This window comes from Ptiloglossa arizonensis, chromosome 9, assembly GCF_051014685.1.
Source record: "Ptiloglossa arizonensis isolate GNS036 chromosome 9, iyPtiAriz1_principal, whole genome shotgun sequence".
Lineage (NCBI taxonomy): Eukaryota > Metazoa > Arthropoda > Insecta > Hymenoptera > Colletidae > Ptiloglossa > Ptiloglossa arizonensis.
This window is the reverse complement of record NC_135056.1, coordinates 20,590,876-20,821,622: the sequence shown is the minus strand read 5'-3', so window position 1 is coordinate 20,821,622 and position 230,747 is coordinate 20,590,876. Positions and strand designations below refer to the sequence as shown.

Here is a 230,747-nt window from a genome sequence, read left to right as displayed (position 1 = left end):
CCGCACCCTATTGCTACGCCGTCACTATGCGTACATGTGCATAGGGTGTCCATCTACCAACACCACGGGCATTCTTCTATAATTTGGTCAATTTACGCACCGACACGTACCATACATAGAGTCATTCATCGAGTTATCCATTAAATCGTTAATCTAATATGTGAATCGACGGCACGTTTTAAAAGGAGGCGACAAACCGTATACCCTCTTCAACGATTGTAAACAAATGAAACCAACCGTATACAAATGCACGCGTACTTCATCGGACAACGGGTAGCGTTTCGACCAGCGGTCTTTAAAGTTACATCAATCTGCTTATCAACGTGGAACGGTCGAGTCGTTTTCATCGCGAGAGATATTTTGCAAAAACCAAGTTCGCGGCACTCGTACGGGGCAATTATTACAGAATAGTTCGTCAAAGGGTTGCTCGCGTTCTCGTGAATTATTTATCTTTGGAACGCGAGCAAGACGATGCAAATAAATGGACACGGCCGAATTCGATGGTCCTTGGTGGACGGAACGATAAGACACGAATCAAAGGGAACGATAAGAATAATAAGAATATAAAGTACTTCGGAGCGCTTCGAAACCGGCAACGAAACTTTTACATCAAAATTATACATAATTGCATTTTAATTCCTCCTCGTTCCACCGCGGCGAGTTATTGCTTTACTGGCGCTCGGATAGAGCACTCTTAATTATTTAACGTACTTTTTCATTGCACAGCGGAAACGTTTTCCTCGCGCCGATTTACGCGTAGTGGGGGGGGGGAAAAAAATGAAATTTTACGTTTCTCGTCCAACGATGCTTTCGATGTTCTTGTCCGTGACGCCTGTCCACGGACAACGAAATTGCCACGAACAGCGCACCGTTTTCACAGGCAACGACGAGAGCCAGCTCGACCCTCGTCCCCGGGACCGATTCCGAGGATTTTATATTTTTATTCCACAATTTTCGCGAAAATGATAATAAGCTCGCCGCTCGCGCCGTTTCTCCGGAAACGTTAAATGGTTTTGCAATCTGTGTTTACTTTCCTCCTGGATATTTCGCTCGGTATTCGCGTTTCGATATCGGTGTCTTCGGTATTTTTATACGCGGAACGATCGAATCGATCCAACGGGGGCAAAAGTACAAGGTAATCGTAAATTTATCGTAGATGGTAGGACAGACAAATATTTCCCTTTGGATGGGGAGAGATATCTTTTCTTCTTCTCAATTAAACGGATTAAATAATCCGATTGCAGGGACGATCAATGGGCGACGCCTTGGTGACGAGTTCATCCCTGGACAATGCGTTAAAATTCGTCCGATGCTCGACTCGATCCCCGATACGAAGATCGGAATCAAAGGCAGGGACAAGGAACGAGAAGAATCGTCGCAACGCGGTCGAAACAGAAGGAAATTATCGTGAGTACGTATGCACATAAGAGAGATATTATGGTCTACTTGGTAGGCATTGTCGACGCAGGACATGCCATTGGACAGCATTGTTCGTCCATTATGGACCGCGTATGCATACGACACGGGTCTGGCGATCGTTCGGCCCGATGTATTGATAATGTTATGCCGCCCGTAGCGAAGTTGATTCCGGTATCGACGTCACCGGGTAGCAGGCAACTTGTTCGCGAACACATGCTCGGCTTGTACAAACAGCGCGAAATTAACGAGGTGTTTTAATAAACATCACTCGATAACGGACCGACGGATTTAAATTGGCTTGGCGAAATATCACGGTGCCTTTTGCGGAAAAATAGACGGCAGCGGGAAGTTGCCGGTTTCTCGCGAACTTTGGGCGAATCTGACGCAGAATACGCGTCGACGAAAATGCGAACGAATGCGATTCGAAGTCTCCGTTTCTCTTCGCGACGAAGGAAGCATTCAAAGCACCGTGGTTCTCCCAAATACCGAGAACGATTGAACACGGATCGTCGCGAAGTTAACGGACGAGCGAAAAGATTTTCAAGAACAAGCAACGTTTCGTTCGCGTTCACCCTACTTCGATCTTAATGGAGAGTTCGAAGCTTCCGCGCGATATTTTATGCGCCGACATGAAAGTTTTTCACGCGAGTGTACGCCGAAGCCTTTCATCTTCCCCTGGGTAACCCAGGTGTGCTCTCGCCATTTTTTCTATGTAAATGAGAGAAAACAAGAAGCGGCCACGACGTATCGCCTACGAATATTCCACCCTTTAAAATCGTTCGGTGTATTCCGATCCACGTTCCGCGCGGTATGCTACGACACTGCAACAGAGGGTACGATAAATTTTTACATCTTTTCTTCGGTCGCCTCTCCTCGATAATTCCGGTATTAATACCATTTACAGGGATCGGTATTTGCGAAAACACCCTATTGGACAGTTTCTCCGATCCCCTTGAGAAGTGCCGCGACCGCAAATATTCATGATCGCAATGAAATTCATTCTTACAAAGCGTAGACGGGCGAGTATCGCCGCGGGGAGCCAGTTTCTTTTTTTTCTTTTCCTTTCTCCTTTTTTTTATTTTTTTGTTCGCTTTCGCGTACCATCCAGCTGCCACCGACAAATTGTGCAAACCGCCGATGGCAACCTCGCGTCCGCCGCTTCCTTTTCTCGCTCCAGAAAACGGGTACATTTGCCTCGCGCGATTCAACCGTTCTGGAACGATGTTTGCTCGCGGTTTTTCCATTCCGTGCTCGCTGCCAGGTTTGTTCAAAGATTCGACGCGTCGTGATTCGTGGCTGCGTTTAAATCGCGTAAAACGTTCGCCGACTGCGAAAGACGCGTAATCTTCGGCCAAACGTGACCTCTTTTCTCGAAACTTCGTAAGTATAGGGCTGAGCGTTCAAAGTGACATTTTCCACGGCGTGTAGAGATGTTTAAGGGGTTCGAGATACCGTGCACGCTACGTAAGGTAGGTATCGAACCAGAAATCGAGCACTTCCTCTTTAATTTGTTAGATACCCGTCTAGATAATATTTCCCTTCTTATTTCGCGGCGCAGCTTTATCCTCCGCAATATCGTTGGACGATACGGAATTATCTCGCGCCGTTAAAACCGTTTATTTTACGATTCGGAAGAAATATGAACGCTTCCTTTTTTAACGAAAGAAATAAAACGTTTCGATAAGTGTTCCTCGGGCGTTGTCTATCGTGCCGTCAATTCGGCGTAATTCTATACCGGTGGTTAACGATCGCGAAAAATGATTCGATTCCTTAATACGGAAAATTTTGCGAAAGAAATAAAAACCGAACGAAGAATGTTCATTGGTCTTCGGTCATTCCTGTTGTGTGACCCCTTTATTCGATTCGAACTCGAATGTGTTTCCACGCTTTAATTGTATGCTGTTCGGAGAATCACGTGCAGCATGCGCTTTAACTGCTTTATTATGCCGCGCTTATCACTCGGATGATCGAAATGACTCGCTACTCGAAGGAGCTTTACACGTATTCCGGTCGCATTAAAAGCCCGCTAAAGTACTCCGCGTAATAAGCGCTTCGTGCGATTCGAGGGGCTATAAATAATGCATGCAGCGGTACCTACACGACAATCTTGTGTACTCGGTTCGTTAATTTGGATTTCATGGTTTTTAAAATTAATTGAATTCGATCGATGCGTCGTACGATTCCCGTAAGTGTAAGGTACTCCCGTGATCGTTTGACCGGCGATTAAACCTGGCTTCGGTGTCGTAAAATTTTCACGAGTCGCCCTTGTTGATCGCTCACGCGCGTCTTTGATAATCCGCGGATTATATCCGATATTTCCGGCGAAAAGAACGTAAGGCGATATCTTGCTCCAAAGTCACTTTCGCCTCGAGTTTTCTGTCGTCGGACAGAAAAAGATGAAACGAGCGAAACGAAGACGGTAGACGCGGAGACCGAATAAAGTCTCTCTCCCTCTCTTTCGAATCGCGTGCACGCGTGGTCGTGCGAATCTATGTGAATATGCTTAATCCAAAGTGAAGAAGGCACTTTAGAGCGGTTCTCAATTATTTGATACGTCCAGTGAAGTGGCATAGAAGGCCTGTTAAAGTTAATTGCGAAATTTGTTTACCGGGAGGTCAACGAATTCTAAATGCCCGATCAATCTCGCGACTCGTCGAACAATTAATAAGATCGATAATTGTATCCAGGATTTTAGAAGCGTTTGTAATTTTACGACGAACCTTGGGACAATAATTTACATTCCTCGCTTCTTGCTCGTCGTTTGATAATCTCGTTGGTACGTTGCTCGATGTACAAACAAGCGAGTTAAACTTCTTTTGGCCACGAGTCGTTTCCCAAATACTTAATTCCCCTGTCCATCGCGTCGCTCGTCGTCGTCCCCGACGACTGATACTTACTGTGCAGAAAATTGTACGTTGTCATCGAGTATTTGTGCCGTACCAGACAGTGACTAAAAACTCGTGGTTCAATTAACGCTAATTCACCGAAGCGCTAACCCCAAGCGAGACATCGTCGGTTGAAGCGTGTTCACGGAGGGCTCAAAGGAATATTTGCTAGTTAGGGTCGGAAATGGGATTAATTGCGCAGGTCATGCTGGTACACCGGAAACTTTTTACGCACCGATTCGTAAACGAACGCGACTAATTGTTCCAACTGGAATTAAATACACGAGGACGCGTCCAACAGCAGAAACGAAAAATATTTCGAAGAGACGAAAACGAGATAAACGTTTACATGTTTCGGACGGATGGAAATATAAACGCGTACGCCTTTGGTCGCGACTTTCGACTTTGATCGACGTTCTCGACTTGTCCGCTACCTACAAAAAAGAACGAAAAAAAAAAGAAGAAGAAGAAACGAAAACATTTTTTCATTTCCCCGGTGCAACGCGATATGATAACTCGACGCGAGGATTATTCCGTGATAAACGATAGCGATTTGTATACCGTCACCTGCACGACAGGCGATTGCACCTTGTCGCGTAACAAATAATAACAACCGGACCCAAGGGACGGGAAACAAAAAATCCATCGAACGCGCGTGGGTGGAAGGGCGAGCTTCTCTGGTCGTTCCCGTGAAATATTTGGGAGAAAACGGGCCAATTAATTCCCTCTCGCGAATTAACGCAACTCGTGGGAGGTAGATTGGTATCAGTGCACCGGACTGAGCGATCCGTTTCGAAGCAAGTGGGCAACGCGAACAATATTTTAAGTCGCGTTACACGTAGGCGTAATAATGCGCCGTTTAATGAATAATGCGATACGAATAATTTTAGACAGTAAACGTTTAATCGGTCCGCGTCCCTATTTCGGAGCACGGTTGTCCGGACGACGTCCAATATTTGAAACGTTCGACGAAGGCTTCCTTCGAAAGCACGCCGGTATCATTTTTTCATTCGAATGAAAATTCCACCGTAGGAGATAAAATATTTCAAAATCGCGTGTGCATACGTACGTACGCGCGCGACGTTTAGTGCTGAATTTTTCACAAGCGGCATATACATAACGATTTACGTGACCGGGGAAAATAAACACGTATGGGAAAGGGTAGGGAAAGTGGGATTCGGCCCGCATTTCGAGGCAGAGGCTTGAACACATGGGAGCTGAAAAGGTAGAAGGATCAACGAATGGAAAGGTCAGTTCAAAGATGTTTCTGTCCAGTGTCGCGAAAAAAACGATAAGAACACGCAGAAACGACGCAAAGATACGAAATAATTACTCGACCCTCGAGGCGAATGCAATTTTCGTCCCAGGGTGGGAGAGAAGTTAACGAACGTTCTCTTAAAGACGCGACGTATCGTCGACGAGATACTAACACCTTCGTTAGCAGTTTTCTTTTCGAATGGCTGGTAGACCCGTTTCAGTAGGAGCTAACGATGTCTCCGAGTGGTATTGTTTTTACCGAACGGCTCCGAGTGTCTTTATAAAATATCGCTGAACACCTGTACTGTCTTTTGACTCGCTGCAAACGGTTCCGTTCAGGCACAAACGAGTCAACGGGACGTTAAAATACGCTTTACTGGACACTTTAACAATTCACAGTCTCCCTCCAGGATCCAGCGGGTTCCTCGATGACGAGACGCGTCGTTCCGGCTTCAACCGAACGGATGGAACTAAAAATTTCGTCGAGCCTCGTGTATCGCGCGAGTCTTTTCATGCCGGCGACGATTAATGTAAATTTCCCCGCGTTACATATTCATACGCGGCGCGCACAAAATGTAACTTACTGTTTTCTCGGTGTTGGGTATGTTGAAATCTTCGTAATTTTACTTTTACGAAACACAATGTTTTATTCATGGGGGCGGTACCGATGCCGAGGGAAAAAAAGCACGTGTGTAGTTGTTTGCCGAGAACAATTCGTGGATAGCGTTTCCAGACGACTCAGGAGGAGAAAACAAATTGTAGGGACAGAACGTCCGAAATTCGAGCAACATGACGGGTAGTTTTGAAACAGTTGGATATTTTACCGTGGGACTGGATCGTCCGAAGTACTCGCGAACGCTGGTAAAAACACCGACGAGTACGAACAATGGGGTGTCAAAAATGTTTACGAAAGATAGCTTAAAATATTGAGTATCCACGAAACGAGAGAGTGTAGACGCGATACGTCCGATCATCGAAATACCTCGAACGCATAATTCTCCGAACATAACACGGGCTCGAGTACGGGATCGAGTAAATCGTCGACAGAGTTACGTGATTATTCTCGAGATTCGATTACACGCAGCACGAGCTAATACCCTGGAGCGGACTTCGGAAACTACTCGATTGACCGCTTTGTAGATGTCCCGATTAATTTGTCTTTGTAACGATCCGCGCGCCCGACCGTTTACCGATATCGGACCGATCGTCGCAGTCGCGTATCAACGGATGCATCAAACGTCCAACGGTTTGCAAAATCTGGACAAATAGAAGCTAACAAACCGGGAAAAGTTCGTTGAAAGCGAAGAGACGCGTCGCGCATTTCCCGATGAATTTCCGCGATCAATTAGCTTCCCGTGTGGAACTTTAAGCCCGGCGCAGCACTCGTTACACGCATAATGAGTTCATCGATTACGAGCGAATCAAAATTCAATCGGACGATCCGCGGCAGGTAATTCGGGACGAACGATACGAGTATTAATTATTATACAAGGTGTTCCCGTGAAACGAAACGGACGAACGCTGCCGAGAGGTAAACAACGTCGTTTACGCGGTTCGTTGCGCTCGAACGAAAAAGTTTCGCTCGGTACGGGACCGTATAGACGACGAGACGAGACGAGACGAGGAGGTAAAACGTTATCTTTTTCGAAACTTCGTCTTTCGCGCGAATGGTTCTCGACTTCGTAGCGTTTTTCGACTCGGTCGTGTACCTAATTTTCTCCCACGGTTTCTTTCGTACGTTTCTTTTCCACTGTCGACGACTGCGTCACTGTTCGTCGTGAAACGACCGAGGGTTCGGCTCCGAGACGTCGATTCGAAAGAAAACGATCGAATCGATGCCGGACGCGCATCGTGAAGCAACCTATCGGAATCTACGAGAGTTTCGCGATCGTTTGGAGTTGGCTCGTGGATGCCATTAACGCTGCCCGTGAACTCGTCTCGTGAACCAGCCGACTAATGAGAAGCGGTTCGAAATCCGATTACTCCGCGGAGCGAAAGAAACGTTTCGATTTTGGCGGGAGTTTCCACGATTCGAACAACGTCGAAGTTTCTTGTTGCTTTCTCGAGTTTCGCGCTCGTGCGTTCGTTTCTCTTCTTTCCAAACGTACCGAGCGCGTGTATTCACGGCCACGGTTCGAACTTTCGGTTCGAAACTCGAGATCGCTGCGGGTAAATTAGAAAAGTTTGCCAAGTACGTTCGGGGGGATTCGTTGAAGCGTTGTTATTGTTTTATCATCGGCAAGATGCACGGTTAGAGCGTTGCGGAGAACTTTAGGAGCTGCTGGTACGTCGCTGTTGAATAACTCAGTCGGTTCATTGCAGTCACGGTGGCCGTATGATTAATCCGATGCTTCGCGGTGACCACGTTTGCCGTAGCAAGAGGCTTATGACATAATAAAGGCCAGACTACCGTGACACGTACGGAGTAGCGTACAGCGATCGTCGGGGAACGATATAAACACACCGCCTCTTTTCCACCGTCGCTTTTGAATACGGGGAACGTATACAACGGGAATATTAACGGCGAACCATTCGACTCGAATCGCGTTAGTTTTTGTATTTTTCACCGAATTGTCCTAACGCGATTAACGCGCTCGCGCGCAAGTATCCAAACTTCGGTCACATTGACAAAGACGTGGCCACGTACACGTAGAGAAGTTTCTCTCGGAGGTCGAATGAAATATTTAGAACGAAAAGAGGGAGTGGAAATCAAAGAAGAAATAATTCATACAACGGGAGAATTATCTCGGTTAATTATAAAGGGATCACGAAGGACGTGACATTTTCAGCCTGCTTTGTGTCTAGCGTTGAAATTAAACGGGGACCTTCGAACGTTAAAGGAATTCTTAATTTCGTTCGAAAAAGTAAGCCGGTAATGAGGAACATTAGAGCGGCCTTTGCATCGATCGGGCATCAGGTCGGCTAGTCACCGTTGCGTCATTACCTTTTACCCGATGATTCTTTCACGGATATCGCGACAAATTGAATCGTACGATCATCGTTCCGTGCTAAGTGCCACAGTCAGGGAGTTGCTCGAAAAGGACCTATCGATCGCTTCGGAGAGGACAAGGCCGAACTATCGTGAGAATTCTCGAGAGAGACGTGTCCTCTTAGCCCTCGAGTTATCCTTTTGACCAGTCCCAACAAACACTTTCGAGACCACGTTGTTTCACGGATTGTTCGGGGAATTGCACGATTCGATCGATCCTTTAAATATTTACGGACACCGACGAACAGATCGCCGGTAAATAAGTGATGGTTTCCGCGGTTAAATAATCTAAGCGGACGGAAAGATTTGTTGCGTACGTACACGCGTGTGCGTATCGTCGTTACTTTAAACGGAGTCGCGTTCGAAGTATTATTCGCGGTACGATACTCGGTCAGTTACATTTTTCTAGAATTAAAAATTCCAAATTTGCGAAACAAGAACCAGAGAAACTCCACCGATGCGCGTGCACGCGCGTACGGTTTTCTTAGACGCGAAAGGATCTCTGGAAATAGGGAACTGTACCATACCGGAAACAATGAAGCGGCTTACTCGCAGCTTTCCGGTCTATCGGCAACCCCAGCGAAGGAACGAATCGTCGAAGAAAGTTTGCGTGTAATCGGAGAGCAAGGAGCGCGAATACTCCTCTGCGTGAAGGCGATCCGGGCGATTCGACCGACGAGAGAACTCGTTAACGAATTTGTCTCGGCTCGTTGAAAGATCCGTGCAAACGAAGTTCCAACGACGACTCATCGTTTCGTTCGTATCTTTGGCCGGAAGGAGCAATCTTATCTGCTCGTGGGTAAGAATCTCGCTCCGATAATTGCATACACCGAGTTCCCGGGTGCTAATTAGCTACTTGTTTTTGTCACAATCTAGAGAGTTCGAGAAGTAGCGCGCAGCTAAACTTCAATTCCGCTACGACGACGAGAAACTAATTATATATTTGTCGTATTTTCGAGGCGAATTCGAAATCTCAATCTCGCCAGGGAACACCAACGCTTTTTAGCACGGTTGATCGCAGCGTGAGAATCACCCGAAGAACAATTTCTTCCTAGACCGATGGAAAACTCTACAATGATTACTCGAACACGAGAAAACATTGGCTTTGTCGTTACGATCGGAAATACGTAATAGATAAATTCCAGTCCTCTTTTAATCCACGGTTCGCTCGGTTCGTACGATTCCCAAAATTTGAACGGTTCACGAATATTTCCATCGATCTCTTCTCGTATTTTCGGCACGAACGCTTGCAAACCTGTTGTCCATTGTTCAGAAATTTCGGAGCTTCGCCTCGGTTCTCCCGTAGACTTGGAATTACGTCTGTAAATGCATCGCGCCGTTCTAAAGGGCACACGTATCGAGAAAATAGTGGCACGCTTGTACGTGGGTATTTTGACAACGAGGAAGGAGTAAGGCAGACAATCTTCTAAGGGGAAAATTGGAGTTTGGGGCACTTTGAGCCGGTGGGGCGTCAAAGAACGAAACTGAAAGAGATAGAAAAATAAGAGTCGTTTGTTATAAGCCCGAGGGAGATGCCAAAGGGCGAGGATTGCCTCGAGGATCGCAATTGCAGCTAACTTTTCGGGCTTATTCGAATTTAGACGGTCGATGCTCGATTCAACGACGACCGAGGAGTCGGTTTCCAGCGATTTTCGATCGGCTATTTCTTCGCGATCCTGCAACCGTACCGCGGTATTTTCCTTGTATTCGATTTGTCGGTTAGCCTTTGTCCGACGGTTCGCGTTTCTCGCTTCTGTTTCCACAGCTGTACCCTTTATTAAACCCGGTTTCTTGTTATTTTCACCGATCCTCCCCGTCCCTCGACTCGCATGCCTTCGTCGAATTTCAGTTGTTTCCGTTTCCGAAGCCATCCGCGCGCCGACCACGAAGACTTTCCGTTTTATCCCGACGTGACCCGGTGACACACAAATTCAAACATCCCCCGTTCGTCTTTCGAATCGCTCGACCAGTTTCACCCGCCTCGTTTTACGGAAGCTGAATTTTATGACCGATTCGCTTCTTTTTTTTTTTTACGATCCCTCTCGAGAATTTCTGTCGGTCACGGTAACCGCGGCCGATTGACTTCCATCGACCTAATTACTTTTTCCGGACCGGTTCGTTCTTTTGGCCAAACGCGCCTCTCAAAGGCTACCGATTCCTCTGCGGTCCGAGAGAGAATTAATAAGTTTGAAATTTCGTGGGCTGGTTTCATTGTTAACACTGCCGACGGACAGTTTGCAAAGGGGTACCGGACAGAACCTTTCGATACAAAGGCGATACGATTTAAAGAGACTTGTACCTAATTTTCGAGCGAACGATACACCGATTCGGTACTTCGTATTAACACTTTGCAAAAAACTTCGCGGTACACGCGAGGGAGTGATTCTTCCCGGCGAACGAAACGTGAAATAAAATACTCTTAACATCACGGTCCCCGTTTTCGAGGAAAATCGATTTCGAACACTGTTGAAAGTTTCCTACGAAAATATACGATTTATTTTCGCGCGCGCGAGTCGCGTCTTTTCGAACGCGTCGTCCACGATCGGGAAGTTTCGGCCGAACAATGGGCACTTGGTAACCATAACGCGACGCTTGTTGTTCGGTAGCTGAACGGTGCCCAAGCAATCTTCGTATAAGAAGAATTTCCGAGTGTGTCGACGAAATAACCGAAGCATACTCTATTTTGATTGTCTCCTGTTCGAAACGCTGCACACCGAGTCCTCGATGCTTTCTCGTCTGCTCGCGGCCAACTTTATCGTGGCATTCTCCAAGTTTTGACGCAGCCCCGATCCTATACCCCACTTACCCCCAGTTTTTCTCTCGTTTCTTTCCTCGAGGTATATAACTTTACCGTTAACCTCTACACGCTATCGTTTTTAGGCACGAACCTTTCACCCTCTAACGTTGCGTCTCCCGTTCGCACCCCACCCGCGTCTCAATTGCGTTTTTCATTTCGCGGCGGTGGTGCTCGGTCTCGAGGACTTTTCATCGTAGTCGGCCGAACACCGCGCAGTTATTCCTCGTTGGTGCAAGTTGACGCAACTTTGAACAGCAGCCAGTGATTTTCGCGAAACTTCAGAGGGGGGAAAGTATTATCTGCGCGCATTGTCACGGTTCCGTGGTTCCGCGTGCTTAATCTCTCTTGCCGCTAGTTCGTAAATAGTTGAATATCGGACGCCGGGCGAATTCGTCCCGCGCTCTTGTGTCCCGGGATCGATGATAAAATATGCAAATAGAACGCGGGGGACGGTGGCGCTGGAGCGTTTAAAAAATTCTAGAAATACCGCACCGGCAGAATGGTGCCAAGCGTCAAACGAATTCGCGTGCAATTAGTTCCCCGCGCGGAAACGTTGTTAGCGAGGGCACGATTAAAGCCCCGAAGCCGACGCTTCTTGGTCGAGAAAATATTGAAAGTTAAGAGGTTAACCGGCCGAGTTCGTTAATGTTTCTCCCCGGTGAATTTATCGTGGAAACGATTTCGTACTTGATGCGCATTCCGTTGCGGATTCTAATTCGCGTAAACACGTTTACCGTTCGCAGCACTAGTGTACGCGCGTATAAAATTCGAAACGGCGAGAGCCACGCGTGCCTCCCGCGTGTACGAATACCAGAAACAATCGAGTAATTGCGTACAATTTATGTACGTTCTTAATTTTAAAACGGATTCGATACAGTACGTCTCGTGAAACGCGAGCGTCGCGTTGCGCTATTCGTCCCGTACGGAAGGAAACGAACGTTATCGGTGACGATCGCGCAAACATTACGCGCCAATGAATGAAATTAGATCGGGGTAAATACAGAGGTTGTAATCGACACAACCGGTCGAGACGGTTCCGGATTTACATTTCCATCGTGGCCTACGACTGTCGATTATCGTTGACCGGCGTCCTGATTTTTAATGGATGCAAAACGAATGCATACATGCACAACGACATGCAAATCGCGGAATACAACAGAGCCGCCGCGTTTCGCTGAACGTGCTCACCTCGCGTTGACGATTGAAATTCAAAGCGGAAACTGAAAATCCGGATATTTTCGGGAAAGATTGCACCGTCACAGAATTAATTTCCCGGAAATTTCCCGCGCGTGTAACTTCGTTTCTTTCCTCAAAAATTGTTGCCGGAAAGAACAGCCAGGTTAAAGAAGCTTCCACTTTCTCTTCGAGGTGAACGTAAATTCGCATCTGTGCTCGTTCGATTCGGAAAACGTTTCCGCTTGGCTCGTAAATTTTAATATTGACCAATCGACGCTGTACAATTACAACGGATCTAAATATTTAACAAAGAACAAAACTGTTGGTAACTATTTACTTACATTTCGGTAAAATTTTGCGGTACCGTGAAATTCGATACTGGAATTTTCGCTTTCTTCGTAATCCGTCGAAGGAAAGACGGTTCCCTTGTACGATCGTAATTTATAAATTCACCCGTACGCGCCAAGAGTCTCTTTTCCCACAATTTCCGCGATAAACGACAATAACTTATACGCCCGGGAGTTCGTTCGCTCCTTTGGATCCCTACTTTTTCATTCTTCCATCGCCCTGGCATTATACGTCGAAGCACGTAATTTAACCTCAGGCCACCGGGTCCCGTTATTGAGAGATAGAGAGCGAAAAGAAAGAAGCGCTGCAAGAAATGTGCGCCGCGCCTTAATACGACGTCCAGATTAATATTTGAAAGAGCCATAGTCACCGCGCCGTAACCCGTCCTATAGTGCTCGAGAGTCTCTATTCTGTGCCGGACGGTTATGACACGAAATTTGCTGCAGATATCCGTTCTCCAGAGAGCATAGAACCGGTGGTTAGGTGTTTGTCTCCGAACTTCTGTCTCCGCACGATGGATCGAGCACAGCGGCAAATGTTATCGCGATACCCGTGATAAAATTCTACGCGTAATATTTATGAAACGCGTCGGAATCGTCGCGCCTTCAATCACGATCGAACGCGTTTTGAATCTCGTCGGTACTTCGTATCGGTATCATATTTTCGGTGCTTCGTCGTCTTGTAAATTGGATTACATTCGAAATCAAGTAGCGCGGTCCGGCAAAGGTCGGACGAGCGACTCCTTCGCCGGATCTCATTTCAGAAATTGATTTCAACCCCGGCCGCGGAGAATTTTATATTTTCGTGCTCCGGGAGATTAAAAAGTCTCGAACCTCGACCGAGTAACGAGCATCGTTTTAATATACGCGAAGAAAATACGAACTACGAAAACGCGAGTTGATTCTACGCGTAAAGATGATCGTATCGAGTAAATCCGAGAGAGTAACGTCGAATCTCCGTTTTGTTTTGGACTGTTAACCTTAGGTTTCCCGTCGTATCCCGAAGCTGAGGAAATCACGATATTTCGGCTAAGGGAAGATTCGCTCTAACTCGCTAAACCTCGTAAAAGCGATGTCTTCTCCTCGCTGGATAAATCCGTAACAAAAAGGAAGATCGTCTCCGATATTAGCGCGAGAAGAAGAAAATTCTTGTTTCGTGGGTTTTTGTCGGCAAAAAATGACGGAGATCGATACCGAGGCCTTTTGTAACATTCTAAATGTTGGCGGAACCGTTTGACAACCGAGAAAGTAACTGATTTATTATCGGCAAGAATTTATAATGTAAATAAAACCGATGGTAGATCGCTACGGATAAATATTATCGGACGCGAATCACTTTTCCGATTGAAATTTATCAGAAATCTACCGATTCGGTGTTAATCGTTCCACTCTGGTAAATTAATTAAACATTATCGAAATAATCTTCGCTTAAAGCGGGATCGTGTTTATTGCAGTAATAGTTTCGTTTGACGGACGTTCGATATCCTCCACTCCTCGATATCCGTCGAATATATTTCGCGCGATGATAACGATATTCGTGTCTAAGCCTGGAACAAAAAAAAAAATAACAAAATAACAAATTGCCGGGAGAACGATACGCGTCGACACAAGAGTATCTCGTTACCGTGTTATTCCTTTCACGGTAGTCTCGTTTCGAACCTAGTTGGTTCGCTTCGCGCTAAATTTGTCTACTAGGCAAGAGCATCGCGGTGAAACCAATCTCCATGTTGCATTCACACAGCATTCGGCGCGATTGGGTTATCGTAACTGGCGGCTACATTTAACGTTGCGTCAATAAACCAAACCTTCGCGTAACAGTCTCCCCGAAGTCAACAACTGCAAGACACTCCACGATCTATAGCTCAACGCGTCCATAACGCGTTTAGCGTTGTTGGTTAATACCTTACAAACGCTGCGAAATATTCCTTTTAGAGGTAGAAAATCGAGAACAATTTCGAATAGAAGATATATTATTATTCTCAACTGCAAATTAAGGTTTCTAATGTACGCGTATCGTTACTAGTCTTTTCTCCCAGATCGGTGAAAAGTTTTCGGAGCGGTCTTCTATCTTTCGCAGTGTCCGCGGAGTCTGTTGCACGTGACACGCGAGTATGCTCCTAAGGGACGTTGCACGAGTATCCTCTAATTCGAGGAAACTGGTCCGTAAATTCCGCGTCTGTTCGCCTTGTGCGTGTTGCATTTCGAGTTACCGAGAAAAAGTTTCGAAATTTGAACGAGAAACGATCATTCTCAACCGAGAAAGCATCGCGGCGTTGCGATCGTTATCGTTTCAAGAACAAAACGAACAATGACACGCGTCGACGTAACGAGACTGTTTCGCAATTGGATATCGCGAGTCCGTCGATGATTACGAATCGATCGATCGACGAAAATTCTACCGTTGGCCAGACCACCGCGGAACGTTTGACATGTGCTCTTAATCGCGCATGCACCCGGTGATGCTGTTCTAACGTGAAATTGGCTTGTCAGTTCATCGCGCCTGTTGCTACGACACAGTTTCACCCCCTCCATTCCGTACGCAGATATACCTGTTACTCCGAAGTGCAAAACCATTTAGTTGCTTTCGATCGGCGTCTTGGTTCGGAAGGGTAAAGGATACTTGTCTCGAGGCCACGATCGCAAGTGAATATTCGATACAGTTGTCATGTACACTATCAACCTCGTGGTGCAGTACCTGCTCGATGTCATTTATCGTATCTACGTTTTCTTTCGTTTCGCGAACGAGTAGAGGACTCCGGGAGAAACGTTCTCGAATCGGCGACAGTGTCAACGTTTCTCGAATCGTTTGTAGATACTCCGAGTATCGCGTTTCTTTCTTTTTTCCGTTCGATTTCACCCACCTTGGAATTGAAAGGAAGAAAAGATGGAAAACGTAGAACACGAGAATTCCTCGGTTGGTCGGAAACGGCACCGAACTGTTCCATCTTTTTCCGCGAATATTTCGATCAGGGACAGTCGTTTCGTCGCGTTCGTTCTACATTCGAAACTTGATCGTAATATATCGTATCCGGCCGTGTTGTTCGCAATATTTTTATCGTATCGTTCTCTCCTTCTCCGTACAATCTGTGTAGATCGAACGAATGTAAAAGGTCGCAGTAGTATAGCGCCGAACAAGTCAACCGAACAGCACTAATCGACGCTCGAGCGACCGAGACTTTGCTCCCATTTCCACCGGTACTTCTCCCCGTGCAACGATTTAGTAATATTAAATTCTATTCCATTCTATTCTATTCTATTCTCAACGTTTAATAAAAGGTGAAAATTCGTTGGTCGACGGAGAGGAGAATTTTTGCACAAGAAACAATTCCCGATTGCAAGACAATGGTTCTTGATGTAAGATCACTCGCCATTATCACGGTACGTGTTACAGGTACAGAATAAAAATTTATTTTCGTTCGAGCGTGAAATGAATCGACGCAAGCCGAACGAACATTTCGTACAATCGCAGGGGGACGTTCGATTTCGTTTATCCGTTTCTAAATTCTTTCAACGGACCCGATGAAATTTCAATCGCGTTGGCATCGAGCGAGCTAACCAGTCGCGCGAGATTCGACGAAAGGTTGACACGATACAGTGGTATAATTTCGAGCGAGTCCGGCAATTGGCCGCAGTTAACGTCCCGAACGTTTCGCCGCTCGGAATTGCGATCTTTTCTAAATGGAACACCTCCAACGATAGGAGTCGGACCGGTTGGTCGGATAAAAAAAAGAAATCGATCATCGACGCGTAAAATTGGTTTCTCGTTTCGATCGAGAACGAACATTTTCCCGAAAGAGTAGTCGTGGGGTAAATTACACACGCACGTTGCACCTTCTCATCTTTTTGCGGACGAAATGTTTCCAGACGAATCTCGACGGTGGTGTGTCCTCGGATAAACCGTTGTCTCGACGAGAATCGTTGATATTTATTTCGATCGTTCCATTGCCACGACGATAATATTGTGGCGTGCAGAGATTCCTTCGGTTAACAATACAAATTCTCTTGGCAATTACTTCCTTCCACGGCGATCCGACGTAGCAATTCGGAGCACGCTCAAACTTAACATTGGTTCGCGAAACTCGAAACGAGACTGGTATGTAACGGTAGAAACTCTCGATTCTATCCACGGGTGGTGCGAGCGCGCGAGCAAATTATTCTCGTTCTCTCGCAAAGACGCGTAATAATATATTTATCAGAGAGCTCGGAACGTTATTACTGCCCTTTCGTTTACGTTTCGTAGCTTTATTCCGGTATAGGGGGAAACGATATTAGTCCCGACCCGAGCGTAGACTTTGCTCCGCGGAAGCTCGCAAATACTTCCCCCCTCGTGCGATAAAATTGTATAATTCTTTCGCGTGTCGCGTTATCGTTCCCCGCAGCATCGTATTTATTTTTCACCGGGCGATGCGCAGCACGGTATACGTTAATGCCTCGGGTATTGATAAAATTCGTTGCGGGGATTCGCGATCGGAAGTCATCCCCACCGTTATTTGTGTATCTCGAATTCGAGCGGGTGTCTGGTCGCGTCGCGTCGCGTCGCGTCGTTTCCAAGAGTGTATGTACATCCAGGACCGAACTTTGGCCTATTGTGTTTCGTTCATTGTCCACGTTCACGAGCGGTGAACGACAAAATATTCTCCACCCACGCTTCTCGTATCGGTAATTGGCGCTACGATACCCCCGACGTGAAACGCGAGGGGGAAAGTAAAGACGAGCGAGGCGATATACGCATAAATACAAACGCGTATCGAAGCTAACCTTCTGCGTAAATGACGTTACGACGGTGTACTCGTAAACGGTCCCGCGTTAAGTGGTCCGCAATTTTGCAGCGCGTGTATACAGGGTGTATCGTTGTTGATCGAGCGTAACTCGGAGGGTTGAGTTCGGTGGAAAATAAGTCGAACGAATGAAAACTCTCGGACGTGTTCTCGAAGGACGCGCATCGCGCGCGTTAAGATTTATTCGTTCACGAATAGATCGACGGAGAAGAAGATCGGAGAGACTCGTCCTCGTGGGAAGATTTCTTTACCGAATTCGGTCCGAAATTACGCCCGCTCGTAACAAAACACTGTGACGCACGTATGGGGACACGTACACGGACGAAAGAAGGCGTGCGGTGAATGCGGCGACAGTAGTAGACTGACGGGCCAAGTCAGACATGCGCTCTTAAAGAGAGAATCGCGGCAGCGAAAGAGCTCCGGAGCAAAACCCACGTTTCAGTTTGTCGCGTGTGCTGGCACGGCGCGCATATCGCACTGCGGAACGCTCGTCGAAGGACGTCGCGATAATGTCGTGAAGGATGCCCGCTCCTGCGGCGAACGACTATACCGATGTCGTCGAAGAGATCACCGGGCACGTCGAACGCGAAACAGTGCGCCACTACGTCGACGTTCGCGAGATTCTTAACGGGAAGAACAATTCGGTCGATTGGCTCGCACGTTTTGCCCCGTGTTCATCGCCAGAACGAGTAACTTCCAAGAGAACACTTTCGATCATCGGCGAATAGTTTTCGGGAACGTCCCGCGAGTTTCCACGGTCGGGTTACGGTTCGTGTAAATGTTACCCGTTCGATACCATCGGACCGCGCGAAAGAAACAACGATATGTCAGCGATCCCTCTTCCGTCGAAGAAGAGGATCACGGTTCGCCGCGAGGTCCGAACAGTCGATGGAAAAGGTTTCTTCAACGTCTCACGGTTGTCGCGTACCGTTTGTTAGCAGCTAATATCGGACCGAGACAGCTGTTCGGAGGGGAGGAAACTGTAAAAGCTACGAAACTGTTCTTGGATTCGGTATACAAGTTTCTCGGTTGAACGCGTCTCGTCGAGAGCAAGATAGAGTCGCGACGATCGAACCTTAGCGATATCGTTTCAACCCGCCAACGATTCGTCGACGAGTTCGTTCCGATCGTGGACCGAAACTGAACGAGAACGCGCGTCGATATCGGTATACGGGCCTGCTTCGCCAGTGTTCGCGTGGCAAACAATCTGCTGTATTTACAAACACCGTCGAACTGTATCGCGGATCGAGCTGTGACAATTAACGATCGAACGACGCACCGAAAAACGAAACAATGACGGAATCGCCCGTACCGTCGGTCAGCAACACCCAAACGCAGACGCAAAGCCCGAGCCACGCTCAAGCTCAAGCTCAAGCTCAGGCACAGGACGACAAGAACGAGAAAACGGATAACGCGGTCAATTTGGTAAATTAACATCGCTTTCACGTTACCGTCGTTCTCTCCGCGTAGACAGACGAATATTCCGCGCGTTTGTTTCGCGCGAAGCTATTTCTTTCACTTCGTTCGACGTCGTCCGCGTAACGACTTACTCGATACGTATGCCCGTAGAGGGTTTAGTCCCCGTGTTTGTAAATATCGAAGCAACCTAGAGTATCGAGATCGGTACGGTTACATCCCCAGGTATACCCTAGAAAAGGGGATTAATCGCGCTCTTTGATTTCATTCCCCAGCAAATACAGGAGATCAATATCCAAGTGGCGAAATTCCGCGATCTGCTGATAAACATCGGACAACCACGAGACTGTCCGGAACTACGGGAGAAGATCCGAAGATTGCGTCGAAATTGCGTGGAAGCGTGTAAAAGTACGTCCCAGCTTATACTGCCACAAGTACGAAGGTACGTAGAAAGTTCTTCGAGACACGATCGACACAAATTTCGTATGTATTTTTAACGAATGTATTCTTCTGAGCTGTAGACGTCCAAAAAGGATATACACGATCGGACGTTGCCATCTTTACGTTAATGTCTCCCGTCTTTCCTCTTTTCTACGCGATTGTTGTCCGAGTCGTTGAAAATTCGATCGAAAGATCGCGAATCGAAAAAACGCGCGTTGACTTTTCGAGCGAGCCGAATCGCGGAAAATTTCCCGCGTCGAGCTTGCGGCTGATCGGCGATAAGTGAAAAAAAAAAAAAAATAAAATAGAAGCATCGAAAACATAGGGGAATAAAGCGAAAAAGACAAGGAAAGGGGAAACCGTGGAGGTTGATTAACCGGTTTACGTCAATTACGTCGATCGAACGTTAAACGAAGACGTCGTGCCGAGCGGACTCGAATTGCTTCCGGTTAATGAGATTTCAATTAACGCGGTAAATAGATTGCTACGATAGAAACCATCCCGGGCCGCGATCGCAAACATGTTCGTGACCAGGTTTCCGTTTCTGCCGCGGGATCACCGAAAATTTTCCTCCGACGAGAACGCGTTACCGCGAGCCGAAAATCCCGAAATAAAAGCCATTGTCCGCTCCCATTGTGCCGTAGGATTTATCGAACCTCCCTCGAATTTGTTCCCTCGAATTACGTCTAATTCCCGCAACGGGCACGGTAAGGGCAGAGAGAAATTCAATTCCAAGATTATTCGCGTTCTCGCGATTATCGTAACAATCTTATCTCCGTTTCGAGGAAAAGCGGAAAAGTACACGAGGTGTCCCGAGCGTTGCTCTCGTCTTCGATTTGTTCCTAGCAAAGAATCCGATCAATTCCACGAAATTGGTTCTTGCTCCTCTTTCGGGGAATAACGGCCGATCTTTCGATCTCGAAGGGTTTCCAAGCCTTTGAGAAATCTTCGGTTCCCGAGTTCGTCGGCTCTAATGAAAATTTAAATGTTACACGAGACGAAACCTCCTCGTTCCGCGAGCGTACTCGTTAATTCGCTCCACCGTGCCGCAAGAGGCGAAGAACGAACGAATCCTCGATCCTCGTCCTCTTCGATGGAAATAGATTTTTCAAATTTCCCCGCGACTCCTTCCAAGGAGCCGCCGAAACTCCTCCGGGCGGGATCTCGAACGTACGACGAATCGTCGAGTGCATCGGTGCATCGTTGCATCTACCGGTAGCCCCGCTCGAGAGTTGGCGATTAATTATTTCTACCTAACAGCAGCAGCAGCAGCAGCACGCCTCGAGTCGGATTACCGGACATTGCGTATTCGTTTATTGTACAGCTGCCCGTTACATAATTGCTCAATTATAACGCATGCGAGGAGTCGTTCGACACTCCGTGCACCGCAATACGCGCTCACGATCCTCCGCGGGCAGCGCGCGCGCTCGCGCACTCGCTCCTACGCCCCTCACCCCCTACCCTCGGTTTACATAACGTGCCGTGTAATTTCTGTTACGCTTCAAACCGTCAAACACACGTTAATTACGATTCCAACCGTTGCTTAAACACATCCATTTCAGTGGGAACTGGACGCGCGAGAGTATCGCGTTCGTTTATACGCGTCCGGTGCACGTTTTTTGCAAACGGGGCCGAGAGGGGAGAAGGGTTTAATATCGATACGCGTTACGGTCGAAACGATCGCGGCCGTGTAGCAACGCTCAAACAAGTTTCATTTATCTCGCGAAACGGTTTCTACGATGCTTACATACGATATAATATGAAATAATAATGAACGTATCTCGTGCAACCTATCCGACGAAATCACGGTGTTTCCGTATCGATTACACGGACACGCGTCACGAACGCTCGGTTACCGCTCGCGTTTCTTTTTTTCTTTTTTTTGCGAAAAAACCACAAACCGCTCGATTCGTCGATGATGTGTCGCGCGTTGGAGCGAGCGATCGAACGGGACACGGAACGTGGACTTTTTAACGTAAATTTCGGCTCGAATCGTGGATTCCGGAGCCACTTCCGATCCCGCACCGATATTTCACTCGCGCCGATTCGCATTCTTCGCGCTCGAGTTTCTCACCGATGCTATGCTAACCAGTGACGATCTCTCGAGTGTCTCGCTAACGTTACACTAAACAGGTCGCTCGAGTTCCTGGTAGGTTTACAATGGTGTTTACATTTAGACGAGAATCAGAAATTGTAACAAAAATTACATACATGTGCATTACATACACATAACGGTTTGTCTTTTTCTTGAGTATGTTTTACACACTGGAGTATATTTATTATATTTGATATTACTGTCTACGCAGAAGCAGCACCTGGCACGCTTTTGACACAAACGCGATAAAAAATAACACGAACAACGAATAAACAAAGATAACGCTAAAATAACAGAGACAGCGAAAGGAATAAAAATAGACCTTTACGGTCTATTCTTCGCTAGGAAGTCGTAAGAAACTAAACGGTTCGAGAAATTCGAGAACAATTGCCGTCGCATCGAGAACACCGTATTTGTACGCATCTGTACAACGGTGTCCGTCAAAGAAACGTTTCGCCGTTGAAATAACGCACACAGAAACGCGTACAACCGTCCCCGTAGCAGAAGCGGTACGATGGTGACAGTTAGATCCGATCGATGTGCGCGAATCCCGGGACAACGGGTCAAAAGTGACTCCGGCATCGTACACGAAGGTTTAAATATCGTTCTCGATAGAGGAGGATCGCAACCGCGACAACAAGTATCGCGCGCGAGCGTATTTCCTAAGCCCGGGACTCGAATCGAACGATAAGCGCGGTACAATGCGGTTACCCGCGAAACGTTTTATTAGATTTTTACGATGCTTAAATAATAGCCACGGTCGCGCAGGAGCACGTGCAGGTCATCTTTCGTTCCGCGAAAGCAACGTGGGAGGTGGAAGGTGGGCTGAAACCCAGGGAGAAATAAAACTCGAGCGTCACGCGACACGCTTCCCAACCACGCTTCGAGCATCGTCGTTCGGGCCTCTTTCGACCCACGTCGAGCGTATTACACGAGCAACGAGAAACGGGAAAACTTCTTCCCGTCCGTCGACTCTGCTAAGGTTACCCTCGCGGATCCTTGTTTCGCGACGCACCTCGTTAATTCCGCCATTTCCCGCCCGGTCTCCTTTTTAGCGTAGGAAAAGAAGCGCCGCGGCGAACCGCGAAGCTGCACAACCTCGTTACCAACGAAACGCGCGCACCGAGCGTATTCAGGGGAAACTCGCCCAAGTTTTTGTTTCGTCCCCGTGGTAACCAGCGGTCGTCCATCCGCGAAATCCCTCGTGTTCTCCCCGAAGACGAGAACAACATCGAACGATAACGAATCCTCGGAGAACCCGCGTAACGATCTCGCGTCGCGCGTCTTCTACGTCGAAGAGGTTCGTAGTTTGCGGTTGGTAGAACGCGCGAGTGCGGAAGATAATCGCGTTCGAGGACCTCCTTCGATTCGACGGTTGCATTCTTCGCGCAACAGACTCGATGCACCGCGGAAGTCGAGAGTTCGCCAAACTCGCCAGCCGCGAAATCGATCACGGTCGACGAACAATGGAAAAGAAGTAACGAGTCGTAAAGTAACGAAGTAAAGAGGAAATCTTTAACGAGGGAACTTGCACGGCGATGTTGCTTTTCAGGACTACGGACATCGGGATACCCGTGGACTGTCCGAACCTGATGCATCTGTTCTGCGTGGTCCAACTGTTCCTGCGCGAACTCTGCAAGAGTAAAAACCTGATCCTCCTCGTACCCATGGACATGACCGAATATTTCGGTAAGCCTCGACGGTAGCCTTTTTTCTTGCCTCGATACTCGAGACGAACACGTTCGTCGGGTCGAGGTCGCGCCCAGTCGTTCGAATAAATTTACCGCGACACTGTTCGCGTAATGCTAGACCTTTACCCCGGTGAGAACGAACAACGAAACTTTCCTCGAAAAGAATCTACGAAATTTCGTTCGTCGTATCGTTCAACGATACGGAGCACGTACAAGAGAGATCTTTCGCCGGCTCCGCCTACTTCGAAAACACGACCACTCGAATCGGTACCGACGGACAGGACCGACCAATGGTACGCTGGCGCTAAAATTGCGCATCGGTGGAGGTGGAATCGAGCCTCTTTCCTCAGCCTCGTCTTCTTCTCAGCTTCGAACGGTACATCTCGCGATTGAACCGTACATGCTTTCGAAAACCGACAATTCGCCAATCAGTTTCAATGCAAATACAAACGCGTCGTTACTGAACCCTTTCGTTGTTACTTATCGCTCCGCGTTACTTGTCGCGCGTACTTCCGCGTCGTACGTTTTCAATTTATTCCTCTCCCGGTTTCAGAGTCCCGAACAGGCCCGTCCAAGATCAGCAACGCGATCTCGCAGATCGTCCTGTGCGCGCAAATCACGCCGAACTTCTACGAGGAGGAGCTGTGCAGCATCAAGAAGGACTCGGAGGAAATTCGGGACTTGATCGACGAACTGCAGGAGTTTATGCCCCAGTCGGACGGCGATATAGGTAACGTGGTATTTTCTTCGCCCTTTTTCTCGCTCTCGTCGAAATTTTATTCCTCCCGTTTCGTCCAATCCCGTTTACCCCAGCCTGCGGTCGAATTGTATCCCCGATGCTCGGTTTCGGTGACAGCGTTGCTGGTTACCAAAGCGTAAACGGATACGTAGCGTCGAGGTATTTCGAAAAGAGAAAAGTCGGACGGTTCTCTCGTTGTATCGTAATTTTAAGAACGAGAGACCTCTTCTCTATTCGAAGACAAAGAACCACGGAAAGAAGATTTTTAACTTCGCGTCGTGCATTATCGACGATGCTCTTGCAAGATCCAGAAACCTGTCCAACATCCACCGTTTCTCTACTCGCTGTCGCGAAGCTCGACCAAAGAGTCCTCGATTCGATCTTTCGAATACGACGAGTAAACTTTTTGGTCGAGCTTCGCGACAACGAGTAGAGAAAGGATGGATGTTGGACAGGTTTCTAGATCTTACAAGAGCAAGGTCGGTAGTGCACAACGCGAAGTTGAAAATCTTCCTTCCGTGGTTGAATCGTTTCGCGATCTACGTAACCGAGGCGTCGACAGCGGCGCAGTATCGGTCGATTTCCCACGCAACGTAAACGTCGCGTAAACTCGATCACGCGTTCTCCGCGAGCCCATCGTTCGGTTTATCCTTCGATATCTGTTCCTCCCTCGACCCCTTTATCGCCTCCTTTCCGTTCCTCTTCTCAGCGTCTCTATTCAAGCAGCCCTAATCGGGTTACTCCGTAGGCCAAGGTCTGGGATTTCAAAGGAGAACGCGTTCTCCGTTTTCCTCTGTTCGTTTCGGTCGGTTCGATTCTCCGTCTCGCTGCCACCGTTCCCGGCTTCTCCCATTGATTCCACGGAACAAACGTATTACCTTCGGACGGAATAAAGCTCGCTATGGAGTTATCCAGCGGCGACCTTAATTATTTGTCGATATAACGAGCAAACTCGGATTCGACGGTGCCGAGGCCGGAGGGGAACGTGGAAATCGGCCGTATTCCTCCGATCGAATATTAATGGTAAAGCCGAAACTTTGGCTTCGGGGGAATAACGACGGTTGGGGACGTGCGGGGGGAAACGTTACGGGTGTTTGACATTGAACGGGGAACCGGGTCAAGGTCGAACGAGAACACGGGCTTCCACCTCGGCGTTCCACCGGCGGGAAATTCACGCTCGAGAGAGGACTCGCGCGGGCGTACATACACGTACACAGAGAGAGAGAGAGAGAAAAAGAGAGGAAATAAGAAAAGAAAAAAGGATTCGTCCGACTTCTGGGTGAAAATCCTCGCGAAAGGGTGCTCGTCGAGTTAGCCGCGTTCGTGCACTCTCGTCGTACCGAGAGAATTCCGTCGTGGAAACGACGAGCACACCGTGTCGCGATAACGCGAATAAAGGAGGACGCGTCGCGCTCCGTTGAATCGCGATCTCGCGCTTACGTACGTTTCGAAGATTCGCGGAACCGAGCGGAACGTTTCGTCCCGGTTACGCGCACCTGGACGCCACGTACGCGAAACGGCCCGGTATTATTTAACGTTAAACGGCGAACGGGTCAAGGATAGATGAAAACCTGGAAACGCGCGCCAAGCCGGGTCTCGTTCCGCGGAAACGAGAAATTCATCGGGTCGGGGAAATAAGGGTGGAGCGGAAAATCGAGGAGGGGGTTGGGGGAACATGCTCGACCGCGAACCGATAAAGCAATTCTCGAGCCACGATCCGCGAAACAATCGCGCGCCCCCGAAGCACCAAAGCCGGACGAAACGTTTCCAAACGGGCGAACGATGGACCCGAGCGGTGACAAACCGGTGGTATTCGTTCCGGTTTTCGAGTCCACCGCTTCTGCCCCCGCGATGAAATTAATATGCACGCGCAACCCGGCGACGTATTATCGTCGTCGAGCGCGGCCCCGGGGTCAAGGACGCCCCCGCGAGTTTCATTTTTACGCTCGTAACGCGAACACGAGAGAGATTTCCGGGGAAAAATGAGCCGCTGTTGGCGAAAAAAATTGCGATTTCCTCGACCCGAGGGAACACGCGCGCTATAGAGAGAGAGAGAGAGAGAGTGAACGAGAAAGGACGCGGTGACCGATAAAACGGACGCCACGGTTCTCGCGATCGAAAGATCCCTGATTTTATTCCCTTTGTTCGCTCGTGAACATCCCCCGAGACTTTGAACGCGAGTATTTGCGTTAGTGCGTCGAAATTTATCGCGTCGCCGCTGCGTCGAGTTGAACCCTCTTCTTCTGTATCGCGTCTCGTCGACGAGTCGCATGATTTCTCCGTATCGCTTCTTTCCTTCGTAAAACGACGTTACGAGTTCCTGGAAGCTGTCCGGTCGAATCACGCGGGTTGTTTCGCGCGCGAAGAGGCTTACTTACCGCGTCGTGTACTGCAATTTGTTCCATCATTTTTCGCAGTCTCCGCGACCGTTTCTCGACGCGACGAATACCGTACGTACCCGGATACACTGCTCGTAATAGGTTTCCGCGCGTAAGATAGCGTTCCTCGTTCGTACCTTTCGCGAAATACGTTTTTCCCCCGGTCTCGCGTTCCGTCGCTTGGGAATCATCGCGCACCGTGCCGGCGGAGAGAAGGTTCCTTTGACGAATGTCGAGAATTTATCGACACACTCGTTACTGACGCCGACTCGAGAAAATCGTAAGAAGGAACGTTCCGTAACGCGAACCTGCGTCGTTGTAAATTACGGTGCAATTCGCAATTTCTCTTCCCCTCTTTCCTTCTCGTTTTTCCTTTTTTTCTTTTTTTTTTTCTTTCGCAACGTCGAGGGAAAGTTTCGAAACTGGTTCCCTTCAATTTGAAACGTATTTGCTCTCGAGCTTCGCGGCGTACAAAATTACCCTCCATTAACTAATTACACGCCGAAGAGCCGCTAATTTCGCTTCACGGTTCGAGGCTGTAACGGTCGAACAATCGCAAAATTATACGTTCCATTTGACGCGGTAGTTTTTATTAAATAAATTAGACCGCGTTGTCGACGCGGAGACGAGGAACTCACGGCCAGTACGACGACATCCGTTTACGAGTTCGCCGCGGATTTTCCGTAACGCGAAATCGATCGAATCTCGATACCTGGCGAACTCTTTCGCCCGATGGGATTTATTTAACCGTTGGGAACGGTAATTCGTTCCCCCGGAAGACCCCGATGAAACGGAATTAAAGAATTTCGTCCGATCGTTCCCAGAGAAGTACACGGCTCTGCAGAATACCGGAACCAAGGGTACCCGTACCAATGGCAGACGAGCGCATCGACGGAATCAAAGCAACGGCAGATCGAACAGATCCGCTAGACAATCGTCCTACTTTCGCGGAGCTCTGAATCTCTTCTGCTGCACCGCGAGAACCAACTACGTTTAATTTCATCGGACACTCGAGCCCCGAAAGAACGTTCGTTCGTTTTGCGCGAAACGAGCACCGTGCGCAACTTACGAACGAAATTACAACTGAACGAGTCCGGTTACGAACGCGAGAACCGCGGAACGATCTCTTCGAAGCTTCCCCCTCGTTGACCGGAAACGCTCTCCGAGATCGTACGAAAGCGTTTCGCGATTCGTAATACCGGTCTGTACGGTCGATATCGGAACCTGATGACACAAGCTTTACGTAGTTCGTAAGTACAGATCTATAAATATATACATACACGCAAAATCTTTACACACGTTTCTGTAAAGCGATTATATTTTTTTAAGAGAGTTTAATTTACAACGGAATCGTTCAGGGTTGAATTTTGATCGAAATTCGATGAAACGACGAACTCCTTCGCGACGAGATCGTCAACGTGTTTTCCATTCTCTGATCTGTAACGGCGATCGCGACGCGGTACTCGGTTACACTGGCTGGGAAGGAAAGATCGATGTTAGAAACAATTGTCACGAGTGTTGTAACGTTGCCGTTCGCTCGCCCAATTTTATCGAAAATCTGGCCGCTCGTATCCCCGTGCAATAACTCTCCGATCGTAAATCGCACGCTTCCGCTAACTGCTGGAACATCGTTTCGAAAGTCAACGTTCGTAAATTATTGCCGCGGGTAAGGGTACACGTGCGCGTTACGGTGAACCTAATAAACGAGCTCAAATTTTACATTGAGTGCACCGTTGTTCGAAATGCTACAAGAACTCGTTGCATCGGAAAGTAGAGAATTAAATGCCAATCAAATTAGACGTTAACGATTCCAATATATTCTCGTACGCGGACCAACGTGAATCAGATGTCGCTCGTTTACAATTAGAGTGACGCAACTAAATAATTCTCGAATTTGAGATTTTAGATACGATCGACTTCAAATTGTAGTGTATTTCTGTGATAAATAACGACGTATTTGTAATTTCATTCTTTTCATTGTTACGGTACAATCGTTTTCTACCGTTCAAAGAGACGATTTCGGAACACCCCTATCGAAATGTCTACACATTTTTAGTTCTATTACAGCAAACGAGCTACGTAATTCGTTACACGGTTTATTTTAACGTTAAATGTATCGTTACACCAGTTGAATTATCCAACGTTGTCCGGGAAAAGAACGGTTCTTCGTACGCAAAAACGATAGAGTATGTATTATATCTATACACCAAAGGTGGGAAGATTCCGCTTGGTATCTCGGTTAGTGTCATTCCATCGAAATCTTTGTACGAAGTAAATATTTTTCAGAACTTCATTTTCGACGATTTTTGTTTCACGTGTTTTCACCGTAAAGACAACGGTAAGCGAGACGTAACACGTTCTATGATCAACGTCCTCCTTACCCAACCCTCTTCTTTCTTCTGGCAAGAATTTTCGTACACCGTGTACCTTAAATTATAAATCGGGCTACTCTCTAAACATGTTCCAAGTTTTACTGCAAGAAGAGAGAGAATTGCATTTTGTTTATATACATAGATGAACTTTGAAAGAGGAAAAAGTATAAAGTCTATATATACGTTCAAACATCCGTGTAATATACAAATTGATCCGCAAACAAGATCTCCCGCATAAAGTTATCATTGTGTCGATAATGTTTAAGAACCGGAGTATCGATAAATCGGGATACCAAAGTGTTGGAGCGTGTGTTCGGGTATTGGTACATTGAGACGACGATGGTATTTCTGTACTCAAGTATCGTGTATTTAAGTATTCGCATATTTGGATGTTGGATATTTGAGTGTTTCGGTGTTCGAATTTTGGATGTTTCGGTGTTTATGTATCCGAAAATCGAGATAATACGTTAGATTTGTCTCAATTTCAGAGAATATAGTTTGTAACATTATGTAAGACAACTTGTATATGTATATAGCGATCGTTACTCACAATATTAAATGTAACGTAGACACGGCACAAATTACCGAAAAGAGTACCTACTGTTTTGGAATACGCTGCGTGAAATACGAAACATTTGTATTAATGTTTAAGGCAACGTTGGAATTGTACGGTTCGTGGCTGAAAGGGGTGCGAGCCGAAGAAAAAATAATAATTTTAATATTGCGAAACGAACAAAGAACAAAGTTTAAAACCTGATTCGAGCTACCTTTCTGCAAAATTCTTGAGAAACTCGACTATTGAAAAATTTGTTAAAGTATCGGCGTTACCGTTCGTGATGTAAGAGTGTATTCGATTGCGTAGAACAAGATTTTTTAAATGTAACGGATAGGTAATAAATCCGAAAATGTTATACTTAAAGTAGTCACTTCCGATTACAAACTGCAAATTTATAAATTCAAAGCACTTCGTTAGATTTATTTAATTGTAAGTGAAAATTTGCTTGGATGTGTACAATGCGAATGAAAAATTTATGTCCATACTTTCTCGCGCGTAAAATTCTAGCGAATCGACAAGTACACCAAATTGATTTCGCAACCACGCATTGAATGGAAATCCGAACGAGGGCGTATAAAAATAAACAGCACGTATCGGTTGACGATTTAATCGACGAATCGGTCTTAGTTTGATTACAACGCTGTGTTCCAATGTATAAAAAGGCAGAAAAGTTAATCCGTATAAATATTATCGATGTGAAATCTTTACTCGTAAAGATCACGGAGCTACCGAACCGACACTCAGAGTTTTCTTTTTAAATCGAAGATACCGAGAAACAATGAATTATTTCAATCGGAGTCTTTATCGACAAAGTTGATTTAACGTTGTACGTTACATTATTTTTGAAAAATTATAAATAGATAACGTATCCAAACATTCGTATTATTTTTAATGGATCCTAATTGTAACATTAAAAAAAATAATGTACACAAGTAATTCTAAAAATAAAATTTCTTCAATCTATCTTATTGTATTTATTGGATAATATAAGATCCATAACTGCATTTCTCAATGCTTATGAATCCAATTATAAAAATGTACAATGCGGTACTACCACGGAGAGAAAGAAAGAACAATCTTGGAATGTCTTTTTTCTCTACAAAATGCATATAGAATGGAGTAATATCGCAAAATCTGAAATACCGACCGTCTAAAAAATCAGTGGTGGTTTTGATGCGACCTCTTTGTTTACAAACGGTGGTTCTGGGAAACTATACCCAACTGAACCAGCAAAGTCGGTAAAAGTAGTAAACCTAAAAATCATTTGTGAAATTTATCGGATTCGGAAAATATTGTAAGAATCGGTTGCATTCGTTCTCACAACTTGATGCGACAACAGACGGAATTTGGAATATTTTAACACTGTGAAGCTAAGTATATTTAAAAAATTACAACTATTCTAACACTACTCAAATTCTCCAAGTACCCTTTATTTTCAGACCTTAATAGTCTGTAATATCTTATATTCTAAGAAAGGAATAATCAAACAATACTTGAAACTTTAATATCTCTTTCTTTCACTTATAATTTAGAATCATATAATGAAAATGGAAGCAAAAAAAAAAAAGAAAAGAATGAAAGCTATTCGTGATACTTAAAACGAATTTGTTGAAATGCACCAGAGTTTCGTACATGTTCTTACACTTCATTAAAATATAAAAAGTTTCATACAGTCTTGTACATTACAAAAGTTTTCTACGTAACATAGTTTATACCGTAAAGAATTATGGAAACGAGACTTGGTAATTTTCCCCTCTTTGTCCGAATCCATGGAACTGATCATTCGTCGGTTCCACTCATCCATCTCCTATATGATCTGAAGCTACTCGATACCTCGTCTATAGTATCACATTGACAGATATAGTTCGGTTTATTCATCTATAGTTTGGTAAATATAAATTGGTAAATTTTAATAATTTCATAATAATGCCTAATATTATTAAATCGCACGATATTGAAATGTGAACAGCATTTTACTTAACATGATTCCTGTGAACCCAATAGTAAATTGTAGTCGATTATAAGTATTGTGCTCTCTCTAGAGATGTCGCTTTTAATATCAAAAGCAGAATATTGTGCCGAGTTTACTACACGAGCTATCAAAGCTCGTGTTATATAATGGTGAACATATAGAACCACATTTGTCGTTCTAGGGTTTGGATAAAGTTTTATCGAATGTATGTAACGATGTCCTTCGGCAGAGTAATTGTAAGTTGTTACAATTTATAATTTATTATCGTTGTAATAAATTATAACAGTATTCAAATAATATATGACTTGACAATATAAATTTTCTGGCAATAGAACAAATTTTTGTGACAACCTATTTGCTACATTGATAGTATGAAAACATTGATAGGTTCGTTAAAAAGTATTGCACAAATAATAGATTATACTTCTTTGTTCTAGGTTCGATCATTCTCTTGCAGCTCTGCTATTCAGCAAATGGTTAAGGTACATATTTCGAAAATATATTTAATGTAAAATTATATAACTTAAAGCAAAACTTTTAATTTGCATTCTTTAATTCATCGAATAATAATATATTGTTATAAACGACAAATTTTTAACCATTTATTTTTCTTTAATAATTTAACTTTGTTTAATAAAAATAACATTTTTGTGTTTCGTTAGCCTCCGATCCAAGTGTTTGGAGTAGAAGGACGATATGCTGCAGCACTTTATTCAGCAGCCTCGAAGCAAAAATCATTGAATAATGTTGAAAAAGATCTTCTCAAATTCCAAGTATGTACAATATAATTTAAATCATGGTATTGTACTTACTCGTATTTGCAATGAATAAAAATTTGTGTTATATTAGGACATACTGAAAAAAGACCAAAAGCTGAATGAATTTGTGAAGAATCCTGCCATAAAGCGAAAAGATAAGGCAGAAGCACTTAAAACCATCAGTGGAAAAATTGGTCTCAGTAAGGAAACTACAAACATGTTAGCCTTGCTTGGAGAAAATGGTCGACTTCAACATGTAAATGCTGTAATCAATACATTCAAATTATTAATGGCTGCTACAAGAGGTGAGGTTGTTTGCGAAGTAATTACTGCAAAACCACTTGATGCCGATACAAAATCCAGACTCGAAAAAGCTTTAAAGGGATTCTTAACTCAAGGACAAAGTATTCTACTTACCACAAAAGTCGATCCTACCGTTATTGGTGGAATGATTGTATCGGTAGGTGATAAATATATAGATATGAGTGTCGCTACTAAAATTAAGAAATATAGTGAGATTATTAACGAAGCAGCGTGATCACTTTTTATAATATTCAGTAAAGTGAGAAAGTACTCGTCTAGGCATTCACGAATAAAATGTACATCGTAAAATAATAAATTATTCCATATCCAATTATTCCTGTTAATATGTCTCACTCATTTTATCAGATCATTATATACAGAAACTATTTTTGCTTGTTTTCTGTGAAAATAAAAATTAAGAAAGTAATCTTATTTTTTTGTTATTTGAAATTGTGCATAGTTTACTTTTCAGATTTGTTTCATAATTTCCAAATTTACATAGATTCATCTTTCCTAATACAATATTATCTAATTATAAGTCGTCTGTTTGGGAGATTACAACAATCTATAATTAAACAGTCTTCTGTCTTACGGGTGTTCTGTTATTTACTGCAGCGAATGAATGACAGAGCAGAAGACTTTACAAAGTAATGTATATAATATTTTACAATATGTAATAACGTACATATAATACTTCATAATAATAAATTTAAAAAGCATATTTAAATTTTAAAAAATACATGATTTAAAATATTAAAAATATAAATATAATTTTAATAAAATAATATGACCTACGTACAAACTAACTTCACAATATTTAAAAGTTACAAAAAAATATTATGCATATTCATTTTAACAACTAGTATTCATTGGACATTTTATAAGTTTTTCTCACTTATACTTGAAATAGTACGAGTTACGCTAAAATAATACTAGACGGCATTTTGTTACAATACATTTTGAAGTTTCACATAAAAGAGCCTATCATTAATCATAAAATAAACTTCATTCATTAAACATATTTTCGTACGAGACCTTTTTGTGTTGCACGTAAATTGTTGTACATTTTTACCAAGTATTTTTTATGCGAATTTGAAAATTTTACCATTTATAAACTACTAATTAAAATTGAAATAATGCGCGCACAAAATAGTTTGCTTTTTCGATACAATCTTACATGCCAACTGAAGGTATATCATTTTTTACGAAGACCCAATCTTCTTCTTCGGATACAGGCGGTGTCATAGACTCTATTGACAAAACTAAAAATGTGAAAATGTTGAAATGTTTTTAATATGTATCACAAAAATTTAAACTTACGTCAATAATTAATTTAGATATACTTACTATGGAATTGAATTTCTAAATCATGCCTTTCTCGATCTGTTGTGTTCAACTGTTTTCTAATATCAACGTAATTACTGTGTAACAAAGGATCGCTTAATTTATCTTGAAGAAGTTTCTTCCTGAATTCACCTAAATCTTCTAACTTTTTTAACTCTGTTTGATAACTAACGTCCTCGTCTCCAGATTCAGTTTCTGTATGGTCGCTATGATTATTATATTCATCTGGTTCATTATTTCTCTCTACTGTCAAAGAATTATTGGAATCTATCTTACAGTCAATATATGTAATTGTTTCGATACACTGAGATACATTTGAATTAGAAGTAGTAATTTTACTGCTTGTCATATATTTTGATAAATCGAAATCTAAAACGTCAGCTAAAAGTTTTTCTTTATTTTCTACATCACGCTGAATCGATTCAAGATTTCTTTCAGTTTTCAATACAAACTCGTCATCGACACTTAACGTTAATAAAGAAGAATGAGTGGTCTTCGCGTCGTTAGCGTTTATTTTATCCTTATTCAGGACAGACAAATCTTCAACAACTTCAGAAAACGATGAACAATTTTCATTTCCATTCATTACTCTATTACGTGATCTTTTAAGTTTTCTTTTTGGGGTGAAAACAACATCTTCAAATTCTTGTTGACTAATTTTTTGAAATATTTGTCTTCTATCATTGTATTTGTCATTCTGTTCAATACTTTTTCTTTTAGAAGCCTCATTATGTTCTGTCATTCTGCTGCTGTCTGTTAACAGTGAAGTATTTAAATTTACAGGTGGTACTTCCACAGCTTCTTCAGCATGAACAATTGAAGTAGCATCAGTATCAGCAGTAAGAATTGGTACAATGCTGAAACGCAATATTTCATTTCAATAAATAGTTTACATGTTACATATACTAACAAAAGGTAAATAAAACTTTTTAGTTTTACACCTTACCCTACAGACTGAATGATGTTTGTTGGATTAATTTTATGAAAAGGAATAGCCGGTACTATTACACTTTCTTTTAATTTAGAAGTTAATTCTAATATACCATTTGTAACAGGTTTACTGATTTCTGCAAACGACGACAGTGGATCCAATGTGTTTGTTGCTTCTAAAAGTTGAATCGTTCATAAAACATTAAATGAAAAAATAATGATAATATTAAGAAATAATATTTACCAGATGAAAACATATTAATTTCAGGATAATGTGCAATGCGTATGATGTTTCTTTCTCCTTCCAAAATAAATATTTCATCTTTAGTGCAGGCTACATCGGTAACACGACGCAAATCTGTTACAATAGACGTTATAGCAATAGTTTGCGGATTTACTATATATACAATATCATCACTGTATGTGATTAATAAATCTTCACAAAAAGGTAAAATAACACCAAATGTAGGTTCCCTGCGATTTTTTTTAGAACTCTTTGGTGCTGGATTTAAAAGTTCTACTTCTGTATAACCAGATCGAATAGCATCCTTAAAAATATATTTCATTGCAAGAATTAATAGAAAAAATTTTTAAACAATAACATACTTTTTAACAAACCTTAAAGATAAGTGTTTTCAATACAGTTCCAGTTTTGTCAGCTTGCCATAAACGTAGGCCAGGCCTGCTAGCATAGATTACTGATTCTTGTGCATAATTTTGTCGACCGCCAAATATAGCTCCTAGTTTTTCTAATCTGAAATATTTAATTATTAGTAGAACCTTTTTTTTATATAACATTATAACAATTTACTCGTTACAATTGAAATACTAACATTTTACGTTCTTTTTGACCAACTTGTGTTACTTTTCCATTCTCGTTTATGTTCACCAGTATTGTACGCAGTGTTGTTGAAACTAATAATAAACCTTGTTGATAATTTAACTGTACTATTGCATACTTCTCATTTAATAATTCCGATGACTTTGACAAATGCTATTAAAAATTTATAATAGGAATATATTATAAAAATTTGTATATAAAGATATTTATCTTGTAGCGGTAAGAATTTAGTTACCGACATCACGCCGGTAACTGGGTTCATTTAAAAACTAAAGATACTCTTGTTTTCCGACGTGGTCAGCGAAGAAGACAAAAGAAAGGCGAAGAAACGTGTAAAAGATTTTGGAAAGACGAATGATATTTTTCGGCAAGGCAAAAACGGCATTGTAAAACAGTGTATAAAGAAAGATATTAAAAACGCTTTACTCAGTTAAACCCGTGGCGAGAACCGTACGACGTACGTTGTATAAATTATTCTTTTCTCGTGTGGGTTACGGACCACGGAGACAAAATGTTCAACATCACATGGGAAAACTAATCTATTTTCCATCACGCGTCAGACTATATTAATAACGAAATAGCCCCGCAATAATCTTCTATTACATACCATATAAAAATCAATTTCAGTCAATACTACTAAACCATCTTGATCTCCGCTAAATAATTTCATACCATTCTTGGACCATTCAATTGTTGTCACTGCACTATTATGCAGACCACTAATACTATATCGTTCTACCTGTTTCTTTTGCTTTGGCTTTAAGGTATCTGGTAATGAATCTGGTGGATTTTTTGGTATTTGAAACACAGTTACATCTCCATGTTCGTTACCAGTAGCTACCATGTAGTCCACAGTAGATATTACTTGAATACATGTGATCTTTGAATTTACATTCTGAAAAAATGAACATTATCTTATGCATATATATGCCTATTATCTAGGCATAAAATGTTTAATTTATTAAAAATACATTTTGCAGACTACCTTGCATCGAAGTTTTTGTAAATCTTGTTTCTCTCTGTTAAACCAATATACTAAACCATGATTTGTTCCAATAGCTATAAATTCAGGTACTGCATCGATACAAGTAAAATTAATATTATGCGTAAATAATCCATTTTGAATCTTAGCAGGTATCTGTTGAAGAAGTGTAGCAAGGGGAGCCCATTCTCTCAGAGGGCCACCATCTTCGCACATTGGTGTTGTCATTGTAAGAACTAGATTAACAATTTTATTATTTTATTATTTATATTAAGCATATTGAAAAATTACATTAAATGTAATGTACTTGATAACAACTTACAGAAAGAGTAGAATATAAATAATTTATAAATAAATTTTTAAAATCGATGACAAACTATGGATCAGTCATATAATACTATCAATATTGTAACGTACATAAAATAATTAGTATTAGATTTGTTAATTTAAGTTTTACAAGTAAAAAATGGACTTAATTTACAATTAGCTATTGTCTTACTCCAAATCTCTACTTTTAATTCATTCATACACAGTACTTATCTCTAACACTTTCTTATAAATAAATAACACAAAATAGATAAGAAACCTCAAATAAAGTAAAATAAAATAAAGTATCCTCTAATGTAGCCTATTTTTGGTCCCTATCAACCTTCTATTATTTTGTCCGCTTTGCTTTCAACTATCATTTTCTCTCTTACCTTGCTTCTTGCCAATACTGGGCAATCCTCAATTAAATGCTCTAATATATCTCATTCTAACTTTCTATATGATTCTCTTAACCAATATTCATTTCCCTCTTTCAGATTCCTGCACCTCACACTTGCTATTAGCTTTTGTCTATCTCCTCTACTCTGTCTTGCTAAATACTCTGGTCATATCACTGTATTGTTTTTGTACTTCTCTATCTCTAACTGCTAGCACTCCTATTGTGTCCCTACCTTGCCTTCTTAGTTCATCAATTCCTGCTTGGCTGTATCCATTTCTCCTTAAGTATTCTTCTCTCTCTTGGACGCTCCTTGACTCTTCTCTTTGTTCTTTTTCTTTCAGACATTTCTTGATCAATACCTTACCTCCTAAATACCTTGCTGCTCTTTCAAATTTTAGCACCTTTATCCCCAATTATATTCTAGTTTTTTCTCTTTTTGTTTTCTTCATTATTATGTATCTTGAGATAGAAAAATCCAGGTCAAGGCACGATCTCAAATATTTCAATTGTTTCCAACTAACTCTCTCTTTCCACTTAAACATTTCTAGCTTGTGCAATAAAACCCTTGCTAGTAAGCAATCCAGACACTTTTCTACCAAATTCTTTCTTGAACCATTTTTCTGTACCTACTCACATCTAGTGGAGCACTACATTTGCCTTTTTTACTCTTTCTCTAATATGGTTGGACATTCTCCATTCTTTTTCTAATTTCACTCCAAGGTATTCAAATTCTTTGACTATTTTTATTTTTTCTCCTGTTCATCCGCCTTCTTTTTCTTTTTCTTTCTTATCTCCTTTCTCAAGAACCATTATTTCATATTTCTCAATATTCAGAAATAGTTTCTTATTGATCAAATACTTTTCCAGTATCATTATCATTTTCTTTCTTTCTTTTACTCTGTCCACCATCAGAATAATGCTGTCAACATATACCAGTAGCCATACCTTTTCTTTGCGAACCAGTATATTTTTCGCTTGACCTTTTCTTAACATTTCCTTCATGTCTAATATAAAAATTGTAAGTAGTGTTAGCCTCATTGGGTACTCTTGTTTTATTTCTTCACTGTCCAATTTTTTCTTCATTATCTTAACTATGTTTTCCATTTCTTTCATAATTTTCTAAACATATTCTCTTGCCACCATGTTGAATACTGCTTTAAGATAGATAAATAATGCATATAATTTGACTCCTTTTTTAGTCATCTCTCTTTCCATCCTTCTCTTCTATATCCTCCTTTATTCTTTTGTTTAGTATTACTGTATGTACCTTGTAAGTTATCTCAGCAAGTATATTCCCTGATAGCCCTTGATGTCCTTTAGCTCACTTTTTTTATGTATTGATACTATGACATATTTTCTCTAATATTTTGGAAATTCTTACTTTTCCACATGCCTTTTTATTTGATTTTTTTCTTGTTATACATTGACAATACTGCTATATCTCTTCTGATATATCATCCTTTCCAATTATTTTTCTAAGTTTCCTTTTGAATATTCTTTCCTTTGTCTCTTTCTTTTTTCCACTTCTTATATAATTTTTGCACTTTCCTTTTTCTTTTTCCACACTACTTATCCTACCAGAACCCATAACTAATCTTCCTTTCCTCGACTATAACAAGTTTTTATTAGACATTCCTTCATTGTATCCTTTAGTTCAGCTCTCTTCTACTCTTTCTTGATATTATATTCTGCTTATTTTTTCTTTGAACAAATACGATGTCCCTTTTTCAGTACCAAATTTCCTTTCTTGTAAATCATTTTCCTTCTTTTTTTTTCTAACTTCTGTCTTTTTGCAAGCAATGCAAATAAGTTGATGATCTGAGTCCAACCTGTCCAGTACCTCAAATGTATTAACACGTTTTAATACTGCAGTATCCATTAACGCACAGCTAATCACTGTTACTCCCCTACGTACCACATATGTGCAATCTTCTTTGTCAACTGTAAGAAAATTTCCATTCCAGAAACTCTATTAGATGATCTCTCTCAATGTTCATTGTTTTATTTTGTTATTTTCCTCACATACATATCTCCTTTATCCCTAGTTTCTGCACTTCATATCACCCTCAATTGCTAAAATTTCTTCTTTCAACTCTTCAATTACCTCATTTAACTTTCTGATTATCTTTTACATATTATTTCTGTAGTAAAAGGACCATATGCTTCATTTGTCCTTGTCTACCCTTACCTATCTCCTCACTATACCTTCTAATTCAACATCTTCCTCATCTGTCTACCAATGTCTCTTAACTTCTATAATCATAAATCTCAAAGTCCTTTCTCTTTCCTTCTCCTTTAGATATTGACATTTTCATTTGAAATTGCTCGGTAATTTATTTTTTATCTTGTCCCAATCTTTTTCTTTAATTTAAGTTTAGCTTCTACCAATTCCACAAATTTAAACCCATGAATAAAGTTCCAAAAATCCATATCTTTGCTCAGCAGATCTGCTTATTTTAAAATAACATTTCTCCTTTCATTATTTCTTCCTCACTCCCATATTTTTTCATATTGTTTGATCAAATTCTTACTGGAAAACCTGTTTCCTTTTTGTCCCAGTTGTTTTCTTTTTCCATTTCCCATCTACTTTTATTTTTTGACATTCCACTATCTTCTTTATCCTTTTTTCTTTTCCCTTTTAACAATAAAAATTTAATTTATGCTTAATCACTTCTTCCTTCTTTTTCCAATATTTCAACCTTGCTATTATAAGTAGTTTTTCATCTTTGTTTATTTCTTTTGCCTAAGCTATCCTGCTTTTTAGTTTTAACTCCGCAAGAAAATTTTCCACTTGTTCCTACACATTATATCAATATAAATCTTACTGGCAACTTTATACTGTTGTTTTATAATCTTTCTTGTTTTTCTATTTTTCCCCATTGCTCTTTCATGATTCTATTTACCATTTATTTTATATTCTTTATTAATGCAACTACTACTCTCTTTCATTTCTGTTGCCTCTTCTAGTTTGTTGTCTACTCCATAATTTTTTTCTATGCCATTTCCTTCTCTCTCATTTTTTTCTTAATCTCTTTGATTTTTTCTGCAATACTATTATTATTACTTCAAATTATTCAAGCAACTTCCATATCTTTTATTTCTTTTAACTAATCCAATTTGTACTTTTATGACTTTTTCGTTGCTTGCATTTGCAATTTCAGTTTCATTTCCTTTCTCTCACCGTTTCTACACATTTTTTAATGTCCTGCCTTCTATATTATCTTTTCTATTTCTCTTGTACTCTGATTTTTTTCCTAATTTTAATAAAAAAAAATCATTCATCATTTTTTCTCCGTCCCGAATTTCAAGACCTTCATATTTACCGGACGTCTCCCTTTTAGTCTTTTTCATTTTTAATGGTGCTCTTCCCACTGTCCCTATCTTACCGATCGCTTTTTCCCTTTCCAAACTTTTCTGTTCTGACGTTTGCCCTTCATTATCCATTTCCTAACCTCATTTTAACCTCAAACCCATCTTCCGAACCAAATTTTTATCATTGACTACCTTCCACAGAATTTTTTCCACAACCCTTACTTTCTCTTACCCTTTGTTTTGGGCCGCTTCTAATAGTATCACCTACAATACACTCTTATTCTTTAATATTCGATACAATACACTTTTATACGTGCTTCACTTTCATGTCATCCACACACCTTCTTGCCTCCTAACCCAGTTCTCCACAGTGAAATAACTAATTTACAATATGATCACGACAAATTGTAATGTATATTAAATTACCTTCTTAGTAACTTAATGTGATTCGTAGTAAGTGTTACAGTATTATTAAATTATATCTTTTTTATCATTCTGTATAAAATAATAATCATTCACTAAACATTATTATAATAATTCCAATATTATTTGATACTTTGATAATCTGCAACAATGTTACATACTTTAGTAGGTACGTGCACGTCTTTCATTACCATAAACCACATCATGAATAGAATACATAAAAGTAGTATTTCAAGAAAAATTGGTGACTTTATAGATATTGTTTTTACAATTAATGTTATAAAAGAAATGCATCATAATTTGATTAGTTGCAAACAGAATATAAAAATTAACGTACAAAGCACATTAATATTTAAAAAATTTACAAAAAATATTTTTCACAAATGAAAAATAATAAAACATATAAAGTGAAAATATTAGAAATTTCTTTCTATCGAATATCTCTTTCTACAAATGTTAGTTAAATTAAGGTTTTTTGTACAACACTATCTCCCAGAACATACATTTTTTTATACATATACACATTTGATTAGATGTATGTCGCAATAGAGATGATTGTGTGAACGCATGAAAGTGTCCTACTGCTAAGCGCTGAAAGCAACATAATTGCTTCTGTGAAGAAAATATTGTAGCTATAATTTTTAATCACAAATTCTAGCAGTTTTTAATTCATAATTTATTCTCTTTGAGGATCTCATAAAATAATATAATATAATTCTGTAATTTTCCATTTCCAAAGATAGGTTCCCAGGTACAAATTCTAATGAAATTTTGTAGAGTAACAGAACTTAAAAAACTGAAGCTGAAAATATGTGGTTTTTGAATAACTAATAGTTTACAGGATATTCAACATTGAAGATCGGAAAATTCATTTTCTGCAATGAGTGAGTTGGTCTCAACATCAAACGTAGTAACTAAAAAATATTATTGCGTAATATTATTACAAGTGGTTGCAACAAACGAAATAACATTAATGAAAACAATTTTTAATTGTAATTCATAGGGAGATTCTAAATCTTTAATATTACATATATTTGAAACGGATCAAGGAAATGTAAATGATTGTAAGCTTGACAAGAAAGTACAGCGGGTTGCATATCTTAAGGAGTTCACTATAGTTAGTATTTGTCACCGCTAGGTGGTTACAGTATTTGTCATCCTCTGAAATATGGCAAGAGCAGGGATAAAAAAGTAAATATGTACATATTAGGTTTGAGACGATTATATCACAAATGAGGTATCCTAAGCAAATTTAAGATCAGATGATTTCATATTACATATTACATCATTGCATATTACAATACTTATTTTATACATTTTGAAGTTTTCTGTATAATATACATATAATATATATGTATAGATCACAAACGAGATATCATATACAGATATATATGTATATATATTTCCTACCAAGAGAATGATGTTATACAGAAAACTTGAAATTTTCATTGTGTAAGACTCATAAACAAAAACTATATCTAAAACTATATTGTTTTCGATATTTAATTTGCACATTAGTGCAGTACTTTACTGCAATTATACGAATAGTTCATATACATAAATTTACGCGTGTATCGTGAATTTGTTTATGTACCTAATAAAATTTACTGTATTGCCGTCCACGTACAAAATTACAAGCAATAAATCTATACATAAAAATGGGTTATGCAATTCATTTATTATTATTCCTTAATTCGTAGAAAATAATAATGATAATATACACTGTTGTTTTTTGATCAACAAAGACAGTACAATAATAATAATGATAATACAGTTACAGCATACGTCAAAACTGTAAGTTCTTTAAATTATCGAAACTAAGTCTTACGATTTAATTTGCAATTAAAATTACTTCTCGTCATTTACGCAAGTGTTCCTTATAATAACTACTGTAACATTGCACTTTGTATTCTTGAACTTTGTATTTATTAATATAAGAACGACGAGCATTAAATTTAATGAGAAAACTAACAATTTTATAATGGCAGTGAGAGGAAAGCTGCCCGATAACGGAAAGCAAAATATACTTTCAGACTAAGCAAAAGTAAAAACTCCATTCTTACGTAATGACTTTGTGTTGCGCGCGCGCGCGTGTGTGTGTGTGTATGCGTATGCGCGCGCACGGATGCGCGCACGCGTATGCAGTAGGATATAGATATGCGTACATACATTATACATGCCATGTACGCGCGATGTGTAGATGCACATACAAAAACATAAAAACTTTTTAGAGTTGAAAACGCATTTCAATCTATCATCATTCAAAATCTTTTGCATTCTCTCCGCTAGCATAGTTGAAAGTGCGCTGGTTTTATTATAGATGAGCACTCAAATTCGTTTTAACGAGTCACAATCGCACATCAGTTCCCCTTTCGATACAATTCTCCTAACTCTTGCCCTACCCACCCACCCCAAAAATATACGCATTTAAATAATCATCGCTAAAATTTTGGCGAGAACATTTTGTCACAGTTCGTGGCGCATTGATATCCCATTAATTTTCCTAGTAAAAATTACACATTACTACATTGAAGGTATGCACTACGATTTCTTTATACACGCATTAATGAAATATTCGGATCGATCTGAATCCAAATTCTTTCATCCTAGAAGACGAAGAATCCAATTTTAATAACTCGTGGACTGAATTTCTAAGAAACAATTTTACTTTTGTTTGCAGTAGGCAGACCTTGTTATTTTACAAATCTAGAAGTACATGTTGGTTTTAATAATTCGGTCAATGCTCTTGGTGTTCGACAACTCGCTAAAATCTTAGAGAAAAAACGGTGACTATGATGGCGCTACGTCAGAACAAGAATAGTTAATAGAATAATACAATAGTTTTATCACAAATCTTATAGAATGTTATAGATCGATTAACGGACATACTGTCAAGAAAATATTACATCCTATTTCATATAATGATTAAGTTAAATTACAGAACGCCCTTAACGTTATTTAAATGCTCTATTGCGCAATGGAGGAATAATTATCGTTAATTAATTCGATAGTAATTTAATTTTGAACTCGAGTTTATGAACATAGTTGGTTTCCCCTTAAATGTTCCTTTAATTGATCTAATACTGATTTCTCCACCTGCTCCATCCTTTTGATCAATTTTTCGAAAGCTATGATTTTTGTTCTTGTCACGCGTACATCTTATTGATAAACACAGGACGAAAGAGAGAGAGAGAGAGATATACATATATTTAATACAAATATACAGCAGTTTGTTCGTGACACGTTTTGACGGCCGCGATCGTATTTTGCTAGATGAAAATTTAATAATAGATATATAAAGGAAACGTTATACCATATGAACAAATGAGACATAATTAATTTTGATTGTTTACTTCACTGAAACGTTGTTTTATCCTCAGCTATAGTCATCTTATTTAAAGTGTATTTCAGCTCAATACATAATCAATGTTCAGTATTTTCTTTGATGGAACTTTGCCTTTTAATTGCTACCACTGACATATGGAATTATGAAAAGTATTTTTAGCATTAATATTCATGACTAGCCTTAAGATGTATAGTACACGAGAATAAAACAGTAATTTTACATTTGGATTTTAACATGTTAATAGAGCTGAATTTGACTAGTTGTATATTCTGGACTTGTATAATTTTTATTTAACGTTTTACATATTATTTAATGATGAACTTCGACTTGCATCCAAAGTTGAAATGCACTTCAAAAGGCGATAAATTAAAATGAGGATTAAAAACTTTACTAAATTTATGTCTCCTGAAAATTTTACCGTTGTATATTCTAATATAGTCATAAAACTTGTTACTAGAAATATGAATTTGAATGACTATTGCAACTTAATAGTTGACCTGATATATATTCTTTTTATCATGGTTTCAATATACAAATCCAATTAATCATGCAAAATAAATAATGGTTTTCTTGTTACAATGTTCTTAAAGTAAAAATTCACATTAAACGCGTAAGATTTGTAAAACTGATAACTACTTTGCTGGAAAAGTATGAAGGTTTAAAAGTACGGCACGGAAGATAACCTTTTGAAAAAAAAAAAAGAGAAACAAAATGTATACAAAATTGTCCTACTGAACTTCTCAGATCTAAATACTTGTAAAATCGCACAACTCCTCTAAGTGAGCTTTAAGCCTCAACGATTCGATTCGTTCCATAACTGAAACGATATTTCTACACATAAAAAACTGTTAACATAAAATTCCGTTCCTCGAATTCGACATGAGAAACCACGTTAAACAGATAATTACTTATTTCCTCTTATTTTTTATTTTAACTAATCCCCTTTAACTTGATTCGCTAAATGAAGATTATTCCGTTACTATATTCGTAAACGGTGTATTCGATACGCAATGACATTTACGTGCAACGCATGTACTTAACGTTCACCCGAATCAAGGCATTGTAATACATCGAAGTACAGAATACAGTAATGAATTTTTCGTATAAGTACATACATATGCATGGATCATGGATGAAATAAAGCATGCATGCATGCATATATACACACATATACATACAAGCATATATATAATATATGTATATATAAGCAGTATTTACAATGTTTTCATGATATCGATCACGCATTCTGAGAACAGCAATTAATATGTGCTACCTAGTATTTAGCTAATTTAATTATTATCATTATTATTTAATTATTATAATAATAACTATTATTATACATAGTATAAGAGCATGGATTTTCCTCCTTTGTCCTCTTTATCTACGGAAATAGTGCTTAGAAATAGCTCAACTCAGTATTTTCCTTCCTAATTTTTAACAATAGGAAGGATCATCATCAACGTCTGAATTTATTCATTATCCTATTATATGTAAATTTTGTGTATGATATAAATATTTTATTAGTAAAAAATTGTTTAGTGAAATAAGTTTATTAATTTGAAAATAAAATGATTTTGAAAGACCATAGGTTTTGAAGCCAGTCTCTTCTATCAAAATTATATATACACAAATATTAATGGAAAAGCAAATTACCGAGAGATAATGTAAGATGCTACTTTAATTATGTATGAGCAATGAACCAAAATGATTGTGTATTCTATTTCAGATAGAACTATATAAAATTTTTGAACAGTAAATAAATCAACGAATATCACTTCTTTCTTTCAAAATTCATCGAAACATTATTTTTTTGCTTTTTTCTTTGAGAAAAACTTTACTAGGCCTTTACTTATTCGTTGTTAGAAGAATAAAAGGCAAGGAAAAATTTAAACAATGAAGAATAACACAGTAACAGAAGATACTAATTTTATCCTCAAGACTCTATATTGAGTCTTATGACAGCATTTATCACTTACAAGTCTTTTCCTACTTTTGTGAGACCTCTAAAAAGTCATTAATGTTACAGGACAAGGAGGCCTGTTTTCACATACCTAAATTGTGTTTATAATTTGTTCTGAATGAAACCACAAATTACTATTTATAGCTGTTAAGAATGTGGAAAGTCAATGGTATGTGTTTCATTGCCAAAAATCAAACGCAACCTTTTCATCGGTGGTGGAGGAGGATCGAGGTTTAAATCACGTTTCTTGTGCCGTCTTTCACGATCTCGAGTTTTATGCTTTTTTTTACGTCTACTTCTTTCCACGCCTTCTACGCGTAATACTTCATACTCAGGTTCGTAACTGTCTTCACTAAGACTTGTTCCTGATTCCACAATATCTTCTAAAACTGGCGAACGTTTCATACGAAGTGTAAGTTTCAATCTACCGGTTCTTTCTGGAGTATTTGGGCAAACTTGACAATTAGAATTATTCGTTTGCCATTGACACTCTGAAAGAGCCGTTGACTTTTGTGCACTATCGTTATTATAAGTTGATAATCTGTAAATAATTTGTTATTAATATTCATTGATACGTATTTTTTAATGTACAAGATAGGTATTTTAATAGAAACATGCAGATGACGCTTTAAATACTTACCTCTTCAGACTTTCGCTATCAACAGAATTCTCTCTTGATTGACTACTACCATCTGAATCTGCCAATTGATTTTGGTTACAACTAGTAGGTGGCCATGGCTCTTGCGGAATTAATACTGGCGGCTCGGCTTTATTGCATTCGTCATTGTATTGCATTTCTTCTAAATGCGATGCGAGCACAGATGTATGACGAGTTTCTGGCTTACCTCGTCGCATTATTGATGGTATTCTAATATCTTCCAAATTACTTTCTTTTTCACTAAATTCGTAAATATCACCTTGAATACCCGAATCATCATCAGCTACGCCGATTTCGGCAGTTGCTATTTTTTGCCGATCTCTTTTTTGATTTCTTGTTAATCTGCTTTTTGTTTTTCCAACTTTACTACGAGTCTTTGAGATAGATGCAATGATATTGTCAGTTGTTTTGTGTTCTATGACAGTTCCCAATTCCTCTTTCCAACCAGAGCTTATAGATTTTTTTTCATTTAAAATTTTTTTCCTACTTTTGTGAGATCTTAACGTCGTATTTGGCATTTCATTCACTTGCACAGGTTGTTTTAAAATAAAATTGTGATTATCTTCAAAATTGTGAGCTGTAGTGTCACTGAAACTATTAGGCGCCATTATATTGAAGTTTTTATTACTTTCTTTACATGGTTGCACTCGGGAATCTATATCTGTTGTCAATGTTTCAATAATTTCAGGTTTCTCAAACTGCATTTCAGAAGAATTTGCGACATTTACTATGTATACATTGTTTTTAAGTATTAAATCATTTTGATGAGTTAGCACTGTACCGTGACATTCAAAGTCATTCTCCTCGTTATTTTCTATGTTGAAATTTTCTTTAACAAAATTTAAATCGCTAAATTCATTCTTAGTCGAAGATTTTACAGAATCTGAGACAAATGTATCAAATTTGTTTGCTTCATTTTCTACCAAATATTTGACTAATGCAGTTGAATTTGTGAAGTTACTTCTTTTGCATTCCTTATCAGATTTCTGTGTATCAAGTGATGTAGAAATAGTTGTATCAGTATCTGCAAATTTTAAATTTTTAGGTGATTTTACAGGAATTGGAGACATCTGTTCTTCAATTTTACAAAAATGTTCCTCATGCATGTGTTCATATTTATCTTCTTTCTCTTCGTTCGAATCTTGCTTTTCAAATTCTAGAAATTTTTTTACACAACTGCCAAACTTTATTGCCGATGCATGCTTTATATCTTCAGAATTCTCCATTGAGGATAAACTGTAATGACAAGTTCTTGATTGACAATTTTCTTGCAAAATTAATTCTTTGTTACTAGCCTCATGTAAATGATCTAAACGAGTTTCAGGTATGGAACTTATATGAACTGAATCACAGATATTTGTACTATAATGATCTTTTATAGAATCGGAAGCCGTAATATTATCTACTGAATTTGAATTCACTTGTATAGTAATATCAGTTACTTCTGTTTCGTTTGTCAATTTGTTATCTAATTCTCTGTTATCTTTGACAAATGTAGGTGAACACTCTCTTTGAAAATTAGAACAAGTTGATTGCTCCAATGTGTCATGATGTGGGGTTTGAACATGGCAAACATTATGAATCTTTTTATCCAAGGTGCTCTCGGGACGAGGCTTGTGTAGTCTAGAATACATAACTTCTTCAGCCACTTCTACTCTGTCAGAATCTTCTTTACGATGACTTATATCTTCTATTTCAATATTTTTTACTATGGAACCATTTAAACAAGGAGATCTAGTTTTCTCAGAGACTCTACTCTTCTTGGTTTCTGTTCTTTTATGAAGCCTGTGTATAAAATATAAAATGTAATGTTCTTTTCACTTTATAATTAGAATATACATTTCATACTACAAAATATACAATCTCACCTGGAGGCTCTTAGAGTTTGATTATTTTTGACATTATTTTGATGACCATTGTTATTGTCAAATTTACTTAGCTGTTTATTTCGTAAATTTCTTGTTACAGAATTAGTAATAGCAGAAGGGTGAGGTCGAGATGTTTGTAGGACGTTTTCTCCGTTGTTTATAATAGGCTGTTGCTGAGTGATATCAGAGAATCGACATCCTTGTGCAATTAATAATTCCGCATCATACTTTGTTAATCCTTTTCTCCGCAATTCCTTCATACTAAGACTTTGTGGCGCTATTGCAGCATTACCAACAAGTACTGCATTTCTTTCTGTAAGAGCGGTATCCGCTTGTTGTTTATTGCGACTTAATGGCTGTTGCCTATGTTTCGTGCGATTTATACGATTGTCTGTTTCCCTTAGACGATATCCTGCAATAATTTTTAATTTAAAAATAAATTAAATTCTTATTATTTGATATTCATTCATTTTTAAAAGTACCAGAGGAAAGTTCTTCTCCTGGCTTTTGATTTGCAAAAGCTCCAGTTCCTCTCCTTTCACAGGTTTCACATTCACAATAACAATTACCATCCCCAAAAAAATCTTCCCCGTAAAAGCATGTAATTTCTTCCCCCACTTCAATGTCACGAAGGACCTTAACGCAAGCTGTATCTCGTCCTGTTGCCACAAACTATATTTTGAACAAATTAGGTAGTATAAATTATTACTGCACGTACATAATGTACATAATGTCTACAGTTAAATTAAAAATAAATTAAATACATTTACCTTGCAGTTAGCTCTACAATCATGATTAATGTATGCTGCTGGACCTAACCACAGCTGTGCACAATTTTTTCGACAGCTAAACATTACAGAGAAATCATTTTTTCCAGGATGCAGTAATGCTGCTTCTTCCTGAAATGTTGTTTTATAAATACAAAACAATTTTGTATATTTTACCGCAAAACAAACCTTTTCACTAAGTTCTGCAATACACCCAACAAGACAAGATATTTTGTCATGTTTCAACCATTTTCGAGTTGCACAAATTTTGGCACCCTTTTGACCTTCTAGAGTATATCTATAGCAAGGTTCTATTGCAAATCCAGAGTCTTTGTCAAAAACTCTTAAATATCTGTATATCTATATAACCAAAAAAAAAAACAAAAAAAAAACAAAAATAATTTACATACGTAAAAATTTATAGAGCATTACATATTAATATTCTTCTTTACAGATATAACTCACATGTTTCTCCAAATTTATCTGTTGTTGTTTTGATTTTGTATGTGGGAGTCGAGCGCCCCAGTCTCCACCCATTAATTTTTTATATGTTTTTTCATAATTTTGTGTTTGAATAAATTCACAAATAATTTTACGAAGTTCATCTTTATTTGCTTTCAATGGCCTATACCTTTAATGTAAAATAGAGGTTCCATCTCATAATATCATTTTATATTATGAACAAAAAAATTATTTTTAAATATTTACCTGATATTCATTTTATGAGTGGTAAAACCCAGATAAGGATCTAGCACGAGAGAAGTAGCTAGGTCATCATTGTCAGAAAGTTCCTTGGGTGTCATGCCCCCGCAACTACCAACATTGTTAGGTTGCATTTTTGCACCCACTGACCCACCTAACCTTCGCTCCTGCTTCCGTACTATAGCTGCTGAGCCTTGAATGGATAAGCAATCCACCACCATTCTGTAATCCGTACTGTTACTGGAAAAGAAAGATAAAAGATTAATTGAAAGTTAATTCAAATTAAATAAATGAAAACTCAGGTAACATATATAGATTTATATTTAAGCACATGAATATAATTTTATGCATGCCAAATCACAAAGAATGATTCTTTCATATATTTCCTTGTATACATATCAACTCTTTGCTTTACTTTCTTATGATTTTATAAAAATACAATTTTCGTTCTATTATAGAAATTGAACTTTGAAATCACTTTTTGTTATTTCAGATAGTAAATTTTGAAAATCACCTATTTCTCATTGACAGATAAAATGTCTCTATCACTGGTAAGAACCAATAAACTTAACTAAAATTAATTAAATAATCAGAATTCATAGTAATATGTACAACATATGAAACCAACCAAGTTTCTTATATTTTATAAATTTTGATTCTCAATTATTAATGCAGATGTAAATGTAAACTTAAAATATAAAACAAGTGTAAATATGAAAATCATGTAAAGTTTAATTGAACAGGATGCACTAAGAAAAATAAAACATACAAATTTCTGAAAATAATACATCAATTTTGAATATGACGTAATTGAAAATATATAAATTATAAATATATTAAACACAGTGTGAAATAAAGAAAAGTAATTGAAAAAGTGTATTTCTTTGCGAAGAATGCGGTACTAAAAATTTCGAGGTACTGACATATCAATCGTATCGATAGAGTATTTTGTATATTAAGAAAATGTTAAATGATTCAGAAATATAATAAATAACGTGTCAAAAAAGACTGTTCATCAAAGTTACGTACTATTTTGATAATATATTAGAAATATCTGGAGATCATGCTCTGAACTCTAATGGCGCAGACGAGCCAGAGCGCTCCTAGAGGCACGCTGCGCTCCAATTTACTGAGCGAATTTACCTTCTTCTTAATGAATTCAAGAATGATCAAACAGTTCAATTCTCTCCCGAACAGTATACTTACCTTAAAGAAGCTCTCCTGACAATAGAAATCACGCATTTTGCTAACAATCTCGGACTTTTTTGGAATAAGACGAAGACGCGTTCGGATCTATCATGGCAGATCTACTATAGGCACACACACTTTCCCTATTTTCGTACTGCAAAGAAAACAATCATTGCACAGAATTGCTACGATTTTCTTGGAACACGAATAAAATTCAATGCTTGCTTTGTCAAAACAAACCAAAAAACAATAATCATTCAATTGAGAACGTAACCGAGAAAATCCATGTTTTGGAACTACAGAATGTCGCGTACGTCATACATATATGTCTTGAACACCTCGATCTAGTAACTTTCCTGATTTACTAAACTGCCTAAATTTCTGTAAGGCTTTCTGAATTTAAAGTTTATTCTGATGATCTGTGAATTAGCTATTGAGAAATGACAATACTTTATGTCTAGATTTTAGTTGCTTATTCAACACAATATACATTATGATGGAGGCATTCCTATTCGTCTTTTTTTTTATAATAATCGATTTGAAGTTATAGAGATATTAATTTAGTAACGTAAGATGTTAAAGATGTAGCACTGCGTTTCCATGGAAACCATATGATACTCCAGTGTTCTCTCGTAAAATAACAATAACGTCAAAACGATTTCACTGAAAATGACTGTTTTATGATTGTTATATCATTCATTCTTTTCTTTAGATGGTAACTATTATATTTCAATTTAGATTATTTGCATTTGGATCCTAAATTTTAGGTTAATAATTTCTAAGAACTTTAAATTCAAAATCTTTTTGAAGTGCAGATTATAAAATCTAATTACGAATGCAGAGGCGTAGAGACAAATAATACAAAAATTATAATTACTGTAGCAATAATTCATAATTCAAGACAATTGACTAGAATATTAATTTTAAGTAAGGTATTAAATATATTATTACAGGAATTAATTTTGTATATTAGTAAGTAAAATATAATTTTTTCATTTTCTGCCTAAATATGTAATACTTGACTGTTATCGATCGATGAACAATTTGTGACTCTATCAATCATGTTTGCATATATAACGCGTGTGCATGTATATAAGATATCTGCCAAATGTGTGGTGACTATCATTGTATAAATAAAAGCTTATAAAACCGAAGTATTAGTGATTTGTAATCACAAACAAACTTTTCTTTTTTTTTCTTATCGAACACTAACCAGTTGATAGTAAAACACTTGAAGTAGAATCACATGCTAACCTATCGTTTCGTTTAAAGATTAAGAATCGTTCATTAATTCAAAAATATAACAATGACATTTGAATATACAGAAAAACAAAATCAGCGTTTGAATAATCTAAAAGTCGGTTTAATTGATTTTATTGCTGGATCACTTGGTAATTACGTCTCGTAATATTATTGAACGTATTGTTGGTTTTTCTAATCTATGTATAATCTATGTACACACAACTTCAGAAATAATTTCAGAAAAAATTAAGTAATAAATATATTGCAATAATAAGATAACATTAAAAATCTTTAAATATTTGTATTTAACCACAGTTGTAATTCATATATCATTATACCTCTACTTTCTACTTTACAAACTACTATATCTGTAGAATTTGAAACTCAGTTATTTATTATATCGTTAGACAATTATTTATTTTCACATTGTTATAAAAAAGAAAAAAATGATAATTAATTTAATACATTAAAAGATTATTTATTCTTATGTAAATGCACAAATTTATATACTTTTATTTGATACATTATTTGTTTTAAGGTGGGGTAGCACTTGTATATGTTGGACAACCATTAGATACCATTAAGGTAAAAATGCAAACATTTCCTTCTTTGTACAAGGGCATGTCAAATTGCTTTCTACAAACACTTAAAACGGATGGAGTAATGCGTGGTTTATATGCAGGAACTGTGCCTGCCGTGGTTGCTAATGTAGCTGAAAATTCAGTACTCTTTGCAGCATACGGGGGATGTCAGAAAATTATTTCTAATTTCTTAGGTAATATAATTGTCTTAGAACATTGTAAATCTAAATTTCAATTTTTAGTTTAAAAGATAATATTATTATATAGGTGTAGAAAAAGTAGAGGATTTAACTTCAATTCAGAATGCTTGGGCTGGATTTTTTGCTGCCTTTTTCTCTTCATTAACATTGTGCCCAACAGAGCTTATAAAATGTAAGCTACAAGCAATGAGAGAAGTTCAAAGTGAAACGACATCATTGACTACAGTTAGGGTAATTAGAAAAAAGATAAAAAGAATGCAAAAGATCTAATACAGAAAAGTATATGTAGCAATTGAAAAAGTTATTATTTCATAGAAACAAATTGGGCCATGGGGACTGACTAATCAAATTCTTAAAGAACAAGGGCTAAGAGGCCTATTTACTGGTTTATCATCGACTATAGCACGCGAAATGCCTGGATACTTTTTTTTTTTCGGAGGTTATGAAATCACGAGAGAACTTCTGGCAAAGCCAAATGAAAGTAGAGACAATATTGGATGGCAGAAAACAATGATAGCTGGTGCTGTGGGAGGTACTATTTTATGGCTCGTAATATTTCCAGCAGATGTAATTAAAAGTAGAATACAGGTTAGTTCTATTATTCATTAGAATGTTCATACTTCAATAAATAATATAGGTGTATATATTAATACGTTTGTTACAAGAAGAATTTAAACAATGAGAAACGCTGATTTGATCAATTTCACGTTTAAATTATAATTATATTTAAAGGTAAAAAATCTAAAGACGCCAGCACTAGTGGTCATGAAAGATATTGTAAGGAGTGAAGGTATTGGTTCCTTGTACAATGGTTTAAAACCAACATTAATCAGAACAATCCCAGCAACAGCTACGTTATTCGTAACTTATGAATATACTAAAAAATATATGCATACCTTCTTGGAAAAATATTGATATAAAAAATTATATTTATTAATGTGTATTATATGAAATAGAAAAATATCTTTATCTGATAACTATACACACACATATGCATGTACATTTATACTTGTTACATAAATGTATATTTTCATTTATTGTAAATAATATAAGAAGTTATGATAAATTTGTTCAGTATTAAAAGAATATTTGGGAAATATTTAGTAAATATGTAACATAAAACTGATGTAATATTCTTTTCTTTACCATATTACTTTTAGTGGTTTAGTATGATGCATTTATTTTACATTTATCTTGTCTATTTTAACAATGCACAAAAACATTTTTAATTTTTCATAACTTCTCATATGTTATAATTTATGTAAAAAGTATTTATTATTATCAGTCATAACATAAATAACATTATGAAATTTAAGATATACGTATAAGTATGATAATAAGGTAAGGAAAATTGAAAAGAAAGTAAATATAAATTAATACTAAGTACAAGGGTGTTGGTAACATAAGAAAAATTGAGAGAGAAGAGCAAATATAAATTTCCAGGAACTTACTTTTTTGATAATTTTATTTTTAAAAAAATCTACACTTTTATAACATCATAATTATCTTTGGAGAAAATTAATTGTTTTAAATAATTACATTTTTCATTTTCTGTAACCAATTTTTCCCACTTATCTGTACAAATCTGTAAAAGTATCAATAAGATTAATAATCGTGCATAAAATTTCTATACTAATGCATTATTAATATATAAGAAATAATTTAAGAAATTACTGGAATTGGTGTGTATCCAATACTCTTTAATTGCCTAAACAATGTATGGGCATAAGAAATATAACCATCTCGACCTTGTATGTTAAATCTATTGGTTAAGAAGATGAATATTTTCCACTGTATTTTTCTTAAATCATTATCATTTACTCGTTTAATTGAACCATGTGGCATTACTGATAAAATAGGTTCAACTGCGATATATTTGTCATGTTCATCCAAACCAAAAACAATGTCGTCAGAATTAAAATGAGGTAAAATCTGATCAACATATGGGTGTATTCCCAGTTTTTCCTGTTAGAATAAATTCAATGCATTAAAACTTAAATTTCTTTTGTCGCTTACAAAATTTACTTTTTGCATGTTTTTGAAAAAGTACCTTGCATAAGAATACAATTTCATTTCGTAATAGTATATTAGGGTGTCTATTGTGCACATTAGAATGTTTGCAATATTTCTGCAACAGCAAGAAAGATTTCATTTTTTTATCACTGTACTTAATTATCTGAACACCAAATTTAAATTATTAATTTTATATATTAAATTATACCTTTATTAGACACGTATATAATTTTTGATTCAGTAATGGACCTGTATAATTAGGAACCTCTATTTGAACAGAACAATTTAAATACAATATATCATTTGTTAAATTATTCATATTATTCTGTTGTATGTGTTTTATAAATGCAGGATTTAATACATGTGTAATTAATTCTTCTGGATATATATTTTTGTGTATTAAGAATATTAAACTCCGTAACAATGATTTTGAATACCTATAGTGGATACATTAAACAACAATATAATTTAATATTGTTTATGATTACAATGTATATAACAATATCACTTCGATATAGCAAAGAAAAACTTACAACTTAATTTCTTCCATTCTGGAGCTTTGATAAGTTTGCATTAGTTCATTCACTATTTCATGACATTCTGACTGGTACTCTGCACAAGGTGTAAGTGTACACACAAGAAAACTAATCCTTTCAATATCTTTTAATCTTGCCAATTTAATTTCGTTTAACATTCTAAATGATATTTAAACATTATTTTTATTATCTATAGGTATTAATAATAACTTTTTTTAACTTAACCTACCTGCGAAGAATATTATCTATCAAATCTCTATCATATGTGCGAATGGATCCACATGTATGTGCAATATGCGTTAAAGTTACTAATGGTAGTCGTGCTAGTTCAGGTTGTAAATGCTTCAATAGAAACAAAAACTGATTCTGCAGATCACAGCATTGGCTTTGACTACTATATCTAAAATACATAAATGTTTGTGTAAGTGCTATAGAAAAAATGTTTATTTATATAAGGTATTTCCTACCGTAATATTTTCAGAGTTGCTCCTATAGTACTGTTATGCATAATTTTAACACTATTTGCTATTTGTATTAGCATTTTTTTCAACAATAATGTATTACTAATTCGTCTTTCATTCATAAAATAGCCCCTTGCAATTATACCTATTTCATCCCCAATAATATGATTCATATGGTCCTCTAAAGTATGTTGAATATCAAACATAGGTAAGTCAGGTACATTGCACAGACTTAAAAAAAAAAAGAATTGAACTAGATTTTTTGATGTAAGTTTATGGGGCTTAGAACCCAACTTTCGGAGTGAACGCCACATATAATTAGATTTACATAATTCAAGTTGATAAAATACACTGTTTATTAATAACATTTGTGAAGGATCGAATACAAAAAATCGTTTTAAACATTCTTCATCCAATTCTTTCATAAACGAATAATAACTTGGTAAATGTTTCAACGAATCATTTATTACAATCAAATGTTGCATTAATTTCTGGATTTGTTGATCATTTAGTTCAGAAAGTTTAGTAACAGAAGCATTTAAAACCATATGACATATTTCATCATTAAGACTATTATTATTTAAATAATAATATGTTAATTTCTTTATGGCTTCAAAACAATCTAGTGCAGTTTTTGGTGATTTAAATCTAGAGAACAGTATTTCTATTTCTTCAGGAGTAACAAATACTTTTGTATTAGTAGGCCTCATAATAGTATTTTTGTAATGTACAGATTCTTTCAGTAAATTGAACATTATTTTATGTTCGCTTAGAATTTTCGATTTCATTAAATCAGTTTCTTCGTTATTATCAATTGCAATCATTGTAGATTTTCGAGACAAAAGCTTTCGAGACAAATGCTTTTCTGGTAATTTTTTAAATAAAATAAATGTTCCCTTCCACTTCTTATCAATGTCCAGCATGTAGTTTGGTTTCTTATGTAACCTCAAAATCAAGATTTTAGTGTGTTCATGTCTATAACCAAAAATTTTTCTTGCGAGAGCACTCATTCTTTGAATTGGTACAAAAAGTACGGATTCCGACTATGTGTTTAAAAGTTTTTTTAATTTTGAAGTACAATTTATTTACACTTGTACACACTTGCGGCATTGACCGCTAACGAATAGTAACGACTCTGAGAAGCCTGGTTGTATGAATTGTAATTCTTTATTTATATATTTTTAATATACTTTTCCATAGCAGGGAAGAGTTTGATTCTATAATTATATTTATATTAATGAATGAATATTGTTTTTGTTATTAAAGACAATAAATCGGTTTATTCGTGTAAACAGTATGTATGTGTATATTACCTGTGTGTAGATACATGTTAAGTTGTGTGTTCTATTAAAACTATAGAGAAGAGATATTATAAAATTCTTGTAGGGTAATTAGCAGTATCCGTACATAAAATTCACTTTTGAAGTGTATATACCACAATTTAGTTAGTAACAATTCTTTGTTAAAAGTATTTAATTCATTAAATAAGGTATTACTATAGAACTGTTCTTTAAGATGCGGATTCAACTAAATTCTAACAGTAAATTTGTAAAGTCGAATGTCTGTTATTATTAACGACATAAGTATAACTCTGTTTATTGTAGAACTTGTCTGATTCAAAATGTTACGCTTTTTTTTAATAACTTTATGCGATTACGTGATATGTATGTATACACGTGTTAAATGTATGAAGAACGCGCGAAATTTTCTAGAAATAAATTTTTTTATTAACTGTGTATTTTTTTTTTGTGAACATAACGAAGATATTCCTTTAATAGTTGTCTTAAATTCGTTTATGTATATACAAGAGCTTAGTCGGTGGTCACATGTACCTATGCATGGCGATTGTATTAGATATCGTGAATGACGAACTCATCGATACGTGTTAATTTCGTACTTTCTTTCTAGTAGGATAATCTAAGGAATTGTTGTGAATTTCAAATGTATTTCTGATGCTGTAGCACATAGTGTATTGTTAATAACGTGGATACAATTTCAATTATCTCTCATTATCAGTTCAGGGACGTTTAAAAGGCAAAAGTAGATGAGGGGAAAGGAACATGAATTGTTTAGACAAATGGGAAGACTTGAGAAGGAAGAAAAAGGAGAAAGAGGAAGTTTTATTCAATGTAAACAGTATAGAAAGAGAGCAAAATACACATTTCTGAAAATTTGATTAATGAAAAATGTTTGCACAAGTCGAGCAAATATTTATTTCCTGATCAGTCCATTTAATAGTTGCTGTCCGAGGATTCCAATTCTGACAAAAAGTTCTCCATTTGGGGTGACCTTCGTTCATCCATTTCATTGTTCCTTTGTCTGTGGTGTGCAGTGTACGTAACATCCTTTGGCATATCCTATGATAAAATAAGAATACTTTAAATCTTTTGATGACGATCATTTTTTATTCGGTTATTGTAATTTTGATCAATCTGAAGTCATGACACGTTAATGTAACCAATATAGATTTTTTCAACGTATTTATGTAAATCGATTTACGAGATTTCAATTTAGAAGAGTACGAATTAAAATGTGGGTCAACCCTTCTTTTTGAAGAACACTAAACATGAAATCGATTATTGGTATTCTGTAAAATACTTATTTTTTTTTTTGCGGGAGGGTAGAGACGTTTTATCATATTAAATGTTAAGTAGATGTAGGTTCACTAATATATTTAAAATAGGGGACAGTTAATGCTGGTCGGATATTTGAAATTCCGGACGTCTAGTTACAAGAGATATATTTTTGTAATTAAAATTTGTCGAATGTTCAAATGTTTATCGTTCATACGACAGCGTACACGCAGAAGCGACAATTTCGTTTGCCTTCTGTTCGCGCAAAGTAATTTCAATAATGTATAATTAAAGTCAGTAACATGGCTTACGTTATCGAGCAGAGCGATTAAAAATCTCGATTTTGATAATGGAACGTAAGGAATGTGGTGTCTGCCTTCGAATTCCCTGATGCAGTTTAAACTTCCTTTACTTCCATCGCAACCCGATCCATACAAGATCGGAAACATTGCGCGTTTTCTTGACATCGTGCCTCTGCAGGTCTGATGGAATGGGTACATTCTAAAAAGATTAACAAAGTACCGCAATTAATATTACCATATCGTAAAATAATTCTACATTTGTGTACATTTGTGCCACAATTCTGGGTCGATTTTATAAATTTCTTAAACGATAATTACCATTACAAATTAGACTCAATAACAGCGTAGCTTCGTGAGTTTCGTCTACTACACCGTTTTGTTTACGTTCATATTTATGTATTTTTTTGGACGGTGTAATAAGAACGTTTTATTATTATCATTATTATAAGGTACGAAACGAGAAGATATACTTACTCACAGTCCACACTTTCACTCTGTACATGAAAGTAACAGAGAAGAATGGCGAGAACGACCATGCATCGTTGGATGAATATCATGGCCTGTAAACATAATTTCGATGATTAATTACACGAAGTCGTAGACGGTTTCAACTAGTTATCGAGTTATCATTGTTAGCGATTAATTAATACTACAATTTTTCCTTCAAAGATCGAAACGGAAACGACTCAAGAAATCAACAGGCGTCACATAAATTTAGTTATAACGAAGGACGAACTTCGCTAAATTTCGCGTATTTTTCACGCTCAGCTCGCCGTGCGGGAATAAGATGTTCTCATTCAAAATCGATATCAGATCGTCATTTATTTTCGATACAACGAAGGCGGAAAAGGAACGAGATCGTGGTCGTGTCGGCCAATTTGCGGCAAGCTGTTCTTGTTGACATCGTAGTCTTGTTATTTGCCAGCGAACCATTCGGGTGCAATGCTTAACAATCTCCTCGGATGGAAAATACTGCGGATAGTATTTACGTGTGTTTATGACCACGGATTACGAATGAGAAAAAGTTTTGCATTCTTGTGACAACAATCGGTCAAAGTTACAGTTAAACGTCAGTTTTTCGACATCTTCGAAAGTTTCGTGTCAATTCTATACAAAACAGAACATTCGAAGATAAACTTTAAAACTATGGAACATGCGATATTTAAAATATAGCTACGTCACGAAAGAATCGAGAGATGCTTTGTTTTTCGTGCAAATGTATCATTGTTAGTAATCATGATTATACATTTACATATATACGTATATGCAGGATGTTTCTTAAGGTGTGGTATCGCAAAGTTAGGATTATGTAAACGTATACTCGATACGACCTTACTTTCAAGTTACAACCTTCTTTCTATTTTAACAATATCTCCACCTTTACGTTCGATCGAGGTATCAGTTGGAATTTAGTACGAATGCATGTGCAAGAATCATTCCTACAATCTAACGGAACCGTTCCGAGTAAATTCGCTTTATCGAAGAAAAGTAACGTCCATCTTCTCCGGGCATCGTTCGAGACGAGATCGAAATTAAAAACGAATCGATTCCGACCATCACGTTGCGTACACCTCGTAAAATCGTGGTTACGTCTTGTATTTTTAGAATACACGAACCGATAATAGAGGGCAACCAACTTTGTCAAGGAATGCAACAACAATTTTCCTATTTAACAGTTTTCATAATATCACCCGTGCCAAGTTGTTCTTAGACTAACGATATTCCGATCGTAGTACCTACTTTACGTTCTGGTTTTAAATTGCCTTCGACGCGATCTTTATTAGTTCAACGCCTCCATGATTAAACGGTTCTAAGCAGTCTGCCGTGTTTCCAATCCGAGTTACATAATCAATTTCCAGATTGCACCCAGTGTATCCTGGGAGGATATTGCCAGAAATATTTCGAAGCGTCCCGGGGATGTTCGTTCGAATATCGAATCTTCGAACACGTTGTATACGCGTATCGAGTATAAAAAAATCTTTATAATGCAAATATTCGTGACACGAACGGATCGTTCTCTATAAAGCGTCGCGTAAAAAATAACGTCGAATTTATACGATAAAAAGTACGTAAATACGGTACTAATCTCGCGGGGATAATGTTCACCGTGGATAAGTAAGATATGCGTAAAATATGTATGTATCAGGCGTCGGCGCGATTCGATTTAGATTTCAGTAGGCGTTTATTCGCGCACGTGAGCGTTCCGCGAGGAATCGGTAGAAGACAATTTGCTGACACGATCGGTATCGATCGAACGACGAGTCGTCCATCGAGCAGTAAGACATTCGACCTGGCCAATATTCTAACACGATATTCGTCGACGATTTTGCATATAATCGGCAGACAAAGCGACATCGTGTCATCGAGATGAAAATAATTTCAATTCTTAAATAGCGAGCGGGGCGGTTCTCGCAACAAGACGGTTTACTTTTACATATTCGTGCTCTTCGTTTCTCCGCTCCTGATTTCCGTCTTCGGCCCGGCACCCGCGTCGTTACGACCGAGGTAAAGGTAAATGGCTCTTAATGAATCCCGTGAAGTCGACGGATAAACGTTGTTTTTGTTCAACGGTTACACAGCCCGGAACTTGGCAAGTTTTTATCCGTAACTCATCGTTAATCGTCGATGCGGTTTCGCAGCTGTCGTTCTATGACATTTCGTGTATTAATTTAGAATTTATCAAAGGAACCACTCAATAGGGACAGATAGTAGGTGGTGATGGGGCCGGCGCGATAACATTGCACACAATTAATTTTCGTTAATTGGCGGCTATCCTAATTGCGGAAATTATGCAAATGGATATGACGATAGACGCACGGACGAAAAAGCATCTGCGCGCCCGCAGCGATTGATGTTTCGGTGTTTCTCGTTTGTTCGTGAATTCGTCGAACAAAGCAACAGGAGAGACCAACGGTGAATCGTCGGGAGTTTTCGGCGCGATTATCGACGCGACAACTTTTTCCTTGGAAAATTATCGACGGACGCTTTGTCTTCTTTCGTAACGACGCCCGTATTCTAAACGCGGGAAGGACGAAAAATGTCGTATCGGTAATACAATATTTCGTTTTCAACGCGAAGCTGTCCGTTCCCCGATGTAACTGGTAGTATACATTTTCCACGTGTGTTACAACGACGCGATACGCGTTTCCGCATTTCCCCTTCGGTGGGAAATGTAAGGTAACGTTGGCGAGATTTTAATTGAAAAAGATTGCAAGAGACATCGGAAACGAGTCTATGCTCCGTGCACTCGGATCTGTCACGGTATTTTTGCCTTTTTACGCGGACGTTGTATCGCGTTATTAGCCACGAGCACTGCGAACACTGCTCGCTTGTATTTCTTCATTAAAAATTGCACCGTGTCGGAAGAATTGTGTCCCTCGAGCAACGCGCGATCTTACCATTCACTCGGTGTAGGTAATTGACCGTCGATCAAGTCGTAGTAACTCCACTTCCTACAAGCTTCCCTCTGTTCTGTTTACCCCCCTTTACTCGGAAACACGAGCACACTCCGGAAAAATGTTATAAAGCGAGATCGTGTGATAAAGTTGGTTTAAATATCGAAACTCCAGATCCAAAGTATCCGTTCCGAATACTTTTTGCCCACTGTATGGAAAGCTAAATATTTTGGCTTTTGAAGACCATTGCTGTTGCTGCCTGTTTCGTATCCGCGAAGCAAACGAATATTGCAACCCTTCGACGAGTTCTGAAATGCTTGGTACCGTAAATACCCCCGTTATATTCGATCGACCATACGCGCGTTGACCTTGTAGATCGAGCGTTACTTTTGTCCGTTTAAACAAGTCGTCGGTCTTAAATAGAAAAAGTTCAATGCGCCACAGAAGAAGTGGTTCGTTTAATTTAATTTAATACCGAGACGCGACGATGTCTAGCCATCGATTAAATCGAGGGTAAACACAAGATTCTGGTGTAAAAATTCGTAACGTAAAATTAATTATCGAAGGGTATCGTCTTCGTGTGCGTCTCACGATCGCGTGGCGGTTACTCTTTTTCCCTCTCTCGGTATCAATTACTGACTTTTCATGGAACGTCCCGTTCGTTGTTTGTTCGAGGGACACCGCGCGATACCGAATAATCGAACGTTATTAGAATAATGCGCGAGTATCGCCCGATTCATCGTGGTATTCGAAACACGGCGCCGTATCCCGAAGGATTCTTCTTCCCTAAAGGTATGCGTGTTAATATACTCGTCCTTCGAAGGGAAGAGAAACTTGCTTATCAGCTCGAAAACGAGAGGCTTAAATGTCATATATAAAAATTCCATGCCAGGGACACGCCCCTTGCGTAAAACACAATGTACGTTTCATGTAAATTTTCACGCGCAATACGACGCTTTTATGCGAAAGTATATACGATAATATTTCATACGTCCGATATTAAAAACGACAATTTTTTCCCAAAGTACGAATTTTGTTCCATTTACTTTGATTCTCGGTCGTACGTTGGTCCCCGGTTTCTCTACAACTCTTATGCGCCGCACGGAATCAAATTTCCCAGTACTTTTGTATCTAGTTACCTTTATGCGATCATTAGCGAGGGAAGATCGAGAAGCGTGCCCAATTAGCGGTTTATAAAAGTGGATGTTTGTTTCTATGAACTTTTAACACCCACGCGCCACTGTTTTACAATTTTTTCGTTCCTCTTGAAACGAAACAAGAATACGCCATCAACTTCCCACGTTACGGAACACGTATGTCAGGGCTAACATAAATCTTGCAAGGAGATAATTTGCATCGATTGTCGGTTCCAATTCGCGTGTTATCTGCGTTTGAACATGGTCGCGTTTGTCGTTTGCAACTCGTCGAAGCGATGCCGTTTTATACACGGGCACGTTATTAAATCCCGTTACGTGTCTACGATCTAAGATACATCAATGGCGAACTTTTCCCGCGGTAAACTCTCGTGGATATTTCTATCAATTATTTTTTACCTGTTTGTACGCGATAAATTTTGAACGAATACAACCGATGCAGTTCGAAATGTCCGTTATTTGCCCAGTAAAACGATCCACCGATATTTTTCAAGGCGCGATCACCGCGTACGAAATGCTAACGTAAACAGACTCGAATACATTCAAATTATTAACTAAAAATCGTTTCTTCGTATCGAGTTAAAGGTTATCGGTTCTGTAATTAAGAATGTTCATTGACACAGAATTACAACGTATCGTATGTGATTTTCCTCGAAATATAGAGAAGCGAGAGTTCTATTGTCCGAACACTCTCTTACTCGATACATCGGGTCTCCTTGTTTGTTCGAATAATGGAGGCCCCGTCGTTCAGCAACTGTACACGGTAGAGGAGGGTATTAATCGTTCAAAAGCTGAGAAAATCCTTTTACCTTGCTTCTCGAATCACTGATCTCGCCGAACGAATTCCCTCGTTGTGGAAATCAAACAGAGATATGATAAAAGCGTAAATAGTCGTCCAGGGAGGATATCTTAAGGGCGGTGAACGCGAGCGTAAGTAGGAGAGGGAAAAAGCTAGTAACGCGCGATTTAACTTCTGTCTGGGATATGGGGCGTCTTGGCGTCTCTCTGTCTCGTGGCATAGAAAAAGCTCTACACCCCTTTCTCTCTTTTTTTCCACTTTGCGTTCAATTCGCGGCGTTGCGGCTTTTCGGTAGTTACATCGGTCGCGTTCTCGTTCCTCATCGTCGCGCTCATTCTTTTCGAGCTCCTCGGAACCGTTTCCGTTCGTAAAATCTGGACATCGCGTCTCGAAAGTTTCTCTATGTTCGATATCAACGTTCAATACCATTTTGGTATCCAATCGTTTTTCTTTCGCATTTCGATCGATCGATCCATCCACGTCGCACTGTCGTGCGAATTCGTCGTGTTTTTCGCGCATCGCGAAACGGATTATTCGCGATTACCTGCAGAAGTCGGGAAATCGAACGAGATAGCCGGTAACTACAGTCGTAAAAAGTTATGGCTGCTGACCGCGTGTGGCATTGATGTGTCTCTAACGCGTAATAACTCGCACGCGATAATCTCTAGCGCCACGATTCCACAGGTTAATGCAAAACAATGAACACACTTTGTACGGCGTTTCAACAAGAAACTTTATGCATTCTCCGGCAACCGCGTACGCAGTTCGAGATTTTCTCGTCGCGATTCGTTTCGTTCGAGATGTTACTCCCTCTCTCTCTCTCTCTCTCTCTCCCGATCCTTCGATCGTTGCCCAACGAAAAAACACAATGAAATGACGAAGTGGCAGGACGAGCATTCCTATTGGGCAATCATTTTCCCCGATGTTAGATTTACGAGAGCACATGTTCGATTGTTATCCCACGACGAACGTCCGACATAACGCAAAGTAAATTCTCTCGAACGCGTATAAATATATAGTAATCCCGTGCTGCTCGCAAGATGTGCGCATTGCAGGATGCATTACCTAATCGCGATGCAAGGTTTCTAATATTATTTTCGAAACATCAATTTCTCCTTTTGCGGGTACAATTTGAGCTCGCTCGAGAATTTACCGAGAAGAAGTCTTGTTTCGGCGCAACTGTTGCAGCGACGAACTCTTTCCCAGCATCCGATTCACTTGGCACGAATAATTCGCAAAGCATTCGTATCGTTTCGGTTTCGAGCATCGATAATGCAAGACGAATTCTTCTTTTTCCTTTCCGTTGTTCGCGGTTGCCCCGAAAATAGAATCCAATACGCGCTATTCCGGTGGTGATACGTACGATTCCTCCAAATTTTATTTTACCCGCGATCAACGTTCTTCGTTTCATTTCTCCGTAATCTCCTCGCGGAATTAACGCGCGCGTCGAAGCTGTCTAGCGAAATGGAAATAAGCGCTTCGAAATTTTCCGGTAACGAATCGATAGAGACGGATCTTCGAATTTTACGATCATCCCGGGAGAACGACCGTTTCCCCGATAATGACGAGAATGATTGCCTTTCCACGACGCGAATGCGATGATAAATATCTCGCTATCGAGATACGATGAGTTACCACGCGTGCATAATATCTTCTAATTGTCTACTCGATTACACTCCCGTGTCCCTTTGTCCGTGTCTGCGGATAAATCGGCCGTATCTGGACGTCGGAAACTTCGAAGTGTGTATTGTATTTCCTGTGTTTGCATAACCGTCCGATGGAGAAACAACGTGTTTCAATGGATAAAAAAAAGGAGAGAACGAAATGTTTGAATTGGCCAAAGTTTCCCTCGGTCCCGCGTCACACCTCTGTTTCTCTTCTCCCTCGTTCTTGGCCGTGAGTTTAAACCAAATTAGGCGTGTCGTTGCCGGTGTGCAGTCTACGAATTCGTCCGATATACTTACACCTTCCTGGATCGGTTACGCGGTTCGCGACGCTTCGGTAAAACCGCGTCCAATGTTCTTAAACGACAATTCGTGTTTCGTAACGCGTTACATTCGAATAATTTTCGTTCGCGTCGCTTCTCCCGCGACTTATCGCGAGGCTACCGACTGCTGGATTTAGATATCGAATCTTTCGATAATGGTTCGCACGATTGCGCGGCGTAAAAAAAAAAGAGGAAAAGAAAGAAAAATTAATATAAACGGAAACGAAGGAAAAATATAGTTTGGTCCGTGGTAAATCACTCACCGTTGTCATGGTCTATGAAGAGTTGTCGATGATCGAGCAACGTAAACGAGACTGGTAGCTGCCGGTGGATTCGACGGTTCGAATATTTCTCGAAGCTGATGGGATCGAGGGTGAAGAGCGTCGGTGCTGACTGGTTACTCGACGACGATGCTCGGGTTCGAACCACGAGGTGGTGATCACGAGGCACGAGTCCCGGGGTTTGAAAAGCTCCGGGTTCCTCTCCAAATCGCACAGACTAGGAGGGGGTGTTTGGTACCGCGGGAGCTTGGAGTTTGGAGGTCAGAGGGCGAGTGATTGGTGGAGCTTGCGCGGGCCACATTTATACTGCAACCACTCACCCCTCTTCCACAAAGTTCTTCCGTACCACCAAGGGGCCCCCGCTGTATCCACCACCATTGGCACCGGCACCATCGATGTGTTCCTCCTCCACGTTGTTACGGCCGCCCCGTATGTATTCTATACCCTCTGTTTCGTTACGTCATCGGACCTAGTCTCCACCCAGAGGGATGATATCACAGAAAACCCACGTCGATGAAACTGCCGGCCGTCCGTGCTACGGAAAACTACTTTTGGCGGAGAGGAACTTCTTATGTAGATTCATGAATGAAACTCCGTGAATGGGAACGGAAACGTCGAAGATCGCGTCGCGAAGAGACCGCCGAGAATACGATATAAAACCGAACGGGGCTGTAATTAAACTCGTAAGATTCCTGCGAATTGTATTCCGATCGATCCACCCCTAATTTTGAACCGTGTCGATGTTAAGCCGATTGACAATAATCGATGGGAATTTCACGGATCTCGCGAATCTTCGGTACCGAATTGCGAGTCGAGTTCTCCGTTACTGAAGGGTTTAACGCGATTGCGTATTGTTTTTTAAGTGGATTAAAAGGACAACGAATGCCTCGAGAATGCCGCTGCTCGTAGATTTTCACTGCTCGTGATCGAGCTGGAAAGTTGCGTTTGCGAGCGTAGTTTAATGTAACAAGATAGTTTCCTCGGCACAATGCGTGCCACGGCACTCGGAGAAATGTTTATCGTTGTCGTTTTAAATGATGCAAGTCGCGAACCGTACCTACGAGGATGTCGTTTATTTTCTGCGAAACGTTGGTCAATTTTACAATTCCGTTCCGTTGGAGCTACAGCGTTCATTATTCGTCCATAGACGATTCACGATACACGTATTAACAACGCTACGGTATCGAGCGCCGAAACGATACCAAAGATAATATACGACACCGCGTATATATTATTGAAAAGAGGGGGAAGATCGGAAAGGTTACTCTCGCAATCTTTGGATACGATTGCGATTGATTTTTAGACCGAACACACGTACACCGAGCACCGTGTTTCGGTGTATCGTGATCTTTACAGACTCGTTTCAGCGAAAGACCATCCTTCCTTTTTCATCTCTCGTTCTTACGTCTCTCCGAGCCATTGTTCGTAGTTCTCTCATTTATCGCGCACATCGTGAGAATTTAAGTGTCCAATCGATCAACTCGACCGGTTAATATTTAATTTTACCGATCGATGACCAATTGGCAGACCACGCGTACACGAAAGGTGTCCCCGTGTCGATCGAGATGTCGATCCGTACGAGGATCGAGGCGCAAAAATTTCGACGGCCCGTTTGATAACGAAACAGCTAGACTTAATATCAGCCGCGAAGAATCTACTCGAGAAATTTCCAGCGACGATGGTTAACGAACGTAAGAATTACAGGAGCGAGCTTTTTTTCAGGAATAATTAACCCACAACGCCCGCGTAGGTCTCATTAAAAACGACAGGCAAGACTTGGCAGGCAGGTATCTGTTTAATGCGAAAAAGCCGCCGTTCGCTTTCGTTTCTATTTTTTTTCTTTTCGTTTAATTTTCACGCATGGCAAGCGGTCGGAGAAAGCTCGCATTGTAACAAAAGTAACTTACAAGTAACGCGCAACATCGCTGGGAAACGCCGTTCGAAACATCCGTCTACGAACGTGTACATCTCCGCGCCTCGTTACTATATTCGAGACTCGATTTCTCGTGGATCAATCGTTGCGCGACTGACAAGAAAAGAAAAAAAATAAAATTATACACGATTGCACCGGTCGATTTCGTGCCATGAAATTATCTTAATAGGCATTTGTGTACTTTCGCAACGGCGCATATACGCATATAGGAATCTTTTTGTTTGGCTCGTTTTCACTCGGTAACATCGCGGGTTAATGAAATCGTAACGATCTTTCTTACTTTACTCTTCTATCGCGCGTATAAAAAAGAAATGTAGTAAGAGTAATGATCATCGGAACTAGCGAGCAATTAGTTCGCAATTATCCGGACGTTAATTTGGCGGGAAAAAGCGCCGATCGACTATAGGAAAGGGAAAAAAATTAAAAACGTATTAACGATTGACGAAAGAATAGACGCGACTTTGAAGAGGTACGGACGACAGACGTCGCGGCGCCTTCGCGTCGAAGGATCTGCGTAATTCGGTATTTATCGTCGCAACCATTATGTAGTATGGACCGAATATACGACAATTCGTCACGATATTTGTCGAGAGAGGACAACAGATCTCTCTCGTGGTGTCACTACCCTTTGTATTCGAACTTTTGCCTTTTTGTCAATTTATTTAAAATCATCAATACGAGCATCAATATTACGAATTTCTTAATATTAAATTTTGTAGAATATTGTAAGTTGACCAAGTACCTACCAATTATTTTATTAATTTCAACTATTTATCAACGTCCACTTTGGGCGTCGGTTTAAACAAGACAGTCTTCCTCCTACTCTAAAACCGATTCAACGACGAATTTGCTTAAAAGCAAATTTTAGTAAGTCTTCCTGCTCGGGGGTTGGAGCAAAATCTTGTAGACATAAATTCGACTCAATAATCTTAACATTTATTGCGTTCGCGATCGCTATTAATGGTTACGTAAGATCCATAATCTCTCTTTTCCACATCGCCTTCTACCACCTCTTATCCGTGAGTTAAATTTAAAACTCGTCCTGGAACTTTCGATGCTTCGATAATTAATCGAAATTCTGTGTTTTGATATTACCTTGTAGCTACAACGAGCACTGCGTTTATGCAATCCCAAGTTAATCGAGGAATAATTTCAAACCATAGAAAATACAGACTGTAGTTTGCGATGGATGCGTGCCATTGTTCTCCGTTCGGTAAATACATATGTAATTTCATGCGAACAATGGTCGAAAATTGATCTTTTCCTTTTTATCCAATCACGGTCGAAAAGTTAGAACGATTAATCTACTACCGAGATTCGGGTTAATATAAAAAACAATACGCTTCGCTACGGGGAATGTATATGGATTTCGATACATAATACATAAAATTCTATACCTAATCCTATTCACCTTTGAACGGCTTACTTATTTTGATCGATGTAAAAATGAGACAGTGGGGAATAGCGCACAAAACGTTTTCCCGATTCTTCCTTTCTGCAGAAAGAATATTTTCAATTCCGTTCTATTCGGTGATGGTCGAAGCAAGAGTAGGAATGCTGTGAGCTTTCGATGAAAAGTGGAAGTGTGCTGATTGTACGCTGAAACGTTACAGGGTACGTCAGTTTGTCCTGCTTCGGGCGAACTAGCTTGCATTAATGCACTTTTCGACGCATCGCCGTTGAAACTACTCTCCCGAGCCGAGCTTGTCCAGGAAAGGCTTGCCGTTCGATCGGCCAGGTTCAACCGAATGAACTTTTTCATACGAGCGGTCGAATCGTCGTAATTGTAGCCGTTACTTTGCTACCGGCAGTTGTACTTTTCCTCGAGTAAACGGACATATTTTGCTGGAATTTTTTCCGACGAACAGCAACGCGAGTGGGTTGAACAAAGGAACAAACAAAATGAAATCAAATTTTTTCCTCCGTATTCTCGATAAAGAGAAAGTAGTCGAAATCAGAAGGGTCGAACGAGGAGAGGGGTGGCCGAAGTCTGTGCGTAGGTTGCTGGCGCCTAGACGAGCACCCCTGACTTTCACAGATTCTCGGGAGAAGAATCGTTCGAGTAATAGTAGAGTATAATTTTACGGTTCGAAACCGATGGCGTCACGTTCGCCCTCGCTTCTATTTTTTTTTTTCTTTGTTTTACGATCATCGTACACACCGAAAATCAACCGGATCGCGACGAGAAATTACGATGCAATTTTTTCCATCGACTCTCATGCGACACCTCATAATTTTTTAATTTAAGTATCCGGTGATGTACTCGTAGGCGCCGTATCGAAATAAAAGTTTCTATTTACCATGTATACGATGGAGAAACGAGGTTATTGGTACGAAATCTAAACCTTTCACCGTTCAGCCCATAATTAAATACGTACGTGTAATCTGTAAAAATTGTTCTTAAACAGAACGTTCGTAAACCGTTGTAAATATAATGAAAGGAACGCTCTCTATTAAGAAGGTATTGTTATTGTTATTTATTAGGCGCAATCGTTTGCGGATCTGTAATTGAGAGAGGCTTGATATTTATCGAAAAAAACTGCGGAGAAACTGTAAAAGTTTTTTAAAACGTTATAGTCAATAGAGTTTGACAATGTATCGTAACTTTTAACAATGTTTTATTCTTTTTTCGTCGAATAATCGATCACCATCGATTAATTACCGACGTCGAACACTGCTTTCCTCTTTGCACTGTGATTAATTTACACATCATTGAATGATCTGTTCTATTCAAGTTTTAAAATGATAACTAAATTGTATTAAAGTTACGAAAGAATTATCAATATGGGAGAAACATATGTTGTAGATTCTAAGATCGATGATCCTTTGTGAGTAACGAATGATAGTGATATTTTTGTTAAAAGAGAAATAAATTAAATGTTCGTACTTCGTATTACACGTGAAATAAAATTAAGATTTGTCTAAATATTTTAATGAAAGAGAAATAATTTTTCGTTTAGTATTCGATTTATACTATCCTTGAAATTTATTTACCTACCTAGAATGTTTAATTGTGTAAAAAATTAAATTTAAGTGCACCGCACAAATGTCAAAAATTAAACAAATGTTGTATGTTACTGTGCGTAACAAATAATTATTATTTTCTATATTGTAAATTTTTACTTACATAAAGAACACTTGAATAACAACCTTTTACTTCGAAACACAATCAAAATTTATTTGTATAAACTAATTAATGACTCATCGTGCATATTGTAACATTAGCACTTACAAAATGGGTAAACATTAATAATAATTACGGTCCAGAATAAAAATTCATTGAAATCGACGGCCTTCTCAGATTTCGCAATATCTCGATTTTTATTTAACGTAGTTATTAACAATCGTCGTAAGACTATAGTTTAAACAATTATTAAGAATGTCCTATTATAAATAATGGCTTAAAAGCCATCAATTTCTTGAAATATTCGGTTAGATCGAACTAAGACAATCGAAGTAACGGTAAGTGACCTTGCGATGGGTATATAAGGAGCCCCCCGGTTAACGAAATTTCATTCCACGGGGAGCCTTCGAGGTGGACGGATGGCTCTATTTTACGTAGCTGGAAGGGGGAGGGGAGGGGAGCGGAGTCCACTCTTTGTAACCGGTGCTGACGGTTGATAGGCGGTGTTCAGTACTGGCGACCACTCTCTTAATCCTTTCTTTTTTTTTCAATTTTTTCCTTTGTTTAATTTATTTCATTTGTTCTCTGATTTGAATTTGTACTTATTTTTCCATGTTTATTTTCTTTGTTACTGCGTGACCACTGTATTTAACCATTAATCAACTTCATTTCTATTTTCTATTACGCCTTGACTTTAGATTTCTCTTAGGTAGGCACATCAGAAAACGAAGAACGAAGAGGACTCCCTCGTCGCGGGACCTCTTAGCTTAATTAGACTAAGTTAGTTTTAAGGCCGCCATGTACAAATATTTGTCATCTGCCGAGCAATTAACCAATCTTTAGCTTACTTTTGCTCGCTTCCTCGTTTCTCAGCCCGGTCACCACTGCTTCTTGTACAAGTAAGTGACCGGCCGTGTAGGTGGTCCGAACGGTCGATCGCCGTCTCTTCGGTGCGTCCGCTTCCAGAGAGGACATGTTGCGAACGCAGGAGCAGGCATTTTTGCCGGTCCCTGTGGAAGCCTCCAGAATAAGACCCTCTCTGTGTAAATCTTCGTGAGCCAGGTCCTCGCTTAGCGGCTGGCTTCGAAGTTGGGAGAAACGGGGCACTCCTCTAGGGGAGTGGATGGCGTCGCTCGTTTTCTCTCGAATCGGACCCACTGAGGAGAAACGGGATCGAGCTAGTAAGACCAACTCCACGGTTCGCGTCGCGGCTTTTCCAATTTTGCCTAGTTTTTCCATAATGTAATTGCTCGGCAGAACTGAACGAGGAGATCGAAGGAACATTGATTCCTTCCATCTTCCCGATTTGGTAATTTCGTTTGTATTGCATATTGAGGGAGATCGATGGAACTTTGATTCCATCTATCTCTCTCCGGGTCTCCGCTCGCAGCAACCTCCACGCGGTGAGACCTGGTAATCGGTATTACTCGCGACAATGTTCGTCGCGGGTAATACCGAGCTAATCGGCTGCGAACTGCGAATAATTTCTTAAAGTACGGGAATAAGTAGAATATTGTAACATAGAAAATGTTTGCAAGTCTGAATATTCTAACGAAACGTAAAAATATGATTGTCATATCGATACATTTCAATAAATTCATTTCGTGTAATACGAGTAGTTTTCTTTCCTTCTCTGCTTTCCTTTCATTCGCTTTATGCGATCCTAAATTATAAGTCGAAGAAAAATATACGAAAGTTCCAAGTGTTGTTTGATCAATCATCCTTTGTAGTTTAAGATACATATTGTAAAATTTTCCAAGTTCGGATAATTAAAAATAGTCAGATAATTAAAACTTGGCAAATTTTATTCAGCTGTTGAGGTAGATGAGAAAGATGCAAGAGAAACGATTGCCACGAACAAATGTGAATGGATAATCAATTTTGTGTATGGTAGACATTTTGATTGATAGCAGAATATTTCATTTTCGTCATATTTAGTTTCAATTTCTACATTTAATAGTTTTGAAACTTTATTTTGGTCTGAATCGAAAACGTTGGAAATGATTCGGGAACGATAAGCACATCTCAAATCCCAGATCCATCCAGCACGATAAATCATTGCCTGTACATCAATTCTATACATCGTTTAGGTAGCGAAACTTGGTGACTTTTCCCTCGGCAGCACAAGTAGACTAACTCCGCTATTCGTATTACCGAGTAAAGTCACTAGATGTATATCTGGATACATAATGGCGACATCTTACGTGAGTTGGTATAACGTATTATCCAAGTTGTTCATGTACCTGTCGTACCTGAACTGCGAAAAGGAGACAGAAATAGAAGAGTGAAAAAGAAATAACGAGGATCCTAACGCACTGAAAAGGACAACGTATTTGAGACAGAGAACAAATTTCGAATTAGAGTAAGAGAATAAAACACAAGAACAGCAGAAGTTAGAAGGAAGAGACAGAGGACAGGATCATAACTGCTTTCTGCTGATCGTCGTTGTAGCAAATTATACGATATTTCACTACACTGATTACAACCAACATTTCATGGTGAATACTTTGATTTTTTTTTACTTTATACGCATCGTAGCGTACGATTTTTTAAAACAGGCTTGATATTCGCGTACATTTTACAAGAAAATGTTCGTGATGAATGTTTTGTTGCATCGATGGAGTGCCTGCTTGTTTTTGTAAAGAAGAAAAGTTTAATGATCAGTTTAATCGTAAGTTAATATTGAATAAAATAAAATAATTATTAAAGTTACTAGAAAAATAAGTGAACCTATTGATGTATATAACCAAAGAAAACAATTTTGTACACAAGAAAGTACAAGGGCACTTCATCATTGCAAGAAAATTATATTTGTTTTAATACATTTTGGTTCACAAATACATGGTATGAGAAGTTATTGGAAATCTGTTTTAGATGCCTAATATTCAGCTTCAGAGTTCCGATGGTGAAGTTTTTGAAGTAGATGTTGATATTGCAAAATGTTCGGTTACTATAAAAACTATGTTAGAAGATCTTGGTATGGACGACGACGAAGAGGAAATTGTTCCTCTTCCAAATGTTAACTCTGCTATTCTTCGAAAAGTAATACAGTGGGCTACTTATCACAAGGATGATCCACCTCCACCCGAAGATGATGAAAACAAAGAGAAGCGTACTGACGATATAAGTTCTTGGGATGCAGACTTTTTAAAAGTAAATATTTAATCTTTGTTTTATGTATTATGTTTCAGAAAAGCCAAAGAAAGGTTGTTCATATTTATAAACAATTGAATAACTTAATTATAGGTTGATCAAGGAACTCTCTTTGAATTAATTTTGGCTGCTAATTACCTTGACATTAAGGGACTTTTAGATGTAACATGCAAAACTGTCGCTAATATGATAAAAGGCAAGACACCTGATGAAATTCGAAAAACGTTCAACATTAAAAATGACTTCACAGCATCGGAGGAAGAACAAGTTCGCAAAGAAAATGAATGGTGCGAAGAAAAGTAGATTAATGTTCATAAATACTCAATATTTTGATTTATAAAAAATTCAGTTTCAACATTTTAAAATTGAACAGCTGATGCACTAATTGTATTACTTTAAAGGGTTTCTTAAATGATAGTCACATAATTTTCCATTCAATGCACCAAATAGTTGCTACCTAACATAAATAGATTAGTGCTTTCAAAATATTAAAAGTCACATTTATGTGTGTGTGGTTTGTTTAACTCAAATTTTTGGTATAACATTAAATAATACTATTTATCATGTAGAGTAGGAATTACAGAGCAATTCATATTACTGTAACATTGTTACCTTCGTGCTTAGTGGTATATTAGATCTGCAAAATCTGTCTTGTCTGTATAGAATATATGTTTCAATACTATATTTGGAAACTTTATTTAAGTGCTCCTTTAACAAACGTGTAATATAACGTGATGTTAATGGTCCTACGGAGCCACGTTATAAATTTAAGTGTAAAAATAAATTTGAAATTGATGAAAAAAATATTAACGGTATATATGATGCAATTAATCAACAACATTTTTAATTACATTGTCAAGAATCAAGCACGAAATATCATGTATGAATTTCTTAAACTTCCACAAAAAGGTAGTTTACATTATCGCAGATGGAACGAAAGGCGCTAGGCTTGTTTCAACTTCCGATTGGTGGAATGCGATTGATGTACGTATTCCAACAATCGAAAGTCGGAACGCCTCTAGACGTTTTTCGTTACATCTATGTAGTATGGACTAGCTTTTTGGAATCGGTTTCCATATATACGAATGATAGTTTCATGATCCCATATGGAAGTGTTGCATCAATGATTCGTTCATTGTACGATCAGTACAATTCAGCCGGTCGAAATAAGACACAAGTTGTCTTGATGCTAAACAGTGGTTAAATATTGTACGGAAACTCGAGGATCGTGCTTGGTGAATCAATTAGTCAGTGACTACGCAGTTAGTTTTGCAACTATTCGCTGTATCGGAAGAAATGCTGTTTAATTACGACACAGCCAAGAACACTGGAAATTGAAGCTCGAAGAAAGATGCGGAAGTTCATACTGGATGAATTAAATGCTTGTTTAGTGACGTGGTTTTTAGAACGGCAAGCATCGAGTGAATGCATCACTGATATGCTACTTCAAACGAAGATGAGGAAACTGAGTAAGGAATTTGGTAGTCCGTCGTCACTTTCTCATCTTCAAAAGTTGAATTTGGCGGTTTAAACATCGCCATGGCATCCACTTGTTCAGGCTCCATGGGGAGAGTGGGTATATATTTAGTAAATAAATTAGAATTTAAATATTGACAATGCAGTTGTAACATTGACTTATATTCATGTAATAATGAATAATTATTTCAGATGAGGTAGAAGAAAATTTAATGCTTTGTTGTGATAGTTTCACAAATGAGATAAAGTTGCATGACACCTGTAAATGGAACGAACTTGAGAATGTAGCAATAGAATACCATGACCTAGATGATACTATTTACATAAATTATAGAGAACTTCTTGCTGCAAAAACAGTACTTTCTGATCTTTTGATATGCATAGAAGATTCTGAATTTATTGGTATCAATTTTGATGTTCCTGAATATTGTGTTGTTTCTTTGATGCTTGGGTAAGAATTCAAATGTAATAAGATATTGAGGATATTAGTGCACATAAACACATATGGTAAATAGTGAAAATTCTGACCATTTTTATTTTTTGTAGGATTTTAACTAGTAAACATAGTTTTGTGAATATACCGTTAGATGTGACAGAATATACAAATTTGAAAAATTCTTTACACATACATTATTTGTTTTGTAAAGAATTAACAGTTGAAGGAAATATTATAAAGCAATGTACAATACACAGTGAATGTATCTATCTGATAAAATTAAAATATATTCATAACCAACTTAGACAAAGTATAGACTCAAATTACTATGCTTATGCTATTACTACATCTGGTTCAACTGGAGCATCAAAAGTGGTTAGGGTACCTCATGCTTCCATAGTACCTAATATTCTAGATTTACATTCAATTTTGGCTATAAGAAAATCGGATAAAATTGCTCAATTTACTAGTTTTACATTTGATCCTAGTATTGTCGAAATTTTTCTTGCTCTTACAAGTGCTGGAACATTGTTTATGGCTTCAAAGACATTACAAAATGATGCAAATAGGTAAATGGAAATAACAAAGAGGTTTAATATTATTAATACTGCACGAATATTTGTCTTAACAGAAGCATCATTTGCTTTCAGACTTTTGGAAGAAGCTTATTCTAGTAAAATTACTGTACTGCAGATGACTCCATCAAGATTTTTGTATAGTTGGACAGTTGAACGTTTAAAAGCCACCATTCTAAGTAATAATACTTTCCTTAGAGTTCTTCTTTTGGGTGGAGAACCATTTCCTAAAGCAGAGTTACTTCTTGAAGCTAAACATCCACATAATAGTACAAAAATCTATAATATTTACGGTATTACTGAAGTATCGTGTTGGGCTAGTATTACTGAAATTGCAACAACAAATCTGCAGTTTGACACACATTACTTGGGACAAGTATTATCGCATACCATATTTCAAGTCAGGAATGAAAAAGGAGAAATAGTGACAAATGGTACAGGCTTTCTTCATATAGGTAATTACTATAAACATTTTCCAAAATATAATTATGTTGAAAAAAGTATCTAAGTTTTATATATTTACATATAGGGAGTAGTAACAGGATTTGTGTAATAGATAGTGAGAGTTTTGAAGATTTAAAATTACCGGTATATCGAGATACTGGTGATATAGTTTATGTAAGTATATATAATATTATAAAATATTTTCTATTTTGTATAATTGAATGTTTTTTTTTTTTTTTTTTTTTTTTTTTTTCAGATTGATGAAGGGGGTAGGATATTTTATAAAGGGAGAAGTAATAGTATTATAAAAAGATTTGGAAATAAGGTAGATTTAACAAAACTTGAAGAACTTGCTTTACAAGCAAATTTTGTTAAAAATTGTTATGTATTATGGGATGAAAGTTGTCACAAATTACATCTGTGTTTAGCTACTAAAGAAAAAGTAAAAGACTATTCCAGTATGAATACTGAAATGGTGAAACACTTGCATGCATTAGACTCTTTGTATAGACCAGATAAAATTCATTTTTTAGAACATTTTGAGTATACCTCCAGTGGAAAAATTTCCATAGAATTTTTAAAAAAACATATACAAGAGCAGACGATAAATAGAACCATAGACAACATTGATTTACAGAAAAATGAAGACCTTTTCAAGTCTATCTGGAAAGATAATCTAAAATACGAAAATAGTGGATTTGTAAAATCAGGTGGTACGTCGGTAATAGCACTTCAAATATCAAATACTCTATCTAACGAAGTGAACATTGAATTTCCTGAATTAATTGGCATGCTTTTAAATGATGCTACTATTAATGACTGCCTTAATTATATAAAAAGTACTGTACTGAATAATTCTAGAGACAAAACAATCAACCATTTAGAATATCATTTCGATAATAACCAAACAGTACCTTTAATTAACGTCACTACAGAAGATATGATATTGCCAAAATATTTTAATGTAGAAGGTCAAAGTTTTAGTTCACCGATTAGGACACCTGAGACTTCTAACTACCAATGGCATAAATGCAGGGGACAAATACATAGTAGTGCAGCAGTTATAAAAGAAAAGATTAAATTACAATATAATGTAATTTTAAGAATCGAGATATTAAAAATGTATGATTTAAAAAAATGCATAGATGCATCACCCACTGTATTTCATTATTCGGAGTAAGTGTACCTTTAACAAATTGTATTAAGCATATTCTGTGATTTAATTAACAACTGTTTTATTTAGTGGAAAAACGTATGCGACTGTCGGTTCACATTCTGGTCTGATTTCTACATTTCAGTTAGGACAAGAAAGTTACATTATTACATTCACAGTAAAACTACCCAATAGGATCGAAGCTTCGGTTTTAATTTCAGATCACTTTAGAGGTATAGTGGGTAAGTGTTTTTAATATGCACAGGATTTATTCACACTTCTCAATTTCCTTTTTTGCAGGATGTTATGACGGTAATGTATACTGTCTAGATTTAAAAACTGGAATAGTCGTTTGGAAATATCAAACAGGGGGTATTGTAAAGTGTTCTGCAGTATTTTGTAAAGAACGAAGGACAATATTTGTTGGTTCCTATAACTATTATGTATATTGTCTCTCTGTGAAGGTATGTACAAACACTTACTTTGCACTGTGTTTTAAAAGTTCAACTAATGAAAATTTTAAATTAGGACGGATCTGAAATTTGGAAAGTTAAAGGTAGTAATGGAAGTATTAGTGCTTCTGGTTTTTTACATTCCCCAACAAATTCCGTTTTATTTGGAACTTTAGATGGCTCTTGTTTAGCATTGGAACAGGTGTCAGGAAGAGTTCTTTGGAAACATAAATTGATTGATCCAATTTTTGTTGCACCTGTAACACTAGACAACGGGCTTGTCTTATTTTGCTCTGTAACAGGAATATTATCATGTTTTGACATCGAAGTTAACGTTGAGGTAATAAACATTAACTCGAGCAAATTTCTTTACATAGAAATTGTTTTGATTTTAATCTATTTCTTGTCTTTGTAGATGTGGAAGTACAAAATCAATGGCAATGTATTTTCGTATATTGTGAAACAGTATGATAAACTTAGAAGCTGTGAAAATATCATTTTGGCTAGTCAGAATAAGCAAGTGTATTGTCTGCAATCTACAGATTTTAATTTTAGAACTAAACCTACTTTAAAATATGTATTAAATCTTCATTCACCAATTTTTGCTACTCCTTGGTGCGAAGATAATATTTTATTTATAGCATGTACAGATGGTACTCTATATATTTATAATTTTACGACAAATAGATTGACGAAGACTGAAAAACTTCCTGGTGAAGTTTTCTCATCACCTGTAGTTGACAATGATATTGCGGTAGTTGGATGTCGAGATAATAATGTGTATGTCTTAAAACTCATCGATAAGTAAAGATATCACTTATTTTTTATTCGACGTGTTTATCCTATTGGTATGTATAATAAAGTAGAGTAGATAAGAATACAAAGTAATGAAATTAATACAATATCGTTTATTTTTTACGACTGTCACATTACAGTTACGTGAATAACATTTTAGGTAAAGTATTGGCAGAATAACGTTTCCGCCTTCCAATGAATTTCATATGTGATACAACAAATTCGCGGTGCGCTTACGGTTTTAAGCAAGGATGCGAGCAAAATAAAAATTCTGAGAAATAGCCAATCACTCGTAACACAACATTCACGCATATATAAATGCACACGCATAGCAATTCCAAAAACAATACATATCCGTGCATAGTTGTCTTTCTTCGATTTGTTAATGGGCCCCCTTGAACGATAATGATTGTATTATAAATATTGGACAAGGAAATATTCTGGTTCTCAAGCTCACGTAAAATAACAACATCTCAAAGATTCCATCATCTCTATATTCTCATTCCTATATATTTGAGAATGAGAAATAATATACATATATCTATTTAATTTATATATAAATGCTTGGCCACTTTTTAACCTTTTTTTTTTCTTGATAATTCAACATAGACTCCCTCCTGTAATCTTTCTTGTTACAGGCAATTGTTCTTTGCGAGTGCTTTAACTTATGCATACTTACTTTGCATTTCTGTTTAATATACATATTTGAAATTTTAAATAATATCAGAACTAAATGTGCAGAAGTATGACGTATTTTCTAATGCTAGATCGCGGCATGCTATTTAGATATTTGCGTGTAGAATTCATTTTTTTAAATTACCTCTATCTTGTACCTTGTGTTGTAACGCATTTCGACTACTGCAAACAGCAATACAACTATGGGTTTCTTGAACATTTACAATCTCGATAAACGGTATTCTTATTCGTTCATTTGATAGTTAAAATATAATACATTTATAAAGTCGCGATAATCGGTGATGACACGTGTACTTTAAAAAATACACTAATGGCGACAAATGCATAGATACACTCGAATCGTGTTGTAAATTTTATTTCTGTCTGATCGATTAAAAATTTATCGAAAATATTTAGATGACAAACGGTACAAGTTCTAATGTAAATTTGTTTGTGAAAATGTATCTATGTATGTACTTTAGACAAAAATGTAAAAAGGACAGTATGTAGAATGAGATTGGGACGAAATTGAAAAATAAAATACAAATAATGTTTGCCCTTGTTTTGAAATTCTCCGCAAATGAGAATCTAGAATTATTAGGCATGAATCTAAGAGCAGATTGTATCTGCCTCGAGACTCAGATATATACCGACGTGGTCGGTAGGTACACGTTAAATTACGTTGCTCACTCATTTTCCTTCTTTTTTTTTTCATTCAGGATGAACTAGTTTTGAAAATAACCAGCAATGGTAATTGTATTACGGTTACTGATCTTCATCCCCTAAGTCTTGTTTTACTTTCTTTAAGTCGAATTCTTCACCAGTAGCCCGTTTGAATATATCGAGGACGTCTAAACAGGTGGTTTCAAAATGTGTTGTGGCATCGTAACTCGTCGATATGAAGATTTGACTGTTCAAACCATCGTCAGTTGGCTCCATGTAATCAGACACTGATATGAATTTCTGTTTGATCGGACCAAGTAGATCCAAACCCGGCTTAATCTCAGCTTTTGGATTTGCTGTTTCAACTGTAGTAGATACCATAGCTATGAACCATCCTTTAGCTGCAACTTGATGAGTATGCGATATTAAAGATACGTAGATATCGGAATTACGGTTAACCTACGGAAAAAAGTATTCGTGTTTAGCTTGGTCATCTTCGGAATATCGATGTAATTAAAATATATGTTTGCTTACTTGTTTTTGCGGAATAATAATTTGAGTCGAGAGAGCATCTCCTGTATTCGGTATAGGATGGTCTAAGAGGCAAATGCATCTTATGACCTGACCTACTTTCTTTACGCGATCAGGTACATACGTAGGATCACAAAATACTTGTTTGCATTGAGCTACCTCCTCGCCAGAACGCACACCGACAACCTGCAGCAGAGAATCGACAATCAAAAATGGATTTGATCGTAGATTTTGCTTATTTAAAAAATGATCGAATTCTTACTTTCCCATCCTTTACGACAATTTCGTCGATCGGTTTGTCCAACATGTACGTTCCACCGTAAATAGCGCTAAGTCGTGCGAAACCTTGAGGAAGTTCACCCAATCCGTACATAGGATACAAATACGGCGATTTTCCATAACGTGCTAAACTATCGCTGTACAATTTAATTCTTCTTATAGTAGTAATTGCGCTTTGGCTTATGTAATCGTCATTCCTGAAACAGCGAGATATTACGTTCAAATTCAACCATTGATCTTCCATGTTACATTTTTCAACCGTCTCATTATCGTAACTATTGTTTACCTATAAAGTGCTAGTGCATGGCCCGTAAAATCTTGAGTATTTTTATCGAGATTAAACTTGTTATACAACGAGCTCATGCTACCGCTAAATGGGTTGAAACCATCCCATGTTTCGGGTCGATCTTCTTCCATATTTTGCACCCACATTAAGAAATTGCGGAAGCGTCTCTTTTCGAAAAGACCCATCAAATCGCTAGACAGCGCTTCCTGCTGATCTATCGGTACTTTCGAGATTTTTCCGGACTTATAAACGTACGATCCTTCGACGCATTTGAACTCCAGGTATCGCGTCACGCCGGTATGAATTAAAAGCTTTACCAATAAACCATGAGCCATCAGGAACTTGGGAATCAAATCAACGTTCCAGTCGCGGCCACGGCCGTAGCTCTCATCCGGTGCCGGAGCCTTGAATTTCCTAGATAACACACAAACTAATATAGAACGCGATAAAAACATTTTTCGCTTTTTTTCAAACTTAGTTTTAATCCGTAGATCCCTTTTATACTAGTACAAAGGTGTGTACTCTACCTTATTCAAAATTATAAATAAATCAAAAATAATAATAATCATTATTATTATTATTATTATTATTATTATTATACCGATAAGCCAACCGATTTTTCAGCGAATCGCTAGCAGTCAGATCTTTGTAAAAGATAACGATGCCCCCTACATTGTTCTAAGCATAAAATCGTGAATAAAAACTAAACATACGATGGTGCATCTGGTACTTATATGTTTACAGCGTATCGAAGTGGTTCTCATTGATTTTCGTAGCGAGCGAACACAGTGTCTAATCGGATATAAATGTTCTAGTATGCTTTGTTCAAAATGATTTAAGAAGAAAGTTAGACAATTTTGTTTTAGTAATTGCGAACATTTTTTCATTCGATATTATAAGATAAAACGACTTTTTTCTTTACTTTCGCGTTGTCTTTGAATCGTTCTTCGCATCAAATCGTACGCGAATGGAACGTAGTCGAATCAACGGTTACCATTTCAACAGATGGATGGTTTAAATGTGTATCACAATTTATTGAATGTAGCCGGATACTCGATAACTGCCACTCGGATGAGCCAGAAGTGCAATCACATGGACGCGTTATCGCTTTCGTTCGGCAAATGGAAGGAAAATTACGTTACTCTATTATCTTATTCGTAACGGTTTTATTGCTAATGAAAGATGATCTTCGGAAACAGTGAAGATGCATCGATTTCGCGTAATAAAGAGCAACCGTTAGATTTACAAAGAAGAAGTTGGCTTTCCAAAGAAGCCGAAGCAAAGAGAAATCGTTTTCGTGCCATTCTATGAAAATAATTTCTATACGTGAAATCTTAATGCGACATTTAGGTATTTTCATCGTTCTTATAATCCCGATCTTAGACAGACGTGCAAACATATGTTCGATTCCATAAGAAGCGAATTAAGGATAGTATACAAGTAACGGTACATTTAACATTCGGTTACTTAATACATATTTCCTCTTCGTTGCTTTTCAAGCATAAGGTAATGTAATATTTAATCGTGCTTTATGTTCGTTCGTGTTTTAAACTAGCGAACCTAGATGAGTTCGAAGAAAAAACTGCAAGAGTGGAGAAGGTGGGGAAGGACATGCACGATGCAGAGAAAAAGTGTCTCGAAGAGAAAACAATGCGGTGCGCTAATTTTGTTGTACGAAACGCTACGAATGATTTTGCCACGTTCGACCTAACGTGCGTTTCGAGGGGCGGGCCCCTCCCCCTGACCGTATCGAGTGGCAATCTAGCCAACCTTCCGATGGAATCGTTTAGAAAGGGATGAAAGTTTTAAGGCAGCCAGACGGTAACGACGCATTATCGCGAGTGACGGTATATGTCATGCTTCGTCTCGCGATACGCTCGACGGAGAAACTCGAACGCGATCGGCACGATCAACGAATGCATCTCTGTGAGAAAAAAACTGAGAAGAAAAAATCAATATTTAAGAAGAGTCATCGTGTCACGATTCGTCGATCACAGCTCCAGAGATACCCCTGTTACACCGGTGATAGTTACGGTTCGAAGCGAATTTGCGAGAAGATTCATCGCGATTTTAAGAGACTTACGCAAACAAATCTTCCAATGGTGTGATGGAGGCGGATTCACCACCGTAATACTTGTTGCGGTCTACGTGGAGCACTTTTTTCCCACTGACCGATAGCATACCCGAGAGTATGCACTCCTTGAGCCCGGTGCCCAGTACGATCGCGTCGTATTCTTCATTCATGTTGCTGGAGAAGCGAAGGGACCGAACACAGCACTGAACGTACGGTACACGAACTCTTCGCGAGTCTTTTTCTCGAAAATGCTACGAGAATCGGAAGAAACGATAACACACGGCCACGCGACTGCCAACTCGAACGACTATTATGCCGGAACGGAAGACCTCGTTCTTTCGTTCGCTACCGATGACGGAGCTGCTGATGGAGCGACGGTGGTGGTAGTGCTACCGCTGGTGGAGCTACTGTTGCCTCTAACTTTCCCTAGGTTTCTGCGATTCCCCATCTTACGAACTCGTTCGAACATTCCTCGCGAATGCAACACCGCGACCTTTTATCCTTAGATTCTTTATCGTCGTTTCGCGACTCGAAAACATCCGTTAACCTCATCGATCTGTTAAAAGTAGAGAAACGAATTTGTTCCCTTAAAAATGTACGTATCCACTTTGGTGCTTATATTTATTCGATCTAGAAATCGAGAAACGGTAATTAATCGTGGTTGTAATCGTAGAATTACTTTGGAGAATCGCGCTGCTAGGGACTTTACGTCCTTCGTATTGGACGAAAAACAATTTAAAGAAGAACGGTGACGATAGATGGCGGTAGGTGCGGATCTTGCCGCGACGGTTGCGCTTGGTAGGTCGGCCGATACGAATTGTCAGTACGTGTACGACGATAAGGTCATTCGGTTTGTTGCCGTGGATCGTAGAAGTGGTTAGAATTAAGGAGCGTGGACGGGAGCTCGCGCGCGCTCCTCGAAGCGATTAGAGGGAAAACGATCAAAAATCGAAGCGATCGAGATCGATTTGGGTGGAACGCGGTAACGTGTTGAAATAATGTGCGGTGATAAAGCTAGTTTCCCGAGAGAGATGCGTTGAGAGGAATTCGAGCGGCATACAGTATACTCCGTTATCTTTCCTGTCAAAGAGAGGCACGCGAAAGTACTGGTCGTTTTTCCTCGTTCGTTCGTCGGTCGGCTGTGCGCTCGACTGCTCCCGGTTTTCCACCGAGCGACTTGGCGCAGAATAGACGAGGGAGACGAGCATGTGATACGCTCTTTAGAGTTCGAAGACACCGTGGGGGATAGAGCTCTGTCACCCCTAGTGTTTCCTCGACCGTTAAACAAGGCCACGTGGACCACGTTGGGAGCTTGGAAAAAATGTGAGTGTAAATACGATTCGTTGCGATTCGTTGTCACCGGTAGACCCTTTCGTATCTCGAAATTAGAACTAATCTCGTTTGCGCGTAATCGGTCGAAATTAAAAAAAGAAATCGTGGTCGCAAAGGGAGAACGGGATGCTTCGTAGAGGAAAGGATTTATTGCGAATATTATCGTCCTTTTTTATCCGGCGTATCGCTTGCCGTCGGCAAACGCAGGGTTTGTTTACAGTAATTACGCGTCGCTAAATTCAGAACGTTCTCCGCGAGAGGCCACGTTTCTCGTCTTCGGATTTCAAACCGAAGTGGCATTGTCCAGACGGTACATCTAAAATCGTGGATGTCTGTATCGAATTTGAAGGCGTAACGCGTCATCGCAGGGGGGCTCGAGAGATCGCAACGCACCGACGAAATTTCGATCGAAATGCACGGTTTCGTTTATCCCGTGATCGGAACAAGATTCAAAATACGCGTCGTCCGGCTCTGCTCTCGTTTACATTTTCCCAAGCCTTCGAGTCCACCGCGTCGGTGTTTAGAACGTTTACTTAATTATTACGAGAAAGTCGCGTGTAAATGCGGAAGCCTGAAGTCGTTGTAGCGAAACGGTAACGAGAGAGTCTAGAAAAGGAAAAACGTTCCACCGTTGGAGGATTATCCGAATCGATGAAAAAAGGAACGATGTATGTATATATCGGCCATTAATAGATACTGGTCGTTTGTAATGGAAAAAAAAGGAGGAAAATAGCGGAAAGGATTGCATGCCGGTTAATCGAGTAGAAAGTAAGAAAAGTAAATACGGTCGTCGTCCACGAGTTGGCTCTTTCGATCGGCACGGCGAGGTTGACGGCTGAGACGAACGGGTTTCAATCGAATCGGGTGCATTCCTTTGTATTGTCAAACGGGTCGAAGGTTGAGAATCGTTCGCGGTTTTTTTCCGTTCTTTTTGGAGCGTCCGGTGGTCTCGGTCTCCGGCCACGAAACCGGTTACGTTGTGCGTTCGAAGTCTCGTAGACTCTCCTAGAAACGGGGAAAAAAAAAAGATCCGTCGCGTCGGAGCGAGGTCGTCCCTGTTCGTTATCCAGAAGGCCATTCGAGTAGTTCTGCTCTTTAAATTGCATAAACTAACGTCGAGCGCATCGAGCGGCGCCCTTCGCCCGTGCAAACGATTACCGGTCCCGCGACGGATCGCCGTTAAGGGGTGAATCGTTAAAGAAACGGGTTCGTTTTACAGAGAATTTCTTTTATCAGAGAACCGTTCGTTTTCGTTCGGAAGCGCGCGCGTTACTCGAGTATCCTCCGACGAGTAATTGCTCGTAAACGAGGTAGGCGGTCGCTAAAAGAATTATCGGCTAGAAGAGCGCCGCGCGGATCGAAGTTATCGCCCGAGACGTGTTTCGTTTGCGAATAATCGCGCTCAATGTCGCGCGGGGAATTTGAAAAATGAAACTTTACCCGGTCGGTCGTTAGCGATAGGTGAAATGTAGTTTGAAGTTAATCGAGTAGATATGCAAACGGAGAGTGCGTTCGTTATCGACGTTGTACTCACGTTTTTCGTCGCTTTTACGTTATTTGCAAGCATCGTTATACAACGGACATTTTTATCGTCGTAGGTCACCGATATCTTCTATCGTTTGTTCCGCAAAAAAGAAAAAAAAACATTTTTCGAGTCGGTTCGAATCGAGTCGGACGATCGCGAAACGCGTCAAGAGCGAACGAAGGATCGTTGTCGGCGTCGTCGATTGGTAAAATTGTTGCTACGTTAAATACCCGGTATATATCCCTATTATCTCCGATCTGGGACCGTATTCGTGTTATTTGTGGGTTGACCTCGATAGACTCGAGAAGACCGCCGGTTGATTCTTACGATCGAGTTCCCAATAGATTCGTCCTCTTGAAATTTTTAAGAGCACACGGCTCGATGCGGTACGGCCTGAAACGTGTTTCCGAGCGTACGGCGAAACGATTTCAACTCTATTAGAGTTCGCGTGTAATAATTGCCAGCGATAATGGTTCTCGTTACTAGCTGCGAGCACGAACAGCGCGGACCAACCCTCCCGATTAGGGACCATCGATATGCGCGCGACCCAATTCCATCCTCTGGCCTTTCTACCCTTGATATTGTGCGTTCACGTTACATTAGAACCAGGGATTTACGTCGACCGATGTCCGTTATCGATCCGACGACCGTTTTACGCAATCCACGTGACCGTGCTCGTTTTCTCGACGATCGACGTTCGACGTTCGACGCCCCCGGTCGTTGATACTCGTGCGATTTGTTCGCGCGGAGGTTTCGAATCGCGGCTCAACGAATGGCGTCTCGAAACGTTTGCATTTTTCGAGGGCCTTGAACACGATCGAGACGCGCAACAGCGTCTGGAGACCGAATCTACAGGGTGTCCCGTCGATCAACGACCACCATGAAATTTTCGTTGCACGAAACGACGTCGCGAGTAACCACGAATTCGCACGGCGACGCAACGAAGGTAGTTTCTTGGAGGATATTCAACGATCTCGGCTAGGTATCGTGCCTCTCTACCTGGAAGTCGTACAAGTTCTCGTGAGCAACTTCCCGTTACTTGAAATAACGAACGAAATAACGAAGAGCGGGCCACTGTGATCGTTCGCTCGTTTCGTCGTTCGATCGTCGGTGGTGATGTTCTCGCGAAATAAAACACCGATACGGGTTTAACGTTGAACGTTGAACGTGAACGCGAACGAAGTCGAGCGAACGACTCGAGCCCTATCGGTCTCGAATGATTTCTCGATGACGTAATTCCTTTCTACCGTGGGGGGCGTGCGCATCGGTGTCTGTCATCGCCCTAAAGTAAATACGATTAAAGTAATCTTGGCGTTGTCGTTCTTCGGCGTATCGAAAATATTTGTACAACGTTCGTTTTCCACGGTGAATTCGCATACGCGTGTTTGTTCCGGTGTTTTTCACCCCGCTTTCCCGTAATTGACGTTGCCGCGCGCGTACTCGCACCTTGTATCTCGGAAAGCGTTTCGACGTTGCCGCGACGTCGAATCGACTCGTTTGATACAGTACGAGCCAATTAGCCGGGCAAGGTTGTTGGGCGAGCACTCGTCCACGTAGGAAAACGCGGGTTAATCGAGACGATCGTTTTCAGCGATGGTAATTCCCTCCCGTTCGACTTCGAAACTGTGATACACCGGTCGGGGAGAGGTGTACGATTCGTAGCGGGTTCGAGCCGGGTTTTATCGTTTCGCAAACCGACGCGTACGCGACGAACGACCGATAAGGGCATTTGGAGTTCCCCGCTCGTTGTATCTGATCGCGCGCTCGTTTCGCTCGTACGAAACGCGCGGGTGTCGCGCCGGGAGTAGGAAATGCGAGTCGATCCGACGCGGGTGCTTCCGTGTCGAAATTACCAACGGAGGATCGATCGAGAACCCTGACCTTCGATCGACCATCGAAACGCGTTTCTCTTCTTTTCGTATCGGTTCGTTTCAACGGGTTCCGCCTTTTTCTTTTTCATCGCGAAAAAAACACGTACCCGAGGTATATCGGACCGACCGTATCCTCGAATCGATCTTTCGACCTCTCCTCTATGGAAATTGCTCAATCTTCGAAAGTTGCTCCGTTTCGTTCGGATTCTTCGTTTTCGAAACCTTACTTTCGATCGGGATCATCGGCTACCGTTGATTTCACCGCTTCGACGACCGAATGTAAGAAAAAAACGGCGGCTGGTAGAATTTACGCGTATTCTTATCTTTCGCGGCGCGAATGAATTTCACGGTACGCGGAAACGTCGAAGGCTCGTTGCTAGGTTCGGTGTCCAAAACATCGTAAACTCGATCTCGTGGTCGACGCTATTGGATTACTCGACGGTAAGGTGATTACGACGTCTCGCGTTATTTTGTAAAATTTTCCGAAGCACTGTCGCCGCACTCTAATCCATTCGTTCCTGCGGCGTCTACCGGCACGAAAAAACTTCTCTCTCTCTCTCTCTCTCTCGCTCGCTCTGCAATCTTATTAATAGCGTATCTGTGCCGGGCAAGTGCAAGTGCACCCACGATCGCGAGAGAGCTCGCCTCGAAATGCATTACGCTACTTCCTGCGTATCGTTTGACGCGCCGCAACAGGGTGGATCTCCTTCGCTCGAACCGTGCCCCGAACACGAACGACGAGGAATCGATTTCGTTCGGTCGATGGTTCGGAGAGGGAACCGTCGATACCCGTTCTCTCGTTTATTTACGCCTTTCGTTTTTCTCGACCGACGAGACGTTTTTTCGGGGAAACGGAAACGCTACGATTCTCCGGCCATGTAGCAAGAAACACCATTCCCGTTTCGCGCGAAAACGATAGGTACCTCTTCGATGTTCTCGAATCGAGAACGATCGTTCTTCCCCGTTTGTTTGTTCCTCGTTGTTGGTACGCGAAAATCGCTCGCGTACGTACGGCTGCACCTAGATGGTTTTCCCGAGAATTTTTCACCGAGAGAACTTTCTCGACGTTGTTCGTCCCGGTTCACCGAGATCCTCGCGGATCTGTTCGCAGATGTGCCAGCATGTCCGAAACGGGCGCGCAGGAAGCAGCCAGCGAGGAGATCGACAGGCAGGCGTCGCTTTACGTGTTCCCGGGATCTGGTCGTCAACATCCGGTGGCGACGTTGTCGGCGTCGTCGCAGCAGCCAATCACCGGCTCCGTTCCCGACGGTGCGACGACCGTCTCGATTGCGACCGCGATCGCGACCAAAGCCGAGAACAACAACAACAACAACGACGACGACGACGACGAGGAGGCGGCCTCGCGAGCCAGGAGGAGGCTGTACCCGCGAACCCACGCCAGGTCGGCCAGCCATGGCGGAGTGTTGGCTGTGTCCTTGACGACCACGGGGTTGCAGACGAACGCTGGATCCTATCTCGGTCCGTTGTCCGCGATCGGACCCGCGAGACCCTCGGCCTTGAAGAAGCCTGGTCACCAGAGGGCGTTCAGTCAAGGTCAGGTGGTCGACGTTCAAGGACACTCGGTGACGGGACACAGCCGCGTCGGCTCCAGAACGGAGTTTATCCTACCGCCTGGTCACAGAGAGGATTCGAGACCGTCCACGGCTTTGAAGACACCCTCTCATCGAGGTCACTCGCGACAAGCTTCCAGGTACGTAACCGAGACTCGGAGGAACTCGGTATCGCGCACTCTTCGATAATTGCGCTTCTCTCGCGAGACGAGAACGTTTAAACGTAGGAGAGTTCTACGTCTCGCGAGGAAGCTATAATTCCGTTCCAAGAGCGGAATCGAGGATTAGAGGACTCAAGTAGTTTATCGAGATCTCGCGAACGTATCGATTTAGGTAAAAATTCTTTCCTCTTTCGACGAGCAAGCGACGAGAGAGATTCCAAACGGTGGAGCTTTAACCTGTTCGCAGATCGGAGTCGATATACACGATAAGACGTAGCGCAGAGCCGCCTTGGTGGACGAGACTTTGGGCCCGTTGTTTCGGCCCGTTACCGGAGGAACCTCGTTTAAGGACAATAGTACCAAATCACTTAGTACCGCCGAAGACACCGTCGAGTCAGCATCCGAATGGAAAGAGAGTAAACAATAGGTAAACGATCGAACAGGTCGATTCGTAAATTTCTCGCAAAGTCTTCTTTACGGTGATCTCTTTCGTTGGTATTGGCGACCGAGCGTGGTACTTCGCTGAAATTCCTTTGGTTTCGATGGCACTCGGCTTCGCGAGGCGACTCGACGAAAGAAATTACCGTACGCAAAGTTCGTTCGCTCTCGACGCGCATTCTTCGCGACAACTCGTACGAATTCCAGCGGCACACGCTCGGCTCGCGAGCACGAAGACGAGAACGAGAAGATTTTTTTTTTCCCGCTCTAGGCCCGTTTAAATTCCGGACTGCCCGTCTGTTTTCCAGAGTACGCACAACGAAGTACACCGTGCTGAGCTTCCTACCTCGCAACCTCCTCGAGCAATTTCACCGGGTGGCCAATCTATATTTTATATTTATCGTAATGCTTAATTGGGTGCCAGCCATAAACGCCTTCGGCAAAGAAGTCGCCATGATACCCGTGATCTTCGTGCTGGGCGTGACGGCGCTGAAAGATTACTTCGAGGACCGTCGGAGACTCGGCAGCGATCGCCGCGTCAATAATTCCACCTGTCGCGTTTACGTCGGGTGAGTAAGCGAGCATAATAGGCGTTAAGTCGGCCGCGTTTCGTACCAGCGAATACCGCGCGAACCTGCTCCATCGTCGGATCGTTCACGGCGCGTAAAACTTCGAGCGAACGCTTCACCGCCGGGAATTCGCGTCGTGTACTTTTTCCACTCGATCTTTACGATTATTTACATCCGCGTACGAGCGCGAACACGATCGCTCGATGCATTTTCCGGAAAACAATTAACTCCCGCGTTCTTCGCGGATTCGAACATTTCTTTTATTTTCTTGTTTTCGCGATTCGCGAAGCCACGTCCGAGATCGACGAAACCGTCGCGGTGTTACCGCGAATCGAGCAAAGTCGCGAGGAAGAACAGAGTCGCGATACCGTGTAGGCACGGCTCGCGAAAAATCTAGGCCTCGAACGTGTATCGGTCGAATGTGTATCGAATAGTTCCAAAGTAAGAGTATCGTTCGGTACGGAATATTTTCGGTACGGGCGTTCAATGTTCCGCTTAGTCGTATTTCTCGTTCGCGCGAAAGGTGTAACGCTGGTCGAAGATCAAGCTCCCGCGGTTCTTCTTTTTCGCGCGAGCCTATTTTCGGTCACGGTGTTTCGAGAATTTCTTCGCCGCTCCTTTGATCCGTGGAATTCGACGGATCGGCTTCGATCGTCGCTCGCGTGCATGTAGGTCGAGCACAGGCGCTCCCGATCGAACGTAGAAAAGAAAGTATTCTCTCTTTATCCTTTCGCGGAAGAGAACTATCGCGCGTTCCGCGGTGTTGTTCATGCCTGGAACTTTAATTCCGTCGTTCGTTCCGAGGTTTTCAGCACCGTGGCGTTCGCGATCTACGCAACTCGGTGGTCGTTCGAAGACGATAACGACCGGTCCCCGAATTTTCATCGAGAGGCGAGTCACGTCGTATCGTCGAACAGCGTGGACGTTCGGGAGACTGGAAATCCCGGAACGCGAAGATTCGACACCGGGGTCATCGGCGCGCGTTCCTCTTCGACCTTTACCGCGCGTAATTGTAATTTTCTCGTTACACGGTATCCTCGTTCGCTCGTCGTTTTTTCACCGGTGGAAAAAACCCGCTGCGACGCGTTCCCGCGATTACGAACCCATCCGCGACGTCGTTTTCGACGAAACTTTCCGTACTCGCGCAACACGGCTCGTGTTCCCACCGCGTTTACTTTTCCACCTACATTTTCTACGCGTTGCACGCTCAAGGATCGACGGAGTACGAGAACCGAGGTATCTCGAGAGACCGCGATCTTGCGTCGACCTAAAAGCAACGCTCCCGTCGGGTATTCGTTTCGCTCGGTTCTCCACGATCCCGGAGTGTTACGAATCGCTGTTTTCCTTTTTTTTTTTTTTCGAAAACAACCGGCATAGATTTTCGATTTTCGTCCGTACGTCGCCCCTTTCCCGGTTTCGTTTCACCGGAGTGACTCACCACCCACTCTACCGACCGGTCGAACGGAAGGATATTGTTTTTTCGCTCGAATTTCGACAGGGGTCGGCGTCGATCGTGAACGTCGAGCGGATTTCGCGATCGTGTCAGCGATAAGCGGGCGATTCGTTCGGCGAGCGACTCGATCGCCTTCGTTCCAACGTACGACGACCCCGATATCGACGTTCAACGTTTCGATCCTGTCGTTCTCCCGCGATCGACGAAAGCCGACGACGTCGATACTTCGAAACGGATTTGGATCGCGCGTCATCGTAAATTCTTCGAAAATCCCGAACGAACGACTTACGTAATTTTAGACGACGCTCGAAACTTCTCGAAACAAAGATCCGAACGTTTCAACGGAGGAAACATCGAAACGAAGGAAACGTTTCTTCGAGGTACGAAAGCGCGTAGAAAATTCATCCCTCGAACGTTTCGTGCATTTGGGTCGATCATCTCGTCTCGTGCGCGCGCGCGATTCTAATTTTTATTCAACGAGTAACGGATTCGTCGATATTTCGTCCGTTGTTCGAAACTTCTTGTATACGGGCAAAAGCGTCGGTGTCCCGTTGTTCGATCGTCGAAACGAGGCCGAAGCTCGTCGTCGAACGACGCGTACGCGGATTCGATTGGAAACCGAGTACGAAAATACGGACGCACCTTTCGAGAGGCGTCGATGAGAGAAACTAGGAAGAACGGGGAGCGAAAGCGAGGTAACAGTCGTGTCGGTTAGCGACAATTGGACTGCGCGTCATTTATAATGCAAGTCAATTCCGCGATGCCGGTGGCGATCGATGGACAACGATTCCGGCACGCAGAAAAACCGTTAGGATATAATACACGTTTCGACCTTGCCCTTCCTCGCGATTCGTCGAGACTTCTTTCGGTTCGCTCGACGAAAGGTACGAGTGTACGTTTCGCGAGGGCAGTAACAAGTTCGCGGAACGAACGAATCGATGCTGATTTATTAACTCCCGTTTATTGCGCGAACAGCTGATCGAGACCTTCGATCGGGAACCGCCTTTTCCACCGTTCACCTCGATACACACACGGATCGCACATGGATCGCTTTTTTCCAATCGCGGATCGTCGATACTCCGCTCTATCGCGTACCGTGTGAATTATGAATCGTCGCTATTATCACGAACGATGAATCGGACGCGATAACGTTCGTTCGACACGATCGATGATAGATCGTGTTAAATCGTACCTTCCGACGCATTATTGTCCTTGATCTTCGACGTTTGTTACTCGGGTGCGCAAACGCGTCGCGACGACGCGCGTTTCGTTTTTCAGCGACCAGAGAGTTGCGCAAACAGTTCTCGGATCGGTGCGCGTGCAAATTTTGCTTCTCGTTTCGCGCCCGATCAAAAAGCGCGCGACTTTTTCAAAATCTTGACAATCGTCGAACCTCGTCTTCCCGACGCGCTCGATTGTTTCTCTTCGTGGGAAAATTCTCGTCACTGTCCAGACGAGTGCGTTGCAAAGTACGACAGTAGACTCCATTTTTACAGAATTAACCCTTTAACGGTTTAACGCCACGCTATCGCGGGTTCCACCTTTTTCTACGCGAGTTACTTTATTTAGTCGAGCGATCTCGGGATCCATTCACGCGTACTCGGAAGAAAATACAAAATTAAAGTTCAGTTTCAACGTTTATTAAACGCGCGAATATCGACGAAGCGAGTACGATAGGAACGAAATAGATATCGAGATGGAAAAAAATATTGAAGATAGTTACTCGACGCTGCGACGAATCGGTAAATTGCACAATCGACGGAAAACGATTAATCTTGGTCGATCGATAAAAACAGATATTTATCCATGCTGTGATTGAAACGCGATATGATTTTTTTCAGTTCCCTTAGGGAGATCGAACACGAATCTAAGTACGCGTAATCGTGGAAAAGACCGATAGATAGCGATCTGCCGATCGATTCAACTCACGCCGTTTAACTTGTTACTTTTTACGACGCGTTAGTGCTACTTTTAGAGTGGAAAGTAATAACGAACGAAAATAAGTACGCGGTAAAACGCGTTGCGGACGATTCTTTGCAACATTCGCTATTAATTTTGACGCGAGATTCGATCTTTCGAAAAGGAAACGGGCACGGGCCAGTGCCAGTGCGCGCCGGTCTGTGCCAGGCTGGTACGAACAAAAGAAATCACGAGGAGCGTGATGCCCGAACGAATAAACTAGGTCTGTCCAATGAATTCCTGGAAACGTTTGATCGCGTCGAGCACGATAGGAGCTTCGGTTGCCACCCTCGGCCACGGTTCCGCGGTCGCGCATTGCAGATGCAGTCGCGATTAGAAAGAAAAAAAAAAGAAAAAAAGAAAAAAGGGAAAAGTTTGTTCACGGTCGGTCGCCGCGTGTCGGCGGAATCGCGACGCGATTCTCAAGATTATCCCCGATTCGTTGATATTTCGCCAACGACGCGTCAAGAACGAGCTCATTCATCGATCGCGGAATTGTGCCAGCTGGAAGAGGACCGATCGGCTGGAAAAAACCTTCGTAGAAGCGTCCAAACGCAGCGGGACGAACACGCTCGTTAAAGCGTTGGGTTCGTGCCTCGGTAAAACGCACCGAATCGTCCTCCATTGATTCTTACGAAAGATTGCTACATTTTCGAGAGTACTCGCGACGTACTCGGTTTCCCGCGTTCGTTTTCGGCCCATCTCGTTCGCTCCGCTCGTCTAACGGGTCTCGAGGTACGAGAAGTCGATTTCAGGAACTAATTCGTCACCGTCCCTCCTCGAAACGTCTCGAACGGATTCGAAGGTTCGCGTTTCAACGGGGGGTTACCGTACATTAATCCCGTTCGATCGTAGAGAGGATTCGCCGACGTTGAAAGGAAGCTAACGGGCCCCGACAAGCGGAGCGTTTTCGAGAAGGGCAGAGGAAAGGAGGTCGAGGGAAAATCCCGCGTTTGCTTCCCGGGGGAGCTTGTTGCCCTCGCTAAGAAAAGAAACGAGTCGCGCACCCGTGGTCGCGATTCGCGAGAACACGCGTAAGCGCGATTAATAACGAGCGTCTCGAAGCCGAAAATCAACGCATCGCGTCGTTGCGACACCGTGTTTTATATTCGCGCTCGCGATCGAATACAGCGTTGTAACGGATCACGCGCAACTGATAACGTAATTCCACGCTGTTGCGCGCACGTGAGACAATCGAAGAAAATTTCCACGCGAGGGTGACTCTTCCAAGAGACGTTGATTCGTTCGAACTGCCCTTCGACGCCCGAAACTCGACCGTTTGCCCGGTTCGGTCGGTTCGAAGTCTAAGACGCGATCGAAGCGCGCTTTCGCGCGAGGGAACATCGGCGACCTTGAGAACTCGGATCGAAACGACCTTGTAAAATATTTTCTCGTTGGGAGCACGTCGGGGTCGAAGCAGTCGCCTCCGTGTTTATTTTCGTACGTTCCGGGTCTCGGGGAGTAAGAACTATTCGTACGCGAGTGAGGAAGGATTTTGGTCGATCGGCGTTTCGTTCGAAGAGCAGGCCGCGTTTAAATGCAGCCTCGGCGTGGCGAGGGTCTCGCCGTGAGGGATCGAATCGATCGACGATATCGCCGCGACCGTTAATCGAACCTTGTTAACGTCAGCGGAGGCGTGTTTACGCGGCTCGCTCGGCGTAAACGTTTCCCAGCGAGCGTGAACGGCGACAGGTTCTCCACGCGCGCGGCGAAACCTCTTTCTTCCGCAGCAGGCGCGTTTCTTACGACCTTTACCTACTTAATTCGCAGCCGCGCGCACCCACGCGTTGACCTTCTTCGGCCTACCGTTTAATTTCGTTTTACCGACGAGATCGACAGTTCTGTTGGACCGCGCTCGAAACGGATCGACTAGACCTTCGTCGCGAATTCCGGCTCTCGATTAACCACGCTTTCGACCGGTTCGAAGCTAGGTCGCTCACGCGCGCGTTCACGAGAAAATTCTCCCTCGCGAAACGTTACCGAACAATCGTTACCGAGAGCTCCGAGTTTCGTTACGCACTCAGTCGCTTCCGTTTCGAATCCCTCGAAAGGTCGTTCGTATTGCCTCGTTGGAAGATATCTAACGCGAGCTCTTGCGTTTCGCCGCGTCTAAATCGAATCGGCGCATTCCAAAGATACGTCGTGTACATCGAGTTCGTTTACGCTCGAACGTCGTAAAGGTATCGTCGATCCGACCTTCGTGTTCAAAGTTTTCGACGGTAAAGTATCGGTCGGAAGTTTTGGGATCGTTTGGACTCGATGCTTCGCCGGGAACACTTGGGAAATATTCTCTCTTTTATTTGAACGCCACGCGTCGCTACGACCGGGCGAAAACGTCAGCGTGCGCCCAGGTTGGCCGACAATGGCTCCTCGCGCGTTGGATACTTTTCTCTGGGTCGCCGGTGTCCTTTCGAAACTCGTTGAGAACATTTATACGCGATTTCGTTCGCGTTGTCTAACCACTTGTTTACGTATCGTACTCGTCCGGGGTACTTATTTGTACCTCGAACGTTTGGCTCGCTGTGTATTCTCAATGCGCTATCGTCGTGCCACCTTCACCCGGTGAAATAAAAATAATATCGCGGCACAGTTCCACGGTTACGCGTCGTTGAAACTCGCAACGACGAGATTCGCGCGCGCATTCGCTACGGAGTATTGGCACAGAATCTCGGGTGGTAACGCTGATAATCGTTTTTACGGATACGTTCCGCGAATCATTGTTTACCGAAGAATCGAGCCGGAGTCCCGTGCGCGCATCACGCGCCGCGACACGCGTTTTCGAGCGGATACGGTAGTTTTTCAACCGGTTCGATCGGGTCCGGTGATCGAGACTTTTACGCAGACCCGGGCAAAATTTCATCCGATTAACAACTCGGAGCAACGAGTGAAAAAACGAGAAAACCTTTCATCCGCTGTTCGTCGATCAAAAATGACGATCCGTATTATAAAACGGAATCGCGTATCGCGTGCAACGTATAGAAGCTTATCCGATACGATCGTACGATCGAACGAACGTTGCGGATCAACCGTCGCGGCGCCCGGTATTTTCTTTTATCGTCCATTGTTCGAGTAAAGTTTCACCGATTTGCGCGGAGAAACGGCCGATCGGCCCGCAGAAACGTCGAACGAGCATCGTCGGGCAAGCGGGAAGCTCTCGAGAACGGAGAATAGAGTCGCGCCACTCTCGCGAAGCGTATCGAGTTTTGCGTTCGATGAATTTTTCGACCGGTTCGCTAAGGTTCGTCAAAGTATCGCGTCGAGCCCGCGAGATCGATATCTCCTGTTTACCGCGTGGTCGATGTCGCGCCCCAGCCACTACGCGTACACCGTTTCTCGAATCGCTCGTACTTAAAAATAGCCCTCCCGTTGTACCCGAAACACAAAGACGAGTAGACGCGAGGATATTGTACAGCCCGTGCTTGTCGGCCGTAAGCGCTGGGAAGTGGAATAAAGCGGCGGCGGAGGAAGGCACAGCAATAAAACCGGTTGCCGTGTCCCTCGAGCCGTTTTCCTCGTTTCTTTCCTGGATACGATGAACGAGAGGACCGGCTGGCTCTCCGCGACAATGAAACTCGTGTCGGCGTTCTTCGTTTCTACGCCGGAATCGTACGGTTATCGCGCGGATGATAATTCCTCGACGAGATGGACCGTATTTTGTATCTCGACGATATTTCTCGCCGTGTCGCTCGACGAATCGAACGAACCGGGAAAGAGTGGGTGGTCGGGGCTGGAAACGTACCGCGATTCGGAAACGAATTTAAGTCGTCGTGCACGCGGCGCGAATCGAGCATCGTTGACGACGACGAACGGACCGAAACGACACGAGGAAACGTTCACGCGGATAGGAAATATTTCATCGGGACGAGATCGGTACACGTTACGCGAGCTGTTATTGGAAGCAACGACGCGATACGATACTAATTCGATAAGAACGCGAACGAAACTGCCGGGCGTGTGCAAAACAAATACACGAATGTGCTCGCGACGGGACGCGACACGTCGTTCGAACGTGACGCGTGAAATCGGGAGAGAAATTTTATTTATTTGATTTTTTCCTTCTTTTCTTCTTCGTCGTCGTCGCGATGCTCTCGTGCCCTTAAAAGGTCGCTGACGCGATCGATCGCGTCGTTCGAGCCACGGAATCGGTATCGCAGCCACGCTTCGCGAACGACCCGTCGAACGACGATTCGAGGATCGCGCGACCGAACGCGATTCCGTTACTTGAATTTCGTCGAGGAACGGAAACTAACGGCGCACCCTGTATGCTCAACGGTAACGTATCAATCGCGACGACGAAAACGACAGAGAACGGACGGATGGACGAGTATCCGATCGATGAACGAGGCGATTCAATCTCGCCTGATCCGACGTGGACGATATCCTCGAGGCGCGACGAGTTCGATCCAGCCGGAGGGAATCGTTAGCTCCGGTTCTTCTACGTTTCAACGATAATCGAGTGACGTTTGCCAGCGTTGCGCGACGATTCGCGCGGTATCGGTTACTGGTTCTCCCTTCCAGTTTATGCGGAGAGCGACGATTAACAACCCAATTACGCTACGACTCGAGTACACGAGCACTTCAGAGGAATCAAGGCGAACCTCGGACCTCGCGTTCTCCTATAAAATACTCGACGGACTAATTCGACCGTCCTTCGCTCCACGCGAAGATCAATCCGTACGCTGGTGCTTCACGCGCGCGGAAAGTTCTGATTTTACGCGTTTTAAAGTTCCCCGTTCGACGGAGATACGCGCCCGGAGCCGTTATCTATCGTTTCGCGCACAGGGGAAAGGAATTCTCGCGTTTGGAACGCGGTTCGCGTAACGCATCCGTATAAATAAATTAATTAACGCACGACGCCTCGACGAGCGCCGGAAATTCTGTTAGATAACGCGATTCGACCCGGAGCCACGGAATCCTTTGAAATATTTCAATCGGATGTTTCGGACGTTTGTAGAGCGTCGTGGCGCGGCGCGGCGCGGCGGCGGTCGTCCCGCGATCGAATTTTCGACGAATTATTTACGAGCGAGTTTTTTCTCCGCGGGAGAACCGGAGTCGTTTCGAACCGGGCCCCGGCTACGAGACGCGAACGACCGCGCAACTCTTCTTTTTCTTTTTTATTTGCCGGTGATATCGTGGAAACGAAACTACCGAAACACCGGTACATTATTCAACCGAGCGTTATCTATAACGAAGGCAAGTTGCATAAAAGAATTCCTAAGGCTACCCAACCGCTGCCGTCACCGCGACCGATTTATCGGCAATTCGTTATCGCGAACGTTTCGAAACGAACCACGGGCTCTTTGCGGTCGGGCGTCGTGGTCGTTGAAAAAGGCAAAAAAAAAAAAAAAGAAAAATACGACCGCGAGGAACTCTTTCCGCGTCGAACAATTCCGTCCGTCGAGCTGGCAATTAACGGTCTCGACGGCTCGTACGCGACGAATCGCAACGAGTCCTGCTTTAAACGAAACGACCGGCCATTGGGAGACTCCTTCGCGAACCGTTACTCGCGTGAGTTTATCCTTGAACGTGCAACAATAATGCTAGTTATTCAACCGTGGACACGAGGCGCAGTCGCGCGGCCTCGTGAATAAGGAAAATGCAAATTCGAACGTTTCGGTGTATTACGTGTCCCGATCGGCGTCGAGGAGTCGCCGAGTTTACCTTCGAAAACATCGCCGATGTTGATTTCGACCCGACGAAATTTCTTCTGCTTCCGTCAACGTAAATCGAACGTCGAAAGATCTCGACTTTCGTTTCTCGACGTCGACGCACTGGACGGAGTTCCTCGAAACGATTCCTGTACAGGGGAGGTCGTTGTTAGTTTTATAGATCGATGATTCTTATCTCGCGATGGAGAGAATTGCGTAACGTCGACGCTCCTGGCTAGGTCAGATTCGATCACCCCTCGCGCGTAATTGGCGCGGCGTCGAGAGCCGTGCAAAAATTGTGTCGATCTCCGCAAAAAGTTGCAAACGGCTTCGAAGTGACCTTCGCGCGTCCATTCGAGGAGAAATTACACGGAGCGCTTTTGCTCTTCTCGAAACGAAGACCGCGAATCGTGATCAATGTTTACCGTGGCTTCGACGTTTCTCGCGACACGTTTCTCTCGCGTAACGGTCGTAGCCGACATCGCGAGTCGAGATCTCGGCGGAACTGAAAACACGGTCGATGGAGGTTGCTCCGGAAACCGTCTGGCAATTTCTTCGACGGTGGACGCTTTTGTCGCGTTTCGATGGAAAAAGAAAGTTTCGATAACGTAGCCGTCGCGTCGCGAGAGCCAGGAAACGTGGACGATGTATCTGTCTGGTTGTGGTAACCGATTCGGGAAGCAGTATCGGCGAATCGCGATACACCGAACGCGAATAAAGGCAAAAGAGAATCGTTGGTACGATGGAGACGGGTCGGTCGCGACGTCTCTTTCGACGGTTCGATAGTCCGGTGGTTTTCGTCAGGTACAATGCTTTCGGACGTTATCGCGTCCGCTTCGTTTCGATCGTTTCTGTCCGACCGACGAATGCCCTGTGACTCGAAGCGTTGAACCGTGGCGACAGTCGGTTAACTATAATCGACGTCCGACCGACCAGTTGCGACAGTTCGTTTATTGTTAGATGTATAGTCTGGATCGAAGGTCGTCGTTTCGCCGGTCATCTCGAGCAACGGTACACGTTACGAAAGAAACGTTTATTCGAACGCCGAAACGACGTCCGCTTTCGATCGAGACACGCGTGAACATTTCGTAGCTACGATATTTCCACGTCGAGACACGCGTTTCGGTGGATCTCCGAATTATCTCTAAGAATAAGATTCGAAAGATCGCATACGAGCTAGCTCTTCGCGATCGAATCGAAGACGGTACTCGTGAACGAACGAGGCGTCGGCGAACGTTCGTTCAACGAACACGCATCTGGAAGATCGAATCGACGGTACGTAACGCGTGCAGAAAAATTCTTTCTTCGCGTACCGTTGCGTAACGAGGGACTCGGTATCATCGGCCATCTTGCCCGATAATAATCGCAACGCTGGCACTTTTTTTCTTTTTTTTAAATACGATATCGCCTCGTTAACGAAACGCGGTTTCCGCGTACCTTAACGCGGTGTTACTCGATCGCAGAGAAGACGACAGGTATGCAAAGGTGGCGTGGAAAGACGTGAAGGTCGGTGACCTGGTTCACCTCTCGAACAACGAACTAGTACCGGCCGACGTGCTGCTCTTGCGGAGCAGCGATCCTCGGGGCTTGGCTTACATCGATACGTGCAACCTCGACGGCGAGACTAATTTGAAGCAACGACAAGTCGCCAGGGGTTTCGTCGATCTCCAGGACACCTTCCAGCCCGCGAAATACCGATCGGTGATCGAGGTCGACCAACCGAGTACCAGGATATATAGGTAAAATTCGATAACGGACGAGACTCGAGCCAGACGTCTGACGATGAAAATTTCAGGTTTCACGGAGCCGTCGTTCACCCGAACGGTGGAAGAGTACCTGTTTCTACGGAAAACCTCTTACTCAGGGAATGTCTGTTGAAAAATACCGACTTCGTGGAGGGAATAGTGATATACGCCGGTCACGAGACGAAAGCGATGCTGAATAACGGCGGACCTAGATACAAGGTACGGATACATCCTTTCGTACGGAACGCGAACGAAGGCTTTTCGGGATATCGGTGATACTTTCTCGCGTGATTTCTTACACTCGACGATCTACCTGGGATTCGACACCGGTGAACGTCCATCGTTCTCCTTCGTCGATTGAAAACGATTATTTTTCAGCGTTCACGACTCGAGAAACAGATGAACAGGGACGTGATATGGTGCGTGGTGATCCTGGCGGTGTTGTGCGTACTCGGGGCGACCGGTTGTCGTTTGTGGCTCTCCGAGTACGTTGGTCTGACGTTCGTCCCGTTCATTCCGATTCTTCAAGACCCGAGTTACGAGAGCATGCTGACGTTCTGGACGTTCGTGATCATTCTCCAAGTGATGATACCTCTGAGCCTCTACGTCACCATAGAGATGGCGAAAGTGGGCCAGGTTTATCACATCGGGCACGATATCGGACTGTACGACGCGGACACGGGACGGCCGGCCGAATGTCGCGCGCTCAATATCACCGAGGAATTGGGTCAGGTAAGGCGGATGGATTGATTGCGAACCGGCGCGTGCGATCTCGATTAAGATGCACGATTCCTTTGTCCCGATAGGTGCAGTATATATTCTCCGATAAAACGGGAACGCTCACGGAGAACAAAATGCTGTTTAGACGATGCGCGGTGGGCGGGCAAGATTACTCGCACACCGGCGACGACGATGAACATTTGGTACCTTCCTCGCGACTGAAGGAAGACCTTCTCATAGGTACATTTAGACAACATCTACAAGAATTCCTAGTTGTGTTAGCGATATGTAATACTGTTGTGGTCAATTCTCAACCTCATTACGACAACATGAACTCCAGCGGGGTGATCGAAGAGCCTCAGAAAAATGGCGACGAGACCGGAAGGTTTGCCCACCAATATTTTCCTACCGGTTCCCGTTCGTTTCGGGAAATCGGTTCGCAAATCGTGATGTTCGTTTTTTTTTTCTCTTTTTCAGGTACACGAGAATGATAGAGAGCAGGAGTTTAACTCCATCGCCGGTTATTCCGCTGTCCATTCTCTCGCATCCGACGAACAGTCTCGACGAGACCGTGTCCTCGATATCCTCGATGGTCGAAGTGGATTCCGTTCTGAACAATACCTCCAAGTTGTCCAACAAATTGCCCAGGTCGTTGTCACATTTTTCTCGTTGCGATACTCGTATCGACGCGATCGCTCGAACGTACGAATTATTAAATATAATTACTCGTAGGCCAAAATTCCTGAACGTAACGTCGATACCGAGCTTGGGAATGGGACTCCTGGGAAGGAAATGGTCTCCGAATGGAGCGCACAAGAGACGCAGTCCGCTCAGTCCCGTTATCGACGCCAGCGGGAAGAACGGAGACGAATTGTTACCCACGCCAGCGATTTACGAAGCGGAAAGTCCGGACGAGCTCGCGTTGGTGAACGCGGCACGCATTTACGACGTGAAACTTCTCAAACGAACGGCCCGTAGCGCGATCGTGTGCCTGCCGGATAAATCTATCCTTACTTTCGAAATTCTTCATGTAAGCTCGTTACGGACAAACGCGCGCGGATATTTCTCGCTCCTGCGTCCGATTACTTTCTCCGCGCTCTATCGAGGAAAGTGATTTCGAAGGAACGCGAAAAGCCAAAAGTGATACGTGACCAATTTTTCAAAGTAGTAAACGCGCGACGAATTTTCAGGTGCTGCCGTTCGACTCCAATCGAAAGTGCATGTCCATTCTGGTGCGACATCCACTTACGAACGAGCTGGTGTTGTACAGCAAGGGTGCAGACAGCACGCTACTCTCCTCTCTGATCGCCCACGAAGAGAACTCCGTAACGACGATGAAAGTTCGACAACACCTGCAATCGTACGCCCGTCAAGGTCTTCGTACCTTGGTGATAGCCAAGAAGTCTCTGACCGCCCAGGAATACGAGACTTGGCGGCAGACGCACACCGAGGCGGAACTCGCGATGGAGAACCGCGAGCGTCGTATCAAGGATTCGTACGCGAACCTCGAGTCCCATTTGACGCTTCTAGGTGCGACCGGTATCGAGGACAAACTCCAAGCCGGTGTACCGGAAACCATGGCTACCCTCATGGCCGCAGGAATCGTTGTTTGGGTTCTAACAGGTACTCGCACTCAATCGTACACTTTGAAGCATTGTAGCTAACAGACGCTTTAAAATTGGAAGGGGACAAACCGGAAACCGCGGTGAACATTGCATACTCGGCGCGTCTTTTTTCGCCCGCGATGCAGTTACTGTGGCTGCAGGCTAGGTCGAAGACCGTCGCCGAAGCCTTGATTCGTGGCTACCTGGAATCTGCGCGGAGAGAAAGCACGATGTGTGGCAACGAACGGCTAGGAGTCGATAACATCAGAGAGTTTGCGATGTTTAATTGCAACTCGGCCGAGAACGATGCGCACAGGATAGACAGTCCGTGGCCGAAACAACGGGCGCTCGTTGTAGATGGAAAAACTTTGACCGTTATCCTTGATCCACGATCGGGATTAACGCGACTGTTTCTCGAATTAACGAAGACGTGTTCCAGCGTGTTGGCTTGTCGGGCTACGCCTCTTCAAAAGGTGCGGTGGTTACTATTTTATAATTACCTTGCCTTCTTCTTCGTCGACGATTCCTCGATGAAACGTTTCAAATGTTTCAGGCGTACATAGTGCGTATAGTGAAGGAACAGCTGGGAATGAGAACCCTGGCGATCGGCGACGGTGCGAACGACGTTAGCATGATTCAGACCGCGGATGTTGGGGTCGGTATCTCGGGGAACGAAGGTACACAAGCCGTCATGGCCGCAGACTTTGCCATTACACGATTCTCGATGCTCAGCAGGCTTCTGCTACTGCACGGTCATTGGTGTTACGATCGTTTGTCCAGGATGATCTTGTATTTCTTTTACAAGAACGCTACCTTCGTCTTCCTCGTGTTTTGGTTTCAGGTACAATGTATTCGATATAATGTACACTCCGTCCGTTCCGTCGATACAACGTTCGCGTAACGATTGTTTATTATTTTGCGTAGCTGTACTGTGGCTTCACCGGAACGGTAATGGTAGACCAGATTTATTTAATGTTGTATAACCTCATGTTTACGTCCATGCCACCACTGGCATTGGGCATATACGATCGAATAGCTTCGCCCGGTGTTTTGCTGTCCGTGCCTCAACTCTACAAAAGGGGACGCCTGGGGCTTATTTACCAACCGTATTCGTTTTGGCTGACAATTTGCGATGCATTGTATCAAAGCATCGTTATCTTTTTTGTAAATCAATGTGTTAGTATCGTCTCGAAGTAATCGTAACGCGTAAGAAACGCTGCATCGTCTTTCGATAAATCGTTGTTCCTTTGCTCAGGTATACTACGACACCACCATTGATATATGGGAATTCGGGACCACCGTAATGACGTGTTGCATCGTTGTTATGCTGATCCACGTCGCCATAGAAATTCGATCTTGGGTAAGTATGCGTTTTCGAGAGAGAACGGTACTTGGAAAACGTAGTATCGAACAAACGTACGGTACACTGTATCGTGATGTTATTTTCAGACCATAATCCACCTCTTTGCCATAATGGGTTCGTTATCCATATTTTTCGGATTCTGTTTGATTTACAACGTGGTGTGCGTTAATTGTATGGGCCTTCTTTGTTCGTATTGGGTAATGGAAATGGCTGTTGTAAGGCATACATACTGGCTTACGGTAATACTTACGTGCGTTCTGGCACTGTTACCTAGGTACGAATTTTGCACGTAGATACGTAAAGAAAGAACGAACGATCCAACGACCGATCTACGGGTAATCATCGATGTTTTCTTTTCAGATTACTGTACAAAACCATAAAATCTACCTTATGTCCGGATCTCGCGCAAAGTGCCACGTTTAAGGTATCATCGAAAAGCGGAAGCCATCGACAACGAATCGCTGAAAGAAGCGAAAATAGTTTTATCGCTGGTTGGTCGCGTTCGACGCAGAATGCTACCATAAGGTATGGACGAATTCTTTTGTTTAACCGCGGATTGAATACCGTTAGCCGATGACGATTATCTACGGTAGTTTTGTTCGCTCGATTCTTTCTTGTGTTTCAGAACCGGAAGTAAAAACGATACACTGACAACAATCGTTACATGACATATCCTGAAACGTCGAACAAGACTGTCGGCACGTTGTAGCGGAACAATTAAGACTGTTAACTGTGCTGCTTTGTTGGAGTTGCTGGAAAAAGAAGCAACTTTGTTTGCCGTATCTCAACCTTTACCGTTCCTAAGGATCGAAGAAGTATTGTTAGGGAGTTTACATTAATTCTAATGTGCATTTTTAGGTTTAAGAGAGGAATGCTTTACTTTATCGAGAACGCGTTGTTTGTGTGATCGTCGTCTATTCGTATCGATTAGTGTTTTTTAGTTGTATCGAGTGGCCTTACATTTCAGACTACCGTTCGTTGCATTTGATGGCTGTGACTTTTAGGGACCAAGACTGTTAGTCCAATAGTAATATCGATGTCCATCGACGGTTCGAGCGAGAGGTCCACGTAGGACTTATTCGAACGTCAGTGCACGAGTTGCATATCGAATCGATTAGAGAGTACATAATTCGAGTCGTAATTGTCTTCTTAGAAATAAGCATCGGGAAGTGTATATTGTAAATCGATGCACGAAATGTACATTGTCTCGTACAAAGTTCGTGTTGTATAAATGATATATATATATATATATATATATATATCTAGATTATTACAACGCAGCGGGTGTTATATATTTACTTTTTATGCTCGCGAATGTATTATTATCGTAACTTTGAAACTGTACGTGCACACGTACGATCTACCAGCATAGAGGTTCTATCGAAACATATCTATATCGAACGTTTTCAACGACACGTTGCACGTGTTGATAAAGTATTTTGATATACGGTTAATAGCAATTGCGTGCATGTAGCGATGTCAGTAAAAACGAGTGTTCTTTAAATTTTTGGGTTTCGTTAATGTCGGACTTCCTACAACCCTGCGACGCGTGATACGAGGATATATACGACCTTACCTTTGCTCTCAGATTCTGGATCGCAGTTGGTTTCGCAATTATCTTTCCCTCGATGTTTACGTAAATGTTACATCTCCGAGCGCGACTATCGCTCGACTGTTTACCATCCGATCCATAATCGTATTCCTGCGCGTCGCAAAAGACTTTTCCGTTCTCCGCGAGTCGTAATTTTTGCACGCGCACGATTCCGTGTAATTTTCATTACGCGTGCTCGCGACGTTACGTCAACGTTGTTTTTTTTCGTCTCTCGACGAACGGAGAACGCGAACGGTTCGGTCGGTAAGAGACTCGGTAGCGCGCGATATTGTTCGGCGGGACGGACGAGCCGTGTATCAACAATTTGCTCGACGGTTCGTAAACGCATCGAAGACACGGGAACGAGAGGGTTGAGCATAGTCACCGACCGAGGTCCTCAGTGCAGTGATTTGCGTAGATTCTAGAAGGATAGCGGTGAGCACCGCTGTTCGATGCGGAAACACGGAACGATGGTGGGGATGGGATCGAAAGGCCGAAGGTGGAGTACCGGGGGATCTTTTGGCGTGCTGCGGCAACGGTTCTCTCAGTCCATGCTCGGTGTTCCTTCCGCGAAACGTGTCGCCGGGTTTGCGCGTACGATTCATTCACCGCTTCGGTTTGATCGCGATCGTGCCCGGTCGTTCGGGAGACTCGCGACCAGCTGTGCCTCGCGAGAATACCGTGAAACGAGTTCCGTCCAACGAACCGTGGGGGGGCAGGGAACTGAAGTGGGGAACACAAACGTTTCAAAAGGTTCGTTCGAGACTCGGTGTATCAATCGTCTTTGTCGCAAAATTTTACGCGTTGCCCTAGACCGCGGTACCAACGTTTCCTTTTCGACCGAAGGAGATTTACTTACTTACTGGTCGACCTGTACAACCCTGGACCGGTCTCACCGGATCAATAGAGTTTTCGCGGTTTCGGCGTTACGTCGATCTTATGCTTTTAGACCGATCGAGGAGAAATATGTATCGAGAAAAAGGATAATTCGTGCGTCGTGCGGTGTAGCGAGCTACGAAAAGGATTACTCGGAACAAAGACCGGAGACATGATTTTATCGTCGTTCGACGATCTCACGACGTTCAAAGGCAAGGCTCTACGTAGTTTTTGTTCGCGGGCGGTCCGGGGATCGGGAGACAACCTTGATAACATCCTGTTTCGTCCGCTCGATGATGCGTTAAAGCGTATACAAAACAAACGAGTTCGCGCGGTGACGTTAATTCACCGTTTTGCCAACGTTATCCGTGCTTTCTCCACTGCGTCATCTTGGTTTCTCCCTCGAGGATGACTGTACGGTACGCACGTGCTCGACCGCGGTCGTCGGGGAAACGATCCCTCGAATGTTGTTCGATTTATATTACGCGATAACGCGTTGTTTCACGCGTTAGATGCATGGCTGGGCGACGTAATTCCGTGTAGTTTGTACTTTGGAGAGCACCGATTCGCGTCCAAGGTGGATACTGTTCGAAACTTTCTATCGGACGGTCGAGTTTTAGTTTCTCGCGTTCGCGAGCGTGACTATCGCGATCGAAACCGCGTAAATTTTTGTCGAAAAAGTGAAACGTTATCGCGAAGGTGGCCGGGACCGATGCGTGGCGTAGTTTGCTCGTCGACCACGAATATGTGCCCGCGTGTACGATAAGGGGATTAGTACGCAAAATCGACGAGACAGTGTTTATCCGCGTGTACCTTTAAACCGTACGTCGTCGTGTGGAGAAGGGGGGCGATCGCGGAAGCCCGTTCGCGGTATTATCACGGGTTCGAGCGCAGAAAAGAGTAAAAGTCCCTACACGGTGCAGTGAGTGTCGAACCAACGACCAAGTCACAGGCTCGCGTTACGCGTTTCGCGTTACGCGCGCCTCTTTTACGACGGTTATCTTGGTCGCGGTACGCGCGTTGCATCTTAATACCGTTCAACCTCGAACGCGTACATTTTTTCTCGGTACACACGAAGTGTATCGCGCATCGAATTCGATACAACGCGAAAAGGTTTGCGCGCGACTCACCGTTTGGTAAATTTTTGATACCGGTGATGCACGATGCGCGGCACGATTCACCGATTCGCGCGACAATGGAGTTAACGGAGGCTCGACGGGGCGAATGTGGAGTAGGCCGGCGGCACGATAACGGGTCGTCCGTAACGCGATAACGATCGATTCGCAAAGTTACGAATCGAGTTTAACGTCGCGATTACAACTTTGTCTCCGATGAATTATCCTCCGAAATATAGAACGAAAAATGAGTCATTGCACCTAGACGGAAACGAATGACGTACGCTCGATGATTTGGCATCGTTTCGGATTCGGAGGGTAATACGTACACGCGTTCGTTCAGCGAACGTGATTCGATTCGAACTTGGGTCGAATCGAATCGTATTCGGCGTTGCGCGGGTTTTTCGAAAAGCAGCGACGAAATGTCGTGACCGCTCGCTCGAACGATGACCGGTATTCGTCTTTTTCGATCGAGTTCTCCCACTTTCGGTGGTCGCGACACGCGTCTCGGCTCGTATCGCGCGTCGGCCGAGATAGTCGGTTTCGTCGAACGTCCAAACTCGTTAGTCGAGTCCCTAATCGTGCGGCCTTCTACCGAATCGTAGATAAGACTCGTATCGAAAACTGTCGCTAGAGGAACACCAACCACGATGTTTAGGAGTGTCGTCAATGATTCATCGAGCGATAGTTAATTGTCGCTGTCGTCGACTCTGCGCGCGGATCCACCTGTGGAGTTCGTTGGAGCGGAAACGAGCCGGCGTTGATTTCGTTCGCGCGTATTCGATTTTCTCTGGTCGGAGAACAGTGAGCGTCGATAAGACGGACAGAGGTTACCAGTGAGTGTAAGTGCAACGTTTCGGACAAGGACACGCGATCGTACTTTCCGCGTAAAGAGAGACGGACGAGGTAAATCGTGGGGCGTTCGGAAGCTCGAGAGGCGGATCGTGATATTTTGATTCGAGGACGGATCGGGGTCTCCGTATCGATCTAAGCAAAAGTTTCCGCGATCGAGAGGCAGGAGGGGAGCCGAGCATCGGCGCGAAAGCCGAATCGGACGGAAGACATCGGCGCGGTTCGCTTCGAGCGAGTACAGCGAGGAATTACGCAATCCGAAGACAGAGAGAGAGAGAGGAACCTCGCGCGAGACGCAACGAGGATGACCTTCGCAGCCGTCTCGTCTGTCCGTGTATCGTCGAGAGAGACGAACTCGGAGATAAGCCCGTGCACCGAGTAATTAATATCTAGCCGCGATCGTTCCGTCGAGTCGGATCGAGTCGAAGGGGAGATGTCGTACGCGTGGCGGAAGAGATGACTCCGGCAAGAGGTTCCCCCGAGAAGAACTGAGGCAGCCGCAGCCGAGGCCAGCTCTCGTCGATTCTCTCCGCGCGTCAGGTGCACCGCGAGAGATGACGGTCACTTACACCGCCGAAGTCGCTACCTGCAAAGGTCTCGGTTGCTTTCTAAAATTACTCCTAAGGTAAGCGCTTTGGGCTTTGGCTCTCGTCGCCGAGGTGACGCGGGAAGGTCGTGGACGGGATACGGTACCATCGCGATCGGTCTCGTCTCGTCTCGTCTCGCGAACCATTCGGTTCCTCGTGATTGTCGCGCGTTTACGGTCGCGTACGACGAACAACGATTCCTTTGTACACGCGGAGAATTTCGATAATCGGCCGATTCCTACCGCGTGAGATATTAACGCGTATTTTTCAAACGTACGCGGAACGCGCTCCATGTAGGCCACCGTTGCTTCGAGAACGTAGGCGTTCGTGTACCAAATCGTTTAGACGATTCTCGTCACCGAGTAACGCTCGCCGAGATAGCTGTTGTTCGTTAGCGAGCAAACGACAGATTTCTCAAAGCCGTTTTCAAAGAAGAGACCGTGATCGTGTTTCCCGCGAAAGAAACGATGATTCAACCAACCGCGTGCCGTGTAATTAAGCGTGTATAATTGCGTTAAAAGGCAATCGAATGGTATTTCAAACGGTTCCGTCACGTTGTTCCGGGATCGCGGAAGAATTCTCTCGGGTAAACGTTGGTCACGTGCGCGCGAAGGATACGGTGCCGAGGCATGCGATCGTTCCCAGTTTCTACCCGGTCGAGACCGTATCGAGCGTCGCGAACAAGTATTTCGATCGTATTACCAATTTCCCCGTACTGGACGCATTCATTACCGACGTAACGATCCATCGAGGATTTACGAGCGCGACCAGCCCACCGAATATTATCCACCCGAAGAAAAACCGAACCGGTTCGCTCGGTTTCGCTCGGTTTCGCTCGGTTTCGCTGCCAAGGAAAACTTCTTTGCGCGACCATCGGCGAATCGCTTGGTCTTTTTAACGTAACGCGTCCACGTCGTTGCATTTCCGGGTCGCTGACCCTTCTATTATTGCTCGAACCGCTCCGTGTCCGCACGTAGGCGTCGTTTCGTGCTCGTCGCGCGGAATCGGAGCTCGAAATTGCACGCGTGCCGGTCGTCTGCGTCTCGAGGAGTCTTTCGTCATCGGCGTTCCGCGCTTTTTCCTATCCTCACCGTCGTGTTTCGTCCCGACCGATGAAATTCCCGCGAAACGAGTTCTCCGGTTCGACCTTCTTTTCTCGTCGCGGTTATCAACGCGTGCGTTCGCGGTCCGTGATTTTCTTTCTTTCTTTTTTCTTTTTCTTTTTTCACCACAAAGCGATACGAGTTATCGTCTTCGCGCCACATCCGCGGTTTCGCGATTCGAGAGAAGCATCGAGCCCGATCGTACGAGTAACCGACACTCGTTCGGTATCGTCGGTATCACCGATTCGCGGAACACCGATTAAAGACGTTCCTTCTTTCTCGTCGCGTATCTCGCTCGGTTCCGACGTTAATCACCGCATCGCGAAGACGAAAATAAGAGAATCGGGCCGATAACGGCCGTACTCCCCCGGTAGCCGTAATTTCGCACATCTCGTCGTTCGAGTGTTAAGTACTCGCGACGCGTGTGTCTTGTTCGTTATCTAGCCATCGAGGTGGAACAGAATTCCGTAACGAGCTTGTTCGTGTAATGCAACCTTGTCGCTCGTTTCGCGCTCAAGAGTATCTCCGATTACGCGTCACGCTCCGAGACGCGATATAATTCCGTGGCCCGTATCTAAACGACTTTGAAGGCGTTGTTCGCGAGCCACGGATCGATTCGCGCTCGTACCCGTGATTTACGGGATGTTCGGCGTCGTCTTTGTCGTCCTCGTCCTCGTCCTCGTCCTCGTCCTCACGAGGATCGATTCGCTCGAACGACGTATCCTCGCTCGTACGCGGATCGCGTGCGCGAGAACAATGGGGAACTCCGCGATCCTTCCTGGTGCCCAACGGCGATTTAATTGCGAAATACTTGGCGGACATAAATACCCGCGATACGACCGTACCGGGGACTCGTGGTGATCTCCAGACTGGAAAAAGGTATCTCGCGACTCGCGCTGGAATGCCTCCAATGCATCGCGCGATTACGTAGCCGCGCGTAACTACCGTCCCTCGTAAGAATCGTTCGGTCGTCCATCATTTTCTTCGGAGACTCGTCGTTACTCAACGGGGACCGTATCTTACGAGAAATCTAGATACGAATCGTGCCTTCCGAGACACTTTACATCAACGGCTTGGCCAATCGATCGACTCGAACGCTCGACGATAAACAACGCTTTTTTCTTTCCTATCGGAGATGATCGGAAGAAAGACCTCCTTTGCGCGATTCTCTGTTAAACGTACGAAAAAGGAACAGAATTATTCTTTTTTTACATCGACGGTGGAACTACCGAATGGAAACGCGTTACCATTTGTATCGAATCGGATAAGTATCTTCGAAGTTGAACGGAGAAAGGGCCAGTCGATTTACCAGTACCGTTAGTTGTCTATTTTGATAATTGTCCACGATCGTTGCAGGCGATGATACAGTTAATGATCGAGTCGTTAAAAAAAAAAAAAAAGTTCTAAACAAGTGAAATTGACCCCGTTGGTAGTTCCAGCGTTAAGGAGTCGTAAAACGCGTTCCCACAATTTAGGTCGCGCGTGAAAAATGCGAACGAAGCGATTACCCTTTCCGCCCTTCTCGGTATACATCCGGAGAGCCATCGTCGCACGGTGCTAGGAATATTTCGCAATTTTCCAAAGAACCGTCGAGTTTTATCGAATGCGCGTCGTGGGAAAGGAAAAAAGAAAAAAGAAAAAAAAAAGGAAAAACATGCATCGCGCTCGCATCGAGTGCGATACACGTACGTGCACACGCCGAGTGGCATCGCGCGACGTGTCTTGCGATAGAGGGAAGATAAATTCGTTATCAATTTTTCTATCCTCCGATCCCGTAACCCCTTGGTACGATGAACGGTTACCGAGAACACTGAAAACGCAACGTCCCGTTCCCGTTGACAACTTTATTCTCATTTCTCTGAGTCAACGTCTCGCGTTAATCGGCATCGTTCGGTTGCGCGTCCGGATGTTATTTTTAGTTTCGAGTTATTTAAAAGCGGCCGCCCGTACGTGTTTATCGCGCGATAGATCTCGCCTTTCGATTTATCAACGGAGCATCGCGAGCATCGTAGATCGATCCGATCGATCCGATCGATTGGCCAAGCGGCGAGTAAAAAGAATGTATACGTATATCGAAAAGTATATATCGCGAATGACGTTACGAGTCCCTTTTTATCTTAATTGTCCTCCACGAGCGCGCGATACCGAGCAACGAACGAGTGACGTTCGTTTCGCGAGTCTGTCCCGCTCGGGTTTCTCCCATTGCGTTCTATTTTCAGATGGCGGGCAAGCATATACAAGCTCGTTTGGCTGGACCTGGCCCTTTTCCTCTTCATATACTACTCGTTGTCGAGCATTTATCGACTGTTGCTCGACGACGACCAGAAGAAGATCTTCGAGGCCGTGGTTGCGTACTGCAACGAGTACAGCGATCTGATACCGTTGTCGTTCGTCCTCGGTTTCTACGTCAGCATCGTTATGACCAGATGGTGGAATCAATACATGGTGATACCGTGGCCGGACTCTATCGCGGTTTTCGTGTCGGCCACTATCCACGGAAACGACGAGAGAGGTCGATTGATGCGTCGTACGATCGTCAGGTACTATCCGTCCGATTTCGCGACATCCAGACCTTCGACGATGGATCCGGATCGCGGTCGAGAAGAGTCCGTTTTTTTCTTTTTTCCCCGATCGAAAACGTTCGACTCTAACGAGATACTCACGGTTTTGTTTCAGATACGTCTGCGTATGTCTGACCCTGGTGCTCGCGATGGTTTCGCCCCGCGTGAAGAAACGGTTCCCGACGTTGGAGCATTTCGTCGAAGCCGGTCTGCTCCTGGAGAACGAGCTGGTGATATTTCAGGGACTCAACGCCAAGTTTCCCAAGCCTAGCAAACACTGGCTGCCGATAGTCTGGGCGTCGAGTATCGTGACTCGCGCGAGAAAGGAAGGTCGGATCCGCGACGATTTCGCCGTGAAGACGTTGATAGACGAGCTGAACAAGTTTCGCGGCCTCTGCGGCAGCCTAATGCACTACGATACTATCAGCGTTCCGTTAGTTTACACTCAGGTAGGCGAGTCGAGTGTAGTCGAGTCGAGTCGAGTGTAGTCGAGTCGAGTCGAGTCGACCACAACGCGAAATTAAAACCGACTACGATTTCGTGTCATACTCGTTTCTTGCCTCGCAGGTAGTAACGTTGGCTGTGTACACCTATTTTTTAACGAGCGTGATGGGTCGACAGTGGGTGCAGAACTCGTCCACGTCGAAGATCGATCTCTACTTTCCAGTATTCACGACGCTGCAGTTCTTTTTCTACATGGGCTGGCTGAAGGTCGCCGAGACTCTGATCAATCCGTTCGGCGAGGACGACGACGACTTCGAAGTTAATTGGATCATCGACAGGAACTTGCAAGTAAAGCGTTTGTAGCGTCGAAAGTAAACTGTATGCGTTTCGGGCAAATGGGTGGACCAGGGAGTAGGTTGTCGTCGAGTATGGTACACAGGGTTGAACGAATGGTCCCGAGTGAACGTCACCCGCTTCGTTTTTTGTCGCAAAGGTGAGCTACCTCATCGTCGACGAGATGCATCACGAGCATCCGGAATTGATCCGCGATCAATATTGGGACGAGGTCTTTCCCACGGAACTACCGTACACGGCTGCGTCGCAGGCATTCCGCGAGGAACATCCTCAACCGTCCACCGCGGGTATTCAATTGTCCGCGGCGCAGCAAGAACTTCAACCGTCCTCGGTCAGGATCGACGAAATGGCCGCGGAATATCAACAAAAGTACCGACCGGACGACATGCCCGACGACAACGCGTCTGGTATACATTTCACGGCAACTGGAAAAATGTCAAGGTTGGTTCGCGAGCAACGTCGCTCGGTAAAACGCTTTACGCTCACGCGATACACTTTTTCTCGTAAGTTTCGTAATTACCATCGATCGACCAGTTTACCGTTACCGTTTAGGAAACTCGACGAAGAAAAGAAATTAATAGTCGTACTCGTCCAAGAGGCACGGAAACGGTTCCCTCGGTGTTTATCGTTCGTTAAAATCGAAAAGTGTCGCTCGTCCGCGAGAAACACCAGCCTCTCGTTTCGTTGCTCGATTCTTGTACAAACGTCTTTAGTTAATTTGCTTTAATTAACGCTGGTTCGTTTCGATCCGAGCGTCGCACGGAAACCGGACTCGCCGTAAAAGGATTTGTTCGCGAAACGCGCACAGTTTTGCGTCGCGATGGTATCACGTAGCGTGGAAAATTTCTTTCGTCGATCGAACGGCTGGCGGATCGATAATAATCACGGAACTTGTTAAAGCGAGTGTGAAGATCGATGAACAATGTCTTTCGTACTAAACGTTTTCTTATACACTCACGCTTCTTAACGCTTGATCCAGGAGCGCCACCGAAAGTGGCAAAATAGCGAGGTAATACGTTTGTTTTTCCACGGTCCTCGTTCCAGTTACGAAACGAGGCGTCGAAACGTCGTTCAAGGGCCGTTTTTTATGGAACGGGAAGTGTATGCTTATTTGTAGAAGCGCCAGCAGAGTGAGCAATCGAGATCGCACTCTGAGCGGAGGTTCCACACCCAGCAACCTGGGCGGGTCCCTGACGCGAGTGAACAGCGTGACCAGTGTGTTGAAGCGGTTGTTCAGCAAGGAGGACAGACCGGACGGAGGTTTGTCGAGCGGTACCAAAACGCCCGGAAGACTGGCAGGATCCAGTTCCACCGCTTCGTTGCAAAATCGAGCAATCGGTAAGCGGTCCGATCGTGGTAAATGTCTTGCGATAGTTTCGGCTCGTGTTTAACGTTGAAACGATCGTCGACAGTCGGAGGTGGCTCGATGAGGATAGGAGTGATCAAGGAAGAGGCGGACGAGCAAATGACTCTGACCTCGATGAAATCGGAGAAGAGGCCACACGTGCAGAACATATTCTCCCCGGGACCACCGCCGCCTAGCGCCCCGGTCGCTGTTCCAGGTATGGAGCACTCGCGAAACGGAGAATTGTTCGCGTGCAGCGCTCCGGTGACCGGTGGCATATTAGAGGGGGACAACGGGAACGGCGTCGAGGGCAACGACAGGAGATACGCGGCTGGAGCGAGGTTAATAATCGTTGCGCGAACGCGCCCGGTTCGATCGATGTGACCCTATTGAAATTATTTTTCGAAATCCAGGTCGGAACGTACCACGCAATCGGCCCGATCCAGCATCGCCTACGAGCCGGCCACCAGCTTCGCCGGTAGCGGGATCGTTGACGACCTCATCAGCACGCGCAGCTCTTCCTGTACCAGTGTAAACTCGGACGACGAGTTCACAAAGTTGAAGACGGAAAGGGAAAAACAGAGACGCGACAGAGTGGTGAGACGACTGGCCAGGAGCACCAGCGGTCACAACAATTCGATCAGCGGACGTTCCAAGAGTCCTGTGGACACCGAGCACCTTTTGTTGGCGGAAATGGCGAACACTTCGCGATTGTCCATGACGCAAAGGGATGGCGAAGAGAAACCGGCGGAGACCAATCGTCTTTAGCAAAATTACCGATGGCTTTATTTCGAGGTTTAGTCGAGTCGAATCCCGTGAAACCAAGTTTTCGACAGGACTCTGCGCAGGATATTTATTTCGAAGGACTACCGACCGGTTCAACGGTCGACGATAGCGTAGAAATTTTGACGCACCTTACAGTTGTCGAAAATCGATTCACACGTTTATGTACATACGAACTTTTTACGAGGATGGAATTACCGAGAGAATCGAACGACGTCGTTTACGTACGAATGGCTTTGGAACGGCACGAAACAAGTTCAAATCGAATCTATTATTAATCAGGAAGGTGTATAGAGCCCGGAGAAGATGTTTGTAAACATTCCGTCGATGGAAGTACGATACCCCTGGCTTTCCGTGATAAAGAGTGGAGCAAGGAACGGGACACTGTAAGTGGTGCTCGGTGTATGCGATCGAACACTTTACTGCTACGATTTTACACGCATTGGAAATTTCTTGTACGTTTGGGCGAAGTAAACAAAATAACGTTCACTCTATACAAATTCTGATATTTAAACATTGGCGCTCGACGGCCGTCCGTTGCTAGAATCGTTCGAATACGTTACGTACGATATCCAAAGATTACGTCCGTAACTCACGAGTGCAAGCACGAAAGTAATCGCCGTTGAAACGGTGGATTTGTTGTACATATTGGTTTATCTCTCAATCAAAATTGTGCGTATTTAGAATGTGACAATAATTGCGGGAACGTTGTCATCGATTCTCGCCTTAGGGGAATTAATTTTATAGATGTACGTTTAGCAAACGTTACAACTTGAATCGAAGCTTCCCGAAATTCAGACTGGGAAGCCTGTAAAAACTAGACCCAATTATAACGTTTTACAATTAATAATTCTCATTTTTCTATATTCGATAATTATTAGTATAAAAAATGAGGAAATGTAGATAGTAGTGAATAGCTTAAAATCATAGGTGACGTTGTTGGAGCTTTCTTTTTATTTAATCGTTCTCGTTTTAAAATCTCACGAAAATCGTTGTACATCGATCAGCGTAGAATACCTTGTCGAAGGATTTTCGAACGAGAGGATCCGTTCTACTTTTTGGACTTAGAAAGCGACGAAAGGATATTAAAAGTGCCTGCCTTGTGCCTAATCGTATCCGATACCCGACGTTACTTCGATCATCGAATAGTTCGAGTTTCTGCTACTTCGATGTTGCGTTTAAAAAACCTGCTCTTTATACAGCAACGCGTTCGTGCACGCACATTCCAGGAATTGTAAACGAATTTAGGTTGACGACAATGCCGATATAACGATCGCACATTTACGGAATATCGTTAATTCGATAGTTCTCTCACGTTTGTATTTATGTTACTCTTGTAATTACGATTTTCCAACATTTTCAACATTTTCAACGATCGTAGCATAATTGCGAATTGGTACGCAAACACGAGAAACTTGAAAGTTTAGGATAAATTTGAAACGCGAACGCGCGCCCCGGTAAATTTTGTACTACGAGGAATAAACGAAGTAAACGTTCTAAGAATTTTCAAACGTACAGCTGTATCGTATATATCGTACGCATACGCTTTACGGAAGCGTACAATCGCATAGCCTAATTAACACTCGTTACTGCCTGTGCATAGTTCACGTTAGACGCTACGTCTTTCATTTTGGAATTACATTCCAGGGCGTGAATAAAAAAAATCCCATGGTGCTTATGGTGCGGCGATTCGTTTAACAGTATTACAGTGTCGAATTACCTTTTCGGAATGTCTATCAGAAATGTTGATTTCTTCCGAATAAAGACGAGTGAATTTCAAACACAGGGCATTTCCGATACCTTTGTCTTTAACGTCAACCTTCGGTTACCGTATCCTCTCCCCGCTTTCGGTAAATAAAGCTTTTTATTCGGTTCAACGTTGAACAAAATATCGTCTTTCGTTTTTTCTTTTCTTTTTTTTTTCTCTCTCGATAATTCGCGTCCGTGTCACCGAAGAGAATCGAGTCTTTGCACGCGGCGGTAAACTTTGTTCGTCGACTGTCGTTTCTAATTCTTATCCTTTCGACGCGCGTCCCGTTTGTATCGAATTAGAATCGTTGCGTTCTATTTTCGTTGTCGTCGGTATTTCCCGGGTACCCGAGTTACCTGGATATTTCTGCAACCGTGTTCGAGTCGCGTTCGGTGCGCGTCGACTCCGTTCGAATTTTCCCGCTTCGCGGACGACTGTCGGAACGATCGCCAGGTGTCGCGGGAAACGTTCCGATCGGAAAAGTGGAAGGGCGTTCGTGCAAGTTCGTCGGCGCTCGGTCGAGATCGAGGGTTTTCGTTCGATTTCGCGTGCAGGCGTCGACGGCCTCGAGAGTGGGGGCCATCGTCAGTGGGTAGCCGTCGGCGAGAGGTGGCGGTGGTTTTGTACGGTGAAGAAAAGAGGGGTTAAGTGAGCCGTGCCGGGCCGTAGAAGCGAGCTAGCGGTGGCGCGGCCCGTGCTCGTGCCATAGGACCTCTGCCAAGCAGTAGTGCGTTCGTTTACAAGATGGCAGACGGTCCGTCCGCGGAAGACGCGGCCACCGACCTAGGGGACAGTGATTCTCGTTTAACTAGGGAGCGACACAAACGTCAGGACGCCCCGTCCTCGATGACGTCCTTGAGCACGGGTCAAGACACCGCGAGACGCATTCACGAAGACGCTTCTGTGCTCGAGAGTCATCCTTATCATCGGCTGCATCAACAACATCAACATCGTCCACCCCGTCGTAATTGTCATGCCCATCCTCATCTTCCTCGTCGGCATCTCAATAACGGTAACGGTAACAACAATAATAACAACAACAACAACAATAATAATAACCACAACAACAATAACAACAATAACCACAACAACAACAATAACCATCATCATCATCATTATCATCATCGCCGGGAACGCGAGGAAGACGAGAACAACGAGGACGAGGACGAGGACGAGGACGAGGAGGACGACGACGACGACGACGTGGTCGTCGTCGATGGTAACGAGCGCGTTAGGAAAAACGAGAGTGTTAACGGTGCTGGTGTTGATACGACGCGCGTTCTTCCGTTCGCGTCTTCGAACCGCGAGGATTACGACGAAGACGAGGACGAGGACGACGACGAGGAAGAGGAGGAGGACGAGGAGGAGGAGGAGGAGGAGGAGGACGAGGAGGTGGAGGAGGAGGAGGAGGAGGAGGAAGAGGAGGAGGAAGAAGAAGACGAGGATACGTTGGCGGATGAGAACGGTGTTTCGAAGAAGTGTCGCGCCGGTGTTCGCATCGATGTAACAAAGGCTGCGAAGAACGTCGAGAGCGGTAACGGTGGTAGTACTAATAATCGGAGCAGTGGTGCCGAGGGTGCCGCGATGACCGGTGGTGGTAACGCGTCGCGCGTTGACAATGCCGCTTCCTCTGCCGACGGTCGACGCTCGAGGTCCGTATTTCTCGACGCGAATGCACCGAACGATCGCGCGAGCGAACCGAACGACCGCCGCACCCGCCGCGTGGACGACGCGAACGACGACGAGGACGAGGACGACGCGGACGCGTTACAGAAAGTGAATCGTCTCGGATGCGATAACAGCGAGGCCGAGAGAAGAGTCGACGACGACGCTCGAAAGACGGACGGCATTGCTAGTGATGGTAGTAGTGATGGTAGTGGTAGTAGTGGTAGTAGTAGTAGTAGTGGTGGTGCTGCTGCCGCCGCCGCCGCCGCCGCCGCCGCCACCGCCGCGGCCGCCGCTGTTTCTACTTCTGCTTCTGGTGCCGCTGGTGTTACTGCAAATGGCCTCGTCGCCGTCAGGCATCAGGGCAGCCCTTTCAAGGGACAGGTTAGGACGGCCGAGGACACCCTCGTCGGCCCTTGCGGGAAGAAGCGGTGCGCCGATCGATACGACAGCTCCGAGAGTTCTGACAGGTGAGTGAGAGCGAGATAGCTTCTGTCGTCGTTCGCGGAACGCCTCAAGGAGAAGGTGGAGGAGGGCGAGGTGGAGGGGGTGTAGAAGGAAGAGGAGAAGGAGGCGACGGTGGAGGTGGAGGTGGAGGTGGAGATGGAGGTGGAAGAGAGAAAAACTAGAAACCCCCGCAGCGTGCATTTGCCTCGCGATTACAAACGTCTACTCGAATTTCATTCGCTTCGGCCGCTTCTTCTTTCGAAACGCGTTTCTCCCGTCCGTTGAAAATTTACGGTGGAAAAGGCAACGGTTCTAACCGATGTAAATACGTATTTCCAATGTTTACATTCCGGCAACGGCTTTGCCGGGAGTGAGTCTTTTTTTCTCCGTTATATTTCGCTCGAACTCGTCGGGAGGAGCCACCTGTATATTCGAGCGACGAACGCGAACGGAGTTTCGAGGATCGTTCGGCGAATTTCGCGAACAATTGTAACGCTGTTCGGCGCGGAGGGTCGAGAGACGCGTTTTCCGAGCCAGGCCCGATACTTCGGGTATCGTAATTAGCGCGAACGCGCGTTCGTACGGCAGGCCCGGGGTCGTTGTACCGCGGTTACGAGACCGACAACCGTGGCTGCGTTCGATCTGTGTGCGCGGCGTGTTTATAGGTCCGTAGATGCTGCCAACTCGCTCTGTCCGTCTCTGTCTCTGTTTCTCTCTCTCTCTCTCTCTCTCTCTCTCTCTCTCTCTGGTTCGGTCTCTCGCTCCGTTCCCCCTCTTACGCCGTGACCCTCGCTCGTTCTCTCTTCTTCCTTCCCTCCGTCTGGCCCTCGCCCTACGCGAACTTATCGCGTTAGACCCAGCGTTCGTTTCTCGATTCGGTTGCTATCCGCAGGAGCGCGGAGACTCGTCGTATTTTTCTCTCTCCGCGTTGGCGGACGTTCGGCCCGTTTTTCGACCGTACGATACGCGGAAACTTCACCGACCACGCGAACGATATTCGACGAACGCTCTCGCGACGTTTAGCGCATGGAAGACCGCGAGCCAATAACGGATATTCGTCGCGCGATTGTAAATTGTACCGCGGAACGATCGATATCTGTAGATTTCGGAGCGTCGACAAGAAATCGGGGGACCTCGGTACGCACACGACTCGCCGCGGATTCGTTTCCTTAGCATTTTCAACGAGAGCTCGCGTCGAGTGCTACTCGCCTCGCGTATTTCCGCGCGACCGTGAATCCGTGTTTCTCAACGTTTCGCTCGTTTACGGTGATTTCGCTTGCCCTTTTTGCCGCTCGGTCGTCGCGTTAATTTAAAATGCTGATCGCGGTGCTTATTTGCGCTGAGAAACGTTTTATACGAACGTACGCGTAACAGTCCGAAGTATCGTCGAGCTCGACTGGTCGAACGACGAACGCTCTAACGCGTATCCCGATGTCCGCCAGCGGGATCCGTCGATAAAACATACTCGACGACCTGTGCTTCGCTCGCGGGGTCATTTGGAAACTTGACTCGCGATACATTGTTTTTCTATAATCCAAGTTGTCGCGATAAGCGCGTACACTCCTCTCCCGGTATTACGAAGTTGGAACGCACGAGTTTCGCGCACTCGGGACGTTTTTCAGCCGAATACCACGAGTCTGCGAAAGACCGTTTCGAGGTTAAACGAGCGATTGCGGGGAAAGGGAGGATGAAAATATTTTGATTCCACCGGTAGAAGTAAAACGTTAACCGCGCGCGCGTCGATTCCGTAGACGCGCGATCGTAGCCCTCTGGCGGTGGAATTCTCTCGGGCCGGGTACTGGCACGTTTGTTCACGAGGTCGATTAACCAGTTAAGTTTTGCACCTGTAGCTCCGAAACACCCTGCACTTTCCGTGTCGCCAACAGAAGCGTAACGACGAACGGTGCAATTTCGTCGAGTTCCGAGTCGTTTCGTATTTCGCGCGTCTCGAGAGGGCAGCGCAGGCCTGTGCTCTCTCTCGCAGCGATTACGCTCCGCGTGGCAACGAACGCGTTGAATTTCGATAGAAAGGAGGCTCGCGATAAAACTTTACTACCCTAACGGTTCTTCTCCGCGGTAGGTCGAACCGGTGGGTTTTCTCGGGTCGAACGTCACTCGTCGAGCGGTGTTATCGTCGTTCCGTAGTCGGTGACCGGTGACGTTTCGAGTCGGTAGGGAACTTCCGTTTAGGCGGCCCCTTGTTTCTTCGAATCGTCACGGTGTGGGTCGTCCGCTGCGCGATCCGGTCGTCGAGTCCGCGTTTATTTCGTTCACGGTGTCCGCTCGGTCCGTATTCGCGAAACGCGCCGATCGAAGGGTCGCGAAGCCTGCGAACTCGTCTTTGGATCGAATTCGATGCAAGCGCATTCGAACTCGCGTATAAGTATATCTTTGGTCTCGTTTCCGAGTGGTACCGCGCCGTGCCGTCTCGTCTAACGCGTCGCGCGTTTCGTTAAACCGGCTCGCGTTTATCTGGTTCGGTTTGCGCTCGGGACGTTTCTTGGAGCACGTCGGTGCTTCCTCGCGATATTTTTTCTTTCGTTCGGGTAATCGCCCACCTACAGATAGTCGCGTTTGACTTCGATAACGATTATCGGTCCGCGTTACTCGGAGAAACGTCGACGCTCGCGCCTCTTTCCTCGTCCGAAGCGACGACTCGCGTTCCATTTCTGGAACTGGAAGAGTCCCGAGTTTCCGGCACCGAATACCCCGTTCCGTCTCCGTAACCGCGATACGCTCGTTCGCGATTGTTCGCGAGCGGTAACCGGTGCGTTCGCCCGTGTTCTCGATTTATCGTTCGATCGAAAAGAAACACCGATACGCGTCGAGACGGAAGCAACGATACGAGGATGAGCGATCCTCGTGAAATCGGTACGGATGATTCTTCGAGAACCGTTTCGGGACACCGGAAACCGTGAAAGATTCTCGGACGAATAACAGTGGAAGGTTCGTCGAAGAGACGATACGAACTGGCGAAGATCGAGATCGGTGAGAGGGTCGATCTCGCTCGAGGAGAGCGGATCCCGAGATCGGGGCGGAGCGTATCGAAACGTGGATCATCTTTGTACGTACGCGTCTATATTCGTTCGGTGTTATATTTAGTAGGTTACAACGGCGTTCTAAATAGTGCTTCGCGAAGACCGCGCTTCCGCGAACCGGCGACATTAATTCGCGGAGCACCACTGCTGACGTTCTCGTATTTAAAATTACCGATGCAGCGAGGGATAGGTTCTGAGGACGAATCGAACGAGCGGGGTTGCAACGGGTGATTTTCTTTTTCTTCTTTTGTTCTTTTTCGAGAAGTAAACGGGTATCGCGGGCGGGATAATCTCCGAGCGGTTCGCGCGCAAGATTCGGGCGTAATTTCGAAGCAGCTCGGTAACCCCACGCGGTGCATCGTTCGGAGAGCGAGAGAACGGTCCATACGGGCCTTCTGGTAATATTTTCATGGCCGCGGCCAGAGGGAGAGAATCGACTCCCGCTGCGGCCGAGCCCGACCGGCTGCTGCTTGTATTTCGCTCGGTAATCGGTGCCCGAGTCTCCCGTACGGTTCACCGTGTTTTCTGCGACCGGCTCGAGAGCTCTTATCGCGCCTCGGACGCATCCGGATAACGACCCGAATTCGACTCGTCGCTCGTTAATCTTCGAGCACCGATAGCGCGCCCGGTTCGCGAGAACGATCCTCCATTTCTCGCGTTCCTCGTTCCCGATACGCGTTCTCTTCTTTCGGTGCGCGTGCATTTTGGAAAATATTCGAAACGAGTTTCGTTGGATCCCTCGCCTCGAAAACGAAGCGTGGTCGCGGTCTACGAACGACTTCGGGTGGTGTTGATCTCTCGGTGGCCTCGAGCAGTCGTTCGAACGAGCGTCCAGCGTTAGTTTTGTAATCGGTGTTCCATTTTCAACGGTAGGAACGATCCCGCGGAGCCACGTTCTTTGGCGACGCGTCGCGACACAACGAACCATTTTTCGAATTTTTTCCTCGCGATTCCAAGTTTCGTTTCGTTCGATCGGCACGATCCGATGGTATCGAAATCGCGAAACGGGCGGTTCGCGTTTCACCGCGGAGGAGGAGCGCGCGGGCCGCGTCCCGTTTCTCGTTCTCTCGCCGGTTTATTTTTTCCTCGAGGCTCGTGAGCCGGCGCTGGTCTCCGAAACGAAGCGGGGGCGATCGTGGAGCGGTCGCGACTCGACGCGAATCGCGTGGCCGTGGCCGTGGCCGTGGCCGTGAAAGTGAAATTCGTGAATGAAACGAGTGGAACAGCCGGCAAACCGAAGCGAAGGTAAAGGTTGCTCGCCGGTTGTTTCGCGCGGTACGAAGCCCCTCGCGTCTTTCTTTTCCTACGGCCGGTCTTTCCTGTCTCGCGTCGACCCCGAAACGCGCGCGTACCGTCGACGATTCCGCGTCGTCGTTGCGCCTTCGCGAACGGAATTCTCGGTCGGTTCGAGAAACGGAATTGGATCCGATCGTCGAGCGGACGAGACGATACCGCGAGCGCGATCGACGTTTCTCCGTTTCGCGTTCGCGCGATACGAGCTCGATATCGACGAACAATTTCCTCGAAACTCGTTCCTCGCGTCGAAGGAACAAATACCGCGAGTACGTTTCCACGTCGAGTCGCGTAAAGGTGAAACGCCTACTTACGAACGCGACGTTCGTCGTCGAACCGTTCTCGTCTCCAACCCTTCTCGAACTTGGTTGTTCCTCGTCGCGAGTTTCGTCGCGGTGGTTCGTCGAGCGATCTCCTCGAGAAACGAAATCTCCGAAACGTAGAGATGGTCCGCGGCGAATTGGAATTCGGTGGTTCGAAACGCTCTACGGGACTGAGCGGTCGTTATCGTTGGTTTCTCGTTCGTCGCGAACGTCTCCCTGTCCGTTATCGAACGTTATCTCCGATGGTACGAAGCTCGCGAACGCCGGATCGACGAATCGATCGCGAGCGGGCCACCGTTGCGCTATCGTCGCTCGAAGCTGTAAGATAACGTTCGCTCGATAAGCTTCTCCTTTCTCGATCCGCGTTGCATGGGCGGCGAGGGCTAGGAAAAATCGCGCATTGTGCGCGGCGTAAAATGCGCCGGTTAACGAGGCGGTGGACGCGGACGCGGAGGCGGCGCGAGAGAGAGAGAAAGAGAGAGAGAGAGAGGACCGTTTCCCATGAGCGTTGCCGCAAAAATGCCGCGCGAACGATGTCGCAACTTCGGTTAGAAAGCTCGGGGCCCCGCTCGGTTGCGCTCGCTCGCTCGCTCGCTCGAGACGGCGCGTTCGACTCGCGCTCGCGGGAACGATCGTGACTCGTCCGGCTTTTCTGGAAAAATTCACCAGCGAGCGAACGAGCGAGCGGAGGACGTGGGTGGCGTTGAGAAACGGACTCGAAAGCGGAACGCGGATCGTCGAGCTGTTCCGGATCGCGGGTTCCGCGAGATCGCGCGGAAGTTTCGGAGCGCGTACGAGCAAGGTCGTCGGTGCTCGCCGCTCCGAATTCTTCGAGATCGAAGACGAAAACTACGAGTTCCGCATTTTGGTGTCACGAGAAGGATGGATGCGCGAAAAATACCCGACGAGCGTTCGCTCTCCTCTCCGCGCGGAGAGGAAACGTTGGCGCGATTACGAACGGGTACCGCGACTATCGACGACCAAAGTACCGTTCGTTCGTACCGTACGTAGAGTGTACCGTTCGCAATTATTCGAACGATAGCGCGATTTAAAGTTGCCAGCGCGTGTTCGCGGTAAGTCGTCGCTGGTTCACCGACGAGGGAAATCGTCGAGCTCGGTGTTCCGTCGATTCGCGCGCGTCGAAGAGAGTACCGGTAGCGCGACGATGCACGGAACGAGCGTGTAACGTCGGTTGTTGGATCAATACGCGCCAAGTTGGCCGGCCCTCTCTCGATTCGCGCAACAAGTTCGTCCGGCGCTGGTTTCTAACGGGTGTTCGAGGGTATCTGAGATCGACGAGGTCCTTCGACGGGAACGAGGATCGATCGAAACGTGTTCCGCTTTCGTCGTTCCTCCAACTACGAAAACCACGGAATCGTCTCTTTCGAGCGAGCGCGCTCGCGTTTCCGCGAGATCGATCGACCAGAGGACACGACGCGCGTACACCTATCGCGTGGCTCGTCTTCTCTCGATCGAGATCGCAATTATTCGCAGGGTAACGTCGATTACCGAACCATCGTGCGTACTTTTGCTCCACGCGAAAGCAACTCCGCGTAGACCGCGCACAGTTCGCCTCGAAACGCATTGTTCGTCGGGCAGTTGTACTCTACGCGTAAATTACGTTCGCGTATTCCATTCTCTTTCTCTTATTCGAGCTTCTTCTCTCTCGTATCCTAATTGGCCCAAGCGTACGCAGAATGGAGCACACGCGCGTACACTCCGTTACTCGAGAGCATCTTTCGAACGAAACGGAAAACCGCGCTCGAATCGAGAACGCTTCTTCCCTCTCCTTTTCGCAACGCAATCGCGGAGAGGTCCTCCCCGAGGAGGGCCGTTGGTCCCACGGATCGAATTTCCCGAGTATCTATCGGTCCCGCGACCACCTAAGGCGCAGGCGGCGCAGCTCGGCCGGTTGCTCGCGGTGAAACTCGGACGTTTACGACAAAAGGTGTATACCCCGAACGGTCTCGCGAAGGAGCTGCTCGTATCCCGGCCACGTGGGCAGTGATTAATTGCGACGCAACGGGCGAACACGTTCGCGCGAGCGTGTCCGTAGCGCGGCGCGACCGTGTCTGCGAGGGCCCTTGTACGCGCGCGGAACGCGCACAATAGGCCAGAGCGCGCGGCGTGGGCAAAAGATCGTCTCGGTCTCGTTCGACTCCGACAGCCTTTGTCGTCGTACAGCGCGATTCAAAACCCGCGGACGAAAGTTTACCGGCTACCGAAACCTTTCCCGAGCGATTCGATCGGGACGGAACCTGGAGAAATCTCCTTTGTGTAATCCACGATCCGCGTGCGTTATTCGCCGCGGTCTAGAGCACTCGTACGCGCGAAAACAGTTTCCGGACCACTTTGGTAACTTCGAGATTCGGTCGCGGGACCGGCAATAATTTCGTAATTCACGCGTTTCATCGCGGAAGACGCGACTCGCGCAAACTCGTATTTACGCGTAGCGATATCGATAACGTTCCGTTGCGAGAGAAGGCGGTTTCGAAGGTACGAAACTGCTCGAAAGGAGATAAACTCTCGTTCGGCGTTGCGCGTTCTCCGGTGCACGTGGATAGTTACCTCGCGAACGGGCAACGTTCCAACGATCCCTTTTAAACGTTATCGGACCGGTTGAATTTCCAGCGCGATATCGGTCGCTGTTTTTCGTTTCGATCGTTGGTAAACGCGGATCGGTCGTTGGTCGATTCGCGTAAACGGTCGCGGTCGAAAGAGGAAGCTCGGTACGGGAAACGCGTAAAAAGGTGGCTCGCTCGCGTTCGGGGCACGAGTCTCGGTAGGTTGGTCGCGTTACGCGTAGGTAGTTTGTCGTTCGCGTGCACCCATGGCCACGGCGCACCTACCTTCTCCGCCGATAATCGTCCCGCGACCTTTACTCGCGTGCATTGCCCCGCACCGGATTACGTGCTCGCTTCGTAACGCGAATCGAGCGTACGCGCGCGACTCGCGTCGTTCGTGTTCGCGGAACGTACGGACGAACGGATAACGTCGAGACCGAAATTTTCGATGTGTACACGCTCGAACCGTACCGCGGGACCAAGGGATCTCGCGAACGCGGACGAAAGCGGAACGAGCGCGACGCGGAAATTGCTTCCTCGTCGAAACTTCGAAACGCGATGCGTCCGGAGAGACGGACGGACTCGCGGAGCCCGTGTTACGCGTATTCGCGGAAATTCGCGACTCGATCGGAATTCGATTTCTAACGGGGGTCGGGCCGGCCGGGTTGCGATGCGAACGGAGCGCGGAAGCGCCGCGCACGGATAAGAATGCGAACGCGTTTCGTAGGCAACCGATCGGACAAAGGGATCGGGCAGGGCCGACATTCCCATCCTGGTTCAACTATCCGATCCAATTAACCGTACACCTATCTCTCTCTCTCTCTCTCTTTTTGCTCTCGGTCTCTTTCATCGTTGGCCGTCTCCGCGTCGGTTTTCTAAGCGGTTGGAAAGTTCGACCGTCGTCGAGATCGGTCTCGTACGCAGTCCGCGATCGTCCGGGTAAAAATTCCGCGGATTTCGGCCCGTACGCTAAACAGTCGCGTGCGTTCGCGCGAGAAAGGCTTGCGCAACGTAGATGTCGGCCGATAAGGTCGGCCGAGCAATTTGTTTACCGAGCCGCGGCGCGCTCCAAGATATACGCTCGCTGCCATTATTCCCGACTTTCTTGCTCGGTTTTCGCCGTCGTTACGCGCACGGCCTTTCGATCGCGGAACGACCGACACCGTGAACGCGACGCGACGCTCCCTTTGCCCCGATTCTCCTTATTTACGCCCGACGTTCGTACAAACGCGCCACGAATCTTTTTATTCTTTTCCTTTCCGGTCCGGGAACGATCGAAACACTCGCCTCGAACGATACCGATACGCGCTTTGCTTTTGCCTTTCGCTCGATCCTTGGATCTCGTGTTCGACGGGGAGTCAAAGTTTCTTCGTTTATTTACTCGCGGCCAACGAACCCGTCGATTCGCGAAGAGAAACGAACGTGCCGCGTAATTCGAAGAAAAAAGATACGTCGAAAGAGGCGAGAGATACCGAGTATTTATTGGCCAAAGTGCACACGCGGGTAACAGAATCGGAATCGGGGAAACGAAAAGTGTAGCTCGCTGGGACGAAAGTGCGAGTAAATCTGAAAGATACAAATTTTCGTTTGTTAAGAGCTGCCCAAGTCGATTGGATAATTTACGATTTTCGAAGAAAAGGACGAGTCGGCGTTAGTTGCGCGCGATTCCAGCGAAAGAATCGTTCGTTCATTAGGGTTACTGTTCTGAGCGCGTGGACGGTAGCGGGAAAATAACGAGCGTAACGCGCGTAAATTTTCTCGAGCTTCGAGGAGAAGCTTGCGATAGCGACGAAACAACTGGAAATTCGAGGCGAATCGGAACCCGGTCTTCTCGAGATTCGAATACGCGTTTCGCTCGCGAGTCACCGAATTCGTGTAATCGACGACTCGTCCGTAACGGTTACGTTTCCGGAGCATCGTTTCGTCGTGGTTTTTACTTTCCGTTTCGAGGTCTACGCGCGCACGAATCCCGTCTTACTCGTTTACCGAGAAACTCTCTCCGAAGAGCGCGGAGAGCGAGACAAAAACTGGGTAGGTTTCGCGGAGAACGAGACGAACGCGCGGGATCGAGATAGAACAGAAACACGGTAAGGTGTAAATTTGCGTTGCAAATAGCGCGCGAAGTCGTTGCAACGCTAGAGGGAACGATAAAAAAAAAGAAAAACAAGAAGAAAAAGGGCGAACCACGGCACCTCGGCCGTTGGGACAAAGAACGATGGTCGTGGGTCGGTAAAGCGACCAACGGAGTACTTTTCTGGTATCTTTTTACGCGTATCGCGTACATCGTTGCGAGAGGTCTTCGAAGAGGAAGAGAACGCGATGGTTCGTTCGGAAAAGTTTGTTTTCCCGCGTTTCGTGGGAACGGTCGGTGGTCGATGCACGTTTCGTTGCGAAAGGTCCAAGATCGTCGAGCTCTCGATTACCGTATCGGGAGCGGGGCTGACGCCGTTTTCCCTCGACGTAATTTCCGTCGTGCCAGCGCCATTTCCCTTTTGCCTAACACCGCTAACGATCAATTAACCGTAAGCAGTAATCTCGCGACACGGATGGCGGCCAGATTTTCGTCCGTTCCCGATGCGTGTTCGGTCGCGTCGACGCGTCCCGATCGATTCGATTTTGCGCCGATTTTCCCTACCGACGATCGAAATTTTACAAATCCTCGTAACTCGCGAGAAACGCGCCCATCACGATCGGTTTCCAGTTCGCGACCAATCGGATATCTCGATTTGAAACTCGAGAAGGTGTCGCCGAGCGCGTTTCGGAAGTCTCGCGATCCCCGAGAACTACGAAATCCTCTCGAAAGGACGAGAAGAAACGTTTTCTGCGAGTCGGAGTCGATTCGAAGGCACGAGGCTCGAGAGATTTCTTCCTCGTTGTTCGCCGGTCGAATAAAATTCGCGCGAGGCTCGGAGGCTCGGGTCTCGGGTTCCTAGCAGAGGGTCTAGTAGGTCGAAATCGCGGGCGTTCGGGAACGAGTTTCATTTTCTATCCCGTCTCGAGTCAAAACGGGCCGAGGGAAAGGGACGTGGGAGCACCGGAGCGTAGAGGAGAGGAGACGGAGAGGAGAAAAAGCGGAAGAAAAAGAGCGAGGGGGACAGAGAGATCTCTAACCCCGCTATTTATCCCTTGAACCCACTCCAGCCGGCCCACTCGTCCCTCCGCCTCCTCGATTTCGCGGTCAGAATTTGCGGAATGTCCGAGGCTGGAACCAGTCCATCCGGTTTTTTAATTGCAAAAAGGATCCGCCCGGGCCGTGGCGCGGACCGTGCAAACTCGGCTCGGACTTAAACCTCGCAGACAGGACTCCCTTTGGCTCCTTCGAGATCGGAAGCCGTATCCTTCGCTCGACACCGAACCGACTTTCTTTCGAGATCTCGCGCGCGCTCTCGCCGTGGATTCTTCTCGCGATTCAACGCGCCCGGAGATTTTTCGCGTTTCTCGCTCGAGAGGATCCAACCCGCGTATTTTTCTCGCGAAGCCCTTCGCGTCTTCTTCTTCTTCGAGAAAGTAGCTTCGGACCGGTCCGAGTCCACGGATACCGAAGAACGCGAGTCGACCGAATCGTTCGAGACCGCTTCGACGAGTACTCGCGCTCGATTTCGTTCGATCGGCGACGAAACCGTGAATTTTCCCTCGAAAGCGTTTAGAAAAGAGGAACAGTACCGAGGCGGAAGAGCGCGGTGGCCGTCTCGGCTCGATCGAGGTTCGAACGAAATTGCCGCGCGTACGCGAGCCGAGATAACGAAACAAGGTCGAAATAGTCGCGCGGGCGTCGAGTCGGTATCTCGCGAACCAAGGATAGCGAGCAGCTCGCGGGTTCTCGATCGTGGTCGCTTTATCTCGTCGTTCGGCCTCATACTTTCTCCTTCGTCGGCTGTATTTTTTTTTTTTCTTCTTTTTCTTTTCCGCTCGATCAGCTGACCGAGAACCGAGTGATTCACGCGACTCCGCGACGCAACATCTCCGAATGGGAGAGCCGCGCGCGTACGCGACCGCTGTCCTTTCCACTCGACCGTTTTCCGCTCGAGGACACAGCCGTTCTCGATCCGTACGCTCGATTCGAGGATTGTACGCGTACCCCGACGAGTCGAACTCGCGAGACAAATCGCGTTTGAAAGAAAACGCTCGCTTCGAAAATTCGAACCTCTCCCAACGTCTCGAGCCGCGACGACGCGAATCGCGAAGCCTCGAAGACCACGGTGCAAGTGTTGCAAAATACAGGGTCAAGCGCGAAAGTCACGAAATTGGTGGTATCGCGGCCACTCGGGAAGATTAAAAATATTCGATGTATCTTCTCGGCGGGGACTTTGACCGGCGATCGGCGGTCCGCGTTCGCCGAGTACGCGCTCGAAATTGGTCTCGATCCTCTATTCTATCGCTAGCGAGCTCTTCGAGGCGGATCCGTGCCACGTGTCGTTGATTTTAATCCCGTTTGACGTATCGACGATAAGTAGCGACACTCGGTTCCCTCCCACGCCCACGGTCGATTATTTAACCCGATACGTCGGCGTCTCGTTCTCTCGCGACGTCGATAAATCCGTCGATTTCGAGGAGCGGACGGCCGCGATTTGCCGTACCCGCGCGGTATAATCGCTTCGATCGATACTCGCGAGAACGTCGAGCGAAGCGCTCGAGCTCTCCTCCTCCTCGTCGTTGAACGGAAGCTACGTGGAATTCGCGCGAATCGATTTTTCGACGAAGCTGGTCTCCCGTGCGCGGAGAAACGAAATTATTTTTTACCCCCGGCCACGTTCGACGTTCTCTCGGTCTATTCGCGAGGCTAAGGTCGCGCAAGGTGGACCGGGTTGGGTCTGGGTCGGGTGACAAACACGTTCCAGCGATTACTGCGGTTAGCTTAAATTTCGCTAATGTACGCGCCTCTCTCTCGCTCGTTTGCTCGCTCGCCGATCACCCCCGTTTTCCTCCCAGTCCTCGCGCCGACTGAATTCCACGGGCTTCTTTTACGCGCGTATCCTCTCCGCCGTTGGAATTCCCTTCCGCCGGAAACGCGCGTTCCTTCGCTCCGTTCCACTTTGCTCGTCTCTTTCCGAACCTCGACGTTCTTCGTTCCGATGCGAACACCGATATCGTAACGGTGCGTTTACGCAACGAATCTTCTCGAGAAAGGGTTAAGAAACTCCTGGATTGGGTTCGAAAGGTTGCTTTCGACGCTCTACGCGCGGTGTCTCGAAGACGTCGCGACGACCACGCTGCAACGTCGACGATGCCGGTAACACCGCGTTCGAATCGTTTCTTCATGGAAGAGATCACTGCGTCGGGACAAATGTAACGATAACTTGGGCAGTGGTCGACGACGAACCTTCTGCGTTGAGTTTTAGGGACCGTACTCGTATCGCCAAGAAAGGGCGAGTTACTTTCCTGTAGTTTGTTCGGTCAGTTACGAGCAGAGTCGCGTTCAAACGCGCGGTTTAAATAGCCGCGTTACTGGATACGCGAGATACCTCTGTGTATTACAATCCGTAGTTTTACAACGCACTGCGCGACACGGTTCACGTCGATAGACATCGTTCGTCGGACGGTCGTACTCGGTGCAGAAATTACGTTTGCGGTTCCACGTGGCGGTTGTCTCGGTGCTCGAATCTCCGCGTCCTCTGTTCTCTTTTATTCGATTCGCTCCTTTTGTCCTTCCGTTCGTCTTGCAGACAATATCCTAATTAGCTCGAGCGTACGTAGGATGGAGCCACTCGCCCGTATCGATACGAATGCACGTACGCGCGTACACTCGAGGCATCTCTCTCTCTCTCTCTCTCTCTCGGTTCGATCGTTGCCTCGTCTCGCGAGTTTTCGTAGCAGGCTACGATCGCGGAAGGTTGCCTCGAACGCGGCTACGCGATGCGATCTCGAGGAAGTCGCGCTCGTTATCGCGAGACCTTCCACCGGATTGCGTTAACCCATTTTCCGTTGCGTTTTTTCCTCGCTGCAAATAGCTGCGTTAGCGAACGTCTCGCGTAATCTCGGCGTAACACGCGATGCAACGCCTTCGCACGGAACGACGCGGGACGTTCGTTGCGTATCGCTCGCGGAACAGCTCGCGCGCGTTCCCGTGAACTTTGCGCGTCCGCCTTCGCGAACAGGCGAGCGACGAGACGGAGATCTCGGAGATCTCCTTTCCAGCGGAGACCACCGAACGGAATCGATTTATTTCGTCCGGATCCGAGTTTCGAGCAACGAACGATCGATCACGAGCGATCAACGATTCTTCTGGAATGATGGAATTGTTGAACGGGAGAGGAAAAGTAAATGGAACGTTTGTTTAAACTGTAGAAGATGATACAGTCGTGCGGCGGGGTATGGTAATGAACGACTGTAACGACACTCTCCCCCGTGTCTTAACTTCTGAAGGGCCGCATCGGTCCAAGTAGTATTCCAACGATTCTCGATTCGTTGGAGTAGATTTCCAAGCGGGGGAATATTTCGCAACGAGTGAAAACATTCGCCGTCCGAACGCGCGAATAAATCGCCACGTTTCGTTGTTATTGGTCGCGTTGGTATAAAATGTTGGCCGTCTACGATTCCCAGCCGTGCCTCGTGGCGAGAACAATCGCGAGTTGCGAAACGTAGCACGGAGGTGTGTATCGGAAGGAGTTGCGGATCGATCGCGCAGGTGTCGATACGAGTCGTGCCGAAACGAGCCCGGCTCTCTCGACGTCGATGCTCGTAAATGGCGCGAACGAGGGCGCGAACGAGGCCGCGAAAGGTGCGGGAAAATTCAACGAGAACGATTAATAATCGCGCGACGGACGAGTTACGGCCGAGGGCCGATCGCCGATCGCGATTCCGCTCGCTATCGCGTTCATTTTTCAAACGAATCGGGTCGACCGGAGAGGCACCGGTTGAAATCGACCCGTTCGTTTCTTCGAAAGGGCCCACGGGGAAAACGAAAAACCTGTACAATCGCGTTTCGCCTTTCTCTCTTCGTTGGTTCGCGGAAAGCTTCGTCTTCGAGGAGGAAAACGCGACACGAACGGAGAGGGAAGACCGTAAACGTTCGGCGTTGACGAGAATCGGTAGTACACCGTGACCTGGAAGCACGGTGTGGTTTACAAACCAAAAGGAAACCACCGACGGATCGTAGCATCGGGCTCCCGGCCCTACCGCTCTTACGCTCCCTAAAACTGGTTCGGTCGTTTAGGAACGCCCCGTTCGCGGGCCCTTTGCCTCCTCTCTTTCGCTCGCGACCACCACCGACAACAGGATTTTAAATACCCTTGGAGAAACACGAGAAACCGTCCCCGCAGGATGCTACGCGGACTGGCCGCGTTATGCCCGTCGTTCGCGAATAAATCGTCCGCGATTCTACGCGTTAAACGCGAGAAAGGCCCGCCGAGGACCCGGCCGAACCCGCGAGAGGGACGAAACGAGGGAAAAAGTTATCGGGTGCGGCAGCCCGTTGGACCGACGAATCAATTCGGGATTTAATTTATCGACACTTTGCTCGTCTAACCGCGAGTCGAGGTCTCTTTCGGTGTTGCCTTTTTAAATTTCACGAAGGGTCCGACCACCGCGCGTTCGACCATCGATGGAAAACTTCTCGACGCGCTCGTCCGACCGAAACGTGTACCCATCTCGCTTCCGTTCGATGTTCCTCCGCGTGTTCGGCAACGAGAATACCCATTTCTCAGAGACGAGATCCTCGACGAGTATTCGATACATCCCGAACGACGCACTCGAAGTAACTCGAGTCTTCTATTCTTGGCGAGCAGCGGCCGTTCCGGATTCGATACCGCGTCGAGAAAACCAGGGAAAGCTCTCGCGGGGTGACCCGCGACAACGAATTTCCTCCTCGATTACGATTTCCGGTCTACTTTCCGCGCGGTGAACGCGATTCTCCTCCCTCGTGGCGGGATAGTTTTCGGGTCAGCGTTCAGACCGCCGGTTCTTCTTCCTCGTCCTTTATTCCCTCGGTTTTTGTTCGATTTCACCCTTCTCCGCGGTTCCTTTCTCTTCGTCTGGGCTCCCCCTAAGCCCCGTCGGTGTTCCCTTTTCGAGGACCGTCGTACGCGACACGTCCTATCCGCTTCTTGCGGAGAATCGGTTTTTCCTAAGGACGCTAGCCTCGGTTTCTCCGGTCTCGTCGCGTTTCCAAGACCGTGTACTTTTCCCGTTCTCGAGCCAGCTTTCCACTCCTCCGTCCGATATCGAAGCGTGTACTGGCTCGCGAGGAACTCGACGTTCCGTTAGGACTCCGCGAAGGTCGAGTTCGCGAGAAACGGGCACGAAACGAGAAGATCGATCGATCGATCGAGCCGCGAAACGACTCTGTTCGCGGTCGAGGTTCTGGAACGGCCGCGAACGACCACCGTGAGCGCGCGTGCCGATTTTGGCGCGCGATCAAAATTTTACTGGCACGCGACACGTTTTACAACGGATTCTTACGTTGCTCGAATTCGGTGCTCCATTTATTTTAAGCCGATAGAAGACGCAATCCCCGCGACGCATCCCACCGATTGCAAACTCACTCTCTTCCTCTCTCCCTCTTTCTCTCTCTCTTCCTCTCTCGGTTCCAGTCGACCTGGATGCCGACAGCTTTTTTTATACGTTCGATAAAGAGACGGCTGGCTGCCGGCGCGTTCTATTTCCCGCCGCGAGGATACATCGTGCTCTAGGTGAAATAGGTCGCGCGTCGATCTCTGTTCGTTAAAATTTCATCCGGCCGTTGCATTATTCCCGAGCAGCTCGAAATCTCGGGATGTTACCGGGAACGGAAACCGGGCTCGAGTTAACGCGGTTACCGTCCGTTTGCCGCGTGCCAAATTCGTCGCGACGAAATACGTATCGAGTAGGTTGGAGATACGACTTGGAACCACTCGAAGCCAATTTCGATCGCTTCGAATCGGCGAACCTTCGAAAACGATCTCGTTCTTAGAGATAAACGAAATTTTCGACGAATGGATCGCCCCGCGACAATAACGACGCGTTCTTTGGGAACAATTATCCGGTACTCGTCGCGCGACAGCTGCTCGATTCCAACCGGTCGAATTTTCCTCGCTTCCTTCTTTCGATACCGAACAATCGATTCGCAACATCGGAACCGTCTTTCTTCCGTTTTCTTTTTCACCGTTCGCGTTTCTCTCGTCGCGAGACGATCCGTGGAAGACGTTTCGTGGAATAATGGAATCGTCGAACACAAGAGAAAAGTAAACAGAAGGTTTATTTAAACAGTGGAAGATAATAGAGCGATGCGGCGGGGCATGTCGTTGAACGACCGACTAGACCTTAACGGTCACTTTGGGACGTCAATCGAAAAATATCCAAATCGGTAACAAACCCTTCCCCCGTGTCTCGATTTGTCAAGGGCTGCATCGGTCCAAATCGTCGTATTCCAACGCGTTTCCTCGTCTGACGCGAACGAACCACGAAGCAAAGACGACGCGAGAACGAATCGAACGTACTCCCGATGGCCGAGTTCCATCGTTCCGTTTCCTGGTCGGGAGGTTTCGTCCGGAAGCGAATCGATTCCTGGCCGAATTCTTCCCGGAGATGTTCTCCGAGGCCGAGTCGGATTTTATCGTTCCCGGACGGTGGAGGGATCGAACGGATTCGAGGAACGGCGTCGTGTTCGAAATTACGTCGGCGTTTCGCCTTGGCTCTTCCGTCGGGAAGTCGAGCTCGTGGAATCATCGTAATTCTGCCCGGAAGGCTCTTCCGTCGATCGGTTTCGCGTTCAGGAACCTTCGGTAGCGTAATTGCCGACCGTGCCTCGCGTTGCTTCCTTTTTCTCTCCGCTTCGTCTCCACGGACTTTTCGTTCCTTCTCGTTTCGCGAAATTTCCACTCGGAATCGGACCATCCGCTTTACTACGGCGAACGCAACGATTCGTTTCGTGAAGGTTACGCTTTCGACGCGCGATACTAGGTTCGCGCGTGTTGTGTTTTGTTTTTTCGCCGCGAGTATATTCCGTAAACTCCGTTAACGACACGTTGGCCACGAACCGCTAAAGCGGAGCGAGAGAGGTCGTTTGATCTCCCAAGAACGTGTTCAGGATGCATAGAAAATTACGTCACAGTAGAACGATCCACCGAACCCGGGGTTGCGTACGCGATATTCTCCTTCGCTCGTCCCTTTCTCTCTCTTTCTCTCTGTTTCTCTCGCCACGTTGCAACGAGGATCGGTCGGCGTCGAGCGGTGCGCTTCCCGGTGGACGCATACGAGAGGAAAAAGGCACCCTCGCCCTGAAAAGTATTCCGCCCTAGGAGGCTGCCCTTTGGACACGACTAATCGATACGGCTCGTTCGATGTGGACCTCCGCGTACAGCCAGCCGCAAAACTTTCCCGCGTTCTCGCCGCGTTCGTTCCTCGAGCCGTACGAAGACGGTACGAGTTTTTCGTTCTCGAAATCGAGGGCGAGTTGCGAACGAATCTCGCGTTCGAGAACTCTGGACTCTGTCCTCGAGAATCGAAGAAAATTTCCTCTCGAAGAACGAGCAGAATCGCGGCTTCTTCCCAAGAGAAAGAAACTTTTCTCGAGTTTCGAAGTAAACGCGAGAAAATGTTCTACTCGTTCGATCATATCTCGATAAGAGAGCGGAGAAGAGGAGACGGCGGCGATTTCTCGGCAAGTGCGCGCGATCGGGCGGCCGTGGCCGGTAATAAAAACGCCGGTACCGGCGACAGATTCCGGGCAGTCAAATTACAGGTACAAAGTTGTAACACGAGGGCGAGCAGACGGAGATGGAGATATCGAGAAGCGACAACACCTGGTCCGCGCACCTTGCAAACTGGTCTCTCGCGCGCGGTCTCGCTCCCCCTCGGTTCTATCTCGCTCGTACGAGCTCGCGCGACGCGTCGCGTCCCGTCGCGTCCCGTCGCGTCCAGTCGCTCGCGCCGCTCGCATTCTGTGCACGCACCTTTAATTTCGCGCCTCGCTGACAGCCCGCTCGAGACAAAAACCGCTGGCCCGAATCCGTTTCTCGCTCGTCCCCGCGCCGAGACGGACCGGGAAGATCGCGAGCCGGGACGAAAGGAATTTCCGTCCGAGTCGAACTCGCCCGGATAACGACGCGTAAGCCGTGGCTCGCGTTTTGCACGGTAATCGTATACTCGTGTCCATCCTCGTGTTTTATCCTCGGTTCTTGTTTGCGCGCAACCTCGCTGCGGGATGGAACGACGAGGGTCGCTGGACGCGGACGAGGTCGTTCCAGGTACCCCGTATCGACGTTCGATCGAGTCCATCTTGCCCGACGACCACGCGTACTCCGATCTTTACGCGTAGCGGCCGTTTGGACGTTGAGATTGTTCGCGCGATCTTAATTCGTACCTCTCGAGTACGAAACTTGTCGCGATCTCCTCGGTGAAAAGTTCCGGTTCCTGTTCCATCGCTGGCTCCGTAACCACGGGATCGTTAACGCGAGAGAAATCCAATATCCGCGGGAACGGGAGTGGTACGCTCGCGTAAAGACGAACGATCCGTAAAGTCCATCCCCGTGGAGATGGTTCGTTTCGCGATTCAATATCGACGCTCCCCATGGTCGCGCGTCGATCTCGCCTCGGTCCTCGACGCTCCCCGCCTCGATGGCTTATCTCGTTCTTCCAAGGGGCGGACGGACTCCGACGCTTCCATTCGGTGGGGTGCCCGGCTCGTGCACCCGCGAGCGCGAAATCCGCGCGGTCGAAACCATCGCGAGCGTGCCCCGAACGTTTCTCGAGAATCGTTCGACGTCGCGGACGTTCCTCGACTCGTCCGGAAAAGCCGGTAAATCGAACGGTGTTCCAGTTTCTCCCGGAAAACGCGATTCCAATAATTTAATAACGTCCGCGGCGATGCGCGCGGAAGCACCACGCGTTGGTAAATCGCACGTAGCTATGTTTGCGCGATACAATGCACACGTGCGCACCCCTGAGCGGTCGTGCACGACGCGGAATATCCAGTCGAAGCGAGCAGGATACGGGAACAGATGCGGGGTACATTAATCGTGCAACTACCACCCGGGGGTTCCTACCCTTCTGATCGATATTATTGCAATCGCTATGGCCCCACGGTCCACCATTGTGTCGGCCGTAGCCACGGGCCGCGGCGCGGCGCGGCGTGGCGCGTCGCGACGCGGTGAATTTTGCCTCGGCGTGCGTCCGTTCGTCCTATCGTCGGTGCCCGGAACTACCTCGGACGAGAGAATCTCGTCGCGGGACTCGTTTCGAAAACGTTCGACGAATCGTCGAATCGGTCCGCGGTCCGCTCGCTGCGTCCACCGGGACTTTGATCGAATTTTCGTCTCCCTTTGTATCCAAGGCTACGGATAAAAAGCGATCCGAGGTTTCGTCGGTGGGGCACGAAATCCACGGTGGGTACGCGGGGACCGAGAAATCCTCGAGGGGTTGTCGACTGGCCATCGTTAGTCCGATCCCCCTTCGTCCGTGGTCTCGTTCGCTCGTCTCTGGGATCGAGCGGACGACCCCCCTTTCGGTCCACGATACGGGCGCGTGGATTCGAGGGGGGTCGCGTGCAACTCGCGTGAGTCATGCGTCATGCGGCGTGGACGCGCGTGCGATCGACCCCTTCGTACGGATACGCCGCGCTTCGTTCTTCCTCGTCGCCGATCGGCCGATTTCTTCTTTTTCTTCCTCTTCTTCTTCTTCCTCTTCCTCTTCTTCTTCTTCTTGGCGGTGCTCTCGATCGTTGCTCCGAGATCGAGAGAGCGTAACTCGACGAATCTCGACGCACGATTCGTTATCCGTCTCTCCAGCGTGCAGCCCCCGAGGTGCGCGACAGAAGGTCGGAGACGCGAGGAGGGAGGTTTTGTCAGCGCGAATCCGCACCGCGCCGGGGTGGTTCCGCGAACGACGAAGGGTGAAACGATCGAGGGAGAGACGGGAGATGATGTCACCGCAGGGGATGGCTAATTTAATGACTGCCGATTGGCTATGCATGGGATACATGAATGGGCGCCCACTCCTACCGAGCGATCTCTTCCCACGTCTCCGAGCTGGCTCTCGTCGCGTTGGGTATTCTCGTCCGTCGGGGCGTAGATCGGAGCTAATTTTGCACCGATTGTGCCTCTTCTTCGTTCGCCGACCTAGCGGCCTACTCGACCAGCGACTCGAGTCGCCGTGTCTTTTCTTCTCTCGTTCCCTTTTCTCTTCTACGGACCCTTCCAATTCGGAAAGTAACATCGAACGCGCACCGGTGACCGTTTCGCGGCTCGTGCACACCGCGCGATAACACGCCCGGTTATAGACGCCGCGTTCTATATTTAGGCCTCGATCGACGCGCGTCGTCGCGCTCGAGGTTGCGTTTACCCTTGAAACGACCAACGTCGACCGTACGCGATCGAAAGGTACCCTTTCGAACGAAATCGAAGAATCGACTTGGAAAGGTTCTCGAGTCGAGCGCGGACCTCCGGAGCCTTCGGCCGGAGGATAAAGGAACCGGGTCTCGTGCAACGAGACGATTCTACGGCGAACGTCGGCTAACGGTCGATTTCGCGCGAAATTGCGGCTAGCCGAAAGAGTCGAACGACCGCGACGATCCCTATGATTTTCGAGCTCGCTCGAAACTCGAGAAGCGAGGATCGTTGCGAGTAACACGCAGCGGCGCGGAGCGTGCAATTACGCGGACAGTTTCGGGAGGCCAGTGGCCCCCGGGCATCGTCTCTCTCTGTCTCTCCCGTCTCTCGACTTTCCGTACAAAAGGGGTATCTGTTCGGGCGTCGATTACCCTCCTTTGGCCCGGAGAAACGTACGCCCGATCGCGTTCGAAGCTCGAGAACTCGCGCGGCAAATTGTCGCGTGGAAGATCAACCGAAACGAAAGATCCGCGCGGTACGATTTTCTACGGGAACAACGAAAGAGAAAGGAAACGAGATCCAGGTAGAAGGGAAACGACCAAGCCGAGTTAGGGCAAAGGTGGCGATCTCGAGGATCTCGGATCGACCGAATATGGATTTATCGAGGCGCGCGATTAATCCTTCGCATCCCGTGGTCGTGCGCCGGAACCAATTGTTCCTAATGGACGGATCGTCGAGAAAAAACAAACTCCCCGGGGCTCGATTCGCCGGGGCGTTATCCCCCCGGGTGACGAACGGACGACCGAGAGAGAGAAAGGGAACGAACGGGCACGGTCACTCGTCGGAGGAAGAAACGCGATATAATCGTAATCCTTATCCTCGGAGAATCCATTTTGGAAGAGATCGTCGTAATTCCACGAGTATTTGCATATTTTCGGGCTGCGAGGCGAGGCGAGGCGAGGCGATGCGAAGCGGCCCCTGTCGCGCATCGGTAATGCCGAGTTCAGAGGGTTCGTGTTCTCGCAGTCTCGGGCACGGGGCGAAGCGAAGCAGAAGGCTCCCGCCGTGCCGCGCCGCGCCGCGCGGGGAAAGGTACGAGCCTGGTAAGTGCGAGGATCGATGAAACGGCTATGAGAAGCATAAAAGCATTTCCGTTTCGATGCGAGCTGCACGTGATGGCTCCCATGCAACTATGATAACGGCCGGAAAAAAAGGAAGAAAAAAGGAAAAAAAAAATATATGCAAGCTGAAACAAAAAGGGGCTTTTTTTCTGCTCGAGAACGGTAAAAGTGTTCGAGCGCTTTCCCTTTGACGGACAATTTCAAGAGGATAAAATGTATCGAGAGTGAGCGTGCGCGTGTGCGCAAGAGAGAGAGAGAGAAATTGTCCCTTCCGCGATAGTTGGACCGAGTAATTTTGCAGCCTTTCTCCCTCCCTCTCTTCTTCGCTCTCTCTCCCCCTCTGTCTCGTGTCTACTCGTAATTCTACAGTTATCGCGCGCTATTTTAAGGCCGAGGAACGGGCTAATCGCTGCGTGGAGAATTCCAATCTCTCGAGGTAAATGGCACTTGCCATCGTCCGCGATCCCGTACACCTCGCGCGAAGAACGACGGTGAGTTACGTTCCCGGTTGCGTTCTCTTCGCCTCGGGCGCGGTAGCGTGCGCTTCGAACGCAGCAATAATAATAACGATCCGCGACTTTGCGCCTCGGAATTGTGTAGAACGCGCGGGGATGCTCGATCGTCGAGGAAAACTAACGGAATGGGTTCGTACGAGCGATCCGTACTCGAGGCGGAAGCGCGTGGAAGGGTTTCGACGCGCAACGACGGATCTAGCCTCGTAGGGGCCCTTCCCTTTAGCGAAAACGTTGGGAAAATCGTCGAGGAGAATGTTTACCGTGAAATCCCTCGGTTCGCGAAACGGAGTCGGACGATCGATCGTTTTCCGCTTCGCGGTCGCTTCGCACGCTCGTCGTCCTCGCAACGGGTCTCGTTCCGACAGCTGAACGAAGAAGCTAGCGCGCATCTTAACGCAACGTATTACGTCTTGGCGCGATACGCCGTCTGCCACGCCTCCTCCCTCTCTCTTCTCCTCTATTCTCAGCTCGGCCGTATCCTCTCGGCCTTTTCTTGCATCCGCCCGTTGCGTAAGCGTACGCACACGCGGCACTCGGTTTTTCTTGTTCGCCGCGGCACGTGCTAACAGCTGACACCGAACGATCGCCGCCCCGTACGATGCATCGGTCGCGTGCTACGATCGCAGCTTGCGTTTCGTTCGTCGATGCACCGTGGACGCATCGGTCTTCGAACAACACCCTTCTCTCGGATCGATTCGGGGAACGACGAACGCGTAGCGAGAATTCGGTTTCGAGCAACCGTCTTCGAACGCTCTTTGTACACTCGGACCACGGAGACCATCGACGAAACGCACCTGCGTCGGTTCGAAGCGCGAAAGGTTCTCGAAAAATGTTCGATCGATTTTCAAAGTGTACGCGAGGATGGCCGAGGTCCCCGCGCGGTCGCAATTACAATTTCCTCGGTCCCCTCGGCGTGTCTTCCGCTCTCGATAAAATCGTCGCTCGATCGCGTCCCCCTGGTTCTCTCGATCCCCTTTGTCGTCGTGATTCGTCGACGTCGGCTTTCTCGCGACACGCGCGCGCCCGTTCCCCGAACCTTTTATCTTCCCTGGCCGTGCACCGTCAACGTCGTCGTCGTCGTCGTCGTCGTCGTCGTCGTCGTCGTCGTCGTGGTCGTGGTCGTGGTCGTTCCTCGGATTTTGTCGAGGCACGTGCTTCGCTCTCGGAACAACGGATCCTCTCGAACGAGTCCCTGGGATGCGGCGTCTGCAACTCGTCGCGACGCCGGGATTCGCGACACGTTCGCGGCGTTCACGGTCCTGCGAGCGCGTTCCTCTCGAATCCTCGTCTCTCGAAACCTCGAGTCGTTACGAGTCTCGATCGACCGAACGCTTCCGACGTTCGTTTCGCGATCGTCGAGAACCGCTCTTTCCTCTCTTCGAATAGCAATTCGCTCGGAAATGTTCGTCCCTCGATCACGGATGCACTCGCGGTAGTTGGGAAGACGCGTTCTCGTTATTGCGCGCGCATCGACCCGATGTAAATTTTTCCCTCGATCGAGCAACCGGTACCCCGTCGGTTCGACTCGAGCGGAGCAACAACGAGCGGCCGACACCTTCCGCCTGTCGAGGGAAGCGTGTGTTGTGTGCTCGTTCGTTGGTGCGCGCGCGGTCCGGTAAACGGTCGCGCGCGCGTTGGATTCCGGAAGAGCAAGTTCTGCCATCCGGTTTACACGACCACGAACTGACATTGACGTTTTCCTCGTCGGTGGTTCGAGAAACGCGCAGGTGCTCCCTCGGCGCGGCGCGGTGGCAACCAACGGCAGGTTCTCTCGCTCCGTTCCCTTCGGCGCGCACCTTCGCGCGCTTCGTACGCGATACCGATAGAATCGGCTCGAGGCGATTCGACGCGTTTCGATACGAGAACGAAACTTCTTCTCGTTTCGGTGGCTCTAGGAGAAAACGGTGCAAAGAAGAAGACGCTCGAACAGGATCGTCGATGCCGAACGATCCGAGTTCTGCGTACGCGCATCGATTTTAAACGAGCAGGAGTTATGCGCAAAAAAGAGTACGCCGCTACAGTCATTGGCCAGAGCGGTTATTCCGGTAATCGGGTCCGTCGAGGAGGACTCGGCGGGGAGCTCCGGTTCTACGCATCGGTAACTTCCAATGTAGTTCGGTTACACGTGGGTCGCTAGTTTCCCAGTGTCTTCGAAGAGAAAACTTCGAGTCGATCTTTCGAAGATCGAGATCGCGACCGGTGGGATCTTCCGGTCCGTATCTCGGCGACGAAACGAGGAAACTCCCGGTGGTGCTCGCCGGTGTACATCGAGGCGCGTATTCTCGACCGTGGAGCGTTATCGCGTTATTTCGGAAGGAATTTAACGATCGACGGTGTCGAAGAACGCTGAGAGATATCGGGCACGCGGCAGGAACGATCTTCCAGACACTCTAACGTGAAATTTTTCTTTCGTTTGTTTCGAGGGTATCGAACGCCCGGTCCGGTCCCCAGCGTTTCTCCCCACCGCGCACGGACCACTCCCTCGGGGATCCGGTCTAACTCGTCGATCTATACTTTTATCGCGTACGGTGTGTTCACCGAGCGACGCGTAACTTACCTTCTCTGTTCTCGGACGAGTCGCTCTCGTCGAAGAAAGAGACTCTTCCGGGAAAGGACTCTCTCGCGCGGTATCTCGTTCCCCTTGTTCGTACGAAACGGCCGCGGTGGTTAATTTCGTTTGATTTTGCCCCGGGTCGAATAAAAAGTCTGCGCCGTAATTGAGGAACGTGTGTTCGCCGAGGGGGTCTGATTAGATTTTCAAGACCGATCGAGTCGTCCGTTCGTAAAAGCTCGGCTCTTTCCCTCGGAGATTTCCCCCGTTGCTTTTCGTCCGCGGGGTTTTCGGTTCTCGTTCGGCCGTGATTTTCCGGCAAAGAGCCACGCCGTTTCCCTCCCCCTCCGTCGGTGACCGACCGCGAAAAACTTCTCGGCCGATCGATTCGTTCGTTTCTCCCTCCCGTTCGCCTAAACCCGCGCGAGGAGTCTCTGGAACTCGCGTAAACGGTGGGGGAAGAAATTCGGTGGCCGAGCGCTCGAAAGGTTTCGCGAGACCGAGAAACGAGTCTTTCGGGAAGATAAAAGCCTCGTCTGGCTCGTTCCCTGTCCACGGCAGAGGGAGGCGGACACAAAAGCGCACGGAACGGATCGCGGAGAGAGATCGAGGAGGTCCCTGGGCGTATTCGAAACCGTCACGGTCGAATTCGACGTCCAGGAAGAACGTCCTCGACAATAAGGACGCTCGATCGGGCCGTCCGTTCCGAGAGCGAACGAGGTCGCGAATCAGCGGCTGGATCGTCCAGTTCGGAGCTCGCCGGATATCGGAGAAGAAGGGCTCGCGTATCGGATCCTCTTGCGGACGGTTGTCCGCGATAAGCTTCGTTTTCCGGCTCTCCTCGGCGTTGAACGTTTCGAAAATATGTACGCGACGCGAATCGTTCTCGGTCGTGGAACGAGGAGAGCCGTAAACCTCGACGATATCCGAGCGCGGCAACGATCGAGATACCGCCACCGACCTCGTGGCTCGGGTTTCGGGTTCCACGCCACATGGCCCGTTTTCGAGCGACTCGTTCGGCGCTCTCGTCCTCGATCGAGCTCGCTCCCCCCGCGCGTACCTCCTTTCGTTGGAAAACGCGTCTCGAGAATTTTTTCTTTTTTTCTCTCCGCGAAAATTTCGCCTCCTCGAGAAACTTTTGAATCCAACGCGCGCGCGTCGAGATCGGGGATAAAGTCGAACGATGGAACGAGAACGGAGAACGGAGTCGAGGCGTTCTCGAGATGCACCGGAGTTTGCGATTCATCCTGCCGACGAGATCCCATCGGCGGAGACGAGCTTTATCGCGGTCTCCCTCGGGAGGACGAAATTCTGTGGCATAACTCCGCGCGCGACGCCGAGTCGACCTTCGTCCTCGCTCCTTTCGTCGGTTGTCTCGTCGGATAACGACGATGCCTCGTCGCGATATCCGCGATACGTCGACGCGCGAGATTACGCTCGACCGAGTTTCTCGGACCCGGTCGACGTTTTACGGAAATCGCGCGAGCAAAGTTCCTTCCTTTCGAAACGGCGCCGATCCGTCCTAACGCGCGCAGAGTCCATCGAAGAGAATCGTACGTCGCGCGAGAAACGATTCCTCGCGGTGAATTTTTCCTCGAGGGATCGATCGTCGAAACGATCGCGAAAGTTTGGAACGCGCGACAGGCTCTACCTAATTGCGAGCGAGAGTCGTACGGGCCCCAGAAACCAGAAACGGTCGTTTCCGTCGTTCGTTATCGCGTTCGGTATCGCGAGTCGAGCTTTTTCTCGGCACTCGGAGCTTCCTGTCGACCGATCGAGAACGACGTCCGTCGACGATAACGCCCGCATTATTGCATAATAAATCGTCCCGTCGAGCGGGGACATCTTTCCCCTTTCTGCCTAGGGAGCGTGCACGCGCCTGATCTCGCGCGGACGAGCCGCGAGACGATCGAGCCGCGAGCTCGTTCAACGAAGAATTATTGCTCCCGCATGACGTACAACCTGCGCTTATAAATATACGGCACCGAGAGACCGAGGAACGAACAGCCAAGACCGTTGTCGGAGCCGCTCGCGCTCGATGGAATCGACGTCTGTTCGCGGGACCGGGGATTCTCATTAACCTGCTCGAGTCGGAGCTAAACGCTTCGCAATCGTTACGGGAATCGAATCTAACTCCGTTCGAACGGATAACGAGACTCGAATAAACGAAGACGCGAGCGAGCAAACGAGCCGGCTGCGTTCGTACTCTGTGTACACGGCTCGTTCGATTATTCCGATACATAATAACAACGATGATAACGATTATTACAATCCGTCTCCTTTTCACCGAGATCGTCGCAAAGGAGAACGAATCGAGCATCGAACCGAGAGAGGAAAATCGAGCCCACTTTCGGTACAAAGCCGAGCTACGTTGTTATCGATCTAACCTTGACAACGATGCGATAAAGGAATACATAGAAAGGAAAGAGAACACCGATACCGAACGAAATAAGAGAGAAACGGTGGAATGCTTCGTTTAGGTGCGGAATCGAGGAAAATCGCAACCGTTGTCGCGAGTACTCGGGTCTCGATCGAGGTTGCGTTAATTTGGCGCGCGTTCCCGACCTCGAGCAACGAATAATCGTTCCCTCGGCGTCGCCGGTGAGTACCACTGGAAACGCGCGGTTGTTATGCCCAGGCGGCGTCGTTGGAATTATAAATTTTCCCGATGATGCGGCGAGCAGCTGGCACGGGACTCCTCGTCGCGATTATCGTCCTTGGATCGGCACGGCGCGCGAGCGAGCGAGCGAGCGAGCGAATCTATCGGCGCCGATCCGAGCGCGCCTCGCACGAACAGCTGGAGGAAATGTCACGAGACGCTGCCACCGCCGCCGCTGGCGAAACTGGCGCTCGGCCGCGATAACGAACGATGCTTATTTCGTTGGCGGATATGCTCGACCAGTCCCCGTACAATGAAGTAATTTAATTGGCGAGTCGTTTCCATAAATAGCACGACCGGTCGGTCGGTCGGTCGTTCGTTCGTTTCGACGCGAGCGAGCGAGCGAGCGACGCGCTCGTTGTTCGTCGTGCGTCCGCGCGACGCATCGGCGTCGATGGATTCGAACGATGGAATCGAAGATCGTTCGATAACGATGCGCTCGCTCGGCTCTGGAAACAGCTGGTGACATCGCGGGCGTCGCGTCGCCCGTCGATTTCCATCGGATCAAGATTATTCGTTAACGGCGAGGAACCAAGGTGGCTGGCGCCCCGCGTCGCCCCGAGCCAATTAACCTTATCTATCTCTCTCTACCTCTCCCACTTTCGTTATGCAAATTCACGAAGATTCCATCTGCGAAATTTTCGGCGTCCGCGAACGCGCGACCGTTCACCGTCTCTTCGCCCTCGATCGACGGATCGCGGTTTTATCGTCGTTGGTATCCTAGCGAGTGAAAACTCGCGGGTTCCAACGAAATCCAACGGAAACCGTTTTCGTGCAACGGTACACTGCCCGGGAGAGGAAATCGATACGGTTCGCGTCTAAATTAGCGGAGTCGATAATACGATTAAAAGGGTCGCGCGTGCCGTCAAGTGGATTTAGAAACGGCGGAGCGAAACGTTGCTCTCTTTCCGGATATATCTCGGATTCCAGGATCGACGAAATTCTACCGTCGAAATCGAGCAGCGAACGTTTACGCGGAGAATTTCGCGTCTCGAAGTCGTAACGTTGGAAATTGCGGAATCTCGGAGAATTTTTCTTTTTCATTTCCACGGAAACGAGCCAACTTTCTCGCGTCCCCGTGGACGCAATTTTGCCTCGGTTTTCGAAGCACGGTCTCGAGACTGACGCGTCCGCGGTGGCGCGAAACGAAAGAAATCGATTTTTCGAGACGAGGAAACGGAACACCCTCCCTGGAAACTCTCGACGAGTATTCTAGACGCCGTGTTTGAGAAATCGGTAACGCTCTTCCTCGCTCGAGTCCTATTTTCAGCGTACGTCGCTGCGGGGTTTGCGAGGTAAACGAGTATTACCGTTACGATAAAGAGCGCGCTTGCCATCTTGTTAACTGGTTGTTGCAACATTCTCCGATAAGTAGCCGACCGAGTTAATCGGTTTCGATTAATTGCCGCGTAATTTCGTAATTGAACGCGTCGACGAACATCGACGAGAAACCGGTACGATTTATGCGCGGAACGCGCGCGAGTGACAACCGGAAGCGCGTTCGACTCGATCGGCGAGGAACGCGCGAAGAAATCCGAGCCGCCGAACCGATTGGAAAATCGTGTTTTCCGCGCAGGGAGGCGCGGAAATTTGTTCATTTCGTGCGGAATTCTTTTTACGGTTCGGAGTTCGATCCGACCTAGACCCCGTTGAAAGAAAAAAAGAAAACGAGATAATGCCCATTGTACTTATTCGGAACGTTGGTTGCGCAAGGGAGACACCGGTGCTTCCACTCGCGGTCGGATTTAGTCCTTGAAAATCATCTAGGCGGATTTCGATCGTTGAAAAGTAAAAAAAACTATTCGATCCTCGATCGATCTCTGCGAAAGGAACGACTTCGGGGCGAGAGGTCAGAGTCGAGGGAATCACGGACGGGAATAAAAGAAGGAGGGTCGGCGTCGGTTATTGCGCGCGGGGGTACGTTTTATGGGGTGTAACGACTCGGGGGATGTACTTAGGGGCCTCTCCTCGTCTAGATCTTATCTAAACCGGTGGCTTCCTGGCGTGTCTCGTTTTCGTACGCACGCGAGCCGAAATTAAAGGAGGACCCCGAGCGAACATCGTCGTCCCGTTAATCGCTTTTCTCGCGCTCGCGAGCGAGCGAGTAACGCATTCGAACACCGATTTCGCCGGAAACTTTCCAGCGAAGATTCTCCGTTCTGGTCGAGGATCGCGACTTGGAAGATCCTCGTCGAAAGAAGGATGTTTACGAAGGAGATTCTCGACGCGTGTCGCCGAACACCGACAGATGTATTCTATGGCGTTCGATTCCGGTCGTCCAGGTTCGTTTCGACCCTCGAAGGACGGACGTTCCGCTCCGCCCCTTGTACAAATAAAGTCGTAAAAAAACAATTTGTCGGAGCCCCGTCTCTCGCGTTGCTTTTCATTAGAGGGAACCGCCGCAGACGGAGGACAGAGACGCTTCTTTCTCCACGGATTTCCCGTCGTTTCGATTCTACGCGAATCGATCCCTGCGTCTAGGTACTTTGCAATCGCGGCCCAAGGAACCGCTCTCCGGACGAATTTCGAGCTTCCGATTGACTCGACGACGCGCGAACCAACCTCGTCTCGAGGAAAACCGACCGAAATATCGGGATTTATCGCGGATGATCGGTCGACGGTTTGGAAATCGCGTCGAGATCGCGCGAAACACGGCACGGGTATAGAAATAGATGCGACGATTGCGAGAGAATCTCGTTACAATTCGCTTCAAGGTTATGGACTCTACACCGGGTTCTCAGCGTGTTCGCAATAACAATGCTAATACATTTTTTCCCGGCGCTCCGTCGATACGAAGACGAGTACGAGAAACGGTCTGTGAATTTACGTTCTTCGAGAATCGTCGACATGGTCCTTCCTATTGCGACCATTCCAAATAGAGATTCGTTCCGCTCACAGTTTCCATTAATCGTTTTCGGGGATAGAGTAACGCGATTCGATGGATACTCGGCAAAAGTATCAAAGACGGAGAACGCGAGAGAAAAACGGGTAGGCGTTCTCACCGGAACGAGTTGGCCGGAAACCCCCGTGGAAAGTATTCTCATCGTTATTCCTGGAGGATCTCGGGAATCGAAGTTTTCTCGTTTTCTCGTTTTTCAGGCTGGTTTCGGAACGAGCGACGCGTCGTCGGCAGGCTCTCGACGTCGGCAATATCGAGTAGGCCCGCGGAAAATAAAGTCGAAGGACTCGGTGGCGGTAATACCGGCGCCGGGATCCCTTGAAATATGGAAATGCCACGAGGGAGAAGGCCACCCTCTTTCGACCGGCCTTCCCGCCCTTCGGCCACCTCGTTCGCCTTCTCCGCTTCTCTCTCTCTCTTTCTCTCTTCCTCTCTCTCTTACTCGCTAGCTCGAGGAGCACGCCACCTGACCCACCGGCGAACTTTGCTCGTCCTTGCTCGATATTGGATTCGCAGCGGGTAAATGTGCCGCGCGGCGTCCCGCCCGGAACGGATCGTTGTTTCCAAATTTACGCTCGAAGCGTCCGGAAACTTTTTTCGGACGGTTCGGGACGCGGATCGATTCTTCCGCGTAGCGGCCTTCGATGTTCTATTTTCCTCGATAAAAATTGAAATTCGAACGACAAAGCGAATTTGTACCGTTAATTGCCGCTGCTCCGAGCGAACGAATCGTTACACGGGGTTTCCTACGCGTCGTCCATCCTTCGAACGATATTTTACCCATCATCGGTGGAGGGAACCTTCGGTTATCGACCCTCGGACGAGGGTTGCGAGCGACCATCGTGCGTGTCCCGATGAAGGTGGCGAGAGACGCGCGAGGGGAAGACGCGATCGACACCTTGGAAATTAATTTATTCCGGGCACTCTCGCGCGTTCGCGTTCCTTTCTTCCGCGATGGAAGCTGGTCCAACGAAAAAGTTGGTTTCCGGCTCGCGGAACGCCCCGCGCTTCGAATTCCGTGTAAATTTGTGAAAACGAGCGACCGAGCGAACAACGCATCGAACGCGACTAGAAAAAGAACTAAGAGCTCGAGCGAGACTAGTTTCGAGGACGCTTGGTATTATTTCTCGGTGCTTGGTATTTTTCGTTGTTCGACAACGGTCTCTCTCTTTTTCTTCTTTTCGATCGGTTCGTCGTACGAGGGAAACGACGTCTCGTCGCGATCGTCGTTCCATCGTCTCGGAGGGTGGAAAAGCGATCGTCGTGCGCGGTTTCGCGTTTCGAAGGGTTAGGGTGCATCGGTCGCGATAAAGTCGCGGGTACGAAGGAGAGAGGCCCGGAGGCAGCTTTGTCGGGTCGGAAGAGCCGAGAGTCGGGAAGAGAGTCTTATCGGTGTTGGTCGAGGAGGTTGCCGCCGCCTCCTCCTCGTTCCTCGTTCCTCGTTCCTCGTTCCTCGTCGGCCCTGTTTCCCGGTGCTCGTCCCGCGTCTCGCCTCCCCTGGTGGCCTATATCCGAATCGAGCGGACCGAGAGCTTGGAACGACGTCGCGCCCGCGCGTTTCCTCGATCTACCCTTTTCGACGGCGGGGATTTTCGTCGCATCGAGGATCCTCGTTCTCGGACGCGTCCGCGCGATCGAGAACTCGTTTCGGATATTTCGAAAAGGACGAGCGACGTTTTTAGGACGCGCGAGGGTCCGCGGAGATTTATGGATTTTACGAGGCTCGGTTCCCTCGCTCTTGTCGCCGGCAGCGCGTAATATATTCTCGAAACACGGGCTTTCGACCGTACCGAGAACTTTCTCGGAACCGTTTCGAACCGTTCCGTCCCGGGCTCCTACGAGTATAGCTGGAATTCGAAAAGCGAGAGTTTTCGTTCGGTGTCCGACCGCTCCCGACTCGGGACGTCGTTCGGAGCGACCGAACGTTTTCGTTCTCGCAGGGAGCGGAGAAATCAATAGGTCCGTGGCCTTCGGGCTCGATGGAGATTCGCGAAAAATAGCGCGACTCGGTACGGTTCGGAAACTTCCGGCCGAGTTTTCGATCGTGTCGTTCCCGCGCGTTTCGAAAACTCGAGGAAGAATCGTTTCTTCGCGAGAGCTCGTCGACCCTTTTGCTCGATCGAATCGGACGTAGATTCCTTCGCTCGATCCTCGGTTGGAGCGTTGGATCGACGTACGCGTGCGTGTGCAACGCGAACGCGATACGGTGCATAGAGGGAGAGGGGAGGGGAGGGGGCACGTCGACCGAGCGTACGGTACCGGTGACACACAGTAACGGGATGCAAAGTGGGAGAAGCGTTCGACTCCTAAAAGTTAGCCGCTCGTCCAAAACCGTGACGATCTCTTCCTCTCGCGGTCTCCAGGACGAGAAGGGTTTCCTTGAAACTATGCGAAGATCTGCTCGTGGATCTGTTCGTCTGCCCCGACTCTTTTTCTCGACGAGGTGGATCCACGCGTTTCGATCCTCCCGTCGAAAGAAACCGCGCGCGAAACGCAGCTCGAATCGAGAACGAGCCTCGCTCGCTCGCAACTCGACGCAACGCTTCCCGAGTTTCGGTTCCCTTCGGTCGAGAGAACGCTCCGTTTGTATATTTTTTCGCAGCGTAGACACGGGAACCGTCCGGACGCGTACGCGGAAGGGAAGGCCGACGAGGAGCCCCGAGTATCGATTCCGCGCGGGCAGGTAACGCGCGCGCGGCCGGCGAATGTGTGTCAATTAACGCGCGCGGTTTTCCAACGGGGTCGCGTCGCCGAGGACGAAAATCTCGAGAGGAGAGCGTCTCGACGGTGTCCCGCGCGTTTCTCGTCGGTTGGTGTTCTCGGTGCGCGGGTACACGCCGAGAACAAAACGCGACGAGCGGAAGAGGACGCGCGGGCGAAGGGGGCTGCCCGAGCGAGCGAGCGAACGAGCGAACGAGCGAGCGAGCGAGCCAGCGGCGCTCGGGGGCGGTGTACTAGACGTATCGACCAGGTCGGGAACGGTATTGTGGGGTTCTCGACGAGAGAGTTCGCGCGCTCTCTGCGCACGTGTGCGATTACGTGTGTGCGTCCGTACCTACGTACGTGTGTACGTACGCGCGCGAGTCACCGAGAGAAACACCCGGAGAAGGGGTCGCGAACCGAGAGAGAAACCGTCCAGACCGAGGGAAATAGGCCAGAGAGCGGGAGAGACGCACGACGGAGAAAAGAGAGACGTTACCGATGGACGTTCGTTCGAACCTCGTCGAACCGTTCGAGCAACTCGGTTGTCTCGCGACGCGAGTGATTTCCAGCCGAGTTCGCGATCGCGACGTGTTGCTAATTTCGAGCGACGGTACGCGGCGTCGAATCGAACACGGTCTTCCTCGAGGTCCTCGTTGCGAATAATCGAGCGACGAGCGAGACGGTCGAGGGGAACGGAGACACGAACAGGGAAGAAAATAACGGGGAACCAGACACCGGGGGGTAGAGAGAAGAAAGAGAGCCGAAAAGGTGGTGGCGTATCGGGGATGCTGGCAGAGGAGCCTCGGTGGTGGCGACGAGGAGGGACGATGGCTCGAAAAAAAAGGAGGAGAAGTACCCTTCAGGCACTACGTGCGCTACTTTGCCCGTAGAAGGGTGCGGAAGCGAGACATCGCGAGGACCCTTCCTACCTCCGTGTCTCTTACTCTCTCTCTCGTTCTCTCGTTCTCTCGTTCTCTCCTTCTCCGTCCGCAGCCCTTCTTCCTTCCGTCCGACCCGTTTTCCGCGCTTTTGCGCCACCTTCGAGCCAATGGCGTCTCTGTTCGGCCACGCTTCGCTACCTAGGGCCGAAAGCTCGCTTCGAGCGAGCCAACTCCGCGGAGATCGTTCGGTTTTTCTCGCGAACATCGCCGACTCTGCAACCCATTTTTCCGTGGTTCTTGCGCAACGCCGCTCGAGGCGACTGACCGAGGAGAAACCACCGTTTAGCGGACGCGAACCGAGAGCTCGAAATTAAAAAAGCGTCCGGACGCGACCGATGTTCGACTTTCGGTGCCTCGCGTTCATTTTTCACCGAAGAGCGGTGAATCTTTCCGAGATCGTTCGCTTCGAGTCTCTCGACGCGCGAACTCGTCTCTTCGCGAGGGTAACTCTTCCGCGCGCGAACGTTCTCTCGGAATCCAGAGCGAGAATTTCCACCGGTTCGTCTCTCGTTTCGTTTTTCGAGGAGCCGACGCGTTCGTCGCGACGGGAAGACGTCACCGTTGCGCCACCGCGATGCAAATCGATCAGGAAGGAGCCGGTCCGGTCTCCTCGACTCGAGAAGAACGGGCCGACCGAAGATCCCCGAGGAACGTTAACTCGCGACGGAGAGAGCTCGCGCGTCGATTCCACGAACCAGAGGAAGTTATTAAAATCTCGATTCGTTCCTCCCGGCGGGAATTATCCCGCTCGCGGCTGCATCGCCGTCGCGGCACGGGCTTCTCTTTTTTGCGCGGGTAAATAAATCGAGCGACCGGCTAAACGCTATTAACGCGGCGAGTGTAACGCATACGCCTCGAGGGTAGCCCCGGTCGACTCGGTTCGGCTTCCCGATCGAGAGAAAAACGACCGCTGGTAATTGGCGCTCGCGACAACCGGAAATAGAATTAATTTCGCGCGATTAACGAGTCGGTTGGGCGCATCGAGGAGATTCGTTCGCAAAGGAGCATGGGACGCGTCTACGGTCGATTTTCAACCGGTATCGATCTCGGTCCGTTCGATTTCCTCGTTGGCGAACCGTTCGAGGATGGTACCGCTCGCGAACAGGTGGACGGTAGCTCTTCGAGACGATCATGAACCGCTACGCGGAAGCGATCGCGGCGAACGATCGATAAAGTTCGAGGAGCAGGACGATGACGACCACGACGCGGCTCTTTTTTCTTTCCTCGTTGGAACACGCGCGCCTAATGAACGACCGTGCTCGACGCCCACTCCGTCCGGTCTCGAAACTTTAATTCCACGCCTGTGGCCGCTAATCCGCGAGGCTAATAGAATGTCTTTATCAGCGGCCGAGATCGCACGCTCGATTACGCTCGACGGCGACCCGTCGTGTCTCGTTCGCCTCGAACGAGTCCCCGGTGCAACGAGCCGCTTCTTTCTTCGGTCGCGAGTTGCGTAACCGAGCCTCGATGGATATCGCGCGCGAGAAGGGAACCCCCGAGTAATTCCGCTCATCGAGAAACATCGAGACGCGTCTTCGATACCGATTCGACTCGGCGAAAAAGTTACCGCCGATCTCCGATTCTCCTCTCGATCCCCAACCGCGCGCCTAATCGATCGTTATCCCCCGATTTCGCCGGTAGCCCCTGCAACGATAATCACCACCGTAACCGGTATCGCGTTCCTCTCGAAACGGTCGCGCGAATTCGAGAAAATCGCTCGCCCGGTAAAAGAATATTTCCTACGTTCGTATTCCGAACGAGCCGAGAGCGCAAACATCCTCCCGCTCGTCCTCGACCGACTCGAACGCGAGTAGTGGGTGCCCACTTGTCCCGAGCGGAACCCTCGAGTCCGCTCGTAGGAAAAGTCCACTTTTCTCCTCGTAGGGTCTAAAAATTGCCGCGATTCGCACGGAGCGGAGCTCGCTGCTCCGAAAGCGTAATCAGCCGGGAAAGGAAGCGGGTTTTTTTTCGGTAACGTCCCTCTCGCGAGAGCGTCCTCGAGGGCGCGTGCGAGCACGTACGACGAACGAGGCCAGGGGTGTGCCCGAGAGGAGCACGCTCTCGCGGGACCGAGCGCACGAGCGCCGCGTCAGCGAGACTAACCACGCGAAAGACCAAAGGAAGCTGATTTGCCTCGAGTCGCCGACCGTCCGCGAATAATAGAACGATAGGGGAGAAACGGAGCGTCGTCTTCTCACCGAACCGATCGAAATTGGCTAATTAGGCGCCCCGAATTATCGCCACGGAGCACGCTGATCATTAATCGATTCGATTCGTAGACCTAATCGGAGGAACTGTTCTTACGCGATCGAGCGTCGTCGACTTTAAATTAGGGAATGGATCCTGTACGAGCGTTCGAGCGAGTCTTTGTCAAAGAGTCGCGACTCTGTCTTTCTACGCGGCGCTCGTAAAAGTTTCTCTCCTCGTTTCTGCTCGCAGAACGTCCCAGAATCGATTGCTCGCTAAACCGGGACACCCTCCGTGGACGATCGCGCGCCGAGAAACGAACTCTACGAAAGAAAACGTAGCTCGGGATATTTTTCTCTGGAAACGTTATCGCGCCGCTCGCGTATCTACCGGCCGTTACGCGCCGCGCGTACCTGGATATTCGGTATTCCAATTATCCGCGGGTCGAGATAAATCAGGGTTCGGCGTAGGAGGAAACGGTGGGCGTGCGCGCAGAATGCACAATATTGGCGCAGGAAAGTGGTACGTACGCTCGAGCGACGGTCGGTTCGCGTGGGTCGTCGCCGAGCGCGTTCGCGTTTACGCTCGAGACGTCCCGGGAAATTTTGGGCTTCGTCCCCGAACGGATCTTGTGATTCTCGCCAATTTCTTCTCCTAGAAAACACCGAGCCAGGATAATTGTCACCGAGCAGTCGTCCGCGTTGAAACGAGTCGATCTCGCGGTGCGAGAATCGACGAACGATTTTCAAGGAGGAAAGTAAACGTGTCTCGGATGGAGATCCACGGTCGAATTTTCGTAAAGATCCCGCGAAGGGGTAACGGTCGAGGATCGGTGTACGCAAGGTGCGCGAGCCGATCGGATCGTTCGTCTCGAAGGAAAAGAAAGCGGTCGCGTACGGGGACGCGAGCGGGTCGATATCTCGTTAACGCTGTATCGTCGGGGCGCGATCGTGCGTGCGCGGCGTCGTGGTATCTTGTCGCGTATTCGCGTGCAGGTAAGTCAATGCGTCGCAGCTGACCCGACTTAGCCGGGCTTAATCGTTATCGGCCGCCTCGTAACCGGTAATTACAGGTGGCACCGGCCGAAACCACCTGTTACTTACGAGGAGTTATAAGCGGCGGTGGCGGCGTACGCGAGCGCAAGCGTACGCGCGCTCGCGCGGGCTCGACCGTCGGCGCGTGTCCTCGCTCGCGGAGGATGGTCGAGAGGACGGAAACGGGGAGGGATTCGCCTTTCTCGAGCCCTCGTCCCCGCGACCGAACCAACGAATCGCTCGTACCGACGCGCGAACTCGCCCGAACAAAGAACCAGCACGTTCGGTATCGCGCGAGCGAGTTTCTCCGTCGAATCGTCGTCGACGACTCGTTCTCCTCGTCGAGTCTCGTCTAAAAGAAACGGAACCCCGACCGGGAACGCTCGAGGAGCACCGGAGGTTGCGCGCGAAACCCACCGTGGAAAAAGGAGAACGCCGCGAACTGGAACAAATTCGCGCGACGCGATTCCCTTTTTCGGGGGAAAGTAACGAGCGAGGAGACGCGACGCGCCGCGAGGGAAAAAACCTCGCTCCGCGATTCCCGCGCAAGAGCGAGCGGTCGCGAGTGGTCGCTCGGTCCGTCCTCGATCCTATCGCGATTTCTTTTTTATTCCGCGTCCGAGTCTCTTTCGGCGTTTCTATTTACGGAACGGGACGGTGTTAACCGTGCGAGAAACGGGCGCGGGTCGAAGGGGAACGACGCGCCGAGAAAGGAGCTTCGAAATTTAGTCGTCGTCGGAGCGAAACGGATCGGAATTGCGTCCCAGAGACGAAGAAACTGTTCTCGATCGAGCGGTCCGTCGTCTCCTTGGTCGAGTTCCGGTGTCCCGCGCCGCTCGATTCCTCGTTCGTCGAGATCCTCGAGGTTTTCCCGAGCCGCGTTCGAAGCCGAGGCGGAACAAACGGTCCCCTCTTTGCGAGCGAACGTCGCTTAATTGCCATCCGCGGGACCAGAGGCTCGCCGGTCGACGGTAAATTGCCAATTTGTCGGGATTTTCTATTTACGGACGTTCGTCGATGCTTTTAAAAGCGACGCGACGCGTACCGACCCGACGCTACTCGACTCGACCGAGGAAACCGAGCAACGGCCCGGTATCTCCCCTCCGCTCGCTCGCTCGCTCGCTCGTTCGCCTCGACCCGGCGTCCGCCCGAATTTACCGTTAGCGTCATTTCGATTCGCGACGGCGGTCGTTTTAGGCATTTCCGATCGGAAGACGGGGCTCGCCCGTCACGCGGCGTCGTTTTACTGTTACCCGCTCGAAGGAACGGCCACGGAAGACAAAGCCCGCTCCCGTCACCGCTCATTGCGAATGATCGCCGCGACGTCGTCGCGGATACGCGCTCTTCTGCATTCTCCCGGCCCTCTTTTCTTACCGTTTCTCCGCGAGCGGAACTCCTTTTCTGCGAATCGCTCCGAGCGCGATCGAGAGACCGTACCGTCTTTCGACCGCGACGAACGATCCTCGAGACGATTCGACGTCGTTCGAACTCTTCCACCAGTTCGACGAGCTCCCGTACTTTTCGAAAGACCGAGAAACTCCGCGGGCTCGCGTTCGCCTCGACGATGACCATTTCGAGCGTTTCCCGACAAAGGCGAGCGACGTTACCGTGGCGCAGAAATGGCCGTAACTCGGAAACGAGGTCGAACGTGGCACCGGGTTTTTTTTCAACGTCGACGCCTCCTCGAGACAAAGAGAGTCGCCGCGCGATCGCTTTTCTTACGAGCGGACGCTCTTCCGGGCGCGAATCTCCGCGCGAGACCCCCGTATCGCGGTCATCTCCGTTTCTTTATTCGTTTCGACGTCCCGCGCGAATCAGTATCCGGGAATTATCGTAAATTATTGTTTCTTCGCGCGGCGAGGAAACACGCCCGAGCCGTACCTCCGTATTTACATATTTGTGCACGATTTCGCGGAGAACCGGGAAGAAAAAGAAAAGGAACGAACGACCAGGAGAACAGGAAGGAAGGAGCCGCGAACCGTCGAGGGTGATTTTACGCGCCGTTCGTCTCACCTTCGCCGCCGCTGCCGCCGCCGGCGGCGTCGTTGCCACGGGGAGTCTCCGAATAATTTAGCGATCCCTCTTCCCTTAATTTCGCGCGGAAACTCTCTCCGCGCGGTGCGTCGGGATTTGCTTTTTCCTTTCGCGAATCTCGCGTACCAAGGAGGATCCTTTCCAGAGATTTATTCGACCGGTCGAGCGTCTCCTTCTCGAAGAAAAATGCCACGGTTGCGTCGACAACGCGAGCTGCGAGAGATCGTTCGTTCCTCGAATACCGAAATTTCTTCGATCGAACGGAATCGAGGAGGTTCGACGGATCGTTGAAGTTTTCGAGGAGCTTGTATCTCGGTCGAGGAGGGTGTAGAACCGAGTTCGACGTATCGTCTCGAGAGAGTTTTTCGCGAGAGCTCGTTTCGTACGCGGCCTGATCGAGAAAATCGCGGACTCTCGATCGCGACGAGCACGCGCGCGTCGGCGATTCGCGTTCGAAGGTCGCGGCAACGATTTCGCGCGAAGGTCGCTCGCGAGTTCGTCGAGTCGACCTTCGCGGAGTCTCGACACGGAATCGAGGAACCGTGACCGTAATTCTCGAGACGCTGACAAAGGTTTCGCGGGTCGTCGAGCGGTTCGAGAGCGTTTCGTAGAAGATCCAGGAAGGAAGCGGAAGGAACGGTGGTGGTCGCGAGCCAGGCGTGCTCCGATCGTCGACGACGCGAACGATCCCGCGTTTAATTGGCTCCGCGGGGCCGGTCGCTGCGCAGAATCGTTCTCCTCGAGGTTTTCCTTATTTATGCGTATTTCTTTTCGTCGGTGCGCGCTCGACGCGCGAAACAATGCCTTCGCGAAGGCCGCCGGTTATGCAAACGCGTTTGCACCTTCTGGCATCGGCGTTCGCGACAAAGTATTATGTAAAAACGGCCTTGGACGAGTGCAGAGGTTTAATTCGCGTTGCGCCGTCGCGTCGCGTCGCGTCGCGTCGTCTAGCCTCGTCTCGCCTCGGCTCGGCTCGCGTTGGAACGCGCGATCGCGCGACGAGCCTCCGTCGTCGTTGATCGCGTCGCTTCTTTCGAGAGAGAGAGAGTTTTATTCGAGAAACGTTCCGGTTTCGTTGCGGAGCGCTCTCGAAACTCGTCGATCGTATTCCCGTATCGCTATCAGAGAACGGTGAAAATCGCGGCTGTTCGTATTCGAGGATCGACGAGGACTTTGGTTCCGGTGCACGCGCAACGTCCGCGCTCGAAAACGTTCGCTCCGCTCTAGGGGAAATCGCGATATCCGCTCGATGGTCGCACGTGTTTCCGCGACGGCCACGTGCGCTTCGACGAAGCAGGTACGAAGCCGAGCGAACGCGGTGATTCGGCGTTCCAGCCGGGAGTGTGAGAAGAAACGTTCTCCCTCCGCCGTCGCGTCATTAGGCACAAGGCTAGGAGTAAATGCAAGTCGTTGCACAAAGGCTACGAGCGGTGGAAAGCGAGCGAGAGGAGCGAGAGGAGCGAGGGAGGAGGGACGGAGACACGCGAGCTCGCGGTATCGTCCGCTCGGAAGCGGGCGACGTCGAGCCAGACGACTATCGCGGGATTCGTCGCCAAGGAAGGAAACGACTTTTCCGTACCTCGGTCGCGTTTCGTTTCCGTACCGAGACGCGACCGCCGAACGAGCCAACGTTTCGCGGTTCGACGTAGGAGAGGGGAGAGAAGCCCGCGGCTGGCTTTCGGTGGTGGGGAGGTCTTCGTCGGTGACCTCGAGCGGCCGATGGAGCGCGACACGGTCGAAAGTCGACGCAACGTCGGGACGGTCGAATCGGCAGCGCGTGCCTCGCGAAATGCCGAGGTCGCGTATCGAGTGACTCGCGACTCGCGACTCGCGACTCGGTTCCGTTGCACGCTGCTGACACGCCGAGCCGCTAATACGGAACGCTTGCGAACAGAGACACGAAGAGACAGAGAGAGAGAGAGAGAGAGGAGCGCGTCGCGACCTTTGGCGGAAACAATGTTGCGTATCGCGCGGCCGATGGAAAGCGCCTTCTCCGCTCAAGGCTGGATCGTCGTTTCTCCCTGTCCCTGCCCGTCCCCGGCACCTGTGCTCGCGCTCGATTCTCGGTATCTAGATGCCCGGCGACCCGACGCGCGAGATGCTCGCGTTAGATTGCCCGCGATCGATCGAGATTCGCGCGAGCGCGAGAAACGCTCCGTGAAAGTTATCGAACGCTCGCGATCGCGTACCGATGGAAACGAGACGACGCGGGGACTCGCGAAAGTGCTCCGCGATTCCTCGTTCGGCGAGTTCGCGTCGTCTCCGGTCCCGTTCCTCGTCCATCCTCTCCGATCGTTCGCAACGTCGAGTCGTTGGTCCCCGATGGGTAATTTAAACTCGTACGAGTCCCCGTTGGAGAGTTTACATTGGTTTCGCGTCTCCGCGAAAGAGATTCTCGAAACTCGCGGAATTTTTGCGCGCGATGTAAATCCGGACGGAAGGGCGCTTGCGCGCGTATCGACGCGAGAGAAAAAGAAACGGGAAAGGGAAGGGAAGTCGGGCGGTGGTAAAGTCGCGTCTTTCTGGAAGCAAGAGATACGATTTCTTACGACGGGAGGAGCACACCTGTTGCCGTGAGAAGTTATTTCCACTGTGACGCATTTTCGATGGACGTAGTCGCTGCAAACACCGAGGGTGCTGGAAGCGTCGTCTCGCCGTACCGTCGAAAGGTCGCGCGTCGAAACGAGTTGACCATTCGTCGATCGTCCTTCTCGACGGACAGTTATCGCGTAACGGCCTCGCGTTCTCGCGTCGGTTCCCTCGGAATTTTCCAGCGCGATCGAAGGACCAGGAGGAGCCGAATCGAAGACACGCACGGTACGTTCGAACACGCTTTCGTCGTTTTTCTCGGCCGGGCTCCCCGACGAGAGATTCCTCGACGTCGTAACGCGGGGGTGGAAAGCCCCGAAAGGGGAAGTTAGAGCTTCGCCGAAGAACCGAGCGGGCGTTACTTTCTGGCACTTAGCGAAATTACGGTTGCGAAACTTTCGAGCCGCTGGAAGTCGTTAAAACGAGCCGAACCACCCTCTCGTATCTCTCGGCCAGGATTCGCTCGTTCCGGAGAGGACGGCCGAAAATTGCACGGCGAAACTTTCGTTTTACGTCGGACAGCTCGCCGTGGATGGAACGCGCGGACCTCGTTCCGTTTTGCGTACGCGAAAACGCAATCGGCGTTCTTCGTTCCAAGAGATCGCTCCGTTCCGCGTCCAAACGCGCCACCGCCTCCCTCGGCGTTTCTTTCCATTTTTCCTATCGATTTCGTTGTTGGTATCCGCTCGGTGGGAATTGCTCTCCCTCGAAGCGAAGACTCTTCGCTCCGACGCGCGCGCGATCGCGCGTCAACGACGAGTATCGCTCGACCGAGTTAGAAAATTGCCACCTCGACGGAGACGGACCGCGATCCAAGCGGAATCGAGCGATCGTATTTTCTTTTAAATCGTACCGCGTCGCGTAATATCTCCGCTGTTACGTCGTTGTTACGCGCGACGGATTTACTCGCTCGGCGACCTTCACCGGATCGCTCGATTCCTCTCCGACGGTGTTCCAGCTCCGAAAGGGATCGAACGCGATTATCGCGATGGTGTACGTACGCCGTAAACTTCACCGCGCGTACCCAGGTAGCTACGAGCGTTCGCGCTTCCAGCCACTTACCGGAATTAGCCTGGCGAAACTGGCGGCCGGCTCGAGATCGTCGTAAACGAGTCTGCCGCTTCCCCGCTCGGCGTTTCGTCGACGATCGATTCGAGTTCGTCGATTCTCTTCGAGGATTTTATCCCTGAAAATCCAGCGCGGGTGTTTCTCGACTCGCAACGCGGAACGGTCGTCGAGGAAAGGTTCGCGATCCGCGCGGAAATTCGCTACCGGCTCGTCCCTCGAGCGGGTAGCAATCTCGCGACAGCATCTTCCCGGTCGTTGGCGCTGGGAAGGAGCGGTGGTCGTTTGTTCCGCGTGGAAACCAGCGAGGCGAAAAGCCGAGGATGCTCGCTCGTATCGGCCGTTTTATGGCAGAACGGGGTGGCATTGTCCCGGCGCGAGATCGTCGCCTCGACGCGCGTCGAGGGACATTATCGACACCTTGGATCGCCGACGCGGCCGTTTCCTCCGCCGTGAAATTCCACGGTGCTCGATTCGACGCGGAGCGGTCCGCTCCGACTCGGTCGCGTCGCCGTCCCCCGTCGCGTTTCTCGATCCGGATCGATCGCGCGCACGGGAGCCTCGACGACGATACAGTCTCGCCTTCGCCCCAACGAACCAGAAATTTTTCCAATTAATCCGGTACAACGGCGCCGGGATCGCCTTGCGCGTCCTCCCTCGCGAGATTTCCGCTCGCGCGGATCGGAAAAATGAAAGGGGGCGGTAGCCGCGACGACGCACCGCCTCGAGAGCTTGCAACCTCGCGCGATACTTTTCTCTATTCTTATCGATGCGAATTAATTTTACTCTCGTCGAAATACGCAGTTTGCGTCCCGATGTATCGTCGAGATACTCGATGGACGAATTACGTTCGGTTGGCCGTTCTCTCCGCTCGTATCTTGTCGTCGTCTACTCTCTTTCTTTCGTTCGATTCTGTCCTTTCGTCCTTTCGTCTTGCGCGCAACGTCCCAATCGACCGAGCGTACGCAGCTCGGAGCCACTCGCCCGTATCGCTGCAAATGCATCTACGCGTACGTCCGACACCTCTTCTAGGAGGGGTCGACCGAACGAGTTACGCCTCGGCGAGACGACGCTAGGCGTGTTGGGCGCGATCGTCCCGAGTTCGTTCGCGAGAAAAAGGAACCTCGAGAGCGAGGAAGCTTCGCGATACCAATTACGCGTAACGTTGATATCCTCAGGCATCCTCTCGGTCTCTTCGTTTCGCCGGTTTCGCGCGGTTCCGTGGCCGGCTACGCCGGCGGCCACGATACGATTACCTCGATTACGAGACGCAACGATCGTTCGCAAAGACAGGCCCCGAAGACGGACCAGCCGTATAATTGGCACAATTCGGTGCGCGTTCCCGCCGTTTCCGGCTAGACGCGTTTATCGCCCCGTGTCTCGACGATATTTTAATCCCTCGTTCGTTTTGCTCTCTGTTCCAGGTACGTAACGACTCGTCCGATGCCGGTCGACCACCTTCGCGTGAGTAATCGGCCGCCCTGTGCGCGGTCCGTCTCCTATCGATCGTTCCTGCTTTTCCTCTTCGAAGTTGCTTCTTCTCCCGTCCGCTACGTTCGCGTAGGAGGATTTTCGAAATCTAGAAAGCGACCTCGGCCGGCACCTTGTCGACCGTGACTCGCGCGAGTCGCGGACGTTGCGTTCGCGAGCGCGCGTCTTCCGTAACGTTGGATACGTGTTGCGCGAAACGTCTCCAACGTGATTCGCGGGTGAGCAACCGGTACCTTCGACGGTGAATAAAGAATAGAGATTGGGAATTTCGGGCGAATCGCGTCACCGATGAACGCTAGATGGGAAAACGAGGCCCGGAATTCGAAAGTACTCGCGAATCGATGGGATAACCGCGAGCGATGGGAGAGATCGGCGAGGGTTGGCAAATGCCACGTCGTGCGAGCGTCTCGAGGTTCTTGCGCAAACACGGGTATCGGTTACGGTGTCGCGAGCTCACCGAAATCGTCTCGATATTTCCGATCTCGGACGATCGCGAAATTTCGGGCGATCGTTCGAATTCGACGTTACGAGGGAACCTCTCATCGATACGCCCGCTTTCCGTCCCGTCCTCGTGGGGTGCTTGGTAACGCCGCGCGAGATCGTTGATCGACGCTCGTCACGTGGCCCGTCCATGGGGTACGCTTCGTTCCCGAGGCGCGGACGAAAATAAAATCGGCGGTGGCTCCCGGCGGCCACCACGTGGGGCCAGTTTCTCCGAGTTCGTGGACCGAGCGCACGCTCGACGCGCCGCGACGCGACACGCTACTTCGCGAACGTATCGCCGATAATCGATCAACGGGGCCCGATAAGCCCCGCGTACCGCCTGGAACACACGGGATGGATACGATCCGATTTGCCTCCGGGACCGCGACACCGGAACCATGAAGCGGAGGGCCAAGTGAGTTGCTCCCAAGGAAACGATTTTCGACCCTGTTTGCACCGTACACTCGCGCGACCGAGTCTTTCGAAACAACTCGTCAACGATCTTACGAATCACACCGGGCACGATCAACGCAGTTTTCTCGCGCGGCGATCTACTCGCGTTGCACTTTCAACAGTGCAATGGTAACCGATAAGTTTTGTCGTTTCGACCTGGCAATCTATTACACTTCTTACGCGACTTAACGTACCTTAGAAACAGCCTTCGATTACCACCCTCGCGAATCTTTTCTCGCGTCGAGGCATCCCGAAAGATGCTCGACGAAAATATTCGATTCTCCGAAATTCGATCGATTCTTCCTCCGTTTTCCCAGGAAGTCGTCCGGTAGTTGCTCGGTAACCTTCTCGACCGCGAGTTCCCGCGAATTCCCGCGAAGGCCGAGCCCCACGAGGCGTTCGGTGTTTTCCGCGCGAGGAAAGTCCGATTCGACGGGAGTTATCGGCGACAAACCGGCCGCGCGTCGAGCGCATCGATAGCGGTGATTTATCGAGCCGAGATTTGCAACCGCGACGCATTAATCGATCGAGGAGAGCCCGACGCGACCGGTTTGCGCGCGGACCGACGGAAACCGCTCGACGGGCCTCCTTACGTGCGCGTAACGACGCGCGGGGAAAACTTCCCGGCCTTATCGGTACCTTGAACCGCGCCGCTGCGTATCGCGAGCGAAAACCTCGCGAACTCGTCCGAGAACTCGAGGAAACGTCCCCACGTTCGAGGTCTCGTGCTCCTCTACGCGGTGCAGGAAATACGGAAGCACTCCTCTGCTTCCCGGTAGGTGATTATTGCGCGCTGGAACGAAACGATCCAGTGGTGGAAAGGAAATGGAAATTTTCCTCGAGCGAATCGACGATCGAGGTCCTCGAAGACGCGATCGTCTTTCTCGAAACCGTGTTTTTCGCGTCGTTCCGGATAACTCAACCTTGACCCGATTGGATCGCGAACCGTGTCGCTGGTCGCACGGCGTACAACTTTTCTCCGCTCCGTTCAAGTTTCCTCGACGCGTCAAAGTATCGAGAAACGCGCGTTCGACGTAGAAAAAGGAAACCAGCTCGCGAGGAAGGATCGGTCGAGGAGTTGGTCGCGCGCTCGTAGCTTTATCGATTCTTTGACCGGCGATGGACGTCGATACGGACCGGATTACCGCAGTGCGAATTATCGTTATTATCTTTGGCAGCGGTACGCGACAGTTTCGCAAGGAAAACGACGCCACGGGGAAAAAAAAGTATCCGAGATACGAGTACCGTTGCAACGCGTTCGTACGGTCGTCTCGTCGGACAGAGGCGAGGAGATGTTCTTCCTTGCGGGTGTCGCGGCCGAGCGAATACGCGTCGACGCGTTCCTTGGAAACTTTCAACGTCGCGGAGAAGGAAACGTTTCCGTGGAAGCTGCGCGTGCGATTTTCACCGGCCGAGGAAACTTCCAGTTCCAATTAAGACTCGGAGGGGTCGAGGTTTCTCGTTGATGTTCGTCGATAGCGCAAACCCAGGAATAAACACCGAAACCGATATCGCTCTCCCCGAGTTTCTCGACGGTTCTGTACACCCTGTCGATCGATCGTCTCTTTTTTCCCCGATTGGTCGGCCGTGGGGCGGCTCGACGAGGCGAATACGAAGAATAGAAAATCGCTCCAACGATTTCAGCGGTGAAGCGACGTTGTTCGAGGATACGTCCTCGCCAATTAATCGATCGCGTTTCGAGCCACGTTCTCGAGATTCAAGGTGACACCGACTCGAGGGGGGACGGTTCTGCTTCCACGTGGGAGAATAACCAGACGATTCGCGAACGAGGAGGATCTCGTCTTCTCGAAATCTCGGATTGTCCAAGTACGACTTCCGCGTTTCGGCGAATCGGTCGTGGACAAAGTCACAACTCGCGCAAACGGTGAGTCATTTTCCAAGGGAGAGGACCGTATTCGCGAAAAGGCTCTCGAGTTCCACGTTCGCGAACGCGGACACTTTTTCACGGTGTACCTTCTTCGAACTTCGTTGGACGTAAACTTCTTTTCCAAGATTTGGAGATCGTTTCCTCGTTTCTCGACCCGACGAAGTCTCGTCGGTTTCGTCTAAACTCGGAGGACGGTCGGGGAGAACGAAGCCGCGAAGATTCGCGTAAAATCGTCTAAACGGGGATGGAAGTTGGCTACCCCGTCGAAACGAAGCGGGCACGTAGGCAAGGGCCCGATCGGTCGGGCATCGTATCTCTCGGTTCGGTTCTTTTTCCATCGAGCTCACCTGTCGGAGGAATGTAGGTCGCGTGGCTGCCGCCTTATCCTCGCGTATTATTGCCGCGTCCCGTTCCCTTCCCTTTACCGCAACCTCGTCCCGTCTCCTTTCAGCCCGTCCCTTTGTTCGTCCCCACCGGTGGGACGCGCTACGTCGCTAGGAACGTCGATCCTCGCGGCGGCGATCCGTCGTCGTCGGTGCACGCGAGCGCGCGATTAGGAACTGGAACGCGGTGCTTGCCAGCGGCGAACTTTTGCCGAGCTGCTCGATTACGTTGGGTCTGGGTTAGGATACGGGCCGAGGACGAGGCTTCGGGCCGCAAAAACGACATCTCGCAATCGAGGAACGGACCGAGCCACCATTTCACGCGGGAAACGCAATCGGGAATCGCGAGGAGCTAATATTCGTCACCGTGACGTCGTCGAGTCGGTGCATCGAGCGGTGCAACGAGCGCGGTGCACCGACTCGTGGTCGTTTTCCCTCTTTCGACGATTTCGTTTCGTTCGTACAATCCGAATCGAAGTACGAAAGCAACGATCTCCGCGCCGTGACCGGATTTCAACCTCGAAATTCGACTAGGAACAATTACACCTTTGGTTGCGTTCGAGTCGTCGAGAACGAAGGACCTTGATCTCCGTTCTCGGTCAATCGCGAGGAAGTTTGCTCGCGGGTCGTTTTCGTCGTCGGAGTTTAACGCGATTCCAGAGAGAGAGAGAGGAGGGCGTTGCGGAAAGTTCGATTCGCGTGGAAATTCGTGAAATTTCGATCCACGGACGGAACGAAGTTCGGTGGATTCGGGAGTTTGGAAAATAGGTCGAATCGAGGGACGGCGCGTGCATCGCTCCGCGAGAAGCGCGCCTCGAACCCGAATTACCGCCGAACGCGTTATCGACCCGATACGCTCGCGCGGCGTTCGGCCTCGGCGCGCTCGAGCGGAACGTCGAAGCCGGTAGGGCGGTGCGCACGGTCACCGAGAACTCGACCGAACCGTTTCTTTTTTCGTCGTTTCGATCGGTAACGGGTTTCGAGGAGAACGCGGAGTTTCGAGGGACGGAAAAATCCGCTCGAAGGAGCGGAGAACTCGCGGGAGGACTCGTCCAGCCGCGCGTTCGCTCCTCGTGGAAACCGTCGGTCGAGGGCTCGTCGAATGGACCGATGCGAGGGAAACGATAAAGGGAGGTATCGGCGAGAGGAAAGAGGACGACCGAGGGAGCACGGAGAACCTCGAGAATCATCGGAGCGTGCAAGAATGGCCGCTCGAACGGAACGAAGGGCCGCCAAGAGGGATTCGAGAAACTCTCGCGGCGTTGACCGCCCGCGGGATTTTCACCGCCCGAAAAACTTCACCCGTCGTTTGTACTTTTCCCGCGTTTCCAGCGGTTCCTCGCGGCGCTCGTTCGCGATTCGAGCCAGCGCGATCCGCTTCGTAGGAAGAACGAGGTTCGCCGCGAGCGGGGATCGGATCGCGCGTAGCCACGCGAAACGGGGAAAATTGGTCGCGGAAACGACCGGGGAAAAATATCGAAAACCCGCAGACGTCGATTTTTGCGGACGACGATTTCGTCCCCCGTCCCTCTCGTTTTTAATCGAACTCGGTAATCGACACTGCCGCCCTTGCGGTGGGTCCGCGTTGTCGTTTTTCGACGACCCTCGGTCGATTTTCACCGCGAACCGACTACCACCGTCGTTTTCCCAGCGATCGCGAACCAACATACTGGAAAGTAACGCGCGCTTGGTTTTTTTCCGTATCGCGGCACGATCTCCGAGGAAACGAGGCGTTGTTCGCGTTCGTGTAAGCTCGCGCGCAACGGGACGACCCTTTCGTGGCACGGTCGGGCACCGAAATAAAGGTAGACGTTTGTCCCGAAAAGAGGCGCGGTTTCGGTGTTTCGATGGACAGCTGTTTCCAGGCTCGCGACGAGCATCTGCGAGGCTCGGGGCGCTCTCAATGGCGGGAAGCGCGCTCGTTAACGCCACGAGCACGGGAACCCGCCAGGAAAGGAAACGTTTGCTTTCCTTCGAACGCGTTTCCGACGGTAAATCCTGCCATATGGTTCGAACACGGGATCGACCGTCCTCGAACGAAATCGGACGCCGAGTGGGAAGTCCTCGCCGGAACCGTTCGAACGATTTCGAAACGCGCCAAACGAATCGAAGTGGAAGGGAAGAGAGCCTCGCGTCGCGTCTCGATGAGAATCGCGTCGCATAAATTCGTAGCCGGTGAGCTTTCCTGGAGTTCGGTCTCGCGGCGGGACGAACGGTCGTTTCCCGGAGCAATTTGCACCGCGCGCGAACGAACGCGTTCGCGATGGTATTATCGGCGAACGATCGGGAACCTTCCGAGAACGAGGCGCGTCGGTTTCTCGCGGGATCGCGACCGCCCTCGATCTTATCCGTTTGCATAAAATTCTTCGGTAATTACGCAGGGGGTATCCCGAGACCGGCGAGCGTCCACGGATTCGCGGTCGTTCGGCGAAAAATCCGAGATCGGCGAGCCGACCAACGAAAGGAAAAAATGGTTGCGCGTACGGGGACGGTGGCGGATATCTCGGGGTGTTTAAAGATGGCGGGCCGGTGTTTACCGCGTCGTGGGTAAGTTCCCCTTCGCGTCGCTCCTTCCGGCTGCGCGGGTAAACCTCGTCTCTACCTGCGCTAGAGCCCACCGCGCGCGCAAAGAGAGACCGAGAGAAACCGAGAGAGAGAGAGAGAGAGAGAGAGAGAGAGAGAGAAAGCGTTGAAACGCGAGGAGGCTGGCTCGCGCGCGCACCGTGGAAGGACCCATAAACGCGCGCGGGCGCTCGCGCGCACCGACACAGCCGCGCGCATCGCCGCCGCCTCCGTGTGTCGCTGGTGGCTGCATCAGCTGTCGGCCTTGGTAGGGTGCAATTACCCCGGCAGAGCCAGCGACGAAGAGAAGACGACCGGGAGGAACGATCCGACGAGCGAACGGGCTAGCGAGCCTGCTAGCGCGAGACTGAGAGAGAGAAAGAGAGAGAGACCGACCGAGACGGAGGGAGAAACAGAGAGAGAGAGAGAAAGCGAGAAAGAGAGAGAGAGCACGGCGAGTCCACGGCAGCGGGCTTCGAACCCAGGATGGACCCGACCGCTCCGTCTATCCGTCCCGTTCTCCCTCTTTCTCTCTCTCTTTCTCTTTCTCTCTCTCGCGTCGAGCTGGCCCAAGAGGGCCGACGCGCGTGCACCGCGACCGAGGCACCCCGTCCCGAGCCGCGTGCACGCTTCTCTACGATAGATTCCTACGTTCGAGAAGAGGAGGACGCGTCTTTACGAGCCACGCCGCGGAGACGTCGCGCAATTATTCGTAAGCGCGAGCACGCGTCGCGCGAACCGTTTCTCCGCGAGGAGCGGGAAACGAGGGTTACGGCCACCCTCGCCTATAGTCGCGCGCGAATCCATCGAGGAGACGACCGTTTCTCGTTCGTCCTGCAATCGTCGTCCGGTCGGTTTTCGAAGAAGTTTCGTTTCTCCCGTATTCCTAGAGAGTCCACGGAGGGCGACCGGTCTCCCAGGAAGTTGGTTCCCTCTCTCCGTTTCTCTGGCCGCAACCGGTCCCGTTCCCCGCCTTAACCTCGGCCAACGCGATCGCGGGTCGCGTCGGGGTCGCCCGGTGCGCGAACCGTTTACGCGGTCGCTCGACGGAAGCGGAAAATTGCACCCTCGGGGGCAGTACCGCGGACGCGCCGAGCGTTCTTCGTTGCGATCCCGTTTCGAACGCCGAGAACGAACGAACGAACGAACGAAGGAACTCGTTCTCGTCGGATCTGCGAGGGAGGAACTCGACCCTCCGCTCGCGGGGGGACGGAGAATCGAAGAGAAGCTCGGTATTCCCGACGTCCGCGTCGGGACGCTTCGAGGTCGCGGTTCCAACGACCGTTTTCGAAACTCGAGGTCTCGACCATCCCGCGACGCGGACACGGAACCTTTTCCTCCGGATCGTACGCCACGGTATTCGGTTTTCACCTTTGACGCGGTAAACCGTCCCGGATGATTTACAAGGCGATATCGCGTCCGCGACCTACCGCCACCAGACGCGGTTAATTATCAATTACGGCGAGGAGCGTGCGCGTCGGGCTCGGGTCTCGCGCGTACCCGTAAACTCGAGCAACGATAACGAGAGTACAGTACCGTGTTGAATTACGCAACACGGGGGACGAGGCTCGAGGGCGAGGCGAGTCGAGTCGAGGCGAGGCCGCTTAGCCGAGCGAACCTGTCGCGGAACGGATTCGACGAGCGGAAGCGCAACGATGGATGCGCCCGCCGCGCCGGAGAGACTCGCGGACGCCGAGTTGCGCGAGACAAATTGGAGCCAACGCAGGAGATCGTTTCTCCCTCGGTAGGAGAAACCGCGGTAGGAAGCCACGCGGTGTCGGACGCCGGAAAGAAACGCGCGGGATCGCGACTCGGAAGCTACACCGATACCACGGAGGAAGGAATCGGACGACGGGACGTCGGCGTCGGCGTCGGCGTCGCCGGAGTTTCTCAAAACGGGAGAAACCTGTTCCCGGTTGCACGGCCGCGCGGTATCCGTCCGGAGCGGAACGACTCATCCTCGTCGGGTCTCCCTTCGTCTCGCGGCCCTCCCTCGAGAGTTTCTGCTTTTCCTGTCGTCCTTCCCTTCCCAGCGTGTTTTGTCGGCTTCGTAATCCGCCTGTTTGCCTTTCTCTCTCTCTCTCTCTTATTCTCTTCGTTCCTCCCCGCTCTCGCTCGAGCTTTTTCGTTTCCTCCCTCGACCGCTCTCCGTCCTCGTCTCTCCGCCGGTTTTTCCCAGCGTGTCCGTTTCGGTGCGGCGCGGAGCCGCGCGATCCATTATTCATATCGGCAGCGGGACAGAAGCGCGCGCGGCTCGTTCGGATTCTCGCGGCGTCGAGAGGCAGGCAGGCTCGTTCGCTCGCTCGCTCGTGCGCTCTTGCGACGGGACCGTGGACGCGAAAAACTTTCCGTCGACGAGAGCGTTGGAAAATATACGAGGCGAGAGGGCCGATATTTCGAGCCACCTACGAACTTCTCGACGGGATAATAACGCGCGGCGTTGATGGAGCGCCCGCTCCGGGGGACGTCGCGCCCCCTCCGGAGCCGGTGCGACCGCGGGGAACGAGACGACCGATCGATCTCCCACTGACGAATTTCGTACGGGAGCGCGACGTTCCAGCGGATCGCGAACGATCGACCATCGATCCACGAACGAACCATCCCCTTGGTTCGACGTTTAGCGAATCCCTCGTGGACGACAATTGTCGACCTTTCAAAACGAAAGGTCCGGTCGAGCGTTTCGAAGCCGAAAGGTGGAAGAGCTCGCCCGAGATTCTTCCCTCGCGACGAACTCGGAAGAACGCTCTTGAGTTTTCCGCGTCTCGGGGTTGCGCGCGTTGCACGGATCGCCCCGTCGAGCGCAACGCGCGTGGCCGGTCCCTGTGCGCGTGTTCGCTCGCGCGCGTGTGCGCGTGTGCGCGTGTGAGCGTGTGAGCGTGTACGCGTGCGCTCCTGGCCGTTCGAGCCGTCTGCCCGGCTGGCTGCTCGCGCCTCACACAAGGAAGCCCTCTGTGTGGGTCTAGAATGTGTCCTTGGCCGAGGTGCGTTGACCTTCTGCCCGTAGCCGCGCATCGGAGTCCAGACTTTTGCTCGGCGAGGGCTGAATCTCCATCCGGAGAGCTCGGCCCTCCCTCGTCCTCCTCCGCGAGCCTCGCCCGACCGAAATCTAGTCGTACGCGAGCGCTCCTTTTCGCGGGGAACGCGATTCGCGGAGTCACCCTCGGTGCAACGCTGCACCGTTACGAGGTGCGCGGAAAGGGCACAGTTTCCCGCTGGATCGGGAACGAGAAGTTTCCTCGCGGCCCTGTTCGTTGCGCTTCGCGTCGTTCGTCGCGATAGGACCGTTCGTTATCGTCTTCCGCGCGAACGAGGATGCATCGTAACGCGTGGGACCCGCGAGGAGAACGAGAAAGGTTCGCAGGACGAAACGAGGCTTGCGCTTCGTCGTTCGTCGAGCCGCGTTGCAGTTCCTCGTCGAAGGGCTCGTTTCAGACGCAAGGTGCGCCCGCGGTGGTCGCGCGTAATCCTCGAAGCGCGGTTCGCGAATTCGCGAAACCCTCGGTATCGTCCGCGAAAGAGGATCGGTGTTTGTCGTAGGTTCGAAGTCGCGCTCGGCGCGGTCGGTGTTGTCTCGGCTCGGCTGGAAACCTTACGGAGGATGGTTCTCGTGCAGGTGCAGAAACGCGTAGTAGCGCGTGCATAGGCGCGCCTAGCAGCGAGCGGCGTACCCGGGACGGTGGTTCCGCGCGCGGGCACGTACCTAACAGGCTGCCGGGTAATCGATAAGCCCGAGCATGCCATCCCGGTTATGCGTGCGAAATATTCCGGTTTTTCAGTCGTTCACCCGGCTCGAGTCGTCGCTCGAAAGAAATCGCCTGGCGCGTATCGGCACGCGCGATCGATCCTACGTCGAACGGCGACCGTTTCGCACCTTTTCCTACCACCTTTCGGGCGAAGACGCGCCGCGGAGAGGCGTATCGTCGAACCGCGATCTCGCGCGACGATCCGACGATTTTTCGAAACTCGACGTCGCGGAATAAACGAGCGAGTCGAAGGCTAGCCGCGCTCGAGGAAATCCACGGCCAGTTTCACGGTTAAAGTCCCGTCCGCGTAAATAGAACAAACGAGCGAACTCGTCGTGGGAACGGCGCGCGAAGCAAACGTGGCTACGTCGAAGGTTCTCTTTTCAACGCTCGCTGGATGGAAAAGGTGTCTCGATTAGCATATTCGCTCGAACGTCGCCGATGGTAAAAGGTGTAATGGCGTCTCGCTAATGGCGCTGGGATAAGAAGCCGTCTAACGCCTAATTGGCGACGAGGAACTTCCGTCGGGACTTCTTGCGCGTTCGCGCGACCAGACGCGGCGACAGCCCGAGCGCGAACCGAGCACCGCGCGTTATTTATCGAGCCGGAAACGAGCGAGCGCGCGAGCAACCGATGAAAACGCGCGTCGAGGCGCCGTAACGAACCGAGCCGACTACCAGCGGTTTTTTTTCACGCGGAGACGCCGCGGCTCCTTTCCGCTGGTTCGCCACGGTCCCCACGGCCGTTCGTTTCGCCGTTGCGTTTCGTTAACGGTACTCGCACGGCCGCGCGAAATCTTCGCTCGCGGCGAGTTCGCCCCTACGAACGGAAAACGGCGTCCGGTTTCGCGCCTCGACGCCGTCCGCTCGTCGACGTTCCGACATCGCGCGCGTAACGCGTAACGCGATCCGCGACCCTCCCGCGGTATCTTTGCCGGGTTTCGAAGCGGCGGACTCGCGACGAGGCGATCGATCGGCCTCGGGATCTCGCCGCGGAGGTTCGCGAAGCTGTCGCGCGTTCACCTTGCTCGGTGCTCGCGCGGAAGTTCGGCTTTCCGGTGAAACCATAAAAGAATCGTGCCGGCGGGGCCGCGTTGCGTTATTTCGTACGGCTCGCGTTTCGTTACGCTCCTCGCTTCCTTAGCGATCCTCGATTCGTAACGTCGTCGGAGCTCATTTTCGAGATATCGAATCTTTCCTCTCGTTCGGTCGTTCGCGTTTATAGTCGAACGCACGGATTCTCGGGCAGAGGTCGAACAGCGAAGCGGAACAGCGGGAGAATGCGCGAGCCGCGCGGGTCGTTCTCCCGGGAGAAAAACGAGAAACGTCTCAGAGGCGAGGATCGGGCCGACCCAGTTGGCCGGTTTTGCAAGCGTTGTTTACCGAGCGCGAGTAGTTGGCGAAAAGCGACCGGTTTCGAGGCGAGCAACGAACGACGAAAGGTGCAACGACTCCGAATAATTGGTTCGTGAAAGGGCCGAAGCGGTCGATGGAGTGGAACGAGAATTTCCCACTCGCCGTGGTCCCTCTTTTCTTCTCTTCCCCCTCTCGGCGCGAGTGCACGCGTTCTCGCGAACGCGAACGCGAACGCGAACGAGAGCGCGCGTCGTCGAAGCTAGTCGCCAGTCGCGTTTTACCATCGGTCGCGGTTACGCAATCGCGGATGGAGCTTACCTACGTTATATGGGCCAGGGACAAGCTCGATTCGCCGCGAGTCGGCGAGCGAGCCGCGTATTCGAGCGGTCTCTGCGAGCGCCGCGACGACTCTTCTCTCGAGCGGCTCCGGACCGTGGAGGTTCCGGGGCTCCCCTTTTCTTTCGGCACGGCTCGCTCGGAAACCGCTCGCGATCCTACCCGCGAACCAGTTCTTCTCGAGCGGGCGTAGTCTTCGCTTCGTGCCGCGAGCATCGCGAATTCGACGCGTGGAGAGGACGACACGCGAAATCGAGCTCGAGAATTATCGGTGCGAGCTCGAAATTGTCGCAAAAGGAGCGTCCTCGAGGTCGTTCGAACATCCTGACTCCCCTGGAAAGCCCCATTGACTTCGAAGCGTCGTTCCCTGCTTCCTTCTTCCTCGAGATTCGAGCGAGAAATATTCGCGCGCGACGCGAATTTCACCGCGGTGTCCAGCCAATCGTGAACCCGTCCCGACGCGTATCCACGCGTATCCACGCGCCAGGGCTTGGGAATTTACGAGGGCCGAAACGACTTCCATATTTTCCAAGCTGGAACGCGTCAACGGGATCGTTCGCGAAACTCCCGCGCCGACTAGGGACGCTCCCGTTCGGTCGCGCTGGAATTTCGCGATTACGGACCGTCTACGTCCGTTTGGGAAACACGCAGAGGAACGGTCTATTTAAAATTCGTTTCGAAGGACTAGCTCGGTCCGGAAACGCTTCGTAAAAGAGACTTTGCGTGGTCCCTGACCTTTCCGAGCGTTCGAGACGCTCTTTCGTTCGAACATCGATCATCTTCTTCGCGGAGAGGCCGTCCAGAATAGGAGGGCTAGGTTTTCAAATAACCAAAGAAACGGACCCTCGTGGAGGCCGAAAATAGCGCTAGGAATCGCGGAAAAAGGGCGGATAGCAAGTCGGTCTCTCTTTGGTTCGCGTTCGACTCTCGATTCGTCACCCCGATCGATCTCAATATTCACGAGCGAACGAATTCGACGAATCTCGTCTCGAAACACGCCTCGCGACTTGGTCGTCGCGGTGAGTTTCGCGATCGCGGAAACGTTCGTCGGCGAGTGTCGTCTCGGAATAGAACGCGGAGGAGGTTGGAGCGCGTTCGGCGCGGTGACACGCGTTAGTAGCCGCGAACGGTGCAAAAGGTCGGCGAAGAATTCTCGTGGACGCGATTCGGTCGCGGGGCAGGGGCGACGAGAGGAGCGTAAACGACGCCGTAGGAGGAGGTGGAGGCAGCCAGCGAAGACGAAAGAGGCGGAGATTGTGCAGTAAACGTAACGTCGTGGTGGCGGAACGCCAGCGGACGAAACAAGGTTGCATTGTGTTTCCTGGTAGGCCGTTAACCCAGGTCAGCAACTGCGAATCCGCGGTCCTCCCGGCTCGTCGGCTTTCTTCCGGCGGCGTTCCGTCCTCCTCCGGCTGGTTTCCCCTCGCCCTGTGGCTCTCTTTCCTCGCCCGTGGCTCTCGAGCGAGCTACGCGAACGGTGTGACGCGGTTCCGGTCGGGCCGGAAGCCGGTCGCTTCGCTCCGCTTCCGACGCGGTTCGCGAACCGCGCCGCCCGCCGCCCTCGAATCCTCGATGCTCGACGCGCACCCGCGTCTGCGCGCCACTCTCGACGCTTTTGCGCCGAGTCGCGCGCGGAATCGGAAATCGAGCGTCGATAGACGATTCGGGGAGAGGAAAACTTTGGGGAGGCAATTTTGGAAAATGTTTCTTATACGTCTTCTCTCCTATCGTTCGGATCTAAGCGGAATGAGTTACTCGCGTATACGCGTGTTTTGTTCGGTATTGTACATTTGCGCGAGAGGAAAGTGAAACGATTCCGGTAGTACGCGTCGCGAACGAGCGTGGTCGATTTTCGTTCTCGGCGCGGTCGAATCCGCGCGCACACGACGCGGAAGGGCACACGGGGTTAATATCGCCGTGAAACGCAATTAACGACGAATCTCTCGGCGGTCGTGACGGGGACGTTCTCGGGACGAGGAACGTATTCAAAGTGTAGCACCGTCGTAATCGCTCGGAACTGCCGGTTAAATTATGCCTATGGCTCGGCCGTACGAGCACCGAGATATTCCAGCGCATCTCTCTCTCTCTCCCTCTTTCTCTCTCTCTCTCGGTCGGTTTTCCTCGCCGGTCCTCCTCGTCCCGGTATCTAGTTGGCTTTCTCTCGGCTTTTCCCCTCCTCTCGTTCTCACCGAGTCGATGTCGCTTCGTGCCTCGTAGCCCGTTACGAGCGCTCGAGTATCTCGCGGAGTACGCGCACTCTCGATCGTTCGATTCTTCGACTCGGCGAACGCGAACATCTCGGACTTTCCTCGGATCGCCAAGGGGAGAGGAAAAATGTGGAAAAAGGTAGAAGCGGAGCGAACCGGCGTCTCCGCGTGCGCTCCTCGAACGACGCGTCTCCGGTTTCGTTTTTCGCGCGTTACGCGCACGGAGACGCCTCTCCGGACGGTAGAAAAACGCGGCGAGCGTCGTAAAAGCAGCGGGAGACGGAGGAGCGAAAGAGTTCGGAACACCTGTTTGCCGAGCGAGCGCGAGCGCGAGTGCGCACGCGACGCCTTTTTGCTCCTCTTTCTCTTTCTGGCCGGCGCTCGGCTCGTTTCGTCGCTAATTTTCTCAGCGAGCGGGGACAGGATCCGTTAAAACGCTTCTCGATTCTCGCACGAATCCGTTTCGTTTCGCTCGTTTGTTCCGGCGTCGTTGGTCCCGGCTCCGTTCCGACAAAGAGGAGACGTTTCTCCGTTGGTAGTCGAGCGTCGTCGTCTCGGTCGTGGTCGTGGTCGTGGTCGTGGTCGTGGTCGTCGTCAAAGAAAGGTGCAGCGACGCAGGAACGAAGGAAGGGAAGCGGCGAAGGATGCGTCAGAGTTGGAAATAAAGAGGCGGCGTGGGCCGGCGTGGCTCGCGGCAGGGGGAAGCGGAAAGGTGCGAGAGCGACCGACCGAGAGGGAGAGGAAGAGGGAGCGATCGTAAATGGACGCGTATGGGAGGTTATCGCGAAAGCCGGCTGTTCTGTGAATGAAGCACCCACTCCGATCCCGTCGTGCCGTGTACAGCTCGGTCGACCGACGAACTTGCACGTATTTGCATTCGATTAAACCGCGTCTCACGGGTGCACCGGCCGGTGTCGATGCACTTTCGACCTTCCGCCGCGCAACGTCGAATCGATTCTCCTTCGATCTCGCGAGACGACCGTTCGTCGAATCGACGGGAGGACGACGTCGATCGAGCGTCGCGGAAATCGTCGGTTTCGGAATCGACGCGTCGATTTCGAGTTTTTTTTCCAAGCCGGAGATCGTCTCCTGGAGCCGTTCGAGATGCTCGCGCAACGCTCGAACGTTGACCTTGGAGAACGGAAACGCCGCGTAGTCTTCGGAACCGAAGTGTCCCGAACGGAACGAGGGAATCGATGCATCGAGAACGCGATCTACGGGGCGTCGCGTGAACCGTAAACCGTGGTAAAGACCGCCGGAAGACCGGACGATCTCGATCGACGAGTTCCATGGATCCGTCGTGTCTCCGTTGGTCTCTGTACGCTCCGCGGGAAGCCGAGAGCTCGTTCGTACGCGTGGGTCGCGGGAGCCCGTTTCGCGTGGGTGTCGCCCGCTCCACCTCGAAAACATCGTTTCTCGATACACCGGGCGAGGACCGTACCCTCTCGGCGTACGATACCGCGGAAGGACGTCTTCGAGACGCGGACGAAACCGCGGCGACGTATTTACGCGCTTTGTTCTCTCCGCGATACCGCGCTTGGGCTTTTGAAATCTCGCCGGTTGAAAAATATCGCACGGCCCCGGTGCTTCCCCGACCGGAATACCGCTCCTCTGTTTGGACATCGTCTCTTTGTTACTTTCGCCGCCGCCGCCGCCGCCGCCGCCGCGAATCGTGCTCGAGGATTTCGATGGACCGCCGTGAACTCTTTAAACTCGATCGCTCGGGACGTTCCTCTCGTATGCTTGCCCGCGCGACCGCGATAACGAATAAAAATATTCGAAATATTCGAGGCAGACCCTTGTACGACGCCTATCCGTCGAGGAGACGTTCTCGTCTAAACTACGGAAGGTAGTTCGTAAGGTTAACCTCGCGAAACGTTCGAAACGCGCTCGGATCGTACGATATTAAAATGGTCCGTCCCCGCGCGGAAAGTTCGCGCGATTCCAGCTCGGACGATTCCGAGGATACGTCGATCGGGATCCTGGTCGTTGGCGCGGAGCCGCTTATGGAGTTGCAGCGAGCGCGCGGTCGACGATAAAACCGGCACTTTAAAACTCGTTTAGCCGGCGTGCTCTCGCGAATAAGGATACCGGTGCAACCTGCTCCCGATTTTTGCCCGGGCCGTGTTCGGTGCCGCGGATCCTTCCTTCCGAAGGAAGAGTAACAGAAAAGGAAACGCGAGCGTCGAAAGCGAGGCCGCGCGCGATCCTCGAGCGTGCGCGTGATATAACGCGACGTAATATCTGCGCTCGCGGCGAACGAGTATACCCGCTACGGGGAGCTCGCGCGAGCAAACGGGAACGCGCCACCGATACGAACCGAACAACCGTGAGATCTACGCGTCGAACGAAACGCGTTCGAATTCGAGCGCGAGGAAGACGCTCGATATTTTCGTCGTCTTTCGCGGCTCGGACGAGACCAAGCCGAGAACGTCGATACGCTCGGTGAAATCGAACGAGCATCGATCCATCGCCGAAAGAACGATCTAAACGCGAATTCAACCGAGCGGAGCCCGACTTTCGCGATTTGCTCGCGCGTGGCGAACAACGAGGAGAATTCCACCGGAGTAACTAGAAAAATTGTCCTCTTCTGCTTCGACCGACTTGTTCGCTGTATCGGCACGCGTCTCGAACGCAACGATCTTTCCGCGATCGATAGATACGCGATAATCGTTCGTTTCCGTTGGGTGGCGCGGTTGCCGGTCGATCGGTTCTACTTTGCCGACGGGTTCTCCGACACGGGCGTTTAAGGTGTTTCTAGGCCCCGTTTGTGCGCATGCGCGTACGCGAGGTTCGCCTCGTTAATAGGATTACCAACGAACGATCATCCGCCCCGATATAGCTACCTCCGGTGAGGAACTCGTGCGACCGGAGCTATCGTCGCGCTCGAGTCGTCGAGAACGCGGGATTTCGAACTCGGCGTGGAACTTTACTCTCGAGTCGTTTTCCTTCGCGAAGTTCAACGCTATTTCGTCGAGGACGAGACGTTCTTCTTGCCCCGATAGGGGAACCACGGAAAACTTCTTCCGTGGAATATGAAACAGTCGAGATTCGTTTAGAATCTCGAGGCTCATTTTCTTCGTAGAACGAGAAAAGAGAGCGTTGTTCGATGTCGTCACGGTGACTCCCGATCGGGCAGCGCTCGAAACTCGCGTCGTCGAGTTTCGACTCGAAATTGCCCAATTTGTGCCCAGTCGAGCGTTTAACGACCCGTACCGAAAGTCCTCGTTGCTCGAGTTCTCGATACGCTTAGATTTCTGACTCCTATTCGCAACGTTACGACACCCCGAATAACGAGACTCGCTATCCTTGCACTCCGAGACGACTGGTCTTGCATCGTTCGCGACGTCCCGAACGTTCCTCGTAAGCTGTCGCGAGGATCCAAGAAGAATCGACGTTGTTCGATTTCCTGGACGATCTTCGCTCCGCGGATTTCCGTTCGACGATCGGGTCTTTCGCGTTCCGTTCGAATCGATCTACCGATTCGGTCATCGAAGGATAAGAACGGTGTGGTATCTAAACGTTGGAGAGAGAGACGCCTGTTCGCAAGGAACACCGGTACGCCAAAGCCTTTGCTCCGCTTTCACGGATGACGTACGGCGCGCATACGCGAGCGCGTAATAGCCTGGCACTGTTTTTATACCCGGTCAGGTTGACGCGCATATCAACGTAGGAACGCCGATCGGTTCTCGTTGGAACGTTACGAGCAATGGGTGCACCCGACGAGGAAACTCGCGAAAGAGTAGACAGATCCGAACTTTTCTCCTGTAGGACGGTTCTACGGTGCTGGATGCTCGTTAAAGACGAGAATCGTTTTTGTTCCCCTGTGTGCGCGTTTGTTGCACGGGCAGAGAAGAACGACGCCGAAAGTCCTCGAACGAAAGGTCCGCTCGGTTCTCCTTTCGTCGCAGGTGCGCGATCGTCGTTACCCTGCGAACAACGATCGGGAAAAGTGTTCGAGAGCGGAGGATAGCGCTCGCGGTATAGAGGAGACACGGTGGAAGAGGAGACCACCCACGTCGCGCAAAGGACTCAAAAGCAAAACAGAGTCCGCTGGCAGGACGACGTTCGCGTACCGAAACGAGAAACGACACCGACAAAAAACTTCTCCGGTCCTCTCGCGGGCAAAGGGCTGCTGCTGCTGCTGCTGCTGCGGCTGTTTATTTTTCCCTTTGGGGCCCCGATGAAAAGCAAGCGCGAGAAAGGGGTCGCGGCAACGTGCTCCGACTCTCTCGGGGCTCCGCCTCTCGTCTCGAGCGACTCTCTTCCATCGGGGATACACAGGGTGGTTCGGCAACGGTCGATGTCGTTTCCATCGGCGCGTCGTCGCCGCGCGGGAACGAGCGAGCGACTCGTCTCGCGCTCTTTCCCCTCGGAGTCGGTCCCGCGAGCTCTCGAGAGACCACGAGCGGAGCAACCTCCTTCTCGAAGAAATTTCGAAGGAACGGTCCTCGCGGTTCCGGAGAAGGGCCAGCAAGCGCGAACGTCGAAGCGGTCGCGGGACCACCCTGTACACAGTCGCGGGCCCCCCTCTCGATTCGCCTTTCTTTCGCCGCGCTCGCGCAACAACCCATTTCCAATTAGTTCGAACGGTTTTTGCGAAACGACCCGGTTCTCTTATCGCCGCGATCACCTTCGCGAGATCCGCTCCCAGATCTCGGCGTACGACCACTTTGCGCGCGTCACGGGGCGTTAACGAGATAAACATCTCGCGAAATATCGAACGCTCCGAGCGTTTCCTCCTCTCGGGATTGCGCAACCCGGATCGTTTCCCGAGTCGGGCCGCGGATAGATATCCGTAGCCGAATTCCACCTCTCTGCTTGCCTCGAAATTAAAAAGGGTGTTCGAGAGTACGCGCAGCGGAACGAGTAGAGAAAGAAAGAGAGAGCGATAAAGCGTACGTCGTCGAGTCGAGCGCGCGACTCGTAAATCGTTTCCCGTTCCCGCTTCGTCGCGCGATTCCTCCTCGTCCGTTTGGTCGCGCAGCGTGCCACCTCTAACCCTTTTTCTTTCGTTTCTGTTGCAGGTAAGCATCCGCCGCGAGACCGAACTCGCCTCCTGCGGTCGCCGCGCAAATTGCCACCAGGTACAAGTAAAGCGCGTTTCACGCTGCCGCGGTCGGTGGGTTTTTCCCTCGTTTTTCCATCGTTTTCCTAGCGGCCGCGGCGACACCGACCGGACGAGCCCGACGTCGAGACGACACGCTCGAGCCAGCGAGCGCGGCGAGATCGTTCCGCTCGTTTTTTCGAATCGGCCCACGGATCTACTCGCCGCGAGACATCGACCGGGATTTCTCGCGGTACGCGTCCCGAAAGTGGCGAACGACGCGTTCGTTGTTTCGCGAGCGATGGCTCGATCGAAACCTCGAGACCCTCGATTATCCTGGAATCGATCGAAGCGTCGAAAGTTCGCGAGTCTCGATTGCTCCCCCGAAAACGAGATCGTATTCCAGGTGAGAATGGAACGCGATATCCGGGAGCCACGGCTCGTGATCGTTTCGCGATCGATGTTACCCCGAATTCGTTTGTATTTTTTACGGGGTCGTTGCATATTCGAAACGAATCGACGTCGATCGAACGGAAACGATTCTTCTCTTCGAAACGATTCGAACGATCGCGAATCCAAGGGGCAAAGATCGCCGAGCGTCCCCTCGCTCCAAGGACCCGATTTCCGGCAACTCGGTTGAAAATAAAGCCCGCGTGGAATAGAAACGAGACTTTAATTACTTAGAGCGACCCCCGGCCACCGTCCTTGCCGCCCCCTTCGACCACCGGGACAAGGACAGCGAGCCTTTGACGAGTTCGTGTCGGCGCCGTTGAAATTTTAATCAACGCTTCCCGGCTCGTTCTCTTTCGACGATGCGTACCCTCCCTCGAGATAAAGCAGCTCGCGTTCGCGATAAGGAGAACGCCGGAAGGCTCCAAACAGCGCGGGAATACGAATTCGAACGTCCACGGACCGATCCTCCCGCGCTCTCGAAACGTCGAGCGTTTCCTCGCGATCGACGACACTTTTCTCTCGAGGAACGCTCGTCGGAGGCTCGTCGAAGGCTCGTCGAAAATTTGGGAATTTTTCTCGAAAAAACGAGCAAAGCTACGACCGTGAATCTCTCCGGGTACGTTCAAGCCATTGTCGTTGGAGTATTTTTTTTTTGCGTCCGCGCGTTTAACTTCGCGACAGGTACGCGACCCACTTAATCTTGCGCGACGTTTCCACGTACGATCTGGGAAGCGTATTTTCGAGCCACCGTACGAAAATGCGACGAAGAATCGATTTCGTCGGGGGACGAACCGGAATAGCCCCCTTAAAGTTGGGGTCGCGCGACGAAACGTTCCGCGATGGGTTTTACATTGTGACGGATAGACGGGACGGGTGACAGACGGGGCGAAAACTCGACAATAGGAAACCATCCTAGAATATTTCGACCGAGAAACTTTTATCGAAAAAATAAGGTATCCGTACCGTCCGTGGGCCAAAGCATGCGCAACAGCCATTCGACGCGCTCGAAACACGGAAATGTATCCAAAACGTTCCGAGTCGTAGTTGCGGAAACTTTGCCGCGTAAGATCGCCGCTGCACGATCCGTCTGCGGAATCGAAGCACGCTCGCGCCGAAAAGCGATTCGAGTTCGATCGAAAACTTTGAAACCGTTGAAAGGATGCTTGAACGAAAGCGTGGAACTTTGCAACAAAATACGTATACGATTTTATCGATTGAAAGTACGGGGCGGTCTGGAGAAAAGAAAAACAAACGACGGTGACAACGGTTTTAAATAAATCGCAACTAATTTGGACACTGTTTAATTTCGATAGGTTTAGCGCAGCACGTGTTTCTCGCATTGACAAATGACTCGTATTCGCTCGTCCTTGCGCATACTCGTTCGCGCTTTCCTACGTGTCCGATATTCTAGGTTCGGGCGTTACCGATTTACAGCCGATTGCGCGCAATTGCATCGCTTCGCAACCACCGCGCGATCTTTGGCAAGCCTTACGCGATAGTACGCATTCTTGTTGCATCTGTGCACTCGAAAGGTGACTCGTCCTCCCTCTAAGAATCGACGACCGTTTCGTTCGTTTCGTATCGACGAGGTGGCCAAACTCGATGAAAAATCGTTCGATGACGGTCGACGGTCCCCTCTCGCGGGAAGTCGATCGCGCTCGAGCTTCCGGTCGAATTAACGCCGCGAAATCGCCACCGACGAGGGCGATAAAACATTTTCGTCCCGCGTCGGCCGGCGCGAATGTTTGATTTACAAATCGAACGATAATTCGCGCATTCTCCGGGCTTGGCCCGGCAGAACGCCGCGCACAAAGGGCCGCGGAAACTCCGCGCCACCCCCGTATACCGCAACTTCGTCCCTTCGGGGAGACCCTTTGTGTTTGCACACCGGTCCCGGGCGCTGGTCGGTACTGGCTGCGGCGGCCCGCTCCCGTAGATCGATGGAACCACTTCGAACGATGAAACCGTTCGAAAAGATCCTCCGCTCGAGCCTGGACACGGCTCGCTCGACCGGACGCGAAATTGAATTACGCCGGAACTCGATCGACAAAGCGCGCGTAACGAATTTCTTCGCGGAAAATCGCGAAAGCGAAAGGGCGGTTCTCTTCGTCGTTCCTTTGATCTTCGTCGATACGCGGCCAGGCGCGCGCGAGCAAGCTCGAAAATTTACCCCGAAGTAGCGGCGAGAGCTCGCGAAGAGACGAGCAAAAAGATATCCCTCGGCAGCGTTCAATTATCGGCACCCCCCTTCTCGAGTAAACAATCCACCGGCCGCGAGGAAATCGCGCCCGTCCGAAACTTCGGACCTCCGAGAACCCTCCGCTTCGAAATCATTCCCCTAATTAATCCCCGTTTAGCGAATCGGTTTGCTCGGACGCGGGCCGCGAATATGGAAATTGATCGCGAAAGCGAACGTACGTTCAACGAGCGTCGTTGTTGCTTTTTTTTCTTTTCTTTTTTTCTTTTTTCTTTCTCGAGAATCTCGCTTTCGTAGGTGCGCAAGAAGTTTCGAGCGGGTATACTTTCGGGTATACTTTCCTCGAGAGGTACCGTTATCGGCAGCCCCTCGGTAACGGGGACCGACCTACGAACGAACCGCCAGGGGGGTGAGAAGCGGATTCACGTTTCCGAGAAACCTTCCCGAAGAAAAAGAACTCGGTGGTTATTCCCGATTTCCAACGAACGCGATTCCACGTCTCGTCCGAAGGTGGTAACCGTGATCGCGAGCCGCGTTACGGTAGCGTGGATCGATTCCGGAAACGTATCGCGCTGCCGCGAAACGTATTAAAAAGAAAAAAAGAAAAAAAACGGAGCGTATAGCCGGAGAATCGTCTTTTATCGAAGGAAAAAGGTCGTCGTCGGCCGCGGAGGTTTCTCGACCATGAATAATAACCGAGTGCGCGTACATGCGGGCGCGTGCATCCCCTCGTCCAACCCCTCTTATTTAATGGCTCGTCGCGGCGGACGCGCTTCTCGATCGTTTCGTTATTTTTTCTTTGGTTACGGCAGGTGAAAATTACCGATTTTCTTCGTCGAGCGGCGTCGGTTCTGTTTACGGAACGATTCACGAACCCGTGGCGAAACGCGCGGAGGAAAGAAATCGAAACGTGACAAAACGGAACAGCGAGAAATTTGTTCGAAATCGTTGTCGGGCGAGGAGCACAGGGTCGCTCGTAAAAGGAGTGGCGGTTCGGTCGTGAAATTTATCGGAAAAGCGTTTCTATTAGGGGTCGTAAAGGTTGTTTGGTCAGGGTCCGAGGTAGTAGACGGTCGGGGCATCGATGCGCGGATATTTGCGTTCGAATTTCGGTCGTCGAGTTCCCGAGGAACGGTTCGGGGCCCGTTTCTCGCGGCACAACTCGTTTCCTCGGTCCCGTTGCAGCTTTTTCTACCTGAGTCTCGGCTCGGCTCGGCTCGGCTCTGCTCGGCGCGCATACAGGGTGAGTCAACGCGCACGGAACGCGCGATGGTAGGGAACCTCGATCCTATGGGACACCGTAGGATAAACGGACCCTCTCAGTCATCGGCACCCCTCCCGGTGAACCTCCCCTCTGGCCCTGCTCGCCCTTCGTGGTTCGCTCTTCGCTCTGGCTGCCCTCCCCGCCGCCAAGAAACCCTCTTCGCCCCGTCACGTACGCACCACCGAGGGACCCCTACAATTCGGTTTCCATTCCAGTCTTCCTCGTGCCCCGCTATGGGATAGATACGCGTCGAGGGGTCGTGGACGTGTTCCTACGATTTTCTAGCGCGAGAAGTGCTCGTCGCTCGGTGCTCGATGCTCGGTGCTCGGTGCTCGGTGCTCTCCAGCGCGCGTTTCTCGTCCACGTTCGTCTCTCTCTCTCTCTCTCTCTCTCTCTTTTTATCTCGACGGAGAGTTTTCTCCGCTGGTCGGAGATCGCGAGTTCAGGTTTTGGTTTTCGTGCGGTGGAATCGTGCGAGCGTGCCCTCGAGGAAAAGTGCGCGCTCGCGCGTCTGCGCAGGAAGCAACAGTTACTCTCCTCCGCTCCGATACGGAAGCGACCGAAAGTGCGCGATCGTGGACGCCTCTCGCGGGCGGAAGTGCACGGATCGAGGAATACGCGCGACGAGCAACGAAACGCCTCGTCCGCGTTCGAGTAAACGACCACGGGACCCTTCGGTTTTTCTCGGCAAGCTTTCCACGAACCACGAAACCGAGAGAGAGGTTCTCTCTCTCGTCTCCCGTGAGTTTCCACGTTTTCCACCCTGTTGATGGATGACGAGAGCCAGCTGTTTCCGAGGAGGGTGAACCGTTTCGAAAGGCTGCCACGAGTCGTTTCATCGATCGATCGCCGCGCATAAAGGGTGGTCGACAGCGAAGCGCGGCACCCTGCGTTACGTCGACGGGACTCTCCGAGACTCGTCTCCCCAGGACAGCGTGGTATGGTTTTAAAGTAGGTGCCCGGTGTTTATTTTCTCGACTCGTCGAGCTTTTGCGCGGAAAGACTCGACATCGGTAGGAGAAACCTGCGCGAACGTGGACCGTTCGGAAGGAACGAACGGCGGCGAACGAAGGGTGGAAAAAACGAGCACAGTTGCCGCGCTCGATGAGGATTTTTCGAGGAAGCCTCGGGAAACCTTTCGATCGCGTTACCGGCTCGTCTACCTACGATCTCGTTGGACGATCGCGACCACCGAACAATGCGCCTCCGTACCCTCGGTTTTCCAGCTACCCTAAACCAATAGAAGCCGCCCCCTCCACCCCGGTGTCGAGTCTTCCTTTCGAAGCGTTTTAAGGAAGAGCAGCTGTTCCCCGGGCTCGTTCCTTCGTCTTTCTTCCTTTTCCTTTTTTCTTTTCTTTTCTCCTTTTTTTTTTTCTTCTCCTTTTTCTATTTTTACCAGCATCGCCCTCCACCGGTCCCGTCTCCCGCTCTTCACAATTTCCCCGAGAGTCGTGGCCGCGCGAGCCCTCTCGCTGCGAGCGGAGAAAATCGAGCTCGACGAGAGCATTCCGTTCCGCCACGACGCATCCATCGAGCCCGTATTACGTCTCGGCCGTTCCGTACGACCGATCTTCCGTTCGACGGGACAATAGCCGCTGGAATCGGGGACCGATTTCCAGGACGCCGGACCGGCCGAGCGGCTCCATTTCGGTACGGTTATCGCGCAGATACCCGTAACAACGCCCGGGAACTCTCCGTTGGGAAACTGTACGCGTGAAACCGTTCGACGAAAGCTAACGGAAAACCCTCGGTGAACGCTCGGACACCGAGATCGGCCCGACAAACAAACAGCCGAGTACACCTGGAAAAATCGGAGCTGCGTTCATTCGGGCTCTTCCGTTTGCCAAGAGACCTACGATTCCGAAACGCGGAGAGTTCGAGATCGGAGGACACTCCGAGCGGGGCAAGATAGTCGCGAAAAGCCTCGCGGATGGAGTCGCTTCTCGAATAGTTCTCGAGTCGTTCCCGAATCGTTCTCGAATCGTTCTCGAATTTTTCTCGAGTCGTTCTCGAGTCGTTCTCGGATCGTTCTCGAATCGTTTTCGAATCGTTCTCGAATCGTTCTCGAATCGGCGTGGAAAAGGAACGAAACCGCGGCGAGCGAGTCGCGGTCGTCGGTAGAAAGAAACTCGTTTCGTAACGCATCGCTCGAAGAGGGCAAAGGGATGGCCGGCAGGAAGGTATCCATCCTGCGATCGCGTTTGGCGTGCTTGGAAATTCAAGGGCTATCTTACGATCTTCCGGGTCCTGACCCCGTGTAATTCCGAATTCGAGACACGGCGAGGCCGCGGGACACGAAACCGAGGAAACGTAACTTCCTTTCTCCGGAGCCAGTCGCCGCGCGTCGCTGCCGTTATTTACCGTATCGGCAAACGTGACTCGGAATCCTCGACGCGTTTACCCGGCCGTCGAATTTCATTTACCCCCCACCGTCCACCGCGATTATTTTTCACCGTGGCTCGCGAGCATCCGCTGCTGTTGCTCCCTCCGTTCGCGTTTCGTTTGTTTTTTTTATTTTCAACGGGCACGAGAGAACTCTCTCTCTCGTTGCGTTCCCTTTCTCCCGGCGTGGTGCTCGCGCTCGCCACGAGTCTCTCGTAACACTTTCGTTCGGGGAAAAGCGAGCGCGATGACATAACGATCGACACGGCGCGCGACCTTTTTCGTAGATCCGAGCGATTTGAATTTTAAACGAGTTCTGCGACCGTCACGAGATACATCCGTGCCGCTCGGCTCGTCGAGGCCTCCCTCCTTGCCCCGTCTCTCCTCTCCTCTCCTCTCCTCTCCGTCACCGTCCCCGATTATCGGTCAAACGCGGACGACCGACGTCGAGGCGACCTTAGTCGCTCGATCGAACGATCGACCGTGTCTCGAGGGTACGTTGCCCGGGATGCTCGGCGCGGAAGCGACATCCGGATGCGTCGACCGCCCTTTCGAGAGACTCGACCGATATTCGCAGAGGAGCGTGAACCTCGACCGCCTGTTCGACGTCGGGAGGGCGTGCGGGGCGTTCCTTTGAAAATGCATCCGCGTCGTCGCGAACCTTCGATAATTTACGCGCGCGAACGACACCGTGTACCGTGCGCGCAACGTTCGACCACGTTCCGATCACAACCAACGGAGTACAGTTTCTCGCCTACGGAGTACCATTTGCCGAAAAAGTCACGCGGAACGGCTGGAACGAGCCTCGAGGAAAAGAAACGAGTCGTTGACGGGAATAGGCGGACCGAGCAGGGGACTCGTCTCGGCCCTGTGGCCAAGACCGATGCACGCGCAATGCGCTTTGCCCGATCGAGGTAAAAATCAACCGGTTCTCGTCCTCCTGTTCGTGCCGTAGCCGCGCACGGTTTCCTCGCTAAGCGTCTCTCGCGTTTCGATTCGATTCGGGCTTCCGAAGATCCTTCCTCCCGCTCGACGTCGCGCGTTTCCCAAACCTTTCGCGGTAACGGTTTCGAGGAAGCGTTGCGCGATACCATCGTAGCGCGCGAGCTCGGTGAAAAAAATCGCGGCAACCCGTAATCCCCCGACGCAGCTCCGTCTACTATAATAACGGACATCGGGGAACGTCGGAGAAATTCTTACGGTATCTTTGCACCTCCATCGGAAGCGCAACGCGTCGTACTCGAGGACGAGGACGAATCGACCGGGTCGTTGTTCGTTTTTCGCGCTCGTTTTTCGCGATTACGATTCTTCCGAACGGAAAAAGAACGCAAGCGATATCGCGAGGAGGATAACCACCGAATCGAAGCAACGAGCAGTTCGTAATAACGAGGATCCTACGGGGGGCTCGTCGGTCGCACGATTAACTGGTTCTCGCGGAACACGCCGAGGGTGTCGAGGGTGTCGAGGGAAGGGTGGATATTACGAGGATTCGGGATATCGCGCGATCGGGGAGTAGATCTTCCGAGCGAACGACCCTCCGACTTTATCGCGCTCCCGGGATTTCGGGCGTCGCTCGTACTCGAAACTTTCACCTCTCCCGATTTTCCACCGGTTTATTTTATTTACTTCCGTGGAGGACTCGAGCGGAAAACCGCGCACGGGCGATTTCTCTCGCGTTCCTTTGTTGCCGACGTCCTGCGCGAGACCAGACACTTGTCGGCGCGAGACCGACCACCGCCACCATCGCCGCCACCGCCTTCCTTCCGGTGCTGTTTTTCGTTTTGCGGTTTCCCTCGAAATGCGGTTTCCCGTTCCTTCGCGTTCCAGCTGTTCCGAAATCGCGCGTACACCGAGAAACCGCGAACGCGTTGCTTCCTCGAGCGTGTTCCACCGACTTTGCGAGCCTCGATCGAATTCGCGAGTCGCGGCCATTGGCCTCCACCTCGTCTCGAACTTTCCACGAACGTGCACTCGGAATTTCGAAACGTGCACCGATCGAAGCCAACTCGGATCGAAGCGCAACGTGTCTCGCGTATCGACGATCGACGGTTTTTCGATCGAGATTGCGCGAGACAACCGTCCAAGATTCTACGACCGGTCCGGTTACCGAGATCGCGTACCTTTCGAAAGGAAAAAGTGTCGCGCACTTTGACGGAAGTAGAATTTCCAAGGGGACGAAAGGGGAGTATCTAAGCGTCTCCGGTCGATCGAGCACCGCGAGATTCGGTGGGTTCGCCGCGGGTCTTCCGGATCACCTGCTCGTCCCTGGCACACTGGATATTCCGGCCAATGGCAAGGTTCGTCCGGACGACAATGAACTTGCGCGGAAGTTTGGCGGCAAGGGCGGCGAACGGGCGGAGCCGGGAACGTTTCGACGCGGTGCGACGCGGCGCGACGCGTCGCAACCGAGTAACGACGTCGAGGATGGCTCCCTTCTTCTTCTTCTTCTTGTTCTTCTTCTCGTTCTTGTTGGTCGCGTTCTCGGTTCCCTCGGTCGCTTCCCCTGCGCGTCGTAGTTGTCTCGTCGCGTAGTCGTTCCTCTCTGTCCGTCCCCCGCGGTTTCTCTTCTTCTTCGGTCGGTCTCGGTCGCAACGCGCGAAGTTTGGGACAAGGTTAGTGTGTCGAGCCGAAACACGCTCGGTTTGGCCAGCCACGAGGCACTCCGCAGTGCCGCGGAGGGGCGGTGGTCCGGGGGATGGGAAGGGAGGGAGAGAGAGCGAACAAGGGGGAGACCGGAATAACGTGTTTATAAAGAAAGGGCCATCGAAATCGAGCTCGATAGTCCTTTTTGCGGGGTAAGCGCGCGAGGCCCGCCACGATATTTCGGCCCCGAGCGCGATAATTATTTTCCCGCGGGATTTATCGCTGCGATTAATTTAACGGTAACGCGTAAATTTCGCTAATACGCGCGTTACCGACCACCACGAGTACTTCGAGCGAGCCGCCGCTCGACTTCCGTGGACGCGAATTAACGCGTTTCTTCCGCGAAAGGGAATCGGTGTTCCGCTCGAACCGCCGGTTCCAAAAATCGCGACAATTCGCGAAACGCGCGAGCTTCTCGTCGATTCGAAACGTCGCCTCGATGTTCCGAGCGTTTACTTCCACGGACGCGGTCTCCTAGATTTCGTTCACGGGACCGACGTACGAGAACGTCTCGCCTAACGCTCGAAAATCGATCCTCGACGAACGAGACACCGATAGGGAAGTTCTCGATGCTCGAGACGCGATCGGGCAAAGTTCTGCCTCGAATCGTGTCGAGTTCGCGTCGCTGGGTGTTCCTGGAAACGACGCTCGACTCGAAGACGAACGAACGAACGAACGAACGCCAGCGGGGACGACTCTTGAAATTTGGTCAATACTCGAGACGTTACCGCGGTTCGATCAGTGCGTACCGACGCGTCGTTCGCGACACCGGAAAGTTGGATCGTAACCTGTTGCGGCTCGAATTAAATATTCAGTACTCACGGGGAACCTTACTTTATCGCCGTCGAGCGGTAAACCGGAAATATTTGAACGCCGAGTGCTCCGTGTGCGCTCGATCCGATCGAACATCGACGTTCGGTCGCGATCGGTCGATTTCGAGAATCCACGAGCGAGTCGCGCGGGTTAGAATCGTCGAGGTTCCCTCGTCCGTGGCCACTTTGTCGCGGAACGTTCGCTTCCTAGTTCGCGAGAAAGGGGACGTAATTCGTTCGAGTCTCGAACGACGACGCGAGGTATACATTTTGCTTCGAACGGCCGTATGTATTCGGTCCGTTGCACTCGGTTATTCGTTACGGTACGTTTACTCGTTAATCGTTCGATTCGTAGCTCGAACCGGTCCCGTGTCGTTAATTTCGCGCAAGGCGAACCGATCCTCGGATCGTCGCGTAATCGCGATTTACGGCCTTGCGAATTACGCTGGACGGATAGCTGTTACGCCTCGGACGATGACGAGAAACCGTGCCCGCGACGCGTACAGCAAGGATAGCGAGTACGAGCGAAGAGGCGAGCGAGTACGAGCGCCGGAAATCGAGGAACAACGACGACGAACGCTTCGAGTCGCGTAACGCGATCGTTTCGTCGTTTTCTTTGTTCTTTTCCTCGATTCTCGAGGTCGTCTTCCGCTCCTCTTCTCGCGGATAAACCTACGTGATCTCTTCACGTCCACCTTTCCGGGGACCAAGTCGAGACGAAGACCGTTTCTTTTCGGTGAAACGAATACACCGATCGAAAGAAGTTTGCACGATCCGACTAACGGTAGGATTAGCTACGATCTCGTTACAAAGGTTACGAAGAAGTTCCAGCAACGCCGGAAGATGCGCGAAAGAGAATCGTTGATGCACGCTTGGCTATAAGTGCGGATGCCATAGAAAGAACTAAGCCGTCGTTTGTTTGCCGCCTACGCGAGCGTATGCTTCGAACGACGTTTCGACCGAGGTAAAGAATACATTTCCTACCGTTTCTTTCGCGCGTGCGAAGAAACGACGCATCGGTTGCCGCGCGTGTTCGACCGGTGCGGAAACGACGATGGATTCGTTCGCGCTGCAACGAAGCTCGGCCCGTGTGATTTTTCTTAGACGAAAGTAAAACCGAGGTTTCTCGACCAGACGACTCGTCGTTCCCACCGTGACACGTTTGGACATCGGCCGGCACACGGCGATAAGGCCGGTGTTTACACTGGTAATCGCCTCGAATCGGTACGATAACGTCCCGTGGAACGCGCGAACAGGTGAACCGAAGAGAGATCCCGGCTAGCGGAGCGTAGGAGGACGCGGAAAAGCAACGCGAACGTTCGTTTCCCGCGAATCGTTACGAGTTTCGCCACCGGGCGTCCGAGTTATCTCTTATCTCATCGGCGATTGGTTTATAATAGCGCGTGTCGCGTTACCTTGTACGTACAGCGTATAAACGGCCTTCTTGGCTCGTGAGGCGCACACGAATACGCGGGTACGTGCGTCGGGTTCGAGAATGTCGTTCCTCGGTTCGGTTCGCGCGCGGGTTCCCACATTTTCGATCGCGGTACGCGCGGACTCACGGTCCGGCTCGCGTTCCGCTACGAAGCGTGTCTCTGGTAGGTTCGCGCGGTGACGATCTCGAAGGATTCGGAGCGGACGCGCCCGCGACGATATCAAGGTACCCGGGTTCCACGGCGATCGCGAATCCTGGCTTATCCAACCGGACTCGATTCGTCGACTTCGCCGGGACCGATAACGAAGCGTTTTTATCTCTCGGTACAGCTCACGCGGGCCGTTCCGGAAATCCAGCGAACACGTTGGCTGCCCGCAGGATACGCTTTTGTGCCAGAAATTGCGCGACATTGTCCCGGCGACGTCACGGTACGCCGGTGATATCCGCGCGTACGCGTTCCTCGATAAATCACCGGAATCGAAAGCGTTTAAATCGCCGATGACGTTCCCCTCGAAAGGCACGGGCTCGATTCGTCGTCGTTTTCGCGCGCGTGGATCGCGCTCGGAGGAACGACCGCGGTTTCGAAACGATCGGAAGTCGATTTCGCGATCGAGAACGATCGTTGTCTATACCCCGCGGCGTGGTTCCGTGCGTTCGGACGCGATACCAAAATGTAAACAATCGGGAACGGACATCGAGCTACGATAACGACGATAATGTTGGTTTGCGTTTACGATAGTACGGTGTAAACAGCGAAGCGGGGCTCAAGGTTGGGAGAGTCCGTCGCTTCGTTGCGTCCGTAACTCGGCCAGAATGCGCGCGTCTCGTATAAACCCGGGAACGTTGGAACGTTCCGCGCTCCGGAATCCCGTTTTCGAGTGGAAACACTTTTACGCGAGGAGGGAAAAAAAGTCGCGGGTCGCGCGATTCCTCGAACCGACGCCGGGCTAGCGGAACGAGCGACTCGGGAGCGAAACGGGCTACGTTTCGTCCAAACGCGGTTTATTTATCATCGCGCGAGAACGCAGCCAACGGGATCGGCCGTTAGCGAGCCGCGATTCGCTTCGAAGGAAATTGCATTCCGAGCGCGACTTCGGCCCGGAGTGTCCGTACGTACGAGCGAGCGAGCGACTATCGAGTCGACGCCGAACGACTCGGATCGACTTTCCCGGCGTTGCGTCAGGAAAGGAAACCGCTCGTTCTCAAGGAGAAAATAAGCCAAGCCTCCCCGCGATTACGACGCCGCGCGTGCACCTCGCCTCTTACGCGACCGAGTCGCGCAACGACTCTGACCTTACCTTCGACGACGCTGGATCTCTTTATTCGCGAATCGAGTCGACGAATCGGCCTGCCGCGATCGGAGAATCGATCGGGCCGCGTTCTTCCTTTCCACGTTGGAATTTACGCTTGTTTGCCAATCTTTTTACACCTCGTTCCACGATTCGACGCGATATTCGTCTATTGACGTTGCACCTGTGCATATTTGTTCGGATTACCGATCGGTTTCCACCGATACGAATTCATGGTCGAACCGCGATAACGCGAGAGGAGAAACGAGGCTTCGATCGATGCGTAATGGCCATCCACTCGATACAATGGAGTGCAAAATAATCGAGGCAATGGACGAGCGCGCGCGCGCGGTGCTCCGATAGGAACGTTTCACTTTTGTATCGCGTGCGTTCGCGAGAAGGTTGCCTCGAACGTTCTAGGAAGCTTCTCGGGTGTCGTTCGCGAGGAACATCGTTATCGCGGACCCGCGTAACTCCGTTAACGAAATTCTCGGTCCGTGCCAAAGCACCGCAGCTGCCGAGAACGGGAATGACAGGATTCGCGTTCAGTGGGTCGGTGTTCGCGCACAGTTGCGGGAAATGGGTCGAGGTATCGCGAGATAACGCTCCGCTTGTCGATCGGAGCTCGATTTCGGTACGACGTTCTCTCGGGATCGTCTCGAGATTCGAAATTGTCCGGGAAGCGGCGAGCCGAGTGCGTCAAAGTCCGAAAGAACCGTAATCTCGCGAATTGCTCTCTAATTACTCTCACCGTCCTCCCGTTCGTGGAATAATCGACGACCGGGCGTCCGGGCGTCCGGGCGTCCGGGTCTCGCCGTTTCGAGGGTGTTTCTCCCGTGGCGAAAAGGTCAATTCCGAAGGGTGAAAGCTCCGCGAGCCCTCGACGTCGCCCTCTCCGCGCGGCCAGAGTTATTTCTACCTTTGTAAAAGGATTAAGCTCGGCCCTTCGTTTTCCCCGACGCTTCGGTACACAGCCGCCCTTGTGTTTTTCCCGCCAGGGTTTTCCCCGTGGAGGTTCGATCGTCGTTCCCGCGACACCGTGGACCGAGTATCGAGCCGTTCGTTGGACGATCTCGAACGGTGAAGAATCCGTGGGTCGTTCTCGGGTACGTTGCCCGTTGAATCGCGAAGCCGTCGAGTTTATCCGTATATTCGCGGTGGAACGGTGCGATTCTCGCTTCGGTCCCGAACTCGAGGCGAAAGAGGAGGACGGAGGAGGGAACGGTGATTAAACGTTTACGAGAAGCTTTTCGAGGTCGTTTCGACGGCCCTCCGCGCCTCGCCCCTTTCCGGGTATATTCAAATCCTTCTTAATGGCGAAGACTCACGCGAGGTTTGCGCGTTCCGGGCGAAAAGTTGGCGAAACCGCGCCCCTGGCCTCCGCGCGGGAACGATCGTATACCCTTGTTCGTTCCCGTCTCCGAGAACTCGTTTCTACCGCGTCCCGAGTCGTCCCGTTCCGTCCCGTCCCGTTCGACGAACGAGGAAAACGATAATGGCGGCGACGCGACGCCGGGAATAATGGGAAAGTTTCGTCGTTGGCGTTCCTTTCGGTTTTGGAAGCGGCGCGGGTCAATTAACTTTTACCGAGCGGAGCCGGAGGGAGGCGGTTGGTATTCTCTCGGAGTGGTCGGGCCGGCGTCTCGCGACCCCCTCGTCGCGTATCTCGCGTCCCCCGAAGACACGTTCCCCTTTAATCCTCGCGGAGCTGGGTTCCCTTTTGTAAATTTTCGCCGCGCGTCGCCGCGGGCGTCGTTCGTTCCGCGCGGATCCGAGCCCGCTCGTCCGTGGAGGCTCCTCCTCGAATCGCGTGGGCACGTAGACGTTTCTTAGAAACGCGTCTGTCTCCGTTATAACAGGTTACGCGCGCGCACCACGGTCCCGCTTCCTCGCGACCACACCGAAGCGACGCGTACGCGTCCGCGTCCGCGTCCGCGTCCACGTCCCCGTCGTGTACGCCCACGGCTCATTGACGCACCTGTGTGCGCGCACCTACCCACTACCTGTACCCACCAGCCCGCTAACGGTTATCCGCCGAAAGTGAGATTCTCCGCGCGTTACTGTCTCTTTCCGCGGACTTCTCCAACGGAGAGACTCTGCCCGTTTACCCTCTGGCGTTCGTTCGTTCGCTCGCTCGCTCGTTCGTTCGTTCGTTCGTAGCCGGCGACAGACTTCGGACGGGAACAGCTGTCCCGTGGAGCGGTGCTTTGCCACTCCCGAAGATACCTTTTCTCCGTAGGCGTCCACGGCTTTCGATCCCGAAACCCGAAGTAATTGCTTTCTCCCCTCGGTTCTTCCTGGCCACCGTGTCGGCCAACTCTGTCCTTCGTCGCGCGTAAATCGCATCGGTTCGTTTCGAAGACTACGGCAGGCTAACTTGGTTTTCGATAGCAACGTTCAAAGGACGGGGTTCGAGTTACGTCCGTAATCTCGATAATAACGATATCCATCGTCTCGCAACGATCATACTTCCCGAGCAAACACTCGATCGAAACTCGATTCGCTACTTTGTAACGCGCGCGTGGCTCCGCCAAAGGGTCCAACCGTTACTTCGCATCGGAGACGGACACCTTTTCAGCCGGATACAAAGTCCGAACAAAGAACGAGAGGTAAACGTTTCCTTTGTTCGTTGCTCGTTCGGTTCGAATATCGTCAGCGGGTAATCCGCGCCGCGTTGTTTCTCGATCGTCGACTTTGGAACTCTCCTCGCGAACCGTGTTACGTTTAGAGACCTACCGTTGAAATACGCGGTACGATCGATGCACCCGTTTCCACGAGCCTCTCGTTTCGTCTCTTCGACGAAACCTCGACTCGCGAAACCTTCCACCCGATCTTCGTCTTTGCCGCGGAGACGGGAGTTAATCGCGTCGGAGCAACTTCGACGTCGCGAAGCGTACGCGTACTTGTTGCTCGCGTTTTCGCGAAACGAGCATCGCGATTCGTTCGCGAGTCGTCGCGACTCGCCGCGAGTTCGCTCGAAAATTTTCGAACCGGTCGTTCTCGGCGAATCTCCTATTCGTTGCACGGAGGGATCGATCGGAGGGTAGACGAGATCCATTATTTCCGTTCGGTGGATGGAAAAAGCGATCGCGAAAAACCTCCCGGGACAAAGGAACCGAAATCGAGCGGGGAGACTCGCGACAAGATTCGGCTTTCAGGAAGAGTCGCCGCGGAATACCGGGGTCCTTTTCGCTCGCCCCTTACCTCGAGAGAAACGGGGAAAACCTGGCCGTGGAAAGGGCGCCGGGACGCTCGAGACGCCCGAGAACGAACGAGGAAGGTTCTCGCGTTCGAAGAGGACGCGACGACACCGATGATCGAAAGGAGCTCGCGTTAATTGGAAGAGCAACGGGCAACGAGATCGAGCGAATCTTCTTTCGCGCGACGAGAAACGCGTTCTCGGTCCCCGAAGACGGCGAGAAACTCTTCTTTCTTGTGTTTCTTTTTTTTCTTCTTTTTTCTTCGTCGTTTCGTTCGGTCTTCGCGAGGGGATAACGAGACGAAAACCGGGAAACCGAGATCGGGTCTCGGCGAGCGGAACGATCGAGCGACGATAAAAACGGGTTTAGGAGCGCGTAATAAACGTCGGTAATAATCGCGATACACCGGCGATAAATATGATTGAAATTCACCGTGAAATTACGACATTAAGATAAGACTCGTTACGGTAATTTCCCGATCGATGCGTCCTTGGTCGATTTATCGGGCCGCGATACGCAACAGGCCGAAGGATCATCGAGAGACGTATGCAACGAAATTGCTTTCTCGCTCGGAGCGGTTCGTTTTCGTTTTCCCTCGCCGCGCCTTTCGCTTTTTCGAACGCGTCCCCCCTTCCTACCTCTCGCGCGAGTTACGCAAGAAAAGCGGGGAAAGGAGGCGAAAGGGTGAGCAAATTTCTGCTCGAAATATTTCGAGAAGGGTGCGACGAACGGGTCGTCGACGGACCAGTGTTTCTCAAATCTCGTTCGTCGTTTCTCTCGCGACCTTCCTTCACCGCTTCCCCGAAAAGAGCGTACCTTTACGGGGTATCTTTCCCCTTTGATCGTATCCGAGCGCCTCGTCTAGAAATGAAAAATTTACACTTTCGTAGCAACCTTCCACCGAAGTCTATCGATTTGTAACTTTGTCCGGTCAAAGTACCGCGGCCGTTTGAATATTCGCGTGGAGGTTCGTCGAGTCTTCCTTTAAATCGCGACGCGTCGCGAGTCGTTGGCGAAACAGTTGCCACGAGCCGTAAAACAAACAAACGCGGCAACAATCGTCGCGACAGCGAAGAATATCGATTTTCCGACCGTCCGTCCGATCGTTCGGCCGTTCGTTTCTCGAATTCGAGCCGTATCCGTGTGGAATCGACCGAGCCGACCTCGAGCGTTCGAATCGAAGTCGAAGGGTTCGCAGAAGTTGGGTCGTACGAAAGCAGTTTCGTTCAAATGGTAAACGAAGAGACACGGTTTCGTCGAACGAGCGAATTAAATTCGTGGAACGTACGCGAACTCGCGAAGAACGAGCGTTACTTTGCACGAATTGTTCAGTTTTCGTTTCCGTGTTCGGGAAATTTCAAAGAAGACGATCATCGAACGAATCGAGAGTCGCTGGCTCGAAAAGCACGAGTCGATTTCCCTTCGGAAAGAGAGCGGGTCGACCGCTCGGGGTCGAGGGTCGCTCGTATATCGGATCGAGTCCCGCGATCTATTATCGCGGGAAAAAAGCCGGAAAAGAAACGGTGGAGCGAGATAAGAACCGAGTTTCGAATTTCAACGTTTCCCCGTTGCACGATCGAGGCGGACCAGGGACCTCGGGACGTCCCGCGACGCGACTCGACTCGACGCTTTTTATCGAAACGTTTTCTCGCTCGTATCGAAGAGAACGAACGTTCGACTATCTCGGTCGGCGTTCGGAGATGGCGAAATTTCGTTCGAACGGAACGAATCGAGGCGTTGCGTTTTCGTTCGAACTCGCGGTTAAACTTTTGCATTTTTCCACGGAAAAAGTTTGTTTATCCTCTCGCGGTCGTAACATTTATCCGGATAAAAATTTAGCTCGTTGGCACAGCGACGACGATGTATCGACGACGTCGCGCGATTCGAAAGACGCGTTCGCGGAAAGGAATTGAACCGCGAGCACCGCGATTGCTCCTCGCGTGGAAGGAGTTCGCTCGTCGATTTTTCGCGCTACGAATCGCGACTAACGTCATCGTGGACGCGTTGCGCGAATAAGAAGCGACTCGAACGCTTTCGTACCGTTTGCCAAAGCATTCGATCCCGCTCTCCAATTGCGATCGCAGCGTGACATTGATCGTCCAGATTTGTATGCAGGGTAACGCGAGAATTTATGCTGCACGGATTCCAGCATATATTAGCCGCGCGAAACGCGAAGCGAGGATGACGAGAAACGCGGCTCCGACCGAGAGCAACGGGATTGAAGAGTTAACGAAAATCGTCGCGAGAGTCCCGACGATTCGAACGAGGGTTTCTCTCGGTCGGGATACACACGGTAGATCACGATGTTCCGAAGGAATCGCAAAGTGCGAGGAGAAAACGCAGCAATGTGCGTTCGACGAATAATCGCAGTTTCGCGATCGCTCGTGAAGCGGAGAGACGCGGAGGGGAGCTCGTCGAGTACTCGGTGGTCGTTTGTACCGTCCTCTTTCAACGACGAAACGGACAGCGACCGTTATCCCGGGCGGCTAAGATAGCGTTATTCGGCACGCGAGGTATTCTAATTATCGATACTCGGCGATACCGGAACCTAGTCGAGTCGAGTCGAGCGATTCGCAATGTTGTCCGTGGTCGAAGGCCGACGCAGTTTGCGCGTCGAGTCGAAGCGTTCTTCGGCGAATCGTCCTCGGTGTAGTTCATCGTTGCCGTTCTTGTTCCGCTGTTTCTTTCGTTTCGAGCGACGGTTACCGCGTAGCGAGCATTCGCGAGAGAATCGGGCGGCTCCCGAATCCTCGAAGACCGATGACGCGGTTTCTCGGTATCGAGCGTCGACGAAGAAATAGATAGAACGGAGGCCGAAATAGCCACAATGGGGAAGGTTATCGAACGAACTCGTATCCGTGGACCGTAGGGGCGAAACGTAGCTCCGACGTCACCTTCTTCGCCGGCTCTCTCGTGGCAACCGTTCATTCTCCTCGTTTATCGCGTAACCGGGCTTCGCCGAGCCAGAACCTTGTACCGGCGTTTCTTTTTCTCCGTTCGTTCCCCCCCGTCTTCGAATATTTGCCAATCGCCGGCGAGAGAGGAGGGCTTCGTGCCCGTGCACGAATAAATAAACGAAGCCAGACGGATAAATTGAAATTGGCCGGCGATAAAGGGAACGAGGGCGGTTTTCTCGATGCTCGAGGCACGATTGCTCTCTCATCTTGGGCGAGTTAATTGATCGCGTCGATTGTACCTCGAGGACCGATGGAAAAGGGTTGCCGCGCGACTCTTTGTGAACGGTCCTCTTCCCGTTCGGAATCGAGGAGACGTATCTCCGCGAGGAGACTCGAGAACGGCCCGGACGAATCGAAGAGGAGCGCATTATTTCGGAAAAAAGCACGACTCTTTGTTCGAACCACCGGGGCTGAAAGGTGAAAAGACGCGCGCGGCCAGGAAGAAGAGAAAGAGAGAAAGAGAGCGAGAGGGACGTCGATGTTTCGGGAGCGAACGAACGATAGGAATTCCGTTCGCTTTCTTGTTCCCGAAAGTCGAGCTAGTTCTTTTCAACGGGACCGAAAGGAAACGAATTCGCGAGCGGGGCTGGTCGCCGAAACGAGGAGGAGCGCCGAGAGTCTCGGAGAGCCGGGAACAAGAACAAGAGGAACAAGAGGCAGAGTCTCCTCGGATCTAAGTATAGGGAGACGAAGAGAGAGAAAGAGAGAGAGAGCGTGCGTCGAGGCGAACAGCTAACGGCCGGAGGATCGTACCGAATAGCAAGTAGTCGTCGCCGATCCGTATGCAACGACGACGTCGCCGATGCAGATGTCGATGCGGTTAACGATAGGCTCGGTTCGTGTCGCGCGATCCGACCGTACCGAAACAGGATCGCGGGGAACCATTTCCTCCGTCGTTCGAATCGCTCTCGATAACGTCGATCCTCGCCGAGCGGAACGACTCGACGCTCCGAGGTTCCATTCGGTTAATTTCCTCTTCGATCGCGCGTTTTCGCGTTACACGTTTTTCCCACCGAGCCTCGTAAAGATAGTACCGTATTTGCGCGTCTTATCCGCTCTCGAGACCGACCACGTTCTCTACGATCTTGCCACCACGACCGGTAATTCCGTCCGCGGAGAGTTTCCGAGTACTCTGGACGCGATTCGCGCGATCTTGCCTCGATCTCGTCCAACCGACCGGTCGTTACGGGCTAACCGTTTAATTCTCGGTTATTTTCGGTAATAGGTGCGCACTATTCTTTCGCGGAATTCTCGTTTCGAGATTGAGGAAAAACGGTGGGAAAAGTTTGCGCCAACGTCGAAGCGGTTCGAGTCGCGGCCGTGGCGTAACTCGAGCGGTTGGCGAAGACGTTGACATTGGCGAACAATCGGGTGGCCCGTTTCGAGCGTGATCCTCTCCCCCTGGTCGTCGTCCACGGAGGCGTCGAGTTGCGGTTTCGCGGGCGTCGATCCGTCTTCTCGAAAACGAAATCGAACGAACCGTTCGAGGAACGCGAACGGAGGCGTCCCTAGGAACCGGTTATTTTCGTCGCGTACGCGTTCCCCTGGAGCGCGATCGGTCCTCGAGTTCGCGGGTTTGTTCGTTGTTGTTCGCAAGGATGCTCGGTTTTCCTAGTCGCGCGGACAATGCTCGGGTAGGTTGCTAAGCAGCGTTAACGCGTCGCGCAAACCTTGGTCAATTACGGTCGAAGCTCTAATTAAACGCGCGGCGGTGGTGCATCGTCGTTGGTTACCAGGCTGCTCGATAAACTCGCCGCGCCGGATTCGAATACGCGGGCGCGTTACCGGGTAACGAACTTCCCCGATCGTTTACCAGCGCGTACGCGCGTACGGAACGTCCGAGTTGGAAAGATCGAGCACGGAACGAAGAAACAAAGTTTCCCGCGGACGCGTGTGTAAGCGTGCGCGAGAGCGCGGCCTCGTCCGAGTCGAGGATAATTTAGAGATCGCTAAATCTAGACCGCGTTGGAAGTAACGTAACAGCGGCGCACGGTGGCGAAAGTAAGCTCCCAAGCGGGGGTTATAATCCGCGTGTCGACGACCTCTCCGACTAATATTACACGGTGGTATTGCGCGAGGCGCGCGCGTATTTAATAACGGGCGCGCGCCACGTTGTTCCGGTGCCACGTTGTCCCGCGACAGCTTTTTCCCGCGCGGTGGTTCCCGTAATTGTCGTCGAGATGGACGTCGAGCTACCTAGCAAAGAAGACGCGCGTTCGCCGCGTACAAAGAGAGCCGATAATTATCCGGGAATTCGCGGGCGGGCGCGAATTAATTTAACGAATTAAATCGGCCGCGAACGGCGCTCCCTTTCGAGCGACCGCGATAATAATCGTTCGTCCTGGCGGGGCTCTCCTCTCCGCTCGCGTCGAATCTGTTTGGATATTTTTTTTCGTTTTTCTCGTTTCTTCGGTCCGTTCTCGTTCTCCCCGTTCGTTCGACCGGTTGCACCGGGTAGCGCGCGCGGCCCGGCGTAATTAGCCGACATAATCGTAAACTCTGGTCGGAGGAGCGTCGAACGCTCGGTGCGGCGTGCCGCGCGAGAAACGGAGAGGCTCGCGGCCGGTTTCGGAGCGGAGAGGAGGGCTTCGTTGACCCGAAACTCGTCGATCTCGAACCCCCGCGACGCGGATCGCGCGATAGGGGAAAAAATCGGCTCGTTAGCCGCGCGTCCGGTAATAAACGGGCAAAGTGGAAACGCGGGATCCGCGGTGTGACCCTCCTCGAACGTAAACGAGAGACCGTAACCGTTTCGGACGCGTGTCCGCTGTTCTCTGTCCCCTCTCCCCCCCTCGCGCTCGCGCGTTAAGAAACACCCTCGTTGCGTGTCAACGCCTCGTAACCGGGGGACGTAAACTTTCCTCGGACGGTCCGCGAACTCGGTTCTTCGTACAGGCCTCTGAAGAGCACTCGGAGCGCGAACGAGTTTCGAATACTTTCCGTTTTCTTCGGCTTTCTCGTTCGTCTCGATACAACCGCCTTTGACCTTCTTTAACGGCCGGCCTTTAACGGGAGCCCGACCCTCCGAGCTCTTCCTTTTTTTTCCCTCCCGTTTCTTCGTTCGACGCCGAGCGAAACGAGCCGTTCGACGGAAAAAGCGTCGTCGCGCGCTCGCCCCGGAAGAAATACACCCGGCTCGTAAAACCGAAAGACGGAACACCGCGACCGACCCCGGTTTCGGCCTCGGACGAGCAACAAGTTTACGACGCGCACCGCTAACGCCTCGCGTTGCCTACGATCGTATCCGGTATTCTATTCTAACGATAAAATCAAAAAAATGATCAAAGTCGTCGGCGATACCGATATCGAGAAAAATATCTGTCTCGAACACCGCTCGATCGCACGGAGCGCGTTACGCGTTTGTGTCGCGCGCGTGCGCGCGCTTCGTCGCCCGAAGCTCGTGATTTACGAACCACGGTCGCCGCCGCTGCGGAAGATTCACGGCGCGTTGCATTTTTCGCGGAACGTCCGTGGAGCGAAACCTTTGGTACAGAGAACGACGAAAAGAAACGCGCGAAGAATCGTCGGCTCGAGTATTTCCTCGGACGATCGCGAAGCAACAGCGGTCCGAGAGGACGATCGATCCTTGGTTCGCGCGTTTCCCACGAGCGCGAAGCGAGCGGACGACGGATCGGTTCTCCTCTCTCGGCGGAGCGGAGCGGAGCGATTCGAGACCGATTCAAAGGGCGGACGCGTTCCTTTGAGCGATCGAGTTCGACTCTCGAGTCCCTCGCGGGATATTATTCCAGCGAACCGTTTAAATATATTCGTTCGAGCACCGTCCACTCGAGGCGGCGAGGTACCGGCCCGAGCGGATTCGTCCTCGTCGGATGCCAGGATCGTTGTTTATCGCTCGTAACAACGAGGACGAAATTACCCACCGCGGGCGAGGGATTGTTTTCGAAGCGGGCAGCTGTCGTTTTACGAACAACGCCGGTTAAGATTGCGCCGAGTCGGTGCTCGTTACCAAGGTCCACCGTTATCGTTTCGATGGTTACTTCGTTAGCGGCGTTCGTTTCGATTTTACGAAACGCGATCGCCCGCGGCCGGGCCGATTTTCCGCCTCGCGTCTCCGTACGCGATTCCCGAGTTCCCGAGATTCCGCGACCACGGTCGCTCGATACACGGGTATCGTTTTCTTCCCGCGAGCACTCGCGGAAACCTCGAGAAATTCGCGAACGAGCGAGTTCCCGGGTTGAATCGATTCGGGGCGAATCGTGACCCGGCCAAGTTCCCGGCAGATTTCCGAGTCTCGTCGTTGGCTCGCCGGTATTAATTTCTCCCCCGTCGGAACTTTAGCCCCTCGAGAAGTTTTTTCGTTCCGCGATACCCCAAGAAGCTCGCTCGTAATAGCTTCCAGATGGGTTACGGCTCCACCGTCCCGTCCCGTCCCCTCTCCGTGGCGAACCACTCGCTCGAAAGGGGTGTCGATCGACTCGACCCTCGTCCCGCTCGCGGTCCTTTCTTAACAGCGAAAAGAATCCAAGTGGCGCGCGATCCAGGGTCAACGGTCTCTTGCTACATTTTCGACGCGTCCCTCGCGTTCTTGTCTCTTTTGTTTCCGCCGAGTCTCCGAGCAGACTTCCCCGTGCGATATTTCCATCCGGGGGAAATCGTCGTTGCGGGGTTTTCGCGACGTTCGATCGAATAGAGAGAGAGAGAGAGAGAGAGAGAGAGGGCGGTAGGCGTCCTCGCGCGCGACCTCGACGCGTAGGTCAGTTACGCAACGCGGTGACGCGCAACACCCGACGTCGCCCCGCGTCGCAAACTTTCGGCCCGCGAATCCAATCACCGTAGCCTACTCGAGTTACGCCGCGACTCGAAACTATCGCGACCGAGTTCGAGGGATCGATCGACCCTGCGAATTGCGAATTCCCCGCGAGCGATACGTTTTCGCGCGCGCCCTTCGCGTACCTTCGCGGGACGCTTACGAGCTACCGTTCTCTTCCTCTCTCGTTCACCTTTTCGTCCTTATCCGTCTCGCGCGGAGAAACGAACTCGCGAAGAATCCGATACCGCGTCTATCCGAGGGAGAGAGGTCTCCCGGCGTCGGCCTAAAATCCGTACAGGATCATCGAGGAGTTTTCGGGGGGGAGCCGTGAAAAATTGAACGGAACCGATGGGAATCGAGCGATGCGATGGGCGGTTCCGTCGTCTTCCTCGGAACAAAGAAGGAATCGCCGAATGGCGGGGGCGTCTGTCAAGATGGCCGGCGACCGTGTCGCCGGGGGTTGACCTTTTCCGGGAATAGAAGATTTCCAGGCCAAGATACAGCCGTCGAATCTCTGAATAATGTAAGCTCTCCGGCGAGGAAAGCCCGAAAGCGAGAGGTCCGTTTCTACGCGAGCTTGGGCGTTTCGAGCGGGAGAACGTGCCGCGGAAATCGGTCGAGCGTTATCTTCGAGGAGAGCCGGTCGTCCGGTTCGAAAAGACGCGTAGGACGGGGGCAACGAGGTCGAAAGCGAACCGGTCGAAATCGAAGCTGGACGGCTTCGGGGAAGACTCTCTCGAGGGACGACGGACCGGGCCCTCGGTGTTCGCGGCTCTCGCTCGTTGTCTACCGGCTGCGGCAGTTGGTTCTAGCTGTGAATATAACTCGAGGTATTTAGGTGAGCGTGCATTTCCGCCGACGTGCGTACGACGAGGAGGTACTCGCCACCGACGAGGAACGAGATACTCGCGCGAACCTCGTTTTCCCCGCAAAAGAGAGACGGAGACGGAGAGGGCGGACGAGCGTTCGTGCGCGCGCTCGCTCGCTCGCTCTTGCACGCGCACATGCGCGCACGCGCTAGCGATGGGACCGATTCCAGACCGCGACGCGAACTATAACTACGATCGAGAATCGACTCCACCGGAGAATCGATGGATTTCGTTCGTTCCGAACGAGCTGGAGGCGATCCGCTTCCGAGGTCTTCTCTCTTTGGAGATGCTCCTAGGACGCGTCATCGACGCTGACCGGATAAATTCTTAAGCGCGTTCCTTCCGGGAAAAGTACGCGATGATTCCGTAGGAGCGAGGTCGAGCGTGCGAGCGATATCGAAGCGATCGAGGACGCGATCGTTACCGGTAGCTCGATGGACGCGAGGGCATCGTTCCCATCGCTAGCCCGTGCTCCGGAGCTCGTGGCCTGTTGATAAAGACGGGGAACGCACCGGCGGCAGGAGGAGACGGGGAGAGGATAGAACGCTCGCCGAGAGAGAAACCGAGCGAGGAGGACGCCCGTTTAGGGACGGAGAGGGGACCAGCGAGTGGAAAACGGGAGAGGAACGGAGCGAGCAAATACGAGCACAGGAAAACGGAGAGGGACCGAGGAAGGGTGAGAGCGAAGGACGCGGAGGAACGACAAGGATAGATTTCCCGGCTCGGAGGACGGAGAACGAACGAGAGAAAGACGGAGAGAGAGAGAGAGAGAGAGAGGGAGAGAGGGAGAGAGAAGAAGAACCGAGAGCGAGGGCTGGAGCGGAATTCTAAGAGACCGAGCGACGGAGACGGAAGAACGGTTCCCCGCTAAGAAGAACGGGATAGAATTCGGTGACGGAGGGAACAGCCTGTACGCCCGAGGGGAACGGAGGGGAACGGAGGGGAGGGATGCAGCGATCCTCTCTCAAGAGAGAGAGAACGAGACGAGAGCCTCTCCGTACCGCGATGAGCGAGAAAGACGCCGCGCGGAACGAAGTTAGGGGGTGAAGAGGGATCGCTCGCGGTACGTCCAGAGGGGCCGTGGGGGCCGCGAACTGGGAATTAAGGAACACGGGAGAGAAAGGCTAAACAAGGGGGTGCCGGAGGAGAAGAGAAATGCACCGTTCGCCGAACCGTAGGAATCCGAGGGACGGGAAAACCGACGGAATCGGTGGACGAATTCCTCGATAAGAGGAAACCCGTGTAACCGGATTTTCCGATTAATCCTCGCGACCGCTGACCCGGCCGGCCGGCCGGCCGGTCGTAGCTACGGCCGCGTTCGCGCGGGGAGTTATCGCCTCACCGAACGGGGAACCTCGTTTTCCTCGCTGAAACATCAAAGCCGAGTTAACCGCGTTATCGTACACGCTGGAACGCGGACTCGCGGGGGAAAAAAAAGGGAACCGTCTTTCCCTTCTTTTCGTTTTTCCCGCAAACGTCGAAAAGGCGTCGCGATAGCGCGCGCGCGTTACGAACGCTGTCCGAGCAGCGGTGAAAATCGAGCGGGGACGAGCGCTCGATTTCGCGTTGCTCGGGGAACTGGAACGCGATCCCTCGGTAAAGGAAAAACCGAAAGGAGGGAAAGGACAGCGGTAGAAACGAGCGACAGTGAACTAGACGAGAGATTCCGAGAACGAAACGCGCGCTACGCTGGTAAGTGGTACGTAAAAGTGTGACGGAGAAAGCCGGTGCGGAACGGTGCGACGGAGAGGATCGACGGCGTTGGCGAAACGGTGCGGGGAAAACGAGAGAAGAGAGCGGATACCCGAACGTAGAAGCGAGAAGGGCGCGCTGCTCGATAGAACCGCGCGGAGACGTGTGCGGCGAGCATCCTCCGAACCTTGGTGCACCTCCGCGCGGAGGAGCCACCTGCAAGGACGATACGATCGACGTACCGCGAGCGACTCCTAGATCCCCTCGATCGCGAACTTTACGCGCACGCCCGGACCAACCGCCGACTATTTCACCGCTTACTCCTAGCACGGAAACACGGAGGAACCGTAACACAGCGCGCGCGATCCGTTCCTCCACCGAAGAAAACTTTTCGTCGTTTCGATCGTCCTTCGAGGCCAAAGTCGCCGAACCGCTTCTCTTTCGAGGCTCGTCTAATCGTCCCCCTCTCTATTGGTTTCCTCCTCGTCCGTTTCGCGAGTCGTTTCGTCGACCTTATCGGGCACCGGGGTACGAAACGTTCGCGTAGCGAAAACTTTCACCTCGACGACGGAGAAGCCGCACTTTGCGTTCTCCTAACGAGAACGGAAACGGAGCGGCTCGAGTCTCTCGATCGAAGACAACGCGGAGCCCCCTCCCGAAACGAGATTCGAGAATCGATAAAAAGAGGAATTTCGTGGCACAATGACCGTCGTTCGGCCGGCCGGAGGTTTAATGAACGGGCGAGCGCGTCTCTCTTTCTCCCGAGCGAGCTCCCGGGCCTCGCTCGACGGAGTGCGTCGTTGCGTAAACGCGGTGTCGGAAGGGAATCGTAACGTGGAAAGGTCAGTGTCTTTCTTTCTCCCGTGACGTCGGGAGGCCGGCACGAATACGCCTCCGAAAATATCTTTGGCCGCGAAAACCATCGAGTCGACGTCGATCGTCCTCACCTCGCCTCGCCTCGCCTCGTTCCGTCTCGCCTCGTCTCGCCTGGTCGCGCCGCGTCGTCCTCCTTTCCTCCTACTTCTCCCGCTATTTGTCCATCGGAGTCGGGAATCGTTTCGGGAGAATTTACGACGTCTCCGCGTCGCGAACGCTCGCGCGACGAAGACCGAGCGACCGGTGCTCGCTCCGCGTCGATAGTTCCGCCTTCGCGCGTCACCCGATAACCGAGCAAACATCCTTGCGTTTTATCGTCGCTTCGTACCGCACGCGGAGAGCCCCCGTAGCCTCGACGCTTCGTTGGATTTCTCTAATCGGCGACGTTCGATACGCGTCCGATTACTGAGGCCGGAGCCTCGTCGATCTCGGACGCCAATTGTTTTCGTACCGATCGATGACCCGAAAAATCCGACGAACTCGGCGACGAGTTCGTTGCTCGAGCAATTTTCTAAAAACCGCGCTCGTTCCGCGACATCGATGTCCGTTCCACGAACGATCGACCGGAGCTTCGATCTTTCGTACCGCGGTAGAGCTTCTTGGCGACGAAGCGTGCAAACACCTTGCAACGGGATCCTGTCTAAAGATCCTCGAAGATCGAAACCTCGAGTAGGAATACTACTGCGAGCGAATCGATGCTCAGGATCGTTGGTAGAGGGTGGAATAATCGAAAATTGGAAACAAAATGATGGATTTATTTCTCCGTACATTGTAGAAATCTTTCTGTCGAAAAGGTTAGGCAGGACCGATCGCTCGTCCTTTGAGCGACCGTTCTCAGGAGTCGATGTATGCAGCGATTGGCGATTGCAAAGGGGAAACGAACAGAGAAGACCGCGATTCCGTTTAAACGAACGTCGCGAACCGATCGCGAATCGATCGTCGAAAGTCAAAACCGTAAGGATTCGTCCCGAGCGAAGCGGGTATTTCGATCCCGAGTGTTTCGTTTCCGCGGCGCGCGAATTTCGTTTCGGACGGCATATTTCTTCCGTCGGCGAAACGCGAACTCCCGCCACGCGATACGTTTTTCGCAACGGGGGTTTCGCGTAACCGACTCGGGACGGTTTTCCGTTTCGCGAGGTAATCAGGAATTCGCGCGCGTTTCCGTGCCGCGTGCAACGGTGAGAATCGATACTCGTCGCCGCGGAAGAAAACCGGAGCGGAATTCTAGTTGCTCCGATAGGCGCTCCAGTTTCCCTTCGACGCGAAATCTTTCCCGAAGACGCTTCGTTTTCGCGTTTGGGCTCGCGCCTCGTTAAGAGGTCGCGTTCGTCCCTCGATGAAACACTATTGACCTTTGCGAGTCGGACGCTCTCGTTTTCGTCGCCGCGGAAGAAAACCAGAACGGAATTCGAGTTGCTCCGATCGACGATCTAGTTTCTCTTCGACGCGAAATCTTTCCTAAAGACGCTTCGTTTTCGCGTTCGCGCTCGCGCCTCGTTAATAGGTCGCGTTCGTCCCTCGATGAAACGCTACCGACCGTTGCGAGTCGAAAACTCTCGTTTTCGTCGCCGCGGAAGAAAACCAGAACGGAATTCGAGTTGCTCCGATCGACGATCCAGTTTCCCTTCGACGAGAAATCTTTCCCGAAGACGCTTCGTTTTCGCGTTCGGGCTAGCGCCTCGTTAAGAGGTCGCGTTCGTCCCTCGATAAAACGCTACCGACCTTTGCGAGTCGAAAACTCTCGTTTTCGTCGCAGTATCAATCGATACAGCGAGAAAGACTGGTCGAGAGACGAAAGTTTTTGGAAAATCGATTCTCAGTCGCGTTCGCAAGGTCCTTTGGCATAGCTCTCGCGAAGATGGACTCGCGCGGGCTAGTTTCGGCCCAGGAACAGATTCGCACCCCTCCTCGAAACCTTTCGAGCGAATGCTAACGGCGTTGCCGTAATCGGGTTCCTCTTTTTCCTTCGCGCGAGAAGAAACCAATTTTCCCACCGTACGGATGGAATCTTCCCGTTTCGAGGAACGAGACGACGCTAATTCCCTTCGTTCCCGCGAATCTTTCCTCCGGTTCGCGTTCTCTCCTCCCTTTCGGTTCGGGAAACTCGCAAATCACCGAAACAGCGAGGACGAACGAGCCGTACGGCTGGTGGCACTGGCGGGCTTCTCGAAACGACGGGCCAATTGCCAATGTCTGACCCTCGAATCAGGTTCGCGGTGCTGTCGGGTGCCATTTACTCGGTAAGCGTGCAATTCCCCTGTGCCGGTTCGTTCCAGGTCGTCCGCGATTCTCGGAGCGCCGTTTTCGAGAAAACGCGACGTCGAGTAACCAGCCCCGATTCTCCTCGTGGTTCCGTGCTCCTCGAAGAGCGTCGGGTTGGATACTCGCGAATCCGCTTCGTTCGTTTCCACGGACGTCGGCCGTCCGCTTGGACGCGGCTAGATCTCCCGCGAGAGTCCCGCCGATCGTTCGGGAGCTCTTTATCCCCGTTGATTCCCGTAAATCTACGCGGAGGAGAAGAGTATCGATCGGGAAGGAAACCACGGCTCCCGGTGGGAACGAACTCGCTCGATTCGACGAACGAAGAAGGTTCGATTTCGCGTCGAGCGAGCGAGATCTGTCCCTCGAAGAATCCGCGTGTCTCTCGAAAGACTCCCGCGCTCGCGTCGAGCGTGCGAGATCTGGCCCTCGAAGAATCCGCGTGGCTCTCGAAAGATTCCCGCGCTCGCGTCGACGACGATCCGACGAACGAACGATAAATCGAATACGTTCGACGGTTCGTCGTGCTCGATGATCTCCATCGACGATTACCGCAACGCGTTGCGTCGGTCCGCTCTAACGTCGATCGTTCGAAACGATTTTCAGTGGCGTCGCGGTGTCCTGCGGGGAGTGCAGCAGCAGCGGTACCAGCGACATCACGGAGCCGGGATCCCCGTGCAGCACGAGCAGCGACGAGGGGGTAGCGATACGCGGCGCTTCCGCCAGTCCACTTCCGTCCCTACCCAAGCTGACGCCGTCCTCGCAGATCGGTACCAGGCCCCAGTGGCCCTGGACCCCGCCTCTGGCAGCCACCGCCTGCTCGACCTACAAGAGGCTGAAAGGCGAGCCCGAGGCTGGCGCCTTGCCGAGGTCCGGGGCCGCGGATCCAACATTCAGGGTCACCACCAAATCCAACACCGGCAAGCCCCTCGTCGGACATCGTCATCACGAGTCCCAAGGGAAGATCACCGAGTACTTCAAGACTCAGATCAAGCCGCAGCAACCCAAGGTAACCGCGTATCGTCCATTTTATCTTTTCTATCCGTTGTCTTTCAAAGACCTCGAGCGTATTATCGAACGAAAGAACGCTCGACGGTTGGATCGGTATCGATGTTGATTTTGCATCGGTTCGAACGAAACGAGTACTCGTTTCCAAACGTAGATCGCGAACAAAAGCGTCGTCCCGAGTACGCGAAAGCTCTGGTTAACTCGCGGCGACTCGTCGACAGATCAAGAAGAGCAGCGAGACGATGTCGGTGCTGGTAGCGAAGAGCACCTCGGAATTCAGAAGGCCACCGACGGTGCAGAGGAACAAGGGCGGACTGGCCAAGTACCTGGGCACCGTTTCTCCGAACGGGCGAAACACGGCGACCAGCGACTGGGAAGTGCGAACCCTGACGATGTCGCCGCCGCCTACGAAGAAGCCTCTACCGGTAATCGTGCCTAGGACCAACGGTAAGATGGACAAGAAGTTGGCCAAGCCGGTGCCCAGTTTGCCGATCTCGAACGACGTGTTGAAAAACATACCGAGCTGCAAGATCTCGTCTCTGAGGTAAGTAGCCGGCCACGGCGTATACCGAGCCGAACTCGAAACTTTAACCCTCTGTTCGACCAGATCGTTGCGAATTCCAATACGTGACCGTGTAACGTCGACACTGCGGCTGTCGATGTAGGCTCTGCTACACACGTTTGTCTTCGGTACCAAGTTTCTCGCGTGGTCGTTGAATCGAACTTTGATTTTCGTTTCCGTATCTATTGTTATTTGACACGAAGACCCTGGCAGCAAGGGAAGAAGCGAGGCACCGTTCCCTCGAACGATCGAAAACCACTGATCGGCGATCGTTGCGTCTCTAGGTTGACGTCCGAGACGATCCCGAACGCGAAGAACGTTTCACCGGCCTCGACGCCGGCCGCCACTCTCACCAGCGAGGCGGCGACCCTCGACTTCAAGGGGTGTATCCTATCGAAGCCCCACGTGAACGAGAACAACAACCTGACGAACGGCTGCGGAAGCATCCTCGGCTCGTTGAGGTCCAGCCAGGATCCGCTCTCGAGGTTGTCCGTGCCGGACGACACCGAGATCAAGGAGACGCGGATCGTTCCCGCGGACGAGGACGACGTCGAGGAGGAGGAGGAGGATTCGAGGAGCAGCGAATCGAAGCCACCGTTGTCGCCGATACTGTCCGCTCCTACCACCATTAGATTTCCAGCACGAGAACCGGAGAAGGACAGGCAACAGGCCACCGACAGCGGTGTCTGTCGATGGGACAAGTGCGAGGAGAGCTTCGAGTCCAGCGGGGGACTCCTGGAACACTTGCAGGTGCGAGCTCGGACCCGATTTATTTTCAAACGGTGCAATAACGCGCTGAGAAGATTCGAAGGGCATCGTCGTTTCCGCGCGAAATATTTCCCGACGATCGTTCACCGATGGTCCACGCGCGGATACTCGACGCTTTCGTCGCGAGCAATTACCGTATCGTTGATACGATCGGACGTTTCCTTTTGAACGGTGTTCCGCGTATTTTCTTCGGGAGGTTCGCGCGTTTACAGGACGCGATGGGCGTTTGCAACGAACCGGCGTCGGGCACCAGGATGCGTTCTTATCGGATCGATCGCATCCACGTAACCCGAGCGAACTGGAATTAACGAGGCTCGCGTATCGAGTTTCGTAGTTTTTTGTTACATTGTTGCTGCTCCTCGCGCTGGATACCAAATACGCGTCGAGTCTCAACCTTTTCTTTTTTTCCCCGATCGTCGTTGTTGCCGCGCGATCGATATTGCAACACCCGGCGGTGGCTACCGTGTAGACGCGTTGTATGTATACGGTTTCTCCCGTGGCGTTGCGCGACGCGTTGCCACTTAATCCGTCGATAAATCAAATTCGGATTCGTTCCATCGTCGTCGAAAGGGTAAACCGTCCGTGTCGAGTATCGGATTCCCAAGGGAAGGGCGCGACGCGAATTTTCTGCGCTTCGCCTGCCACGAATTGGGTCGTCCGTCGCGAGCGATTATCGCTTACGTTGCGGCTCGGCTCGATACGCGAGCATCGCGAGCACCGATCTTGGGAACTCGGACTGCCTCGATCGAGTTCGCGATCGATTTTTCCAACGAATCGGAACAACCGTGCTCGAACGGACGTTTCCCGATACTTTGGCGCGAAAATCGAAAAAAAAAAACATAATACACGCGCTTCCGTGTACGGGTTCGAAAAGTGTTGCAGGATCGTACGGGTAGAAGTTTCGCGGTGCGTAGTCGTGCCAAGAGGCTCTAGGCACCGTGTACCGTACCGAATGCAACGTCGATTCGCGGTTTGGCTTACCGTGCTTCGAAACGTATCGCGTCGTGATGGTAACCCGTGGTGTGGAATAGAAACCGTCGCGTTCCGTACACCGCGACCGCTTTAAGTTTCGAGCGTGCCCGGTGTCAAAGGGTTAACGGCCGAATAAATTGTCGAGCGCCGATCGACCGTGCCGCTCGCGACACCGAACCGCTCCGAACGGAACGAATAAATAAATAAATAAATAAATAAATGAATAAAAAAAAAATGTTTCCAGGCGGCGCACATCAACACGCAAACGGGCGGCGACAATTTTGTCTGTCAGTGGCAAGGGTGCAAAGTGCAAGGGAGGAGTTCCTGTTCGCGGAGATGGCTGGAGCGACACGTACTGTCCCACGGCGGCAACAAACCTTTTCGGTGCATCGTCGACGGCTGCGGCAGCAGGTTCAGCTCTCAGGTATTGCGTCGTATCGGTGATCACGTCTAACCGGCGACTCGTCGCTGGCGAAGACGCGAAACGCGTTCTCTGCCGAGAAATCGATTCCTTCGTCGAAAATTCTCCGTCCGGAAACCTCCGAGGAGGTTTCTCGCGATTTTCCAACGAGCAGCCGGTCTCCTATCCTCGAAATATCTCGGGGTGTCGTTCCTCGTCTCCCCTGTTCTCCGAAACGATGAAACTCTGCGCTTCGTTCCCGTCGTCGGCAGAATTCTACTCGTCGTGGTCGTCGTCGTCGTCGTTTGCACGCGGCTCGGCGCTCCGCGCGTCCCTTTTCGTACGAACGGTTTCGTCTCGACGGTGTTTCTCGGAACGGACGGGACTCGTTTTTCCCGGAAGGTACGAACGTTCGAAGCGCTGACGACGCGGTAATTATTTCAGACCGCTCTCGAGAGGCACGTGAACGGACACTTCAATCAACCGGAGACCAGCAACAACAACGCCAGACGGAGCTGCGAGAGCGGTGGAAAACTGGTCAGAAGGAACGGCAAACGGCTCAGATACAGGCGACAACCATGGTCCGGTAAGCATCGACTCGATATTTTCGTCTACGATTACTCGTAAGAAAAAAAATCGAAAGATTCACCGGACAATAATTTCCCGTTTCTTTTCTTCGCAGCGAGACTTTTCGATTACTTCGACACGGGAGTGATGGAGGGTCTCCACCACAGGTTACTCCAACTGGCAAAATCGAGAACGCAAGGTCGTCTCGCGGAGACGCCGGGAAATTCGATCGCCCTAACTAGTCAAGTAAGGCCGAAGAAATCGACGCGGAATATTACCATCGCGCGGAGGTGGTAAATATTGGCCGTTCAAGGTCGCTGTCTCGGCTCTCGCGCGAGATTTCGGTTCCTCGCGTTCGAGACGGCGACCTTCCACGGCCAATAGTTTCCCCTTGGTCTCGGGAACCCAACGACGAACGCGTATCGATAACGACCCATATGTCCGTAGGTATTAGCTCGAAGAGTAGAAATGAACGGAAAGACCAAGGTTCTGTTGCGATGGCACCCTCCCGACATGTAAGTAGCCCGATCACTTTCCGTCGATCGACGTTCGTTCGCTATTCGATTGTAATATGTCCAATGGTCCAACAGCGAACCGGACGAGTGGGTACTCGAGTCCGAAGTGAGGAGCACGAAAAACGTCGAGATACGCAAAGTGTCGGCCAGCAACCCGGAAGAGGTCAGCCTGGCTCTCTACGCGGCGGTGAGCGGCGGCACGCCGCCGTTGACGCGGGTCAGGCAGCGACGGAAACCGGTGAAGAACTCGTGATAATGTCGATCACGGTGATCGAGGACAAGCGCGACGAAGCAGCGACGACTAAGCCAGAGAACGAATTAAGGACGAGTCCTGTATCGGGACGATTGTGCTTCCTGGTCTGTGTAGAGAGGAGCCTGGCGAGAAGAACCGGAACCTGAACGTGTCCAGAGGAATACCGGAGTAAGACGTGTCCTGTCCGCGACTAGGGAAGAAGGAGCGAAAGCGTTGCCAGCAGATCGGACCCTCGAACCAGTCCGAGACGATAACAACCGCGCGTCATCGTGTTCCGGACGAGAGAAAGAAAACATGGACGAGTCCGTGACAGGCTTCCAGGAAATTTCGCGGACAAGGACGAGAAGGAGAAGCAGAAGAAGAGGAGGAAGAAGAAGAAGGAGAGGAAGAAAAAGTAATAGGAGAAGAAGATGTAGCAGGTGGGACAAACAACGGACAAACATTGAAGATGTAGCGAAAAGAGAGTACACGAGAGGAAAGAAGGAATAATACATTCTAATTTATTTAGCCTAAATCCATCGGCCGTTAGGTAAATATATAGTAGTCGTGGATAGCGATGAAAGGATATTCTTGTTGCCTATCGATACCAAATTTTCCAAACGTTTGGGGTCGTTTCCTGCCACGAGTGCCTGTTTACCATGACGACACTCGTCGGACTCGGAAGAGCTGGGCTTGGGCCTCAAAAGTGCCTCACCGTGGAGATGCGTTTTATATCGTTGACCGTCGTGCAAGACCAATCGTAGACGGCGGAGTTGAATTAAAATGGAAAAAAAAAAAATACAAAAAAAAAGAATGGCGAAGAAAAAGAGGAGGAAAGGTAAGAAGATGATGAAGGAGAAAAATACAAAGACGCGAGACGACGACGGGAATTTTACGTGCGAATACTCGACGCGTCGAGCGAAGAAAATAAAACGTAAGAGAAGCGAACAAAAAACTGTTTAAACGTTAGTTAACGACTGTAAGGAGATAATCACTCTGGTGGCCTTAGGAATCAATTAATATCTAGCAACGGCCCCTTGGCGCTTCCGGGCCCTGTTTAAGTACCCCGTGACAGAAGCCAGAAGAGAAGGGGTGGAGAAGGGAGAACGTGAAATCGCGCGGACTTCTTCGACACACCCTCGACCCTCGACCAACTTTCAGAAGGAGATGCATCTACCTCGATCTTCAGCTCGGTAGAAATTCGTGCTAGCCGTTGTCGTGCGACAGAGGTGGAGGAGGAGTAGGAGGAGGAGAAAGAGGGTGGTGGTAGAGTTAAAAAGAAGAGGGACAAGCGCAGGAACGAAAACGAGGGGGCGTGCGCGTGGGTAGTATCCGATAACGAAACGACGCGCGAAAAGAAAAGGAAACGAGAGGGAACCCATGGACGGTGGACGCGTCGACGAAGAAGAGATACGAGAACGGTGTTGGAGGAACGTCAACGCGTTCTCGAGGAACGGAACCGCAACGGACGAGACAACGTCGAACGACTCGCGCGTCAACGAGATTTCTATCGAGATTTATCCGTTTTTTTGCCCTTTCGAGAAGACGACAACGTACAAAATGGAGTTACAAAGTAAAGAAAGCCCTCGAGGCCCGAGGCACGCTCGAGAAGGAAAGAAGCGCGCGAGCTTGCCTCGTTCGCGCCCTGGGGCCGCGTTCGATTTCTCGCCGTACACGCATACATTCGATAGTCGCCTATTTTTATCTTTCTGCCGAGTTAACGCGCAGCGTGTCGCTGCGAGCCTGTCGCTGCGCGACGAATCGAACGATCGAGCGATCGTTTCGACCCTTCCGCGGCGAGAATCCCATCGTTCGCCGCTGTATATTCGCGCGGTACACCGAGCATCGACCCGGACGAACCGGGTCCGGATACTCGATTCGAGCTCTCTCGGGTCTCGAGTATCCGTTTCGAGACGGAGGAGGGAAACGAACAACGCGACGCATCGCTCGCGACACGAGAACGAGTTTACCGTCGAACCACTGGTCGGAGAGGACTCCGTGAAAACGAAGTACGGTTCCCGAAGACACGGCGAGGATCGTCCCGATCGACTCATTCGGCAGCGAGAGCGATCGAGCATCGTGCTGTACGATTCGTGAACGAAGAAGTCGTTGCTCCGAACAGGGGGATAATACACGATGGCTGTGTTACACTTTCCACGGAGTTACTAAAAGGTTTTCGGGGGTGGGGTGGGACGGGGATGGGAGGGTTTCGGGGTTGGGGGTTGGAGCACAAGGAAGGCGCACGAGATAACGGAAGAGGCGGGAAGAAGAGGAAGGACTCGCGCGAAGAAAGACGGGGCGCGCTCGGATCGCTATTTTCATAGATGTAGATACGCCGAGATCGTAGAAATACAATGTATGTTTCTCGTATCGCGGAAAACTTCTGACATCGTGGAATGTGATTGCGCGCGTGTACACATTATATATGTAGCGGATAATGAAAACAAAAAAAAAAGCAGAATACTTGTAAATTAAGAGAAGCGAAGCGGGAGAGGGTGGGAAACCGTGTCGACGACGTGTCGCGTAGCTGGAGCGAGAGCGCCGGGGTTTTCGAGGGGCGGGTGGTGGTACGGGGTTGCGAGAACGTGTACAGAAAAATTAAGGACAGGTCTTACGGGGCGTGTAGACGCCGAGAACCACCGAGAGTTACGGACACGCACGGACGGAAACACGCCTACACACACCAGCTAAGAAACACTGCCAATACGATTGTAATTAAGAACTCTAGGCTAATTGATCGATTAATTATTCTTACTATTATTATTACGATTAAACGTGTAATCCGATAGATCTCTAGTTGCCCGCGGATGTACGAGACAAGCGTGTCTCGTTTGCTCCGGTCGCGCGAGCTCGTCGATTCGCGAATCGGCGCGCGGCGCGGCCGCGACGAGAGGCGATCGCGAGCGTTGTACATAGTTAGTCGAAATTATCGATATATGGATCGCCCCTTGTGGTAGGGGGATCAGCCTATCAGCTTGCGATTTCAAGCGAAAAAGGATACATACTTCTTTTTAATCCGAAACTCTTTCGTTTCGAGCGTCTCGAAGCGACGCGGCGCGAAGCTGCGGTGAACGATCGCGCGGGGAACACGGGTACGAGAAGAAGACCGATCGACGCGAAACGGAGAGAAAAGGAACGCGTCACTGCCAAAAATCGCGCACTGCCAGCCGTCGTAACGAGTCACGGTAGCCGCACATACCTTAGAGCCTTATTTCCGTCGCGCTTCTCGCGCGCGCACGCTTCTGTGTTACTGATTTCGAGGAGCGTGGATCGTTCTTCTGCGCGCGTACCCGCGCGATCCCCGCGACCGTTCTCGCATCGATCCTCGTCTCTCTGCGAGCGCGCATCGAGAGAGCGTCAGCGCGCCCGCTCGCGCCTACTGCCAATCACCGAACGTCGACGGACGCGAACCAAGGCACTGCCATCGAAACGCGACAAACGACGAAACGTGAATCAACACCGAGTGTATATACAGACAGAGAGTGTCATACAAATCACGGGTACGGAGTTCACGGACTCGTGGAACTCGCCGCGACGTCAAAGTTACCGTTTACCTTCGACTTTTACTCTTATTTCGTAGGAAGAATCTTCGAGGGTGATGTCTCGCCGATCGTCGCACAGTCAAGCCCCTCGCGTTCTTACTCCCACTCGTACCTAAAACGGATAGATGCGCGCTCGATTCCCGAAACGCCTACTTCCCTCGCCTAATCGTCGCGGCTCGTTTAACGAGCTTCGCAACCGATCGGCGAGGCATTACCGTGAATCGCGAACGAGCAAAGAGAGTCGACTTGCATCGAGGGTGCAAGGATCGACGAATATTCGCGCTTTCTCGTTTCCACGAAATAGAATTGGCCACGGTGGAACCTCGATGCGCAAAAACGCGGCCGAAAATTGTCGCGATCGTCGAAGCAATCCCTACTTGCACCGCACCGTGTATCCGCTAATCTGTCTTAGGCTAACGAAAAAGCAACGCGACTGAGTTTGGTTCGAGATTCCACCGTACCTTCGAAACGACTTTGGACGCACGTTCGACGAGCACTCTTTACCTTCTTTCGACGGGCTCCACCCGTAAACTTCGTACCTCCGATTTGTAAACACCGTGTGTGTATATATATAGATATATATGTACATGTGTAGCTGTATCTATGTATACGCGCATCATCCCGCCGTTGAATCGTAGGTGCGATCGATCGATTTACTCTTTCTCTTTTATCTTTCTTTTTTTTTTCTTTTTTTTTGTCGCGTCTCTGTTCCTCGTTAACGATAGAAGCTTCGTTTCCTCCCTCCCCACCCGTCCGTTTCGTTCTCGTTTTCGTTTTGGCATATCCCCTCAGTGCCATACACGACGCGTCTCCCCGTGTGTCGCGCGTACGCGCGTTTGTGTTCATTGATTTATTTCGTGGCGCGATCGATCGTCGTTCCTCCCGCTCCGCTCTCGTCGCGTTCGACGTATCCCCCGTTCGATCGTCACGGGACGACGCGCGAGCTCGATCGACGAAACGAAAAGAAAATAATGAAAAAAAAAAAAACAAAAAACAAAAACAGACGAAAAAAAAACAGAAAACAATAAACGGTATTATCACGGGTGGGACCAATTTCTCGCGCGCGGAACGTCGTCGTTTTCCCTCCTCGCGCAAAAGAGATCGAGCGTTCTTCGTTCACGGGGAACGATCGATCGTTCTCGAGTGTCGCGAATTCGTACGGTCGTAAACCAGTATCCCGATCCACCAATTAGATTTAGAGCGACCGCGGCGACGCACGCGTCATTTAGCTAGAAATTATTAAGTTTTATTATTTTTTACGATTAGACTAATCGTCGCTTGGTTTCGCGGGGGACGGAACGACGGGAGAAACATTTTTCGGGCGTTCGATCGCGCTTGATCTCGTGGTAGATGAATCGTGGCGTAAAAGAAAAAAAAAAAAAAAACAGAATTCGTCGGGCGAAGCGAGGCAAACGGCTGGAAAGCCGCCGCGGAAATTCTCGAGTCCGATCCGTTCGCAAAAAATTGCTCCCCGAAATTTCGGTTTACTCGCGATCGAGCCGGCGAGGTTTTCCGCTTCTTTGAAAGACTGTTTCGCGTTTAGCGGCCGCAACTTCGAACCATTCGTCTAGGGAAAAAGAAAAGAAATAGTAACCGAAAGACTTTTGTTTCGCCGCGAGAACGATAATCGCTTCCGCTCGTTGCGGAAGAAGAACCGTGTGTGTTCCGCGAACGATCGGTTCCTCTGGTTGTTCGACGTTTCGTCGCGTTGGACGAACGGTCGCTCGTTCGGTGAAAGAAGAAAGACAGAAAAAGAATCCTGTTTCGCGAGACGAAAAGAGGCGAAACATCGAGGACGGAAAGAAAGGGGGAGAGACGAAATCACAGTGGTATCGACGCGTCCCGCGTTCGGTTTTTCAACGTTCTTTCCCCCGTTTTTTCCCGGTTGAGGAACGCGCGTAACCATTCCCGTTCCCTCGATTTCGTTCGAATTCCCTTTTCCCCTCTTTCGTATCGAGCGTGGTCCGTCACGCGAGAGAACGTTGCGCCGACTCTTGTCCCGCGCGATTCTACGCGTTCAGGCGTTAATTGTATATTTTAGCGAGACGTTGTAAAGTTTTGCGTAAGGTAATTTAGAGATATCGATCAGCGCTGGACGGCAGGAGGAAAGAGTAGGTCTTCGAGGAGCCTCGAAACGTCCTCGTCGATCGCGGGTGTTTCATCGTTTCTCGATGTCGCGCTCGAAAAAAACAGCGAGGAGAGCGCGAGCGAGAGAGCATGCGCAATTGCGAATCGCGATACCTTCGGAGCGCCCTGTAAATACGCGACACGCGTTCGTCGATCGTTCGATCGCGAATCGGGATACCTTCGTGGCTGCGCGGGATCGAAGAAAGAAACGGCGGCCGAGACTGCGGGAGGAGGGAGGAGAACGCTCCTCGTTGGGCCGCGTATTTTTGCAAAATAAAATTAAAACGATAAACATTGCGAACGGATCGAACGAAAACGAGGGGAGTTTCTCGTTCGAGGAGGGGGAACTCTAACCCTCTCCGCATCGACTCTGTACCCCATTTTTCGCGAAAAGACGATCGATTCGCAACGCTGACGACCGGAGACCATCAATTTCGCGATCGAGAACCGTGGACGACGTTTGCTCGGTGTACTCGCGCGTTCGCGGAAACGTATCCTCGTCGATCGTTTCTCTTTCCTGTCGATTCTCGGATCTCGCGCATACTCGAGCTACCCTCTCTCGGAGAAGATTCTTCGACGGGGAGAAAGAAATTCGCCAACTCGGAGAAATCGTTTCGACGACGTTGACCCTCGAGTACGCGCGAATCGCGACGATTCCGGTAGACGGACCCACGAACGTTACCTCGCGCTAGGAGGAAAGAGAAACGGAGACGCTATAAATAACGCGCTTTACCGCGCTAACTATCGGGTTCTACGAATAGAACGTACTTAAGGGTTAAATCGAGCGGGATTCGGGGGAGGGGAGGAGTGCTCGAAACGCTCGACGTGCCAGCGCCGCGGAATTAAAACGGTCGACGGCTCGATCCACGGGTTCCATCGATCGATTCGCGTACCGTTTGGTCCACCATCGATCGCGCGCGCGTTCAACTTTGCTTCACCCGTCTCGAATCGTTTTACGCGGCGAATTCGCGCGCGCTTCGATTCGAATCTCGGGCAAAGGGAGGGGAAACGAACGAAACCGCGACCGGTTGAGACGACTTTCCGTAATTACGGCTTTCTAGTTTTCACGGCGGCTCTCTCTCTCTCTCTCTCTCTCGCTCTCTCTCGCTCTCTCGCTCTCTCGGGCTCGAAAGCGATACGAGAGAAAGATAACGAAACGAAACGAAAAGGAAAGGAAAAAGGGAGCGCGCGTCCTTTATAACGCAGCGAGACATGGCTTGTAAAATGTACAAAGAGAATAAAAAAAAAAAAAAGAAAATGAAAAGAAACGTGGTGGACTCGGAAGACGATGGTCGCGTCCCCGTCGAATCTCGGTGGGCGTCGCGACGACACGACCGCGGGGGACGGAAGAAAAATTGATTTCTCCGACGAGCGTTGGAGACCAAGCAGGGGGTGTGCGTGTGCGTGTGCGTGTGCGTGTGCGTGTGAGCGTGAGTGCGCGTGTGCGTGTATCGTAGCGGTGTAAATATCGAACGTGTCGCGTCTCGATGTTTTGTCTCGAGGACTCGGTTCTAGATCGTAGCGTATTACGAATATAGTGTTTGCATTTATTACAAAGTCTATGTAAAAGTACGACGGGAAGGAGTCCGGTTTTCGAACGGGCCCGATCGATCGACGGAGAGGAGGAGACGACCGGATGGGAAAGAGTATCGGCCGTTTCGTTCGGTTCGTTCGCGAACAAGTCCTTTTCATCCCCGAAATTTGTCTCGTGCGCGATACACCGGATCGTTCCGCGCGCGCGAAAATCGTTTTCCCCGGTTGGTCGCGCGGCGAGCTCTTTCGCGGTGTCGCTTCGGTTCGGAGAAAGGCTTGCCTCTTGCGTAGACGAGGGAAAAAGGAAAAAAGACGAAAACGAAAAAAAAAACACGAATAAAAGTAGAGAAATAGAGCGCGTAGTTTCGAGCATTACAAATTCTAGACCGCGTACGATCGCGCGAAAAGGAGAAAATCGGGGACGCGAGAAAAGAGGGCGAAATACGTAATGTGCGCGAGCGCGCGACCACGTTCTTCTCGATCGACGTTGTCGGACGAGCAGCGATCTTCGAGAAACGACCAACGCACCGAAAAAAAAAAACAAACTCCGCTTTTGCTCGATCGAATTTCACGCGCGGAGATACCCCGCGATCGTTCGTCTCGGCGAGCGAAGTATTCACCGCGCGTCCCGAACGAAGCGGCGATCGTCGTTCGCGAGCGGTTTTCGGGGATTTTCGCGTCGATAACGCGGGAACCGATCGAGAGTACGCGCGAGCGCTCGAAATTTTTAGAGCGCGGATCGTTCCGCGTCTCGAAAGCTTTTTCGTCGGGGAAGATCGTTCGAGCCTCCACGGTTCGTTTCGATACGAGAAAAAAAACCCTTGGTACCCGCTCGACGAACGAAGACGAGAAACGCCACGGTTACCCGAGCGATCTCGCGTCGGCGAGTAAACGTTTCGAGATTCGAATTCGATCCACCGTTCGGAGAAACGTTCGATCGCCGCTTCGTCTCGAAGCGAAGACGGGTGACACCGAGGAAACGATCCATTCGCACTGCCAAAACGGAGAAGGAAACGGAAGAAGCTTCGCGTCTCGCGTTCGTTGCGCGGATCGATCTTGTCGAGCGATCGTCGAAAGCACCGCGGTGTTCATTAATCCACATAGTGGTAACCCGAGAGAATAAGCGAGAAAACGAGGTAGACAAAAAAACGTAAAAAGTAAAAAATAATACCTAGGTAATGCGCACGCACGCACGCGGGCGCGTGCGCGAGCGCGAGAGAGGATTTTTTAAAACTCCGTATCGAGGCGCGAACAGAGGAAACAAGCGTCGAACAGTGCTTTTGACTTTTTGGATACTTTCATGTACAAAACACGAATGACGGTTTATAGCTCAAGGAGAACATTAAAGAGACAGATATTGTAAGAGAGTAATAATAATTTCACGGTTACGATATCGTACACGGTGTGTAGTTTTTTTTTCAACGCTTCCCCGCCCATCGGTACCGGTCTTCGTGGCCGCTTCACGGATTCTTTCGTTCCGCCGGGGAGCGATCCCTATCGAAAACGGTTACGGTTTCCGTTGCTTTCGATAGCGCATCGACTGCCAACGCGAACGCATAGAAATTCCCCCGAGTCGTTTTTCCTAATTTATTTCGTTCCTATCGTGAAACGATGTTTCGTCGAAATTAGATGCCGTTCGCGTACGAAGAACGTGGCTCCGTGGGTAAATTAAAATTCCGAATGTCATTCGTAAACGAATGACGCGGCAGCGAATGCGTTAAAGGTACAAACTGGTAGTCGTTACGATGTCGCTCGGCGTGACGAGCAACCGTCGAGAAGACGCGCCACGGTGAATGGTTTATGGATGAAACTATTCGAAGGAGTACGCGTACGGGGAACGGTAGTGTATTTTTCGGTCGAGGTATACTTGCAACCTACCAGGAGACTGGGAAAAACGGCCACGGACCGGAAAAATTAACAGCCGAGGACCCCCGAGGATCGAATCCCGATTGGACGGTATTCTGGGACACGAGTGGAACCACGAGTCTCTCTCTATCTCTCTACCGACGATAGGTATCATCTTTTTTCCCAGGAACGAGGATAGGAATTTTATTATTCGTTCGAGCGATCTTGAATCGAAATCCAGACCGTGGAAACGATCGTTGTTTTCGCAAAGTGTGGAGAGGTTCGAGGAACAGGGGGAAAGTTCGCAAAGAGTCGGTTTTCGACTACCGAAACTTTTACTTTCGGGGTCTCGGAACGTTAGCGTAGGTTACGCACGCGTTTCGTGGAAGCACGGCTCGCTTCCGTTTCCGGCACGAACGCCAGCCACCCTGGCCGACGAGGAATACGATATTCTCGCGGGCGGTGAAGCTACAAGGAAACCCGATCCTTGTTTCAGGATCGGCTCTCCTGCGGACAACCTGTTGGCCACGTTGAAACGACGTCGGGTCGTACGCTCGACGAGAAATTCAATAAGCCGGCTCGCGTGCCTTTTCACGGACGAGCAAAATTCGTATCGATCGCGCGACCGGGCTAAAAATGACGTTATAATTATACGGGGACGGTGTACGGTTACCGATTCTGCGCCAATTTTTTTTCACCCGTTCTCCCAATTGCATCGCGAACTCGTTAATTACGGCTCGGCGATCTTTTGCGCGACGAAACAACGAACGGACAAACGAACACCGAGTCGTTGTCGGGTCGCGTCACGATCACGGTGCACGACTCGGAGAGGAAGCGGGTGGAAAAAAACGATCGCGCGGACAGTTGCGAAAAAAGTTGTTCGGCCGTACCTCCGAATGGAAAATATCTCGGTCGTCTTCGAATCGTTCTCGACGAAAAACGAGAGAAACGATATTCCGTAAAAATGATTCCGCGAACGAAACGCGTGGTATTCGTTATACGTCGCGTGCATCGAAAGAGAAAGAGACGGAGAACCAGAAGGAATAGTTAACGCGCAAAAGTTACGTACACCTTCGGTACGGAGGAGGAGGGGCACGGTACGCGGTGTTATTAAGCAGACCTTGAAAACGATGCTACGAGAGCGCGATAAAAGAACAAAGCTGGAAAAGTAACGAGGTTCTCGAGGTAGCACGGACAGAGGTAAAGGGGTACGTAGCGTCGGAGCAGGTTCCGCGCGGTGAAAAAACGTTCGGTTTCCGGATGGTCTCCTACTATCGGTTTTCGTAATCCCCGAACGCGAGTGTATTATCGCGGTATCGATCGAAACGGCATCCGCATCGATTACGCGCGCGGTTTTTCCGGGCGTCCGTTCCCCGTTTCCGTGTATACAGTTACTCCCATTATTCTTCACCGTCGTACGAGATTCCCGTAAGGAGAAAGCCCCCGACGCGAAGAAATCGTTCCCGCGAGAGCGCTCGTACCGTATGCATCGGGGGAACGCAGACGCGAGAATCCCGAGGAGGAGAAGGTGGCGAAAAAAGTAAGTAAGTCAGCCGGGAAAAAGTCGCGCCGGTAATCGGAAGACGGGAACGATTGTTGATTTACTCGGTCGACTTGGAAATACTGTTTACCGGCTGCCCGAAGAAAGAACGGGAAGAAGACCTGGAATGGTAATGGTAATGGTACCGGTGCAGCAGATCGTCGGGAACGCGGATTATACGAGCGTTCGTTCGTTCGTTCGTTCGTACGTTCGTTCGTTCGTTCGTTTCTTGCTCCTCCCCCTCCTCAACCCTCCCCACCCACCGACCCTCCGACCCTCCGACCCTCCGTATCCCCCGCTCGCGGCCGAGTACCTTCGACGTAGTCCTCGTCGTCGAGTTCTTCGTCGAGTTCGTGTACAGTTAAGGAGACGACGCCGGGATGAAATTGAACCGGCCCGTTTGTCGCGCGGGTCGTTGACATTTCGTCTTTCGAATCCGCCGCGGCTCCCTCGCGATTATCGACACCTAATTTTACCGACGATACGTTTCTTCGCGACTCGCGACGATCGTAGGTCGGCCGCCCGCCCCAGAGGGCAGAGTTCGCGAAAGCCGGGACGCCGGGACCTTGGGACGACCCCCTCGATAACGATTTACAATTTTTCGTCGTCGCTCGTTGCGAACATCCACTCCGCGAACGCTGCGACGGTAGACTTTTCCGATGGTCGATCTCGATCGGAAGGATCGCGCTCCTCGTACGAGACGGATACCTCGGAGAGTACTCTCCGAGAGTAGTCGCTTCGATCGGAACGGTAGGTGCCCGCCAGCGCTCTTTTACCGTTCCACGGGAGTGTAACCTCGAGAACGAGAGAAAGAGAAAGAGAGAGAGAGAGAGGGAAAGAGCAACGAGGCGTCCTAATCATCAACGAGTAGCGATCGCGAAACGATTTTCCCGACCGACCATCGATAACGGGTCCGAACGGGCCGAATTCG

At 48.9% G+C, this 230,747-nt stretch overlaps 13 protein-coding genes across 33 annotated transcripts; 8 read left to right on the top strand and 5 right to left on the bottom strand.

Annotated features, from left to right (window-relative positions):
- The first annotated feature begins 18,929 nt into the window (after window positions 1–18,929).
- Window positions 18,930–30,243, top strand: Dcma (decima). The gene is made up of 5 exons (XM_076319754.1): window positions 18,930–19,073; window positions 19,340–19,506; window positions 23,153–23,289; window positions 23,845–24,021; window positions 27,233–30,243. Exons 1-5 carry the CDS (start codon window positions 18,942–18,944, stop codon window positions 27,403–27,405), a joined length of 786 nt encoding a protein of 261 aa, XP_076175869.1. The 5' UTR covers window positions 18,930–18,941; the 3' UTR covers window positions 27,406–30,243.
- Window positions 30,244–31,428: 1,185 nt separating this feature from the next.
- On the top strand, window positions 31,429–35,508 carry Atpsyno (ATP synthase subunit O, mitochondrial). 3 transcript variants are annotated; one of them, XR_012993217.1, is made up of 6 exons: window positions 31,429–31,544; window positions 31,746–31,790; window positions 31,971–32,081; window positions 32,158–32,526; window positions 34,497–34,628; window positions 34,769–34,898. XR_012993217.1 is itself a non-coding variant. In XM_076319717.1 (5 exons), the coding sequence occupies exons 1-5, from the start codon at window positions 31,512–31,514 to the stop codon at window positions 34,930–34,932; spliced, it is 579 nt and encodes a 192-aa protein (XP_076175832.1). In that variant the 5' UTR covers window positions 31,429–31,511; the 3' UTR covers window positions 34,933–35,508. The 3 variants fall into 3 exon arrangements, 2 of the variants coding, with proteins under 2 accessions (XP_076175832.1, XP_076175830.1); XM_076319717.1 differs by lacking the exons at window positions 34,497–34,628; window positions 34,769–34,898 and adding an exon at window positions 34,912–35,508; XM_076319715.1 differs by lacking the exons at window positions 34,497–34,628; window positions 34,769–34,898 and having other exon boundaries at window positions 32,158–32,703.
- LOC143151008 (uncharacterized) lies at window positions 32,808–41,084 on the bottom strand. Of its 4 annotated transcripts, none has more exons than XM_076319714.1 (9): window positions 40,911–41,084; window positions 36,470–36,702; window positions 36,092–36,379; window positions 35,477–35,637; window positions 35,262–35,397; window positions 34,888–35,191; window positions 34,660–34,819; window positions 33,717–34,570; window positions 32,808–33,631 (listed from the first exon to the last, which is right to left on the bottom strand). In XM_076319714.1, exons 2-9 carry the CDS (start codon window positions 36,692–36,694, stop codon window positions 33,543–33,545), a joined length of 2,217 nt encoding a protein of 738 aa, XP_076175829.1. In that variant the 5' UTR covers window positions 36,695–36,702; window positions 40,911–41,084; the 3' UTR covers window positions 32,808–33,542. The 4 variants fall into 4 exon arrangements, with proteins under 4 accessions (XP_076175829.1, XP_076175828.1, XP_076175826.1 ...); XM_076319713.1 differs by lacking the exon at window positions 40,911–41,084 and adding an exon at window positions 40,717–40,892; XM_076319711.1 differs by lacking the exon at window positions 40,911–41,084 and adding an exon at window positions 37,405–37,537.
- A 3,002-nt stretch (window positions 41,085–44,086) lies between these two features.
- On the bottom strand, window positions 44,087–51,673 carry Hmt4-20 (Histone methyltransferase 4-20). Its single transcript, XM_076320428.1, has 10 exons — window positions 51,637–51,673; window positions 51,415–51,550; window positions 50,215–50,448; window positions 49,972–50,137; window positions 49,696–49,866; window positions 49,510–49,638; window positions 49,222–49,411; window positions 48,740–49,151; window positions 46,854–48,656; window positions 44,087–46,754 (listed from the first exon to the last, which is right to left on the bottom strand). The coding sequence occupies exons 3-10, from the start codon at window positions 50,427–50,429 to the stop codon at window positions 46,361–46,363; spliced, it is 3,480 nt and encodes a 1,159-aa protein (XP_076176543.1). The 5' UTR covers window positions 50,430–50,448; window positions 51,415–51,550; window positions 51,637–51,673; the 3' UTR covers window positions 44,087–46,360.
- A 398-nt stretch (window positions 51,674–52,071) lies between these two features.
- On the top strand, window positions 52,072–54,502 carry LOC143151168 (mitochondrial ornithine transporter 1). 4 transcript variants are annotated; one of them, XM_076320046.1, is made up of 5 exons: window positions 52,072–52,111; window positions 53,177–53,413; window positions 53,487–53,650; window positions 53,735–54,007; window positions 54,152–54,500. In XM_076320046.1, exons 2-5 carry the CDS (start codon window positions 53,230–53,232, stop codon window positions 54,332–54,334), a joined length of 804 nt encoding a protein of 267 aa, XP_076176161.1. In that variant the 5' UTR covers window positions 52,072–52,111; window positions 53,177–53,229; the 3' UTR covers window positions 54,335–54,500. The 4 variants fall into 4 exon arrangements, with proteins under 4 accessions (XP_076176161.1, XP_076176159.1, XP_076176160.1 ...); XM_076320044.1 differs by lacking the exon at window positions 52,072–52,111 and adding an exon at window positions 52,450–52,511 and having other exon boundaries at window positions 54,152–54,502; XM_076320045.1 differs by lacking the exon at window positions 52,072–52,111 and adding an exon at window positions 52,490–52,550.
- Window positions 54,503–54,872: 370 nt separating this feature from the next.
- LOC143151166 (FAST kinase domain-containing protein 5, mitochondrial) lies at window positions 54,873–57,631 on the bottom strand. Its single transcript, XM_076320040.1, has 7 exons — window positions 56,436–57,631; window positions 56,198–56,368; window positions 55,966–56,127; window positions 55,641–55,869; window positions 55,470–55,547; window positions 55,094–55,384; window positions 54,873–55,004 (listed from the first exon to the last, which is right to left on the bottom strand). Exons 1-7 carry the CDS (start codon window positions 57,437–57,439, stop codon window positions 54,900–54,902), a joined length of 2,040 nt encoding a protein of 679 aa, XP_076176155.1. The 5' UTR covers window positions 57,440–57,631; the 3' UTR covers window positions 54,873–54,899.
- A 553-nt stretch (window positions 57,632–58,184) lies between these two features.
- LOC143151170 (uncharacterized) lies at window positions 58,185–67,171 on the bottom strand. 4 transcript variants are annotated; one of them, XM_076320050.1, is made up of 4 exons: window positions 60,921–60,977; window positions 59,779–59,864; window positions 59,314–59,503; window positions 58,185–58,786 (listed from the first exon to the last, which is right to left on the bottom strand). In XM_076320050.1, the coding sequence occupies exons 2-4, from the start codon at window positions 59,859–59,861 to the stop codon at window positions 58,661–58,663; spliced, it is 399 nt and encodes a 132-aa protein (XP_076176165.1). In that variant the 5' UTR covers window positions 59,862–59,864; window positions 60,921–60,977; the 3' UTR covers window positions 58,185–58,660. The 4 variants fall into 4 exon arrangements, with proteins under 4 accessions (XP_076176165.1, XP_076176167.1, XP_076176166.1 ...); XM_076320052.1 differs by lacking the exon at window positions 60,921–60,977 and adding an exon at window positions 66,617–66,729 and having other exon boundaries at window positions 58,186–58,786; XM_076320051.1 differs by lacking the exon at window positions 60,921–60,977 and adding an exon at window positions 61,045–61,073 and having other exon boundaries at window positions 58,186–58,786.
- A 7,101-nt stretch (window positions 67,172–74,272) lies between these two features.
- Skpa (S-phase kinase associated protein 1 SKP1-related A) lies at window positions 74,273–75,812 on the top strand. 2 transcript variants are annotated; one of them, XM_076320048.1, is made up of 3 exons: window positions 74,273–74,475; window positions 74,852–75,130; window positions 75,224–75,812. In XM_076320048.1, the coding sequence occupies exons 1-3, from the start codon at window positions 74,473–74,475 to the stop codon at window positions 75,431–75,433; spliced, it is 492 nt and encodes a 163-aa protein (XP_076176163.1). In that variant the 5' UTR covers window positions 74,273–74,472; the 3' UTR covers window positions 75,434–75,812. The 2 variants fall into 2 exon arrangements, with proteins under 2 accessions (XP_076176163.1, XP_076176162.1); XM_076320047.1 differs by lacking the exon at window positions 74,273–74,475 and adding an exon at window positions 74,500–74,648.
- Window positions 75,813–76,561: 749 nt separating this feature from the next.
- On the top strand, window positions 76,562–80,493 carry Aasdh (Aminoadipate-semialdehyde dehydrogenase). 4 transcript variants are annotated; one of them, XM_076320036.1, is made up of 11 exons: window positions 76,565–76,706; window positions 76,799–77,057; window positions 77,153–77,611; window positions 77,693–78,072; window positions 78,147–78,235; window positions 78,318–79,237; window positions 79,305–79,456; window positions 79,515–79,678; window positions 79,743–79,770; window positions 79,843–80,006; window positions 80,082–80,493. In XM_076320036.1, the coding sequence occupies exons 1-11, from the start codon at window positions 76,670–76,672 to the stop codon at window positions 80,472–80,474; spliced, it is 3,045 nt and encodes a 1,014-aa protein (XP_076176151.1). In that variant the 5' UTR covers window positions 76,565–76,669; the 3' UTR covers window positions 80,475–80,493. The 4 variants fall into 4 exon arrangements, with proteins under 4 accessions (XP_076176150.1, XP_076176151.1, XP_076176149.1 ...); XM_076320035.1 differs by having other exon boundaries at window positions 76,562–76,702; window positions 79,743–80,006; XM_076320034.1 differs by having other exon boundaries at window positions 79,305–79,447; window positions 79,743–80,006.
- Window positions 80,494–80,554: 61 nt separating this feature from the next.
- Gdi (GDP dissociation inhibitor) lies at window positions 80,555–108,744 on the bottom strand. Of its 2 annotated transcripts, none has more exons than XM_076320042.1 (5): window positions 108,505–108,744; window positions 82,896–83,309; window positions 82,593–82,806; window positions 82,334–82,516; window positions 80,555–82,258 (listed from the first exon to the last, which is right to left on the bottom strand). In XM_076320042.1, the coding sequence occupies exons 2-5, from the start codon at window positions 83,228–83,230 to the stop codon at window positions 81,902–81,904; spliced, it is 1,089 nt and encodes a 362-aa protein (XP_076176157.1). In that variant the 5' UTR covers window positions 83,231–83,309; window positions 108,505–108,744; the 3' UTR covers window positions 80,555–81,901. The 2 variants fall into 2 exon arrangements, with proteins under 2 accessions (XP_076176157.1, XP_076176156.1); XM_076320041.1 differs by lacking the exon at window positions 108,505–108,744 and adding an exon at window positions 84,979–85,372.
- Window positions 86,151–108,448, top strand: LOC143151163 (phospholipid-transporting ATPase VD). Of its 3 annotated transcripts, XM_076320032.1 has the most exons (18): window positions 86,151–86,292; window positions 90,809–91,408; window positions 91,677–91,856; window positions 92,176–92,436; window positions 102,960–103,235; window positions 103,292–103,460; window positions 103,620–103,973; window positions 104,048–104,346; window positions 104,439–104,609; window positions 104,694–104,991; window positions 105,152–105,584; window positions 105,647–106,038; window positions 106,119–106,406; window positions 106,490–106,741; window positions 106,821–106,925; window positions 107,015–107,202; window positions 107,289–107,453; window positions 107,554–108,448. In XM_076320032.1, the coding sequence occupies exons 2-18, from the start codon at window positions 90,819–90,821 to the stop codon at window positions 107,594–107,596; spliced, it is 4,464 nt and encodes a 1,487-aa protein (XP_076176147.1). In that variant the 5' UTR covers window positions 86,151–86,292; window positions 90,809–90,818; the 3' UTR covers window positions 107,597–108,448. The 3 variants fall into 3 exon arrangements, with proteins under 3 accessions (XP_076176147.1, XP_076176145.1, XP_076176146.1); XM_076320030.1 differs by having other exon boundaries at window positions 104,439–104,991; XM_076320031.1 differs by lacking the exon at window positions 86,151–86,292 and adding an exon at window positions 89,632–90,138 and having other exon boundaries at window positions 104,439–104,991.
- A 535-nt stretch (window positions 108,745–109,279) lies between the features above and the next one.
- LOC143151165 (bestrophin-4) lies at window positions 109,280–120,329 on the top strand. 3 transcript variants are annotated; one of them, XM_076320039.1, is made up of 9 exons: window positions 109,280–109,607; window positions 111,169–111,987; window positions 115,272–115,592; window positions 115,729–116,062; window positions 116,181–116,405; window positions 116,551–116,852; window positions 117,529–117,749; window positions 117,824–118,097; window positions 118,170–120,329. In XM_076320039.1, the coding sequence occupies exons 2-9, from the start codon at window positions 111,917–111,919 to the stop codon at window positions 118,522–118,524; spliced, it is 2,103 nt and encodes a 700-aa protein (XP_076176154.1). In that variant the 5' UTR covers window positions 109,280–109,607; window positions 111,169–111,916; the 3' UTR covers window positions 118,525–120,329. The 3 variants fall into 3 exon arrangements, with proteins under 3 accessions (XP_076176154.1, XP_076176153.1, XP_076176152.1); XM_076320038.1 differs by having other exon boundaries at window positions 111,145–111,987; XM_076320037.1 differs by having other exon boundaries at window positions 111,116–111,987.
- Window positions 120,330–120,565: 236 nt separating this feature from the next.
- Jing (AE binding protein 2 jing) lies at window positions 120,566–219,401 on the top strand. The gene is made up of 9 exons (XM_076320558.1): window positions 120,566–122,424; window positions 214,812–215,214; window positions 215,435–215,757; window positions 216,060–216,525; window positions 217,760–217,939; window positions 218,360–218,501; window positions 218,598–218,728; window positions 218,930–218,997; window positions 219,073–219,401. The coding sequence occupies exons 1-9, from the start codon at window positions 121,034–121,036 to the stop codon at window positions 219,248–219,250; spliced, it is 3,282 nt and encodes a 1,093-aa protein (XP_076176673.1). The 5' UTR covers window positions 120,566–121,033; the 3' UTR covers window positions 219,251–219,401.
- Window positions 219,402–230,747: the final 11,346 nt, after the last annotated feature.

Coding starts and splice junctions, on each gene's coding strand:
- LOC143151165 (XM_076320039.1), top strand. CDS start 111,917: ATGACGGTCACTTACACCGCCGAAGTCGCTACCTGCAAAGGTCTCGGT. Junction 116,406..116,550: donor TCATCGACAGGAACTTGCAA/GTAAAGCGTTTG, acceptor TTTGTCGCAAAG/GTGAGCTACCTCATCGTCGA. Junction 118,098..118,169: donor AGATACGCGGCTGGAGCGAG/GTTAATAATCGT, acceptor TTCGAAATCCAG/GTCGGAACGTACCACGCAAT.
- Skpa (XM_076320047.1), top strand. CDS start 74,595: ATGGAGTGCCTGCTTGTTTTTGTAAAGAAGAAAAGTTTAATGATCAGT. Junction 74,649..74,851: donor GTTTAATGATCAGTTTAATC/GTAAGTTAATAT, acceptor AATCTGTTTTAG/ATGCCTAATATTCAGCTTCA. Junction 75,131..75,223: donor GGGATGCAGACTTTTTAAAA/GTAAATATTTAA, acceptor ACTTAATTATAG/GTTGATCAAGGAACTCTCTT.
- Hmt4-20 (XM_076320428.1), bottom strand. CDS start 50,429: ATGGTGGTGGATTGCTTATCCATTCAAGGCTCAGCAGCTATAGTACGG. Junction 49,867..49,971: donor AGATAAATTTGGAGAAACAT/GTGAGTTATATC, acceptor TTGGTTATATAG/ATATACAGATATTTAAGAGT. Junction 49,412..49,509: donor ATTGTAGAGCTAACTGCAAG/GTAAATGTATTT, acceptor TTCAAAATATAG/TTTGTGGCAACAGGACGAGA.
- LOC143151168 (XM_076320043.1), top strand. CDS start 52,703: ATGACATTTGAATATACAGAAAAACAAAATCAGCGTTTGAATAATCTA. Junction 52,788..53,176: donor TTTTATTGCTGGATCACTTG/GTAATTACGTCT, acceptor ATTTGTTTTAAG/GTGGGGTAGCACTTGTATAT. Junction 53,651..53,734: donor CATCATTGACTACAGTTAGG/GTAATTAGAAAA, acceptor ATTATTTCATAG/AAACAAATTGGGCCATGGGG.
- LOC143151163 (XM_076320030.1), top strand. CDS start 90,819: ATGTCCGAAACGGGCGCGCAGGAAGCAGCCAGCGAGGAGATCGACAGG. Junction 104,347..104,438: donor AATGGCGACGAGACCGGAAG/GTTTGCCCACCA, acceptor TCTCTTTTTCAG/GTACACGAGAATGATAGAGA. Junction 106,742..106,820: donor TCTTTTTTGTAAATCAATGT/GTTAGTATCGTC, acceptor TCCTTTGCTCAG/GTATACTACGACACCACCAT.
- LOC143151170 (XM_076320049.1), bottom strand. Junction 59,504..59,778: donor AGTGAAAGTGTGGACTGTGA/GTAAGTATATCT, acceptor TAATCTTTTTAG/AATGTACCCATTCCATCAGA. Junction 58,787..59,313: donor TAATCGCTCTGCTCGATAAC/GTAAGCCATGTT, acceptor ATTTTATCATAG/GATATGCCAAAGGATGTTAC.
- Dcma (XM_076319754.1), top strand. CDS start 18,942: ATGACGGAATCGCCCGTACCGTCGGTCAGCAACACCCAAACGCAGACG. Junction 23,290..23,844: donor GGACATGACCGAATATTTCG/GTAAGCCTCGAC, acceptor TCCCGGTTTCAG/AGTCCCGAACAGGCCCGTCC. Junction 24,022..27,232: donor CCAGTCGGACGGCGATATAG/GTAACGTGGTAT, acceptor GATCGTTCCCAG/AGAAGTACACGGCTCTGCAG.
- LOC143151166 (XM_076320040.1), bottom strand. CDS start 57,439: ATGAGTGCTCTCGCAAGAAAAATTTTTGGTTATAGACATGAACACACT. Junction 55,870..55,965: donor AGAATGGAAGAAATTAAGTT/GTAAGTTTTTCT, acceptor TATCCACTATAG/GTATTCAAAATCATTGTTAC. Junction 55,385..55,469: donor AAATTGTATTCTTATGCAAG/GTACTTTTTCAA, acceptor TTATTCTAACAG/GAAAAACTGGGAATACACCC.
- Gdi (XM_076320041.1), bottom strand. CDS start 85,139: ATGAATGAAGAATACGACGCGATCGTACTGGGCACCGGGCTCAAGGAG. Junction 82,807..82,895: donor CATGCACTAGCACTTTATAG/GTAAACAATAGT, acceptor TCGCTGTTTCAG/GAATGACGATTACATAAGCC. Junction 82,259..82,333: donor TTATTATTCCGCAAAAACAA/GTAAGCAAACAT, acceptor TTTTTTCCGTAG/GTTAACCGTAATTCCGATAT.
- Aasdh (XM_076320033.1), top strand. CDS start 76,670: ATGGCATCCACTTGTTCAGGCTCCATGGGGAGAGTGG. Junction 79,679..79,742: donor TATATTGTCTCTCTGTGAAG/GTATGTACAAAC, acceptor ATTTTAAATTAG/GACGGATCTGAAATTTGGAA. Junction 80,007..80,081: donor ACATCGAAGTTAACGTTGAG/GTAATAAACATT, acceptor TTGTCTTTGTAG/ATGTGGAAGTACAAAATCAA.
- Atpsyno (XM_076319715.1), top strand. CDS start 31,512: ATGTATGTAACGATGTCCTTCGGCAGAGTAATT. Junction 31,545..31,745: donor TGTCCTTCGGCAGAGTAATT/GTAAGTTGTTAC, acceptor TCTTTGTTCTAG/GTTCGATCATTCTCTTGCAG. Junction 32,082..32,157: donor AAGATCTTCTCAAATTCCAA/GTATGTACAATA, acceptor GTGTTATATTAG/GACATACTGAAAAAAGACCA.
- Jing (XM_076320558.1), top strand. CDS start 121,034: ATGGCAGACGGTCCGTCCGCGGAAGACGCGGCCACCGACCTAGGGGAC. Junction 217,940..218,359: donor GCAGCAGGTTCAGCTCTCAG/GTATTGCGTCGT, acceptor TAATTATTTCAG/ACCGCTCTCGAGAGGCACGT. Junction 218,729..218,929: donor CGATCGCCCTAACTAGTCAA/GTAAGGCCGAAG, acceptor ATATGTCCGTAG/GTATTAGCTCGAAGAGTAGA.
- LOC143151008 (XM_076319714.1), bottom strand. CDS start 36,694: ATGACAACACCAATGTGCGAAGATGGTGGCCCTCTGAGAGAATGGGCT. Junction 36,380..36,469: donor TACAAAAACTTCGATGCAAG/GTAGTCTGCAAA, acceptor TCATTTTTTCAG/AATGTAAATTCAAAGATCAC. Junction 33,632..33,716: donor TTTAGAAATTCAATTCCATA/GTAAGTATATCT, acceptor TCACATTTTTAG/TTTTGTCAATAGAGTCTATG.